The following is a 248,975-nucleotide window of genomic DNA, read 5'->3' on the forward strand; positions in this document are numbered from 1 at the left end:
ACTCCTCCCCCCCCCAAGATTCCTTCCTCCCTCCAAAATTCTTCCCTTACACTTGCCTCACCCTTTACATCTACCTCTCCAGTTGCCGTCTTCTCCTCCATTACCTCCTCATCCCCCCGTAGTCCCTCCCCCTTCCCAAACTCACCCCCCCCCCAGCACATTCATTCCCCCTCAACCTCACCCCTGACACATTTGCTTTCTCCCCTCCCGACTTCACCCCCGGACACCTCTTCCTCTCCCAGTTGATCCTAGACCTTCCTCTTCCACCCTCCAGTACATCTTCCTCTCCCAAACACAGCTGGACCTTCCTCTCTACCCCCTCGATGATTATCTGTTGTGAGCAGACCCTCAACAGTGACTTCCCATGAGCTGCTTCATGGCAGAGCCATGTCCATGAGAATCCACCCAGCATTTGATGGACATTCCTCCAGTATCCCGTTGCTGTCGGGCTCCAGCATCTTCTGCTCCCCAGGTGTCCGCAATGTGAGGAAGGCCCTGATGGTAAATCCTGACTTCTGCATCCACAGTTGTCAAGATATGTTCCACACTAGTGTGTTTTGCCACCGACGTGGGCGGTTGATCCAGCGCGGGACATGATTCCAGTGGGCTGGGCTTATGATATGCAGATATATTACACCGAGGTTCCCGACGTCTGCTGGTGGGAAATGCGGCCTGCCATCAACAGGCAAAGTGGACAATTACAAACTGGTTACACGACGTGGTGAAACTGATTTTTTGGTCTTCTTGGCATATTGTCCGCTCACGTTGCCTGACACCACAGGGCACAGAAAATTTCACCCTTTTGTGTCCATTGACAGCTGATTTTCTAGGAGTAAATGTGGAGGCCTGCAGAGGTGTTCATATTTCCTCCGCTGTATTCAACTGTCAAGACCTGCAAATGGGCTGACACTAAGGAATCCCCTTGGATGAGAAATAGTGGTATTCCTGAGCCTGGTCAGTCAGTAGGGCAGGAAAATTACCCTCTTTATGTTTAGTTCACTTCCAACTATGGAATTCAGCAAAAGCTGATGACTAAAGTATCAGGTTTTCTGCTGAGAAACTACTCCATGCAGAAATTTGTCAGATGGTTTAGCACCATCTTGAAGTATAGGGAAAAGCTGCAGAATGCTTTTATTTATTTTGGGACATGGCAACCCATGTAACATATTGTTTATTTGAGTGCACAGAGTCAACTATATATTGTGGGATTGGGGTCACAAATATTCCAGATCAGGTAGGGATGGCAGATTCCCTCCTCTGGGAGACATTAGTGCACCATTTGGAACTTTCATGGCAATTTTCTGTTGTTAGTCCATAGCTGACCAAATTTAATAAATGTAGTTTCACTATTTACCATAGGGGAGCTTGAACTCATAAGGTTTACATTACTTGTCCTGCGCCATAACTACTAGGTGTTTTCAACCATTAGCTAAAAGAATATTTAATGAATGGATTATATGTGAATTTCTGATACAAACTCCCAATAGATGAAGATAAAATAGTTACCCCAGCTATTGATTGTGATTGTAATTTTTTAATGCAATGTGGATCCACAGCAGCCAAGCATTGATCAGAACTAATGAAAAGGTACAGAAGATTTTTCCCTTCTCCAGTTTTCTCACCTGCTTTTCTGAAGGCACTGAGTCATGCTGTAATTTGGTTTGGTGGATGGTGCAGCCATCTGGCACTTCATCCAATTGGTTAATACATCATGATGTAAGAATAACTCAACAAAAGCTTGGAACAGAGAGTAATACAACTCCAGAAAATCGTCAAGCTTTCTTTAGAGTACATTAGACTACATTAGCTTCAAATTTCACAGCTTCTTTATATCTGAGATTACTATTCTGCTGAGCTTCCAACCTTGAATAATTTGCAATTGTATAATTTACGGCTTCATCTTTTGTTACCCATTTTGGGACAAGATTCTGTCTGCCTCTCCATTTCCCGTTCCTGCTTGAAGACCCTCCTTTAAACTCACCTCTTTGACCAAGCATTCCTAGTAACTTCTTCATTAGCTTAGAAGCATGTTTGCCTGGTTATGCCTCTGTTAAGTGCCATGGGACATCTTGTACATTAAGTGCAAGCTGTGTTGTCATTGGACATCCAACTTCTTTCACTGTGCCATGTTGTTAAGGATCAAATTGTCAAATTGAGTTCTGCATTTAACTGTGAATGTATGCCATTCAATTTACTTTCCAACTTTAGTAGATGGAACAAGAGCAGTTCTAACAAAAGGGCAATGATATAATTTCAATGATATGAAGATATTCTTTTAGAAGGGGCACATTTCATCTGTGGAAAAATCAGGGTATTTGAGGCATTTATACAATATGCAGGTTATATAATGAACTGTGTAATTAAAAAGGAAGCATTGCATGTATATATATCTTGTAGGCAGTTGTACTTTTCATTAGGATTTTTGTGCCACATTTTTTTCATTTACTTTGTTCAATTTTCTTCATTTCTTGGTAAATCCGTATGTTTTTCTCAGGGTAGGTCACATCAGATAGACTTAATTTACAGATGGCTTTATTACTGGTGGTCATCAGCAGAAATACAGTTGTGGAAAGGCAGAAAGGCCAAGTGCATGCAGGTAATCCAACCTGGAAAACAACACAAAATAAAACAGTTAAACAGCAATATCAGTTCTGTTTCAACAAATACCGTTGAGGTAAGTGAGGTCAGATTGAAAATGAATGCTTTGGTAGGAGACATCCTGCTGAAGGGGCCTTACAATTCAGTAGTTTAAATGCTACTGCTATTTTTGCATTGACATGCAAATGAAACCTGTTTGCATCTGCAAATCAAATGGCAGTGTAAATATAACTTAACACAGTGAAACTGCCAAATACATATCACTTTGTTCCCTTTAGGGCTACAGGGAATTTGAGCATTCTTGTCAGTTTGTGTTCTTATTTTGTACAATGCATACATAACAATTCTAGTCAAAATGACTTAGAAGTTTTTTTTTCCCACTGAGAACGTCAAAGAAAATAATTTTTGTGACAACGTAAAATGATTTCCGATACTGCTGGATGAAGTCACTGAGTTTTCTTCATTGTGGGATGGGAGCTTTGGGTGGTGTTCAAACAGTGTTGTCTTTGTTACAGCTGTGCATTGGCAATATAACTTGGGACTGTACAGGTATCAGCATTAACCAGTGCTTGTAGCATAATTGACATCCTTAATGTGGACATCCAGGTAGATTGAGGCTGCCATAAATAATCTGTTTCACATTAATGTGAAGTGGTTAGCATGTGCATGAACATGATTGCAATGGCTTAACTTTGGAGTCAGCTTGTCCATTGGTAGTCCTTTCAATTTTACTTTATATGTTATGGAGTCTTTTATATAAACTTTCAGGAACTTAATTATTAGGAGACAGCCCCTGCTACAGCCTTCTTCCTTCCAACATCAAAAGTTACCCCCTTGAATTGTCTGGTCTCATTTGCGGCAGGTGTCATGGCAGACGTGAGTGGACAATATGGCGAGAAGGCCAAAAATTAGTTTTATGCCATCGTGAACCAGTTTGTGATCATCCGCTCTGCCTGTCAATGACAGGCCACATTTCCCGCTGTATGTCAGGGATCTAATTTCAATACTTTAGCATCTCATTATAAGCCCTGCTCACCGGAATCATCCCCCCAAGTTATTTTTACTGCCCATGTCGGCGTAACTTCAGAATGGCGTGTTTCACAACTGCCTTTAAAAGATGTGCACCTGGCAACCTGAACTTCGAGGGGAACTTGGAGATGAGTGCACACAACCTTGCGCAGCACTTGTGAACAACGTCTGTAGATATCAAGGAAGAGACATTCGTGGGAGGGGGGGCACAAGCCAGTTGCTTTTTCCTGGCTGGCTTTCAGTGTGATGCCAGGGCAAGGCTCCAGTGTGGGTGAGGCTGGGGGAGGTGAGGGTCCAAGGCAGCACAGACTGAAGGAAGTCCACAAGTACATGCTGGGGTGCTGTTGGGAGGTGGGGAGGGGATGGTTTGGTGGGTGAGAGGGTGAGTGAAGGGGCTATGCAGTTGGAAAAGCTTGTCAAAAGTGAGCATTCTTCTGCAGTTGAGACCATTCAGCAGCAGCTCCATTGACATGCTTGGAGTCGGGCCTCTAAAGCCTTTCTGCCCACTCAAACAACGCAAAAGCATGAATGTGACACCAAATGCTCCAGAACTTTTAACCACTTGGATGCAGACTGCAAATTCATGAGCGTTTTAGGGGCAACAGAACAATTGGCTGACTGGGCAAGTTGCAGAATGCCCTTGCATGGTGGCCATGGTGCAGTCACTGGGGGAGGCACTCAGAGCCCATTGTAATGTCTTTTTTAAGATTTGGACCAGTATCCCTCATTGTTCAAGCTAACAGCTCATCCTTGCAGTGTGGGTTAGGTGAATGCCTGCACCTGAGCTGAAAGCACAGCATGGAGTCCAGTGGCTGAAGCCACTGCCAATTGGTCAAGTGGAGTGGCATGGAGGTGGGCGGGCTTTCGGACAGCACTACACATTGGCCATTCAAATGGTGGCCAGCACTGTCCTGCATGCGTGAAGGGGCCTTCAGACTTAACCAAGAAAGGTTCTTAGGACAATGTACTAACCCATGCATCTCTCTCTTTGATCCTGCAGGAGGAGAACATCAGGATCATGGAGCCTGGTGATTTAGTGGTATGCCTCATGGCTCACAGGGAGCAGAGATGAAGAAAATGAGAGCGCCAGAAGTGCCTGGCTCAGCAAAGGGAGGAGCTCCTCCCTCAAGATGAAGGGACGGGAGGGCCTGCTGCATATGCAGCTGAAATTCCATGGAGAGCTGTCGCTTGTTGGTGCTTTGCTAGAGCCAGGGTCTATAGACAGCACCTGTGATTTCTGCAGATGACTGAGAACCAGTGTCACCGAAGACCGCACATGTCTAGGAAACTGCTCGGTCACATATTCCAACTGCTGCAGGATCTGATGCCATGGGGACAGGGAGGGCATCCATGCCAATGGCCGTAAAAATGGCTGCAGCGCTCAATCTTTATGCCAGCGGTTCCTTCCAGGGCTCCAGGAGGTCACAGATGCCATCTTTGTGAATGCACAGAACTTTATGCATTTCGCCTAGGATCAGGAAAGCCAGGATTTGCGCAGACCTCTAGTTTTCCACAGGTGCAGGGTACCATCGACTGCACTCATGTGCTGTTTAGATGTCTGTGGCAACAAGCCATAAACTACATCAACCTAGAGGGCTTCCACTCGCTCAATGTTCAGCTGGTGTGCGGCCACCACAAACATGTCCTACAGGTCCGAGCACGATTCCCAGGAAACGTCCATGACTCCTACAGCCTTAGCAGGTCTCAGATCCCTGACATCTTCCAGGGTCCACAGAAGCTGCAGGGTTGGTTCCTTGGAGACAAGGGCTACCCACAGAGGTTGTGGTTGATGACGCCCGTGCGCCAGCCTCTGCCTGCAGCAGAGCGACGTTATAACGGGGTTCATTCTGCGACCCAGCCTTTGGTAGAGCAAACAATAGGCATTTTGAACATGAGGTTCCAGTGCCTCGACAGGTCCGGTGGAGCAATGCAATACAGCCCACCGAGGGTGTCATGTATTATCATCGCTTGTTGCGCACAACACAACCTGGTGCTGCAATGGTGGGAGGACCTGGCTGAGGAGCAGATGGAAGAGCTGCACGTCTCCTCGGATGAGGAGGACTTCGAAAGGGATGATGGTGATGAGGTCCTCGAAGGCGAGGATGCTGGCGATGAGGCCATCGCACTGGCCAGCTGAGGTAAGCGCGCTCAGGAGGCCCTCATAGCAGCAAGATGCATGGAGGATGACGACGAGATGCAATGAGGACAATCCTGACATCTGTGAAAGTTTCACTTCAGTGTGGCTGATGGCAGTGCATCTACCCTCAGTGCTCAGGCTCATGTCATGGAGTTGCAATGAAACTTTAAATGCAACTGACCCTTTGTCAGCCTTCAGCACCTGACCCCTTCAGGAGCACAGCATCACCAGCCCCACCTTAAAGGTGCTGAGAGCACTCAAAGAGAATGATGGAACTCTGTCACGCCTGCCCATGACATTCTGGCAGCAATGACATGCACCATCGAGGTGCAGGCATCACTGACGTGTGCAGTGAGTGTGAAGATGGGCCATCACTTGATATAATCACTTGAAATACTCGACAGGATCTGGCAGAATGCGTGGAGACAGAAGCAGAGGGTGGAATCATCCCAGATTTACACTAAGTATGGTAGCCGTCGACAATGTTTTACCTGCCGGCTGCAATGGCGGGTTTTCATGCCCTATTGTTTGCATCCAGCCTAATTAATTATGCAGCCGTGGGAAACACACCGCCTCGCTGGCAGGCAGCCTCTGAATCGCCCACCACACCATTACCTCACCATTTCCTCACTCCAGGTGCCATATCTAAACTGCAGTTATGGACACAGTTCTCAATGCTTGCAGCCCAGGACTGCTCCAGTGAAGACATGGCCCTGAAAGCCAAGGAGAGTTCAGTGACCCGTCACTGGAATGTCTTTTGGAGGCACACCGTGACGTCCTCCACCCCCACTCTGGCCGCAGAAGGACCAGCAATCTCACCACTTCAGCTTGGAAGGCAGTGGCAGAGGTGGTCAGTGCCAATGCTGCACACAAGAGGTCGACCATCCAGTGCAGAAAGAGGATGAATGATGTCATCCGTGCCGCCAAGATATTGCAGCCATCTCATCACTCTAACCTCACACACTCACAAGGCCATCACGTATTCACTGGCCTCTCACTCACTGTCAACTCAAGGGACATCACCACTCACTCTCTCACACACAAACCCTCACATCTCCATCTAGGTTCATGTCCTCTGGACACTGCCTCCTCAGCCCTCACCATCTTGAGGCCACTTGCACAGGTCAATATGTGTCCCCACACACCCTGGGATGCCTCCCTGCCCTAATATACGTTTTTCCCTTGCCTGAGACCACTTCTTCCCCTTCCCCAAGCAAGCCCGAGCCATGCACCCATTGAAAAGCCACCCCTGCCTTACAGCTGGTCTGCTAGGTAGACACCTGCCCGTGAGCCCCCCTAAAAGTGATGGGCTGCTGCCTGCGAAGCCTGGTGCTGATGACAGTGAGTGCTACCCAAAGACAAACCTCAAGTCCCGAGTGAAGTGCAGCTCGCCAGGTGCAGCTGTGAAACACAGTGGCATGCAATTACACTGTACAGCCCAGATGATCCATTGTGGCGGATGATTCCAGCATGCAGGGTTTATAATGAGATGCTAAAGCATTGAAATTAAGTTCCCGACGTGTGTTCTTCAGGATACAGTAGTATCTGGTTGGATTCTTTTAAGAAATCTCTGACATCAGCAGGCATCCGTATATGATCTCAGTCAGTAAACAGGGCACGAAGCTTACCAGGTGAGCTGGACAAAAAAATGGAGGCGGGGGGAACCCACTTAGGTCTTCTCCCTAAGCTGCTTCTCTATAGTTCCGCTGAGAAAATATGTGCTTAAAACATACAAAGGGCTGGCTTGACATGTGACCTTCCTTCTCCAACTGCCAGGGGATTAATAAAAGACATTGTCTGTGTGTTCCAAAGGTGACTCAATTAGCTCATGTTTGGTAGCTAACTTAGCTAAGGTCCCATTGTGTAAGCAATTAGTCTTACAGGCCCGTCTCCAACAGCTGAAAACCTCAGGTGATTGACATAGATGCCTTGCTAATGAAACAGGAGATGTGAGCCCTTCACATTCCCCTGAAGTCATTTTCTTTAATGGGTTTTGCAGACAAACTGATTCCACTCCAATGAATTGGAATGTTGAACAAATAGTAATGCAAATTGGAGTTAGCTATCTTGGGCTGTGAGTTTAAGTCACTTTAGTCTCTGTGTTTTTAAAAAGTCTGTTGTCAAAAGTTCATTTCAGGTTTCCAGCCAGTGTATTAAAAATCATTATTAGGCATAAAGCACATCTCCATGACATTGTAGAGGTCTTTGGTGTCAAGTGTGGTTCTGCTGGTGGTACTCTCACATTTAAGTCAGAAGGTTGTGGGTTCCACTCCAGAGACTTGAGCACATAATGTGGACTGGTGCTTCAGTACAGTACTGAGGGAGTAAAGCATTATCTGATGTGCCATCTTTCAGAGAAGGTGTTAAACCAAAGTATCTCTGCTCTCTTAGGTGGACCTAAAAAATCTCATGGTACTCTTCAAGAGCAAGGAAATTTTCCTCATGTCCTGGCTGACATGTATTCCTTAACCACGACCACTAAACAGATTATCTGAACAGTTAGTTCATTTCTGGTTGTGGGATCTTTTTGTATGCAAATTGATAGCTGCATTTTCTACATTACAATAAAGTCTGATTTTAACTCTGTACTAATGGATGGGTTTTGAGTGCATTCAAGTTTGCCAAAATTTGAAAAATACTTCATTGGCTGTGAAGTGCTTCATGACATTCTAAGGCCATGAAAGCCACTATGTAAATGCAAGTTTTTTTTCTTTTTTTTTGGTAACCAAAAACTATGCATTCCCTAAAATTATGCTTAATTCCAGGCTAAATTTATGCAACACCCTCTTTCATTTTAAGGGAAAATGCATCTAAGTTTTGACAATTAATGGTTGTGACTTACCACAGACATCATGTTCATGAGTGCTTCTCCTAAGTAAGCGCAGAAAAGAGCTATTGGGGGAGGATAGAAAAACATTGTGTTTACTAAACCTGAGAAACATTGGCTATTCTTTATATAATTAAATTTTGATAAATGTTTATCTACTGCCGGAAGTGTGGTGGAGGTAGATTCAACTGAGGCATTCAAGAGGGCATTTGATGATTATTTGAATAGAAGCAATGTGCAGGGTTATGCAGAAAAGGCAGGAGAATGGTACTACGTCATAACGGTCATTCCAAGAGCTGGTGCAGACACAATTGGTTAAATGGCCTCCTTCTGTAACAATTCTGTGATTCTGCCCGTCAGTCTTCACGTTGAAACATTTTAATGTCTTTAAAGAGAAGGAAATTTAAGGGTCATGGTGGGGATTGACCAAAACATAATTGGAGAGATGGATTTTGAAGATCTTTTGGAAACATAGACACAGGGATACACAGACTGAAACACAAGTTTTCAGTGGTGGTGCAACAGTTGAGAGTTGAACAGTCATTCAGAACTGAAGGAATAAAAGTTATGAGTGGGGCCATGTTGCTGGAGAAAAGTTTCCATATACGGTTAGGGAAAACGTTGGAGGAATATGAGGATAAAGATGGGTTCTTCAAGCTGATTGACTGGTGTAAAAGGAACCATTGGAGCTTGGCAAAGAGGATTGATGTTTATGCAAGATTATGTATGTGAGAGGACTTGGGTTTTGAGTCAGCTAGAGTTCATGAAGTGTGGCTGCAGAATGGCCAAAAGGGAAGTATTAGAGAAATTATTCCCATAAGGAATAAAAACATGGATGAATATTTCAGCACTGGAGAAATGAGAAAGGTTTGTAATACTCTGGAATGGGAAGAAAGTGGACCTGATGATGGAGCAGATAGAAAGTCTGGATCATGTTTGAAGACAACAACAGCTTGTATTCATACAGTACCTTTATCAAACTAAAATATCACAAGGACTTCACATGGGCATTATGAGACAAAATATGATACTGAGTCACTTAAGGACATGTTAAGGCAAATGACCATAAGTTTGGTCAAAGAGGTCGGCTTTAAGAAGTGTCTTAAAGGAGGAAAGTGAGGTAGAGATGAAGAGGTTTAGCAAGCGTATTGCAGAGCTTGGGGCTTAGGTAAGTGAAGGCATGGCCACCGATGGTGGAGCAATGAAAATTGGGAATGCTCAAGAGGCAGGAGAAAGAGGAGCGCAGATACATATAGGAATGGAGCAGGTTATAGAGAAAAGGAGGCACGAAGCCATGGAGGGATTTGAAAACAAAGATGAGAATTTTGTTGTGAGTTAGCAGCAGGATTTTGGCCTCGAGTATACAGGGGTAGAAAGTGGGAGGCCAGCTAGAGGTGCATTATAATAGTGAAGTCTGGATGTAACAAAGAAATGGATGAGGGTTTCAGCAGTAGATGTGCTCCGGCAGGGGTGGAGTTAGTACAGAGGTGGGAGTATGTGGTCTTAGCAATGGTGTGGATATGTGGTTGAAGCCCATCTCGAGGTTAAATATGACAACAAGGTTGCAAACAATCGAGTTCAGCTTCAGGGAGTTGCTACGAAGAGGAATGGAGTTAATAGCTAGCAAACAAGGTTTGTGGCAGGGATCAAAGGCAATGGCTTCAGTCTTTCCAATATTTAATTGGAGGAAATCTCTGCTCATGCAGTGCTGGATATCAGACAAGCAGTCTGACAATGTAGAGACTGTGGAGAGGCTGAGACAAGTGATGGTGAGGAGAAACTGGTTTCTTCAATGTACATGTGGAAATTGATGCTTTGTTTCTGGATGATGTCACAGAGGAACAATGTGTAGATATGAAATAGGAGGATGTCAAGGATGTCATTGTAACTTTGAAAAGAGCTGTTTTGGAACTATGGTAGCAGCTGAAACTTCATTCGTGGGATACACATGTGTAGTTCTGGGAAGGTGGGCAGGAGTTTGCGAAGTGTAATGCGTTAGTGGACTTTGGAGAGAAAAGGGAGGTTGGAGATGGGACTATAGTTTGCATAGTTGTGGGGAGGGGTCAAGGGTCTGTTTTGTTGAGGGGGTGTGTGATGACAGCATATTTGAAGAGAGGGGTTCGGAACTTGAGGATCAAGAACCATTAACAACGTCAGCTAACATGGGAGCCAAAGAAAGAAGTTGGGTGGTCAGTAGTTTAGTGAGAATGGATCAATAGGTCAGAAGATGGTCTAATGGATAGAATGAGCTCGATGAAGGATAAAGGGAAATAGGAGAGAAATTAGAGAAATCAAGATCAGGGCTAGGGCAAGGGGGAGCCTTAGAAGAAGCTTGGCCTGGTGGACTAGGGGAAGGGAGGGAAGTGGCTGAGGCAGCTGATCAAAGAGTCTCAACCTTGGTAACAAAGGAATCCATGAGCTCCTCACACGGATTGTTGAAGGTGGAGGAGACATGGGAGAGGGGTTTTCAATGACTGTTTGCAGTTAAGAAAGGAAGCTGGGCATTCCAGGATAATCCGAGAATTGTGAGCAGTCTTTGTAGATAAGAGGAGGACCTGATCATATTTTATGTGGTCCAGCCAAATCAGGTGGTGAATAGCTAAACAGGTTGTCCACCAATGCCCTTGCATTAATCATTTACATGTTTCCTCTCAACAATATCATTGACAAGCCTGGGCTCAATTTTCACATGTACATTGATGGTACTCAAATCATGGTCCAAATATGGAGACAGGTATGGCAAGCAACTGAAGTCCAGAAGCTATTTGAATGGTGACACTGGAAGAGGAAGCACCGATGGAGAAATTCCTGTTGGAGTGAAGATCCAGGAGGTATGCAGAATCAGTCCAGGGCAGAAAGATTATGACAAAGTTATAGATAACTATACAATTCAGTAGCAGTGGAAAGATGTGCTTCAGTCCAGTACAGAGTCGATAGCAAGGTGTGCGCTAATGGGCTTAGCTCACCCTGAGTGAGCACCCACTGTCAATGGCAGAAGCATGATGACATTGGTGTCAATTGAACAGGATTGCCTCAGCTTTACTGTTGTAAGCTGTAGGATGTTACGACCCATTCCGTATTTTATTATGGTCAGGGAATCAGCACAGTTGTGGAGTCAAAAGTACTGAAGGAACGGGTGGAAATGCTGGTGAGTGCCATGAATGTACATGTGAAAGTCAGCCCATGCTTGTCAATGATGTTGCTGAGGGGAAGCATGTAGATGATGTACAAGTAAAGGAGGAAAAATGAAAGCATGTTCTGCGTAAGTTTGTCTCAGGTAGGAATGGAATCATAACTGCATTCTACCGCAGAGGTGGTCATATAGAAGAAAGGGTAGAAAATGATGATCAAAAATGTTATGTGAAATTGGGTGGATGGATGATCTGGTTTTCTTCAAGAACTATTTTTCCATTTTGCAACAAGACAATTGTAATAGTTTGTGACTACATGGTGCCAACAAATATTTGTTTCTACTTACAGCACATTACTGCCAAGAGGTGAGTCTGCCACGTCAGGGCATAGAACATCCCTCCCACTGCAATACAGGCCAGAACACAGTTGTAGCTCCATAACCCATCATAGATCTTCTGGAATGGTGAGGCCAGGGATAATCCTGTAAAGCAAATTTATAAACAGAAAAAATACATAACTGCTTGGTCCCTTACAGGTTGCTGGTTACTTCGCTCCTGTTTTGGTGCAAATGTATCTAATGTATAATTATTAGATCACTTAACACAGAGAACTAACTGACTTTAAATAGTCATTTGGTAGTATAGAACTTGAGTATTGTTGAAAAAAGAGACATGTCAAATCTTTTTGCCCTACACTCATCAGGGCACTTCGCAAGAATACCAATATAAGGGGAAAACAACAATTTATACTGTATGAGAAAAGAGTGCTGATTAGTTGGCAAGTGGACTCTGAGAGGTAGATGCATCGCCATGGAGAATCCACCAGTTAACTGCCAAGCATTTTTTGAAATTTAAGCTAGCAACTTGACCGTGATTGGTTAAAGCATTGCCCTGAGGAATGAGTCAGGGGATGGCTGTCACTGATTTTGTTTAACTGAATCAGGTGTTAAATGTGTGCACAGGTTCTTTCTGTCTGCAAAGAACAGGAACGTAAAAATAAAAATACCTGGTAAAACTCAGCAGGTCTGACAGCATCTGCGGAGAGGAACACAGTTAATGTTTTGAGTCCATATGAATCTTCAACAGAACTAAGGAAAAATAGAAGAGAGGTGAAATATAAGCTGGTTTAAGGGAGGTTGGGACAAGTAGAGCTGGACAGAGGGCCAGCGATAGGTGGAGATTGTCAAAAGATGTCATAGACAAAAGGACAAAGAGGTGTTGAAGGTGGTGATATTATCTAAGGAATGTGCTAATAGGTGACATTAAGGTTGTAAGCAGGACGAGCAAGGTACAGATAGCCCTAGTGGGGATGGGGTGGGGGGAAGGGATCGAAATAGGCTAAAAGGTAGAGATAAAACAATGGATGGAAATACACTTAAAAATAATGGAAATAGGTGGGTAAAGAAAAATCTATATAAATTATTGGAAAAAGGGGGATTGGAAAGGGGGTGGGGGTGGAGGAGAGAGTTCATGATCTAAAATTGTTGAACTCAATATTCAGTCCGGAAGGCTGTAAAGTGCCTAGTCGGAAGATGAGGTGCTGTTCCTCCAGTTTGTGTTGAGCTTCACTGGAACATTGCAGCAGGCCAAGGATGGACATGTGGGCATGGGAGCCGGGTGGTGTGTTGAAATGGCAAGTGACAGGGAGGTCTGGGTCATGCTTGCGGACAGACCGAAGGTGTTCTGCAAAGCGGTCACCCAGTCTGCGTTTGGTCTCTCCATTTTAGAGGAAGTCGCATTGGGAGCAGTAGACTAAATTGAGGGAAGTGCAAATGAAATGCAGCTTCATCTGAAAGGAGTGTTTGGGCCCTTGGACGGTGAGGAGAGGGGAAGTAAAGGGGCAAGTGTTGCACCTTCTGCGGTTGCATGGGAAGGTGCCATGGGAGGGGGTTGAGGTGTAGGGGTGATGGAGAAGTGGACCAGGGTGTCCCGGAGAGAACAATCCCTGCGGAATGCCACCGGGGGATGAAGGGAAGATGTGTTTGGTGGTGGCATCATGCTAGAGTTGGCAGAAAGGGCGGAGGATGATCCTTTGAATGTGGAGGCTGGTGAGGTGATAAGTGAGGACAAGGGGGACCCTATCATGGTTCTGTGTATTAACATATGTAGCTTCCAGTACATGGAAATGCACCACATTTGGAGCATGCCTGACAATCTTAAATTGGCTGTCAGCATCATTCTTAGCACACTGAGCATTATTTAGCAAATATAAAAGCAAAATACTGCGGTTGCTGGAAATCTGAAACAAAAACAGAAAATTCTGGAAAAACTCAGCAGGTCTAACAGCATCTGTGGAGACAGAAACAAAGTTGACATTTCTAGTCTGTATGACTCTTCTTCAGAGCTCCCATTACTTAGCAAATGTTGTCCAATCATGGAATCAAATCTAATGTTGGACATTGTGTTTTGAATTTTGCAAGCACAGGCTGGTTAGGTACGGCTTGTACCTTGCCCGTTGCGAACATCGGCTTGGGTATGCTGATTGATATGGTCCACCAGTATTTGGGACATACAGCCTACATTCCTAGCATCACACTGGCACTGAAACTCATATGCCACATTACTCATTTGGGTGATGGGCAGAACGTCTTTTTGGCTTGACAGCAGCATCCTGTTAGTGGTGAATACTCGTGTTGCTAGTGCATAGCAGCAGCACGAAACAGCTAGCTTCACCTGTTGCCCGAATTCTTGAGATACCTCACCCTTCCAGAGTAATCTGAGGCAGCCTGGACACTTTTCTCGGCTGAAAGTGACGGCCCTGAAAAATTCTGGAATTAGAAGTCTAATGATGACCATGAAACCATTGTAGTAAATTGTAGTAAAAACCCATCTTAGGGAAGGAAATCTGCCGTCCTTATCTGGTCTGGCCTACATGTGACTCCAGACCCACACAATCACCTGAATTTTCCCATCGGCAATTTGGGGGCAGGGCCCGCTCGCCGACGGAAAAATGACGCGGGATGACATTGGGGGGAACCCCCGACGTCATCCCAGTCCCTTTAAATCAGCTGTCCGCCCGCTGACCTGTCAATGGCCAATTGAGGCCATTGACAGGCTAATTAAGATAATTAATAACCTGCCCGTCCAACCTTAAGGCTGGTGGGCAGGCCAACAGCCCCAGCGGCTTCTGATAATGCACGAAACCTCATTCACCTACTCAAAATGGCGGCGGGCCTCATTTCGGTGGCGGGGGTTGGCTGCCTACCAGCCTCCGAGCCAATGGGGCCCACCTGCCCGTCAAGGGAAAAATTCTGCCCAATGTGTTTGACTCTTAACTGCCCTCAGTTTTATTAATCCGCTAAATGGCCTAAAAGGAATGGAACTGGATGAACCACCTGGCATTGACTAGGCGCCGGAAATGACAACGGCAAACTCAGCCCTGTCAACCCTGCAAAGTCCTCCTTAATAACACCTGGGGGTTAGTGCCAAAATTGGGAGAGCTGTCTCACAGACTAGTCAAGCAACAGCCTGACATAGTCAATCTCATGGAATCATACCTTACAGATAATGTCCCAGACACTGCCATCCCAGGGTACGTCCTGAACCACAGGCAGGACAGGCCCTGCAAGGGTGGCGGCACAGTGGTATACAGTCAGTTGCCCTGGGAGTCCTCAACATCGACGCTGGACCTCATGAAGTCTCATGGCATCAGGTCAAACATGAACAAGGAAATATCCTGTTGATTACACCCCCTCAGCTGATGAATCAGTGCTCCTCTATGTTGAACACCATTTGGAGAAAGCACTGAGGGTGGCAAGGCTGCAGAATGTGCTCTGGGTAGGGAACTTCAATGTCCATCACCAAGAGTGGCTCGATAGCACCATTACTGGCCAAGTCCTAAAGGATATAGCTGTTAGACTCGGTCTCCAGCAGGTGGTGAGGGAAGCAAGAAGAGGGAAAAACATACCTGACCTCATCCTCACCAACCTGCCTGCCGCAGATGCATCTGTCCATGGAAGTATTGGTAGGAATGACCACTGCACAGTCCTTCTGGAGGTGAAGTCCCATCTTCACATTGAGGATACCCCCCATCGTGTTGTGTGGCTCTACCACCTGGCTAAATGGGATAGATTTCGAACAGATCTAGCAACTCAAGACTGGGCATCCATAAGACGCTATGGGCCATGAGCAGCAGCAGAATTATACTCGAACACAATCTGTAACCTCATGGCTCAGCATATCCTCCACTTTACCATTACCATCAAGCCAGGGGATCAACCCTGGTTCAATGAAGAGTGCAGGAGGGTATTCCAGGAGCAGCACAAAAATGAGGTGTCAACCTGGTGAAGCTATAACACAGGACTTCATGTGTGCCAAACAGCATAAGCAGAAAGTGATAGACAGATCTAAGTGATTCCACAACTAACGGATCAGATCTAAGCTCTGCAGTCCTGCCACTTCCAGTCATGAATGGTGGTGGACAATTAAATAACTGAGTGAGGGAGGAGGCTCCACAAATATCCCCATCCTTATTGATGGGGGAGCGCAATACATCAGTGCAAAAGATAAGGCTGAAATATTCGCAACATTCTTCAGCCAGAAGTGCCGAGTGGATGATCCATCTCGATCTCTGGAAGTCCCCAGCATCACAGATTCCAGTCTCCAGCCAATTCAATTCACTCCACATGTTATCAAGAAATGGCTGAAGGCACTGGATAGTGCAAAAGCTCTGGGCCCTGATAACTTTCCGGAAATAGTGCTGCAGGCTTGTGTTCCAGAACTTGCCACACCCCCTAGCCAAGCTGTTCCAGTACAGCTATAACACTGGCATCTACCCAGCTATGTGGAAAGTTGCCCTGGTATGTCCTGTACTCCAAAAACAGGACAAATCCAACCCAGCCAATTGCTGCCCCATCAGTCTACTCTCGATCATCTGTAAAATGATGGAAGGGGTCATCAACAGTGTTATCAAGCAGCACTTGTTTAGCAATAACCTGCTCACTAATGCTCAGTTTGGGTTCCGCCAGGGCCATCAGTCCTGTGACCTCATCACAGCCTTAGTTCAAGCATGGACAAAAGAGCTGAACTCCTGAGGTGAGGTGACAGTGACTGCCCTTGACATCAAGGCAGCATTTGACTGAGTGTGGCATTAAGAAGCCCTAGCAAAACTGCAGTGAGTGGGAATCAGGGGGAAAACTCTCCTCTGTTTAGAGTCACACCTAGCACGAAGGAAGATGATTGTGGTTGTTGGAGGTCAATCATCTCTGTTCCAGGACATCACTACAGGAGTTCCTCAGGGTAGCGTCCTAGACCCAATGATCTTCAGCTGCTTCATCAATGAAGCATCATCTTCTAACATATGGTCAGAAGTGGGGATGTTCGCTGACGATTGCACAATGTTCAGCACCATTCGCAACTCCTTAGATACTGAAACAGTCCATGTCCAAATGCAACAAGACCTGGACAATATCCAGGATTGCGCTGACAAGTGGCAAGTAACATTTGTGCCACACAAGTGCCAGGCAATGACCATCTCTAACAAGAGAGAATCTAACCATCATACCTTGACATTCAATGGCATTTCCATTGCTGAATCCCCCGCTATCAACATCCTGGGGCTACCTTTGACCAGAACTGAACTGGACTAGCCATATAAATACTATGGCTGCAACAGCGGGACAGAGGCTAGGAATCCTGCAACTTAGCTCCTGACTCCCCAAAGCCAGTCCATCTACAAGCCACAAGTCAGGATACTCTTCACTTGCCTGGATGAGTGCAGCTCCAACAACACTCAAGAAGCTTGACACAATCCAGAGCAAAGCAGCCTGTTTGTTTGGCACCCCATTCATACACATTCAATCCCGCCACCCCTGTCGTACATTAGCAGCAGTGTGTACCATCTACAAGATGCACTGTAGGAACTCACTAAGCCTCCTTAGACAGTACCTTCCAAACACTTAACCACTACCATCTAGAAGGACAAGGCAGCAGACACATGGGAACCCCACCACCACCTGGAAATTCCCCTCCAAGCCACTCACCATCCTGACTAGTGAATATATCGCCATTCCTTCTCTGTCACTGGGTCAAAATCCTGGAACTCCCTTCCTAAGAGCACTGTGGGTGTATCTACACTACATGGACTGCAGCAGTTTAAAAATGCTGCTCACCACCACCTTCTCAAGGGCAACCATGGATGGGCAATAAATGCTGGCCTAGCCAGCGATGCCGACATCCCATGGATGAATAAAAAAAAAATATGCCTGTTTCAGGTAAGCAAAATAAGTGATGGCCATTTGCTGACTCATTCCTCAGGGAAATGTCTTGACCAATCAGGCTCAAGCTACTAGGTTTAAATTTCAAACAATGCCTGGCAGTAATTTATCAGTCACCATCACTGGTGCATTCTCCATGACTTTACATATTCATTTTTGCACAATGAGCAGGTCAAACAATATTCAGGGGCAGTGTCATGTTAGGAAGTAGGCCAAAAACCTCCCAGAGGTTAACCAACAATCTAAAAGGTACCTTTACTTGGTGAATGTGCACTTTAAATAGTGCTGTTAAAAGGTCCTTCCTGACTGTTACCACTATGAGATGCTCAGTGAGTTTATCACAGGGCAAGCCAGGCACTGTGGCAGATCAATATCTCAAACCTGCTACAATTACAAAGCATTTAGTTAAATATTTCACTCAATGTTTTACATACTTTTGGCAGGCATCCTGGACATATGGAGCAGTCTGATCCAATATTATATTATACCCTTTTTGCAAGGATGGAAGACTCACATATCACTTGCCTTGTTGGATGCTTAGGTGCATGTTTTGTTTCTGGAAAACAGTGCGGCTCCTAACTGCCCTCTGACAGTCTAGAGTAGTTAGGAATAGACAATAAATGCTGTCCTTGCCTAAGAAAGAATATAAATAAACATTTAACATTGAACCCTTGTGGGCTTTCATCTCAGGAAGCAGTGGTATAATCATACCTGCCAGTATGCCCACACATGATCCAATTGCAGCATGTAGACATATGATTGGAGATGAGATAATTAATGCAACAAGGAAAATACCGCCAGTCCAGGGATTGTCACAGCCATACACCTGTCCAACACCCACAGGGATCGCTCTCAGAAGCTGAATAAAAATGAAACAGAGGCATGTGTTTTTTATGGAATGTGAAGATTGTTTTAGTAAGTTGGCAAAATAGACAATCAAGACAAAACTGATGACAAAAAATAGAAATGCTGTGCATAGTTCATGTTTGCACCAGTGCAGCTATTTAAAGTTAATCATGAACAGGTTCTCTGCTCCTTTCTCCATGCTTTGCAGTCTTGTGCTTTCCTCTTAGAGCCTCTCATTTTCAATTTCAAGTTAACTAACATCATCATTCTCTTTCTGCCTCTTGGTCTACAATATTGCTGATATTGCTTCAATTCCATCCTTTCAGTAAGTTCTCGTGCCTTAGAATATAGCCAATCTAGATGTGTTGCTTCTTCCTGATGATATCCACTAATGGTCTTTTCTGTTCCACCATCCTGAGAATTTCTTCATTGCTCTTGTGTTCTCTCTAACTGACCTGATCCATCCTTCTCCAGAACCACATTTTCAACTCTGGGGCAGAATTTTTATGGTCCTGTTATGATTGGGCAGGGCTGTAAAATGTGGCGATTCATTCAAAGGTCCAGTGACTTTGGCGGGTCCATGAAATCCCGCTGGCATAAAATTCTGCCCCTGATGTCTGCTTTCCACAAGGTGCATGTTTCAGTCCCAACAAGACTGTCTAAATCACAGGCTTGATAATTCTTTTCTTAAGATCTCTAGTCATTCCTATGCTGAACAATTCTTTATTCTTAAGAGGATGCATTCTTTGCCGCTGTTTTTCTAGCTCTGATTTCTTTATTGCATATGATAAGTGCTTAATCGGACAATTATGAATGAAAAGATGTTTATTTGTTATGGAGACAATTACATACCTGTTAATTTTTCAGAAGATAAGTGTTTGTTTTAAGAACAGAACTGTAATGTAGCACCAATGATTCACATTGTAAAATAAGCTTCCCTTTGTTGTAGAGAAGCATAGTTTGCATCGCTGCAAATGAATTTAAATCTAGCTGATTCAATCTTTTTAATTTTGCCAAAGCCAGCTGAAAATGGTGTTTTTTGTACACAGAAAAATTAATTGAATATGGCCAATGTGTTCTATGTTATAGTCTTTCTGTGTTGGTGTGTATCATGAAACCAAGGGCCCGTTGACAACTTTTAAAACCATGGGGAGAATTTTTAGCTCGGCGGGGGGGCATGCGCCTGACCTGACAGAGCGTAAAATGATGTGCGATGACGTCAGGCGAGCGCCCCACTGTCACTGCGCACTCGCATGATATTTTGGATGGCTGGCGTGCGCTGAAGTCGGCTGCGTGCCTGCCAACAATTAAAAGGCCTCTAAAAAGATAATTAAATGATATTTTTCGCTGCTCATACAACTTTACGGTTGGCAAGCAGGTGTAAAGGCCAAGTGGCCTTTGCATTTTTTAGGAAACCTCATCCAAGGGCGGGGTGAGGTTTCCAACATCAAATAAAAATAAAATAAAAATGTTAAAGTTTAATTAATAACGTGTCCCAGCTCATGTGCTACAGTCACATGAGGGGGGATGTGTTTTATAATATTTTATAAACCTTTATCTTTTATTTTGAAAACTGTTCATCATCCTAAGGCAGCTCTGTGCCTTAGGGAGATTTTCAAGCGTGTATTCGTGCGCATTCCATCACCTCCACCACACAGGGAGCGCTCAGCGCTGCTGCTCGCATTTCACGTCAAGGCCCACCAGTGTGAAATGACGGTCCGGCCCCGATCGCAGGCGGTGTTCGGCTTCCCGACCGTCCCCACCTGCTCTCCCTGAGCCCGCCCGACAAGGGAAAAATCCTCCCCCATGTTTCTAGTAATCTCAATACGAGCAAATTGTTTTGATTTAAGAATTATCTGATGATGAGGCAACTTTGCCAAGAATGTCACAAGCGAAACCTTTACCATCACAAAAATAGAAACAGGGAAATTCAGCAAATAAGAAACATCAGATCAACTGGTTTCTTGAGCTGGATTGCAAGGCCTTGAAGGCTACCATTTGCCCATAGGGCTACAGGTTGAACACTGCTGACATATGGCTAAATTTGAAACTCGGTAACAAGAAACTTCATAGGTCAAGTGTCTTTTATGCCTTTTCGTTACTTGTTTAACTCAATTATATTTTGATCTCTTATGTGCCAAGAGGAATGCCAGATAATTGGCTGTCATTTCTGCCGAGTTGACATCAGATCTTGAATCGTAGGGGTGAAAATTCACAGTCCTTCTGGCACAATCCTCTGGGGGTTGGTTAGCTCATTTGGCCTAGTGACTAGATGGTGGTGCAGAATGGAGCCAGCAATGCGGGTTCAATCTCTGTACTGGCTGTGGTTCATGGAGGCCTGCCTGCTTGCCTTGCTGTATGCTTGCTGTGCAGTGGCACCCCTCAAGCGCAGTGAGAGATATCTTGTGGACTATGGCAAATTACCTTGCCTCTGGTGCAATCCTGCAATAATTTTGGCAGGATGTGTTAGAAATGCCAAAGGCTAGGCTGAAAGCCAGATTATGATGAGACTAGTAGCATAATACCACTAGACAACAAGGACAACAAAACTTGGCTCTACCTGGGTGTTGAGAGCAGACTCTTAAAGAAAAGCATAGGTTTTAAAGCAGTTCACTTACAAAGAGGGTTGCTGGGTGGATATCTAAGTTCTGACAGTTCCTGGAACTATAAAGTTGAGGCAAACTTTGTGGTACATCAGGACAGGCACCTATCTGCATCATTGAGGTGCAAGGCCCCACCACCCAAATAAAAAATATGAATTTTGATATGGTTTGTGGTGACATCCTGAGCAGGCATATCTCTATATTTATACTGGGATGCTCCTCATGTAGGTTTTTGGCCAGTATACTTTTGAGATTCAATCTGAGATAACTAGGCCTGTGTATACGACTACGGGACTGATATATCTTCCCGTTTTCTGATGTGGCAAGTTCTATGTTCCAAATTGAACTTGTGTTACTGCCTCATTTCTCCTGACATCTAGCCTGCCACTATGTTGCTGGAGTCCTTGAAACATATTGTTCAGTCAAGAAAATAAGCAGGCCCTTCAATAGTTCATTACAATTGGGGTCCAATGATGCCAGTAAGACCCTAATGCAATTTTCAGGTACCAACGGGCGAAGTACACACCATTCATGATCAGAGCTTTGGTACTTGCCATGAGTGGTCTACGTAGTGACTCTTAGAAGCATCACTGCAGCCTGCTATAAAACAGATAAGTTAAACTTCTAGAAGTATTTTTCCGAGGTCAGGATGGGCTCACAAAATTCCACTTCCAGTGACTGGCCATCTGTGAATCCCACTTGGGATCGCCAACTCTTTGTACCTACCAGCATTTTGGAGCTACCAAATTTTATGCCTTCTTTGATTAGTAAGTTGCTCACCAATGGTACGGAAAAGAAGCTTGGCCATGAATATTGGTGGGGCCTCCGACTGGATCCATCAGGCAGACTGTGGGTTTGTACTACTAACATCTCGGCTGCTGGAATTGGACACTTGAATATTTATACCTATATTTTTTCATAGTGAATTTGCAAACAAATATTATTGTAGAAAGTATTAGGAGAGCCTCGTGCATAAAAATGGGAAATTATCCTACCATTGTAATCACAATGCAATTCAAAGGCAGTTTGTATTCACTTGTATATCCTTTAGTAACGTATATAATTGCATACACATAAAGAAATATAATCGTAACTATAATTTAATGGCTATTTAAATGAGTATATATGCTTATTTTAAATTAATTACATCTGAATAGATACATTTTGCTGTGCATGCTCAATGCGACCTCTATCTGTTTATGGATTTGTTAAAGGAAAATTGTGTCTAACTAACTTGTTGGAGTTTTTTGAAGAGGTAACAGAGATGGTTGATGAAGGCAAGGCCATTGATATGGTGTATGTGGACTTGCAAAAGATGTTTGATATAGTGCCTCACAACCAACTTGTGAGGAAAGTTATAGGTCATAGAATAAAAGGGGCAGTAGCAACATGCATACAAAATTGGCTGAGGGATAGGAAACTGAGAGTAATGGTTAATGGGTATTTTTTGGGCTGGTAGAGGTTTGTAGTGGAGTTCCCCAGGGGTCGGTATTGGGACCCTTGCTTTTCCTGATATATATAAATGATCTAGATCTTGGTATGTAGGGGACAATTTCAAAGTTTGCGGGCGGCACAAAACTTGGGCGAATTTTAAACTGTGATGAGGACAGTGTAGAACTTCAAAAGGACATTGACACATTGGAAGAATGGGCAGATAGGAGCAGATGAAGTTCGATGTAGGGAAGTGTGAGGTTATACACTTTGGTACAAAGAACATGGAGGGACAGTATAAAACAAAGGATACTATTCTAAAGGATGTGCAGGAGCAGAGAGACCTGGGTGTATCTGTACATAAGTCATTAAAGGTGACAGGACAGGTAGAGAGCTGTTTCTAAAGCATACAGTATCCTAGGTTTCATTAATAGGGGCATAGAGTACAAGGGCAGGGAGCTTATGATGAACTTATATAAGACACTGGTTAGACCTCAGCTGGAGTAGTGTGTACAGTTCCGGGTGCCACACTATAGGAAGGATGTGAATGCACTGGAGAGAGTGCAGAAGAGAGTTTATGAGAATAGTTCCATGGCTGAGATACTTCAATTATGATGAAAGATTGCAGAAGTCGGGACTGTTTTCCTCAGAGAGGAGAAGGCTAAGAGGAGACATGATAGAAGTTTTCAAAATCATGAGGGTCTGGACAGAGTAGATAGGGAGAAACTGTTCCCACTCATAAATGGATCAAGAACTAGATGGCACAGTTTTAAAGTGTTTTGCAAAAGAAGCAAATGTGAGGTGAGGTAAAAACTTTTTCACACAGCAAGTAGTTAGGGTTTGGAATGCACTGCCTGGAAGTGTGGTGGAGGCAAGTTCAATTGAGGCATTCAAGAGGGCATTGGGTGTTTATTTAAATAGAAATGATGTGCAGGGTTATAGGGAAAAGGCAGGAGATTGGCACTAAGTTAAAATGCTCAGAGAGTCGGTGCAGACACAATGGGCCGAATGGCCTCTTTCTACAATGTAATAAGTCTGTGACACAGTCAAAAAGGTTGTAATGCGCTTGCTATCTTAACTATGTTTAAGGGCTATAAACTAACATGTAATATTTCTTACCATTGGAACACTGATATCAGACCATGTAATGTTTTGTGATGAAGTCACAGGTCCAATAAAAACCTGGGGAAAATGCAGGTTGTTGTGTCCTGTTGCAGCCATGAACAAGCCAACAGCTATATTAAAAGGCAAAGTGAAAACAGGTAGCTCCCAATTTCCCATCACAGCGGCCAAGGCACTTGAAATAACAGGACTGCAAAAAAAAAAATTGTTTTTTGTATAAATAGTTTAATTTATTAAAGGACATTATTTCCCTCTTACAATCACTGTTTGCTATTTACCAACATACTTTCATTAGTGAGAATAAAAACTTGCCAAAGTAACACATCTAAAATAATGAATAACATTTCTCAAGCAGTTAATAAGCCAGTTAACCAATATTAATGTTAAAAATCAATCCAGCTGTGGCATGTACAATATGACCGAGTGAAATAGCTGAGTGGCCATAAAGTGAAAAGATCATCTCTCAAGATTTCTTACATGGAAGTTTGAGCTGTAGAGAAATAGCAGGACTTTTTTTTGAAGGCCCTCCAAGTATTGCTTTGATGAAAACAGTCATGGCAATACAAAGACAAATGTTTACAAGGCTGTACGAAGTGAAGCATAGCAGGTGAGAATAACAAGGTTTCATGTAAAATGTATTACATGCTGCTGTGATGGAAATGGTAAAGTATACAGGCTAAATTTTGCATTTGCCAAATCACCTGTCCGAGTCCTCTTATAATTAATAACTAAACTTTCATATAATAGCACAGTATGTTGAACAAATAGTGGGACCATATCACTGTGAACGTTTCATTGACTGGAAGAAAAATAGGGATTTATTCAGGAGGGAGATTCTGAAATACTTTGGGTTGTGGCCATGGCACCATGGTACAGGAAGCCGTTCAAATGGGGAGAGCAAACAAGAATGTGGCTGTAACAGGGTTCAGCATAACAAGGGTATTGACACTGTTCCCTGCAGCAAACAGCAAGAGTCCAGAAGGCTGCGTTGCCTGCTCAGTGCCAGGGTTCAGGACATCTGCTCAGTCCTGGAGAAGAAATCGCAGTGCAATGGGGAGGATCCAGTTGTCATGATCCATGTAGGTTTCATTGACATAGGCAGGACAAGCAAAGAGGTTCTGCATAATCAGTATGATGAGTTTGACACCAAATTAAGAAACAGAACCTCAAAGGTAATAATTTCCGAATTATTACCTGAGCCACATGCGAATTGGCATAGGACAAATAAGATTAGAGAAATTAATGTGTGGCTCAAAGACTGGTGTGGGAGAAGTGGGTTCCAGTTCACGGGGAACTGGCACCAGTGCTGGGGAAATGTAAACCATTGGGAAGGTCTATACCTGAATTGTGCTGGGGCTGGCGTCCTTGTGAGCCGCATAACTAGGGAAATAGAGAGGGTTTTAAACTGAATAGTGGGGTCAAGGGATCAAATTTGGGAAGGTGTGGTAAATCAAAGAATAGAGACAAGGCAAGAGAGACAGGTGTTAATATGGGAAATGATAAACAGGCTGTGGACAGGGACAGAGAGCTCAAATCTAAAAGTATATCAGCAGGTAAGGCTAGTCACTATAAAAATAATAAAAGGACAAAACTAATGGCTCTGTATTTAAATACACATAGCATTCAAAACAAAACAGGTGAACTGATAGCGTAAATAGAAAGAGGTAAGTACAGAGATATGGCTACAGGATGACATAGATTGGAACCTGGATATTGAAGGGTACATAACATTTAGGAAGGACACAAAGTTTGGAAAAAGTGGAGGGGTGGCTCTGTGAATTAATGATGGTATTAGCACATTAGAGAGGGATGATCTAAATTCAGGAAATCAGTTTGTAGAAGCGGTTTGGGTTGAGATGAGGAATGATAAAGGCAAAAAGTCACTAGTGGGAGTGGTGTACAGGTCCCCTAATTGAAACTACATAGTAGGACAGCATATAAAAGAAGAGATAATGGGAGCTTGCCAAAAAGGTACAGCAATAATCATGGGGGATTTTACTCTACCAAAGATTGGAAAAATCAGATGTACAAAGGTAGTGTAGTTGAGGTGTTCATTGAATGTTTTTGGGATAGTTTCTTAGAACAGTACGTCTGGAGCCAACCAGAGAGCAGGCTATAGTAGACCTGGTATTGAGCAATGAGATTGGATTAATTGATAACCTCCTAGTGAAGGCACCCCTAGGTAGAAGTGATCATAATATGATTGAATTTTACATGCATTTTGAGGGAGAAACGAGTGTGTCCAAGACTAGTATTTTAAGCTTAAAGAAGGCAATTATGAGGCCACGAAAGCAGAGCTAGCTAAAATGAACTAGCAAATGATGTTAAAGTATAGGTCAATAGAAGTTCCGTGGCAGACATTTAAAGGGATATTTCAAATTGTTGGGCTGCGGGCTGACAATTCTCCAGTCCAATGGACTTCATCTTAAGGCCTTGAAAGAAGTGGCTAATGAGATAGTTGATGTATTGGCATTAATTTTACAAAATTCCCCAGATTCGGGGAAGATTCCATTAAATTGGAAAATAGCAAATATAACTCCTTTATTCAAAAAGGAAACTATAGGCCAGTTAGCCTAACTCTGTCATGGGGAAATGTTAGAAGCTATTATTAAAGATGTTATAGCAGGGCACTTAGAAAAATTCAAGGCAATCAGACAGAGTCAAGCTAAAAGTAAAATACTACAGATGCTGGAAATTGGAAACAGAAACAGAAAATGCTGGAAAAACTCAACATGTCTGAGAGCATCTGTAGAGAGAAGAACAGAGTTGACATTTTGAGTCCGTATGGCTCTTCTTCAGAGCTACAGAGAAGTAGAAATATGATGAAATTTGTACTGTTTAAGAAGGGTGGAGCAGGTGAAGCTGGATAGAAGGCCAGCAATAGGTGCGGGTAAAGGAGAGATTGACAAAGATGTCATGAACAAAAGGAAAAAAAGTGTTAATGATAGTGGTAAGGGCTAAAAAAGGTGCTGATAGTGGCATTAAGGTGATAACAGCACAACAAGGATAAAGGAACAACATGAACAAGTAACAAAACAAAAACAGAATTACCTGGAAAAACTCAGTAGGTCTGGCAGCATCGGCGGAGAAGAGTTGACGTTTCGAGTCCTCATGACCCTTCGACAGAACTTGAGTTCGAGTCCAGGAAAGAGCTGAAATATAAGCTGGCTTAAGGTGTGTGTGTGGGGGGCGGAGAGATAGAGAGACAGAGAGGTGGGGGGGGGCGGGGTGTGGTTGTAGGGACAAACAAGCAGTGATAGAAGCAGATCATCAAAAGATGTCAACGACAGAAGTACAATAGAACACACAGGTGTTAAAATTAAAGTTGGTGATATTATCTAAACGAATGTGCTAATTAAGAATGGATGGTAGGGCACTCAAGGTATAGCTCTAGTGGGGTTTTTTTTTATAATGGAAATAGGTGGGAAAAGGAAAATCTTTATAATTTATTGGAAAAAAAAAGGAAGGGGGAAACAGAAAGGGGGTGGGGATGGGGGAGGGAGCTCACGCCCTAAAGTTGTTGAATTCAATATTCAGTCCGGAAGGCTGTAAAGTCCCTAGTCGGAAGATGAGGTGTTGTTCCTCCAGTTTGCGTTGGGCTTCACTGGAACAATGCAGCAAGCCAAGGACAGACATGTGGGCAAGAGAGCAGGGTGGAGTGTTAAAATGGCAAGCGACAGGGAGGTTTGGGTCATTCTTGCGGACAGACCGCAGGTGTTCTGCAAAGCGGTCGCCCAGTTTACGTTTGGTCTCTCCAATGTAGAGGAGACCACATTGGGAGCAACGAATGCAGTAGACTAAGTTGGGGGAAATGCAAGTGAAATGCTGCTTCACTTGAAAGGAGTGTTTGGGCCCTTGGACGGTGAGGAGAGAGGAAGTGAAGGGGCAGGTGTTGCATCTTTTGCGTGGGCATGGGGTTGTGCCATAGGAGGGGGTTGAGGAGTAGGGGGTGATGGAGGAGTGGACCAAGGTGTCCCGGAGGGAGCGATCCCTACGGAATGCCGATAAGGGGGGTGAAGGGAAGATGTGTTTGGTGGTGGCATCATGCTGGAGTTGGCGGAAATGGCGGAGGATGATCCTTTGAATGTGGAGGCTGGTGGGGTGATAAGTGAGGACAAGGGGGACCCTATCATGTTTCTGGGAGGGAGGAGAAGGCGTGAGGGCGGATGCGCGGGAGATGGGCTGGACACGGTTGAGGGCCCTGTCAACGACCGTAGGTGGAAAACCTCGGTTAAGGAAGAAGGAGGACATGTCAGAGGAACTGTTTTTGAATGTAGCATCATCGGAACAGATGCGACGGAGGCGAAGGAACTGAGAGAATGGGATGGAGTCCTTACAGGAAGCGGGGTGTGAGGAGCTGTAGTCGAGATAGCTGTGGGAGTCGGTGGGTTTGTAATGGATATTGGTGGACAGTCTATCACCAGAGATTGAGACAGAGAGGTCAAGGAAGGGAAGGGAAGTGTCAGAGATGGACCACGTGAAAATGATGGAGGGGTGGAGATTGGAAGCAAAATTAATAAATTTTTCCAAGTCCTGACGAGAGCATGAAGCGGCACCGAAGTAATCATCGATGTACCGGAGAAAGAGTTGTGGAAGGGGGCCAGAGTAGGACTGCAACAAGGAATGTTCCACATACCCCATAAAGAGACAGGCATAGCTGGGGCCCATGCGGGTACCCATAGCCACACCTTTTATTTGGAGGAAGTGAGAGGAGTTGAAGGAGAAATTGTTCAGCGTGAGAACAAGTTCAGCCAGACGGAGGAGAGTAGTGGTGGATGGGGATTGTTCAGGCCTCTGTTCGAGGAAGAAGCTAAGGGCCCTCAGACCATCCTGGTGGGGGATGGAGGTGTAGAGGGATTGGACGTCCATGGTGAAGAGGAAGCGGTAGGGGCCAGGGAACTGGAAATTGTTGATGTGACGTAAGGTGTCAGAGGAATCACGGATGTAGGTGGGAAGGGACTGGACAAGGGGAGAGAGAAGGGAGTCAAGATAACGAGAAATGAGTTCTGTGGGGTAGGAGCAAGCTGAGACGATCGGTCTACCGGGGCAGTTCTGTTTGTGGATTTTGGGTAGGAGATAGAAGCGGGCCGTCCGAGGTTGGGCGACTATCAGGTTGGAAGCTGTGGGAGGGAGATCCCCAGAGGAGATGAGGTCAGTGACAGTCCTGGAAACAGTGGCTTGATGTTCAGTGGTGGGGTCATGGTCCAGGGAGAGGTAGGAGGAAGTGTCTGTTGTAACAGTTGGCCCTTGTGGTGGTGGGGTTGGGGAAGGGGGCAGTGGTAGGGGTAAAAAAGGGATTGAAAATGTGATAAAAAGGGGAGATAAAAAAAGGCAGATACAACAATGAATAAATGAATGAAAATAAAAAATGAACAAAAATAAAAATAAATGGATAAAAAATAAAAATGACTTTTGATAAAAGGGATCAAAAAGGGGTGAGGATGGAGGAGAGAGCTCATGGTCTGAAGTTGTTGAACTCAACGTTAAGTCTGGAAGACTGTAAAGTGCCCAATTGGAAGATGAGGTGCTGTTTCTTCAGTTTGTGATGGGTTTCACTGGAACATTGCAGCAGGCCAAGGACTGACATGTGGGCATGAGAGCAGGATGGTGTGTTGAAATGGCAAGTGATAGGGAGGTCTGGGTCATGCTTGCGGACAGATCGAAGGTCACCCCCGTCTGCGTTTGGTCTCTCCAATGTAGAGGAGACCACATTGGGAGCAGTGAATGCAGTAGACCAAATTGAAGGAGGTGCAAGTGAAGCGCTGCTTCACCTGAAAGGAGTGTTTGGGCCCTTGGACGGTGAGGAAGGAGGAGGTAAAGGGGCAGGTATTGCACCTTCTGTGCTTGCATGGGAAGGTGCCATGGGACGGGGTTGAGGTGTTGGGGAGATGGAGGAGTGGACTAGGGTGTTCTGGAGGGAACAGTCCCTACGGAATGCCGACAGGGGGATAAGGGGAAGATGTGTTTAGTGGTGACATCATGCTGGAGTTGGTGGAAATGGCGGAGGATGATCCTTTGAATGCGGAGGCAGGTGGGGTGAAAAGTAAGGACAAGGGGGACACGATCATGGTTCTGGGAGGGAGGGAAGGTGTGAGGGCAGAGGTACAGGAGATGGGTTGGACATGGTTCAGGGCCCTGTCAACCACAGTGGGTGGGAAACCTCGGTTAGGGAAGAAGGAAGACATGTCAGAAGCGCCGTTTTAGAAAGTAGCACCATTGGAACAGATGCGGCGGAGGCGAAGAAACTGAGAGAATGCGGTGGAGGCCTTACAGGAAGCAGGATGTGAGGAGCTGTAGTCAAGATAGCTGTGGAGTTGGTGGCCTTGTAATGAATATTGGTGAATAGCCTTTTCACCAGAAATGGAGACAGAGAGGTCAAGGAAGGGGAGGGAAGTGTCGGAGATAGGCCATGTGAAGGTGATAGTGGGGTGGAAATTGGAAGCAAAATTGATTATTTTTTCCAGGTCCAGATGAGAGCGTGAGGTGGCACCTAAACAGTCATCGATATACCGAAAAAGTAGTTGTGGGACGGGGGCTGAGTAGAATTGGAACGAGGAATGTTCCACACACCCCATAAAGAAACAGGCATAACTGATCATGGCTGATCCTCTAACTCAACGCCGTACTCCTGCACTCTCCCCATACCTCTTGACACCTTTAGACTCCAGAAATCTATCTATTTCTTTCTTAAATATATTTAGTGACTTGGCCTCTACAGTCTTCTGTGGTAGAGGTTCACCACCGTCTGAGTGAAGAAGTTTCTCCTCATCTCAGTCCTGAATGGTCTACCCCATATCCTGACACTGTCACCTCTTGTTGTAGACACCGCCGCCACCCCCCGCCCCCCACCCCCCCCCCCCCCCCCCCCCCACACACACACACAGCCAGAGGAGCTATCATCCCTGTATCCAGTCTGTCCATCCATATCAGAATTTCATGGACAGAATTTAACGTCCCACAGGCAGGCGCGCACCCGACCAGATTGAGTGTAAAATAGCGCAAGATGACCTCGGATAAGAGTCCCAACATCATTGTGCACTCGCGCTATATTTCACTTGGTGGGCTGTCGTAAGATTGGGCAGCGCGCCCGCCAACAATTAAGAGGCTTATTAAAGTCATTAAAGTATTAGGTAAGAGAGATTTTTCGCTGCTCAGCCAACCTTATGGTTGGCGGGCGGGTGAATTGGCCAGGTGGCTTTGCATTTTTGAAGAAACCTTATCCATGGGTGGGATGGGGTTTCTGACATTAATTTTAAAAAAATAATGTTTTGATATAATTTTTATTATTTATATGTTCATGTAAGTGAGTCCTATGTGGGGACATTTTTTTCGGATTTTCCAAATCTTTATTTTTGATTTTAAAATTCTTCAGCTCGCTGAGGCAGCTCTCTGCTTTCAGAGATTTTTCATTGCACGGTCCCCCGGGCATGCACAGACTTCAGTGCTCGCCTTCCTCCTGCACTCCCCTGGCCCCGGTAGCGCTGAGCCTTTTAGCATGTATTTCATGGTGGTTGGCCATTAATTGGCCAGTCAGTGTGAAGTCGTGGTTGGGGGCTGATCGTGGATGGCGGACCGTTTCCCGGCCACTCCCGGACCCACCCACAACGCCCATCTGTTAACCCGAAATCCTACCCCATATGTTTCAATCAGATCCCCTCTCATTCTTCTAAACTCCAGTGAACACAGGCCTAGTCGGCCCAGTCACTCCTCATGCGACAATCCTGCCATCTCAGGAATCAGTCTGGTGAACATTTGCTGCATTCCCTTTATGGCAAGTATATACTTTCTTTGGTAAGGAGACCAAAACTGCACACAATACTCCAGGTGTGGTTTCACCAAGGCCCTGTACAGCAGCAAGAAGGCATCCTTCCTCCTGCACTCAAGTCTTCTTGTGGTGAAGGCCAACATATCATTTGCCTTCTTAACTGGTTGCTGCAGCTGCGTGCTTACTTTCGGTGGTTGGTGTACAAGGACACCCAGGTCCCTTTGTTTATCAAAATTTCCCAATCTATCACCATTTAAATAATACTCTGCCATTCTGTTTTTCCTACCAAAGTGGATAACTTCACTCTTATCCAAGTTATACTGCATCTGCCATATATTTGACCACTCACACAACCTGTTTAAATCACCCTGAAGCCTTTTAACCCCCCTCCTCATCGCTCACATTTCCACCTAATTTCGTGTCATCAGCAAACTTGGAAACATTACATCTGGTTCCCTTGTCCAAATCATTGACATATATTCTGAATAGCTGGAGCCCAAGCACTGATCCCCACTAGTCACCACTTGCCATTCTGAAAATGACCTATTTTTTCCTACTCTATTTCCTGTCTGCTAACCAACTCTCAATCCATGCCAATATATAACCCAAAATCCCATGTGCTTTAATTTTATCACACTAACCTCTTATATGGGACTTAATTAAAAGCTTTATGAAAACCCAAATATACCACATTCACTGGTTCTCCCTTATCTATTCTGCTAGTTACATCCTCAAATAACTCCCATAGGTTGGTCAAACATGATTTCCCTTTCATAAATCCATGATGACTTTGTCTAATGCTGTTGATATTTTCTAAGTGCCCTGTTATCACATGCTTTATAATAGACCCTAGCATTTTCCCTACTACTGAGGTTAGGCTAACTGGTCTGTAATTCACTGTTTTCTCCCTCCCTTCTTTTTTAAATAGTGGGGTTACATTTGCCATCATCCAATCTATTGGGACTATTCCAGAATCTACAGAATTTTGGAAGATGACAACCAACACATCCACTATTTCCATGGCTACTTCCTTTAATACTCTGGGATGAAGATTATCGGGCCCTCGGGGTTTATCGGCTTTCGGTCCTATTAATTTCTCCAGCACTATAGGTTTAGTAATATTAATTTCCTTCAATTCCTCCTTATCACCAAACCCTTGGTTCCCTAGTATTTCTGGGAAGTTACTTGTGTCTTCCTCTATGAAGACAGAACTAAAGTAATTGTTTGATTGCCCAGCCATTTCCTTGTTTTCTGTTATAAATTTTCCTGTTTCAGACTGTAAGGGACCTACGTTTGTCTTCACGAGTCCTAATTGACATAGCTGCTAGACTGGGTCTGCATCAGGTGGTGAGGGAGCCAACAAGAGGGAAAAACATACTTGACCTCACCCTCACCAACCTTCCTGCCGCAGATGCATCTGTCCATGACAATATCGGTAGGAGTGACTGCTGCACAGTCACTGTGGAGACGAAGTCCCACCTTCACATTGAGGACACCCTCCATTGTGCTGTGTGGTACTACCACTGTGCTAGATGGGATAGATTTCAAACAGATCTAGCAACCCAAGACTGGGCATCCATGAGACACTGTGGGCCATAAGTAGCAGCAGAATTGTACTCGAACACACTCTGTTAACCTCATGGCCCGGCATATTCCCCACTCTACTATCACCACCAAGCCAGGGGATCAACCCTGGTTCAATGAAAAGTGCAGGAGAGCATACCAGGAGTAGCACCAGCATATCTAAAAATGAGGTGTCAACCTGGTGAAGCTATAACACAGGACTACTTGCATGCCAAACAGCATTAGCATGTAAATGATATACAGAGCTAAGCGATCCCACAACATGATCGCACAACACTGATTGGTAAGGGGATCAAAGGTTACAGGGAGAAGGCAGGAGAATGGGGTTGAGAAACTTATCAGCCATGATTGAATGGTGGAGCAGACTCGATGGGCCAAATGGCTTAATTTCTGCTCCTATATCTTATGGTCTTATGGTCTGACCAATGGATCAGGTCTAATCTCTGCAGTCGTGCCACATCCAGTCATGAATGGTGGTGGACAATTAAACAACACACTGGAGGAGGTCGCTCCACAAATATCTTCATCCTTAATGATGGAGGAGCCCAACACAGCATTGAAAAAGATAAGGCTGAAGCATTTGCAGCAATCTTCATTCAGAAGTGCCGAGGGGATGATCCATCTCAGCCTCCTCCGGAGGTCCCCAGAGTCACAGATGCCAGTCTTCAGCCAATTCGATTCACTTCATGTGATATCAAAAAACTGCTGAAGGCACTGGATACTGCAAAGGCTATGGGCCCTGACAACATTCTGGCAATAGTATTGAAGACTTGTGCTCCAGAACTTGCTGCACCCCTAGCCAAGCTGTTCCAGTACAGCTACAGCACTGGTATCTACCTGGCTATGTGGCAAATTGCCCAGGTATGCTCTGTACAGAAAAAGCAAGGCAAATTCAACCTGGCCAATTACCATCCCATCAGTCTACTCTCCAGCATCAGTAAAGTAAAGGAAGGGGTCACCAACAGTGCTATCAAGTGGCACTTGCTTAGCAATAACCTGCTCACTGATGCACAGTTTGGGTTCCGCCAGGGTCATTCAGCTCCTGACCTCATTTCAACCTTGGTTCAAACATGGACAAAAGAGCTGAACTCCCGAGGTGAGGTGAGAGTGACTGCCCTTGACATCAAGGCAGCATTTGACGAGTGTGGCATCAAGGAGCCCTAGCAAAACTGGAGTCAACGGGAATCAGGTGGAAAACTCTCCACTGGTTGGAGTCATACCTAGCACAAAGAAAGATGGTTGTGGTTGTTGGAGGTCAATCATCTCAGCTCCAGGACATCATTGCAGGAGTTCCTCAGGGTAGTGTCCTCGGCGCAACCATCTTCAGCTGCTTCATCAGTGATCTTCCTTCCATCAAAAGATCAGAAATGGGGATGTTTGCTGATGATTGCACAATATTCACCACCATTCACGATTCCTCAGATACGGGAAGTAGTCCATGTCCAAATGCAGCAAGACCTGGACAATATCTAGGCTTGGGCTCACAAGTGGCAAGTAACATTCACACCACACAAATATCAGGCAATGACCATCTCCAACAAGAGAAAATCAATGATTGCCCCTTGATGTTCAATGGCATTACCATCACTGAATGCCCCCACTATCAACATCCTGGAGATTACCATTGGTCAGAAACTGAACTGGACTAGCCATATAAATACTATGGTTACAAGAGCAGGTCAGAGGCTAGGAATCGTGCGACGAGTAACTCACCTCCTTACTCCCCACCGCCTGTCCACCATCTACAGGGCACAAGTCAGGAATGTGATGGAATACTCCCCACTTGCCTGGATGAGTGCAGTTCCTCCAACACTGAAGAAGCTTGACACCATCCAGGATAAAGCAGTCTGCTTGATTGGCATCACATCCACAAACATTCAGTCCCTCTTCCACCGGCGCACAGTAGCAGCAGTGTATACCATTCACAAGATGCATTGTAGGAATTCACCAAGGCTCCTTAGATAGCACCTTCCAAACCCATGACCACTACCACCAGAAGGACAAGGGCAGCAGATTTATTGGGAACACCACCACCTGGAAGTTCCCCTCCAAGTCACTCACCATCCTGACTTGGACATATATCGCCGTTCCTTCACTGTCACTGGGTCAAAATCCTGCAGCTCCCTTCTTAACAGCACTGTGGGTGTATCTACACCACATGGACTGCAGCAGTTCAAGAAGGCAGCTCACCATCACCTTCTCAAAGACTACCAGAGATGGGCAATAAATGCTGGCCCAGCCAGCAAAGCCCATATCCCGTGAGTGAATTAAAAAGAACCTAATCTTTTTCATTTTACATGCATAAAGAAGCTTTTACTGTCTGCTTTTATGTTCCTTGCAAGTTTACTCTCCTACTCCATTTTTACCCTCTTAATCAATCACTTGGTTTTTGAATATTTTTAAGGCAGAGCTAGATACATTCATACACATGAACATATGAACAAGGAACAAGAGGAGGACATTCATCCCCTCGAGTCTACTCCACCATTTAATAAGATCATGGCTGATCTGATAGTAACCTCAAATCTGTATCCCGCCTACCCCCGATAACCTATCATCTCCTTGCTTACCAAGAATCTATCCACCTCTGTCTTAAAAATATTCAAAGACTCTGCGTCCACCACCTTTTCAGGAAGAAAAGTCCAAAGACTCACGACCCTGTGAGTGAAAAAATTTCACCTCATCTGTTTTAAATGGGTGACCCCTTATTTTTAAACATTGACCCCTAGTTCTAGGTTATTCAACAAGAGGAAACGTCCTCTCCATATCCATCCTGTTGAAACCCCTCAGGATCTTATGTTTCAATCAAGTTGCCTCTTACTCTTCTAAACTCCAGTGGATACAAGCGCAGCCTGTCCAACCTTTTGACGTAAAACAGTCCACGCATTCCAGGTATTAGTCGGGCAACCCTTCTCTGAACTGTTTCCAATGCATTTACATCCTTCCTTTAAAAAGGTGACCAACAGTGTACACAGTACTCCAGATATGGTCTCACTTGTGCCCTGTACAAATGAAACATAACCTCCCTACTTTTGTATTCAATTCCCCTCACAATACATGATAACATTCTATTAACTTTCCTAATTATATGCTGTACTTGCATACTCGCCTTTTGTGATTCATGCGCTAGGACACCCAGATCCTTTGTACCTCAGAGCTCTGGAATCTCTCACCCATTAGATAATATGCTTATCTTTTATTCTTCCTGCCAAAATGGATATCACATTTTCCCACATTGTACTCCATTTGCCAGATCTTTTCCCACTCATTCAACCTATCTATATCTTTTCGTGGCCTCCTTATGTACTCTTCACAATTTATTTTCCTACCTATCTTTGTGTCATCAACAAATTTGGCAACCATCCCTTCAATCCCTTCATCCAAATCATTTATATAAATTGTAAACAGCTGAAGTCCAGCACTGATACTTGTGGCACGCCACTCGTTACATCTTGCCAACCTGAAAAAGACCCATTTCTGCTTCCTGTTAGCTAGCCAATCTGCTATCTGTGCCGATATGTTACCCCCTACACCATGAGCTTTTATTTTCTGCAATAACCTTTGATGTGGCACTTTATCAAATGCCTTCTGGAATCTAAGTACAGTACATCCACCGGTTCCCCTTTACCCATAGCACATCCTTCAAAGAACTCCAATAAGTTGGTTAAACATGATTTCCCTTTTACAAAACCACGTAGACTCTGTTGACCTTGAGCTTAACAAAGTGCCCTACTATAACTTCTTTAATAATAGCTTCTAACATTTTCCCTACAACAGATGTTAAGCCAACTGGTCTGTAATTTCCTGCTTTCTGTCTCCCTCCCTTTTTGAATAACTGAGTTATATTTGCTATATTTCAATCTAAAGGGACCTTCCCTGAATCGAGGGAGTTTTGGAAAATTAAAACCAATGCATCAACTATTTCATTAGATAATTCTTTTAAGATATATGTATCTATTCTGTGCATTCTGAAATTTCCTCTTAAATATTAGCCACTGTATCTTTATTGACTTAAGATGAAGTCCATCCAGACCTGAGGATTTGGCAGCCCGCAGGTCCAACTATTTACTCCGTACCACTTCTCTGGTGACTATAATTTTCCTGACTTCCTTCCCCACTTCCATTTCCCGGTTTATAGCTGCTTCTGGAATGTTACTTATATCCTTTATAGTGAAATCGGAACCAAACTACCTGTTCAATTCATCTGCCATCTCTTTGTTTACCATTATCAATTCTCCAGACTCACTTTCTATAGGACCAACACACACTTTGTTAACTCTTTTCTTTTTTAAAATATTTATAAAAACTCTTTTTATCTGGTTTAATATTTCTGGCTCGCTTTCTCTCATGCTCTAATTTTTCCCCTCCTTGTTAGTCTTTTAGTCATCCTTTGCTGTTCCTTATATTCTGTTCAATCTTCTGACTTACCACCTGTCTTTGCACAATTATATGCTTTTTCTTTAAGTTTGATACTATCTTTAGCCTTTCTTAGTTAACCATGAATGGTGTGTCCATCCCTTCGACCTTTTCTTACTCGTTGGAATGTATCTATTCTGTGCATTCTGAAATTTCCTCTTAAATATTAGCCACTGCATCTTTATTGACCTATCCCTTAACTTAATTTGCTAATTCACTTTAGCCAGCTCGGATTTTCCACACCCGCTCGCCACTGGGATCTTCCGGTCCCGCCACAAGTCAATGGACTTCTGGCTGGGGCACTACCTTGCCCGTAGCAGGTACCGCCTGCGATGGGGCGGAAAATCCCGGCCTTAGTCTCAGACCCAGTCCTCCCTCCCTCAAACTGAATGTAAAATTCAATCACATTATGGTTGCCTAGACACGCCCTCACTATGAGATTATTAATTACTCCCATTTCATTGCACAATACCAGGTCTAGTATAGTCTGCTCTCTGGTTGGCTCCCAAAACATGCCGTTCTAAGAAATTACCCCCAAAATATTCAATGTACTCCTCATCTGGGCTATCTTTGCCCATCTGACTTTTTCAGTCTCCATGTAAATTAAAATCTCCAATGATTATCACCGTACCTTTCTGATAAGCTCTAATTATTCCTTCCTTTATGCTCAACCCTACCATGTGATTACTATTAGAGGGCCTGTACATGACTCGCACAACTGACTTCTTGCCTTTAATATTTCTCATCTCTACCCAAACCGTTTTCACATCCTGGCTTCCTCAACTTAAGTCATCCCTCTTTATTGTGCTAATACCAACATTAACTAACAGAGGCACACCTCTACCTTTTCCTCACTTCCTGTCCTTCATAAATATCCTGCACCCCTCAATATTCAGGTCCCAATCCATGTCCTCCTGCAGTCATGTCTCTGTAATGGCTATCAAATCATAATTATTTATTTCTATGTATGCTCTCAGTTCATCTGTTTTGTTTCGAATGCTACGTGCATTCAGATACAAAGCTTTTAGTTTTATCCTTTTATTCTTTTTATGGCCTCTAGTTTCCTCTGTTGATTTATTGTTAGATTTCTATTCTCTATCCCTCCCTGTTACTGTCTGTTTTTCATTTCTTGTAATAATAGCTTTTTCTTTTGCCTTGTCTCTGCTCTTTGATTGACCACATCTTCCCAAATTTGATCTCTTGCCCCCAATATTTAGTTTAAAACCCTCTCTACTTCCCTATGCAGCTTGCAAGAACACTGGTCCCAACACGGTTCGTGTGTAGTCAGTCCCAATGGTACAGACCCCACTTTCCCCAGTACTGGTGCCAGTGCCCCATGAACTAGAACCCACTTCCACATCAGAATTTGAGCCACACATTCACCTCCCTGATCTTATTTGTCCTATGCCAATTTGCACATGACTCAGGTAATAATCCAGAGATTATGACGTTTGAGGTTCTGCTTCTTAATTTGGTGCCTAGGTCCTCATACTAACTATGCAGAACCTTCTTCTTTGTCCTACCTATGTTTTTGGTACCTATTTGGACTATGACAACTGGGTCCTCCCCTTCCCACTGCAAGTTCCTCTCCAGCTCCAGGTAGATGTCCGCACCCTGGCTCTGGGCAGGCAACACAACTGTTTGAACGCACACTCTTTGCTGTAGAGAACGGTGTCAATCCTTCTGACTATGCTATCTCCTACTACCACTACATTCCTTTTTACTCCCTCCACTTGAGTGACTTCCTGTACCACGATGCCATAGCCAGTTAGCTCATCCACCCTGCAGCCCCCACTCTCATCCAAACAAGCTGAAAAAACCTCAAACCTTTTGGACAATTGTAAAGGCTGAGGCTCCTGTTCTCCTGCCTCTGAGTCCCCTTATCTGCCTCACTCACGGTCACACTCTCCTGTCCCTGACTACTGGCCAAATCAGAAGGCGCTTTCCTAAGAGGTGTGACTGCCTCCTGGTACAAAGAATCCAGGTATCATTCCACCTTTCTGATGCGTTGCTGTGTCTGTGGTTCAGCCTCCAGCTCATCAATTCTGAACTGAAGCTGCTCAAACTTCAAACACTTACTGTAGGCATTTGCCCTGGATCAAACTGGCCTTGGGGAGCTCCCACATGCTGCAGCTGTGACACATCACCTGTTCTGACATCCTTAATATGATCTAATTAACTATTTAATTATTTTATTCAATTATATATTTTACTTTCATTTTTATATATTTTATTAAACTTACCACCAATTGCTAGAATGTTTCGAACCTTAGGAATAGAATAAACCTTAGTCACTTAACAGATACACGCCAAGTAACTAACTTCTTCTCCTGCAACAGAGTATGACCACTTCCTGAAGGCTGAGAAAGTTAGAAAGCAAAAAGCACCTCTTTCCCTTCCTTCCCTAACTTCCTTAATTACCCAACTCTCAGCACTCTATTCTAAGTCACAATTCTTGCAGTAAACCTTACCTACAGCATCTCGTTCCCTCTATGCACTGAATTCCCACTTTGAACCAAATTCCCAAATATACTCACTCAGTCTCTGTCTCACTCAGGCCGAAGTACCCCCTCGCTGATCGTGCACCTGATTAACAAGGGGGTGAAAGGTTATCAGGCAGGAATGTGGGGTTGAGGTTACATTCAGATAAGCCATACTCTTATTGAATGGTGGAGCAGGCTTAAGGGGCTGAGTGGCCTACTCCTGCACCTAATTAATATGTTTGTATGTTTGTAAGTGTTGGAGGGCCTCACAGATCATTGGGATGCACCATATTAATCATACCTTCTTTCATTTGCACAATGTTAATTGTGTCAAATACATAGGGCAGATTTTCTTCCAACCAAGCGGAGATAAGTTCCAGTGCATGCAGGGTGGGAAGGTCCCAGAAAATTAAATCAGGTCAGGACAGCTGGATGTCATCCCACTGTCTTCCAGCTTTTCCGGGGTGGGCTCCAAGTCCTGCAGGCACTCCATAGGGTCTCACAGGAAAACAATTCAGGTGTTTGAAAAGGTAATTTATAGTCTTTTAAATCATGAATTCCTTATTTCCCTACAGCACATGGATCCCATGGTATGTCTGCAGCTCATCAGGGTCACTGATGCGACTGCACAGTCGGAAGATCTCTTTCCATGAAACTGACAAGTTTGGACGGCTTTGATCAGTTACACCGAAAGTGTTCAGAGAGTGCTTTCACTGCTTGATAGGTCATTGCTAATTTCCTGGAAGGCACTTCACCTATCTTGTGCTTCACTCACATTCACCTGCACTTTCCTGCTGCCAGCCTTCACCATGGTGTGGGGCAGCTTTTCCAGCTCCAGCTTTCACATCTGTTGAGGGCCAAGGGAAGAGGCCACATCACTGCCAACAACTCCAGCAGCAACAAAAGTAATGCTGGCACGAGTGCCAGCCATTTTCTTGTCAACCTCTGGGCAGCTGGTATGGATACTGAGGTCCAGTTAGAAGAAGGAGATACCTCCCCACACAGGGCCCAAAGGCAAAGGATATGTGAGCACCAGTGCCTCACAAGGTTCAGGCTCTTGCAGCAGGTTGCTGCTGACAGCTACAGCCTCCTGGACAAGATCTCCTTCCCAGTGGACCAGATGGGTATGCATCGCCAGTGCCTGCAAGATGCCTATCACGAGAGGGTCATCACCTCCCTACTCGATCACTACCTCTCGTCACGTAGTGTGCTCTCTTCCCCTCCACCATTTGTGGAGGGTGACTGTGAGGTGAGAGGGCAATAGGTTGGCAGCTAGTGTGAGAGTTAGGATTTGAGGTGCCTGTAGGAAAGGGAATGAGTGGAGCGGCAAGACCTGAGGCATGCTGTGCAGGAACTCTTGGGGCTTAGCACCTAAAGTGTTATACCACTCACCTGCAATACCCTCCTAAGGTCTGGGATTCTTTTAGTGTACTGTCTCCAGATTGGAGGGGCCACATTCCTACTACTGATTTCCTCAGGCACTTCCGTTATGTCTGTCCGATTGTAGAGGTTGGCCTTTCTTCCTAATCTTGGTGGAGCTCATCTCAGCGCAGCCCCTCAGATCCTGCAGCAGGACCTCCAGGTTAGAGTAAGAGATCCAGGAAGAAGCCTTTCCAAGTCTCTTCTCCATTCCTGTTTTTGCTGTAGCCTCAGAAATATAAATGTTTTATGAACCATGTCACGTTCCTGGTAACTTGAGGTGCAATACACCTTTAAGAGAATGTGAGCAAATTCCTCTGAGTCTGAAGGTTGTGGGTTCATAGGAACATAGGACTTAGGAGCAGGAGTGGGCCATTTGGCCCTTCGAGCCTGCTCCACCATTCAATAAGATCATGGCTGGTCTGGTTGTGGTCTCAGTCCACTTTCCTGACTGCCCCCCACACCCTTGACTCCCTTCTCTATCAAAAATCTATCTAACTCAACCTTGAACAAATTTAAAGATCCCTTGCCACTTACCAACCCAAACTTGAACGTTGCCCAGGTCTTGCTGTATGCAGGCAAAGCCTGCTTCAGTATCTGAAGAGTTTTGAATGGCACTAAACACATAGGAAACATAGGCTCATAGGAATTAGGAGCAGGAGTAGGCCATTCAGCCCATCGAGCCTGGTCCGCCATTCAATTAGATCATGGCTGATCTTCTACCTTAAATTCATTTTTTTCCATGTCCCTTGATGCCTTTACTATTTAGAAATCTATCGATCCCCATCTTTAACATACTCAATGATTGAGCCTTCACAGCCCTTTGGGGTAGAGAATTCCAAACATTTACCACCCTCTAAGTGAAGAAATTCCTCCTCATCTCAGTCCTAAATGGCCTACCACTTCTTCTGAGACTGTGCCCCCTGGCTCTAGATCCTCCAAGGGAAACATCAAGCCCCACTCTAACGTCTTGAACACCTAACCTTGGCTGACGTTTCAGTGCAGTCCTAGGGGAGCATTGCATTGTCGAAGCTGCTGCCTTACTAGTGAAATATGAAATAGAGATGCAGTCTGCCCTCTCAAGTAAATATATATCATATTGCACCATTCAGAGAACAGCAGGAAAGCTCTCCTGTAGTCCTGACCAACATTTATTCCTCAAGCAGCACACTCCAAACAGCTTATCTGATAATTTATTTCACTGATGTTTGTGGAACCTTGCTGTGTGCCAAATGGCTGCTGCATTATCTTAAATTACAACAGCAACCATAATTTAACTATAATGCTTTGGTTGTGAAGGATTTTTGGATGCCCTGAGGATTTGAAAAACTTGATATAATGCAAGGTTTTTTCTTTCAAACGTTCTTCAAGGCATCACTTACATTAAGGTTTATGTACCATTGTACATGAAGACACAAGGAGCTGTATAACACGTTACGTTTTGGAGGGCTAGGACTTGCACCTGGAAGTGTTTGGATTGCTGATTCCTGCCCCCTGCTGTGGTAGCATGACATATAAAATGGTAATAAGCCAATTAATGGCTGCAAGGAGGGTTTTCAGTCCGCGACATCACTGGATTGTAGTTCCCGTGCCCAATCGGAGATGGAGGGCGGGATGTCCAGCAGCTGAAATCGAAGGCATGACTCAGAAGGAGGTCATGGCCATTCATATAAAGGGGCACCTGGTAAAGAACAGTGTCAGGTGATCCAGCGATTTACTAGGAATTAAAATCCCGAAGGAAGGTTTAGTTTTCAGGAAGATTATCAGGAATTGTCTGAGATAAGGATTATTATTCTTAAAAATTCTGATCATCGTGAATTCTGATCATCTACATAATATAAGATTTGAATACTAAGCAGCTGCTTAATTCTAAGATGTTTTGCTCAATAGATGGACAAGGGAAGGGAGTGAGGAGAGAGGCAGGGAGGAAGGTCCAGAGCTGCTCAACATTTTGATGATGACTCCCTCTGCAGCCTCCTCCAAGATATGTCCACCAGGCATGAGGTCCTGATGCCAGCTGACAGGAAGAGGAGGCTTCCCTCAATAAGCCGATCTACCTGGATGGAGGTGGCTACGGAAGTCAGCAGTGTTGCGATGCCTCGAAACTGGAGGAATGCAAGAAGATACAAAATGACCTTTTGAGACCCGCAAGGGTGAGTATGCCCTCAATCTGTGTATTAGTCTACGTGAAAGGTACTGGGAAGGCTCGATAATCCCTGAGACTTGTGAGTATCTCTGAAGTCCAAGGCAGCATTATGCACCAGTTTTACTGCTTGTGGCCCTGATGCCTCTGTGGAGGTGTTGGTGTGGTACCAGGGGGTGGGGGGATTGGCCCTAAACTTGAGGGAGATACACAGCATATTGGCTGCAAACCATTGTGCAGACTATGCATCCCTCACACAGCTAGGACATATGTTGAAATTAAGGTACCTGTGAATAAACAACATTGCAATGTCACACCTCATTTCAGGAAAAGTATGCCCACAATGCCCAGGAGAGAAAGAGCACTGGAGGTGGTGTGCCCGACCTGGCAATCCTCACGCCGCTGGAGGAGGAGTTTCTGCTGTTATCCTCCATGGAATGGACTCGCTCCATTGGCAGAGGTGAAAATGGAGGAAGACCTGGGGCTTCTGAGATTGCAAAGGGCTTTATCCAGATCTAGGACACAGAGGAGGAGAGGGCTAGGGGAAGGCTGACTGAGGCTTGGCATGATTACATAAATATCTAATGTGTGGTTTATGCATTCAAAGGCCAGGAATTTTACTTGTAGAAACCTCGTGGGTTTGTTATTAGTGGTTTAAAAGTTGCAAGGTGTCAAATATTATAATCCACATGGTGCTAATGGTGTTGAATATTGTTTCCTTGCAGAACCCATGAAGGCTGTGAAAGACCAATTAACGCTCTTTCTTCTAGTGTGTACTACACAGGTGAACCTTTGTCTGCTGACCCTACCAGCCCTGAGGGCCTGAGGCTAGCCTCCGAGGAAGAAGAGGAAGCCTCGGAGGGTGCAGCATCAGACCAAGCACTAGCGCAGATACTGGCACGTAGACAGGTATTAGCATGGCAGGGCAAGCACAGGCTGGTGAGGGCACTTCACAGTCACACATGAAGCTGCCGAACGTTTTGGTGGAGCAAGCCGTGGGCAGTTGGAGCATGTCCAGGGTGATCTAGAGGCTGTGTTTGAGTTGGATGATGAGCCTCTTGAGTTGTCCGTAAGGCAGCAGGTGCTGGATGCCCAGTGTGAGGTGCATGGAGATTTGGCGGGTATATCTGCGGGGCTCCGTGCTCTGGCCCAGAGGTGTCCATCCAAGCCTTGTGTACTGCGATCACCCACTCCTTAGACCACCAAGTTTCCTCCGTGGACAGACTGGCCACTGTCCTGAAAGGGCAGGTCCACTGGGTTGCAGAAGAAATTGTGGGTATGCATTCTGATCTCAGGTGCCCAGAGCCAGGGTGACAGGGGGACTGGGAGCCTGGACACTGATCCAGCTCCTTGGACCTCATGGGAAGGTAGGGAGAACCAAGTGGTCCTCGTGGCGGAGGATCAGCAGCAGCTGCTGCCATCTGGAAGAACCTTTAAGGATACTTCTGAGGGCGGCATTCTCTCCAGCCCTCCGCATTGGCACAGACCTTCTCAATTGCTGTGGTGACAGAGGCTCCCTCTGTGTCTCAGCAGGTGTCTTCTAATGTGGCGGGGCTCTCAAGGCCTCAGCTGCACAGTGGATGCCTACCAAAGTCATCTAGAGTATAGGTCAAGTGAGGAGGAAGCACTGCACCACAGCATACAGAAAATGATTAAGGAAACTTCACACGAATTACAATCTGGGTGTGTTCTGTAGATGTTCTCATTTGATGGGCAATTGTCCATATATTAACAAACCTTCAATTTACTATCCCTCATGCGGAGATTGAGTTTATCTGTAAGCGCTTTATGAAATGTCTGGAGAAAAGATTTATGAATTGTCAGTAGGGAACGTTTGTCAAGATGCAACAATGCCTAAGGTATCAAGATGGTGAGTTTCTGAAAGGACGTTTTCAGTGAGCTCACAGTGTAGATGGATTGATATTAAGACAGGCAGTACACACACCTCAGACTCGAAAGACGCCTGTCCCACTGGAACCTCTGCTATATTAAGACCTTTTATGTGTTACGGCCATCCTTGTGTTCCCATGCAGGCCCTTGCACCTCTCCATTGGGGTGTTCCCTCATCTCCTTATCAACATCATCATCAGAGGAATGCTGCTGTCTTGATTCTCCTCTTCCTCCAAGGCGCCTCCTCTATGAGTGGCAAGGTTATGCAGAGTGCAGCACACAACAACCATTAGTGAAACTCTGGATGGCGCGTACTGCAATGCTCCCCCTGATCTATCCAGGCATCGGAACTTTATCTTTAGCAGCCCAACTGTCTGCTCAATGATGGCGCTGGTGGTTCCATGGCTGTTGTTATAATTCCTCTCTGCATCTGTCCTCAAGGCCCTCACAGGTGTCATGAGCCATCTCTTCAAAGGGTAGCCCTTGTCACCTAGAAGCCAATCATCTGGGACATCAGCTGTAATAAACATGTCTGGAACCTGGGGGTTCTGGAGAATGTAGGAGTCATGGCTGCTGCCCGGGTACCTAGTGCATATTTGCATAATTCTTCGATTCACATGCGAACTGGGCATTTAAGATCCTTCATGATAGCTCTTCCTGTTAACGAACGTACTGTGCTGGTCTGCTGGAGCCTTTATAATGATGTGAGTGCAGCCTATTGCTCCTTGAATCCTGGGGAAACCTGAGATTGCCACAAAGTCTCTGGCTCATTCAAGATGGCTGTGGCGGTCTATGGAGAATGCAACATACTGACCTTGGGAACATTGCATCTGGAAAGACCTTAATGCACTGGCATGCAGCAGGCTGCATAATGCCACTGAGGTTTCTACAGGCATCCTGAAAGTATCCAATGACAAATAATATAGTGCAACAGTCACCTTTATGGCTACTGGCATTCAGTAATCAGCCATGCAGCTGGAAGCTATCTTCCCTACCAGCATCTCACAGAGAGGTCACTGTGGCTCTGGAGAGCCTGAGTCTCCTCCGGCACTGTGTCTCAGACATTGAAGGGAACTCATTCTTTGCCTATATACTTGATTGACAATGTAAGTCCTTGCTCTGTGCCTCCATAGCTGCAGCATCCTGCCTCCATCAGCTACTTGCTCCGGCACAGGTCTGCCACCCTCATGCACCACCTGCCCCTGATCTTCTGACTCTCTCCCTCTCCCTTTCAACCTCTTCCTTCTCCTCACTGGAGGATGCGTCTCCCAAAGAGATCACTACCACCATGTTTTTACAACCAAACAGGCTGAGATGCAATTGCGGGTCTAAATGTACTTTTCTGCAGGCTAAATGAAGCCTTAAAACAGCAAAGGTATCACCTGGTAACACAACTTCCAATAGAAAATGATAGCAGCACTCACAGCAGCAGCCCAAACTACTGAGGTTAAACTAAGGACCCAGTTGGTGACTTTTAATCCGCCCTTACAATATTTCAGTGTAATAAAAACAAGATCCCCACCTGGTGTGATTCACACTGTCTTAGCGTTTTACTGCTTCCAGCACATATTATTCCAGTCAGAGGCTAGGAATCGTGCGATGAGTAACTCACCTCCTGACTCCCCAAAGCTTGTCCACCATCTACAAGGCACAAGCCAGGAGTGTGATGGAATACTTCCCCCTTGTCTGGATGAGTGCAGCTCCCACTACACTCAAGAAGCTTCACACTGTCCAGGACAAAGCAGCTCGCTTGATTGGCACCACATCCACAAACATTCACTCCCTCCACCACCGACGCACAGTAGCAGCAGTGTATACCATCTACAAGATGCGCTGCAGGAATTCACCAAGGCTCCTTCGACAGCACCTTCCAAACACATGACCACTACCATCTAGAAGGGCAAGGGCAACAGATAGATGGGAACACCACCACCTGGAAGTTCCCCTCCAAATCACTCACCATCATGACTTAGAAATATATCGCGTTTCTTCACTGTCACTGGGTCAAAATTTCCCTTGTGATTGCTTCTGGTTGATTTGTGGCAGAAATTTTGAGGCTTTTCCTTTTCACTGCTGGTGCAGTACAGGTGGTAAAACTGTTCGTGCAGGGCTTCTTTGATCTCATGGCATACCTCAAATACAGTCACTGGGTTGAACCTGAACCTATGCATCTGCTGCTTCTCTGTCATGCCCAGGTCGAATAGTTCAGAGAAACAAGGTATACTATTATATGCTGCTTTTGCACTTGGATGATTGACTTTATATAATAATGTTCTTAATCTATATTGACAAAGGGTGCAAGTGGAAGATTCTGTGGATAGCAGTGGGATGTAATTTACATGCAATCTGTTAATGATAATGGCACCTCACTTTCAAGTTGGCTCATTGTTGGTTATTGCGTGATATGAATTGTAGAATGTGAATACAGTCCCCCCACTTAAACTATTCACTTTTAAACTGCGTTATTATAAAGCTAGTGCTGTAAGTTACTTAAGTAGCCAATTTTAATTTCCATTATTGTCACGAATGTGTAATTATGAAACTATAAATTTTTAAGGGCAACTATTTCAAAGGTACACTTTTGTTTTCAAATCTTTAAATTGAGTTTAAAAGCCCTTTTCAAGATGGAGGTATGGACATCGTGGTACCTTTCTGCGATTCTTCAGACCTTGTTAGACTCTGTTATCTCCTAAACTGACTGCAGGGTAGTTAAAATGCAAGACTCCTCCAGGGCTGTCCACCGAACCTTCTAAAGGTGTGAAGACTCCTCAGCTTCTGAGGGAACAGGAGACAGGAAGATACTTCAAAGGCACTCCAGCATGGTTAACTTCTTTTCCTGGTGGAAGAATTGCTCATTTGAAATTGATATGGCAGCCATTTTGCTTTGGTTATGATAAAGACAGGCTGTGAAAGCCATCTGTGCAGAAGCTCCAGGAAGAACTCTGAGAGACACCATCAGAGAGGGTTCTCTGCCAAGAGAGAACAAAGAGGAAGGCATCCTGAAATCAACTGTTGTTCTGCTGAAAAGAATCTAGGTGATCTTCAAGTGTCGTAACCACAGAACTAGTGAGTAACAAGAAACTTTCTGTTTCCCCAAAACTTGCTGATTTGCTGAGTCCACCTGAAAAGGCAGACACCAACTAATCAACTACAGAAGCCATCACAGGTGCTGAACACAACTCTTCGACTTCAACCTGTCACTCCAGACAATCAACAATCCAACTGCAAGATACAGGCCTGCAACAATATCTTAAAGGACTGAACTGAATTTCATCTTTATATGCATTTTTTAAATCCTTATTTGCATTTAATCTTTGTATGTATTTTGTTAGTAACTTTATTACTTTTACTTAAGTAACTTACAGCACTAGCTTTATAATTACGAACATTTACTTTGTTTAAGACTAAAGCTTTGCTGCTGATTATTTAAAAGGGGGCTACGTACACCTGTACGAAATGCTTTTTATGTGGTCATGAGGATTATATAAAATACAAACAAAAAATGGGAACAGTGCACTAAGCTACTGCAGGGAGGCTCAATGTCAGCTTCAGGAACACCACCTCATCTTTGATGACTTGACAGTTTTCTGGACTCAACATTAAGTTCAACAATTTCAGACCATAAACTCTGCACCATCCCCACCCCCATATTGTTTATTTTTCTTTGCTTTTTTGGTTATTTTTTCTTTGAGTCAGCAACATACTTGTTCTCGGCATACCTTTTGATTTTTTGTTTATTTTCTTGCCCCATCACCATTTCCTTCAGCCTTGGAGGATTAACTTTTCTACCATTCAACCTCTCCTCTCTTTTATCCTAACACAGATCTTCCTTTCATCTTTGTCCCACCCACCCCTTGATCAAAACCTATTATATCTCTAACTTTTCCCAGTTCTGATGAAAGATCACAGAGATAAAACGTTAACTATATTTCTCTCTTTACCCAGATGCTGCATAACCTGCTGAGGTTTTTTTCCAACATTTTGTTTTTATTTCAGATTTCCAGCATCCGCAGCATTCTGTATAATATTCTTTTGTTGTTCTAACACAGAATATATACAGAGTCTGCTGACATTAGGAAAGTATTACCTTTATTGAAACATCACTTACTGTGGCTTCCTTGCCATATGGTCTACAAGAGAGAATAAGACCACGAGACATTGCATCACTTCATGTGATGATGTATACTGTGTCTCATTAGCATTTCACAGTTAGAATTAACCCTTTATACTACATCTCCTCAGATCTCTAATTCTCTACATTATACTACACCCCCAAGTCTCTGACTTCGATTTCATTTTACATGGACAACAGCTGTGGTGGTTTTCACTAGTCTAAATGAACAGGTCCTTAGCTCCTTTGCAGAAGATTGGGGATTTGAGACCTGCCAGTGATCTCTCAGGCTTTGCTGGGCAGGAGAATTTGTAGATGACTCAGGTTCACCAGCCTAGCGGTCATCTGGATCTCTTAATGAATGCAGCATCTCTGGTCTGTTTGGTTGTATAGATGACTGTTTAGGCTGTTTCTTTGTGGTAAATAATGCATGTCTGTTCCATCTCATCATACCATTATCTGTTTGGATAAGGTAGGGCCATAGATGCGGTGCCTGTACAACCACTTGTCCAAAGTGAGCTTGGCCTCAGATCTAAACTGGGTCTCCTGGGTGGAGGCCTGGAAAGTTATGTGCTTTGTGATGTTTGTCATAGTTCCACATTGAGCTGGAACAATACTCTTCCTCATTCTTCCTCACCTTGTCCAAGTCATCAGCTTCAATTCATGTGCGTATGTGGGAGAGTAGGGAGTTGAGTTCTCAGTTTTCTTCCCTTGAGGAGTTCACATGGTGCTAAACTAATTTGGAGTGGAGTTGAACAAAAGCTCAGAAATGCAAGTTGCTTGTCATTGTTCTTTTTCAGCAATGCTTTCACTGTATGCACACATCTTTCAGCTTCACTGTTGGCTTGAGGGTATCTTGGTAAGCTGGTAGCATGGACAAATCGATACAATGTTGTGAACTCCTTAAAGTATTCATTGGAAAATTGTGGTCCATTGTCTGAGATTACATAGTCTGGGATTCAATAGGCAGATTTTTGCCCTTGGATGGCGGGTGGGCCCCCATCGGCTTGGCGGTGGGCGGGCAGCCGACTCTCACCACTGGAATAGGGCCTGTTGCCATTTTAAGCAGGTGGGCCAATTAAAGCCCGCCCAGTGGCATACCCGAGGGGAAGCGCTATGTGCTTCCTGTGCGGGGGGTGGGGGGGGTAGTGGTGTGTGGAATATCCCCCAGCTGTCAAAGTGCTCTCTTTCGTGCATGCGCGCAAAAGAGCGCACTTCTCCCTGAGGCAAAGTCCTGTCTCAGGGAGAATACTGACAGTGGTAAAAACTTTAAAAATAGAAACATTAAAAAATTATTAACATGTCCCCCTCATGTGACAATGTCACACGAGATGGGGACATGTTAATAAAGAACACAAACATTTATTAATATTTTACAATACGGACATGAAACTTCATCCCGTTAGTGGATGAAGTTTCATCAATAATCAGAAGCCCGCTGGGGTTCCTGGCCTGCCTGCCAGCCTTAAGGTTGGACGGGCAGGTCTTTAATTACTTTAAAAAGCCTGTTAATGGCCTCAATTGGCCATTGACAGGTTGGTGGGCAGACAGTTGATTTCACTGTCTGCCCACCTTCCTAAAAATTTAAATGGACCGGGATGACGACTGGGATTACTCCCGAAGTCATCCCACATAATGTTCCCCTTGGCGAGCAGACCCTGCCCCCAAATCGCCGAGGGGAAAATCCTGGCCAATATGTTGCAAATATGTCCTTAAACATTGTGATCAGTGCTTCAGAAGTGTGACCCTGTAGTTGCTTGACTTCTAGCCATCTTGAGCTGAGGTCTACTATGATCAATAACACTTTCCTCTCTGTTCAAAGAGGTTCATCCCCAAGACATTCCCCTGGTCTTTATGCAAAGGAAGATGACATTAATGGTTCTCGTGTCTCCTGACGATGAATAGATAGTACAATAGTGCAGCTTTTTTCATCTCTTCCAATGACTTTGTAAGACCTGGCGGCCAAACAGAATAGCTTGCCCTGGCTCGACATTTTATGATGGCCAAACGTCCTTGGTGCAATTGTTGCAGTATATTGAGTCTCGGAATGACCACTCTCTTCTTATAGATGAGTAAATTATCAACTACACTGAGATGTCCGCTCTGTTCATAGTACTGTCTGAAAAGGGGGTTGTGTGGCATGTATGCTGGCCATCCTTTGATGCAGTACTCTCTGACCTGAACACATTCTTCATCAGATTTCTATGAATCTTTAATTTCATTCAGTTGCTGAGTTGTTGCTGGTAGTGTTATAGTTGTTGTCAATGAAATGGTTTTTACCTCTTAACCAAGGGCTACATTATCTCGTTCAGGTCTTGCCACTGGAATATTGGACAAAGCATCTGCTACAGTTTACTTCTTTCCCAGAACATACTTTGTCTTTGCATCAAACTGCATCATTCTTCATCTGAATTGTTGTACTCATGAAGGCATTTTTGATAATTTCTTAAAATTTAAGGGTGTCACAAAGGGTTTGTGGGCTGTTTCTATCTTGAAGTGAAGACCAAGAACATAGGGTGAAATTTTACGGCAGTGGGATTTTACGTTCCGGCTGAAGCTAATGAGGTTTAGAATGTCTCATCGCATTTTATGGCCCTGTCCCCGCTGAAACGGGGCTGTAAAATTCTGCCCATAATCTGCAAATTTTCCACAACCCGTGTAGCAGCTGGTGCTTCTTTCTCTATCACAGCATATCTCTGTTCAAGCTGTGCAAGTGGACAGGATGTGTAGTAAACTAGTCTACACATTCCATTCATCTGTATCTGAAGAGTACAACTCCCGGTCCTGTAGAAGATGCATCTGTGGGAATGATAGTTGATAGTTCTGGGTGATAGGAGCTAAAATATCAAGTGTTAGATGCATCTCTCTGATTTTCTCAAAAGACCTTGGTTGGGTTTAGAAGATTTTTATGGTTTGTCTATATTAATCATTCTATAATATTCTTCATAAGAAATTGTAATGTCAAGACTGGACTGCAAGGTATGATGGTTAACTTTGCTGAAAGGTGTCAATTTGTTAGTGTTAGCAAATGTGTGTGTGAAACTCGCCACACTGAAAAGAGAAAGATGTGCCTCTGGAGAGGCTGCATACTGACTCATACAGTTCGAGCAGAAGTTGCAGACCTTAACATATTTTATGCTTATGAAAGGTGGAACTAGCTATATATTATGTGTACTAATATATTGAAGTCTGTTTGAGATAATGCTTGCTTTACTATGAAATTTTTTAAAGATTATACTCTGTTAAAATCTTTGTGTAATAACAATGGTAGAGATAGGATGGAGACTTTAAGGCCTTAGCACATGCTTGCAGAAAATAAGATAAATGTAAAATTGTAGGACAAGGTAAATGTGAAACTGCAGATTTGCAAAAGTTGAGCTATTCATAGACATGTGAAATTTGGAAAACCAGGAAGCACCTGTAAATGTCTATGTGTTGGGACATAGGGAGTCCTAGGACTACCGATGACCTCAACTTGATCCAATCATATTGGCCAGGACAAACTATGGTCTAATATGGCGTGGTAAGGGTCTCTTGATGGGGATAAAAAGGGGGCTACAGGACATTGTTGGCACATCTAGAAGAAGACAGACTACGGTCAGCAGAACACAGCAAGAGAAGAAGCAAAATCTATGCCCCAGAGAGCTAGGAAGCAGGAACCATCGGAGACAAGTCTTACAATATATCTATTGCCAGTTTTAAGTATTACCATATTTTAATTAATAAACTCTCAGACTTGATCAAGAAACATGAGTCTGTATTTTGTAGGTCAGGATTGGTCAAGGATCCCGAGTGAGACAGGTTGGGGTATCCTCTGTCTCACATGGATATCATAACCGGGGGGGGTTTCTCTCCATGATAACTTACACTCTTGTTATGCTTCCTCCCAGCACCATGTATTGTTTTGTCATAACAGCTGATGTAGTGGCTGATTAACGACAGTGAGGTCGGGCAAGAACTTTCCAGCTTGGTTTACCATAGCCATGAATCACTGGAGCTTTGTCACGTTGCGAGAAGATGGAAATTCCTTGATTGATTTTGTCTTCTGTGGATCAACTCTGACATTAGGTGTATCCACAATATGCCCAAGGAGCTTGACAGTCAGCTGCGAGAACTTACATTTGTTGTTCAACATAAGCTCTGCTTCCTGTGGGCATTGTACACAGCTCGCACTCTATTGTCAGGTTCTGTCTGAGTGGATTCATAGACTAGAACATAATCCATGTGACATAATGACTTCATCCAGTCCTTCTAGGGTACTTAACATTGTCCTCTGAAAGATTTCTAGTGTTGATGTGATGTCAAAGGGTAATCTGTTGAAATGAAACCTCCTAAATGATGCAATGAAGGTTGTGAGCAACTTAGACTTTTCAATGAGAGGTAGCCGCTAAAAGCCACTATTTGCATCAAGCTTCATGAGGATTGAACTCTTTTCCAATTTTTGCTGAGCTCTCATCCGTAGACAACATAGAATGAACTTCACATTCAACTGCTTTGTTCAGCTGGGTAAGATCTACACAAATTCTGATAGTTTGGCACTGAGACCATCCCTGAGCACCAGCTTGTTGACTCTGTCACAGGTAAAATAATCACTTGCTTCAACATGGAGTCAATTTCCTTCATTCCTTTGGCAAGAGCGGATGAGGGACTTTTCCTGGTGTAAACAGACACACTGGCTTCACTTCAGGGTGCAGAGCGGTGTGGTATGCTGTCTTCAGCTTTCCTATTCCTATGAACAGCTGTGAAAATCCAGCTCTGAAGTTTTTAGCCTGATCTGCTCAGCTTTCCAGTTCCTCTACTCTGCAATTCAGATGGAAGTCAGTTCAGGAATTCCTGCGTAAGAATGAACAATTCTGGTTCAGGACGGGTTTCAGTGATTTCTCTCTCTCTATATTGAAGGATTGTATTCAGCTTTCCTATGACCTTCAGTCCTATACCTCCTGGCCTGTGTAGTTTTTTGCATGATGGCTGAAGAGAACTTTTGTCTAATCATAGACAACATCAGAAAGAACCAAAACTGCTGCTTCCGTGTCTAACTTAAATTGTGTCCTGTTTCCCTCTACTCGGATATTAGCACTCTAGTAGCTTCCACTTGGTTTCTGGACCATTCCAAGGGAAGGCATCTCAATATCATTGATATCTTCAATTTCATGGATCTTTCCACCTTTTGAAGGCTTCTCTTTTTGTTGATTTTGTACAAGCTTCTTGCTGCAACACAGAGCCTGAAAGTGACCCTTCTGTCTGCAAAGATGACATTCAGCCTTTTGGTGGGACAATTTTCACATCTGTGTTTTTTCCTGCCACACCGATATAATTAGCTGGGGTCATTGATGGATGCTCTTGATGCCTCCCTTAATTTTTACAGCCACCTCTCTGCTTTTAAATTTAGAATACTCCACTGAGTCAGTCATTTCTGGGGTATGGTTTTCCCTGTCACCCGAATCACCAATTGATTTTGCTTCCTCACCTCTGATTGTCTGCTCTGTTGCATTGTTAAGGTTAAATCATCCACCGGCTGCAAGTGGTCAGACAATGCTTCATCCAAGACACCAACAATGATTCTGTCCCTGATTAAGCTGCCATATTCACAGTTCTCTCCAAGTCTATACAGATCATTTATAAATTAATCAATACCTTGTCTCTGAGTACTCATGTTAAATTTAGCTCGCTCAACTTTGATATTTTTTTGTACATTGAAGTAAGCATTGTACGTAGCTTTGTGCTACAATACTTCATTGTACATAGCTTTTTCTTCACCAATCCCTTGCCTGACTAGGGTATCGTCTGCACAGACACCCAATGCGTACTGACCTGCTCACTGCTCGGCTTCACAGTGAGGCCCAATGCGGTGCGATACCCAGTAAACCTTCAGCGCCAGTTCATCCACACTTCTACTTGGTTGAGACCTGCAACCTGCTCAAAGCTTTCCGGTAATGGCTGAGACTTTTCTATTTGTCCTTTCACTTGCTGCAATCATATAATATTCTTTGTCTTGTTGTGCAAACACAGATATTTACAGAGTGTGCTGAGGTAAGGAAAACATTAACTTTATTGGAACATCACTTACTGTGGCTTCCTTACCACGAGGTCTACAAGAGAGAGCATTGCATTACTTCCTGTAATGATATGTACTGTATCTTATTAGCATATCCAACAGTTAGAACTAACCTCTTATACTACATTCTGCTTTCCGATTAAATTTCATTGTACTCAATTACAATATTGTTATTTCCAGTGATGCACATGCTCCAGATATTTTGGGCAGAAACAGTTGTTCACACCTCATTAAGGTTACCTTGTATACCTTGAAAGCTTCATCACCTCAAACTGGTGTTTGAAGATGAAAACATGAAAACATAAGAACATAAGAAATAGGAGCAGGAGAAGATCATACAGCCCTTCCAGCATATTTGCCATTCAACACGATTATGGGTGATCTTCTACCTTCTTTCTACCTATCTTTCCCACCGGCTTCCCATATCCCTTGATTCCCTGAGATATCAAAAAATTTAATTATCTTGATCTTGAATACACTAAAGACAGAGCATCTACACCTCTCTGGGGTAGAGAATTCCAAAGATTACAACTCTCTTAATGAAGAAATTTCTCCTCAGCTCAGTCCTAAAAACTATAATAGACATTTGCTAATGGTTGTACACATTTGGTGCTACTCAACCACTTCCCAAATAGAGCAAGCCATTTTCATAAAGTGTACGATTTTTGTTATCGCAATCCTGCTGTCTTTCTTCTACAAGAACATGTTGGCTTTATTCCCACAAAATAACTCCTATCTCTATAAATGTTCTAATCATCCTCTGTTAATCCCCTCTAAAGATGAGAGATTAGTTTAAATATTGCTATCAACAATCTCCCTGCGGTTGTTTAAACTGTAGTTATTTTTGTGGTTGGGTCATTTTTAGGTTGAATGATTATATTATTTCCCTTTATTTTGCTATTTGATTATATCTCAATTGCTTGTACATTCCGCAGCTTTTAGCCAGCAGCTAATTCATTTTCCAGTTCTATGCTGTTTCATCCATGCTATAAGCGAAAACTCAAGATCTTTCCAAACCAAGTCACCAGCAATAATGCTTGAGCTCACATTTAACTCATTTTACTGTTTTCCTAAAATGATTGCAATCAACCACTATTATTTTTATGAAATAGATCACAATTTTAATCAGATATACTTCTGAAATGAATTCATTTTGCATATCATTTTTAATTTACCTGAAGCCAGTGTAAAACTTAAATGGCAATCTTTTGCTTACTGGGAGAGCAAATTGGATACTTGCTGAAGGAAAGAATCTATCTCCACTTGGAGAGGCAAGGTTTGATCAGGGATAGTCAGCATGGCTTTGTCAGAGGGAGGTCATGCCTAACAAATTTGATTGAATTTTTTGAGGAGGTGACCAGGTGTGTAGATGAGGATAGTGCAGTTGATGTAGTTTATAATGGATTTCAGCAAAGTCTTTGACAAGGTCCCACATGGGAGACTTATAAAGAAAGCAAATGCACATGGGATACATGGTAATTTGATAAGGTGGATTCAAAATTGGCTTAGTTGTAGGAGACAGAGGGTGATGACAGAGGATGCTTTAGTGACTGGAAGCCCGTGTCCAGTGGCGTACCACAGGGATCTGTGCTGGGTTCCCTATTATTTATCATTTATATAAATTACATAGATGACTATGTGGGGGGTAGGATTAGTAAGTTTGCAGATGACACAAAGATTGGTTGGGTGGTCAACAGTGAGGTTGAGTGTCTTGTCTACAGGAAGATATCGACGGATGGTCAAATGCACAGATAAATGGCAGATGGTATTTAACCCTGAAAAGTGTGAGGTGTTACACTTTGGAAGGAGTAATTTGACAAGGAAATATTCAATGAATGCATGACACTAGGAAGTTCTGAGGAACAAAGGGACCTTGGAGTGTGTGAACATAGATCTCTGAAGGCAGAGGGGCATGTTAGTGAGGTGATGAAAAAGGCATATGGGACACTTGCTTTTATCAATCATGGCATAGATTACAAAAGTGGGGAGATCATGTTGGAGTTGTATAGAAACTTGGTGAGGCCACAGCTGGAGTACTATGTGCAGTTCTGGTCACCACATTATAGGAAGGATGTGATTGCACTGGAGGGGGTGCAGAGGAGATTCACCAGGATGTTGCCTGGATGAAACATTTAAGTTATGAAGAGAGGTTGGATAGACTTGGGTTGTTTTTGTTGGAGCAGAGAAGACTGAGGGGCAACCTGATCGAGGTGTACAAGGTTATGAGGGGCATGGACAGGGTGGATAGGGAGCAGCTGTTCCCATTAGTTGAAGGGTCAGTCACAAGGGGACATAAGTTCAAGGTGAGGGGCAGGAGGTTTAGGGGGGATGTGAGGAAAAACGTTTTTACCCAGAGGGTGGTGACGGTCTAGAATGCCCTGCCTGGGAGGGTGGTGGAGGCGGGTTGCCTCACATCCTTTAAAAAGTATCTGGATGAACACTTGGCACGTCATAACATTCAAGGCTATGGGCTAAGGGCTCGTAAATGGGATTAGGTAGGTAGGTCAGGTGTTTCGCAAGTGTCAGTGCAGACTTGGTGGGCTGAAGCGCCTCTTCTGCACTGTGATTCTGTGATTCTGTGATCTATGAATTCCTAATCAGATTTGCTCAGAAAATTGAGTTTAGTGTACACCAAATTTTCTGATCTTTTCTCCTGGTGGATGAGGGCCCCTGCAATATAGGAAAATAACTCCTAAAGAATTATTAAACATATTTGGCTATATTGAATCAACTGCTTTGAAGCTCTTCAGTCTAAGGTGTAGAAATTTTGGGGCCTAAATTCAGTGCTGCACAAGCAGCACATGGCAACCAGAGAGGCTGGAGACTCTACTAAAATTAGGGCTCAAGCCTTATCTATATCTCTGGGACAAGCTGTCACACCTCCACAGGAAGCTCAGCCCATGAAAAAAACTCTCAGGATCACAGAACTGTTATAGTGCAGAAGGAGGCCATTCAGCCCATTATGTCTGCACCGGCTCCCCGAATGAGTAATTCGGTAACGTCCAGGAATGGGCAGTGTGGGGGGAGGGGTGTTGGATTGAGTAAATGGAGAGTTAATTACTGGGGCTGCATAGCAGGAAAAGCACTCCTGTTCCTCCTGGCTTCACAGAAATGTTAAAAAATATCTGTAGCTGGTGGCCACGGTGGGGGGCCAGTTAAGATTCCTGAGTGAGATGGACCCAATTTATCAAGACCCTACTTATCAAGTACACATTTAGTGAGAGTCTTTGGCATTAGGCCCCTCAAATATGCTTAAGGGTTTAATGCATGCAATGGACACATAAAAGTGGACCCCATAAATTTCACAGTGGGACTAAGGTTTACACAAATTGGTGCAGGTCATCCCCTTATGCTCTGTACTTGCTTTATACCTGACACATATTGCTAATTCTCTTCAACTCTTTTTTATTTTAATGCATCTATCTCTAGGCTTCGATCATATTTAAGTTAAAGGATAGGTCTGTTCAATAGTTTGACATTAATTTTTCTGATAACCTTTCAGCTCTGCAATTTATTTTACATTTTTTATTCATTCACTGGGCCAGTATTTATTGCCCACCCCTTGTTGCCCTTGAGAAGGTTGAAGTGAGCTTCCTTCTTGAACTGATGCTGTCCATATGGTGTAGGTGCACCCACAGTGCTGCTAGGAGGGAGTTCCAGGATTTTGACCCAGTGACAGTGAAGGAACGGCGATATATTTCCAAGTCGGGATGCTGAATGACTTGAAATTGAATAATCCATCCCACTGCAGACAGAATCTGGCCAAACCTGCCTGTCAAAAGGGACTAAACCAGTGGTGGTGTTCCCATCTTTCTGCTGCCCTTGTCCCTCTAGATGGTTGTGGTTGTGGGTTTGGAAGGTGCTGTCAAAGGAGCCTTGTGGATGGTACACATTGCTTCTACTGTGCATCGGTGGTGGAGGGAGTGAATATTTGTGGATGTGATGCCAATCAAGTGAGCTGCTTTGTCCTGGATGGTGTCAAGCTCCTTGAGTGTTCTGGGAGCTGCACTCATCCAGGAAAATGGCGGGTATTCCATCACACTCCTGAATTGTGCCTTGTAGATGGATATTGTCCGGGTCTTGCTGCATTTGGACGTGGACTGCTTCAGCATCTGAGGAGTCGTGAATGGTGCTGAACATTGTGCAATCATCAGCGAACATCCCCACTTCTGACCTAATGATGGAAGGAGGTCATTGATGAAGCAGCTGAAGTTGTTTGGGCTGAAGACACTACCCTGAGGAACTCCTGCAGTGATGTCCTGGAGCTGAGTTGACTGACCTCCAACAACCACAACCAACTTCCTTTGCGCTAGGTATGACTCCTAAAGAGATAGCGCAGGTTAAGTATTTATTTACCTCCAGGCAAAAGCTAAAGTTTTTGGTCTAAATTGTCCATTCCTTGGAGATGAATCCAGAGGCGTGATGGGGAGCAAACTGAGAAGAGAGTACATCAGATCACCTCCCTTATGTGTTCCTGCCTCTGAGAGGTAGGTTCAAAATGGCATCAACTACTGTCTGGCAGAAGTGGGTAAGCAGTTAGGAAAATTAAGTGCCCACATTGGGACAAATTGATGAAGCCTCCAGGTTCTTCTTGATGTTGGATGTAGCCCATACTGAGGCCGATGGCCAGCAGGTGGTCTGGATGCATCCTCGTGCTCCCCTACTTGACGCAGTAGCACCCGCTTCTCCCAGTGGTGTTCTGATAATTCACAACCCTCTGAATGGGCCTTCTGCCTCACTGGACAGTAAACACAGAGGCGGGCTGTTAATTTGCTGCCCCTTGTAAGATTGTGCAACAGGGCACAGTTCTGACCTGTGTGGGGTCAGGACCCAGGAATGGTACCAATCCCTGAAATTTTTCAATGGCCGTAAGATTTTGCCCTTCATTGTGTTCTTCCAGTCAACTTTCTAAACGTGTCACAAATCACAATAAATTTTGGAGCTGACATTTTGGGCCCTGCCAAGGCTGGAACAGAATTGGACTGGGTTCGAAAATTACAAGGTTGGCGAACGTGCGGGTTTCCTGTTCCCTGTTTCTCTGTTCCCAATCTTGGCCATTTTGAGGTGGGCAGACTTATTAAGAGCCATGCTAAGGGTAAGTAATGGAGGCCAACTGGGATTTTCCAGTGGTTCTCCAGTTTCCCAATGCAACAGCAACAGGCCAGAGTGCTAGTTCTCCTGGCAGGCCTGAAGTCTCTTCCTGTTTCCCTGTTAGGGGTTGTAGCCAAAGGCTTCCTTGTAGAGGGCTTTACCCACAATGGTAGCCCAGCTGGCTGCTTTCTGTATTTTTTACATTTTTTTTAAAAAATGTCCATGAGAGCACATTCTTGTTGAAGTTCCCTCTCAATTACTTACCTTTTATTGCAGCCAGGTGCTCCACTGAAGCCTGAAGGCCTCTGACTGGCCCTCCAATGTTGAGAACCCATGCACGGCCCTTAATCAGACAGAGAACCAGTCTCCATGCCAATTAAGGGGGAGGCATAATCAAAATTTCAGGTTAGTGACTGTCTTGTCCCGGGGGCAGGTCGGGATTCAGAAACAGCCTGGCTCCTGTTTCTTGCTCCCAAATTGAAAATTCAGCCTTATATGTCAGTTTTAAATAACATTAAAGAGGATGTTTCAATACGTATTAGCACAGTGATTACTGCTGACAACATTAGCGACCGAACGCATCTGAAGAGATGAACATACATTAGGAGCAGGCTATTATTATGTAGGATATTCAGCCCTTCAAGCCTACTCCACCATTTGATAAGATCATGGCTGAACTGATTATGTCCTCAGCTCCGCTTTCCTGCCTACTCCCTATACCCTTTGATGCCCTTGTTAGTCAATAATCTATCTAATTCAGCCTTAAAAATATTCAATGACCCTGCCTCCATCACTCTCTGGGGAAGAGAATTCCACAGGCTCACAACCCTGTGAGAAAAGAAATTTCTTCTCATCTCCGCCTTAAATGGAAGACCCCTTATTTTTAAATTGTGTCCCCTAGTTCTAGTCTCTCCCACAAGGGAAATCACCCTTTCAGCATTACCCCGTCAAGCCCCTCAAGATCTTACATGTTTCAATAAGATCGCCTCTCATTCTTCTAAACTCCAGTGGATACAGGCTCAACCTGTCCCCTTTCTTTATAAGACACTTCTTCATCGCAAGATGATAATTGCATGATATTTTCTCATCTGCTTTTTTTTAAACACAAGAGATACCCTTTAGTCACACCAGTAACTGAACAACACTGCTGACTTGGTATAATCCTTGGGATTGGGTGAGGGAACTTTCAACAGTTCAGGGATGCATCTCTAGTCTTCTCCCTCTTCATTGAACTGCTGTGAACTCTAGCCAGCTGGGGAGAGGATATTGAGGTTTCCAACCCGATTGGAAAGCTGATAAACATATCCATCATATCATCCTGTGTCAGAGGCAGCTTTAAGATTAAATAAATAAATTTTGCCATTCATGTGTCCAGACCTGGATGCTGGCATGAGCCCCCAGCAATTGGCTGGCGGTGGTGGTGGATGTCTTAATCTGGCCCCTCATAAGAGTCCTTCTTCACATTTCTTAAATAACAGTGATTTTAGCTGCTAGACTCATTAACATATTTAAATACCAATCTGGCTCCTGGCAGTGGGTTGCCTGTCTGCTCCATGGACCACCTCAACAAAAACCCAGAAGTCAGCAGGCTTGAGCTGGCTCCCTAACATGGGATTTCTGGAGTTTTCCCTTAACTAAGCCTCCCAGTCGCACCCAATTCCACAAGCTCAACCAAGTTAAAATTACCCCTCCTTTACAACTGTGGAAACCAGAAACCCCTCATCCCCAATTCATTCCTTTCTCTAAAGAGTTCTGCTTAAATTTTGAAGGGTAATTTTCTGATTTGATCCTGATCAGCCATGTTCTTGAGCCATGTCCACCCACAGTGCTGTCAGGGAAATGAGTTCCAGGAATTCGACCCAGCAACAGTGAAGGAAAGGTGATATATTTCCAAGTCATCCTGGTGTGTGACTTTGAGGGGAACCTCCAGGCGGTGGTGTTCTCATGCATCTGTAGCCTTTACTTTTCTGGGTGGCAGAGGTCACATGTTTGGAAGGTGTAGTTGAAGGAGCCTTAGTGAGTCCCTGCAGTGCACCTTGTAGATAGTACACGTTGCTGCTATTGTGCACCAGTGATTGAGGGGGTGAACATTTAAGTTGATGGATGGGGTGCCAATTAATAAGGTTGCTTTGCCCTGGTTGGTATTGGGCTTCTTGGGTGTTGTTGGAGCCTCAATCATTCAGTTAAATAGAAAGTGTTCCATCACACCTCTGTCTTTGCTTTGTAAATGGTGGACAGGCTTTGGGGAATCAGGGGGTGAGTTAATCTCCACAGAATTCCCAGCCTCTGACCTGCTTTTTTAGCCACAGTACATATATAGCTGTTCCAGTTCAGTTTCTGGTCAATGGTAGCCTACAGATGTTGATGGTGCGGGATTTGGTGATGATAATGCCATTTAATGTCAAGTGGAGATGGTTAGCTTCTCTCTTGGTGGAGATGGTCATTGCCTGGCACTTGTGTGATGTGAATGTTACTTGCTACTTGTCAGCTCATGCTTATATGTTGTCCACATCTTATAACAGGCAGATATGGACTGCTTCTGTATCTGAGGATTGTTAATGGTGCTGTGATGCTGAACATTGTGCAATCATCAGCGAACATCCCCACTTCTGAGCTTCTGTTGGAGTGAAGATCATTGAAAAAGCAGCTGGAGATGTTTGTGCCCAAAATGCTACTTTTTTTAATATTCATTCGCGGGATGTGGGTGTCACTGGCTAGGCCAGCATTTGTTGCTCATCCCTAATTGTTCTTGAGATGGAGAAGTTCCTTGAGAAACTGCTGCTGCGATGGCCAGTCACTGAAATGCTTGGCCTTTAACAACTCCAACCATCTTCTTTTGTGATAGATATGACTCCAACCAGTGGAGAATTCTCCCCAATTTCCATTGACTTCAATTTTATTAGAGGTCCTTGAAGCCACACTGGGTTAAATGCTACCTTGATGTCAAGTGCAGTCACTCTCACCTCCCCTCTGGAGTTCAGCTCTTTTGTCCATGTTTGGCACAAGGCTGTAATGAGGTCAGGAACAGAATGGCCCTGGCAGAACCCAAACTGAATAGCAGTGAGCAGTTTATTACTGTGTAAGTGCTGCTAGATCTCACTGTCGAAGACACCTTCCATCACTTTGCTGATGACTGAGAGTAGATTGATGGGGTGGTAAGTGTCTGCATTGGTTTTGCCCTGCTTTCAGAGGGAAGGGCGTAACTGGGCAAATTTTCTGTATTGTCAGGTAAATGCCTGTGTTGTAGCTGTGTTGGATAGGGGTGCAGCTAATTCTGGAGCACAAGGCTTCAGCTCCACAGGATGTTGTCAGGGCCCATAGCTTTTGCTGTACCTAGTGTCTTGCACTGTTTCTTGATATCAGAGTGAACCAAATCAGCTCAAGAATGGCATCTGTGATGCTGGGAACCTCATGAGGATACTGAGATGGGTCATCCATTCAAAATTGTTGGCCTTTTGGAAGAAACACTTACCTTCTGGTAGGCTTGTTGATGCCACATTTGCTTCCAATCTGAGTATTTGTTTAAAAAAAACCCCTAGTGTAATTAAAAATGAAGCTGTGAGATTCACTTATCACTTAATTGTATAATCAGACATTAGTGTACCATATTTTATCAAAAAATTTCCACAATCTGAAGTTATACTCTCGGAATATGGTTACTGTAGTAAAATACTTCAGCCGCAATATTTCAGTAGCAGGAAAGGTGAATTAGTGAATTAGAGGCTTCCAACGTTATGGACATCAAGTCATTCCTTTAGTTGAAAAACACACTTGGAAGATTTGAAAAGTTGAATGTAGAATGTAGTTACTGTAATTAGCGTTAGTGTAATTTCAATAAGAGTGCAAGTAGATATTTTAACATACCATGTCATCGACATGAAGATCACAGCCAGTAATAACCACCAATACCAATCTCCTTTGTCAGAAAACACTGCCATCAAAAGACCAACGAGGATGCCGTTGTATCCATAAAGCCCTGCTGCAATTGCAGATCTAAAAAGATGGAAGTAAAAAACACTAACATGTTGGAACTGAAGACTTTTCCATATATTTTTAAAGTGTTAGCAAAATTAGTTTATTTGCTTTGGGAAGAGTCATGACAAACAAATGCAATTATAAAATAAAAATCTCAACACAGAATCATTGTGTTTCATGTTATTAACAGCACCAAGGTGTATTGACTTCAAATCGCACAAATTTTTTATGATTCCTCATTAGGAAAACAGTCATCATTAAGCAGGTGTTATCAAAGACAAAAATTAACAGATGCAAACCTTAGCAGAATTTAAAAAAAAAATCACTTAAAATGAACCTTTGAATAGGTTTTTGTTGTTCTGGCTAGTTTATTTCTTTTATTGTTCATCGGGCTAACACTGTTAATCCTAAGGAACATCTCAATATGACATTAATATAGAATAGTACAGCACAAAGGAAATGATTTGGCCCATCAAGTTTGCTTTGGGTTGGTGCACACAGACACTTTGGCAGACTGTAGCTCTTGGAACACCCAAACAATGTAACCTAGTGCAAATTAGATCAGTTTGTCATTAATAAGTTGGGGTGTAATACATTTTGATGACCTCAGTCAGGGAGCTGAAAGCTCTTTCAAGCTCCACTGGAAATTCAAATTAGAGCACCTTTTTGCTTGGTTTTACAAAGCTTTACCAAAAGTTATTTGTACCTGTCTATCTCTAGTCTGCGTCCAGTAATTATTAAATGTTACTAACTGTTACTAAATTTTCTCGTTGTTCAGCTAAACTATGGATATCAGCTGTCTGTTTTTAACTTAAACTGCACTACAGTTCAGCCACCTTTGCTCCCTCTAACTGCTTCACAGGTGGCTCATCTTACTAATGCACTGTTTATAAGGCAGGCATTTCAAAAAATGTATAATTTTATAATTTAATAACCTTATTTGTATAATGATCTTATGAGTTAATGACATATTTGAATCCTCATGCCCCTTGGGGCACAATCGTCTGGCAGGTGGCTAAAAAGACATTTTACCAGCCAGCCGCAATGGTAGCTTCTCATGCAGTATTGTCCCGAACATGCCGCATTAATTATGCATTCCAGGTAAATGCCGTTTCTAGGCTCTGGTTTGCCTGCCACGGCATCACTTCGCCGCTTCCTCACTCCAGGCGTCATATTTAAAGCCCAGCCACACACACACCTCCCAGTGCCTCCAGCCCATGACTGCTGCAAAGAAGACATGGTCCTAAAAGGCAAAAAGACTGCAGCTCCCAGGTTTAATGATATGTCCCTCAAGCGCCTTTTGAACGCAATAGAGGCTCGCTGTGATGTCCTCTATTCCTGCTCTGGCTGGAATTCCATCCTGGGCAGCAATCTCACCAATCTGTCTTGGGAGGCGGTGACAGCTGTGGTCAGTGCCAATGCCCTGCAAAAGAGAACAGCCGCACAGTGCCACTGCAGGATGAATTGTCTCATCTGTTCCGCCAGGGTAACTCACTCTTCTTATCACTCCCAATTCACACAGTCGCAAACCCATCACACATCCACAGGAATCTCACACCTCAAGGGACAACACCCCTAACTCTCACTCATACTCTCACATTTCCATCAGCTTATATCCTCTGGAGCTCGTGTCCTCATCCTGTCCATTTCTCTGCTAACCACACAAACATTCCATGCAGTGCCATGTGTACTGCTCACACTCACTCCATCTGTTTACATGCAGGAGAAGCCTGCTCACATCAGCAGGGAGAGGTCCCAGATTTGGGGTGGAGTGGCCCACATTAGGCCCCTCACTCATTTTGAGGAGTGTGCCATCGCACTGACTGGTGAGGATATGGGCCGTGCCTGTGGTGACGATGAGGTTGGTGGCGAACACCCTCATAATGATTCTGCACCACAGCATCACTCTCTCAACGCAAATGTGAATGCTCTCTCTCCTGCTTTTGACTCTGCTCCCTGTGAACTGAAGTAGAGATAACTAGCGTGTAAGGGGGGGTGGAAGATGTAATTTCTCTCCTTCCCTTATACCTACTACCCCACTTACGCACTAGTTATCTCTAATTCGGTTCACAGGGAGCTCTGCGAAGCGACTGACACCCTCAGCCACCCAGTCCCTCAGCTCCATCCATGTCCTCACCTCCAGCCAAGCGGACACCTCCTCCACTGAAGAGCTGGAAATAAGTAGCCTGTAAGACCCGTCACCTACACCCTCCACCAGCACAGAGACACACACCTCGGTGGGACTTAGTTCTAGAGCTTGCTCGGGTTCACAATCTGGTGGTCACCGCATGGCCACGTGTCCGCAGCAGGAGGAGGCAGGTCCGTGTGAGCAACCCTGGCATTCAAAGGACTGCTGGGGATCAGGCATCTTCGAGGTCCGAGTCAGATGATGAGCCTCTAGATTTGACCTTCCAACTCATCTGGGAGAGTCAGCAGAAGGCAAGGGAAATCATGCAGAGCTGTTGGAACCCCTCAGCATTGTGGCACACGAGCTAGAGGAGTGCTTCCGCCTGCTCTCTGATGAAGTGGTGCCCACATGTGTGTGTATGGAAGTCTCCTTGGGAAGGATGGCGGATGCCATGGAGACCTGTGTCCAGCAGAATATAGAGATGTGTGCAGACCTGTACCATCATGGTAGCCATGGGTGAGTTCCTGCAGTGGCAACGTGAGAGGGAAACAGGACACCTTGACCTCCCTCCAGATGCTCCTTCCCCTTAAGGAGTCAGGCCAGGGCCCCTGGGCCTGAAGGGTGGAGGGCTGGCAGCTGGGCACCCCTGGGTCATCCACTCAGGAATCTCAGAGGATGTCCTCTCCTTCTGAGTCTCCTTTGCCTGTGAGCCCCTCAACCTTGTCCTCTGTCACCACAGAGGGAGCAACTGGCCAATTCTGGAGGGAGAAGTGTGCGTGTGGCAGGGCATTTTGGAGCCTCGTGCAAGCACACTCCAACACATGCGGATCCTTCATGTATCACAGACACCTCAATGTCCTGAACATTTTCAATGCTGGTATTCGCTTTCAGTTGTCCAACTGAGCTGACCTGCATCTCCACCACCCAATGATCACACTCCCATGCAGCACCTGATCTAACCCACCAGGACAGTCGTTTCACTTTCGATTTGGACAGCATGGTCTGGATTTGGTTTTTTGTGGACTCCCCCGTCTTTTCCCCTCCCTCAGTCATGCATTTCCTTTTCCCATCACTGTTGACCCCCCTGGCATTACCTTTCACCTCCCCTCTGTGACCTACCAGCCACAACCCTTTTCCTTCGGAGATGTCCAGGTGAATGTGCACGTTCCCTTCCTTCCCGAAAACCCCACCCCCATCCACATTCACTTCCCTGACCTCCTCCTTCCTACCCCCAGGGTCCATGTCTACTTCCAAGTCCCCACCAACCACCTTCACTGTCCCTTCTACCGCAGCTGTTGAACCCTCACCTTCTTATCCTATCGATGCACTCTGCCCTCGGTCATTCTCACAATTCCCTCATATCATGCCCACCCTCAGTTCACTCCCCAGGAGACAGTCATGGAACTGTCAAATCTCACTCTTGCACATTCACCTGGACATCCCCCTTCCCCCCAGGAACCCCTTCCCCACTCTGGACTCCTTCCCACCTGGAACCCCTTTCCTCAGGTAACCCTTCACCCCCCACTTAGTCCTCCACTCCTCGTGGACTACCCCCCACCACTAGTCCCTTACCTTTTCTGACTCCCTCAGGCATCCTTACTGCTTCCACAACCCTTAGTCCTTCCCCTCTGGACTTTTTCCTCCAGCCTTACCTCTTCCTCCAGCCTTACTTCTTCCACTAGCTTTACTCCTTCCCCCTTCCTGACTCCCTCAGACACCCTGACTTCTTTCTCCAGCTTTAGTCCTTCCCCTTTCCCGGCTCCTTCCTCCATTCTCATTTCTTCCCCTCACCGGGCTCCTTCCCCTCTCTGAACTTCTTCCTCACCCTGGGCTCCTTCCCCTCTCCACACTTCTTCACATCTCAGAACTCCTTCCCTTACACCTTCCACTCCCCCTTACACTAACCTCCCCAGTTGCCAACTTCTCCCTCGTTACCCCCCCTCCTCCCCGGTACACCTGGCCCCCTCCCAACCTCACTCCCCAACACCTTCATCCTCCCCTCCAAACCTCACCCCCCCGACACCTTCGTTCCCCGACTCCCACCCTCACCCCGCCAACACCTTCATTCCCCCCTCTCAACATTGCCCCCCGACACGTCTTCCTCTCCCAGTCAATCCTAGACTTACCTCTCCCAGCCCCTCAACCATCATCCATTTTGAATATCAATGGTGACTTTCCCACTTCTGTGAGCTGCTTTGCAGCAGAGCCATGTCCATGAGAATCCACCCAGCATGCCATGGACGTTCCTCCAGGATCCCATTGCTGTTGGGCTCCAGCATCTTCTGCTCCTCGGATGTCCACGATGTGAGCATGGCCCTGGCGGTAAGTCCCAACTTTGGCATGTCATAGTTGTCAAGGTGTGTTCTGCACTGGCGTGCAATTGCGCTGATGTGGGTAGGTGATCCAGCGGGGCGGGGGGGGTTGGTGGGGTGGGGGGGGTTGGTGGTGGATAATTTCGGTGGGCTGGCCTTATATTGATATGCTGATGTATTACAATGAGGTTCCTGGTGTCTGATGGCGGGGAATGGGGCCCACCAGTACTGGGCTGAGCGGATGATAACAAACTGGTTTCACAACATTGTGAAAACAAGTTTTGGTCTCCTCGCCATATTGTCCACTCACACCGCTGAACATGTCCGACATCAGCTGTCATGTCCCAGCCTTGAACATAGACTGCAAAACCAGGCTGTTATTCTCCACTCAATGTGGTGGCAATACAATCATTGCCAAGGATTTCAGTTAGAACTTATTCCTTTCATAAATTTTGTTTCTTCCCCTCAAACTTTTTATCTTAAAAGATGTTTTAAGACAGTTTTACAATTAGATTAAGTTAATACTACAGTTTTCAAAGTTAAATCATAAATGTTGATGTCTGACTGAGAACCCATCTAAGAGCCTATTGAGCAACAAATAATGTAGACCAGAGCATTTTCTAACTGGTGAGAGGCTTGGAACTGGGGTCCATGTACAAAGTCACTAAAAGCTAGGGGACAGGTACAAAAAATTGATTAAGAATTAATAGAATGTTAACCTTTCTCTCAAGGTGGCTGGAATAAAGAGGGGTAAAAGCTATACTAAATTTTCAAAATTGAGATTGACAATTTATTTTAGGCAGAATTATTAAGGGTTACAGGGCCAAGGCTGGTAACTGGATTTAAAATACGGATCAGTCATGTTCTGGTCGAATGATGGAACAGCTCAAGGTGCTGAATGGCCTATTCATGATCTGGTGTTCCTAATATAGTTCTCCCCAAATTCCTAATTTAGAAGACGTTGTGCATGGTATTAACACACACAATCTGCATTTTTTAAATTTTCACACATATGGAACTTGGAGTTTGAAACTTAATAACTTTTCTTTGCAGCTATATTACATACATTGCACAGATACTCTGGTAGACTTCAAATCTAGAATATTTTAAATGCTGCATAATTGTTAATCCAGTGATACAGTGGTCAGATTAGAAGTAGAGGAACAGCTACAGGGCAGTGTGGAGACTGCAGTCACCGTAAGTGTGAACTGGCAATTGTATGATATGCTGCAGGGAACTTAAAACTCCCAAAACCAGTGGGTTTGGGTCAGGTGGGATATTAAAATGTTAAAAATCTCAAAACGAAATCTAATTTACCTGGAGGTTTTAATGGAGGCAGGATGAGAGATAGGTAACCAACCTGTTCTCAGGAGGTGGGCCACTTATTTAAATATTTCAGTAAGACTGTGCACCATGCAGTTTAACTTCATTTTAAATCCTGCATTGGTTGGCTGTGTTTTCCGCACCTCAGGAAACTGGCAAATGCGAGGGAAATAAGAACTGCTGGAATCAGCAGTTAAATGTCTTTCCAGCACTCCTTGTGGGCCAAGCAGAGCAGGAGTGCTACCCCTTGGCCCACTAAGATAACTGGCTGCCCTCTTCCTTATGATCAGGAACTCCCCTTGACAATTGCACCCCACCCCCGCACAACCCAATCTCCATGAAAACCGTGATGCACCCCACGGAGCCACAATCTGCACTGACTCTTTCAATTTTCCCATGACCTTTTGTGGTATCTCTTGACCTTTCTGACTTTCCCCCCTCAACCCTTCCAATCTCCCAATCCTCCAGCTTTCGATTCTCCCAGTGTCTGCCTCCAGTCTTTTCCAACACTGGCCTCCGATTGCTTCCTTCTCTCTGTTCCCCAGTTTCAGCCTGATGCTGAAGGCTTACCCGTCCAACAGCCAGCCAACCTTTCAATCCAGCTAGCTGCAGCTGGGAAATGGAGACAAAAAAAATTAATGAGTTCCTGCCATTGAATTCAGTAAGGCCTGAGGAAAACCCATTCTTCTGGGATTCCAATATTGCACCTGCACCCTGCACACTCCCTCCCAGCCACCCAATAAATACCGTGGTCATTCACTCTGTCTCACCTTCAGCCCTGACATGCTATTTGCTGCTTAGTGGGATCTACAGGTTACCATACTTATCATTCAATGTGGCAAGATCTCGTATTAAACAAGTCTATAGATTGTAAACAAAAATAAAAATATCTGGAAAAACTCAGCAGGTCTGACAGCATCTGCGGAGAGGAGCATAGTTAATGTTTCGAGTCCGTATGACGCTTCAACAGAACTAAGGAAAAGTAGAAAAGAGGTGAAATGTAAGCTGGTTTAAGTCGGGGGGGTGGGGGGGGGGGTGGCGGGGGTTGGGGGGGGGGGGGGGGGTGGGGGGGGGGGCGGTGGTTGGGACCAGTAGAGCTCGATAGAGGGCCAGTGATAGGTGGAGATAGCCAAAAGATGTCATAGACAAAAGGACAAAGAGGTGTTGAAGGTGGTGATATTATCTAAGAAATGTGCTAATAGGTGACATTAAGGGTAGAAAGCAGGATGTGCAAGGTAGACAGGTAGCAAGGTAGCATCCGCAGTTTTTTGCTTTTATCTATAGATTGTAACCTTTGTTATCATGCTACTCAAGAAATTTAATTTATTTTTGAAATATTGTAGCCAATGACACAGATAAAAATGTTCAGAATGCCATTTTGATTTATTTTTGTGTAAGAAACCCTTGAAAATAAGAAGCATATTTCGTGAGAATGTTTACCTGTTCTGACTGAACAAAAGTGCTGCCAGGTTTGAGAACACTGTTCCCACGAAGCCGTTCAGTGCCCACCATGGATTCTGTAGAATCAGCCCGGCCAAAATAATAATCCCGCTCAACGGATTGTTGACAAACATCACCTGAGCAATTCCACGTAAGTTCCAGTCAATAAATTGAAAGATGATATTCTGCTCTGCAATGTTGTCAGAAGAAAAGTGTATAACTATTAAAAGTATGATTTGTTTGCTTCCCTTGCAAAAGTGAGAAATGGACCTTAGATAAATTGCAGATTTCTAGGTCCCAAATAGTTAGCAAATATAATTCAAACCCTAAAATTATATTAGACAGCAACCTTATTACACAAAGACAAACATTTAGTATATTAACACCCATTAATTTGATTTATTTCTATAAAGTGGATCACCAATAGCATTGTTTATGATAAATGAGATGATACACTGTTTTATAATAACAAGCAAATTTACACTATTTTAATGCACAATGTATTAATCTGTTACTAAATTGGAACTGTGCATAACATAATCTTTGCCATTAAGTCCAGAAAGTCTAAATGTTATTGTAAATATAACATGAAATTAGCCAGAGTTTAAATGCTGTTTGGTATTGGGGATTTGTGCATTGCCATGTTCTCATTGTAAGTTCATGGTCTTAAAGATGATAAACAATCTATCCCACTATAGACTTCACTCAACATGTTTAACTTTCTGATTGCCCTAAAAGTTTCCTTCCAATAGCGTCTGGAATTGTCTTCTTAGAACAGGGAGGATTAAGGGAAGATGTAATAAATGTATTCAAAATTATGATAGAGTAGGTAGAGAAAAACTGTTTCCACTTGCAGGAGGGTCAGTAATCAAAGGATATAGGTTTAAAACAATCAGCAAAAAAGCCAGGTGGGGGAAGAGGAGAATTTTTTACTCATCCAGTTGATGTGATCTGGAACACACGGCCTGAATAGTAACATTCGAAAAGGAAAAGAGAAAAAAAACACGGGGATAATTGGGAAAAAGCAGAGGAGTGGGATATATTGGTAGTGCTATAAAGGAGCCAGAACAGGCAGGAGGAGGTGGTGGCATAGTGGTATTGTTGCTGGACTAGTAATCCTCTGGGGAGCTGGGTTTGAGTCCCACCACGGTAGATGGTGAAATTTGAATTCAATAAAAATCTGGGATTAAAAGTCTAATGATGACCATGAAACCATTTATTCATTCATGGGATGTGGGTGTCACTAGCTAAGCCAGCATTTATTTCCCTTGAGGAGGTGATGGTAAGCTGCCTTCTTGAACCCTAACAGTCCATGTGGTGTAGGTACACCCACAGTGCTGTTAGGGTGGGAATTCCAGGATTTTGACCCAGTGATAGTGAAGGACAAGCGATATATTCCCAAGTCAGGTTGGTGTGTGGCTTGGAGGGGGACTTCCAGGTGGTGGTGTTCCCATGTGTCTGCTGCCCCTGCCCTCCTAGGTGGTAGTGGTCGTGTGTTTGGGAGGTGCTGTCTAAGGAGGCTTGTTGAGTTCCTGCAGTGCATCTTGTAGATGACACACGCTGCTCCTACTGTGCGTTGGTAGTGGAGGAGTGAATGTTTGTGGATGTGGTGCCAATTAAGCAGGCTGCTTTGTCCTGGATGGTTCCATCTGTCCAGGCAGGTGGCAGCAGATCTGCATGGAATGCTGGAGGAAGAGTTGAGGCCAATGTAGTATAGTGACCTGTAATTGTGGAAACAAAGGTGACTGTTTACATCTCAGAATCTTTCCAGGAAACGTTTGGAGACAGCTGTGGGATATTCCAGTCAGTGGCCCATCACTCCATCAGCAGGCGATTGATGCCATGTAACAGAGAGCAGGGCAGTACATCAGGTGTTGCATCAATCAGGCTAGATAGGTTGAGAGGGTGGTTGGATTTTGGACCATCACTATTGTGGCAATTGTGGTTTTATTTAGTGTGTAATACACCTTTAAGAATAATGCTTGTTAAAGAAGATCACATGACCTTTAGTACCCAAAAGGAGAGCAGTGCTGTCTACCTCAGTAGTCAGTAGTTAGTTGTGCAGAGATACAGTTTGAGTTGAAAGCACAGATGTAGTTGCTGCTGAGTGCCTTACAAATAAACTTAAAAGTTTCCACCTAAGAAGTGTCTATGTCTTAATAATGCCGAATTTAGAGGGGAAGGTGGAAAGGAATCAGGGAAGTCAGAAAACTAGGCACGACTGGCATAGTCGTGAGAGGAAATTTACCGTGGGAGAGACATGAAGAACTTTGGAGAAGGACCAAAGTGGCTACTGGATGAAATAAGTACAGGGACTGGACCTCTATCTTACCACATGGAGGTGGAAGGCCGAGTCATACAGAGACATGTGGATCATCTAAGGAAGAGAGGAACAAATCACCAAGAACTGATTCCACTAGTGTTCACAACCGGGTCAGCGTTTCCTGTTGAGAGAGCTCAATCTAGTACTGACATGTCTGATGTTCCTTCAAGAGTAGATGATACAGATCTACAGGTGCCCACTGAAGCACCTGGTGTTCAGGCAACTCCGGAAAAGGAGGTTCCTGAAAAAGCATCTGAAATTGTAAAGCTGTGATGCTCTACACGCATAAGGAAACCCCCAGAAAGGCTGAACTTGTAAATTCCTTTCCCAATGTAAATATTTTGTTGTTTTGAGAAATTTGTACTTGTAAATATAAAATTTATATCCGAGTAAAGGGGGAGGGATGTGGTAATTATGGTTTTATTTATTGTGTAATATACCTTTAAGAATAATGTTTGTTAAGGAAGATCACATGATCTTTATTACCCAATAGGAGAGTAGCACGGGCTCCCTCAGTAGTCAGTAGTTAGTAGTTAGTTGTGTAGAGATAGAGTTTGAGTTGAAAGCAGACATATAGTTGTTGCTGAGTACCTTGTAAATAAACTTAAAGTTTCCACCTAAGAAGTGTCTGTGGATCAACTTTATCAACAGTATCAACTCGGCCACCACTCACAACAACTAGATTCTCTTTGGTGCCTGGGGTGATTGACTGTCAGCATGTGGCCATCAAGGCTCCTGCAGAGGAGTCATCTGTCTCACTCATGAGCACACATTTCTCTTGAGTTTCTGTTAAAGGTCTCTGGAAATTATTTACTATTCTGCCTGATGTAGTCTTGGCGGCCTTTCATTCAATGCTCTCACCATCTCACTGGCCCCACCATTACATTAATCCAAGGGATTCATTCCTATTGACCTTGCCTATGGTCACATTTTCATGCCCTCCATTTCAAGTGCTCATGTACTGGTGTAGAAATGCACGGAGAATCATTATATAATGCATTATAAAACCTTTAAGGTAGCACATACACCGAATACTTTGACATTCAGCATTTGCCAATTGCCCAGTGAGACCCCAGGTGCTACTAAATGGCTTGATGCAAACTTTTTCAGTTGCTCTTACCTTTTGCTCTTTTGGTACCTGGAGTTCATTTGGAAGCAGGTTGCTGCCTTTTCTGCTCCGTGCAAGAGGTGGGCACTGTTGATGGTCTCTGGGTCCCTAAGCCCAGAGGGGCATAGCACATTCAGGGCCACCTGCATCAGTGCAAATGATGCCTCTGTCATCAGGGCTTCATGAAGCATTCTTGCCACCCTCATAGGAGCTGAGGATTTTAAAAAATTCTTTCAGGGGATGTAGACATCACTGGCAAGGCCAGTATTTGTTGCCCATCCCTAATTATCCTTGAGAGAGTAGTGGTGACTTGCCTTTGTGAACTGTTGCAGTCCATCTGATGTAGGTACAACACAAGGAGCGCCTCTAGAAGATGCCCCTTAGTCTTCAGGGAGCATCTCCTAACCCTTTTAAGGCGCACCTGCCCGTTCCTGTTTACCTTGAGTGGTTGAACATCTGGCATCACGTCCATGCATCTTGGGGCCAGCTCGCCTACTTATGGCTCCACACAGCACATGTATGAGGTAATACTGTAGAAGTGGGTGTGTACACCCTGCATCCATGGAGTGTGTGCTGCATGTGGGTCTCCGTGAGGGTCACCACTGCCTCAGTGGAGGATGCCATGTGCTCACATGCCAGAAACATGGGGTAGAACTTTACGTCCTGCAGGCGGGCAAGCGCCTGACCCGATTGGGTGTAAGATCACACGAGATGGCATCAGGCGAGCATCCCGACCTCCTTGCACACTCGTGTGATATTTTGCTCGGTGGGCACACACAGCAGTCAAAAACGTGCCAGCCGACAATTCAGCAGGCAATTAAGCCCATTAACGGCACAATTGAATGGGATATTTCGTGGCCCATCCAACCTTTGGCGGACCAGCCAATCGGCCTGGCGGCCTTCACATTTTTCATGAAACCTCACCCAGGGACAGGATGAAATCTCTGTTATGAATTTTAATAAACATAAATATCTGGGGACAGCATTTTTTATGAGGCATGCTTTCAGGTGCTGGATTGTGCTGCATGGACATTTTTTGCAGCTTTTTTATGCTTTATTTTATTATTTTCAGCTCTGCAGCTCCCTGAGGCAGCTGTCTGCCTTTAAGGAGCTCTCTCGCAGCGCTCACCCACATCCGCAGTGACGTTAGTTGGCCAGTTAGCGTGAAATTGTGGTTGGGGGCTGATCGCGGTTGGGGACCCGTTTCCCATCTGCTTCAAGGGCCGCCAATTGCACGCGCCCGATGAGGGAAATATTCAGGCAATAGGGCCATTCACGGCCTGCGTCGCCTGTGGATGGGTGCAAACAGCCTCTGGGAACTCTGAAAGGTGCCCACACGTTTCACGCTGCTGCTCCAGTAACTGTCGTTTTGCTGATAACTCCCAAAGCTTGCCATCTGGGGGAAGCTGGGCAACGCTGGGCCCTTCCATGGCATCATGGCCAGCTGTCACTGCCTCAGTTGCCTGTTCGCATGCGCCGGTGCCACGATCGCCAGCTGGTGCCATCCTTTCTAACTGTGCATCAATGTCTACCATCACGAATGCATCTGCGGAGGCAGAGTCTGCAGTCTCCTCAGATAGTGGATCTTCCCCTGAGATCTCATTTGGTCCCAGAGCCATCATCAGGTTTTCCTCTGCTGCTGGACCTGCAGGAGAGACAAGGGCGATGTTAACATACTGCACTTTCATAAAATCACAGGGTTGAATTTTCAGGATGGCGGGGGCTTGGCCGCGGGGAACACATACCGGCCACTGCAGCAGACCCGGTGCCATATTATCCTCGAATGAGCGTTAATTGGCTGTGGGTGGATCGTCCGCCCCTCACTCAGGAGGAAGTCCCGCCTTGGGGAACTGACGGTCACTCACCATCCTGACTTGGCAATATATCGCCGTTCCTTCACTGTCACTGGGTAAAATCCTGGAACTCCCTTCCTAACAGCACTGTGGGTGTACCTACACCACATGGACTGCAGTGGTTCAAGAAGGCAGCTCACCACCACCTTCTCAAGGGCAACTAGGGATGGGCAATAAATGCTGGCCCAGCCAGCGAAGTGAATAAGAAGCAGTCCCTCCAGACAGTGCTGCAGTGGTTGGAAGAGTCACTGCAGAGGGCTGCCTGGCATTAAGTCCCGGGACCCGGAGGACAGGTAAGTGGCAGGGGTCCCTGGGTGGGTAGGGGAGGGAAGACCTGGAGTGGTTCCGAAGAGGAGGCGATTGGGGTCTCAGGGGATAGGCCAGGGGGTGAGGGTGCCGGAGTCACCGGACCTTAAAGGGATTTGCTGATATAGGTGCCCCATACCCCCCACCCTTCCCACCCAAGATTGAATTTACTTTATTTTCGCACTTCCTCCCCTGAGCTGTCATTTGCCCGCCAGCCTAAAAATTGAGGCTGGGTGGGAGAAAGCCATTAAGTGGCCATTTAGGGGCCTTAATTGGGGCAAGCATGGGCATCCTGTCCAAGGCCCTACCCGCCCCAGTGTAAAATCGCTACCGATTGGGGTAGGCAGGACCTGGAGGAAATCCTGACCATGCAAATTCATGTTTCCCACCCCCCCTCTCCCTCCGCCACCTGCTAACCGCCTCAGAACCCACTTGGGGCAGGGGATAGGCAGGGAGCGTAAAATTCTGGCAATGGAATCACAGATTGGTTACAGAACAAGAGACCCTTTGGCCCCTTGTGTCCACGCCATCTCTCGCACAGAACAACTAATTATTTGACCATTTACCGATACATTTTAGGAGAGGGGTCCAGTTACTGCACTCACCTCTCTAACAGCCAATTGGGCTCCAACTCCAAAGTTCTGCATCTCCCACCATGAAAGTTCTTTCGTGACCGTGACCATTGTGCCTGGTGTTTGCCTCTTGGCTTTACTCCACCATCCCCTCTAACTTCGGCCGGATAAGGATCAGGCAGGTGCGGTGATGTCTCTTTACTAGTAATTCTGCAGGGGCAATGCCGGTCATTGTATGTGGCGCGGTCTGGTATGCGAACATGAACCAGGACAATCTTGTGCTGATGGAATCCCCTTCCATCATTTTCATCCTGGATTTAAAGGTTTGGATTGCCTGCTCAACCATGCCGTTTGATGCTGGGTGAGATTTTGATACGGGTAATGCTGTTAAGGGTCGTGAACCTGTGGAACTCTCCGCTATTAAAAGCGATCCCATTGACGGACACAAGGACCTCCGGCAATCCATGGACTGCAAAACTCTGCCGCAAACGGTCTATGGTGGCAGCCAATGCAGGTGACTGGACTTCATAGTCGTCCATCCATTTGGAGTGGGAGTCGATCAGTAAAAGGAACATTGTGCCCAAGAAGGTTCCCACATAATCGACGTGGAGGTGCACCCATGGCTGGCCTAGCCATTCCCATGGGTGTCATGGAGCTAAGAGGGGGGGAGCTTTTTGCACCTGCTGGCATTGAGGATAGCTTTTGACCAGGGTTTTGATATCCAAGCCTATGCCTGGCCACCACAAATAGCTGCGTGTGAGCACCTTCATTCTGCTAATGCCCGGGTGAGAGCTATGTAGCTCGGCTAACAATGGCCTTCACCCCCTTGGGGACATGATAACCCTTGCTCCCCAGAGTAACATGCTGCCCTGGCAGTAGAGTTCATATTTGCAATCAGAATAGGGCTTCATTTTCTTGGATTTAGATCCACCTGACCAGCCATTCAAGATCTGCTTCAATAGTGGGTCCCAGCTTGTCCACTCATGGATTTCTCTGGTCTGAACAGGGGGAGAAGCCAGATAATTTAGCACTAAGACCGGTTCCCGGGAAATTGAAGCCTCCCTGTTATTCGCTGGCAGGGGAAGGCGGCTTAATGTGCTGGCATGTGCTAATATTAGTGCCCATCTCTGGATGTGAGCCGATGTGATAGGGGGTATAACTTTATCTTCTCCAAATAATCCCAGTAGAGGCTTGTGATCAGATATAATATGGAAATGGCAACCGTGGAGATATTGATGAAACTTCCGGACTATGAACACAATTGATAAACCCTCCTTTTCAATTTGGAAATATTGTTGTTCTGCGATACTGCGAGATGTATAACCTATGGGTCGTTTGGAGCCATTCACCATCTGATGTGAAAGGTCAACCCCTATTCCATAAGGGGACAGGTCACATGTTAAAATTAATTCCTTCTTGGGGTCAAAGTGGACGAACAAGGCCGACGATCTTAATAATCGCTTCACTTTCAGAAGGCATCCTGGTGTGGGGCTTGCCAGCTCCATTTCTGATTCTCCTTAAGCAGGCCGTACAATGGGAACTGCCGAGGGGTTTGGGAGGAATTGGCCGTAGTAGTTTACCATGCCTAAGAAAGCCTTAAGCTCTGTGGTATTTCTTGGGGCTGGTGCCTTGCAAGTGGCCTGGACTTATTCTGATACAGGATGTAGGCCCTGCACATCAACCTTGTGGCCCAGGTAAACTGCCTCCTTAGCTTGGAATGGACATTTCTCTTGTTTTAGACGTAACCCCACTTGTGAGAAGCGTTTGAGCACCTTTTCTAGATTTGCTAAGTGTTCATCATCAGTCAGTCCCGTGACCAATATGTCGTCAAAGTAAATTATAACACGGGGCAATCCTTGAAGCAGCACATGCTGAGGAGGCCCCAAAGGGTAGACATGTGTATTGATACAGTCCTCGGTGTGCATTAATGGTGACAAATTCCCTAGAGTCCTTTTCTAACTCTGCTTGCTTGTAGGCATGGTTCATGTCTAATTTTGAATATGTGGTGCTCCCTGCCAACTTCATACACAATTCCTCAATCTTGGGTATTGGGTGTCTATCAAATTTGGCCACGTTATTGACAGTTGGCTTATAGTCACTGCATAAACGCACACTTTGGTCCGGCTTCAGTACAGGTACGATGGGTGCCTCCCACTCAGAAAATTACACCGGTTGTAGGATGCCCAATTTTTCCAGTCTGTTCAGTTCAGTTCCAACTTTGTTCCGTAGAGCGTAAGCGACTGGTCTGGTTCGTATAAATCTGGGGGCTGTGTTTGGGTCTATATGGATTCTGGCCTGTAGCCCTCAAATCCTTCCTAACTCGTTGTTGAAAACGGAAACATACTTTTGCAATAATTCCTGTAAGCCTTTCATTGTAATTTGAAAAATTTTGGTGCATTTCAATTTCAATTTTTGAGCCAGTTATGGCCTATTAAGCTGGGGCCCTCCCCAGCTACCATTATCAAGGTCAACCTTTCAGATTGATCTCTATACGTCACCGAGACTTGACATAACCCTTTCAGTCTTATTTCTTCACCCATGTATGTTCTCAGTTTAGTGTCTGAAACTTTCAATTTTAAAGAATGGGTTCCTTTATTCAAGTATCTGAATGTATGCTCTCCATTGACGGACATCGATACTCCAGTATCAACTTCCATCTTAATGGGTTGTCCATTGACTATAATGCTTACTTGGATTGACTTGGTTCTACCCACTTTCAGGTTGTGTAATGTATGGATGTTTGATTCTATTTCTTCCGGTTCTTCCATAAGACATATTTCACGATTTCTCTCTTTGTCTCTAAAATGCTGTCTCAGCCTATCTCTGCAGTGCCTCATTATGTGGCTATAGTGGTGGCAGAAAAAGCATTCGACTTTTTGAATTGTTGATTACCCACTGGATGCTGGCATGCATTTCTCTCATTCATTTTGTGGGTTTTCACTGTGGTACTGCTGTTTTTTAATGATCTGTAAATAGGGGGCGTTTCCCACCTTTCTGTGGGGGCCGATGTTTTCGCGTCTTTTGTTGCCAGTCTGTCGCGTCCTACTAGAAGAGCAGAGCCATTTTGTGCATCCCTCATAGCTTCCGAATTTCTAACAGCATTTTCCATGGCTGTGGCTAATTCTAATGCCTTATTGAGGTCTAGATTAGCTTTGGCTAGCAAACGTCTTTGAATAGTATCATCTCCAATCCCTCATATCAATCAGTCTCTCAGCATGTCACTAATAGGCGTTCCGAGTTTGCAATGTTCAATTAATGCCTTTAAGACAGCCACATAGCCAGCTATTGTCTTCCTTGGAAGCCCATTCTTTGAATTGAACTTGAAGCACTGCATAGTGACTGAGGGCGTTGGTCTCAGGTGGTTTTGTACAATTTTTATTAATTCTTCGAAAGCCTTTGAGTCAGGTTGTTCGGTGACGTGAGGCAGCGGATCAGCTCGTACGTTTTGCTCCCACATGTGGACAGAAGAGTTGCCCTCTTCTTCTCCTCCCCCACAATGTTGTGAATGGAAAAAAAGAATATTAGGCGTTCAACGTACTGAGACTAGTCACCTGAAATGGGGTTGAATAGATCAACACGCCCGAACTGCGGCATCATGAATGACTACAAGGGGACTGCCCATCCTATGGCTTCCCAGTTAATGACGAATTCAGGCTTTTGGCTTACTGCAGCTTTATTGACTGCCATTGATCAATTTGTGCTTTGCCTTTTGCAGAGCTGCCTTCTCTCTGAGGTCTCTTATAATTTTCTGTCCATAGCCATTTTTTTTGTATGTACCGCTTTAAATGTTTTGTCACTTTAAGAGCATTCACCATTTTTTTACTCCGTCTCTGCAGCTGTTGGCTTTTCTATGCTGTGTTTTGTGCTCTTTTCGAGTTTTGACGGGATCCTTGCAATCGTGATTCTGCAGGGCTTTTTTCCTAAGTTTTTTCAAATTTAAAACTGCAGCATTGCTTTCTGCCCTGATTGCTTCCTATTTTGAAACAAAGAACAGATTTCCTTTCTAATGTTTTGCTCACCCATCTTGTGGAATCTCACTCAGGAGTCTTACAATTTTGCTATTTTCATCATTGTCGGCAGTTTTATGTCTTGAGTCTATGAGTTCATTAGCCGAGTAAGCTCGAATTACATGCCTACATGTACACTTGTTAGTCGATGCCCACTATCAATAACAGAGAGAGACTGATATAAGAACAAACTGTGATTGCCTATTGCTTAACAGAGGGCAGAGCACTAAACCCTTGCATGCTCCCACAACCACCTCCAGCTCTAGACTTACAGTTAACCAGTAGCCCGTGCTGTACAGTGATTGGTCAGTGCTGTCATGTGGTTAGTCCACTTGCATTCTCTTAAAGGTGCCTGGTATTCCACTTTACCACAGAAGGCCTCAATCGAATCTGCCTCCACCACTCCCTCAGGGAGTGTATTCCAAATCCTAACCACACTGTGTAAAAATATTTTTCCTCACGTAACCATTAATCCTTTTGCCAATCACCTTAAATCGATGTCCTCTGTTTCTTTATCCTTCCATCATCAAAAGATGTTTCTCTCTATCCGTCCTATCCATACCCGCATAATTTTGAATACCCCTATCAAATCTCTTTTTAACCTTCTCTTCTCCAAGGGACAATAGTCATAGTTTCTCCAAACTAGGTAACTGAAAGTTCTTCATCCATGGAACCATTCCCGTAAATCTTTTCTGCCCCCTCTCTAATGTCTTCACATCCACCCTAACGTGTGGTGTCAAGAACTGGACACAGTACTCCATTTGAGGCTGGAGCAGTATTTTATGCAGGTTTATCATAGCTTTTCTGGGCTGTGTTTTGCGTTCTTTTTCAGTTTTGGCAGGATCCCGGCAACTGTGGATCTGCAGGGCTTTTTTTCTCAGTTTTTCAAATTTAAAACTGCAGCACTGCTTTCTGCTCTGATTGCCTCCTATTTTACTACAAGTACAGGTTCCCTTTCTAATGTTTTGCTCAACCATCTTGCTTTTGTACTGTTGCCCCTATTTATAAAGCCTGGGATCTCATATTCTTTATTAACCACTTTCTCAACCTGCCCTGCCACCTTCAATGATTTGCGCACATCCATCTCTCTTACCATACCACCTTTCGAATATATTGGCCCTCCTCATTCCTCCTACCAAAATGAATCACTTTGCAATTCTCTGTATTAAATTTCATTTACCACTTGTCCACCCATTCCATCAACCTGCCTATGTTCCCTTGAAGTTTACCACTATTGCCCTCACATTTTACAATACTTCCAAGCTTGGGGTCATCTGCAAAATTTAGTTAACAACTGCTGCTTGTCCATGATCTGGAGTTTCCTGTGTTCATCAGTCCCCACAAGGCCACTGCAGTTGATACTCATCAGAAGGACTGATATGCTCATCCATCATGTTACTCACTTTCTATGGGCTCCACACCCAGCCTCAGCAACAGGCTGATCTGCTGCAGCCCATCCTATTTCCATTGCATCCTCCTCCATTGGGATTACGACAGTTAAGAATGGCACATCACCTCCAGTTCCTCTCCATTTCATTGCATTGTGGGTGTGCTTCTCCCAAAAGACAAACACACACAGTTGCACTTGTCACTTGCCTGTGGCAGTTGTCACCCTATGCCAGCTTCCATGTCATGTATCGTGCCACTGGGAGGCCTGCTGCAAGTGGCCGTTCAATCTTGGGAGTGCAGCAATCAACTTTGACAGACCATGAGCCACTGTGTGAGGCTACCCAGTGTCTCTCTGTGCATGATGGTTCCTGGCATGGTTTGGCCACATAGGCTCCCATCTCATAGGTGCCATTTATAACCTGTAAGGATGTAAGAATTATGAATAGCATGCACCTTGCCAGACCATACTGATAATCGAAACACTGCCATGTTCATTCAATGGCCCTGCGGCCGCTGACTTCTGCGGCCACATGCAGTCATGCCCTCTTCATTATTCTTGCTGGCCTCCTCCTCCCATCCACTGGGAAGAGCAACTCTCTCTGTTCCCACACAGCCTGCTGGAGCACCTCCAGTAAGGCATCACTGAAGCTTGGTGCTACCCTTCCTCTGACTCCAGCCATTCCTGTTCAGTCTCTCGTGTCCCGCAACCTTTCTGGTACCCTATTTGTGTGCAGCTTGTAGGAAGGCTGTTGAGTTCCCTTTAACTGTGGTGCCTGTTGGAATTTCCTCCTGCCTGTCACCTGTTATTTGCCGGCACTCCTGCCTGCCGATGGTTAATTGACTACAATCCCTGAGGAGGCTCCTGGCTCCCGCCTCTGCGGCCACGCGACCCATGTTGAGCCGTGATGCGGGATCTCCTCCGTTCTGGTAAAATTCAACCCTCTTTACAATGCAAAGAGTGTTCTCTACAACATCTGTCCTCACTCCTTCATGGTTCAGTTTTGGCTGCCTGTGTTTTCAATATCCCAGTATTATCAAAGATATGTGTGGATGTGCGGAGTTAATTGAGAAAATTAAGTTAATGGCAGATTTAGATATGATTGGGAAATTAGGCTGTGGGGTGGTTGTGGTGGCTCGCATTCAGTACATATTGTTCAGTATAGATAAATGGAGTGTTAAGCACTCAGTAGGGCCAACACCAAGCATGTGTATCCATTGCAGGATTGTACGCTCAAGGTTGCTGAACAGGAGAATGATTTTGGTGACAGTGCATGAATCTTAAGATTCACAACGTGAGACTATTGGAAAAGCGAAGCATGTTAGAATGCATTTACAGTATGATTAATTAGAAAACAACAAATAATATATTTGTACAAGACTACGTTAAGCCTTAGTTAATATACTATGGGCAGAATTTTCTGCCTGTTGGGTGGGCAGGCCCGACCCAATCTCCAGCGGGTAGGGAGCCGATCCCCGCAGGAGAAGCGGGCTGCACCGCCATTTTATTTGGGTGGGCCAATTAAGGCCGGCCCAGTGTGACGTCTGGCAGGAAGTGCTATACACTTCTTGTGTGGGCGGGGGGGGGGGATTCCTTAAAAGCGAGTGCGTGAAAAACGGACTTCTCCCTGGGGCTAATTGCTGCCTCAGGGAGATCGCTTCCACTTTGAAAACTGTTAAAAAGAGAAAAAAAAGTTCCCTAACATGTTCCCCTCACGTGACAATGTCACATGAGATGGGACATGTTCATAATTTACAGAAAAATTTTGTTAAAATTTTTAGAACCCTGCATGAAACCTCATCCTACCTGTGGATGAGGTTTCATGTTTTCTCTATTTGCCACCGGGGCTCCTGGCCTGCCCACCAACCTTAAGGTTGGATGGGCATTTCCTTTAATTGTTTAAATGACAGGTTGGGGGGCCCGTGGCTGATTTTGCTGTGCCCCGCATTCCTGAAAATTTAAATGGGGCAGGGTGACGTCAGGGGTCCGCCCAACATCATCCCATGTTATTTTACGCGTCGGCGAGTGAGCCCCACCCCCTGCTCGCCGACGGCAAAATTCTGCCCTAGCTCTCACTTTGGGCCCTTGCTTGGGGCTGGACTTAACGTTCCCCTGCTGGCAAGTTTAGACAGGGGGCAGGTTAAATCCCATGGACGACCTGCCCGCTGTCTCCCCGCCTGCACTTGCACTCATTGTAATTGTATCAGCAGCATGGGGAAGGTGGGGGTGAAGTCCATTTGGTGAACTGCCTGCCAATGGGCCAATTAAGGTCCTTAATTGGGCAATTAGTTCCCACTGTCCCAAATAAGGGCCCCATCCCGCCATTGCCGGGACTTAACCAATGGTGGGAGAGGCATATGTCAGGTGGCCAGCTTGACAGGCTTCTGCATATGAACATGGACCGCTTCAGCATCTGAGGATCCGTGAATGCTGCTGAACTTTGTGCAATCATCAGCGAACATCACCACTCCTGAGCGTATGATGGAAAGAAGGTTAAGCAGCTGAAGTTGGGCCTTGGACACTACCCTGAGGAACTTAGACCATAAGAACATAAGACATAGGAGCAGAAATTAGGCTCTTCGGCCCATTGACTCTGCTCCGCCATTCAATCATGGCTGATAAGTTTCTCAACCCCATTCTCCCACCTTCACCCCGTAACCTTTGATCCCCTTACCAATCTATCTCAGTCTTAAATACACTCAATGACCTGGCCTCCACAGCTTTCTGTGGCAATGAATTCCATAGATTCACCACTCTCTGGCTGAAAAAGTTTCTCCTCATCTCTGTTCTAAAAGGTCTTCCCTTTACTCTGAGGCTGTGCCCTCAGGTCCTAGTCTCTCCTACTGATGGAAACATCTTCCCCACGTCCACTCTATCCAGGCCTTTCAGTATTCTGTAAGTTTCAATCAGATCCCCTCTCATCCTTCTAAACTCCATTGAGTATAGACCCAGAGTCCTCATATGTTAAGCCTTTCATTCCTGGGATCGTTCTCGTGAACCTCCTCTGGACCCTCTCCAGGGCCAGAACATCCTTCCTGAGATACGGGCCCAAAATTGCTCACAATATTCTAAATGTGGTCTGACCAGAGTCTTATAAAACCTCAGCAGCACATCCCTACTTTTATATTCTAATCCTCTCGGAATAAATGCCAACATTGCATTTGCCTTCCTAACTACCGACTCAATCTGCAAGTTAACCTTAAGAGAATCCTGGACTAGGACTCCCAAGTCCATTTGCACTCCAGATTTCTGAATTCTCTCTCCATTTAGAAAATAGTCTATGCCTCTATTCTTCCTACCAAGGTGCATGACCTCACACTTCTCCACGTTGTATTCCAACTGCTACTTCTTTGCCCATTCTCCTAACCTATCCAAATCCTTCTGCAGCCTCCCTGCCTCCTCAATATTACCTGTCCCTCCACCTACCTTTGTATCATCTGCAAACTTAGCCAGGAGGCCCTCAGTTCCTTCATCTAGATCATTAATATATAAAGTGAAAAGTTGTGGTCCCAACACTGACCCCTGTGGAACTCCACTAGTCACCGGCTGCCATCCTGAGAAGGACCCCCTTATCCCCACTCTCTGCCTCCTGCCAGACAGCCAATCTTCTATCCATGCTAGTACCTTGCCTCTAACACCATGGGCTCTTTCCTTACTGAACAGCCTCCTGTGCGGCACCTTGTCAAAGGCCTTCTGGAAGTCTAAGTAGATAACATCCATTGGCTCTCCTTTGTCTAACTTACACGTTACCTCCTCAAAGAATTCTAACAGATTTGTGAGGCATGACCTCCCCTTGATGAAACCATGCTGACTTTGCCCTATTTTACCATGCACTTCCAAGTATTATGAAATCTCTCCTTAATAATGGACTCTAAAATCTTACCAAAGACCGATGTCAGGCTAATCAGCCTATAATTTCCCGTCTTTTGCCTCACTCCCTTCTTAAACAGGGGGATTACATTAGCAATTTTCCAGTCCTCTGGTACGCTCCCTGACTCCAGCGACTCCTGAAAGATCACCACTAACACCTCCACTATCTCTTCAGCTATCTCCTTCAGAACTCTGGGGTGTAATCCATCTGGTCCAAGTGATTTATGCACCTTCAGACCTTTCAGTTTTCCTAGCACCTTCTTCTTGGTAATGGCCACCATACGCACCTCTGCCCCCGACTCTCTTCAACTTTGGGGATGTTACTCATGTCTTCCACCATGAAGATTGACGCAAAGTACCTATTCAGTTCCTCTGCCACTTCTTTGTTCCCCACTACTACTTCTCCAGCATCATTTTTCAGCGGCCCAATGTCCACTTTTGCCTCTCTCTTACCCGTTATAGATCAAAAAAAACTCCTGCAATCTTCTTTTATATTACTGGCTAGTTTAGCTTCATATTTAATCTTCTCCCTCCTTATTCCTTTTTTAGTTGCCCTCTGTTAGTCTTTGTAGGCTTCCCAATCCCCTCATTTCCCACTGCTCTTCGCCGCATTGTATGCTTTCTCTTTAGCTTTACTGCTGCCCCTAACTTCCCTTGTCAGCCATGGTTGTCTCGACCTCCCTTTAGTATGCTTCTTCTTCCTTGGGATGAATTTTTGCTGTGTCTCCCAAATTACTCCCAGAAACTCCTGCCATTGCTGTTCCACTGTCTTTCCTGCTAGGCTCATCTCCCAGTCAGTTCTGGCCAGCTCCTCCCTCATGCCTCTGTAGTTGCCTTTATTCAACTGTAATAACGTTACATCTGATTCCAGCTTTTTCCTCTCAAATTGCAGGGTAAATTCTATAGTCACTTCCTCCTAAGGATTCCTTCACCTTAAGCTCCTTTATCAAATCTGCCTCATTACACATCACTAAATCTAGAATTGCCTGTTCCCTAGTGGGCTCCACCACAAGCTGCTCTAAAAAGCCATCTCGTAGACATTCCACAAACTTCTTTTCTTGGGATCCACTACCAACCTGTTTTTCCCAGTCTACCTGCATATTGAAATCCCCCATGATCACTGTAACCTAGCCTTTCTTACACGCCTTTTCTATCTCCTGGTGTATCTTGTGCCCCACATCCTGACTACTGTTCGGAGGCCTGTACATAACTCCCATTATGGCTGTGTTACCTTTGCGGTTCCTCAACTCTACCCACACAGATTCTACGTCCTCTGACCCTACGTCGTTTCTTGCTATCGATTTAATTTCATTTCTTACTAACAAAGCAACCCCACACCCTCTGCCAACCTGCCTATCTTTTCGATAGGATGTGTATCCTTGGATATTTAGCTCCCATTCCTGATCCCCTCGCAGCCATGTCTCCGTGATGCCCACCACATCATACCTGCCAATTTCAATCTGCGCCACAAGCTGATTTACCTTATTTTGTATACTGCGTGCATTCAGATACAACACCTTCAGTCCTGTATTTCCTGTCCCCTTTCTCATTGTCGTCCCTTTATCTGACGTGCTTGAAGTTAGATTCCTAGCCCTTTCCTAATACTCTGTCCTATTTTGTGTTCTGGAGACTTTAATAGCCTCTCCTGGGCTCTCCTTTCTTTCTAGTTTTTTCATAATTTTCCATGAAGTTGAATCCACCCCCCCACACGCTAACCTGCTGCTTTGTTTCCCATTAGTCATACTTCTTGGAGTTTTACCCTTCCTTTCCCTCCCACCCTCCCCCCCCCCCACCCACTTTCTAGTTTAAAGTCCTGTTGACCACCCTATTTACCCTTTTCGCTAGAACATTGGTCCCAGATCGGTTCAGGTGGAGACCATCCCAATGGTACAGATGCCTCCTGTTCCAATACTGATGCCAGTGCCCCACGAAATGGAACCCCTCTTTTCCGCACCACTTCTTTAACCACGTGTTTACTTCCCTTATTCTCGCGTCCCTATGCCAATTTGCACGTGGCTCGGGTAGTAATCCAGAGATTATAACCCTTGAGGACCTGTTCTTTAATTTAGTTCCTAGTTCCTGATAATCCCCAAAAAGGTCCTCTTTCCTAATCTTACCTGTGTTATTTGTCCTGATGTGGACCACAACAACTGCAATGATGTCCTGGAACTGAGATTATTGACTTCCAACAACCACAATCATCTTCCTGATTCCCCAAAGCCTGTCCGCCAACTATAAAGCACAAGTCAGGAGTGTGATGGAATACTCTCCACTTGCCTGGATGAGTGCAGCTCCAACAACACTCTAGAAACCTGATAACATTCAGGACAAAAGCAACCTGCTTCATTGGCACCCCATCCACCACCAACGCACAGTGACAGCAGTGTGTACTGTTAACAAGATTTGCTGCAGCAACCCAACAACGTTCCTCTGACAGCACCTTCCAAACCTGCAATCTCTACCACCTCGAAGGGCAACGGCAGCAGGCACATGGAAACACCACCGCCTGGAAATTCCCCTCCAAGCCACACATCACCCTGACTTGGAAATATATCACTGCTCCTTGGGTCAAAATCCTGGAGCTCCCCCACTAACAGCACTCTGGGTGTTCCTCCAACACATGAACGGCAGAGGTTCAAGAAGGCTGCTCACCACCACCTTCTCAAGGGCAATTAGGGTTGGGCAATGAATGCTAGTCTAGCCAGCGACCCCCAAATCCTATGAAAGAATAAAAAAAGACTTTAGAAGGACTTAGATTGGTGAAATGGGTGGACAGATGAAATTTAATGCGGAAGTGGAAGTGATTCATTTTGTTAGGACGAATGAGGAAAGGCAGTATAAAATAAATAGAGATAAAAACAAAAAACTGCAGATGCTGGAAATCCAAAACAAAAACAGAATTACCTAGAAAAACTCAGCAGGTCTGGCAGCATCAGTGGAGAAGAAAAGAGTTGACGTTTCGAGTCCTCATGACCCTTCAACAGAACTGAGTGAATATTAGGAGAGGGGTGAAATATAAGCTGGTTTAAGGTGGGGTGGGGGGCTGGGGGGGGGGGTGGAGGTGGGTGGGCGGAGAGAAGTGGCGGGGGAGGAGGGTGTGGTTGTAGGGACAAGCAAGCAGTGATAGGAGCAGATAATCAAAAGATGTCACAGACAAAGGAACAAAGAGGTGTTGAAGGTGGTGATATTACCTGAACGAATGTGCTAATTAAGAATGGATGGCAGGGCACTCAAGGTACAGCTCTAGTGGGGGTGGGATGGAAAGACTAGCAGGGCATACAAGATTTAAAAATAATGGAAATAGGTGGGAAAAGAAAAATCTATATAAATTGTTGGAAAAAACATAAGGAAGGGGGAAGAAACAGAAAAGGGGTGGGGATGGAGGAGTGAGTTCAAGATCTAAAGTTATTGAATTCAATATTCAGTCCAGATGGCTGTAAAGTGCCTAGTCGGAAGATGAAGTGCTGTTCCTCCAGTTTGCGTTGGGCTTCACTGGAACATTGCAACAAGCCAAGGACAGACATGTGGGCAAGAGAGCAGGGTGGAGTGTTAAAATGGCAAGCGCCAGGTCTGTTCGCAAGAAAGACCCAAACCTCCCTGTCGCTTGCCATTTTAACACTCCACCCTGCTCTCTTGCCCACATGTCTGTCCTTGGCTTGCTGCATTGTTCCAGTGAAGCCCAACGCAAACTGGAGGAACAGCTCCTCATCTTCTGGCTAGGCACTTTACAGCCATCCAGACTGAATATTGAATTCAACAACTTTAGATCTTGAATTCTCTCCTCCATCCCCAACCCCTTTCCGTTTCTTCCCCCTTCCTTTTGTTTTTTCCAATAATTTATATAGATTTTTCTTTTCCCACCTATTTCCATTATTTTTAAATCTTGTATGCCCCTCTAGTCTTTCCACCCCACCCCCACTAGAGCTGTACCTTGAGTGCCCTGCCATCCATTTTTAATTAGCACATTCGTTTAGATAATATCACCACCTTCAACACCTCTTTGTTCCTTTGTCTGTGACATCTTTTGATTATCTGCTCCTATCACTGCTTGCTTGTCCCTACAACCACACTACCACACCCCCCCACTTCTCTCCCCCGCCCCCTCACCTTAAACCAGCTTATATTTCACCCCTCTCCTAATATTCACTCAGTTCTGTTGAAGAGTCATGAGGACTCGAAAAGTCAACTCTTTTCTTCTCCGCCGATGCTGCCAGACCTGCTGAGTTTTTCCAGGTAATTCTGTTTTTGTTATAAAATAAATAGTATAATTCTAAATGTGTGCAGAGGCAGACGGACCTGAGGGATTTTCTGCACAAATCATTGAAGGGGCAGTGTGGACTGAGAGAATCATTAACAAAGCATATGGGATCATGGGCTTTATTAATAGGGGCATAGAGTACAAAAGGTAGGAAATTATAAACCTGTATAAAACATGATTATGGCCTCAACTAGAGCAATACATCTAGCTCCTGGAGTGCAAAAAAGATTCATGAGAATGGTTCCAGCAGTGAGGAATTTCAGTTATGAAAATAGAGGCCAGGATTTCATGCCCCACAGGCAGGAGCGCGTCTGATCCATCTGGCTGCGAAATAGAACAAGCTGATGTCGGGTGAGCGTCCCGACGTCACTGCGCAGTTGCACGATATCTCGCTCGATGGGCGCGTGCAGCAGGCGGAAATGTGCCCACGGACAATTAAGTGGGAAATTATGCCCATAAAGGATGCACTTGGAATCGTGGCCCGTCCCCTTTTACAGTTGGCGGACGGGCCACTTGGCCAGGCGGCATTCACATTTTTGCTCAAACCTCGATCCAGGGCGGGATGAAATCCCCGAAGGGAAGTAAAATAAAAAATAGACATCTGGCGACTGTTTTTTATGAGGTATGCTTACAGGGGCTCGATTGTGCTGAGTGGACATATTTTGCAGTATTTCTCTTGTTTTGTTTATTCTGTGTAGGTCTGCAGATCCCTGAGGCAGCTGTGTGCCTTCAGGGAGCTCATTGAGAGGGCTCTCCAGCACCCATAGTGACCTTGGTGCCCACCCTCTTCCTACCCCCACCGGCAGTGCTGAGCCTTTCTCAGGATGCGTTTCATGCTGGCTGGCCGTTAGTTGGCCAGTCAGTGTGAAATCGCAGTTCGGGCCCCATTTCCCATCAGTTCCCAGGCCCACCGATCACCCGTGCTCGACGAATGAAAAATTCAGGCCAGATTGGAGAAGTTGCAGCTGTTCTGTGGAAAAGAGAAGGCTGAGAGGAGATTTGATAGAGATATTCAAAATCACGAGGTGTCTAGTCAGAGGAGAAAGGGAGAAACAGTTTCCATTGGTGGAAGGCTGGAGAACCTTGGCAAAAGAAGCGATGGCGGCATGAGGAGAAACATTTTACATAGTAATTGGCACAAATCAGGGATGCACTGCCTGGGAGTTTTATGGAGGCAGATTCAATCATGGCTTTCAAAAGAGAATTGGATCATTATCAGCGGAGCAAAGGTCTGCAGGGCTATGGGATAAAGGTGGGTGGTGGCACTAGGTGAATTGCTGTTGCAGACAGCCAACATGGACACAGCGGGCTGAAGGGCCTCTTTCTGAGTTAAAGGCTATCCTATATACTCTATGTTTCTAAGAGATTCCAACCACGTATATGTGCCATCACTAAGACTGCCTATTTCCAACTCCATCGCATCCCCTGACTCTGTCCTGCCTCAGCTCATCTTCTGCTGAAACCCTCATCCATGTCTTTGTTAGCTCGAGTCTTGGCAATTTCACTGCACTCCTAACCAACCACCCTTATTCTACCCTCCATAAACATGAGGTCATCCTAACTCTGTGGCCTGAATCCTAACTCGCACTAAATCTGTTCGCCCATCACCCCTGTGCTTGCGGATCTGCATTGGCAAATTTTGCTGTGTAATGTTCTGGAGGAGCACATTGGGGCATTTTTGTTTTTTGCATTCATGGGATGTTAACATCACTAGTAAAGCCAGCATTTATTGCCCATCACTAATTGTCCTTGGGAAGGTGGTGGTGAGCTGCCTTCTTGAACCGCTGCAATCCATGTGGTGTAGGTACACCCACAGTGCTGTTAGGAAGGGAGTTCCAATTATTTTGATCCAGTGACAGTGAAGGAATGGTGACATAGTTCCAAGTCAGAGTGGTGTGTGACTTGGAGGGGAACTTCCAGTTGGTGGTGCTCCCATGCATTTGCTGGCAGAGGCTTGGTGAATTGCTGCAGTGCATATTGTAGATGGTACACCGTGCTGCCAATTTGTGTCTGGTGATATAGGTAGTATATGTTTAAGGTGAGGTGCCGATCACATGGGCAGATTGATCCTGGATAGTGTCAGGCATCCTGAATGTTGTTGGGGTTGCACTTATCCAGATGAGTGGAGAGGATTCCATCCCAGTCTTGACTTGTGTTTTGTAAATGGTGGACAGTTTTATATTAAAGGTGCTATATAAATACAAGATGTTGATACTGTGTTGTTGTATAATGCCTTAAGGCCTTTTCTTTTTCTTTGCCTCGCCCAGGCGATTGCATGGCTATGGGTGCTGGTGAGGTGGGTGGAATTGGGTTTATTGTGTCATCTGCTTCGTCCTCTGTGCTATCACATGTCTCTGTCCTTGCCTCAGCTTAGTTAGGCCTGAAACAGTGATCTGTCCTTTGTTACCTGTGGACTTGACTATTCTAATGTTCTCCTGCTTGGCCTCCTATCTTCTACCTTCCAAAAGTTTGAGCTTATCCAAACTCTGCTGCTCACATTCTAACCTGCACCAAATCTCATTCACCTACCACTTCTGTCTTTGCTGACCTACATTGGTTCCCGTTTCACCAATGCCTCAATTTCAATGTTTTCAATTTTGTATTCAAATCTGTCCATGATCTTATGCTTCCCTACCTCTGTAACCTCCGCCAGTCCTACGTACCTTCAAGATTCCATGTTAGTCCAAGTGAACATCCTCCATTTCCTGTGCCTTCAGCCATCTAGTCCTTTAGCTCAAGAATTTCCTCCCAAAATCTCTTTCTCTCTACCTCCTTTGAAGCTTTCCTTAAAACTTATCTCTTTGATCAAACTTGTAGTCATCTGTCCTAATATCTCTCTCTTTGCATCAGTGCATCTTGTGACATTTTCCTGCATTAAAGATGCTATATAAATGCAAGTTGTTGTTGTTAGTGTGGAAAATTGATAAATGTTTAACTGAAAATTTACAGAGGACAGAATGAAAGAGCAGAAGACAACATGGAGCCCGAAATTCCATTTAGTTCACCAAGCACCCTCCTTCCACACTTCATATACAATTGGCTTATTTTTAATTCTATCCAAATCATTTCATCTTTGGGAGAAAAATTCTGTAAAGTCTCTCTGTTCCTAAGCAAAACTATGGACTTAACTGACTTTCATCCTATATTATTTATTTGTGACTATGGCCCCGGCCAGATATTTCCAACTCTCAGCGGTTCAGGGAACCAGTGCATTCTGTAAAACATCCAATAGTCACCAAATACACTTATCCCATCACTCTCAATCCTGTTCTAACCAGAAAGCCTTGAAAGTTATCTGGCAAAACAATATAACTGTCTATTATGTGTGTATATCTATTGTATCTGCATATATTAAATAATATATATAAAACACACATTATATATGTACATATAATATCTACATATTGCTATTTTTATATTGCTATTGCTATATTATATATATATTTATAGGTTTACTAGCCTCTCTGAAGTGATTCTCTGTCTACCTTTATCCATTGGTTGTTTAAAACAATTTTTCCTACAATATTAATGTGCTTCATTAAAAACAACTTTCCAGTCTCTGTGGCCTCCATGTGTGAAGGGAGAGATTCCAAAACATTTTGTGCTAGGAGCTGATAACAAGCAGGAGGAGGAGGGTGAAGGTTATTGAGAGCAGCCAAAGACATAAATAGAAAGAAAGAACTGGAGGGAATGTCACGTGATGGGAATGGAGTAAGACATGGCTGAAAACAGCACCAATGATGTCTGTAATTTATCCCTACACAAATTACTGACATTGGGTTAAAAGATTCAGCTTTTTGACTATCAGTGTTTTGGGGTTTATTCTGATGCTCAACACACATTCAAAATATCTAAACCCAGAGGCAAACACAATTAGAATCAATTTTTTATTCTTTATCAATTGCGATGTCCGACACTACAGTTGCTAACAACATAATGGTTTCCCACACAGAATTTAATTCTGTCTACACACTTGCTGACTTACAGAGCACTATTCTCCCTGAATTTGCTGGACTCTGTTTAAGATTGCGTTCCTCTGTTGCTATTCTACAAGCTTCTGTTGTTACTCTATAAGCCTCTGTCGCCTCCTTCAATCAAAGGCTGTGGGATGTTGAACAATCAGTGACTGACTCGAGCGACAGAATTGCGGCTCTGGAGACTCGCTGCACCCAGTTGGAAGTCCTACATATTAAATTGTTGATGAAAGTGAATGTCCTGGAGAATTGCAGGTGAAGACAAAATTTAAGGATCCTCTCGGTGCCTGAGGGTGTGGAACAGGGAAACCCTACAACTTTTACTGAGGTGCTCCTTTTGGAGGTCTTTGGCAAGGAGAGTTTTGATTCACCGCCGGTAGTGGATCGAGCCCATCGCTCTTTGGCATCATAGCCACAGCATGGTGAGTCCCCAAGGCCGATAATACTAAGACTGCATCACTATAGACTGAGGGAGCAAATTATGTCTCTGTCTAGAGAAAAGGACCAACTATAATTTCGTGGAAGCAAGATATTCATCTACCCTGACCTCAGCATGGATCGGCGTCATGGAGAATACAAATCTAGTAAAGCCCAAGGTCGTGAAGACAGACTTAAATATGGCCTCCTCCACCCTGCTCGCCTGCGTGTGATTTTCAACGGAGTGAATAAGATTTTCAACACACTGCAAGAGGCTTCAGCCTTTCTCAAGGACACAATTGTACCTTCTCTTAATAAGTAACAGTGTGGCTTCACCTAGGACAAAGCGATGTTCAATGGTTAATTAGGTAACTCTGCTTGATAGTTCTCTTACAGGATAAATTTTGTTGGTTATATCAATCGCATTGTATCTTAAGTCCAAACTGCATTAATTGTGGGAAGTTTTATAGAAACCCTATGGGTGTTTATTTGGTACCTTTTACCACATGTGCAATTCAATTCTTTGAGAGTTAAATCTCTCTCTATATTCTCTCTCTCTTGCTGAATACTGTATTACAAAACTGTTGCTTCTGGACAGATTCTGCATCTAGTTTAGCATGTGTTGAGCTTTACAATACTTTTGTTAGGGATTTTTGATTGTATATTGCTTCAACGTGGGCTTGTCTTTTCAAGACATACAGCTAAGGTAGGTATGAAAAGTTTACTAACTGTAAGGGGTAGCATTCACCTCATTTGGCGAGTTGATGTAAGCTTTTCTTTCCTATTTTCCCTTATGGTTCTGTTTTTTTCTCCCTTCTCATCTCTCTTCTTTTTTCTTTTTCTTGTTCTTTTCCAAATACACATATACACTTTCCTTTTGGTCAGTTGTTAACATTCTTCAGGTGGGTGAGTTCTGGTTCAAAAATATTTAATCCTTTATTTGTAATGGTTAACCTGTGGGAGCCATATGCTTTGATAAACTTTAATTATCATATTGCCCACTAATATTAAGGCCTCACAGGGCAGTTGTCGAATCTATTTTATCACCTAGAATATGAAAGGTCTAAACCACCCAGTTAAAAGTAATAAAGTTCTCTCTCATTGGCATCAGTTGAAAGTGGACCTTGCCTTCCTGCAGGAACCTCATTTACGTACATCTGACCATTTATGAATGTAGAAAGGTTGGGCTGGGCAGATGTTTCATTCTAATTTTCATAGTAAGGTGAGACGTGCGGTAATTCTAATCCATAAATGCATTCCCTTTGTTCACTCTCAGGTTATAGCTGACCCAAATGACTGCTATTTTATAGTACAAGGCAGACTTTTTAACTGTCCAATGATCCTAACTAATATATATGCACCCATTGGGATGATTACCGTTTCATTTCAAACTTCTTATTTTCCACACCTGATTTAGACTCATATCACTTACTTCTTGAAGGAGATTTTAACTGTGTTCTTAACCTAAATTTAGATCGCTTATCCACAAAATCTGTTCCAATATCAAATCAACCTCAACCATCAGGGTCTTTTTTGGATACACCTGGATTGGCAGATTCATGGCATTTTCTATACCCATCAGCAAGATAATGCTCCTTTTTCTCTCTGTTCACCGCACATACTCGAGTATTGACTATTTCTTCCTTGACTAGAGGCTGCTGCTGTTTATTCAATCTTGCGCACACAATAGCTTTGTGATCTCTGATCATGCCCCCTTAGTTTTAGCAACATGATTCCATGACCAACCTGTTTCTTGTCCATCATGGCGTATTGATTCTCTTCTTCTAGTGGGCTAGGATTTTACTAAAGTCATTCCCTCACAAATAGATACTTTTATAGAACTTAATACTACTCCAGGTATTTCCTTTCCGACTGTCTGGAAGAGTATGAAGGCTTACCTATGTGGATAAGTAATTTCATACACTGCTCAACTTAAAAAATGCAACATCTCAAAATTGTCCTAATTGATTGACCAAATTCTCTTAGCGGGCCAGCAGTACGCAATTACATCTACCCCAGTATTATACAAACAGTCTGGCTCTGCAAACTGAATTTGATCTTCTTTCTACAAAGCCTACAGAAAAGCCTAGATCATGTAGTACATTCTATGAGCATGTTGAAAGAATAGATAGACTCCTGGTTCACCAACTTTGCCAGTCTGCTTCCTCTCAATTTATTGCTGAAATTACCACTCCAACAGAGTCAACTACCACCAATCATCAGGAAAACAGTGATCAATTCAAACTTTTTTATTCCACTCCTTTTCAGATCCTGGTTTATTTCACAATTTTTTTGATAATATTGACCTCCCATCCCTAACATCTGACTCTATGGGCAGAATTTTGCTCTTGGCGGGGCGGGCGGGGTCAGTCGGGAAGCTGACCACTGCCCGTAATCAGCACCGAACTGTGATTTCAAGCTGGCAGGCCAATTAAGGCCTGCCTAGCGTGAAACACGTGCGGCGGTGCTGAGCGCTGTCTGTGTGAGCAGGGGGGAGTGCGGGTAGTCTGAGCATGAAATTCGCGCACGTGCACAAGTGAGCACTTCATAATCTCCCTGATGCACAGAGCTGTCTCAGGGAAATGAAGAGATATGAAAAAAATTATTTAAATAAAAACATCATGAAAGATTTCCCCTCATGTGACTCTGTAACATGAGCAGGGGCATGTTATTAATGAAAAATTATAGTTTTTATTTTATTTTTATTTGCTTTTGGAAACCTCATCCCACCCGTGGATGAGGTTTCTAAAAAAATGCAAAGGCCGCTTGGCCTTTTTGCCTGCCCGCTAGCCGTTAGGTTGGACGAGCAGTGAAAAATTTAAGTTAATTGATTACTTAATGGCTTTAACAGGCCTTTTAATTGTTGGCGGGTGTGCTGCTGGCTCCAGCGCAAGCCCGCCAACTGAACTATTGTGTGACTGTGCGTTGACTTCGGCATGCTCGGTCAATGTCAACGCGTGTCATTTCACGCCTACCGAGTGAAAATTTCTGCCCTATAAATGCATTAGAAGTAACCCTTTCCCAAGTTAAAATGCTAGAGGCAATTAAATCCATGCAAAGTAATAAGGTACCAGGGCCTAATGGGTTTTCAATAGAATTTTGTAAAAAATTCTCATCACAACTTTCTCCTTTATATCTGTCACTATTTTCAGAATGCTTTCTCTCTAAAACACTCGGGAGTGTTTTGAAGAGAAAGCATTCTGAAAACAGTGAGGCATCTTTGTCCATTCGTTTAAAGAGGGATAAGGATCCTCTGCATTGCAATTCTTACTGGCCTATTTCCCTTTTAAATGTGGATGTCAAAGTAGTAGCTAAAGCCTTAGCCCACCATCTTGAATCTGTCCTTCCATTTATTATCTCTCCTGACCAGACAGGTTTTATACAGGCAATCCTTCTCTACTTTAAGGTGTCTTTTCAATATTATTCATACACATTCAACTACTCTCCCTGAGGTTCTTATAACTATGGATGCAAAAAAGGTTTTTGATAGAGTGGAATGAGACTACCTTTTCTTCACTCTTCAAAAATTTGGATTTGGACCCACTTTTATAAAATGGATAAAACTATTGTATTTCTTATCGGTTACTTCAGTACTTACAAATAAGATCCACTCTAAACTCTTTGACCTCCATCAAGTTACCAGACAGGGCTGTCCCCATCCCTCCTACTTTTCACTATTGCTATTAGTGGCAATTTCACTGTCGACCCGTGGAGATATACATGGTGTTACGCAGGGTGGAGTCGAACAGAGATTCTCCCTAATTGCTGATAACCTGCTTCTTTACATCTCTCATCTGGCCTCTTCTCTCCCACATATTTTCTCTATTCTTGAGTGACTTGGTGATATTTCAGGTTTTAAAATTAGTTTGCAAAAGAGTGAAATTTTCCCTAGGTGAGGACAAAGGAAGGATTGACAAAGATGTCATGAACTAAAGGACAAAGGGACTGCTAATGATAGTGGTTAGTGCTAAAAAAGTTGCTGATAGTAGCATAAAGGTAAGAAAGCAGAATGTGATAATAGCAGAACAGGGTAGCATCGTGTGAAAAAACAACATGGAACAAGTAACAGATGACCCCATAGGGGATGGGGTGGGGGGAGGGGGCAGCAGTGGTTGGGAAAAAAAGGAAAGAAAATAGGAGAGAAGAGGGGAATAAAAAAGGAGATAAAACCACAGATAAATGAATAAAAATAAAAATAAGTCAATAAAAAATACAAATGAATGTAGAAAAAACGGGATTAGAAGAAGGGGATGAGGATGGAGGAGAGAGTTCATGATCTGAAGTTGTTGAACTCAATGTTAAGTCCGGAAGGCTGTAAAGTGCCTAATCGGAAGATCAGGTACTGATCCTCCAGTTTGCCTTGAATTTCACTGGAACATTGCAGCGGGTCAAGGATGGATATTTGGGCTACACACTTTGGGTTACAATCTCTCTCTTTATACAGCCCTACTAATGCAAATCATTTATTTCTGCCTTCATTAGAAGATTCTGCCTTTCAAGTCTGGCATGTGAGAGGTGTCAAAGCCCTTGCTAATTTATAGGTTGGATAATACTTTTGCTTTTTTTGACACTCTCCCTCGAAAATATGATCTGCCCTGCACACACTTCTTTCGCTACTTACAAATCTGAGATTTTGCACACAAAAAAATCGCACAGCTCCCTTTATTGGCCCCTAAATCACCGATAGATATTATATTAGAACTAAATCCTTTTGTTAGGGAGTTCATTTTCAAATTATGTTCTCTAATTTTTTTCACCTCACTGCCCTTCATTTTCTACCTTAAAAACTCTTTGGGGGCAAGATTTTGACTCAGACTTGGCAGAAGATAACTGGAAGTCTATTCTCTCCTGTACATTCCTTATCTGTGTGTGCAAGACATGGGTTGCTACAATTTTAAATCTTACATCGTATCCATCTATCCAAAATGAAATTGTCTAAGATTTATTCAAATTTTGCCCCAGCCTCTCTAATTCATATGTACTGGCTGTGTTCTAAATTGGTGTTGTTTTGGACAAATTTTTTTACATCAATCCCATATTTTTAGTAGCAGCACTGAACCCTCTCCTATTACAGCACTTATTAAGAGTGGAACCAAATGGCATCCCTCATACAAAAATTCGGACTGATTCACTCGCCTTTTCAACATTATTGGCTAGCCACATTATTCTATTAAATTAGAAACAGGCTGCCCACTTTCTTTCACTAATTGGATGTGTGATCTTATGCAGAATCTTAAACTTGAGAAAATTAAGTACACTATAGGAGGCTGCACTGATGGATTTTATGTAGCTTGGCAACCTTTCTTAAATTATTTTGATGAACTGTGGCTCTCTCCTTTCACATAACTGACCCTAATTAGGTTGTATGTATTATACCATGTGAAACAATATCTGACCTATAATTGTTGTTGATTCTCTTATTATTTATTTCTATGGGGGATGGGGAGGGTTTTTTCCTTTCTCTTCTTCTTCCTCCTACTTTTCTTCTTTCCCCTTTCTTTCTTTCTCTCTTCCGAATGTAAGTGTATTGAAGTATTGCCGTTCTGCAAGCTATTTTTTGTACTGTTACTCATTATGATTGTTGTTAAAACTTAATTAACAGAAATTAAAAAAAAACAACTTTCCATACGTTCGCTTACCTTTCAGCCAGTAACCAAACTCTCTCATATCACCGGAGAAGTAGCCAATTCTTTTAAGAAAGGTTTCTTTGCAATTATCTGGTTTCAGCGTTGATACCATTTCAACCACTGCTGTTTTCTTCTCCATGAATGGATTCTGCTCCTCACAGAATTAAAAGAAAATCAAGGCACGGTGTATTGTTTAAAATCAAAATTAAAACTAAAGCACTATTGCAATTTTGTTAACTGTACGTAACAAGTATTTTCTATATAATGCGAGCATAGAAATAAATCTGACTCAAATAAATCCAGATAATTGTTTTTGAAATGTAACTCAGTTACGAAGGTACAAATACCTGGGCAGCTTCAGATTCAAATATTCAAGGTGTCCTTTTCTTCACTCGTTAAAGTAAATGGCAAGGAAAGGACCAATGCTTTTATGTAGCAGAAATGCAATATGTAAAATTTAAATGCAGATTGCAATCAAGATTGTAATACTGGTTTGAACAATTTTGTTTAATGAGCTTATAATTGCATTGCCTAGGGTATTCCATGCATGTGATGAAATACTTTACTTTCTTATCGATCAATAAATTACTTATGAAAAATTTACTGAAATTAGTATTTTGAGCCAATGGAAAGTTCTGGTGGCTTTGGTCCAGGAACCAACCAAATGTTAGCTTTGATTCCAACTCTCTGATAACTCATCAGAAATCTTCACCTTGTCAATTAAGATAAACTACTCAGCAGATTCAAGCTATCACCTCAGTAGTAATCCATGTTTTCAGATACACAAGAAAGAATGTGCATATATTGCACCTTTCCTGTCCTTAAAGCAGTCCAAAGTGCTTCATAGCTAATGGAGTGTTTTTGAAGCGTAATCCCAATAAAACGTAAGCAAACACAGAAATCAATTTGCCCACAATGGGAAAAATTAGCTTTCAGCAAAAGTGCAACAAAGGTGAATTTACACTGCACCTGATTTTCTTTTCATCGCAGACCAATTAGCTCCAACACGATTCTACAAACAACAATGAGATTAATCACCAGATAATCTATTTTAACTCTGATGGCTGATAGATAAATGCTGCCTCAGACAATTCCATTGCTGTTCTTCAAGTACTGTCGTGAGAACTTTTACATCTGTCTCAAAAGACAGAAAGCTTCTCAGTTTAGTACCTCTAACAACATAGCTCTCCTGACAACCGTGTCCGAAATGCCACCCAGTGTAAGAAGAGGATAAATGATCTCATCTGCTCTGCCAGGGTAAGTCATCCTTCAACATCCTCCAATATCAAACTCTCAACATGGCATCATGCACTCAAACAACCACTCTCTTCAGGGAACTCACACAACCATTAGTGGGAGACACATAGCAACATTCGTTCTCTCACCGAAACTTTCACATCATCACCATGCTATCTATTATGTTGCTCACACTCCATCCTCTGGCCCTTTTGAGGAGGGCTCACCACACACATGGCACATGCATCTCACCCAACCTCTGCTCCATTCCTTCTCATCACATGCCTTTTTTTCTTCTTCATACAGGCCAAGCTGGCACACAACTGGGGCAACAGAGTGCAGACCAGGGGAGAGATGGCTGACATCATTGCCCTCAATGAGTTTGAGGAGGCTGCAGCCAAGTGGCTGGGGAGGACAAGGATCACTTCTGTGGGGGAGGGGAGATCAGCCTCTCCCAGTAACCGAGTACAGATCACAGCTTCATCACTTCATCAAATTCTGACATTCACAGTGACTCACTTGCAGTCTTATCTAGCTCATTCTTATTAACTGAAACTCTATTTTCTATTTTCTAGGCACCAGCAGATTGAGGCCCCCACACCAGTCAAGCATCAGTGCGAGCCCCCAGACTACATCCAAACAGAAAGCTCTGGAAGAACCGTCACTGCGCTCACATGCATTCTGCCACCAGCTCAGAAGCACAGGCCGGTGGGGCACAGCTGCAGATTAGGCTCAGGCTCATTCTCTGGGGAATACCTCACTGACAGGTCCCCGCAGCAGTCAGAGGCAGGGACAGCCCAGGTCTCTGGCACTCAGAGCTGCTGGAGGTCAGCCACCTGCTCAGTCTGAGTCAGATGATGAGCCTCTGGAAGCGGCCGCCAACTCAATGCTGGAGATTCAGTGACAAGCGGTGGAACACCAGGCAGAGATTCGACAGTCGCTCAGCAGACTAGAGTGAATGATGGAGGAGCCCATCCGCATTCTGTCTGATGTGTGGCCCCGACATGTGAGCACCTCGAGGTCACCATGGGAAGGCTGGTGACCCCGATGGATCCTGCAGTTCTTGACGGATATGAGCTTGGCCCTGCACCCCATGGCCACACACCCTGGTGGGCACCATCAAGACATAGGGATGGGGCACCTTGACCTCCCTCCAGGTGCCTCATCTCCTACAGGAATCAGGCGGGGCCCTCGGGCACCCACAGGGAGGATGAGCATCAGCCGGACACCCCAGGAGCCTCCTCTCAGGACACTCCAAGGGTGTGTAGCCACTCACAGCCCCCTCTGCCCACTCCACCCACTCCACTTCTCAGGCTGCCAAGGGCTCTTCTGCCCCTGAGCAGGCGACCTTTATCAGGCTGGGGCCCTCCAGGCCTCAGGTCACCTGAGGATGTCCACCAAGGTCATCACAGACATCAGGACATAGCAGTCAGCGGGCTCCCTCCACCTCTGCTGGGGATGTTGGGGCTGTACCCAGGCGTAGCGGTAGAGTTAAGAAAGTTAAGAAAAATTGATGTCACTTTTGGTCACGGATGTGCTAGACGTAAATAAATTGCACTTTCGTGAATACATTTGATGGTTATGTGAATGTTCCTGTCAACTGAAGGCGTTGTAATTTTGGACTTTGGAGCCCTCTTATTTTGAGGTTTAGACATCCTCCCACTCAGTGATAGTGTCCCACTGTGAGATTCACATTCCTGTGATGTCATTCTCACTTGAACTGGTCTTTGCACCCCTTGTGTGGTGTCAGGGAGATGTGCTTAAACCTTTGTTGGAAGTGCGTGATGTAAGCGTTTCTAACCTTTGATATTCTAGTGGCATTTGTGTCTCTTCAGTGGTGGTGGCAGAAGAAAAACAATGCCCGGGAGGAGCTGATCCCTAGGCATGTCCACATCTCAGCCGCAGCAGTGTTAACATCATTAGATGGCAGCGAAGGCTTCAAGTCTTCTCTCGCATCACTCTTGCTCCTCAATGGACTCTCAGTTCCTCACATGGCCCCACAGACCAAAGCAAAGTCATGGCCTGGTGATTCATGAGGCCAGAATGCAAAAGTGTGAATGCAGGACCCATTCTCGCTGCAAGTGGTTAGACATCCCCTGAGATGAAAGAAAATGGCATTGAGGGTGAGGAGAGATGTGGCCATATTCCCTCACTTAACTTTACACTTCCTGGAACCAGTCAGCAATTAATGTATCATGGACACGTCTCCCATATCTTCCTCCCCCATGGCATGATCCCACTCATACTGACCCTCAAAGCCTGGTGAGGTTCTTGGGTCTCCCGATCTTCATCCTCCGATGAGCTCTCATCCTCCTCCATGTCACCCTCTGGCAGGGGTTCATCTCTGCATTGCTAGATTGTGAAGGACGTAACACACTGTGATGATGTGGGAAACCTTGTCGGGAGTGTATTGTAGTGAGCCAGCTGAGCAGTCCAAGCATCTGAAGCACATCTTCAGAAGCCCTATTGCCCACCCTATATGGGAGCATGTGAAACTGTGAGCAGCTTTGTAACTCTCCTCGAAACAACTCTGAGGTTAATGCACTGCTGTCACCAGCCAACATTTCAGTGGGTATGCCTTATCCCCAAGCAGCCATCCCTGCAGACATAATGGCCCCTCAAAAATCTCAGGCACCTGGGAGTGACTCGGTATGTAGTAGTCATGGCAACTCCCAGGGTACCATGCACAATCATGCAGTATGTGCTTCCAATGATCACACACCATTTTTACATTGATGGACTGATAGCCCTTGTGGTTTATAAACGTTAGGGCCTGTTGCCATGGAGCCTGTATAGCCAAATGGGTGCAGTCTATTGCACCCTGCACTCTTGGGAAGCCTGAGATGGTGGTGAAGCCGGTGAATCTTGAAGCCTGGCTCTCTTTGTCCAGAGCAAACCTGACTTAATGATGAGCCTTCCTGTAAAGGGCATCTGTGAACTTCTTCATGAATCGATGTGTTGTGGACTGAGAGATGCTGCACAGGTCCCCTGATGATCCTTGGAAAGACCCAGGGGCAAAGAAATTGAGTGCAACGGTCACCTTCAAAGCCACTGGCAAGGGATACCCTCCAACTCAATGTGGCATCAGGTCTTCACAAAGAATGTGGCATATGTGATGTATCAGAGCTGGGGAAAGTGCCAATGTGCATGGCATTGCCTCGCACTCATTTGTAGATCGAGACTCTTCTATGATAAACCCTAGGCCTGGTAAGTCACCCCCATTGTCTGGGTCTCTCCTCCTGACTCTCCTGTTCATGCTCTGGCTTTGCTTGACCTCCTGCTCCCTCCTGCTGGAGCTGCCTGCAGAGTCGTGTCTCCCTCCTTTGCTTCCTCCGTTGCATTTGGACCTTGACAAAGGCAGCATTGAGCCCTGGATCCACACGTGCTTTTGCCTTCTCTCTGAAAGGAAACATTGAAGACATTAATGATTCAAGGGGCAAGAAAGCGAGGCTCAGAAGATGACACATTTAGAAACTGTAAAGGTTCATAGTTTTTCCTGCCCTATTTAAATGATGGCTGATGCCACTTTGTCCTTGAGACACATCGAGGTGACCAAGGTGGCCTCACAGATATGTAATATCTTGAGTCTTGCATGAGATGTTAAAGTTTCAGTGAGATAAGTGACCCAGCTTAACTCTGTGCTCCAATCTCTGATATTAATGACCAATCAGTTGCTCATGGTCAATGAGTGGATGCCCTTTGGCCCGTTGGGAATGCCAATTCTGGTGAACGTGTGACAGGCCTTCATTGATAGAATACCATATAGCCTATGCCTCCTTCGCTATTGCCTGCATTTCTAAATTCTACATACCACAGTATCACAGTATCACAATATCTTTGCAGTGCAGAAGGAGGCCATTCATCCCATTGAGTCTGCACTAGCTTTCTGAAAGAGGATTCCACATCATCCCACTCCCCGTATTATCCCCGAACCTTGCACATTCTCTCTTTTCATGCAGCAATCCAATTCCCTTTTTAATACCTCGATCAAACCTGCCTCCATCACCCGCTCAGGAAGTTTGTTCCAGACTCCAAACACCCTCTGGGTGAAAAAGATTTTCCTCACGCCACATTTACTCCTACATGCTGAGTCACTCCCAGGTGCCTGAGATTTTTGAGGGGCCATTATGTCTGCAGGGATGGCTGCTTGGGGATAAGGCATACCCTATTTTGAATCTGTGCCCTCTAGTTCTTGATGTACTCCTGAGTGGGAACAGTTTCTCATTATATACCCTGCCCATACCCCTCAGGATCATGAATACTTCTATCCAGCGTCCTCTCAGCCTTCTTTTCTCCAAGAAGAAGAGTCCCAACCTCTCCAATCTATCCTCATGGTTACAGCTCTTCATCCTGAGAGTCATTCTTGTGAATCTCCTCTGTACTTTCTCCAAAGCCTTCGCATCCTTCCTCAAGTATGGCGCCCAGACTGGACGCTGTACTCCAGGTGAGGTCTAATTAGTGTCTTATACAAGTTCAACATGACCTTCATACTATTGTACTCAATGCTCCTATTAATAAGGCCTAAGTTATTATATGCTTTGTTAACTGCTCTCTGAACATGCCCTGCCATCTTCATTGACTTATGTACATATGCACTGCAGGGTCAGTCCCTGCACCTCCTATACAGGCTCTCCCTTTATTTTATACCGTCTCTCCATATTTTTCCTGCCAACACACTTCTCTGCATTGAACATCATCTGCCACTTGTCTGTCCAATCCACCAACATATCTATGTATTTTGAATTTCAAAACTATTACCATCACAATCTTTGTATCATCTGCAAATTTTGAAATCATACACTGAACACCACATTTTAGGTTATTAATATACATCAGGAAGAGCAAGGGTCCCAACACTGGCCCCTGGGGAACCCCACTGCAAACTTTCCTCCAATCTGAAAAACAACCATTTATCACTAACTCTCTGCTGTCACTCGGCCAATTTCTTATCCAAGTGCTTACTTTCCCTTTTATTCCATGACCTAGAATTTTGCTCACAAGCATGTTGTCTGGCACTGTATCAAATGCCTTTTGAAAATCTATATACACCACATCAACAGCATTTTCCTTATCAACCTTCTCTATTACCTCCTCAAAATATTACTGCAAGTTAGTTAAAAATGATTTAATTAACCTTAATTAATCCACGTTGGTGTTCCTTAATTATCCTGCACTTGCCTGAGTGAATATTGATTTTATCCCATATTATAGTTTCCAGAAGTTTCCCTACCACTGAGTTCTGTAGTTGCCAACTTAATCCTTGCACACCTTTTTGAACCAAGGTGTAACATTCTCAATTCTCCAGTCCTCTGGCACCCGCTCTGTGTCTAAGGAAGAGTAGAAGATTATCACTTGTGCTTCTCAATTGTAAATTCTTCTATTGTACCAGTTACCTCCTCTCTCACCTCGGCCTGGGTATAATCCTCTTCCTTTGTAAAGACAGATGCAAAGTACTTGTTCAACACCTCTGCCATTTCTACATTCTCCACATGTTAAGTCCCCTTTTTTGTCCCTAAACGGCCCTCCTCTTTCTTTTACCACCCTTTTATTATTTACATGCTTATAGAAGACCTTGAGATTCCCTTTTATGTTTGCTGCTGGCCTCTTTTCATGCTGTTTCCTTGCTTTTCTTATTAGTTTCTTCATTTCCCCCCTGATCCTTCTATATTCAGCCTGATTCTCCATAGTATTTTCTACCTGACATCTGTCATACATGGACTTCTTCCTTTTCATCTTTACCTCTATCTCTCTCGTCATCCAGGGTGCTCTGGATTTTTTTGCCCTATCTTTCCCCTTCAAGGGAATACACCTTGACATTGCCTGTAATACTTTTTCTTTGAAGGTGGCCCTTTGTTCGGCGTCCGACTTTTTGTCAAGGTTTGATTCCAACTCACTCGACTCAGGTGCATTTTCATCCCACTGTAGTTAGCTTTCCCCCAATTAATTATCCGGGTCTGGATTGTTCCCTGTCCTTTTCCATGATTAACCTAAACCTCATGATACAATGGTCACTGTCCCCTAGAGGCTTTCCCACTGATACTTGATTCACTTGGACCAATTTGTTCTCCAGAACCAAGTCTAAGAGTGCACGTCCTCTCATTGGACTGGAAATATACTGCTGCAGAAAATTATCCTGAACACAATCCAAGAACTCTCGCCCCTCTTATCCCTTTATGGTATTCCTATCCCAGTCTATATTTAGATAATTGAAGTCCCCCATTATGATTGTTCTATAATTCTTGCACCTCTCCGTAATTTCTTTACAAGTTTGTTTCACTGGTTGGTGGTCTACGTACTACACCAATCACTGTTATTGCACCTTTTTCATTCCTTACCTCCAGCCAGAGAGATTCTGTCCTTGGGCTCTCTGGAACATCCTCTCTCTCCAATACTGTAATGTCATCTTTAGTCAATACTGCCACTCCCCTGCCCCTTTTCTTCCATTCCTGTCTCTCCTAAACACCTTGTACCCAGGGATATTTAACACCCAGTGCTGCCCTTCTTTGAGCTAGGTCTCTGTAATAGTAATAATATTATAATTCCATTTGTCAATCTGAGCCTGTAGTTCACCAAACTCATTAACCACACTCTGTGCATTCACATATACGCAGACCAGCTCTCATTTAGGTTTTTTCACTTTTCCCCTTATTATGGCCCCATCTAATGACTTACTAATGCCTAATCTAATTCTATCAAACTCTCCAAGTATTCTATCTACCCTGATACTACTCTCTGAAATATCCTCGTTATCAGTTGCCACTTCACTACTTCCCACTGCCAGTTTTTCTCCTCTGCACTTTGAATTTCCCCTGAGGTTCCCATCCCCCTGCCAATCTAATTTAACTCCCCACAACAGCATTAGCAAACTTCCCTGTGAGGACACTAGTCCCATACCTGTTAAGGTGTAACCCATCCTTCTTGTACATGTCCCAGCTGTCCTAGAACTGATCCCAAAGCCTCAGAAATCTAAAGCCCTCCCTCCTTAACCGTTCCTCCAGCCATGTGTTGAACTGCCCAATCTTCCATTCTTATGCTTACTAGCACGTGGCACTGGGAGTAAACTTGAGATTATTGCTCTTGAAGTCCTGCTTTTTAATTCCCTTCCTAAATCCCTAAAATCTGCTTTTAGGACCTCATCCCTTTCCCTACCTATGTCATTGGTCCTAAAGTGGATCACTTCCTCTGGCTGTTCACCCTCCCCCAAAAGAATGTCCTGCAGTCGCTCTATGACATCCTTGAGGACACCAGGGAGGCAACACACCATCCTGGGGTCATGTCAATGGCCACAGAAATGCTTGTCTGCTCCTCTAACTATGGAATCTCCTACTATTATAACACTTCCGCTCCTCCCCTCCTGAGCATCTGAGTCACCCGTGGTGCCACAAACTTGACTCTTGCTACAGACCTCTGAGGAACCATCTCGCTCACCAGTACCCAAAATGGAAAAGTGGTTAGAGAACAAGATAGCCTTAGGGGATTCCTGCACTACCTGCCTGTTTCTCTTAGATACTCTGCACAAAGATCTGTGAGTATAATTAAGCTGAAACTACAGGGTACCATTAAATGTACAATCTTTCAACGAGATAGTAAATGCAGTCCCTGACTAGATGGACCAGCTTGCAGCGGGAGTGGCCACCAACAGGTCGACGATCTGCAGATTTGAGATTTTTCAGTGGCCTTGTGACTGGATCACAGAATTAGAATCCCATTTTGCAGTTTCCTGAGCTGTGAGATTGGATGGACGTGATGACAACCTGCTCTTGACTGTTGAAGTTTCAGGGTTTTTAGATACCCTGCGAGAGTCACAATGCAAGCATTCTACAGCTGTCAAAGCAGAACCAGCTACTTGACAGATGGAGTGCCAATGAAAGAAAGGCTGCCCAATGGTTCTCAGATGCATCCCCGGACATCATCCGTGGGCTGTAAAAGGCTCACAGGAAGATTCTGTTCCCTTGAGGGGAGCCGGCCCCAGAAAGCAAGCAGACGTGGCAGCAACTGGCAGAGGAGGTGAACAGCAGGAATGTGGAATCTCACGCCTGGCTACAGTGTCGCAAGAGATTCAATCACCTGATCAGGGCAGCAAAAGTGAGTGGAATCTCACATCGAATTGCCAATCCCCTCAGTTTGACATTCCAGCCTTCTCCTGGATAGCACTCTTCAAATCTAAACACAACTTGCGACTCCATTCATTTTTCTCTTTCAGAGGACCTCCTCACATCCTATCTGACCAGCTACCACAACCACTCACCCTCATCTTATTGCCATGTCATACCCTACCTCTCTCACAGTGACTTTGGTAAATGTGGTTATTCCATCCTCTCAACATATTCCATTTCTCACACCCTCTTCTTTCTCTCCTTGCAGGAGAAGATTGTGCAGAACAGCAGGAAAAAGCAGAGAACCATGGGTGGCCCTCCTGTGAGAGCGATCCTGACCACTGTGGAGGAGGTTGCACTAGAGGTAAGCAGAGTTTGGCATGCCTGGCCATTGGTGATGGAGAGATAGGGATCTCCAAGTTCTCATTCAAGTTGACCTGATGTCGGCAGCCAATAAAAAATGATGATCTGCACAATGATGATAGAGAAAACCTCTCAAACTGTCAGTTTTAATGCATGTCTTTGTCTCCCACAGATTTTTCAAACTGAAGATGCTGAAGCTGATTTGGGAGAAGGTCACGCACTCTGAGAAAGCACCATCGCACAACTGATACACACCCTTCCTTCAGCTCAGTTACACACATTTTCGTGGGACCTCCAAGACAGCTAGCTGTGTTGTCACATAGTGAAGCACACATCACAAGTAGGACCAGGTTTTGGAGACAGAAAGAGTGGAACGGGGCCCTATCAGAATGCAAAGGAGCCTCCAAGCTGGAGGCAGAAGCTGAGCCTTGGATGTCAGCCACAAAGTGGATTATTCTGGATCAGTAGAAGAAAAAATGTGAGTTTCCAGCTGCACTGGTCACAATTGGAGCAATCTGTCTTTATGAAGAGTGCCATAATGTCTCAGGCCTTTGTGCTGATGTCTGTCTCCAAGGAAAGAATGGCACCCTGCATGGAGCATCAGACCCAGAAAGCAACTGAGCTAATGCTTGTCGTGACCTGCCCTGCACATGCAGTCTGCCAGCTTACATTGGATGAATGAAAGCCTCACCTTGGCCATTCAACACCTCATTGAATGACTCTCCAGCTCTTGCCAGTGGGGAAGTGCTGATGGACCATGAGAGGGAAGATGGAGAAATGGGGCATGGCAGTGGAGATGCTGCTCAAAATGCCTTCCTCAGTCAAAGAAAGGTCCACCTGCTGCCTCCTGCTCCGATAATTGAGTCTGCCCCTGTACAGATATAAGTGGGGCAACTTTTAGCAGGGCCCTTACAGACTCCAAAACCCAGAGGACATCTGCCACAGGCATCTCACTGGTCAGAGCAGGGGAACAAGGAGTCTGATTAGCTCCGCTGAAGCTGCAGGGGTAGCATTGTGCAGGGAGAATAGGAAAAAGAAGAGAGAGAATTTGTATAAAAGCAAAATACTGCAGATGCTGGAAATCTGAAACAAAAACAGAAAATGCTGGAAAACCTCAGCAGCTCTGGCAGCATCTGTGGAGAGAGAAACAGAGTTAATGTTCCGAGTCTGTATGACTCTTCTTCAGAGCTGAAGAGAAATGGAAATGTGATGAAATTTATACTGTTAAAGGGCAGGTCAAGCTGGATAGAAAGCCAGCGATAGGTGGGGCAAAGGAGGGATTGACAAAGATATGATGAACTAAAGGACAAAGGGAGTGTTAATGTTAGTGGTAAGGGCTAAAAAAGGTGCTGATAGTGGCAAAGCTAAGAAAGCAGAATAAGGTTTCATTGTGTGAAAGAGCAACATGGAACAAGTAACAGATGCCCCTTTGGGGATGGGGTGGGGGGAGGGGGTAGTGGTGAGGAAAAAAAGGATAGAAAATGGCATAGAAGGGGGGATTAAAAATGGTTTAAAAACATGGATAAGTGAATTAAAATAAAATAAACATGAATAAAAAATAAAAATGAATGTAGAAAAAAGGGGATTAAAAGAGGCAGTGAGGATGGAGGAGAGAGTTCATGATCTGAAGTTGTTGAACTCAATGTTAAGTCCGGAAGGCTGTAAAGTGCCTAATTGGAAGATGAAGTGCTGTTCCTTCAGTTTGCGTTGGGCTTCACTGGAACATTGCAGCAGGCCAAGGACGGACATGTGGGCATGAAAGCAGGATGGGGTGTTGAAGTGGCAAGCGACAGGAAGATCCAGGTCATGCTTGCAGACAGATCGGAGGGTGTTCACCAAAGTGGTCACCCAGTGTGCGTTTGGTCTTCCTGATGTAGAGGAGACCACATTGGAAGCAGCAAATGCAGTAGACTAAATTGAAGGAGGAGCAAGTGAAGCGCTGCTTCACCTGAAAGGTATGTTTGGGCCCTTGGACTGTGAGGAGGGAGGAGGTAAAGGAGCAGGTGTTGCACCTTCTGCAATTGCATGGGAAGGTGCCATGGGAGAGGGTTGAGGTGTTGGGGGTGATGGAGGAGTGGATCAGTTTGTCCCAGAGGGAATGTTCCCTACGGAATGCTGATGGTAGGGGTAAGGGAAGATGTGTTTGGTGGTGACATCATGGAGGAGGATGATCCTTTGAATGCGGAGGCTGGTGGGGTGAAAAGTGGGGACAAGGGGGACCCTTTCATGGTTGCCATGTCAGAAGTGCCATTTTGGAAAGTGGCATCATCGGAACAGATGAGATGGAGGTGAAGGAACTGAGAAAATGGGATGGAGTCCTTACAGGAAGCGGAGTGTGAGGAGCTGTAGTCGAGGTAGCTGTGGGAGTCGGTGGGCTTGTAGTGAATATTGGTGGACTGTCTATCACCAGGAATTGAGACAGAGAGGTCAAGGATAGGAAAGGTAGGATCGGAGGTGGATCATATGAAGATAATAGAGGAGTGGAAATTGAAAGCAAAATTGATACACTTGTCCAGGTCCAGATGAGAGCATGATATGGCACCGAAACCGTCTTCAAGGTACCAAAAAAAGAGTTCTGGGAGGAGGCCTGAGTAGGATTGGAACAAGAAATGTTCCACTTACTCCATGAAGAGACAGGCATAACTGGGACCCATGCAGGTACCCATAGCTACATCTTTTATTTGGAGGAAGTGAGACAAGTTTAAGGAGGAATTGTTCAGTGAGAGAGCAAGTTCAGCTAGACCGAGGTGAGTGGCTTTGGATGGTGATTCTTTGGGCCTCAGTTAAAGGAAGAAGTGGAGAACCCTCAGACCATCCTGATGGAGGATGGAGGTGTAAAGGGAGTGAACATCCATGGTGAAGAGGAGGTGGTTAGGGCCAGGGAACTGGAAATTGTTGATATGACATAGGGCATCAGGGGAATCGAGGATGTAGGTGGGAAGAGACTGGACAAGGGGAGAGAGAACGGAGCCAAGATAGGAAGAAATGAATTCCATGGGGCAGGAATAGGTTGACACGATCAGCCTTCTGAGACAGTCCTGTTTGTGGATTTTGGGAAGGAGGTAGAAGCAGTCTGTCTGGGTTTGGGAGACTACGAGGTTGGAAAATGTGGAGGGAAGATCTCCGGAGGAGATGCGGTCAGTGACAATCCTGGAAACAATGGCTTGATGTTTGGTGATGGGGTCATGGTTCAGGGGGATGCAGGAAGAAGTGCCTGAGAGCTGGTGCTGAGCCTCTGCGAGGTAGAGGTCAGTACGCCAGACAACAACAGCACCACCCTTGTCGGCAGGTATGTTAACAAAGTCAGGGTTGGACCTAAGAGAATGGAGTGCAGCAAGTTCAGAAGGAGACAGGTTAGAGTGGGTGAGAGGAGCAGAGAAATTGAGACAGTTGATGTCACACCGACAGTTCTCAATGAAAAGGTCGAGAGCTGGTAAGAGGCCAAAGGGCCAGAGAATTTGTAGTTGTCTATTATAACCACTTGGGTGTTTAACAGTGTTTAGTTTAATTGTCACTTTTTATGTTCACTGTTTACCAATCATAAACTTTATTTCAAAGCTATAATGTCCTGTCCTCATCTTTGTTGCCTATTGCCAGCCAACTGCCCTCACTCTGGAGGAAAATGGTATGGGAGGAGTCAAAGTTGAACAGTGTCAGTAAGAGGGACGGATTGTTGACTGTGGGACTATTTTGTACTGGGGGCTGACCGGGGGCACAGTGGGTCCAGAATGGGTGTGCCAGATGGCTGGAAGTCTTTAATAGAGTGGAATCGCCTGTGATTGATGAATACCTCAGTGTGCCTTGACTGCTATCAGTGGATGCTCTGTACCTGTTAGAGCAGCAAACTCAAGGGCTAGCCCATTCTGACTGGCCTCATCAGTAGCAAAATGGATGTAATCGGTGGCCCTGGCAAACATGGCATCGGTCACCTGGGATATGCACTTGTGGGCTACAGGTTGTGCCCTTCTACAGTGTCACCAGCACATCCCTGGAAGGAGCCAGTGGCAAAGAAATTCAGGGCTGATGGCCACTGGCAACACATGCCCACCTCATCCACTTGGCAGGAAGTCTTCTTCCAGGAGGCTACAAATGTCAACACGGACCTGGCGTGAATGTCAGAGCTTCCAAGGCACTGGTGCTCAGTCATGTCTAGTAGCCTCATCCCCTGCCTGCATAGCTGTGCTGGGCATATCAGCTTCTGCAAGCGGAACACTGTGTTTAGTAGCTCTATCGTGTAGAGCAGCAGGTGCTGAGAAGGAGGCAGCTCCTGCTGCTGCAGGTGTTGCTGGTGCTGCACCATTTGCTCCTCAGAGGTCCAAGGTAGGGCTAAATAATTCGATCTCATGCTGCTGTGGAAGCTGACAGCTGAGAAGTTCAGATTAAAGGTGAAAAAAAACTCCCAAGTTAGCAGAAATTACTTCTAAGGTCTTGGAAATCATCTCTAAAGCAGTGACAGTGCACTCTCAGAACAAGTTCTGTGAGTAAAAACCTTTCACTTAGACAAGGGAGCAGCTGACATATCTCAGTATTTGAAGGCTTTCCAAGCTTTCCAAATGCTCATCCCTGTCAACGCTGCTGTCCCCCCACCTGGCGAGTTCCAGGGAGCCCAGGAAACCCAATCACAAACAGTTAAATGCAGAATCCGTGGTTAAAAATGCTTTTTAGGGGGTAGGCTGGCTCAGTTGGCTAGATGGCTAGGATGTGATGCAGAATGATATCAACAGCATGGGTTCAATCCCTGTACAGGCTGTGGTAATTCATGGAGGACTTGCCTCTTTGCATTGCCTCATGCTTGCAGAGTGGTGTCCCTCAAGCTACAAGTAGCCAAAAATATCTCTGTGATGGAGAGAGAAGCCTGTGGTCCTTTGGAACTATAGCTGGATGCATGCATTTGCTTTTTAACATTTGTCCATTGCAGTCCCGCCTGTCCCATAGGGGTTCCCTGCCCACTGCCAAATACGTTCAAGTTAAACATGGAAGTCAACAAGTTTCTGCCAACTTCCCAACACACCGGCACTTTTGCTTCTTTAATCTGTCACTCACACAGACACCTGTCCATTCTGAAAGCTTAAATTTCCCCCAATAAAGGAATGGCAATATATACCCAATCAAGGATGATGTGAGGCCAAGGGGGGATGAGTGTTGTGTTCCCACGGCATTACTGCACTTGACTTTATTGATTGTAGATGTGGTGGGTATTGGAGAATGTATTTCAGTAAATAAGGGGATTAAAGGCAAGTTCTTAATGTGAAGTGCAGCAACTCTTGTTATATAAGCAAACATGACAGACATTTTGTGAGCAGCGAGAATGCATGAGCAGTAATGAGATGAATAACCAATGCTTTTGTTTGTAGTGATGTTGGTCCATGGAACAATGTTGGTCAAACAGATTGACAATAGCCTGCTATTCTTCAATTAGTGCTATGAATCCTTCATGGTGCAACAATCTTACACACACAGAATTTAACAGCATTTGTAGGATGTGGACTTAAAGGGAAATTTTTTTTATATATTTCAATAAGTTAAAGATACAGAAGAACTCAAATACCACATAAACAAGCAGCTTATGGCATAATGAATGAATAATCTTGGTTTTAGCACAGCAAAGATGTATAGAGGAATAGCAACATGTATAATGGCATGTTTGTAGCTTTGAAGAATAATTGTAATGGTCATTGTAGCACTGATAAAATAGATTAGGAGGAACAGTTCAGGAAGAGCAGGGCTGAAATCTAGAGATGAGTGAAGAATCACTTCTTAGATATAAAGTTTTTTCTTGTAATCTATTCAACAGTATGAGGTAGGTATAACGGCCTAATGGTTATAGTACTCAACTCATAATTTTGTGGTGAAATCCTATTCAATAAATCTGGTAATTTGTGGGGTAAAACCAGAAAAATCACCTCACCTCAAATGAATAATCAGTTTTCCTCTACTTTGCCAACCACTTGAAGGAAGGACTGAGGAAAACAAGGGTACAGAATGTATATACTCGAGACTTGGCATGGTGATAGTCATTGGCACACAGAAAAACGGTAATTGTTATTAAAGACCAACCATTGCAATCTCAGGGCATTGCTGCTGAAGTTTTGCAAGGCTAAGTCCTCAGCTCAACTACCCTCAAATGATTGGTCAAGAACGGAGCAGTTTGCTGATTGATTCTCCAGTATTCAGCTCCATGCACTAATCCTAAAAAAAAACATTCCATGTTAGCCTGGACCTGGACAACATGCAGTGTGGTGGTTCCAAGTAGCAGATAAAATTCACATGCATAAATGTCCAAACATACCTCACCCCATGACCCTGACCTTAATTATTACTGCCATTAGTGCAAGGACTACTTGGTTCAAAGAGAAGTTTCGCTGTTGTCTCCTTAGAGCAACTAGGAATGGGCAATAAATGCAGTTTTGCCAGAGTTGACATTCTGAGAAAGGAAAAACATTTAAAAAACTTGTCCAAATATAAGAAGAATATTCCAGTTTTAGACAGGCTTGGGCTTAATAAGGAAGTTTAAGTTGTAGAAGGAAAATGAGACATTTGCCACAAACAAAGAAACTGAGCCCTTTGGAGGTTTTAGCAATATAAAGCATGTGGGAACTCCAAATGAAGTCACAGGACTAAGTAAAACCAATCATACTTATAAATAATGAAGGATTCTTTTTTATATTAGATCTGTGGGAATCAGGGACTTTGGCTTTTACCCAGTTTAAGAGCTGCCTGACTATAGGAAACTAAAATATATTAAGTATACATTTGTTTCAGCATGATGTGAAATGCCATTAGCACACAAAGTATGAGCTGTAGGGAAGATGATCATGTATCATTTGTAACTGTTGATTACTTCCTCAACATCACTTGTGGAGCCACTTATCATAGATCGCTGCTAGCCATGACATTACCTCTATTCATGCTGCCTGGCAGGTAAATGGTGAAGTTGCTGAGGTACAGGGAGAACTTGTACAAAGTGATAAGAGTACGTGCAAATCATTAATAGTTCTGTACTAGTCTCTTTGATGTGAATCTGTGACCTTTCTCACCCACACAATCATTCTCAAAATTTTTGACCTAACCCTCGTTGAAAGTAAGTGGCCAAAATATTTTCATACCTTTGAGCCAATTCCTTCACTGAAATTTGTTCTGATATCACTCTGTTTAATTGTTATTTCCTCCTGTTCGATTTCCATACTCCGATAATCAATGACTGTAATTGTTTCCCGAAAAAAATGAAAAGAAGTTCATGTGCCTTCAAGATTTGTAATATGTAAGTTTGTTAAAATTAATGTGATTTTTTTTCTCTTTTTAATCAGTCTATTGCCCATAACAAATACATACAAATTAGCTTCACTTGAATATTCATAAGTTTAATGTGCAGTTCAATAGAAAACTACATATAGCTGGGTGACGTCTGAGTCAAGGACTGGAATTTTCCAGCCCTGTTGGTGTAGGGCGTCGTGGCGGTGGTGGGGAGGGGGGTGGGGTGCAATATGGCGAGAAGGCCAAAAATTGGTTTTATGCCGTCATGAAACCAGTTTGTGATCGCCTGCTCCACCCGTCAATGCTGGGCTACGTCTCTTGCCACCGCACCTCAGGAATGTCATTTTAATACATTTGCATCTAATTCTAAGCCCTGCTCACTGGAATTGTCCCTCCACGTCAAATTTACCACTCACATCAGTGTGGCCTCAGAGCAGCATTCTTCACTACTGCCTTTAAAAGGCATTCACCTGGCCCTGAACTGCGAGGGGAGCTCAGAGGTGAGTGGACACAACCTTGCGCAGTGCTCATGAGCATTGCTCGTAGGACATCATGGAAGAGGCGCCGTGCATTTGAGGGGGCCGCAGGCAATCACTTTCTCCCGGTCAGCTTTCAGTGCCGTGGCAGTGCAAGGGCTCCTGTGTGGGTCAGACCGACTTGGGTGGGGGGGGTGGAAGGCAGCACAGACTGCAGGAAATTCTCAAGCACGTGCCAGGGGTGTTGGGGTGAGGGGAGTGATGAGGGAATCAGCAAAATACTTGGAAAAGCTTGTAAAAAGTGAGCATTCTTCCACAGCTGAGGCCGTTCAGCAGCAGCTCCATTGACATGCTTGGAGTCAGGCCATTGAAACTTTTCTGCCCACTCAAGCAACTCAAAAGCATGAATGTGCCACCAAATGCTCCAGAACTTTTCACCCCTTGGGTGCAGACTGCAAATTAATGTGTGTTTTAGGGGACAGCAGAGCAATTGACTGACTGGGCAAGTTGTAGTATCCCTTGCATAAGGTGGCCATGGCGCAGTCACTGGTAGAGGTGCACACAGCCCATTGCAATATCTTTATTCAGATTTGGACCAGTATCCCTCATAGTTCAATCTAACAGCGCATCCTTTCAGTGCGGGTTAGGAGAATGCCTGTGCCTAAGCTGAGAGCACAATAGGGAGTCCAGTGTCTGAAGCCACTGCCAATCGGCCAAGTGGAGTGGGGCCGAGGTGGGTGGGTTTTCGGACAGCCAATGAGCGCACTACACATTGGCCATTCAAATAGTGGCCAGCATGCGTGAAGGGGCCTTCAGATGTAACTAAGAGAGGGTCCTGGGACAATATGCTAACCCATGCATCTCTCTCTTTGGCCCTGCAGGAGGAGAACATCAGAATCATGAAGCCTGGTGATTTAGTGGTATGCCTCATGGCTTACATGGACCGGAAAAGAGGAAAAAGAAAGCATTGGCGGTGCCTAGCTTGGCAAAGGGAGGAGCACCTCCCTCAAGATGAAGGAGTGGCAAGGCCTGCTGCGCACACAGCTGAAGATTCACAGCGAGGTGTCGCTTCTAGGTGCCTTACTGGACCCAGGGTCCATAGACCCTGTCATTCCTGCAGATGCCCGAGAACCAATCTCACCGAAGACTACGCATGCCTAGGGAACTGGTCAGTCACATATGCCACCTGCTGCAGGACCTCGCGCCACAGGGACATGGAGGGCATCCACTGCCAGTGGCTGTGGTAGTGACTGCGGTACTCAATTTTTTCACCAGTGACTCTTTCAAAGAATCCACAGTGACCTGTATGGAATCTTGCAAGCCTCCGCACACAAGTGCATCCAGAAGGTCACAGAAGCCATCTTCACAAAGGCACAGAACTTTATGCATTTCGCCCAGGATCAGGAAAGCCAGGAAGCAAGAGTGCTGGGATTTGTGCAGACCTCTGGTTTTCCACAGGTGCAGGGTGCTATGACTACTCTCCTGTGGCATTTAGATCTCCGTGGCAACAAGCAGTCAATTATGTCAACCACAAGGGCTTCTACTGGCTGAATGTTCAGCTAGTGTATGACCACCATAAACACACCCTAATATCTGTGCATGATTCCCAGGGAGGGTCCATGACTCCTACATTCTTGCAGGTCTCAGATCCCCGACATCTTCCAGGGCTCACAGATGCTGCCAGGGTTGGCTCTTTGGGGACAAGGGCTACCCACAGAGGACATGGCAGATTATGCCCATATGGGGCCTTAGAGGGCTGCGGATTGACGGTATAATGAGGCTCATGCTGTGACGAGGACTTTAGTGGAGAAAACAGTAGGCAAGAAAATGAGGTTCCGGTGCATCAACAGACTCAATGGAGCAATGCAATACAGTTGCCAGAGGGTGTCGCGCATCATCGTTGCTTGCTGCGTGCTCCACAACCTGGTACTGCAATGTGGGGAGGACCTGGTTGAGGAGGAGCTTCACGTATCCTCCGATGAGAAGGACATCGAAAGGAATGGCAATGATGAGGTCCTCGAAAGGAGGTATGCTGGCAACGAGGCCACCACACTGGTCAGGCGAGGGGGGCATGCTTGGGAGGCCCTCATAGTCGCAAGATTTGTGGAGAATGATGATGAAATGCAGTGAGGACAGTCCTGACATCCTCACCTTGCATCTGTGAATGTTTGACTCCTGTTTGGCTGATGGCAGCGCACACTCTCAGTGCTCAGGCTCATGTCATGGAGATGCGTGGAGACCCGAATAGTCGCTCGATTCCAGGATGAAGATGATGACATGCAGTGAGGACACTCCATAGATCTTCACATTGTCTCTGTGAATGTCTGACTCCTGTCTAGCTGAGGGCAGCTTGTTTGTGTTCTGTGATCAGGGTCATATCATGGAGACGCAGCCTTTAAACTTTAAATGTACCTGATCTTTTGTCAGCCTTCAGCACCTGCCCCCTTTAGGAGCACAGCGTTGTTGGTCACAGCTGCTGACGAGATGGGGGCCAGCACTACATTTAAGGTGCTGAGAGCACACAGAGAGAATGACGGAACTCTGTGACACCTGCCCACGACATTCTGGCAGCAATGAAAAGCACCATCGAGGCGCAGGCATCAGTGATGTGTCCAGTGATTGTGAAGCCAGACCATCACTTTGGTCTGAATGCTACACAAAGCGCAGGGAAGAGGCCCTGGACTGAGACACCTGCCTTTATCTTGTGCCGGAACCAAAGTTTCACATCTGAGTGACATTAACACTGCTCATTAGAACAAGGAGCCATAGGCAAGAAAATATTCTTGGAAGTTTATTTACCAGAGTGACCATTATGTACAAGTAATTAACACCCATGCCCAGGCTGTGCAACAGCATCTTCTTAACGCTTGGCCTAAATAGCCAAGTGGTTATGGTACTGGGTTTGTACCCCCAAGATCAAGAGTTCAAATCTCACAATGGCAAACTATGAAACAATATAACTTCATCTGAAACAGATGGAAACATGTTTGTACTCAAAAGAGTTACATCTTCTTTGGGCTTGGCCTAAATAGCCAAGTGGTTATGGTACTGGGTTTGTAACCCCAAGATTAAGAGTTCAAATCTCACAATGGCAAACTATGAAACAATGTGACTTCATCTGAAACAGATGGAAACATGTTTGTACTCAAAAGAGTTACATCTTCTTAACCCTCCTAACCCTACCTTGGTGCTCCCAGAACATCCACAGTGGAGGTGGAGACAGTCTGCTGACTGCTACGCCCTGACTGTGATGATCTTGATGGACCTCCTCTGGAGGTCTGGGACTTGGAGGTCCCTGGCCTGCTTTTGGCATCCTGCATTGTGGCAGTGTCGCTCTCCTCGGCCTGTGGAGCTGGATTTGTTGGGGTCATAGGAAGAGGGGATTCAGATGGGCTGGGGATTCAGATGGGCCGGGCACTCCTGGAGTTATCTGGGTGGATGGCCTTGGGGTATATGCCTGCTAGTTCTCCCTGTGGGTCCCCATGGGCCCCTGGCTGACTCCTTAAGGAGAAGCTGCAGTGGAATGAGATTGAGCTGCTCCACTACACTCTCATGTTGACACTGTTGGATGCCAACTTTGATGTCAGTGATGGAGTTAAGCCTGCGCAGCAGTGCAGGACCGATGTCCTGGACCAAGGTCCCCATGGTGGCCACCGCCCTACCAGTGTTGACCTAGGTGCGTTGGCATGCCGGCGCTATCACCTCAGACTGAAGGTGGATGGACTCTTCCATGGTGCCTTGCAATCTGAGGAGTGCAGCGGACATTCCTTCCTGATGTTCCTGAGGTTGCCTTTGCAGCTCCAGCAACTAAGGCATGACCGAGACCATAGGCTTGTCATCTGACTCAGTCTGGGAAGTCTGTGTCACTTCCTGCTGTAGATCAGACAGGGTGATGACCTTGCCAGATTGTGACCCCAAGGCTAGAACTAGGTCCCACTGAGATGTTTGTCACTGCGCTGGTGGAGGGTGTGGGTGAGCACTGTGACAGGTCTTCAATGACGGTGTCATCAGATTCCTTTTCCGAGGTGTCTTTGGGAAGATGAGAAAATGACTTACCCTGGTGGAATGGACAAGATCATTCATCCTCTTTCGGTACTGGGTGGCTGTCCTCATTTGCAGGGCATTGGCACTGACCACCACTGCTATTGACTTACTATGCTGGATTGGTGACCTTGTTTGCAAGTCCTTGCCCAGAGTGGGGGTAGAGGACTTCACAAAGGGTCTTATCAGTATCCAGTAGGTGCCCATGGGAGGCATAGGTAAGTTTGGGGGAAGCAGGTTTCCTTCCTTTGACAGCCATGACTTTGCAGCAACTTCTGATCCCTTTGGGAATGCTGGCTCTGTGCAGGGTCACCCTTAAATAAGGCCTGAGGTGACAGTGGGACAGGCGAATCAGAGTCCGCCCTGCCAGCGATCTGGCAGGTTTCCCAGAATTGCTCATCCACACCCTCCACCAGCTCAGAGACAAACATCTCAGTGGGACCTAGTTCTAGAGTAGCCTCGGGACCACAATCTGGCAAGGTCATCACCCTGTCTGATCCACCGAAATGCGGGGAATGGGGCGACACAACATGAAAAGCCGCCATTGCAGCTGTCGGGTTAAAATGTCCTTTATCCTGCCTGGTACCGCACTTTGTACAAATCTGGGACAATTCTGCCCAAGGTCTTAAATTTGTTGCTTGGTCAAAGGAAATTGCTCAGAATGAATTTGTAATTTTACTTTTACTTAGGACATCTCTGTCCCAGGAACTACCAGTATGCTGAACTGATCCCATGGATATACCATATTAAACATAATCACCTCGTCAATCTAGAAACAAAATCATTCAGGGGGTGTGAGTGGGGGAGTTGGGGGGAGGTGGAAATGGTGTTGGGGTGGGGAATTTCTCCATTTATCATTGTGAGACAAATCTTTCTTTATATATATACTGTGTAAAATATTCAAATAAATTCTCAATATAGACCACAGCTCTGGCTTTAACAATTTTGTTTAATGAGCTTGTTATTGCACCACACATAATATTTAAGGCATGTGAGCAAATATTTCACTTCTTTATCGATCAATATATTACTTATGAAAATTACTGAAATAAATGATTGACTGCTGTAATCAGTTTGGACATATCAGTTCTCTACACTAAATTGTTCTGATGTGTGTAGCAAATCAGATATCAGATAATCATTTTATCAATCTGGGGTGGGGTGGGGTTGTGCTTGGGGGTGTGATCTCAAGTTATCAATTTGATACAAATCTTCTTTTCTATCACAGGCAAGAAAAGGCAAAGATATGACTGATAGAGAGGGGAAGAGTTTCAGAAGTATTTTCAGTAGAATTTTCTTGATTAGTATGTTTGTGGCCCAGCTAGGAGGAGAGAATTGCTGGATCTGATTCGGGGTCAAGTGGATCAAGGGTTCATAAGGCAAGATTTAGTGAACACTGATCATTATTTTATAAAGTTTAGGTTAGCTATTGAAAGGGGCAAAGTGCAATGGAAAGTAAAAATACTTAATTGGAGGAGGGCCAATTTCAGTGGGGTGAGAATAGATTTGACCCAGGTCAATGAAGATTGGCAGGCAAAGCTGTTACAATACAATGGTCTGCCTTTAAAGAGGAGACAGTTTCCTGGATGACAAAAGATATAGAGAGTAAGGTGAAACAGAAGAAGCGTGCAGATATCAGGTTGATGATATAAGTGAATAAAGGCAAAGAGCCAGTATGAGCAGAGACTGGCGGCAAAATACAAAAATAAGGGACTCCAAAAGTCTTTGATAGGCATATCAGTGGTAAAAGGGTAGTCATAAGAGGAGTGGGTCAATTATGGATCAAAAGGAGATCTTTGTATGGAAGGAGAGAGCACTAAATGAGTATATTACATGAGTCTTTACCAAGGCTACAAAGTGACATAGATAGGTTAAGTGAGAGGGTAAAGACCTGGCAAATGGAGTATAATATGGGCAATTATGAAATTGTTCATTTTGGCAGGAAGAATAAAAAAGAAGCTTATTATCTAAATGGTGAGAGATTGCAGAGCTCTGAGATTCAGAGGGATCTGGGTGTCCTAGTAAATGAATCACAAAAGGTTACTATGCATGTGCAGCAAGTAATTAGAAAAGCTAATAGCATGTTATTTATTGCAAGGGAATACAAAAGTAGTGAGGTTATGCTTCGGTTCACTGGGGTACTGCTGAGACCAGATCTGGAGTATTGTATACAATATTGGTCTCTTTATTTAAGGAAAGATGTAAATTCATTAGATGGACAGACTACCTGGCATCGACCTAGGCACCGGAAACGACCTCGGCCATCACAGCCCTGGCGACCCTACAAAGTCCTCCTTACTAACATATGGGGGCTATTGCCAAAACTGGGAGAGCTGTCTGACACACTAGTCAAGCGACAGTCTGACAAAGTCATCCTCACGGAATCACACCTTACAGACAATGTCCCAGACACCTCCGTCACCATCCTTGGGTATGTGCTGTCCCACCAGCAGGACAGGCCCAGCAGAGGTGGTGGCACAGTGGTATATAGTCAGGAGGGAGTTGCCCAGGGAGTCCTCAACATTGACTTTGGACCCCATGAAGTCTCATGGTATCAGGTGAAATTTGGGCAAGGAAACCTACTGCTGATTACCATGTACCATTCCTCCCTCAGCTGATGAATCAGTGCTCCTCCATGTTGAACACCACTTGGAGGAAGTAGTGAGGGTGGCAAGGGTGCAGAATATACTCTGGGTGGAGGACTTCAACGTCTGTCACCGAGAGTGGCTCGGTAGCACCACTACTGACCAAGCTGGCCAAGTTGTAAAGGACATAGCTGCTAGATTGGGTCTGCGGCAGATGGTGAGGGAACCAACAAGAGGGAAAAACATATTTGACCTCACCTCATCAACTTGCCTGCTGCAGATGAAACTGTCCATGACAGTATAGGTAGAAGTGACCACCGCACAGTTGTTGTGGAGACGAAGTCCCACCTTCACATTGAGGATACGCTCAATGTTGTGTGGCATTAACACCGTGCTAAATGGGATAGATTTTGAATAGATCTAGCAACTCAAGACTGGGCATCCATGAGACACAGTGGGCCATCAGCAGCAGCAGAACTGTACACAATCACAATCTGTAACATCATGGCCCGGAATATCCCCCACTCTACCATGGTCTTGGGAGGGAGAGGAAGGTGTGACGGCAGAGGCATGGGAGATGGGTTGGGCACGGTTGAGGGCCTTGTCAACCACAGCGTTGTCCTTAAAGTTTATAAGTCGCCCTTACCAGATGGGATGCATCTGAAGTTGCTGAAGCAAGTAAGGCTGGAAATTTCAGAGCAAAATGTTTCTGATATTGACCATATTGAGGCTCAGCACTTTTCTATCGGGAAGGGACCAAAAAATATTTGCATTTATACAGCAATTGTCCCTTGATACAAGGATGGTAGCAGAGGAGTGGAAAATTACAGATGTTACACTTTTTTTCAAAAAGTGTATAAGTCCAGCAACTTCAGACCAGTTGGTTTATTCTTGATTATTAGAAAGATTTTACAAATATAACTGAGGACAAAATTAACCATCACAAGTGTGGATTAATTAAAGAAAGCCAGCCTGGATTTTAAAAAAAACTATTTGTTCATGGGATGCGGGCATCGCTGGTTAGGCAAACATTTATTGCCCATCCTGAATTGCCTTTGTTCAGAGAGCAAGGTCTGGAATCACATGTAGGCCAGACCAGGTAAGGACAGCAGGTTTCCTTCCCTAAAAGTAAACCAGATGGGTTTTTACAACAATCAACAATGGTTTTTTGATCATCATTAGACTTTTATAATCCCAGAATTTTAATGAACTCAAATTCCACTATTTGCCATGGCAGGATTTAAACCCAGGTCCCCAGAACATTACCCTGGGTTGCTAGATTACTAGTCCAGCAACAACTCCGCTATGCCATTGCCTCCCCCTAATTGTTAAAGGCAAATTGTGTTTAACTAATTTGATTAAGTTTTCTAATGAGATAACAGAGAGAGAGCTGATAAGGGTAATGTGGTAAATGTGTACATGGAATTCCAAAAGGCATTTGATATAGTGCCGCTATGCTAATAAAAGGCTTGATATCAACGAAGAAGCCCATGGAATAAAAAAGATAAGTGACAGATTGGATATGATGTTGGCTGAGTGACAAGAGACAGAGAGGAGTGGTGACTGGTTTTTTTTGGACTGGAGGAAGTTATAATACTGCTTGTCTTGACATATATTAATGACTAGACTTAGATACAGAGGGCACATCAAATCAAATCAAAATTTTTAAATGGCCCAAAAATTGGAAGTATTGTGAGGAGGACAGTGATAAACTTCAAAAACACATAGACTGGCTGGTGAAGAGAGTGGACAAGTGGCAGATGAAATTTAATCCAGAGAAATGTGAAATTCTGATAGGAAGAATGAGAGGAGACAATCTAAAATAAAGTTTACAATTCTGAAGGAAATGCAGGAACAGTGAGACAGAGGTACATGTGCACAAATTGTTGAAGGTGGTAGGACAGGTTGAGGTAAACAGGGTCCTGAGTGTTATAAATAAAGACATAGGGCAGGATCTTTAGGTCGGCGAGCGGGGAGCGGGACCTGCTAGCCAACGCATAAAAAGACGCGGGATGATGTCGGGTGGAACTCCTTTACCATTTTTACATTTGGAGCCATTCTCCCTGAGGCAGCACTTAGCTTCAGGGAGATCTGTGCGCTCTTATGAGTGCTTGTGCGAAAGAGCGCACTCCTCGCTCAGGGAATCCCCCCTCCAGCCCACACAGGGAGCGCATAGCACTTCTTGGTGGACATCACGCTGGGCGGGCCTTAATTGGCCCACCCACATAAAATGGCAGCATGTCCCAGATTGGCCACGCCCAGTCTTGTACTTCCCCCCCAACGGGGGGAAAATTCTCCCCATAGAATACAAGATCAAGGAAGTTTATGATGAACTTTTATGGAACATTTATTTAGCTTGAACAGGTAAAATGCGTCCAATTCTGGACACCATACCTTAGGAAGGATGAGGAGGCTTCAGGGAGGGTGCAGAAAAGATGTACAGGAATGGCTTGGGTGATGAGGAACATCAGTTACATAGACTGGAGATCTAGTGAGTTGTTATGATTTGGAATGTCCGGTCTGAAAGGTTAGTGGACACAGATTTGATAACTTTCCAATTAATGGCTACGTAAGAGCCTCCTGCCCCACTGCAATTTTTCCTGTTTCAGGCAGAGGCGGGTGCCAAGTGGGTACCGCAGCAGCTCTCACTCCCCAGGCTGTTGGTGAGCAAGGGGGTATCTCCTATACTGGCCCCCAGGGCCCATTAAAGACCTCCTAACAAGGGTCTTCTCTATCCCCAGGTTTCCCCTCCTGCTGTGGCTTTCTACCACAGCACGTGCCATCCCACCCAACCACCCTCTCTCCAGGGCCTGCTACCCTGGCCTGGCAACACCCCCCAGCTTATCATTAGGGACTGACTGCAGTTCCAAGCCATCACTTCCGGTAGTACTGCTGGGACTAGAGAGCTGCCATCCATTTCATTGCAGCTCTTCGAGGTGGGATTTCTGCCCGAGATGCAGATGGAGTGCTTACCCTGAGCCAATTAACACCCTGCTGAGCATTAAATAACTACAGGGCAACCTCCCCTGGAGGGGGGTTGGGTGTGGGTCGCCCCTGACATTTATGCCAGGAAGGTGGGGTCATGAATGCTGATGCAATGTAAAATTCTGCCCTCTGGTTCTATGGCTGGAATTTTCTCAACTAATAAATAGGCCCGTCCCTGAGACCAAAAGCAGGGCCCAATCCTCCCTGGCCAGGTGGCGGGAAGCTGGGTAGCATTTTGTCAGAGGCAGCCAATTAATAGGCCACAACCAGCACCACTGTCCAAGCTGTTTGCCTCCCAGAGCTGCCAACCCAATCAGAGGGCAAGAAAGTTGGCAGCCCTGGCAGTGCCACCAATAGGTACCTGCTACTGAAGCTGCTAGAAGAGGGAGAGGGTGTCTCTATGTTGAGAGAACAAGGTAAGTTTTCATTCTGGGGCAAGGCAGGCAGGCCTTGGCGACTGAGCAATCCTTCATTGAGGTTGTAGCTGCAGGGAAGGCCGTTACCACACAGGGCTATGCTGCTGATTTACCCACGACTGGTGATATTCTGTGACAATGGAAAGACATTGGGATTATCTCACGGTGCCTTCTGATGCCATTTTACCAGCCCTCTTGCCTCCTGGCCCATCTCCAGAGTGCTGGAAAAATCCAGCCCTATGATTCTATGAATTCTAATACCACAAGCTCACTTTAGAATATTCATTAGCAGTGATGAATGCAAGCAATGTTTAAATAAAAATTATCAAGCTGAACAATAAAGGTGTCCTCACACATTCTAGGCTGACTCTAGGAAAATCCCTGACCACCTTGTGTTACCTAATTAAGGGTGGAGTGCTTGAAAACAAAGGCTTATTTTGTGAAGAATTGCATGGAATTTCTTTGGAGCTGCTCCTTTTCCATTACCCTAACATAGCTGGAATTGCAGTGGAAGCCAAGGTTTCTGCAGGACACTGGCGCAGTGGCAGAAGTTGTTGATCAGGGTCAATTGGCGCTTTTTAAAAGAAGCTAAACTGATATTTTTTAAAAAGAATTGACGGTAATAGCAATATTTAACAACATTATTGGATTATTTCCCATGGGAGGTCAAAAGGAAACTAATGCTCTATGAATCATCAGATTGTATAGGAAGGAATATAATTATGCCTGGAATCAGGAAATAGTGAAATATAAAGAGCAGATTGGCCCTTCTTCACTCTGGATTTTCATACACTTTCAATAACAATCAAGACTGTGTTTTCAAAAATGACCTTCTCCATATTAATTTTCCAAACATTTGTTGAAAGACTGGCTGGAACTCCTTTGATTCATTGTGCTCATCTAGCCCACCTGTATCTGTTGCATTCTCCTCCAGTTTAGAGAGAAGTGGGTACAAAGACTAAAGGAATTGCAAGCCAGGGGAACTGGGATATTTTGGAAGGATTATTAAGAATTTCAGGGGTTGAAATTTCATTAGGGTCTTTTTCGGTCTGAATTTGCAACGAGAACAATACATCGATCGTAAACTAATTTTGGGTTGACCTTAGGCCTCATGAACATTTGGATTAGTTGTCAATTTGCTGTTAACCAGCCTCTTAAATTCAAAGCTAGAATGACTTAATTACCCTTCAAGTATTTTTATTGCAGAAGCTTAATGCCTAAGCATTGTATTTATATAGTCCTCAGAATATTCCAAAGTGCTTCACAGATAACAAAGTAATTTGGCAGTGTCATCACTGATCTTATTGTAAGAAATGCAGTAGTCAATCCGCACACAGTAAAGTCCTACAAACTTCTTCTTAGACAGTCCCTCAGGTTTGAGGATGACTTGCTTCAGGTTTGAAGGGTTCTGAGATGGCTCCTATGTCCAATGTGCAATCTGCAGACGCTGCCACATACAGGGCAGGTGGTGCTTGGAGGCTTGGGTTGATGAGGTGTTTGGAGATTTGTGCACTACCTCTACGTGTTCCCAATGAAGTGTCTCGATGTGCTTAGTGCCTTCCTGAATGAACCTTCTCCAGTTTGGACTCCCATGAGTTGGAGGGGATGTTTAATCTCTTCAGGGATGCTTTGAGGAGATCCATAAAGCATTTCCATTGCCCTCCTAGGATTTTTCTGTTGCAACCAAATTCCGTGTAGAGCAGTTGCTTTGGGAATCTGGTATAAGGCATACGAATGACATATCCTGCCCAATGGAATGGGTTTTGAGTGAATAGCATCTAAATGGCAATTTCTGATCACTGAACTATTTAAAGTTTCACAGGACATGCTTTATCCTGGAATATAAAAGTTTTGGCTAACCCATACTAGGTTAGCTGGCTCTGCATGTTCTGGGAATTGAAGCTGGACTTCCAAAAGATTCTGGAGTCTTCTGCTGCAGTGAGGAATTTTTAATTTCTGTCTTCGGTTTCCAAACCTTTCTTTGGAGATTTTTCCTGGCAATTTTCTTCTGCACGGCTGCTTCTTGAGCTTTTCTTCAGGCTAAAATGCTTCAAATGTTTCTTTAGTCTTGCAGGGCTTTTGTTTCTTTTTTCCTTTTTTTGCAATGTTTTGGGTTTTACCATTCACTGCCACCATGTTGTAGGATTTGGATACCATTCGATAAGTCTTAATGAAGCCTTCACAGTCTTAAGCAAGTTAACTGTATGAATTTATTTACTACAAGAACTATGTACACATACAGTAAAGGGTTCAAACTAGGAACTTGCTTGTATACATGGCTCTGTCCAACACTAGACTAGCACTAAATGTGGGTCATGTGTTCTCTTACATCACTGTGCGAGTGGTGCTGCACTCAGTCCCATGTTAACCCTATATGTGCCAGACTCCACTGTTACAGAAAGTGGAGGGTGGGGGGGCGCGGTGCTTCAAACAGCAACAACCAAAAGAAAGTTTCATTCCTTTTTACATATAGTTAATACGGATGAAAGAAGTCACTGTTTCCCCACTTCTCTACCCATATCAGAAATTCCTCCAAAACACACAATTTTGAAAGCATCACATGGGGCTGAGCTTTTTGTCCACGGGTGGGTGCGTGCCAGACCTGAACTGGAATAAAGTAGTGTGCGATATTTCGCTTAGTAGGCACTCACGGGTGCCAGAGCGGCACCTGCCATTAATTAACAGGTCACTAAAGGGCATTAACAGTTCAATTGTCTGTGATTTTTTTGTTGCCCATGCGATTTTCCGCTCATCACACAGGCAAAATCGGCAGGGGGTCAGCCGACACTTTCACAAACCTCATCCAAAGGCGGGATAAAAAGGGTCAGCAGCATTGCCAGTGTGAGTAATGAGGAGTTTTGGAGATAGTTTGCAGCTGGTTGCTTATTGGTACTTGGCAGCTTCATCTCTGTTCAGGGCTTCATTCTTAGCTTTTCCAGGCCTCATTTCAGGATTCGTTGCTGTCTGCCAGGCTCCTGTAGATTCAGACAGAATCGACGTTTCCAAGTATCAGACAGCCTTCCCTTATCCTGGTAATGGGGATTGTGGCCACTGCTGCTGGCACTTCCTCCTCTGAGGAAGAGAGGGGCAGAATGGAGAGGAGGCCAGGCGTCCCAATGCAGCTTCCAGGGGAGGGACCCTGTGGAAGGAGAGGTGCAGGCACAAGGGGTGCAGGGCCAGCAGGTAGTCTAAGGAGGAAAGAGCCGCAGAAGACACCACTATCCTGCTGCGAGGATTTACAGGCAGCAGTGCAGCTACCTCAATATACTGAGGTGCAATGTCGAAGGAGGCTCCGCCTCTCAAGGGAGACAGTGACTTCCATCGTCAGATGATTGGGCTGAGATCTCCGACTATGTGGGTGGACACCCAATGCCAGTGGCTCTGAAGGACACAGTGGCCCTCAACTTCTATGTCTCCAGCTCTTTCCAGGGCTCAGTGGAGGATCTGTGTGGAGTATCCCAATCAGCTGTCCACAGTTGTGTCAAGCTGGTGACAGAAGCTTTGTTCAGGCAGGTACTAACATTTATTCTTCACCACCCGAATGAGGCCAGTCAGGCTAAGGGAGCCAGAGGCTTTGCAGCGATTTCTGAGTTGCCCCACATCCAGGGTGCAATTGACTGCACACATGTGGCCATCAAGTTGCCGGTGGGTCAGCAAGGTGTCTTCGTCAACAGGAAGGGCTTTCATTCGATGAACGTGCAGCTCCTATGACGTGTACATCCTCAGACACTCACAGGTGACGAGACTCTTCAGTGCTCTAGCCTGGCTGGATGGATGGCTGCTAGGTGATAAGGGCTATCTGTTGAAAAGGTGCATTATGACACCTCTCTGCCACCCAAGAGCAGAGGCAGAGAAGTGTTATGATATGAGTCATGGTTCCACAAGGGCGGTAGTAGAGAGGACCATGGGTCTTCTCAAGGTGCACTTCTGATGCCTGGACCATTCGGGGGAGCACTACAATACCCACCAGAGTAGATGTCACTGAGAGTGGTTGCATGCTGCGCCCTCCATAATCTGGAACTGGCAAGGGGGGACCCACTGGAGGAAGAGGATCTTGACACAGCTGTACAAGCCATGGATGATGAGTCCAGTGGCATGTCCGAAGAGGAGCATAGTGAGGAGAACGCTGAGGGCATGGAGCCATACTTTGGTAACCTGAAGGTAGGCAGGGACACTAGGATCGCCTTGACCCAATGCTCCTTCAGCTAGGCTACCAAAGATCAGCTTCAACTACATGCCAGGGCTGCCTCCTCTGTCCAAGATGTCTGAAACATGTTCATTTGAACACAAAGAGCACTCAGAACCTGTGCAATAATGTTTGCAGGCACCTACATCCAGCATTACATACTGGCGTACCCTGCAACAATACAATAAAAAGGTGAAGCATACTCAGGCCATGACAACAAAAACAAAATTTATATCATTTTGACAATTACAGACTATTTACATCAGCTTCTCTTGTCTTAATTCCCAGACTAGTATACATTTATTAAACATAAACGAACATAAAATCACCCATGAACTGTCCCTCTTGTGATCATGGTGTCTTTAACTTATGTTTGCGAGTGCTACGTCTGGGCGCTTGCCCCTCACTGGCACTGGCATTGGAGGCAGCCTGCTGACCCTGCTGTTTTGTTGGCCTTGATGACCTTGGTGGATGTCCTCAGGCCAGTGGAGCCTGTGCTGGCCCCATCTGGGAGGGAGCGGCCAGTTCCACAGCTGGCACCTTCCCAGCCGCTGCAGCCTCACCTGAAGCCATGGTCACTGGCAGATGGGTGGAGGAGCTGTTGCCGTCATCCAGAGTGCCCTGAGAGGAGCCCGCAGAGATGACAGGCAGCTTGTGTGCCAACATGAGGTCGCTTCGGACCTCCCTGCACACCATTGATGGATGGGCACCTAGCTGGGATACTGGGTGCCTAATCCATCTCCCATGCTGACACTGACCACCTGAGATCATTGCCCGTGTGAGGGCTTGCAGGTCCATGCGCAACCCCAGGGACCCCTGATTCTGTCCCTGGAGCTGCATCTCCATGAGAGTCACCACTCTCTCAATGGAGGAGGCAATGCGCTTGGTCATGACAGTCAACGCAATGCATGGACTCCTCCATCATGGAGACCATGGCACACAGACCCTCATGAATCTCCACCAGATCCTTCTGCACATCCCACTGGACGTCCAGCATCTGCCACCTAACGGATGACTCCAGAGGCTCATCATCTGCCTTTGACTGAGTATCATCCTGGACTCCAGCAGTCCTCTGACTGTCGATGTCCTGGGCACTCTCTGCCTCCGCCTGCACCTCAAGTGAGTGTGAAGTGCCTTCACCAATGTGCACCGAGATACTAGCCACCAATTTAATGCCCACCAAGCTGCTGGTATGTGTGCTGGTGCCTGCTTCAGGGAATGGATGTTTCGCAGGTGACAGTGTCACCCAGTGGTCCTCTGGCATCAAGGGAGGACCTTCAAGGTCTGCAGAACAGGTTCCTTCTGGTGAACCTAAAAGGGAGAAGAAGGCCATGTCATTAGTTAAAGTCATTACACTGTTACTGTGCATGCGAGGCACCTGGTGAGACAACGGAGATCAGCATCATGGTGCCATCGTCTTCCAACAATCAATGGGGACTTCAGGTTTGAGGCTTCCATCAATGAGGAGACTACACTAGAATGGTTGCACCATCTGGCAGTCTCATCTCTGTGCACTGCACTCCTACTTTCATTTGGCACCCCTGCCTCTCCACGCCCAGTTGCACAGGAAGTGTGCCAGCTCTCCAGCTCCAGGACAACTTGCTCGAACCGGGAGAGCAGTAGCAGGTTGGGTGGGCCACCTGTTTGTGCCCTCTCAGCTTGGCTATGGCTTGTCTTCTCATGAAATGACAGAGGAGCCTTGATTGGTGCACTCTCTACCTGCAGCACCATTGCAGCTTGGCCAACCCCAGCTGAGGAGCACCTGGCAGGGCACATCCATTTCATGGCCCTCGAGCTGCAAGGCGCACAGTCCAAGCAGCCAGGGCTCACCCCCTTGGCCAGTTCCAGTGTGGTTGACAGTTGGCACTTAGACTCTAGCACCCTTGAGATCCACAGGGGGACGGCCACACCTGAACCCTTCCGCACACTGATGCATACCAACACGGTGTTCACCCTTCCTGAGGAGCAGGTCACTGAAGCGCTTCTGGCCCTGGACCCATGTGTGCTGCACTCTGTCATGGCTGCTCACCTGGGCTGCCACCTCCTCCCATGCTCGCTTGGTGGGGTGCGGTGGCCTCCTCCTCTCATCTCTGTGGACAAGAGTTTCTCTCCCGGCAGCCAACCACTCCAGCTGGATTGCGAAGCACTCATCCAAAAAGTGGGGGGCTGAGTGCCCACCCAATCTGCCCTCCTGCCTGGCGTTTGCTGCCACACTCGAGTTTGTCTTCAGAATGGCAGCCAGACGTCCTTCCCTGGCAGCCTTTCTGGGGCTGCCTGGGCCTTCTTTATACCGGCTGCTGGGTTGCCATTGCACCCAGTGGCAAACAGGTCCCCACCCTGCTTGGCCCTTCTCGGCCAGTGACGAGCTGTGTTTCATGCTAGCGTGAATTTACAGCCGGGGCCTGATCATGGGCAGCAGTTGGTTTCATGGCCGCTCCCAGGCCTGCCCGCTGCACCCAATGAAGGGAAAATCCAGCCCATGGGATATATGCATGTGGAGAAAAACCTCCTAATAGGTGTGTTTCAGGAAGAATTTTATTTATTAAAGTGGATTGAAAAACTGGAACTGCTTTCCCCTAAAAGCTATTGATGCTGGAGTGTGTCATTTGAAAATTTCCAAACAGTGACTGATAGATTTATGTTAGACAAATGTAATAAGAATTATGGAACCAAGTGGGCTTGGGTCAGGGGGGTGAGGTGTAAATGGAGTTAGAGCAAATAAAGTGAATGAACAGAGTAATCCAGGAACAGAGAGCTTCATGAACCGAGTGTGAAGTCAGGAACTTGGCGCAAGTGGAAGATGGAGGTACTGATTTTTATTCTATTTGTTTTACCTGCAGCTTATGAGTTCTTTTCTTTTATCTCCAACCTAAAGAGACTGTAAATTGATGTTACTTTAGTTAACTAGTTACTAATTTAGTAAATTAATCAAGTAAGTAAATAAGGTTAGACAGACATGGCGGGACAGGTGGTGTGCCGTGACTGCGACCTGTAGGAGTTTGTGAATGCATTGCAGCCCCACACAACTACATCTGTGGTATGTGCCTGTGGTTTGAACAACTGCAGCTCAGAGTTGCTGAGTTGGAGTCAGAGTTGCAGATGTTGCGGGGCATCAGGAAGGAGGACAGTCACCTGGACACTTAGTTCTGGGAGGCAGTCGCATCCTTTAGGTTAAGTTGAACTTTAGAGCTAATCAATGGCTCGTGACAAATAGATGTGACCGCATATGAAGCAGATATGGGGATCTAACTTGTAATGATGGAGGAGCCTCCACCCTTAACTTTGGCCAGCAAGTCTGAGATACTTACTGCCTGTGTGACTGAGAATAAGGACTGCAGGATGGATGAGCAAACTGACCATGGCACCATGCTATAGAATGCCAGTTAAGTGGGGGAGTGAGAAGAAATGTGCTAATGATAAGGGGCCGTATATTTGAGGGATAGATACTGTTCTCTGCACCTGTAACTGGAAGCTCGAAGTTTGTGTTGCCTGCCTGGTGCCAGGGTTAGGGACGTCTCTTCTTGGTGGAGACAAACCTGGAGTGGGAGGGGGAGGGTCCAGTTGCTATGATCCACGTAGGAACCAATGGCGTAAGTAGAACTAGGAAAGATGTTCTGTGGAGAGAGTTTGAGGAATTACATTAAAATACAGAACATCAAAGGTAATAATCTCTGGAGTTGTATTTGAGTCATGCACTGATTGGAAAAGTGTCAAGCAGATTGGAGAACTAAACTGTGGTTCAAAGAGTGGGTTGGGAGGAAAGGGTTTAGATTCATGGGGCACTGGCACCAATACTCTGGTAAGAGGAAGCTGTTCCATTGGGATGGGCTCTACTTTAAGTACGGTTGATATCAGTGTCCTGGTGAATGGTATAACTATGGTTGTGGATAGGGTTTTAAACTAAAAGGGATGAGTGGAGAGTTCAGGTGAATCAAGATCTAGAAATCTAAGGAGAGGGGTCGAGACAAAAGAACACTACAGCGATTTCAGCAAAGGCAGCCAGAGTGGGACAGATAGAGAATTTACCCGTAATAATGCTTATCGAGTAAGGCCCATGCAAATAATAATATTAAAAAAGTAAAATGAAAGGCTCATTATCCGAATGCACAAATCATTTAATAGCTATCATAAGAAAGATGAGCTAGTGGCACAAATATAGATAAATGGTTTAGATCTAATCATCATTATGGAAACATGGTTACAAGGTGACACAGATTAGGAATTAAAAATTCCAAGTATTTTGAAGAGACAGATAGAAAGGGAAAGGAGGAGGAGTAGCTCTGATAATAAAGGATGATATGAGGGGAATAGTGACAAATGATCTTGGCTCAGAAGGAAATAGGGTTAGTATGAGTAGAGATTAGGAATAGCAAGGCTCAGAAAATGTTGGTAGGGATAGTTTATAGGGACCCAAGCTATAGTTATACCATTGGACAGAGTACTAAGCAACTAATAATTGGAACTTGCAACAATTGCAATTTAATAATTGTGGGGGTTTAATCTTCATATAGACTGGGCCAATCAAATTGACAAAGGTGACCTGGAAGGTGGGTTTCTGCTTCTGCAGGATTTTCCTGGGAGAACACATTGTGGAAGTAACTCAGAATAAAGCTATTTCAGATCCACTATTGTTCAATGAAGCAGGGTTAATTATTATCATAGTAAAAGATGTGCTGGGTAAAAGTGATCATCATGCAAATGAATTTCATTTTATTTTTAAAAGCAACATATTCTAGCCCCAAACAGGAATCTTACATTTAAACAGAGCTACTTACATAAGTATGAGGGGTGAATTGACTTAGATTGATTGGGTGAACAGACTAAAAAGTGTGGTCATAATTAAACAGAGGGAACAATTAAAGAAACAATTTAAGATGTTCAACAAAAATACATTGCATTAAAAAAAGTAAACTCAAATAGATTCATCCCTGGCTTAGTGGAGAATTGAAGAATAGTATTAGAGTAAAAGAAGAGGCTAGTAGCAAGACTGAGGATTGGGAAAACTTTAGAAACCAACAAATGGCCATCAGAAAGTTGACAATAAGGGAAAAAATAGAATATGAGAATAAACTAGCTAGAATATAAAAACAGTTCATAAGAATATTGTCACTTAGAAGTAGAGACAGGAAAAATGATCATGAGAAAAATGAAGAACTGGCAAGCATTGCACAAATATTTTGGGGAAAATTTTATGAAGGTTATGGGGGTTTTGGCCACTGACTTGTCTCCTGATATGGCACTCTGTCAATCAGGCAATTGAAATGTCACCTTTCAATGGGGTCAAGGACCCCAGGGCCAATAGACGCTGGCAACTCTTTTGCTCAGCAGCAGCACCGGGGAGATACTGTAGGAAACATAAACACCCAAGGCCTTGGATCTTCCTTGGATCCCTGGACACAAGGTGGGTGATTGTGTGAGGGGTTTTGCGGAATGGGAGCTCACGGGAAGGGAGGTGTAGGGTGGTCAGCAGCAAGGGCAGAGGGTTGGTTCTCAGCAGCATTCCTTCCCGATGCCAGGTCCCTTGATCAGACACTGAGTGCCATTGAATGAGGGACCTGCCCCCATTGGGAGGCCACAAACAACCCACTCAGGTTTGCTCAGTGTGATCCTTGTGTGGCGACAGGCCCATCTACCTCTGGTTTAATACCAGCAGCAGCAGGATAAGCTCTTAACTGGGCAATAATTGGCAGATGTCCAAAGGCCTCCCTGCCACAGACTTAATCAGGATGGAGGAGGCAAGGTCACAAGGACCCATCTGCGACCCTTGTTAAACGTCCACCCCAAATCCAAACTCACCATAAGGGAGAGCATAAAGTACCATCCTTTGTGTCTGTCTTCATAGTAGAAGACACAAGTGCAAACCAGAAATAGAGGGTAACCAAGGAACCAGTAAGAGTGAGAAACTTAAGGTAATTAATATCAGCAGAGAAAACATATTGGAGAAACTTAAGGAATAAAGGCTGACAAAACTCCAGACCCTACACCCTAGGGTTCTAAAATGAAATAGCTGCAGAGATAATGGATGAGCTAGAGTCCCATTCAGAAGACAGGAAAGAAAATATATTTGTATGTCAACCTAGCCACTTTATAAAGTTATATTTTATTTTAAAAATGGACAAAGGCTTCACCAAATCTCTCCCAAGCTCCACCCTCTCCACTGCTGCTGCCAGACCTGCTCAGTCTTTCCAGCATTTTATGTTCTTATTTCAGATTTCCAGCATCCACAGTATTTTGCTTTTATTTACCCTGACATGCCTAACCAGCCATGACTCATACCAGAAGAATTTCTAACATTCAGAAACCAGCAGGGACCTTGTTACCTATAAATGCCCCCTGTGGCTGCAGACAATCAAATTGCAAAAAAATGCTCCAACACCCTTTACGTTTCTAAGGCAGAGCTGTGGCCAACGAAGACGGTAGTCTGCAAGGACAAAAGGGACCCTGACTCCTCTATTAAACCTCTCAAGATTCCAGACCTGGGAAGATACATCCTTCGTCCCAAACCAGAGAGAAGAAGTGGGAGGTATGTCACATGACCTACCACAACATGTAATATTGCCATGTGGAGCTGAACCCAGGCAGTCTAACATTTTACCACCTAACAGGTAACACCAGAAAGAGCTCTGTCCAGGTAAATTGCTTGGCCCTCATCTACACTGTGAACTGCTGGAACATCAGAACTTCTGTATCTGGGCCGATAAGATTCAATCATCTCCATATGTCTTAATCCATTGGGGAAGTCATTGCTTCTGGGAAGATGGATCACCCTGCAATAGTTTCAGCCTGCTAACCTGTGAAGGAATACCCATTGGAGTTTTGATTCTTTACTCTGGACTCACGTGAAATCATAACTCTTATTTTTATTGTGGTCTTGCCCAGTTCCCCTTTCTTTCCCTTATCCCTCTTTTATTGTCTGAGTGCAAAAAGGGGGGAGAATTTGCAAAAACACCTTCTTGCATTTTGTGTGTGTTATTAATAGAGGGTTGGATCACTCCAAACTGGAGGGTTGGGGAAACTATGCCACCACTTATAAAGGGGGAAATCAGAAATCTGTTTGTGGATGAGTAGTGAAAGGAGAAATCAGGGCTGTTTAAATGATTCCCCTTCCTGCCCATAACAGAAATTGGGAGCTCAAATCCGGGAGTGATCCAATTTGAATTTGACCTGAGTCCAAGTTAAGAGATGAGCCAAATTAGAGATAAAAGAGTCAATCACAGAACCATAGAATCACAGAATTGTTACGGCGCAGAATGAGGCCATTCGGCCCATTGTGTGATGCACTGGCTCTCTTAGCATTTTAATTTAATGCCAATCTCTGGTCTTTTCCCCGTAACCCTGCACGTTGTTTCTATTTAATAATCATCCAATGCCCTTTTGAATGCCTCAGCTGAACCTGCCTCCACCACATTCCAGGCAGTGCATTCCAAATCCTAACTATTCATTGAGTGAAGAAGCTTTTTCTCAGGTCATGTTTGTTTCTTTTGGAAAACGCTTCAAAACTGTGCCCTCTGGTTCTTGGTCCATTTAAAAGCAGGAACAGTTTCCCCCTATCTACTCTGTCCAGACCCTTCATGATTTTGAAAACCTCTATCAAGTCTCCTCTTAGACTTCTCCTCTCCAAGGAAAACAGTCCCAACTTCTCCAATCTTTCCTCACAACTCAAGTGTCTCACCCCTGGAACCATTCTTGGAAACCAATTCATTCACATCCTTCCTATAGTGTGGCACCCAGAACTGTACACAATACTCCAGCTGAGGCCTAATGAGTGTCTTACATAAATTTAGCATAACCTCCTTGCTCTTGTACTCTATGCCCCTATTAATGAAGCCTAGAATATTGCATGCTTTAAAAACAGCTCTCTACCCGTCCTGCTACCTTTAATGACTTATGTATATATACACCCAGGTCTCTCTGCTCCTGCATACCCTTTAGAAATATGTCCTTTATTTTATACTTTCTCTCCATGCTCTTTGTCCCAAAGTGTATCACCCCACACTTCTCCGCATCGAACTTCATCTGTCACTTATCTGCCCACTCCACCAATGTGTCAATGTCCTTTTGAAGTTCTATACTGTCCTCCTCATAGTTTACAATTTTCCCAACTTTTGTGTCATCTGAAAACTTAGAAATTGTCCCCTGCATACCAAGATCTAGATCGTTTATATATATCAGGAAAAGCAAGGGTTCCAATACTGAACCCTGGGAAACTCCATTACAAACCTCCTTCCAGCCCAAAAAATACCCATTAACCATTACTCTCTGTTTCCTATCCCTCAGGCAATTTTGAATCCATGTTGCTACTGCCCCTTTTATTCCATGACCTATAACTTTCCTCACAAGTCTGTTGTGTGGCACTGTATCGAATGCCCTTTGGGAGACAATTGGAAGCTAAAAGCGGAAAACACAGTGGCTGGAACTAATTTTAGGACAAGTAACTTACCACAGCAAAATCCTTGTCCTACCACTAAGAAAATGGCAATGTTTCATGCCCAAATGTTTGTCCAGCAAGAGAATATAAGCGGACAAGTTTGGAGACACTTACACAGATCAATTGAAAGCTGTAGCTTGGGAGATACAGTCCAAATTACCCTGCAAATCAAAAGAAACAAATAAATCCTGGTGTTGGTAGAAAGTCTGGATTTGATTTGCCAGCAGAGCAATCAGATGAAGAGCCATGATTCCGAATCCCCTCCCCCAGCCAATTTCCAGCTGGAAAAGCTTAAACTGGGGCTAGAATTTAAGGAAAGAAAGAGAGAAAAAGAAAGAGGGAGAGAGAGAGCAAGAAAGAGCGAGCGAGCAAAGGAACAGGAGAGGGAAAGAAGGAGAGGGAAGAGAGAGCAAGGGAACATGAAAAGGAAAGAGAATTCCAGCTCTGAAAATTGGAAATGGAGCTAGCAGCTCAAAGGGAGAGAGCGAGCAGACAACTAACCGCTGCAAGTGAAAATCTCTCCCTACTCGACAGCAACCCCTATCCCCCTAATCCGGAACCACTTTCTGAGACCCTCAAATATGTGTGATTCTTTCCCAAATTTGAAGAGAGTGATATGGAGTAATTTTTTACACCTTTGAGAAAATAGCAGGACAGCTAAAACGGCCCTCAGAGACCTGGATATCTTCAATTCAAGGGCAACTGTCAGGGAGAACTCAAGGGGTCTACTCCATGTTCCTTCTGAGGTGTCTCTAAATTATCAGGAGGGTAAGGCTTCCTTCCTAAGTGTCTACGAGTTATTCCCAGAGGCATATCGCCAGCAACTCTGGAACATTTGTGAGAAGCCAACCTGTACCTACATCGAGTTTGAATGTTTGAAACAAACCTCGTTTGACCAATGGACAATATCCCTAAAAATCCCACACACCAATGAGGAGTTGCGTGAGCTAGTACTGTTGGAGGAATTCAAAATTTGCCTACCCTCCAACCTGTGAATACACCTAGAGGAGCAGAGAATCCTCACAGCCAGGGGTACAGCAGTCACAGCAGATGGCCATGTGACCCATAGGCCTGTTAGCTCAGACAGACTCTTTCCAAACTATACACTTGAGCATTGGAAAGAGAAACTGGGTGATCTAGATAGGAAAGATTCCCCACCCAGAAAAGAAAACACCCCCCCAACAGCCCAAAAGGCTGGATTCTCGCAGGCCGGCGTGTTCTCATTGCAACAAATAGGCCATTTCAGACCTGAATGCTGGAGATCGCAAGGTAAGTCAGTTGGCTCAGTAGGGCTTCATGCGAGTAGTCTCCCCAAAGGATCCGATGGAAAGTGCAGCAGAGAGTCTCACCACAGAAACTTATCCATTGGAGGGTATGACACTATGCATGTCTGAGCCGGACTGACTCCCAGAGAGCTTCTGGAGTTTTGCCTTTTCAGGAACGGTGTTCCCCTACCCGGCTCAAAATGTGAGCAAGTCCATGGTACTGCTCTGGGACACAAGGGCCACCCTATCCTTTATGTTAGAGGGAAACCTAAACCTGCCCACCCCTGCCCCCTCCCCCACATGCCCCCCACTGAGTCCTCCCTGAAGGCCAAAGCCCTGTTCAGTGGAGTGGGAGGAGGATCTGTGTTTGCACCCTCCATAAGGACCACCTAGAGTGTGACCTTGTTGCAGGCCCTGTTGCAGTAGGAATTGTCCCTGAACTACCAGTACAGGAATTGAGTTCCTCCTTGGGAACGATTTGGCTGGCAGCCAGGTGTTAGCCAGTGAAAGAAAAGAAGCCAAGAAATCTGCAGAAGGGCAGATAGCTGGAGAAGGTCCAGAGGCCCAAAAAGGTGGAATAGCACCCACAGACCTCAGGCAAGAGGAGCTCGAAGGTAGCAAGGCTGAAGCCCGACCAGTAAAAAAAACGGGATCCAGAGAAATCCTCTAGAATCTGAAATAGATTCCCCAAATATCCCCAAGTTAAATAGGGACCAAAGAAGTCCTAAAGGAGGGAAAGAGATAGTGAAGGAGATGCCCTATGTGGCTGAAAAGCCTGAAAGAAGACAGGTTATTAGCGAGTGAGATACCTTTCCCAGTTGAAAAGCTACCAGGAGGGTAGCTGGAGGTCCAAAGCCAAAGGCCCGGGCCAGAAAGTCAGTGATTGATCTCGCTGACCACTTTATAGTGAATTTAAACCTGGAGCAGAAAAGCTCCCAATTTGGCCCAGAAGGAGTGAGTGTGATGCCTCACCAAGTTGATAAGCCACCCAGGGGGACAACAAGAGTTGACCATCCCCCAGAGGGCAGTAGTGTCCCAAAAGACACTGCACCTATCATGCAACTGACCAGCAGAAGGCCCCAACCAGATTGCACCATCATGCAGGATTGCAAGAGGACTGGACAGAGTTAACACCCCCTCTAAAATGATCTACCACCCCCGCCAGGCTACAGCCCTGTAGCCATATCTGGTCTGGATGCAGGAAAGACCCCTGCCAGAAGAGCTAACCATCTGCCTGTATTCCTGGCCCAGAAAGGCTGGCCCAGGTTCAGGGGCCAATTGCCTGCCTGCTGCTGTGCCAGCCAAAAGCACCTAGCACCAGAAGCTGGAACTGTGCTAGTGCCTGAGTGGACCCTGAACCAGAATCCCCTAAAGAGGTCAAGGTTCCTTTAAAATATCCCGCTCTCCTGACCCTCAGCCGAACCCCAGCCTCTGGGTCTAAACCCCTGAGCCCACAGTTAATAAAGTGGACAGGCAAGAGTTAAGCTGGACATAGGCAGTTCAGTCCTATGATCCCAGAGTATGGCACCCACGGAGTGAGATGTCCAGCACTCCCCTGTGGATTGTCCAGAGTAGCTTAACTTGTCCCCTGAATGCTAACCACCCTGTAAAACCCCCAGACCATTTTTGAGGATGTTTAATCAGGAGATGGGAATGCCTGACCTCCAACAGAGGGAAGTCAGAGCTCTAGCACTGAACAGACTTCCCCATGCAGGGAACTGCCATTTCCCCTGCGAACTGTGTGTCTGATGTTCCAGCATGAATGTGAAAATGCCTGTATACTTCTGCACTTCCTATTCCACCTTCCCTAATACCACATTAGAAAAATGAAAAGAAACGGAATTCATTTCATTTTTCTTCAACGGGGGAGGCGTGACCCGTCCAGAAGACAGGAAGGAAAATATATATCCACGTGAACCTAGCTACTTTATAAATTAATTATTTTATTTTAAAAATGGACAAAGGCTTTAGCCTGACATGCCTGACTAGCCATGACTCATACCAGAAGAATTTTTAACCATCAGAAACCAGCAGGGATCTTGTTACCTTTAAAGAGGCGCTAATGCCCCCTATGACTTAAATTCCAAAGAAATGCACTAACACCCTTTCAACATCTAAGGCAGAGCTATAGCCAATGGAGACACTGGACTGAATTTTGCCGTTGGCGAGCAGGGGGTGGGGCCCGCTCGCTGATGCGGGATGAACGTCGGGGGGGAACCTCCAATATCATCCCGCCCCATTTAAATTTTCAGGAAGGTGGGCCCGCAGCAAAATCAGTTGTGCGCCCACCGACCTGTCAGTAGCCAACTGAAGCCATTGACAGAGTCACTTAAACAATTAAAGGATCTGCCCGTCCAACCTTAAGGTTGGTGGGCAGGCCAGAAGCCCCGGGGGGAAATAGAAAAACATGAAACCTCATCCACTGGCGGGATGAGGTTTCATGTAGGGATTTTAAAAGTTTAATGCAGTTTTAGTGTAAGTTATGAACATGTCCCATCTCACGTAACATTGTCACATGAGGGGGACATGTCAAGGATTTTTTTTCCTGAAACTTCAGAATGCTTCAGTGCAGAGGAATCTGGATGTCCTCGTGCATGAATCGCTGAAAGCTAGTATGCAGGTATAGCAGGTAATAAGGAAGACAAATGGAATTTTGGCATTTATTGCTAAAGGAATAGAGTATAAAAATAGGCAAGTGTTGTTGCAACTGTACAAGGCATTGGTGACACCGCACTTGGAGTACTGAGCACAGTTTTGGTCCCCTTACTTGAGGAAGGATGTAGTTGCACTGGAGGCGGTTCAGAGGAGGTTCACTAGATTGATTCCAGAGATGTAGGGCTTGTCTTATGAGGAGAGATTGAGCAGTTTAGGCTTAGACCATAAGACCATAAGACTTGGAGCAGAAATTAGGATCTTCGGCCCATTGAGTCTGCTCCGCCATTCAATCATGGCTGATAAGTTTCTCAACCCCATTCTCCTGCCTTCTCCCCGAAACCTTTGATCCCCTTACCAATCAAGAACCTATCTATCTCAGTCTTAAGTACACTCAATGGCCTGGCCTCCACAGCCTTCTGTGTCAATGAATTCCATAGATTCACCACTCTCTGGCTAAAGAAGTTTCTCTTCATCTCTGTTCTAAAAGGTCTTCCCTTTACTCTGAGGCTGTGCCCTCAGGTCCTAGTCTCTCCTACTGATGGAAACAGCTTCCCCACATCCACTCTATCCAGGCCTTTCAGTATTCTGTAAGTTTCAATCAGATCCCCACTCATCCTTCTAAATTCCATCGAGTATTGACCCAGAGTCCTCAAACGTTCCACATATGTTAAGCTTTTCATTCCTGGCATCATTATCATGAACCTCCTCTGGACCCTCTCCAGGGCCAGCACATCCTTCCTGAGATATGGGGCCCAAAATTGCTCACAATATTCTAAATGTGGTCTGATCAGAGCCTTATAAAGCCTCAGCAGCACATCCCTGCTTTTATATTCTAGTCGTCTTGAAATAAATGCCAACATTGCTTTTGCCTTCCTAACTATCGACTCAACCTGCAAGTTAACCTTAAGAGAATCCTGGACTAGGACTCCCAAGTCCCTTTGAACTCCAGATTTCTGAATTCTCTCCCTATTTAGAAAATAGTCTATGCCTCTATTCTTCCTACCAAAGTGCATGACCTCACACTTCCCCACATTGTATTCCATCTGCCACTTCTTTGCCCATTCTCCTAACCTGTCCAAATCCTTCTGCAGCCTCCCCGCCTCCTCAATACTACCTGTCCCTCCACCTATCTTTGTATCATCTGCAAACTTAGCCAGGATGCCCTCAGTTCCTTCACCTAGATCATTAATGTATAAAGTGAAAAGTTGTGGTCCCAACACTGACCCCTGCGGAACTCCGCTAGTCACTGGCTGCCATCCTGACAAACACCTCCCTATCCCCACTCTCTGCCTCCTTCCAGACAGCCAATCTTCTATCCATGCTAGTACCTTGCCTCTAGCACAATGGGCGCTTATCTTACTTAGCAGCCTCCTGTGCGGCACCTTGTCAAAGGCCTTCTGGAAGTCCAAGTAGATAACATCCATTGGCTCTCCTTTGTCTAACCTACTCGTTACCTCCTCAAAGAATTCTAACAGATTTGTCAGGCATGACCTCCCCTTGATGAAACCATGCTGACTTTGCCCTATTTTACCATGCACTTCCAAGTATTCTGAAATCTCATTCTTAATAATGGACTCTAAAATCTTACCAACGACCGAAGTCAGGCTAATCGGCCTGTAATTTCCCGTCTTTTGCCTCACTTCCTTCTTAAACAGGGGGGTTACATTAGCGATTTTCCAGTCCTCTGGGACCCTCCCTGACTCCAGTGATTCCTGAAAGATCACCACTAACGCCTCCACTATTTCTTCAGTTATCTCCTTTAGAACTCTGGGGTGTAATCCATCTGGTTCAAGTGATTTATCCACCTTCAGACCTTTCAGTTTCCCTAGCACCTTCTCCTTGGTAATGGCCACCATACTCACCTCTGCCCTCCCAAATCTCTTGAACTTTGGGGATGTTACTCATGTCTTCCACCGTGAAGAATGACGCAAAGTACCAATTCAGTTCCTCCGCCATTTCTTTGTTCCCCACTACTACTCCAGCGTCATTTTTCAGCAGCCCAATTTTCACTTTTGCCTCTCTCTTACCCTTTTAATATCTAAAACAACTCTTGCAATCTTCTTTTATATTACTGGCTAGTTTACCTTCATATTTAATCTTCTCCTTCCTTATTTCTTTTTTAGTTGCCCTCTGTTGGTCTTTGTAGGCTTCCCAATCTCCTGGTTTCCCACTGCTCTTTGCCGCATTGTATGCTTTCTCTTTAGCTTTTATGCTGTCCCTGACTTCCCTTGTCAGCCATGGTTGTCTCGTCCTCCCTTTAGTATGCTTCATCTTCCTGGGGATGAATTTTTGCTGTGTCTCCCAAATTACTCCCAGAAACTCCTGCCATTGCTGTTCCACTGTCCTTCTTTCTAGGCTCATCTCCCAGTCAATTCTGGCTCCTCCCTCATGCCTTTGTAGTTGCCTTTATTCAACTGTAATACCGTTACATCTGATTCCAGCTTTTTCCTCTCAAATTGCAGGGTAAATTCTATCATATTATGGTCACTTTCTCTTAAGGGTTCCTTCACCTTAAGCTCCCTTACCAAATCTGCCTCATTACATATCACTAAATCTAGAATTGCCTGTTCCCTAGTGGGCTTCACCACAAGCTGCTCCAAAAAGCCATCTCATAGACGTTCCACAAATTCCTTTTCTTGAAATCCACTCCCAACCTGATTTTCCCAGACTACCTGCATATTGAAATCCCGCATGATCACTGTAACCTTGCCTTTCTTACACGCCTTTTCTATCTCCTGGTGTATCTTGTGCCCCACATCCTGACTACTGTTCGGAGGCCTGTAACCATCTCCCATTATGTTTTTTTTTAACCTTTGCGGTTCCTCAACTCTACCCACACAGATTCTACATCATCTGCTATTGATTTAACTTAATTTCTTACTATCAAAGCATCCCCCATGCCAACCTGCCTATCTTTTCGATAGGATGTATATCCTTGGATATTTAACTCCCAGTCCTGATCCCCTTGCAGCCATGTCTCCGTGATGCCCACCACATCATACCTGCTAATTTCAATCTGCGCCACAAGCTCATTTACCTTATTTTGTATACTGCGTGCATTCAGATACAACACCTTCAGTCCTGTGTTTCCCATCCCCTTTCTCATTGTCATCCCTTTATCTGATGTGCTTGAAGTTAGATTCCTAGCCCTTTCCAAACACTCTGTCCTATTTTGTGTTCTGGAGACTTTAATAGCCTCTCCTGGGCTTTCCTTACTTTTCAGTTTTTTTCATAATTTTCCATGAAGTTGAATCCACTCCCCCATATAAGGAGCTACATTAAGTGTGCAGTGGAATATGGGCAGATGCTATCTTAAGTTGCAAGTATGTCCAACATTTTCTTGTGGTAGACAAGTTCTGTAAAAATACTGTTTGCAACAATGCTAAATATCGATGTTACTGAAAAAGCATATGAGTACTGAAGGTATGAAATCTATCTGAGCCGTGCTTTCCTGAGGAAACAGAAATGATTTTGACACATTGTTTTGTGCATTTTCTAGCATTTTGGAACCCATTATAATTCTGCTTATGGGCCAAACCCAAATTTTCCTGGAAAGATTAGGAATGAAAATGAAAGGTTTCCATACAACCTGGCTCAGGGAAGACAAAAACGCTGATCCAGTTAAAGGCTGTTAGTAAAGATGAATTTGATGATTAAAAACTCTGGAATGTCAATATTAATGAAATAATAGTTATATTTTTTAAAAGTTGTACTTCAAAATATTTATTGAAATGAAGCTTGCCAGTACTGGGAATTGGAATGCATTTTCACTCTAGCACCCAGTGCTAGTTCAGTGCTTGGAAGTGATTCCATGACCTCACACTTGCAGCAAGTGTATCTCAGGCAACCCACATTTGATTTTCTGCCCATTGATTTTAATCAAAGGAGAATCATGCACAGTATATTCACACTTGTCCAAGATGCGAACACCACTTTCACCTGAGACTGCTGGGTCATGGAATCACCTGTTGCATGTTAGCTGTTGCATCATACAATCACAGTGTAAAGTTCCTTCTAATCAGCTCATAAATGTGCTTTATGCCCAAACCCAGAAGCGACTGATACAGAGCAATTTTTTTTTAGTTCCTAATTTAATGTTGTCTCAGTAGCACAATATGGACAGTGCTTGGGAATCTAAAAATGTCCACACACATTTCATATGCATAACTGTGAGGACCTCGAGTTCCTCCTTTCAGCATGGATTAGGTTGAATACTACATCACTGAAATGAAAGCCTGTGTTAAACTACCCAAATATACTTTCCAGGAATATGGTGATTAAAATGTATAGCTCATTCACTGATGGGTTACTTGTAAATGTATAGAGATAAGGAGGTAGAAAGGTTAAAGAAGTTAAAGAGAGCAAGATTCTTTTACTGATTTAGAAGGGCAAAAATGTGTAAAATTTGCAAAGCTGAGAGAATTCCAAATAAATGTTTAATACACAGATACTAAATTTCCAAATGGAAGGGATAATTTTGGTTTTGTGTGATTGAGTAAAATGGGTGACAGCAAAATTGGCTTCAGCCAAAATTAAAATCATGGAAGATGTGAAATAAGCTGCTAATTCACTATTACCTGGTTTATACCATCATAAATATAAAATCTGACTTTAAGTTGCTAATAGGCCAATAAAAAAAATGTGCCTACTTGTGGCCAGGAAGAGATAATTATGTGAGGGTTTTCTGGGTTAGCACCAAAATGGCTTGAATCAAAGTTGTAAATGTCATCCTTGTTACTGTGACCATGGTGCAGTATCGATTCACAACCTTTGTGACTTCTCTGTAGTCTTTGCACAGTTGATTTCACCATCCTCTTCTTCGTTGTCTAGCTAAATGGGACTGCATTTCCTGATTACACTCTTACCTATCCAGTCATAGCTAGAGAATCTCCTGTCATGGCCTCCCCACCTAACCAATTCCATTATCTCTGGAGAACCCCTCAGAGCATCTGTCTTTGGTGTCTTCCTATTTCTCATCTATGTGTTGCCTTTGTTGACAACATTGAAAGACATCACATCAGCTTCCGCATGTAATCTGACAGCACCGAGCTCTATTCAATTCCCACCTCACTCAACCCTTTTACTGCCTCTATGATACCTGATTGCTTAGAACTTGTGCCCAATATTCAGTCATGAATGAGTCTCAATTTAATTGTTAAATCTTGGGCAGATTGAAATTAATATCTTTGGCCTCTCCCATTAACTCTGTAGCTTTTCCAGTTATTGCAGCTTACCTGCCCAGCCATTGTCTCAGACTGAACCAGACCGTTCGTAATTTTGGTGTGTTTTTCAACATTGAGCTGAGGTTCTGACCCCATATCCTGTCTATCAGAATGACTGCCTATTTTCACCGTTAGAAACCACCACCTCTTCCTAAGCCTTGGAGGAACCAACATGTTGGCCAAATTCATAAGAAGAATCCTGAAAAAGGAGGCAATTGGGAGTGGTGTGGGTGTGGAAGTGGCATTCACTTCCATTGGCCTACAAACCTAAATACACTGAAAAATGATCCTGACATGGTGCAATTTCTAGACCAAGATATTTGTCATTCAGTACAGATAGGGAATAACAATTATCCGGAGATTTTCCAAGCCCTCACATATGCTGAATACTTCACATTCTGTGAGCATATATAAAGTCCATTGGGCACTTACAGCAAGGTGTCTTAATACATGCAAAGACTTATTTAATTAAGAACTCAAGTGATGCACCAACACATTTGCATCACTGAATGCGAACATTTTTATTGTCATTATTTGCATATCACTAACAACAGAAGATTTTCAAGTTACAGTCACCGTCCAAATGAAACAGTGTTTGGCTAGCACTTTAAAATTGTTCTGTTAAGTTCAAAACCTTACAAGTTATTCATAGTCTACTGAAAGAAGGAAACATAAGTCTTTAATGACAAAAATGTTTTTAAATAAATGATACCATTAGCATATTTGTTCAATAGATTGAATACTTCAGAAACAATTTCAGATAGTCATAACAGAAATAATGCAGTTTACTATTGCATACCATCAGTATGTTATAAAATAGGTTTCCATACTTCACCTTAATATTGTATTCCTAGTCTTCTTTAAGTGGACTTTTACTCAACAATCAGTGTAACCATTCAATCTGAATTGTTGCACCCAAGTTCTTGTTAAGGCAGTTCTTGCTAAAGTTATGTAGCTATAGCACTTTGCTAACTATTCATCCCTATTTATAGTTTTACAGTACGTTTTCCATTTGGCTAAGTGCAATTCCTCCCACATAACAGACCTGAAGTCTAGTTTTGATTTGTTGCTTTGCTAATCAAACCTCCAGCTTTGCCCAATAACTGTGGTGCAATATTTTTTTTTTCCACTGCCAATACGAGCACTGGAATCCTACAGCGTGCATTCACTGATATCAGTGAGTATTGGTCATAAGTACACATTAATTGAAAGGCATTGTGCCCATCCTGGCTAATTCCTTGCCTGTCAGACTATGATTGGCAAAAGGTGAATGTGGAGCAGACGGTGTTCAATGCCAAAAACTCTGAATTCTGCTGTATAAAGATTCCACCTTTTCTATTATAAACATAGAATCATAAAGTGGTTACAACACAGAAGGAGGCTATTTGGCCTGTTATGTCTGTAGCAGCAGCAATTCACCTAATGCCACTCCTGTAGTTCTACAAATTCTTCCTCTTCAGGAAATGATCCAATTCTCTTTTGAAAGCCATGATTGAATCTGCCTCCACCACACTCTCAGGCAGTCCATTCCAGGTCCTAAACCCTCACTTCTTAAAAATGTTTTCCTCATGTCACCATTGCTTCTTTTGCCAATTACCTTCAATAGGCATTCTCTGGTTCTCGATCCTTCCACTGATGGGAACTGTTTCTCCCTATCTCCTCTGTCAAGATCCCTCATGATTTTGAATACATCTATCAAACCTCCTCTCAACCTTCTCTTCTACAGAGAGAACAGTCTCTTTTCTCCAATTTATCTATGTGCATAGACCGAGGAGAGAATGGAACCTTTCAGTATGTGTTACTTTAGGGCTTTAGTCGGTTTCCTGGGAACACATTTAAAGTAACTGTTGGCAATGTGGCAATCACAAAGAGTCCTATTGCGAAGCTGATTGCGGGTATGGTTACATTACAGGCTGAATCGTAACTTCCAAAAAAGGTGGGCTAGGATCAGGTCAGAAGTTAAAAAGCAAAAAATCAGAAACAGGGACCCAATCTGCCTCAAGTGCATCCACTCCACGGGGAGGTGGTGGCGTAATGGTATTGTCACTGGGCTAGAAATCCGGAGACCCAAGATAATGCTCTGAGGAAACAGAAACAAAAAATGCTGGATAAGCTCAGCACATCTGACAGCATCTGTGGAGAGAAAAACAGAATTAACGTTTCGACTCCATATGACTCTTCGTCACTCATATGGACTCGAAATGTTATCTCTGTCTCTCTCTCTCTCCACAGATGCTGTCAGACCTGCTGAGTTTTTCCAGCAATTTTTGTTTGTGTTTCAGATTTCCAGCATCCGCCTTTATCTTAATGCTCTGGGGACCTGGGCTTGAATCCTGCCAGGGCAGATGATGAATTACAAATCCAATGATGACCATGAAGCCATTGCCAATTGTCAAAAAAGCCCATCTGGTTCACTAATGTCCTTTATGGAAGGAAATCTGCTGTCCTTACCTGGCCTGGTCTACATGTGACTCCAGGCCCACAGTAATATGGTTGACTCTTAAATGCTCTCTGTGCAAGAACAATTAGGTGTGGGCAATAAATGCTGCCCTAGCCATATCCAATGAATAAAAAAGAAACACAGGAGGTGGGTTAGCTATTTAAATATTTCAATGAGGCTGTGTGCCTTAATTTTAACAGTAATTCTATTTTTAACCACAGGCAGGTGAAAGGAGTATGAAGGGCTGAGTCCATGGGCAGAATTTAGCCCTCAGTTGGCGGGCGGGCCCCACCAACTTGGCGGCGGGCGGGCAGCTGAACCTCGCTGCCGAAACAGGGCCCGCTACCATTTTGAGTGGGTGGGCTAATTAAGGCCCACCCAGCGGCTTGCCAGACAGGAAGCGCTATGCCTGTTTGTGTTACTTGTTATAGAGGGGTGCTACCTGGCTTTACTTAAAGGTTTTAGGCTCCACATAAAACAATGTGTTGGAGGGGGTAGGAAATTCAGATGAGATCATGCATTTTGCAGTCACCAGAATAACAGACTATGTGAACATCATGAAATACATTGAGATCTGATGATAGGTTAGTGACCTGAAATATTGGGCTGAATTTTCAGTGGAGGTAAGAAGTCATGCCTCTGGGCCAAAAGCAGGAGCCAACCATTCTCCGGTGGGCCGTGGAACTCTGAGGTGGCTTTTTGCTGGTGATGGCCAATTAGGAGGCCTCCATTTGAGAACAGAGACCACCTCCCAGAATTCTTGGCTCAATCAAAGGATTGGCAGATCAGAAGCCTCAGCAGTACCACTACTACCACTGCTGAGGCTGCAGTATGTAGAGAGGGCGCCTCAATGATGAGGGACTCTCTAAGATAAGGGAAGTATTTTTGTTGTATTACAGCAACTAACAAAGAACCCCATGACAGCTCCTTCCCTAGGATGTAATCTTCTACCCTTGATACAGTTGCTGTATTGTTCAAGCTTAAGAATTGGAAGAAATAATGAGAGCACATTCAAATTTCTGAATTAAATATTAAGCCTTATTAGATGAGACAAAATACATATTCTTTTCTACTATGGGCTATGTAGCGCTTACAATACATGTTCTAAGCAGATTTAAAGTAAAAGTACTGAACTTACACCAATAGTGTCATTTACACATACACACACACACTCACCACGCGCTACCACTCCCCACCCCCGATGGATTTACGGTGCCGCCAGTGGGGGAGCATTGTATATGTTTCAAAAAGAGGACCAGCTCTTCTTAGCATACTTGGCAATACAATACCCCTCTTAGTTCACTAGGCAATACAATGCCCTTTTTAGTGTACTAGTTAATACGAAGTCTTTCTTAGTCTACTCTTAGCATTGAAAAGATGCTCTAGCAATACAATGCTCAAATATGTTTTAAGTAAATGGTCATACAATCACCCAGAGTGGCAAAACCCTTCTGATGATGGGTCAGACTCCCTTAAATATTCTTCCAAGGATGAGTTGGGCTCTTTTAAGTATTTTTCTGAATTTGAGTCAGGCTTCCCTAAATATTTATCTGACCAGGAGTTGGGCTCCCTTTACATATTTAGTTCAGAGCACAGAACAGATACTCTCCTGAAGATGAGTCCCTCTGTGACAGCCATCCACCGTTCTATGTCCAGTTCCCTTGGCTATAGCTCTCTTTCCATGATCAGTCAGGTTCCTTCTTTCTCTACAGTAATGCTACCTTGGCAGTTTCTTTTATATTTTCTTTCCTATTCAATAGTGGTTGGGCTGTTATATCACTCAAGCCTCACTGACCTTAGATCATGATAACCAATAATATATCTTGATTGTATAGAAACAAAGAATGGTTACAGCACAGAAGGAGGCCATTTGGCCCATCGTTTCTATGCTGGCAATTTACCTAGTGCCACTCCCCAGCCTATTCCCTTTAGTTGTGCAGTTTTTTTCTTTTCAATGATCCAAATTCCTTTTCAATGCCTCAATTGACCCTGCCTCCACCACACTCTCAGGCTATACATACCAGATCCTAACCACTCGCTACTTGGAAAAGATTTTCTTCATGTCACCATTGCTTCTTTTGCCAATTACCTGGTTCTTGATTCTTCCACCAATAGGGAGAGTTTCTCCCTATCTATTTTGTCCAGACCTCTCATGATTTTGAATACCTCTGACAAATCTCCTCTCAACCTTCTCTTCTCCAAGTGGAGCAGTCCCAACTTGTCCAATCTATTTGCCAAAATGAAACTCATCATCCCTGGAACCATTCTTGTGAACCTTTTCTGTACCGTCTCTAATTCCTTCACATCCTTCCTGAAGACTGGTGTCCAGAACTGGACACAATACCCCAGCTGAAACCAGATCAGTGTTTTATCCAGGTTTAACATAACCTCCTTACTTTTGTTTAAAACTTAAAGTTAAAGCCTGCATAATCTCATTTAAACTTCCTTTAAGTAAATTTCATCATGTGATGACCTCAGTAACAGTTGCCTGGTTGGATAGATAACGCAAATCTCAACCACCTAGCTGGCAAACTTTTTGATGAAGATTTAATATGGACATCCCCTTTAACTACAGGATGCCTTTTGGCTTCTTCTTCATCTGGTTATGCTGCTTTGCAAAAGCCCAGGAGGATATGATTTTAAAATGAGCTTTTTCTCGATCAGCATTGTTCTGGTTGAATGTCCAGCTTGAAAATTGTGTCAAAAAGGACTTCTCATTCTTACACTTCCAAACCCATGATCTCTAGAGACGTATGGGAACATCATCATCTGCAAGCTCCCTTCCAAGTCACACACCATCTTGACTTTGAAATATTATCTTGCATTTATCATCATTGAGTCAGCATTTTAGAACTCCCAACAGCAGTGTGAGTGTACCTACACCACATGGACTGCAGTGGTTCAAGAAGGTGCATCATCACCACTTTCTCAAGGATAATTAGGAATGGGTAACAAATGTTGAGCTTGCCATGGATACTCAGAACCATGATTGATAAAAACAAGACCAGGGTAAAGGTGAGGAAGCAGCAGAAGGAGGGCCTTGAACTGAGACCTTTGCAGCTAACTGTGTGACGGATGAGTTAATTGCTCTTTCCTCTGTCCTGAAAGCTTACACAGAACCTCCCTGCATAAATAGTCCTTTATATATCCCTCACTACTCCCTTAATCCTGGTCTATTCCGCTAACCTACAGACAATGCAGACTCAGCAGTTTTAAGTCACAGTGCAGTCAAAAGTGCCGAAAGTGATAAATGTGATGAATTTGATTCATATCAAAATAATTATTATCCATTCACTTCTCACACAAGTGCCAATCTATGCTGCCTTTTGTAAAAGAAGTTTTCTTAACGGTAACATTGGGCAAAGCTGATGGAAAGCAGTTGTTCAGATTGGGACATTGGAGTTGCTTGAGATTGATGGGCTCTGTATGCTTAAGCTTGTGGGGGCCTGATCTCAGGCTGATTTGCTTGTGGCTATTATCTGAGGGGAGGGTGAAGGAGCAAGAATTCACATCCAGCAGGCGAGCATGGCGTGGAAATGCTCATCCAACATCACTTTCACTTCCACAGCAAGAGCTGAAAGTATGGTTCCTGAAATAGCATCCTGATAAGTTGCCTGCAGCAAGAGCTGAAAGCAATGATGTAACCTTGCTTTAAAAGGGGCATCCTCACTTTAAATACTGTTCATACACAAGACCCAGAAAAGATTCATGTGAGTTTAACAGCTGCCCCATTTTCCTGTACTTCTCCATTCATATTTAAATGAGGTCTATGAGTTAAAATTACCTTAACATCATAGTAACAATGCAGGGAAAACCTGACTCATGCCTTGCCAGCTCCATGTTGCCTCATCATTCAATCATGAGCTTTACAAAGTCCCACAGAACCAATTCTTAAAAATTGTTCTTTCATGGGATGTGAGCATCACTGGTAAGGCCAGGATTTGTTGCGCATCCCCAATTGCCCTTGAACGGAGTGACTTGTAGGGCCATTTCAGAGGGCAGTTAAGGGTACATTTCTATGGCTTTGCTGTTACATGTAGGCCAGATTGAGTAAGGATGAAAAATTTCCTTCCCTAAAGGATATTAGTGAACCAGATAGCTTTTACAACAAGTGATGATAGTTTCATGGCCACCATTACTGAGACTAGCTTTCAATTCCAGACTTTATTAATTAAATTTAAACTCCACCAGCTGCTGTGTTGGGCTCTGAGCCCATGCCCCCAGGGGGTTAGCCTTGGGCATCTGGAATACTAGCACTGTGATGTTACCACTACACAACCATTTCCTCCATATTTTCAGCTTTTGCAGATTACTAATCACATGTTTATTAATATTTCCCTTAAGTACAGCAATTTTTGTATATACCTTTAAGAAGCATTATTTTGTCTTGACTATGTAAAATGACACAGCTTGTATTCATATAATGTTTTTAATGTAAGAAAGCATCATAAGGAGCATTACAAAAGACAATTTGAAACTAAGCCAAAGAAGGTGATATTAGGGCAGATGAAAGAGGAGCGTTTCAGAAAGTGTCTTAAAGGAAGAAAATGAGGGAGAGAGGTGAAGAGATTTAGGGAAGGAATTCCAGAGCTTAGGGCCTTGACAACTGAAGGCATGACCACCAACGGTGGAGCAATCAAAATCGGGGATACTCAACAGCAGACCAACTATGTTCAAAGTGTGACTTGCAAGGGACTGTAAAGAGCAAGGGGAGTGTCACTGTAAAGAGCAAGGAGAGTGTTGCTGTAAAGAGCAAGGAGAGTGTCGCTGTAAAGAGCGAGGAGAGTGTTGCTGTAAAGAGCAAGGAGAGTGTTGCTGTAAAGAGCAAGGAGAGTATTGCTGTAAAGAGCGAGGAGAGTGTCGCTGTAAAGAGCGAGGAGAGTGTCGCTGTAAAGAGTGAGGAGAGTGTCGCTGTAAAGAGTGAGGAGAGTATCGCTATAAAGAGCGAGGAGAGTGTTGCTGTAAAGAGCGAGGAGGGTATCGCTATAAAGAGCGAGGAGAGTGTCACTGTAAAGAGCGAGTAGAGTGGGTCTACAAATAGCGAGACTTCATTGAGAAGTCACTTACTCAGAGGGCACAGGGAGAAGTGAGGCAGAGAGGCAGATCTGCTTGGGACCTGCGGAGGAACACAGTTCAGCTTCGAGTGTACACTGAGTTTGAGAGAAAAAAATTCAAACAGTAACCTTACAGGGAAGCTGTAAGTTGATTAGTTGGTGAGTAACTGTTGTTAGGGACTGTCTGTATAGAGCTGAAATTTAGAAAAGTGTAAACTTTTAAAAATCTTAAAGTACCTACCTTATAATTAATTTAGAAACAATAGCAGAAAGGAAGTAAGATACTAATGAGTCCATTATTTATTTTATTCTTAACTGATAGCATTTATTGGATTACTAAGGTTCAAATTAGAGCAGTAAGTGGTGGTGAGACAAGGCATGAATATAATTAAAAATTAATTAAGAAAATAATTAATTAGGACTTAATTAAGATACAATAAGGATGGCAAAGCAGGTCATGTACTGCAACTGCTGGATGTGGGAGCTCTTCTGGACACCAGTGTGATTCAGGGCAAACACGTGTGGACTGAGGAGTTTTGGCTCAGAGTCATCAAGCGGGAGGCTAAGCTGCTGACACTTTATCACCTCAGGGAGGGGAAATGTTGCCTGGATACTTTGTACCAGGAGGTGGTCACATCCCTTAGGATAGGATCTTTTTGGTTAGTGGTCAGGGCCGGGAGGGTGTGAATGTGAGTGAGGCAGCTAAAGGGATCAAGAAGGTAGAAGTGGAGGAGCCAACAGGTTTGAGGTGCTTGCAACTTGTATGATTGAGAGTGGGACTTAAGGGTGGATGAATAAACTGACCATGGCACCATGGTACAGTAAGCTATTCATGTTGGGGGTGCTAACAGGAATGTCGTGGTATTAGGGGATAAAATAGTGAGGGGAATCGACACATTTCTTTGAAGAGCAAAAGTCCAGAAGATGTGTTGCCTGCCTGGTGCCAGAGTTCAGGATATTTGCTCTGGGCTGGAGAGAAACTTGCAGTGGGTGGGGAAGGATCCAGTGGTGATAGTCCACGTAGGTAACAAAAATGTAGGTAGAACTAGAAAAGAGGTTCTGCTTAGAGAGTATGAGCAATTAGGGGCTAAATCAAAAAGCAGAACCTCAAAGGTAATAACCTCTGGATTATTACCTGAGCCACAAGCAAACAGGCGTAAGGTAAATAAGATGCATGACTTACAGATTGGTGTGGGAGAAATGGGTTTCAATTCTTGGGGCACTTGCATCAGTAATGGAGGAAAGTGGGGGCTGTACCTTCTGGGAGCAGTATTCTGGTGAGTCATATAAGTAGGGCAATAGAGAGGGCTCTAAACTAAATAGTAGAGGCGAGGGAAGATGTGATAAACTGAGGACAGAGGAGAAGCAAAGAGAGCAGAATAGGAATAAGGGAAATGATGGCAGGAAGGGACAGAGCATAGAAACATAAGAGTGTGCCAGCAGTTAAGGCTAGCGATTGCAAAAATAAGAAGACAGAATTATAGGCACTCTATCTGGATGCACACATCAGTCGCAAAAAGGTGAATTGATGATACAATAAGAAATTAACAGATGTGACTCAATTGCATTACAAAGATGTGACTGCAGGGTAACCAAGGTTGGGAACTGAAAGTTCAAGTGTATTCGGCATTAAGGAAGGATAAGCAAAAATGAAAAGGAGGCAGTGTTAATAAAGGAGGGGATTAGTACATTAGTGAGAGAGGATCTTAGGCCGGAATATCAAGATGTAGAATCAGTTTGGGTGGAGATAACAAACAGCAAGGGTAGCAAATTTTGGTAGGAGTTGTGTATTTGCCACCAAATAGTGGTGGTAATGTAGGGTATGGTATAAATCAGAAAATTAGAGGTGCATGTAACAAGGGTAACACTTGGGGGACTTTAATGTACATAAAGACTAGGTAAATTCAATTAGCACTAATGCTGAGCAGGATGAATTCCTGGAATGTATATGCAATGGTTTTCTAGACCAGTACGTTGAGGAACTAACTAGAGAACAGGCCATTTTAGATCTAGTATTGTGCAATGAGAAAGGGCTAATTACTAATCTCATTGTAAAGGAGTCTTCAGGGAAGAGTGTCCATAATATGGTAGAATTTTACATGAAGTTTGAAAGTGATGTATTTCAATCCGAAATGAGGGTCTTAAATCTAAACAAAAGAAACTAGAAAGGTATGAGAGACAAGTTGGCTGAGGTAGATTGGGGAACTACATTAAAAGGTATGATGGTAGACAGGCAATAGCTAGCATTTCAGGAATTTATACATGGTTTGCAACAAATTTACAATCCTTTAGGGCACAAAAAGCCATCAATAAACGTGATCCAACCATGGCTAGCAAGAGAAGTTAAAGATTCTATTAGATCAACAGAAGAGGTTTATAAAATTGCCAAAAAAGTAGTAAACCTGAGCATTGAGAGCATTTTAAAATTCAGCAAATGAGAATCAAGCAATTGATAAAGGAAGAGAAAATAGCATATGAAAGTAAACAAGCGAGGAACATAAAAAGGACTGTAAAAGCTTCTATCGGCATGTAAGATGGGAAAGGTTAGTAAAGACAAAAGTGTGCCCATTACAGGCAGAGAATGGAGAATTTCTAATGGGTTATAAGGAAATGGCAGGGAAACTAAACAAATACTTTGGCCAGGATTTTGCCCTCGTTGGGCAATCTTGGCGGGGGTAAGCAGGAGCAGTCGGGAAGCTGACCACTGCCCATGATCAGGCCGTGACCGCAATTTCACGCTGAGTGGGCCTTAATTTGCATGCTGCAGCACTCAGTGCTGTCTGTGTGTGGGGGTTAGGGAGGAAGGCGAGTGGGTGCACGCAGTAAAAGCTCCCTGAGGCACAGAGTTGGCTCAGAGAGATGAAAATTTTAAACAGTAAAAATAAAGAATTTTAAAATGTAAAAAAAACTGTCACATGAGCAAAGACATGTTATTAATGAAATGTTGAAATTTTTATTTAATTTTTAATAACTGTTGGAAACCTCATCCCACCTGTGGATGAGGTTTCCTAAAAAATCCAAAAGCCACTTTGCCTTTTCGCCTGCCCGCCAACCGTAAGATTGAAAGGGCAGCAAAAAATTTAATTCAATTATAACTTTAATGGCCTTAATAGACCTTTTACTTGTTGGCAGGCATGCTGCCGACTCCTGCACCCGCCGATGACCAAACTATCACGCGATTGTGCAATGACATACCAATGACAACAAGGGATACAGGGATATTGCGGAAAGATGGTGTTGAAGTAGAAGATCAGCCATGATCTAATTAAATGGTGGAGCAGGCTCAAGGGGCCGAATGGCCTACGCCTGCTTCTATATTCCTAGGAGACAAAAATTAGAGGAGCGCAGAGTATCAGATGGCTGTGGGGCTGGTAGTGATTACAGAAATAGGGAAAAACAAGGCTATTGAGGGAATGGAAAGCGAGGATAAAAATGTTAAATTTGAGGCATTGTGTAACTAGGAGCCAACGTAAGTCAGTGAATATAGGGGTGATGGATGAACCCTGTCCGATTTTGGACAGGGCAGCATAGTTTTGAATGGACTCAAGTTTATCGAGGGCAGAATGTGTGAGGTGGATCAGGATTGGTCAAGTTCAGGGGCAACAAAGGCATAGATGAGAGTTTCAGCAGCAGATGAGCTGAGGCAGGGATGTGATATGGAAAGGTGAGGTGAAAATAGGTGTTCTCAACGATGATACAATAACATAGTCAGAAAGATCACCTCAGGCAAATATGACTCTAATGTTGCAAACAATGATTTATCGATGGCTAAGAACTGAAGTTTGTGGCAGGGAATAAAGACAATGGCTTCAGTCTTCTTAATTGCCTTACATCTGGAGGAGGGAAAATGCTAGAATCTGTTATAAAGTATATGATAAATAGACACTTGGATAATAATGACCTGATTGGGCATAGTCAGCATGGATTTGTGAATGGGAAATCATGTTTGACGAAACTGTTGGAGTTTTTTGAGGATGTTACTAACAGAATTGATAAAGGAGAGTCAGTTGATGTATTATACTTGGATTTTCAGAAGGCTTTTTATAAAGTCCCCCCCAGGAAGTTAGTTAACAAAATTGAAGCACATGGGATAGGAGGTAGCATACTGGCATGGATTAAGAATATGTTAACAGGCAGAAAACAGAGAGTAGGAATAAAAAGCTCATTCCCGCATTGGCAGGCTATGACTAGTGGGGTATCACAAGGATCAGTATTTGGGTCCCAGCTGTTCACAATATATATCAATGATTTGGATGTGGTGGATCAAATGTAATATTTCCAAGTTCGTGGATGATACAAAGCTAAGCGGGAATGTGTGTTGTTAGAAAGATGCTAAGGAAGGTGGAGGTAGATTTGGACAGACTTAGAGAGTGGGCAAGAACATGGCAGATGGAACATAATGTGGAAAATATGAGGTTATCCACTTTGGTAGAAGAAACAGATATGCAGAGTATTTCCTAAATGGTAAGAGATTAGAAAGTGTAGATGTACAAAGGGACCTGGGTGTCCTTGTCCATAAGTCATTGAAAGCTTACATGAAGGTGCAGCAATTAGGAAGGCTAGTAGAATGTTAGCCTTTATCGCAAGAGGATTTGAGTACAGGAGTAGTGAAATCTCACTTCAATTGTATAGAACCTTGGTTAGACTGCACTTGGAGGACTGTGTGCATTTTTGGTTCCATTACCTTATGAAGGATATTATTGCCATAGAGGGAGTGCACCAAAGGTTCACCAGACTTGTTCCCAATATGGCAGGACTTTCCTATGAAGAGAGATTGGGGAAACTGGGTTTGTATTTTCTAGAGTTTCGAAGAATGGGGGATGATCTCATTGAAACCTATAAAATACTTAAAGGAATAGACAAGGTAGATGCAGATAAGATGTTTCCCCTGGTTGGGGAGTCTAGAAGCAGGGGACAACAATTTCAAAATAAGGGGGGAGCCACTTAGAACTGAGATGAGGAGAATTTTTTTTTATTCAGAGGGTTGTGAATCTTCTGAATTCTCTACCCCAGAGGGTTGTGAAAGCTCAGTCATTGAGTATGTTTAAAGTAGACATTGACAGATTTCTAAATACCAATAACATAAAGGAATATGAGGATAGTGTGTTAAAAAGGCATTGGAATGGATGATCAGCCATGATCATATTGAACGGCAGAGCAGGTTCAATGAGCAGAATGGCCTACTCCTGCTCCTATGTTCCCAATATTTAGTCAGAGGGAATTTCTGCTCATCCAGTATTGGATGTTGAATAAGCAGTCTGAAAATTTACAGATGGTGGAGGGGTCGAGGCAGATGGTGGGGAAGAACATCTGGGTGTCATCAATGTACATGTGGAAACTTACCTGTTTTCAGAAGGTGTGCCAAGGGGAAACATGTTGATGAGAAATAGGAGGAGGCCATGAATACATCCTTGGGTGCACCAGAGGTAATAGCACAGGTGTAGGAAGGGAAACCATTGCAGGTGATTCTCTGGCTGCAACATGATAGATAAAACCTCCAGCACAGAGTCTACAGGCAGAAAATCAGTTCTCTCGACATTTGTGAACAAGAGTGTCTCATGAGGCTCAGGCTCATCATATCAGATTGTTGCTGACATCTGCAGCTTCCTGGAACAAGACTTCCTTCCCAGTGAACCGTGTTGGCACGCATTGTGAGTGGTCGTCAAAGTGACTGTCACTAGTGGGCTGCCCCCTGGCGTCTCTGTCTCTCCCAAAAGTGGTGTGCTCTCTTCTCCTGCAAGGAGAGAAAACAGGGAGTTATGAATGTTAATAATGGCTTGTGTGGATTGGGGTGAAAGACACCATTCATGGAGGGTGACCATGAGGTATGAGTGCAAAAGGGAAATTGGATGAAGGTGAGAATGAATGTTGGCTGTTCAATGGGGATGTGAAGGTGTCCTTAAGTGAGGTTATTCTGGGAAATGCCTTGCAGGGAAATGCTAGGAAAAGTGGGGGCTTGGCACCCAAAATTGTTATGTCGCTCATCTTTCATGCCCTCCTGAGATACTAGATCCCTTTGATCCTCTGCCTCCATGGTGGACAGACTTCTGTCGCTGACTTCCTTGGCCACTTCCATCCATTTGGTTGGAGGGGTTGTCCTTTTCCTCCCATCCTTGGGGAAATCACCGCACTGTAGTTCCTCACATCCTGCAGCAGGATCTCCAGCTAAGAGTGAGAGGGCTGGGGGGCAGCCTTCCCAGGACTTCTCTCCATCCTGTGGTTGCTGCAGTTTCAAACGTCCATGTCCAATTAACCCATTCTAATCCATGATGGTGTCCCTTCATTTGGAAATTCTTCCTTTGGAAGATCCAGCACATCATCTGGCCACCCTCTCTGATTGTCCGGGGAACCCACCCAAAGGCAGGATTCTAACGCTGTGGCTCGGTTAAAGAGCCGCAGTAAAACCTGCTCTAGCTGTCACTGGGGTCCTGACCTGGTAACAGTCCCATCATTTCAGCGGGAACTAAGATGAGAAAATTCTGCCCTATGATTCTATTTATAAGCCAAGGGTCCTATCAGAGTACTCTTTTATGTTTGGCCGCTAAATAATTTATAATTTTAATTAGTTGCTAAGAGAATAAATGACTTGCATTAGGGGGGAAAGTTAACTTTGAAGCTTGTTAAGTACCACGTATTGTTCCAAGAACATTTTGTTTTTTGGCATGGAAAGTTTCTGCATGGAAAAGAATCGTGCAGCACAAGATATCAGTCTTGGCTCAGCTGTAGCATTCCCACTCATCGTGCAGCTTGGCTGGCAGTTTGAGTGCAGTATGGATGGAATGCTGAATAAGACAAGACTTTAAACTGAGGTACCATCTGCCATCAGGTTGGTGTCAAACATCATGGGCAGAATGTTGCCGTCGGCCCATTTAAGTTTTCGGGAAGGTGGGAGCACAGCAAAATCAGCTGCGGGCCCGCCGACCTGTCAATGGCCAATTGAGGCCATTGACAGGATCAATTATACAATTAAAGGACCTGCCCGTCCAACATTAAGGTTGGTGAGCAGGCTAGAAACCCCGGTGGGCAATAGAAAAAACTTGAAACCTCATCCACCGGCGGGATGAGGTTCCATGTAGGATTTAAAAAAGTTTAGTAAACTTATTATGTAAATTATGAACATGTCCCATCTCATGTGACACATGAGGGGGACATGTTAAGGAATTTTTTTTTCTATTTTTAATATTTTTAGAAGTGTCAGCGATCTCCCTGAGGCAGCACTTAGCCTTTTTTTTTGGTGATTCAGGAAGTGGATAGCCGAACGTCATGGCTGATCTGATGGTGGTTCCAGCTCCACTTTCCTGCCTGACCCTCCTCCTCGTAACCTTTCACTTCCTTGTAGCTCAAATACTCTCTAACTCAGCCTTCATGCCTTGATTGAGCCCTGATTCAATAATCCAGCCTCCACTGTTTTCTGGGGTAGAAAATCCCACAGATTAATGACTCTCTGAGAGAAGAAATTCCCTCTCAGCTGTCTTAGATGGGAGACCCCTTGTTTTGAAATTGTGCCCAGCAGTTCTAGATTCCTCCATGAGGGGGAAGAACCTCCTTTCAGTATCTACCCAGTCAAGCCCCCACAGAATTTTATATGTTTCAATAATAGCGCCTTTCATTCTTCTAAACCTCAATGTGTAGAGACCCAACCTGCTCAACCTTTCATCATAAGACAACCCTTCCAACCCAGGAATCAACCAAGTGAACCTTCTCTGAACCACCTATAACGCAAGTATATCCCTTCTTAAATTATATAGCGGGGTCTCTGGCAGCAGGTGGCAATGCCAGGGTAGAGCACAAAGCAGGGGAACTGGTCAGGCCCTGGTGGGAGCAGTATTTTTGACAACCTGGGGGGTAGAGCCAGGTGCCATGAGGCAAGGGAGAAAGCAGCAAGGATGAATCCAGGACTTTTGAGTGGCAGTGTGGCAGGAGCCTAGGGCAGCTGGAAGCCCGTGAGGGTGGCTAATAAGCTGGAAGGGAACTGGAAACCTAGTTAAACCGACTGGCAGCACCTCGGAGTCTGAAAAGCCTCATGGGAGAGAGATAGATAGAGCGAGAGAGAGAGAGTGAGAAAACAAGACTGCAGTCAGGAGCTTGGCAGCAGAATAAACCTGAACAGACCTGGTAAGTGTCTGCATTGAGGAGCCAAGGTGCTGAATAGGACAGAGATCTGGAGAGTCAGCAGTGAATATTCTCTGTAAATAGTTGCTTCTTGGAGTTACACTTTCCCTTGAGGGTTGATACCGCTTTGATGCCAATGAAATAAATGAATCTTGTTTCATAACCTTTCTGCAGTCTGTATGCTTAAATTGCATAAGGAGACCAAAACGTTACGCAGTGCACTCGGTGCAGCCTCACCAATGCCTGACACAGTTGTAGCAAAATTTTCCTATCTGTTTACATCCATGCCCCTTGCAATAAAGACCAACTTTCCATTTGCCTTCCTAATTACATTCTGTACCTGCATGTTAACTTTTTGTAATTCATGTACAAGGACACCACTCTGCTGATGCACACTTATGTTTGCACTCTCTGTCCCTTCCTGTTACACTCTAGTAGTCATTATCCATATCGCTACCCTGCCTTGTCCTTTCTCATTAGCTTTCTAAATCTTCCCTCACATGAACCTTCTCTTCTCCCACTTAGTTTAAAGCCCTCATGGTTCAATTTGCCAGGACTCTAGTCCCAGCGCAGTTCAAGTGAAGCTCATATCAATAGTGCAGCTCCCTCTTTCCCCAGTACTGGTGCCAGTGTCCCATGAATTTAAACCCACTTTTCCCACACCAACCTTTGAGCCAACATTCCACACTCTGACATTTTGAGTCTGTATGACCCTTCAGAACTAAGACATATAGAAATGAGATTAAATATAAGCTGGTAGAAGTGGGTGGGACAGGAGAGCTCAATAGGGGGCCAGTGATAGGTGGAGGCCAAGAAGAGACTGCCAAAGACGTCATAGACAAAAGGACAAAGGGGTGTTGACGGTGCTGATATTATCTAAAGGATGTGCTAATGGGGACATTAATGGAAGCAAGCGGGACATGCTAGTGGCAGATGGCCCTAGTGCGGATGGGGTGGGGGGAAGGGATCGACATGAGCTAAAGGGTGGAGATGAATTAATAGATCGAAATAAAGTTAAAAATAGGAGGGGAAAGAAAAAATATAGTGTAAAAAAAATATAAATTATTGGAAAAAGGGGGATCGGAAAGGGGGTGGGGATGGAGGAGGAAGTTCATGATCTGAAATTGTTGAATTGTTAAGTCCGGAAGCTGCAAAGTGCTTAGTTGGAAGATTTGGTGCTGTTCCTTCAGTTTGCGTTGAGCTTCACTGGAACATTGTAGCAGGCCAAGGATGGACATGTGGGCTTGAGAGCGGGGTGGTGTGTTGAAATGACAAATGACAGGGAGGTCTGGGTCATGCTTGCGGAAGGCAAAATCCAAAAACAATTCTAATTCTTGCTTCAGCTGTTGAAATAGAGCTGAGACAATGAACTGAAGAAGTTACAAAGCATCATGACAGCTCCCTGCTTGTTGTGAATTCATGTACAAGAATCTGTGCCTGACTTTGAGCGAATCAACTGCAGATTTATGAAATGGAAGCCTTTATGATTCAGATGAAGAGGAGTGTGAGCTGCACCATGCAGCTGTGCAAGATGGTTTACAGGAGGGTCTGGATGTCCGTGAGACAAGAGATGGTCTGATCCTGAGAAGGTTGCAATAGTAAAGTATCTCCAGCTCAATAACACCTTCCTGGCCCTTGGCACCTTCTCCTCTTAACTCCCTGTCATGAATACCAGAGTCGTGTAAGGGTAATGTGAGTCACCAAATAACATGGAGCAGAGGGACTCACATGAACACAGACTTCATAACAGCAGTTAAACAGTCTAATTCAAATCCATCACATCCCACAGAGATAATGGATAAATGCAGCTGGAGGATCATTTGAAAAGAAAGCTCATTTATGTTTTCAATAAATCAAAACAATGTTCAAGTTTCACAAATTTCTGGTTGCTGCAACGTGGTTCTCCCTCCTCACTGCCAGCTGTGCTGGAGATAGTCTGCTGACTTTTATCACCCCTTGCCTTGGATGACTTTGACAGCCGTCTACTGGTTGCCTGAAGCAATGAGGGCCCCAGCAGGTTGATAATCTGTGCACAATGGCAGATGACGTCTGTCACCGTAGCATTCGGTGCCAATAGTAGTGGGGCAATGGAGAGGCTGCCCTCACCCCTGAGAGGTGCCTCCCCAATGGTGTCAGCAGCTGCTCCTCTGCCAACATAAGGTCCATTTGCTCCTCCCTGCTTTCCTGAGAGGAGCCAGGAGATGTGCGACTTCGGAATCCTCTGGACACTGGAGCTCAGAGCCAAGACAATGGAGTGCAGGTCAGAATGCATTCTCTGTATCTGATTAGTGAGCTGCAGTGTTTGGCCCTTCATGACAATCAGCAATCTGTCAATGGAGGTAGACATGCGTTTTGTTGAGCAGGTGATCGCAGTGCTCAAGGCCTGGATGGACTCCTCCTATGTTCGTACAGAATGCACAACCCCTCTGGTATCTTTTAGCCACATCCCCATGCACTCTGTGCTGGACGCCCAGCATCTGCCACCTGGCAGACGATCCCAGAGGCTCATCATCAGACTGAGGCTCAGCATCTTGACCTGCTCCAATACTCTTCTGAGTGCCAGAGGTCTGCACTACCTCAGTCTCTGACAGCTGTTCCTACAACTATGATGTGCTCTCACCAGAATGTCAATTCCTTATAGTCAAACTGCTCATACCCACCGAGGTGTATGAATCTGTGCTGGTGCTAGGTGCAGAACAAAGATGTGGCGCTGCATCCTCTGTGGCTTTCTCGTCCTCAGAGCTTATAGTTGGTCCCTCGGGAATATTGCCTGCAACTGCCCATGTTGCATCTGAAATAAAAAAGGAGAATTAGGGCCACCTTCATCCTTTGAGGTGAGTTTGCTGAGACACATTTCCTCACTGTAAACACTGGAACCTTTGGGGGATGTTAACTAGTGTTTGAATCCTAGACTCTTCAATATAGACTCATTTTCCTCCCCAAATTATGCAAGCCTCCAAAGCCAAAACCATCAAATCTACCTTCCTGCACTTCCCTAGTTTCCAAGACCCTCCCCAGTCCCTTCAGCACTGTTTGTAGGAATGATAGATATGTGCCTTCTGAATCTCACCAGCCTGTGGCCTTCCTCCAACCTCACCTCGAGCTATGGCCCAGCTCCAATGGTTGGCAGCCAACTCCAGGACCTCCTTCTCTGTCTGTCATGACTGTCAGGCTGGTCAAGTCTGAGAAACCACCTCTGGTCCTATCCCTCTCTCTGGTATTTTGCAACCTCTTCTCCAGCAATTGAAAAGGGAAATTGTAACGATGTTGCTATGCTACAATCATACCTTCAAATATGTGGCCAGTAAGTAGTTTGTAAACAGGACACATTTCTCAGTGCTTTTTGTCAACTAACAAGTGTTGCAGTCCCCAGCCCCCTCCGTCCACCGCACCTTCCCCGCCACCCCGGAACACCAGTTGCCATGCAGAGTGGCATTTCTGCATCGTGCTGCCTTACACACTTGGGCAATATACAAGACAATCCCATATTTGTCCTAGATCACACCCTTCCACATATGTCCGTCTCCAGAATGGTGACACACTCACCCTTGCAGATCTCAAAAAGTCATTGAGTCCTTTCCGGCACTGCAGCCAAGTTTGCTGGACAACCCCAAAGCTGCTGACCTCCATTGCTACCTTCGCCCAGGCTGCTTTTGTCTGGTTGGGAAGTCTCCTCTTCCCGTTAGCGGGCATGAGGAGCTCCCACCTATCACTTCCAGCCTAGAGAAAGACTCGTAGGGAGTTACCTTAAAACTGTGGGGCTATACTTGATCTGGGGACCAGCTCCCTGCTCCATTCTGTTGGCAATCTGTGGAGAGATAAAAAAAGTTAAAGGCCTGATTTTCAATATCTCCCTGAACATTTGCTATTCATCAGGGGAGTGGGTCAGCTGCATTCAAGTGTTCTTTCTTTCCTGGAAAAAGTCTTGAATGCTTCAAACCAGTAGACTCGTCATCCATGTTCAAAAACCAAGTTCTCACCTACTGCAACAATTCACTGGAATTTATATCTTTGCAGATGAAATACTTATGTCACCAGAGAATGCTTTCTAGCACAGCTACCATAGTCCTGTGGCAGGGGTGCCTTTAAATGGGTGGCCATGACCAACTACCAGTTCACAGCTTACCCCCTCTGCCCTCAGAAGTCCCACCTTCCGATCACTGATTGGGCGCGCTGCACATAGTTGACTGGCTTCCCACCAGGTGGCCATTAATTGGCCACTGCACACATTACCCGGCAGCTTTGAAAGACGGCGATCCCCATACTTCCGGTCGTACTACCGTCTACTGCTGAGGTACGTAAAATTCAGCCCTTTGTGTCCTGTGTTTAGCCAAATATCAATTCCTCATTTACATTGTTTGTATTCCCATAAGTGGGTATATCTGGGCTACGGAGTGCCAATGAGAGGTTGGGTAACTGATCAGCAGTGTCGCAGAGATAAAGAGGTCTGCAAAAACTTGCTAATCAGAAAAGTACACTATAGGCTTAGTTAAAGTGACAAAGGACAACATATGCTTCCTGGAAAAATCTAGTCACAAAGAAAATCAAGGCCTGGTAATTTTGACCTGTACAGACATTATAAAGGTGTATGTATTCGCTTTAGTTCAGTGGTAGCACTTTTACTTCTGAATCAGACTTATATTGATTTAATGCTTTCCACATTCTCAGGAAGCCCCACCAGTGCTTCATGGCCAATCAAGTTGAATCAAGTTTCAAGTCTAGTCACAGGTACACAGTTGGGAAATGCAGCAGCCAAACTTTATACAGCAAAGTCCCACAAACAACAGAGGTAAATGACTAGGTAATGTATCTTTAATGATATTGGTTCAGGGATAAATGTTAGTCAGGATACATAACATAGGTAAGATAAGATAAGATAAGAAATGGGTGCAAGAGTAGGTCATTCAGCCCCTCGAGCCTGCTCCATCGTTCAATAAGATCATGGCTGATTTGATTCTGGCCTTTATTCCACTTTCCTTCCTGCTCCCATAACCCTTGACTTCCTTAAAGATTAAAATATGTCTAACTCAGCCTTGCATATATAAATGACCCAGCCTCCACTGGTCTCTGGGGAAGATAATTCCAAAGACCAATGATCCTTTAAGAGAAGAAATTCTTCCTCATCTCCCTCTTAACTGGGAGACCCCTTAGTTCTAATTCACCCAAGAGAGGAAACATCCTCTTAGCATCTACCCTGTCAAGCCTCCTCAGAATCTTATACATTTCAATTAAAACTGGAGTGCAGTTTTGGGCTGCAGTAGAGTGCTTAAGTTGGAGTTTGGTGACTGAAGAATTTTAAGGGTTAAATTAAAGGCTACATTATATCTAAAGTCTAGTCTTTCTTTAATTTAGCAATGAACTATAAGTTGCTGTTAGGGTTGGAAGGTGAGTTCGGCCTTAAAACTGGGTTCATACAGGCTCTGCTTGTAGCTGCAGCTAGTTCATTAGATCACTGGCTTAATCAGGTTTTCAAAGGCTAGGTACAGAGAGTATAAAAGTAGTCTATCTTATAGTGCTGACTTTGTCTGCACTGGAGTGCTGTGTTTGGCTGCAGTAGAGAGCTTCAGTTGGAGTTTGGTGACTGAGGGAGTTTGGTGAGAAGGGAGGAGGTGCTCCTTTCCTTTTCTATCTTTCCTCAGAAAGAAGAGCGGCAGCCTTGTTAAGTAGGAATTGGTGAGTAAATTAGATAAGTGTAATATTTTTAAACAAGTAGCTATACTTGGATTTAACTGAGAAGTGCCAGGAATATAGAAATTTAGGGCCAAAATAATAAAGTAAAATAAATAATCCAAAGTAGAATAAAGTTAATGCAAGGGAAGTAGAGTTAAGACATGGCAGGGCAGCTCAGTCGAATGGAATGCATGTCCTGTAACATGTGTGAAGTCATGGACACCACTAGTACCCTTGATGACCACATGTGCAGGAAGTGCTGCCAGCTGCAGAAACTTGAGATCTGGGTTTAGAGCTCGAATGGCGGCTGGAGTCACTGTGGCACATCCGCGAGGCTGAGAGCTACTTGGATAGCATGTTCAGAGAGGTGGTCACAATGCAACTTAAGGGCCTGGAGACAGAGAGGGAATGGATGACCAACAGGCAGTCCAAGAGAAGTAGGCAGGTAGTGCAGGAGTCCCCTGAGGTCCTGCTCACAAATTGGTTTTCTGTTTGAAAGTTGGTGAGGGCACTGTTTCCTAAGAAGAATGCAGTCAGAGCTAAGTTTGTGGTACCACGATGGCTTGGCTATACAGGAGGGGAGAAGGAAGAAAGAAAGAGCAATAGTGATAGGGGATTCATTGGTTGGGGAACAGACAGGTGTTTCTGTGGCCATAGATGTGACTCTAGGACGGTATGTTGCCTCCCTGGTGCCAGGGTCAAGTCTGTCACAGCTTTCAAACAGAAACCTGATTTCTGAGCAGGACCTCAGGGGACCTCTGCACTACCTGCCTACTTTACTTGGACTGCCTGGTGGTCACCCATTCTCTGTCTGTCTCCAGGTCCTTAAGCTGCAGCTGCAGAACATTCTTCTGGGGGAGCGTGATCAGCCAGAGGTCTGGTCCACATTGGTACCAATGACTTAGGTAGGAAGGGGGATGTGATCCTGCAGTTAGAATTTAGGTAGAAATTTAGCAAGCAAGACCTCAAACGTAGTAATCCCTGTATTACTCCCAGTATCACGTGCCAGTTAGTACAGAAATAGGATGATAATGTGTGGCTGGAAAGATGGCGCAGGAGGGAGGTCTTTAGATTCCTGGGGCACTGGAACAGGCTCTGGGGAAGACAGACGGGTTGCACCTAAACAGAGCTGGGGCTGAGTTCCTTGCAGGGTGTTTTGCTAGTGCTGTTAGGAGGGCTTCAAACTAACTCAGCAGGGGTGTGGGAATGAAGAGAAAATGTTAGACAGGAATACTAGGGTGCACAAAATACTGGGAAGGACAGATAGCACTAGTATGGAGAATAGTAAGTTAATAGGTGAAGTCAGGGTGAGGGACAAAATAACAAAATCTAAATCAGGGTTACTGTGCATGTACCTGAATGCACAGAGTATAGTAAATAAGATTGGGCAGTTACAAGGGCAGATTGTCATGTGGAAATATGATATTGTGGTGATAACAGAGACCTGGCTCAAGGAAGGGCAGAACTGGGTGTTAAATATTCCTGGGTGCAAGACACTTAGAAAAGATAGGAAAGGAAGGAAAGGAGGACGGGTGGCGGTATTGATTAAGGAGAGCGTTGCAGTGCTGGAGAAAGAGAATGCCCCAGAGGACACAAGGACAGAATCAATTTGGCTAGAGCTAAGGAACAGAAAGGGTGCAATTACATTGCCTGGTGTAGTCTATACATCGCCAAATGTGAGAAGGATGCAGAAGAACAAATCTGCAGAGAAATTGCAGAGATGCAGGCATTATAGAGTACTTATAATGGGGGATTTCAAGAACCTAAATGTAGACTGGGACAGTCGTAGAGAAAAGGGCAGAGAAGGGCAAAAGTTCCTAGATTGTGTTCAGGAGAATTTTCTACAGCAGTATGTATCCAATCCAACATGAAAAGATGCACTGTTGGACCTGGTTCTTGGAAATGAGATGGGCCAAGTAGATCAAGTGTCAGTGGGGGAGCATTTAGGAGGCGATGATCATTATATTGTACATTTTAGAATGATGATAGAAAAGGACAATAGATAATCTGGAGTAAGAATAATTAACTGGATGACAGCCAACTTCGATGGCGCAAGAACGGAGCTGGGCCACATGGACTGGAACGAAAGATTGGCTGGAAACTCTGTAGCTGAACAATGGGCTACCTTCAAAAAAGAATTGGTTTGAGCACGGTCAAAGTATTCCATTGAAAGAGAAAGGTAGGGCAAACAAATCCAGAGCTCCCTAGATGAGAAGAGGGATAGAAATTAAGATAAAGAAGAAAAAGTGCGGTTATGATAGGTGTCAGGTAGAAAATATAATTGAGAACCAAGAGCAGTAAGGAAGGTTCAGAGGGGAGGTGAAAAAGCACGTTAGAGAAGCGAAGAGGGATTATGAGATAAGACTGGAAGCCAACATAAAGGGGAATCCCAAAGCCTTCTATAGGCATATAAGTAGTAAAAGGGTGGTAAAAGGAGGAGCAGGGCCGATTAGGGACTAAAAGGGAATTTATACATGGACGATGGGGCCATGGCTGAGGTATTAAATAAATACTTTGCATTCGTCTTTACCAAGGAGGTAAATGCTACCCAGGCCATGGTGACAGATGAGGAAACTCTGTCACTAGAAGGGTTCAAAATTGATAAGGAGGAAGTGTTGAACTGACTGTTGGTACTTAAAATTGACAAGGCACCAGGACCGGATAAGATACATCCGAGGATATTAAAGGAACTGAGAGTAGAAATTGCAGGGACACTGGCCATAACTTTTCAGTCTTCCCTAGCATCAGGGGAGGTGCCAGAGGACTGGAGCAAGCATTATGCCCTTGTTCAAAATACGTTGTAAGGATAAGCCCAACAATTACAGACCAGTCAGTTAACTTCAGTGGTGGGCAAGATTCAAGAAACAATTATTCAGGATAGAATTAGTAGTCACATGGAAAAATATGGGTTGAGAAGAAAGAGCCAGCATGGATTTATAAAGGGGAAATCGTGTTTAACTAACTTGCTGGAGTTGTTTGAAGAGGTAACTGAAAAGGTCGATGAGGGTGATGTTGATGTGGTGTACATGGACTTTCAAAAACATTTGACACAGTGCCAGACAACAGACTTGTGGGAAAAGTTATTGCTCATGGAATAAAAGGGACAGTAATAACATGGATGCAAAATTGGCTGAAAAATAGGAAGCAGAGTGTAATGGACAATGGAGGAATGTTTGTAATGGAGTTCCGCAGAGGTCGGTATTGGGACCCCTGCTTTTCCTGATATATATTAATGATCTAGACCTTGGTGTGCAGGGGACAATTTCAAAGTTTGCGGATGATGTGGAGCTTAGGAGTGTTGTAAACTGTGAGGAGGGCAGTGTAGGATTTCAAAAGGACATAGACAAATTGGTGGAGTGGGCAGATAGGTGGCAGATCAAGTTCAATGCAGAAAAGTGTGAGATGATGCATTTTGGTAGGAAGAACATGGACAATCAATATAAAATAAGGGGTGAAATTTTGAAGGAGGTACAGGAGCAGAAAGATGTGCATTTAAATGTGCATAGATTATTGAAGGTGGCAGGGCAGGTGGAGAGGGCAATTCATAGAGCATAAAGTATCCTGGGATTTATTAATAGGGGCATAGAGTACAAGAGCAAGGAGGTTATGCTGAATTTATATAAGACGCTTGTTATATTTCAGCTGGAGTATTGTGTACAGTTCTGGGCACCACATTATAGGAAAGATGTGAACATATTGGAAAGAGTGCAGAAGAGGTTTACAAGAATGGTTCCAGAGATGAGAAACTTCAGTCATGAAGATAAATTGGAGAATATGGGACTGTTCTCCTTGGAGAGAAGAAGGCTAAAAGGAGATTTGATAGAGATGTTCAAAATCATGAGCAGGCTGGATAGAGTGGATAGGGAAATGCTGTTCCCACTCGTAAAAGGATCAGGAATGAGAGGGTTCTGATTTAAAGTGATTTGCAAAAGATGCAAATGTGACATGAGAAACTTTTTCACATGAGTGGTTTGGTCTGGAATGCACTGCCTGGAAGTGTGGTGGAGGCAGGTTGAATCGAGGCAATTAAGAGGACATCAGATGATTATTTAAATAGAAACAACATGCAGGGGTACGGGGAAAAGGCAGAGCAATGGCACTAGGTCATAATGCTCGTTTGAAGAGCCAGTGCAGACACGATGGGCTGAATGGCCTCCTTTTGTGCCATTGAAATTCTGTGCTTTTGTGAAGATCATCTCATTCTTCCAAATTCCAATGAATATAGGTCCAACCTACTCAACCTTTCCTCATAAGGTCATGTGCTCAAAGCTGTTTCAGGGACTGCATGCTTATTACCCCAGAAGGCCCCAGAAGATCCATCAGAACCCTCAGTCATCAGCCATTCTGAGAACCAGACTCTGAAACTAGCTTCAAGTCATCAAGCAGCCAAAGTACTTAACCTGATCCAATTTCAAAGTCCACCTGAGAATCCCATCTCCTAGATATTCAGTTACAGCAAGCCTCACAACCTGCTGTGAGCCCTCACTTAAACTTTAAAGCATTGAAACCATTCAAGAAACCACAGGCCTACCATGTGGGAGTCCAGAAGTTGTAAATCAGAGACTGAAGTAACTATAATCTGTAAAAGTACACTATCTTTATCTGCATCCAATCTTTGTGTATATGTGTGTGTGTGTGTGTGTGTGTGTGCATGCACGTGCGTGCGTGTGTGTGTGTGTGTGTGTGTGTGCATGAGACCAAGTCCGTGATGTTGCTTTAATTCGGGGTAAGTGTGCGAGAATAAATAACTTTCTTTATTTAAAACTCATGAAAGCTTGCTGCTGAATGATATAATTGGAATACACATTCCATGAGTAAGAAAAGGCCACTTCTTTCCATACAAATCATACTGATTATGGGCTGTAAGGTATCAAATACATCTGTGGAGCAAGGAACAGGGTTAACGTTTTGAGCCTATATGAAATACTAACTATGTTTCCCTCTCCAGAATGCTGCCAGGCCTGCTGAGTTTTTCCAGCCTTTTCTGCTTTTATTTCAGATCTCCAGCATCTGCAGTGTTTTGCTTTTATTGTGAAAGATTTATTTTATTTGTTCATGGGATGTAGGCATTCTGGTTAGGCGAGTATTTAACTACCTCTTGAGAAAGTGGTGGTGAGCTGCCTTTGTGAACTACTGAATTCCTTGAGGTGTAGGTGCACCCCCACAGTGCTGTTAAAGAGTGAGTTCCAGGATTTCACCTAATGAAGGAATGACAATATATTTCCAAATCAGGATGGTGCGTGGCTTGGAGGGGAACATGAAGGTGGTAGGGTTCCATGCATCTTTACTTTTTTATTTGTTCATGGGGATATGGTCATCGCTGGCTAGGCCAGCACTTGTTACCCACCCTTAATCTCCCTTGAGGAGGTGGTGGTGAGCCACCTTTTTGAACTGCTGCAGTCCATGTGATGTAAATACACCCACAGTGCTGTTAGGGAGGGAGTTCCAGGATGAAGAAGGGATGGTAATATAGTTCCAAATCATCACGGAGGGGAATCATTGGAGCGGAGCTTGCAGATGGTGGTGTTTCCATGCTTTTGTCCTTCTAAGTGGCAGTGGTTGCAGATTTGGAAGCTGCCATTGAAGGAAACTTGCTACTGTACATCTTGTATTTGGTACACACTGCTGCCACTGTGCATCAGTGGTGGAGGGATTTTTGCCTTTTTGTCATCTTGGTGCTAGAGGCTGTGTGTTTGGAAGGTACCTGATCGATAAATGAGGTGCAGTTCCTCAATCTTATGTTGGACTTCATTGGAAGAGTTTAGGTGATTGAGGACAGACAGGACAGAGTGGGAGTGGGGCCGTGAACTAAAGTGATTGGTGACGGAAAACTCAGGGTCAGGCTTGCAGACTGAATGGAAGTGCTCTACAAAGATCCTCCTCAAGATCCACAAATAGGATAGCTGGTAGACCTATCGTTTCAGCCTGTTATTGCCGCACTGAACTGATTGTTTTCCTGTATTTTTCATCTCTTGTGCAGTCTGTTCCAACCTGCATTTGCCATTCTTCTGATGCCCTCCACCAGTTTCCTGGCACTAACCATCTTTTTTCACCACTTGTGGATATTCCCTCTAGACCTCCATCTCCTACCTTAATGGCCTGAGGACTCTGCCTTTACCTTGAACAGAAGTCCAAACAGTTCTCATCCACTATCAACCTCTTTTGTCTTGTTGCACTTGTTTTCACATTGAACAACTTCTCCTTTGATTCCACTCACTTCTTCCAAGTACAAGTTGTTGCTGTGGGAACCTGTGTGTCCTAGCTATGCCTGCCTTTTGTGGGATGTGTGGAATCTTTGATCTGGTTCCACCAAAGTTCCCTCCCTCACCTCTTTCTTTGGTACATTGATGACTGCTTCAGCAACATTTCCAACTCTTGCCTTAAATTGGAAATTTTCATCAACTTTGCTTTTAAGTTGAACACTTCTCTTGCCTTGACATGGTCTACCTCTGACTCTTCCCTTTTTCAACTTCTCTGTCCATTTCTGGGGATAGGCTATGACCAATATTCACTATAATCCCATTGACCCCCATAGCCACCCTAACTGCACTTCATTCCATCCTGTTTCTTATTCAATTCTCCTGGTTTTTCTTTTCTGTAGTAACTGAAGGTAGAGCCTCTCCTGCTGTCTATCAGGGGTCATGTGATGTTCTTGGTGGCTCTGATCAATGAGCCCTAAGTGCTGGTAATCTGGGGGAGCGGAGCTTCCTGATGAGAGTCCTGATTGAACATGTAGCATCTGAAAAAGTGCTGTAATAAAGTTTATCTGTTTCTTGTTGAAACCTGCCTGGTCTATCAAGTCATTACCTTTAGCAATGAGGGTAAAATAGCTCCAACACTGCACCTCGCCTTGTTAATGCGAGTACATCGAATCTTAAGAAAAAAGAAAAGAATACTCACCAGTCATGCCTCTCTTCAGCAGAATCGATCCTTATGATGCAACTATGGAAGACTGGGGCCAGTATGTAGAGCACCTCAGCTTTTATTTCATAGCGCACAAAATTACCGCGGAGGAAAAGCAGAAAACAATCCTTTTGAGTGTATGTAGTAGCAAGACATACAATCCCATCCACAGTCTGACGGCCCTGAACGATTGCAATTCTAAGTCCTTTAATTAATTACTGGACCTCGCAAAAACGAATTTCCAGCTGACTCTGTGTGTAATAATGCAACGTTTTAAGTTTAATTCCCGAGTTAGGGCTTTGGGAGAGTCCATCGCAACCTAGTCAGTGAAGCTGAAGCAGTTGACAGAACACTGCGATTTTGGGAACACACTGAACGATATGCTGCAAGACTGATTAGTTTGTGGAGTTCACAACAACGCCATTCAGGTCAACATTGATTTGAAGCTCGCCCTGGAAATAGCACTAGCCATGGAAAGTGCTGCGAGAGACTCACAGGCTTTACAACACGTACAACATGGTGTTGTTCTTCATGTGGGGCAAGAACCTACCGCCAGGCATGATGTGAAAACCAAAGGCACGGCGTCAAAATGAGAGGCAATGTCTGCTGAAACACGAAAAGGCCGAGTAGAAACACTTCAACAGCAACTCCAAGGTTAACTTGTTATAGATGTGGAGGTGACCACGGACCGGACACTTGTAAATTCAAGGAGGCAGAATGCCATTACTGCCATAGGAAAGGTCACGTGGTAAGGCAATGCAGGGTGAAATCAAAACAGCCCGTAAAGCAGCAAACCAATATGATTGAATTAAAGAATACAGCAGAGCCTGAAGCTGCTGACACTGACATTTATTCCCTGCATAACATCACCGCTGCAAAATCCGAACTTATCACTGTTACACTCCAAGTTAATGGGAAGCCACTAATAATGGAGGTAGATATGGGAGCCTCAACCACAGTGGTGGGAGAGCACACGTTTAAATGCCTAAATTAAGGTACCCAGCCACTGAATCGGGAGTGGACAAGCGCTGATTTGAAGACATACACTGGAGAATCTAAAACAAAAACAGAATTACCTGGAAAAACTCAGCAGGTCTGGCAGCATCGACGGAGAAGAAAAGAGTTGACGTTTCGAGTCCTCATGACCCTTCGACAGAACAGATTTAATGTTAGAAGAGGGGTGAAATATATGATGGTTTAAGGTGGGGGGCGGGGAAGAGAAGTGGGGTAAGGGTGGTGTGGTTGTAGGGACAAGCAAGCAGTGATAGGAGCAGATAATCAAAAGATATCACAGACAATGGAACAAAGAAGTGTGGAAGGTGGTGATATTATCTAAACGAATGTGCTAATTAAGAATGGATGGCAGGGCACTCAAGGTACAGCTCTAGTGGGGGTGGGGTGGAAAGACTAGCCCGGCATACAAGATTAAAAAATAATGGAAATAGGTGGGAAAAGAAAAATCTATATAAATTATTGGAAAAAACAAAAGGAAGGGGGAAGAAATAGAAAGGGGGTGGGGATGGAGGAGGAGTTCAAGATCTAAAGTTGTTGAATTCAATATTCAGTCCGGAAGGCTGTAAAGTGCCTAGTCGGAAGATGAGATGCTGTTCCTCCAGTTTGCGTTGGGCTTCACTGGAAGCCCAATGCAGCAAGCCAAGGACAGACATGTGGGCAAGAAAGCAGGGTGGAGTGTTAAAATGGCAAGCGACAGGGAGGTTTGGGTCTTTCTTGTGGACAGATTTCAGGTGTTCTGCAAAGTGGTCGCCCAGTTTACGTTTGGTCTCTCCAATGTAGAGGAGACCGCATTGAGAGCAACGAATGCAGTAGACGAGAATCTATACAAGTAAAGGGCATTACCACAGTACCAGTGTCTTTTGGGCTACAGCCAACCCAGCTTCCAGTGATAATAGTGATAGGAGAAGGACCTAGTCCTCTGGGCTGAGACTTTTTAAAAAAAAATCAAGCTTGGCTGGTCTGAAATATTTCACCGGAAAGAGGAGGAGTTCCTAAACTGCTAAGGGAAGATGACAATGGATTTTGGGATGAATTAGGGAAGTTAAAAGGCTTGCAAGCAAAAATATGTGTGGATCCTTAGGCGACATCACATTTCTTTAAGGCCAGGCCTGTGCCTTGTGCATTGAAAGAGAAGGTTAAAAACCTGGGCATCATCCATCCTGTCCAATTCTTGTAATGGGCAGTAACCATAGTTCCAGTGGTTAAGCCTGACCAAACCATACGCATTTGTGGGGACTATAAATTGACCATAAACAAGGCAGAAAAACTAGATAAGTACCCCATTTCAAGGACAGACGACTTATATGCAAAGCTAGCTGGAGGCAAATCTAATACAAAATTGGATATGAGCCATGCTTGCCAACAATTTGAGCTGGATAGTGCAGCTAGAGGATATGTGAATATCAACACACACAAACGTCTGTATCAATATTCGTGCCTACCCTTTGGAGTATCGTCTGCATGTGAAATCTTCCAAAGGACAATTGAGAGTCTTTTTCAAGGACTTCCCCGAGTGGTGGTATACCCAGATGGTGTTCTGATCACAGGGTCAACCGAAACCGAACACTTGGCCAACCTGGAGGACGTGCTAAGAAGGCTCATGGAAGCCGGCATATGGTTAAAGAAAGAAAAATGTACATTCCAAGCACCAGAAGCAACTTACCTGGGTCAAAGGGTGGATGCCATGGGTTTGCATCCAGTAGAAGAGAAAGTTAGGGCAGTCAAAGATGCACCTTCACCGTTCAATATAACCAAACTTAAGTCTTTCCTTGGTATGATCAACTACTATAGCCTCTTCTAGCCAAACTTATCAACTGTGTTGGCACCATTACACTTGTGGTTAAAATAGAATCACTGTTGGTCGTGGAATTCACAACAGGAAGAAGACTTTGTGAATTTAAAAAATCTATTTCACTTGTCATGTTTATTGGTACACTACAGCCCATCGAAAGAGTTGGTATTAACTTGTGATGTCTCTCCTTATGGTGTACGAGCCATGTTATCATAGAGAATGGTAAATGGATTAGAAAGGCCCATTGGTTATGTCTCGAGAACCCTCTCCACAGGCAAGAAGGATTATTCCCAGGTAGAGAAGGAATATTTATCAGTGGTATCTGGAGTAAAGAAATTCCACCAGTGCCTGCATGGATAACATTTCACCATCGTGTTGGACCATAAACCATTAATGGGTTTATTCAGTGAGGATGAGGCCATTCCTTCAATAGCATCAGCAAGAACACAACATCGGGCTTTGATATTATCTGCGTAAGAGTATGCCTTTATGCACCATCCTGGCTTACGTATTGCAAATACGGACACACTCAGTTGTCTCTGTTACCAGATAGCATTGTAAATGCTCCAGTTCCACAAGAAGTTGTGCTTGTGCTGAATTTTTTGGACTCTTTGCCTGTGTGTGTGAAGCAAATTAGAAATTGGATGAACAGAGCTCCAGTTTTGTTGAAAATCAGAGACCTTGTTTTGCACGGGTGGTCAAATCCACCTGTATCTTAAGAGATGAGACCATTCCATGCCCGAAAAAGAGTTAAGCTGTCAAGATGGAATTTTGTTGTGGGGTTCAAGAGTTGCTGTCCCTTTGCAAGAAAGAGAACCACTCTTGACAAAGTTTCACAATGCACATCCAGGCATGTAGAAGATTAAAATGCTTGTGCAAAGTTATGTCTGGTGGCCAGATATAGACAGTGACATATTGAAAGCATGGTAAAGCACTGTCTCCAGTGTCAGCAACGACAGGAGTTTCAACTCCACTGCATCTGTGGGAGTGGCCTGGTCGACCTTGGGTTAGACTATATATTATGTAGGACCATTCTTAGGTACTATGTTCTTGTTGATCGTAGATGCACATTCTAAACGGATGGATGTAAATAAAATCAGATCACCAACATCGAGCACAACTATCGAGAAGCCGCGTCGTTGTTTTAGCATATGTGGCCTACCTGAAATCATTGTTTCTGATAACAGTACAGCCTTTAGCAGTACAGAGATTCATGAATTTAAATGGAATCAGACATATTAAAACAGCCCCATAGCATCCCTCATCAAATGGTTTAGCTGAGAGTGTTGTACAAACTCTCAAATCCGTACTGAAGATGTTATCAGAGGGTACTCCAGAAATTCGACTTCCCCGCTGTCTTCTCAGTTACCATACGATGCCTCATTTGACTACAGGTTCAACGGCATCTGAATTATTGATGAAAACACAGCCTATGTACAAAGTTAAGTCTGGTGTTTCCAAGTTTGGAAGGGAAGGTAGAGAGGAACCAGACTAATCAAAAATTGAATCACGATATTCTTAGCAAAGCTCACACATTCACTGTAGGAGACACAGTATTCATGCAAAATTTTGGAAGTGGACCTTGTTGGGTGTGTGGAACCATTGTCTCAGAGACTGATCCCTTATCCTTCCAGGTGGAAGTGGAAGACAGAATTGTTTGAAAATGCTTGGACCATATTTGTGTTGAGAGACATTCCAGCAATCAACTATTCTGCCTGTGGTTCACATTGAACCATTAACCCCTGACAAGACAGAATAGATGTGCCCGATGTCTCTGTAGAGTTGCTTAACCCTGAACTGCCATTTCCTAATGATGTATCTTGTGCTGCAGTTCCTGATCATGTTGATCCTGTGGAAGAACCTCAAGTGGTAGAGCTACGTCGCTCTAACCAAATAAAGAGGGCACCTTAGAGACTTAATCTTTAATCACCTGAAGTTGTATAAATGTATATCTTATTGGATATTCAAATATTCTTTGTGAGTAGAAACTGTAAAAAACTAAAGGGAGAGGAAGTGTAGTAACTGAAGGTATAGCCTCTCCTGCTAACTAGCAGGGGTCATGTGATGTTCTTGGAGGTTCTGACCAATGAGCCCTAAGCATGGGTAATCCAGCGGTGGGAAGGGGTGCGGCGCTTTCTGACGAGGGTCCTGATTGCGCATGTAGCATCTGAAAAAGCTCTCTGTAATAAAGCTTATCTGTTTCTTGTTGAAACCTGTCCAGTCCGTCAGGTCATTACAGTTTCCATCACATCTGTTCTGACAGTGCCACCTTCTATGCTAGTACTTCAGTTATGCCAAGGTTTCCCCCCTGACACTATGGTTGACAGGACCCTTGACTGTTCTCATTCTATTTCACATGCTTACTACCATTCCTTCTCTTTCCTCCCAGAACTTCCTTGTCCTCACCAGGCACCCTACCAGCCTCCACATTCAGCAGATCATCTTCCGTCATTTCCTTCACCTCCAGCCTGATACCAAGACAAAACACACCCTGCTTTCCCTTCCCTTTCTGCATTTTGAAAGGACCGTTTGCTCCACAACATCCACCAATTCCTGTTACAAATACAAGGATTTATAAGATGGTTATGTTTTAAATAGTCTCATTTAATTCAAGGTAAACTAGAGTTATAGAGAGGGGCATGTGCCCTCCTGCTAGTTCAGCCTAGAAATAAGCCCATGTGACTGGTTGCCATAGGAACAAGTGTCCAAGTCAGGCCTTATTAAAAGCAAGGTGTCAATTTTTAACACCTGGAGACAAAGGAAAAGGCAGCTGGCCTTCCTGCTGCCAGACTTACTGACTTGGAGTCCCTGGATAGAGAATGAGGCAGGGAAATAGCAGCTGCAGTGAACAGCAGAGGAGAAGGCTAACAGGCAACAAGCTGGTGTAATCTCATTCTCTGATTGAAGAGATGGGACTGTGGAGATTTGAGGACACTGGAAGATTCACCCTGGCTTGGCCAAGTAAGAGTCGCCAGAATGGGTCTTGCTCCTGGAAGTCAGTTCAGGGATTCTCAGAAGACTGAGGGAAGCAACGTTTGATCAACTCTGTTCATTACGACTCACTGAAATGGGGACAAGTCTTTGGAAGCTGGGAGTAACTTTGGACAGGTCCCCTGTAAAAACTACAATTCTGTGAAGAGTGCGGTGTAATGATTAAATGTGGCAAAAAATTTTTGGTCATGTTAGGAAGTTAAGGGGGAAATACCTTCTCTGTAGTTTAGCGTATTAGTTTCCTACTAAGTAATGTTTAGTCAGTTTTGATTTTGAATATTGCCGAAAGAGAGACATGTTGCCAAAGCTTTTTGTCTTGTACTCATCAGGACAAATGCAAGAATACCAAATTTCAAACAATTACAACATTTTATGCCACAGGAGAAAAGGCTGCTGATGGGCTGAAGTCGACTCCGATCAGCCAGGCCATTGCCATGGAAAAAGCAACGGGGAACCTTCGACTTCACATGCTTCCAGGTAACTCAAAAAAGGCATAAGGCTTGAACATATTCCTTTTGTTGAATGGCAGATGGGGAGAGGCAGCCAGGAGACTGAATACAGTGTGAGTGGAGAGGCAGTCAGGAGATGGAAAACAACATAGGTAGAGAGACAAACAGTAGATTGAAAATTGAATGAGTGGAGAGGCAGTCGGGAGTTTGAAAACAAGATGAGAGGAGGGGCAGTCGGGAGATTGATAACAGCATGAATGGAGAGATAGTCGGGAGTTTGAAAACAGCACGAGTGGAGCGGCAGTTGGGAGATTGAGAACAGCGCGAGTAAACAAATATTGACATCACAACAAAGAAGCAATTTGATTAGTTGGAGATGAAGCCAGCTGTTTGGTGAGTACTTGGTGAATTTCTAGAAAATGGTTAAGGTTTGTTCTATTCTTAAGGTTGAAAATAGTATAGGAACTATACTTTTGTAAGTTGATAGTCAGCTGATTGGCCAGTAAGCGCTTATTGTTAGGTATTGTGTGTTATTGGCCAGCTTAGGGCACAGGACTTAAAGTAGATCTATAAGTAAGAAAGAACTAAAACATTAAAATTAAAATAAAATAATTAAAATAAACACCTTAAACACATACCCGTGTAGTTAAGAAGCATGTAACTTTTAGTTGTCAGTGATTTTAATAAGCACAGTAAATTGTAGCATACATAGGAATTATTCCAAGTTAATTAAGAAAGTAATTAAATTAAATTAACTAAATAACACAAGTAATAATGACAGGACAGGTGTTATGTTGCAGGTGTGGAATGTGGGTTCTTTTGGACACCAAGGAAAGAATTCTCCCCGTTGAGGAGGTTGTGTGGGGGTGGGCACAGGCAGGCATGGACCCAATCGACGCCCCCGAGCAGGTCTGCACCACCATTTTACGTGGGCGGGCCTTAATTAGCATGACGTGCATCCGGAAGCGCTGAGCGCTCCCTGTGCGGGTGGGAGGTTTCCCTGAGTTGGGAGTGCGCTCTTTTGCACATGCGCGAGAAAGAGCACAGAAACCTCCCTGAAGCAGAGAGGTGACTCAGGGAGATAAGTTTGAAGTTTTAAAAGTTTTAATAAAGAAAATAAAATTAAGACTTGTACTCTCATGTGCCAGTGTCACATGAGCTGGGACATGTCAATGAACTTTGATGAAAAAATGTATTTAATTTATAAAACCTTCATGAAACCTCATCCCACCAGTGGATGAGGTTCCATGAAAACTGCAAAGGCTGCCTGGGCTCTTCGCCTGCCCGCCAACCTTAAGGTTGGACAGGCAGCTTTCTCAGTAGCCTTAATTAATTCATTAATGGCCTTAACAGGCCTTTGTCAGCACAGCGGGTGCGTGGCCGACTTGGCTGCGTGCCCGCCGAACTGAAAATCTAAATGACGCACTGCGACATCGGGACACCCTACCCCCGCTCGCCAAGCCGAAAATTCTCCCCCAAGGCTGTCCTTGACAAACACACCTGCAGAAAGTGTAAGCAGCTAGAGGATGTCCGGATCAGGATTACTGATCTGGAAGCTCAACTGCAGACACTGCGCAACATAAGGGAGGGGGAGAAATACCTGGACACTTTGTCCCAGAAGACAATGCCACTTCTTAGATCTTAGGTCTTCTGTTTTGGTCAGTAGTAAGGGATAGGAAGATGTGACTGTGAGTTAGGCAGGGTAGAGGGACTGAGCAGACAGTAGTGGAGGAGCCTCAGACTTTGCAATTATCAAACAGATTTGACGTGCTTACAACCTGTGCAGCCGAAAGCAAGGCCTGCAAGGTGGATGAGCTGACTGGCCTTGGCACCATGGTGCAGGAAGTTATTCAAGCGGGGGCAGAAACAGAAATGTAGTGGCAGTAGGGGATAGTATAGTGGGGAGGATTGACACTGTTCTCTGCAGCAAAGAGCAAAAATCCAGAAGGCTATGTTGCCTGCCCGGTTCTAGGGCTCATGACATCTGCTAAGGGCTGGAGAGGACCTTGCAGTGGCAGGGGGCGTATCGAGTTGTCATGGCCCATGTAGGTACCAATGACATAGGCAGGACAAGCAAAGAGTTTCTGCATAGTCTGTATGAGGAGCTAGGAACCAAATTAAGAAGCAGAACCTCAAAGGTAACAATCTCTGGATTATTACCTGAGCTACGTGCAAATTGGTATAGCGCAAATAAGATTAGAGAGATGAATGCGTAGCTCCAAGGCTGGTGTGGGAGAAGTAGGTTCTGGTTCATGGAGCTCTGGCACCAGTACTGGGTAAAGTGGAGCCTGCACTGTTGGGATGGTCTAACTTGAACCGTTCTAGGACAGTGTTCTTGTGAACCACATAACTAGGGAAGTAGAAAGAGTTTTAAACTAAATAGTGGGGGCAAGGGATCAAATGTGAGAAGATCATAAGACATAGGAGCAGAAATTAGGCCCTTCGGCCCATCGAGTCTGCTCCGCCATTCAATCATGGCTGATAAGTTTCTCAACCCCATTCTCCCGCCTTCTCCTCGTAACCTTTGATTCCCTTACCGATCAAGAACCTATCTATCGTGGTCTTAAATACACTCAATGACCTGGCCTCCACAGCCTTCTGTGGCAATGAATTCTATAGATTCACCACTCTCCGGCTAAAGAAGTTTCTCCTCATCTCTGTGCTAAAAGGTCTTCCCTTTAATCTGAGGCTGTGCCCTCGGGTCCTAGTCTCTCCTACTAATGGAAACATCTTCCCCACATCCACTCTATCCAGGCCTTTCAGTATTCTGTAAGTTTCAATCAGGTCCCCACTCATCCTTCTAAACTCCATCGAGTATAGACCCAGAGTCCTCAAACATTCCTCATATGTTAAGCCTTTCATTCCTGGGATCATTCTCGTGAACCTCCTCTGGACCCTCTCCAGTGCCAGCACATCCTTCCTGAGATATGGGGCCCAAAATTGCTCACAATATTCTAAATGTGGTCTGACCAGAGCCTTATAAAGCCTCAGCAGCACATCCCTGCTTTTATGTTATCATCCTCGAAATAAATGCCAACATTGCATTTGCCTTCCTAACTACTGATTCAACCTGCAAGTTAAGCTTCAGAGGACTAGGACTCCCAAGTCCCTTTGCACTCCAGATTTCTGAATTCTCTCCCCATTAGAAAATAGTCTATACCTCTATTCTTCCTACCAAAGTGTATGATCTCACACTTGCCCACATTGTATTCCGTCTGCCACTTCTTTGCCCATTCTCCTAACCTATCCAAATCCTTCTGCAGCCTCCCCGCCTCCTCAATACTACCTATCCCTCCACCTATCTTTGTATCATCTGCAAACTTAGAAGATGTGTTATATCAAAAAGTAAAGACAAGGGGCAGAATTTTATGGCTGACGCGCGGGTGGCGGAGCCTGCATGTCAGCGCTTAAAATGTTGCGCACTGACGTCACGCGGCATCGCAATATTTAGGTGGGCGGGTGGGCTATGAAACGTGATGTGCGCCCGCCATTAATTAAAGGCCTTGTTAAGACCCTTTACTCGGCAGTTGAAGCCAATTTTGAGGAGCCCGTGCAATCTTCGCCTCGGCACATGGGCCCAACGAGCAGGCAGGTAACTGATTTTTTAGCAAATCTCATCCACAGGCGGGATATGTGGGCTCAGAGGGGTTGTTTGTGTTTTTTCTGAAGTATTTAATACAGAAAGTGTTTTAAACTTGTCTGTGTGATTGTTAGCAGTTCAGATCGATTTCCAATAGCTTTCTCTGTACTTTGAAGCTTCAGCTCAGCAGTCTGCAGACAGTAATCTTTACTGGGCCTGTAGCTTTCCGGAGGCCTCCATTTAGCCTGGGTATGGGTTCTGACATCTCCGCTGGAGGCAGCTCCTCTGAGGAGGAAGGGAGGGATAGAATAAGGAGGACGCCAGGAGTGGATGATCAGCCTCCAGGGGAGCCACCTTTGGGAGGCCAGGCACAGGCACAAGGGGTGCAGGGCCAAGAGGTTGTCTAAGGTGGAAGCGGCCGCAGAAGATGCCGCTATCCTGCTGCCAAGGTAAAAAGGCGGCGAAAAAGCTACCTCAATATGAGGCACCGTCTGTCAAGGGAGACAGTCACCTATATCTGTCAGATGATTGGGTCTGAGATCTCCCATAACTGTGTGGGTGGACACCCCATGCCAGCAGCTCTGAAGGTCACAGTTGCCCTCCACTTCTTTGTATCTGGCTCCTTCCGGGGCTTGGTGGGTGATTTTTGTGGTGTCTCCCAATCAGCAGTCCACACTTGTGTCAAGCTGGTTACAGACGCTCTGCTCAGACGTGCATTGACCTTCATCCATTTCCGCTGCGACCAGGCAAGTCAGACACAGTGAGCCAGAGGCTTTGTGGCCATTGCTGGCTTCCCCCGCATCCAGGATGCAATATACTGCACACATGTGGCTGTCAAGGCATCAGCAGGTGAGCCCAGAGCCTTCGTCAACAGGAAAGGCTTCCACTCCATGAACGTGCAGATAGTGTGTGATCACAGGATGCAGATTCTGCAAGTCTGAGGAAGGTACCCAGGCAGCTCCCATGATGCCTCCATCCTCAGACACTCCCAGGTGACGGGGCTCTTCAGTGCTCCAGCCCGGCTGGATGGATGGCTGCTGGGTGACAAGGGCTATCCCCTCAGAAGGTGGCTCATGACACATCTCCCCCATCCAAGAACAGAAGCTGAGCATTGGTATAATAGGAGCCATGGCACCACAAGGGCTGTGGTGGAGAGAGCCATCGGTCTTCTCAAGATGCGCTTCCGCTGCCTTGACCGCTCAGGGGGCACACTCCAGAACCCCCAGATCTTGTCTCTCTGGTAGCATGCAGCACTCTGCACAATATTGCGCTGGAAAGGGGGGATACAGTTGACGATGAAGACCTTGACACAGTGGATGAGGCTGCACATGATGAATCAAACAATGGCTCAGAGGATGAGGTAGCTCAGGGCAATGATGAGAGGCAGCACGCTGACCCTCTACTACACCAAGGAGGCAGGGACACCCGTGACACTTTAATCCACCAAACCCTCAGCTAGCTCCACACACATGGATCAGCAGGACCAGCAATGCCTGGCGCTTCCACACGTGGCACTTAGGTGTTACATCTTCCACCTCATCAGCTGCAACTAAGGGCTTAGTACAGAAACATCAATGTCCACTCAAAGCCTCTTGATATGTCTGTGAAACATACAAATGCAGCACAAAGGAAACACCCTCAGCCATGGTCAGAAAAGTGGACTTTATTCCCACCAAAATAAACCACAAACGTTGCTCAGACGTACATAATGATATATTCCCTAATCTAGGGCCAACACAAAATCACCAGTGACATACCCGTGGAGTGCCTAACGTGCCTTATGCTTACGTTTGCGGCGCTATGTCTAGATGCCGCCCCATCGCTCGGAGTGGCTTGTGAGACAGCCTGCTGGCTCTGCTGTCCTGTTGGCCTCGATGACCTTGGTGGCCGTCCTCAGGCCCATGGAGCCTGTGATGGCCCTGCCTGGGAGGGAGTGGCCAGTTCCAGAACTGGCACCTCCCCAGTTGTCGCAGCCTCAACGGATGCAACAGTCACTGGCAGAGGGGCGGAGGAGCTGCTGCCCTCATCCGGAGTTCCCTGAGAGGAGCTCGCAACAACGACAGGCAGCTGCTGCGCCGACATGAGGTCATATTGGATCTCCCTACTCACCGCAGATGGATGGGCACCGAGCGGCGACACTTGGTGCCCAGAACATCTCCCACATTGCGAATGACCACCTGTGGCCATTAGCGTTGTGAGGGCTTGCAGGTCAGAGAGGAACCCAATCAGAAGATTCTCAATCCAATTGAAGCCCCTCTCCAATGGAGGAAGCCTGGAGCTCTGTCCTGAGGTTCATGCCTTCACTGACACTCTGCCTGGACTCCTCCACCACAGAGACCACCTGAAGCACATCCTCATGCAACCCTGCCAGATGCTCCCGCGCGCCCTGCCGCTTGTCCTGCAGCTGCTGCATGGCTGACATCTCCAGAGGCATATCATCACTGCTGGACTCAGCATGTGCCTGGTCCCCTGCAGTCCTCCGGCTGCTGGCGCCATCGGCACTCTCTGCCCGTGCCATCTCCTCCAACGATTGTGAAGTGCCCTCTCCACTGTGCCCTGGGGCACTAGCCGACATCATTATCCCCACCGAAGTGTTTGTCGCTGCGCTGGTGCCTGGCTCACTGAAAGGATGTGATGCAAGTTGCAAGTCTTGGCCCTCAGGTGTGGAGGGGGGGCTCCGGATTGGTTGGTGGCGGCCATGCGGTGGTGATGCTGAAATTAACAACAAGGACAGTGCATCAGTTAGCGTTCAGTCAGTAACATCTTTCATCCCTTTCCCCCCCAGCCTCATAAGTTGCTCACCCTTCAAGAACCTAAGGAGATGAACATTGGTAGGGTGGTAAATAGTCAAAAGGAGGCCCAAACATTACATGCTCAAACAGACAGGCTGGTCAGATAGCCTTAGGAATGCCACATGGAATGTCATGTGGTTAAGTGTTCGGTTAAGCACTTGGGCAAGACAAGCAAGGTACGGGAATACATGAGTAATATTAGGACCGTGGGAAGTCACGATGATTACAGGGACCTTGCTGGGCAGACCTGTTAAGGTAGCAGAACAGGAACATAAGGCATTTAACAAGGTCGAAGCCAGACTTGCCTTTATTAGCCGAGGAAGCACAGTGGCCCATCTGAGGCCTCCAGTGGCTCCTGTCCACACTACTGGTGATCAGTCCCCTGAAGATAGTACAGCTGATCCCAACCCCCTCCCCCAATGGACACCTTGGACACATTCGACGTCCATCACTTTGAATAACACATGTGTCTTTGCATCCATGTCAAGGAGGTGCAACTAGGTGTGGCGCTGAGGCCAGCAGATGGTTCTTGGCCACGATACCTTGAGGCTCCCCTTCCACCATCTCATCACCATCAATAAGACATGTGTTGGAGTTCTGAGTATGTGTCTAGCTGCCTCCCCTGCAGGTTGCCCCCAGACTACTCAAATGCGACAAACACCAACACATGCTGCGGGGAGAACCCATCTTCTCCTCAACCTCTAAGGCTGATGTAAGCATGGTCACTATCTGTTTGCCCACCCAGCGTGCGCCAAATGCCCAATGCAGTAACGACACTAAGACATTGTTGGTGGGGGGGGTTGCGGCGGGGACTCAAAGGCTAAGGGTACCTGCACACCGCACAGCATCATGAGAGCTAACAGCCTCCGCCACCTCCTGCCACACCTGTCTGGTGATGTTGGGGGCCCTCCTCCTCCCATCCTCTGGGAACAAGACATCCCGATGGTTGGGCACCTCTTCGAGGAGGAAAACAAGGCAGGTACCTGAGAACCAAGGGGCACAGTGGCCCCCTGCTGGCCTACCCTGCAGCCTGCCCTCCTCCTCCTCCTCTGGCCTCACCTCTTGTGCTGCCCGATGACTGGCCATGGTGAACAGCCTAAAGGAAGCTGCCTGGCCGCTCTTTATACAGACTACCGGTTCCCCATTGGAACCGGCGGTCTGAACACGCCTGCTGCCGACTTAATGATGAACATGGGAGTCGGAAACTCGCTGGGTGGGCCTTAATTGGCCCGCCCGTGCAAACTGGCGGCGCAGCCCATTTCAGCGGCAGGAATCGGCTGCCCGCCCACCGCCAAGTCGGTCGGGCCCACCCGCCCGTCAAGCGCAAAATTCTGCCTAAGGTAAGAGAGAAAGGTATTAATATGGGAAATGATAAAAAGACCATGACAAGAAGGGACCAAGAGTAAAAATCTAACAGTAAATCAACAGATAAAGCTAGAGGTTATTACAATAATAAAAGGACAACATTTAAGGGTCTGAATGCATGTGGAATTCAAAACAAAACAAATGAACTAATAGTAGAGTTAAATAGAGATAAATAAGTATGATCAATTAGACATTACAGAGACATAGCTATGGAATGGGATAGACTGGGATCTGAACTTTGAGGGGTATGTGACTTTTAGGAAGGATAGGAAGTTAGAAAAATGTGGAGGGCTGGCTCTATTAATTAAAGACGACATTAACATAATAGAGAGGGATGTCCTAAGTTCAGGAAAGCAGGATATGGAAGTAGTTTGGTTAGAGATGAAGAATGATAAAGGCAAGAAGTTGCCTGTGGGAGTGCTATACAGACCCCCTAACAGTAATCACATGGTGGAAAGGGTATCATAGAAGAGATAATGAGAGCTTGTCAGAAAGGTACAGAGATTATCATGGCGGATTTTAATCTACAAGTAGGCTGTAACAATGAGATCGGCAAGGGTAGCATAGATTACAAATTCATAGAATGTTTTGAGGATAATTTCTTAGATTAGCATGTTCTGGAGCCAATCAGGGTGCAATTATACTAGACCTGGTATTGTGCAATGAGGTAGGATTAATTAATGACCTCATAGTGAAGGCGCACTAGGTAGCAGTGATCGTAATTTGATTGAATTTTACAGTCAGTTTGAGGGAGAGAAGACTGGGTCTAAGACTAGTATTTTAAACTTAAATAAGGGCAATTCTGAGGGCAGGAAAGCAGAGCTAGTGAAAGTGAACTGGCAATTTAGGTTAAAGGATAGGTCAATAGAGGTGCAGTGGCAGGCATTAAGGAGATACATTCCAACAAAGAAAAATTTCAAGAAGAGGATCCACCATGTGTGGTTAACTAAAAAATTTAAAGATAGAATCAAACTTAAGGAAAAGCATATAATTGTGCAAAGATGGGTGGCAGGTCAGAAGATTGGATAGAATATAAAAAACAGCAAAGAATGACTAAAAAATTAATAAGGAGGGAAAAATTAGAGTATGAGAGAAAGTTAGCTGGAAATATAAAGACTGATAGTAAAAGTTTTTATAGATAATTAAAAACAAAGTTAACAAAGTGGGCATTGGTCCTTTAGAAAGTAAGTCTGGGGACTTAATCATGGAAAATAAGGAGACAGCGGATGAATTGAGCAGGTGTTTTGCATTGGTCTTCACTATAAGGATACAAGTAACATCCCAGGAATAGTTGTAAATTGGGAATTGGAGGGGAGGGAGGAGCTCAAGAAGATTACAATCACCAGGGAAATGGTACTGAGCAAATTGTTGGAAGTGTGGGTGGACAAGTTCCTGGGTACTGATGGATTTCATCCTAGAGTCTTAAAAGAAGTGGCTAGGGAGATAATTGATGTGTTGATTTTAATTTTTCAAAATTCATTGGATTCAGGGAATGTTCCGTTAGATTGGAAAATAGCTAATGTAACTCCTTTATTCAAAAATGGAGAGAGACAGAAAGCAGGAAATTATAGGCCAGTTAGCCTAAAATCTGTGTGACAAAACTTTTATATTTTTCATAATATTATTGTAAGATATTGTAATGTAGGTTTGTGTGTGTGTGTGTGTGTGCGCGCGCGCGTGTGGTTCTCTGTGGGGCTGATTTAATTAGAGATGGGTAGACTGCAAAGTTGAAATTATCAAAAGAGTTCAATATAAAAAAGCATTTGAGATGCTAATGAGTGAGAGAGGGTAAAGTCAACAGATAGTGTGAATGAAATTTACATTTTAAGTGGGAAGTTGTTGGATTTTTAAAGAGAGATGATAAGGTTTTTATGAATGGCAAGGTAAATAGGGAAAGGTTATTCTGTTGATTTTTCCCAGAAGTGCAGACCATAATGACAACATAGAAGATTTTTATATTCTCAGAAAAGTAAATTCCAAATACATGGGAGAACAAAGGGTCATACAGATTAAAGAGGAAGAAATATATTTAAAGAAGGGTTGGAAGGCTATGTGCATGTGGCTGTGTGAGTTCTGAAAGGTAAACCGTATGAAACAGACATGGGGAAAGTCTTTAGCCACTTTGCAGAAGTCTGCGGTTCCAGTAACCAAAGTTGAAATAAAAGCCTTTGAAATTCCACTGTCAAATAGGTCCTTGTTGAAACCTTGCTGAATTGTCTCTGTAAATTTAAAATCTATTTTGGATTGTTGCCTTAAAGAGGGAGTATAGTTGGGAGTCTGGTTAACTAGGAATTTTGGGACTTGCTATAATATTAAGCAACTGTGTAACTATTATCTTGAGTATGTGTTTTATTCTTTTCTTTTGTTAATAAATATTTTAATTTAATTTTTAAAGGTGTTAGTGGACTCATTACTGCTGAATTCAGTACACAAACCTTCTCGTAATAAATATAAATTGCAAAACCATTGTGATAGCGTGGCTAACCTTGTCTTGTAGATTTGGTCAGCCTGGCAAATACCATCTGCCATATCATAACACCTGTCATAGGGAAAATATTAGAAGCTATTATTAAAGACATTATAACAGGACACTTAGATAAATTCAAGGTAATCAGGAAGAGTCAATATGGTTTTGTGAAGGGAAATCATGGTTAACCAATTTATTAGAATTTTTTGAAGAAGTAACAGGTGCTGTGGATGAAGGGGAACTGGTGGATGTACTGTATTTAGATTTTCAGAAGGCATTTGATAAAGTGGCTCATCAAACGTTATTGTGGAAAATAAAAGCTCATGGTGTAGGGTATAACTCATTGGCATGAATAGAAGATTGGCTTGCTAACAGGAAACATATAAGGGTCATTGACCTGAAATGTTAATTTTGTTTCCCTCTCTGTAGATGCTGCCAGAGCTGCTGAGTATTTCCAGAAATTTTACCTCTTCTATTTCCACCATAGCTTCTCTCAGCAGCCTAGGATTCAAACCATACAGTGGCTTTTTAACTTTGAGTGATGACAACTTCTTTGTTAGCATCGCCTTTCTATCTATTTTTATCTTATTCAATATCATTACCCACTGCTCTCCCGCTGCAAATTTCACTTCAACCTCTTTTGTAAAATCAGATGCAAAATTCTCATGCAGTAACTCAATCATGCCTGCTTCCTCCACATGAAGATTTCCTTCATTATCTTCAATCAACTCAATCATTCCTTTAACTATTTTTTGACTTTTTATGTTTATAAAATATTTTTGTTTTTTTTAATGTTACCGACTAATCTTTGCTCCTACTCTCTCTCTTTGCCCTCAATTGGACAGCCTGTTAATTGGCCATGGCCAGCAAAATACTGCCCCCAGGTCACAGAGCCCACCAGTGTTGGATTGACTCCTGCTTTCAGCCCTGGCATTGGAACTTCTCAACATCTCTGAAAATTCAGCCCTCTGTATTCTGCCTGGTATTCTATATCTGACATTTGTCATAAACCTCTCTTTCAGTTTTGTGTTAACACCTATTTTCTTTAGCACTCAGGGAGCTCTAACTTTAGATGATGTCCCATCCTTCCTTCTTCTGGGAATAGGCTTGATTTGTACTCAAAATAAATCTATCTTGAAGGTCTGCTATTGTTTGTTTACTTTTTTCCTCACCAAATGTGCTGGGCAGCTAGCCTGGTTATCTTCAGCAGTGTATAGGAAAAATTGAGAGCCTACAAAACAAGGGGAATAATGCTAAAGATAGAGGCATGAAAGAGGTTGCTGCTCAAATAGAACTCTTAAAGCTCATCTTCAGACAATAGTATAAGATTAGGTTAAAATTATAAAAGTTGGTTTCTACCGACTAGCACAACATATTCTGAGATTTTTTTCAGACTTTGGATTGGAAAAAATGGTTGTCTTCAGATCCATGCAAGTTTCTCAGGACCAAAATTCAGTGCTGAATTTAATGGAGGATTGCCTTGTGGGAGTTCAGAGATTGAGTAGTGAACTTCTCTGTTTTGCAAGATATACCCATTCCACCTGCTTTTCTACAGCCCTCAAACCTAAACATTACAGGTTTGCTTTGGGTAGTTAATTGCACTGTCAGACATACAATCAGTGCTTAGCACTTTGCAGTGAAATTGGCTGCTGTGAGTTTCTGAGTTTTTACCTTTATCCCATTTAAGTTATATCAAGCTGTAACTAGATGCAAAAATGTTGGAATGACTGCTTCCCATACCTGCTAAAGACCTTCAGATTTGTTGACATGTTCAGGGGGTGTGGAGGGAGGCAAAAATAATTTTAAAATTGAGTTGTTAACAAAATATTTGAATGCTTTTGCAAATTGTTCTTATTTTAAAAAAATTATTATTTCACTTATATTTTTCTGCCACATTATTACAGATTGAAAACTTGCATTAGCATTTTGAAATGCCTTCCATTATTTCTACAACCATCTGATCGTCAGGCCGTGAATAGGTATATATGAACAAAGCTTTACAAGGAAATAACACTACTTTACAAAGCTCTTATTTCTAGCAATAGACTTCATAAATACTATCCAAACAGACCTTAAAAGTGATATCTGTGAACTTTAAATAATGCGGGGTTGTCATTTATTAACTCTGCTTTTTTATTTAGACATTTCCTTGTTCTATTTTGAGAGTTAATGATGTTCCAAGTAAAAAGCAATTTTTACCAAGTTCCTCTGAACTTATTTAATTTTTTTCGAGGTTCAATCGCAGCCCCCCCACTGATAATTTCCTTGTTTATGACCCTAAAAGTAGCACCTGAGGAATGCTGGAAAAACCCATCAGCAATAAAAATGTAACATCAGTGATCATTAAAGATCAGGTCAAGACTTTTAAAAAACTGAACAGGTGGGCAAAATAGATGAGATATGGAAGTAGATGCTTGCTTTTTCCTGGAAGCAAGCGTTGATTTTCAGTGAAAGGAGGAAGAAATTTCAAAGGCAATAGTAATTACTAATAAGGAAGTGAGAGAAACATTGAAGATATTAAAAGATCTCAAGAGCTGGCAGCCTGATGACCTCAACTAACATCATTAAAAATAGATTGTTTGATCATTGGGCAGAATTTTACATTCCCTCGCTGGTGGGTTTGTTGGTGGGAGGTGAGTGTAAAAATTCTCAGGTGGCTTTACCCCCAGGTTCCCATCTCCACCGATCTCTCATCAATTTTATGCTTGGATGGGCAAGGCCCATCTGTCCTTTCCCCAATTGAGGCCCTTAAGTGGCCAATCATTGACCACTTCCCATCCAGCCATTTCCTACCCAGCCTCAATCTTCAGGTTGGCAAGAGGAGTTCCGTGGCTGGGGGAATCTCGAAAATTAACCAAGTTCAGGCCTCAGGTGGGTGTTGGGGGGGGGGGGGGGGGGGGGGGGGGGGTTGGGGGGGGCCCTCCATCACAGAATCACACACAGAATCACAGTGCAGAAGAGGCCCTTCGGCCCATCGAGTCTGCACTGACACGTGAGAAATACCTGACCTACCTATCTACCTTATCCCATTTACCAGCATTTGGCCCATAGTCTTGAATGTTGTGATGTGCCAAGTGCTCATCCAGGTACTTTTTAAAGGATGTGAGGCACCCCACCTCCACCACCCTGCCAGGCAGCGCATTCCAGACCGTCGCCACCCTCTGGGTAAAAAAGTTTTTCCTCACATCCCCCCCAAAACCACCAGCTCCTCATCTTGAACTTATGCCCCCTTGTGACTGAGCCTTCAACTAAGGGGAACAGCTGCTTTTGCAAATTGTACTTATTTTAAAAAACATTATTTTCTCAGTGCCTGAGAATTGTGGACCGTTATCTGAGATGAGCACTTCAGGTATGTCGTGGCGAGCAAAAATTGATTTTAAATGATTTATTACAGTGATGCTCTTACTATAATTTCTCAGCAACATAGACTCAAAAAATTTTGAGTAACAATCTATTAATGGTAGGCGATCACTGTTGTCAAATGGGAACAAGTCCACTCCAATTTTCTGACAGGTCCTCTCTGGAACACTATGTGGTTGAAGTGGTTCTTTTTGGCGTGACTTATTGTACTTTTGGCACATTGTACACACATTCACCATTCCCCCAATTTGTGCTCCCATTCCAGGCCAACACATTACATTTCAAGCTCTTCTCCTGCATATTTCTATGCCGAGCTGACTTTCATGTATGCACTGCAGCATTTCTTTCTTTAGTGTTGCAGGAATTATGATCTTTTCTCCCTTGAAAAGTATTCCTTCTGCTACATGAAGTTTCTTACAAAAGGGCTCTGCTCCAATGTGTGGGCCAGGCAGTTTGTACAATCTGCTGCAGTTTTCTCAGGGTGGCATCGTTCTTGATCACTTCCCTGTTCTCACCCACTTTGGTTAGAGTCACAGGTAAGTTCTTTGTCAGCATGTGAACCTGTACTTCCGTTTCTTTATCCATTTTCTCCATGATTAGTAGGTTTGCATATGGCAGAGTGTCTGCGATTTACATTTCCTTGCCTGGTTTCTATTTGACTCTGACCTGGTACTTCTGCAGGCGCAATAGCAACCTTTGGATCCTTGGTGGTGCACAGTTCAGGGGTTTTTAAAGTGTAGCTTCCAAAGGCTTATGATCAGACTCTACCTCTATGTCTTTTCCATAGACAAACTGATGGAAGTATTCTAGGCCAAAAACAATTGACGGAAGTGTTCTAGGCCAAACACAAATCTTTCCTTATTTGGGCATACCGCTGCTGTGTTTCAGTCATTGCCTTTGAAGCGTATGCCACTGGTGCCTCATTTTGCAAGAGGACAGCTCCCTGGCCAGTCTTTGAAATATCTACTGACTTCTTGACTAGCTGACTGACTAGTTAATACTTTAACATTGGTGCCTGAGTCAGTGTTCTCTTCAGACTGGTCAAAACTTCCCAGTGGCATTGCACATCATTTTGTAGAAGCTCTCTGAGAGGTGCTGTCAGGTCTGACATGTTTGGAATTAATTTCTCAAAATAGGTCACCATTCTCAAAAGCATCTCCAAGTTTTTGTTACATTCTGGGGGTGGCATGTTCACGACTGCTTTGATTTTACTTGGGTCCGACTGCGGTCCCTCACTTGTTAGCACATGTCCCAAGTGCTCGATTTCATGAAGACCCTATTTTACACTTTTCCTTTTTCAATTTGAGGTTACTTTGTCTAGCTCTGGCCAGCACCTGCCTCACTCTGTGGTCGTGTTCTTCTCGTGCGGCTCCCCAGACTAGCACATTGTCGATATAGGTTTCCACGCCTCTAACCTTTCAAACAGCTGGTTCACTGTTCTGCAGAACACCTCCTGAGCTGAATTAATACCAAAAGGTAAGCATAAAAACCTGTATTGCTTGTATGGTGTGTTGAAGGTCCAGAGATAGGAGTTGCATTCATCAAGCTTGACCTGCCAGAAACCTGAACTCACATCCAAGACTGAATAGTATTTAACATCAGCTAGTTTACACGTGATCTTGCCTACTGTGGGGAGCTAATAATGCTCTCCTTGTTTTGCCTGGTTTAGATCTCTGGGATCCAGACAGACTCACAGATTCCCATCTACTTTTTCTACAATTACAATTGGATTAATCCACTTTGTCAGTTTTTCAATTTTCTTGATGATGTGAAGTTTCCCCATTCTGTCCAACTCTGCTTTCAGTCAGACACCCTGGTCCACTCCTCCATCATCCCCAACAACTCAACCCCCTCCCACAGCACCACCCCATGCAACCGCAGAAGGTGCAACACCTGCCCCTTTACTTCCCCTCTCCTCACCGTCCAAGGGCCCAAACACTCCTTTCAAGTGAAGCAGCATTTCACTTGCACTTCCCTCAATTTAGTCTACTATATTCATTGCTCCAATGCAGTTTCCTCTACATTGGAGAGACCAAACGCAGACTGGGTGCCCGCTTTGCAGAACACCTTCGGTCTGTCCGCAAGCATGACACAGACCTCCCTGTCACTTGCCATTTTAACACTCCACCCTGCTCTCATGCCCACATGTCTATCCTTGGCCTGCTGCATTGTTCCAGTGAAGCTTAATGCAAACTGCAGGAACAGCACGTCATCTTCCGACTAGGCACTTTACAGCCTTCCGGACTGAATATTGAGTTCAACAATTTTAGATCATGAACTTTCTCCTCCATCTCCATCCACTTTCTGATCCCCCCCTTTTTTTCCAATAATTTATATGGATTTTTTTTTCTCACCTATTTCCATTATTTTTAAATGTATTTCCATCTATTGTTTTATTTCTACCTTTTAGACCATTTTGATTCCTTCATGCCACCCCACCCCCACTAGGGCTATCTGTACCTTGCTTGTCCTGCTTTCTACCCTTAATTAGCACATTCCTTAGATAATATCACCACCATCAACACCTCTTTGTCCTTTAGTCTATGACATCTTTTGGCTATCTCCACCTATCACTGGCCCTCTATCCAGCTCGATCTCCCCCCTCCTTAAACCAGCTTATATTTCACCTCTTTTCTATTTTTACTTAGTTCTGTTGAAGAGTCATATGGACTTGAAATGTTAACTGTGTTCCTCTCTGCAGATGCTGACAGATCTGCTGAGTTTTTCCAGGTATTTTTATTTTTGTTCTACTTGCAGTCAGTCTCTCAGCATTACTGGTATTTTCCTGGGCAGGTGTACTTTGGGTGTCACAGTTTTGTCAATTTTGATGGTGTGTTCTCTTTTTTGGCAGCTAATCCCCTGGAACACACCTTTATACTTGTTCAGGATGTCATTATTCTCTTGATTAGCTTCAGATTTTCACAAACTTTGATTCCAAGAATATGTTTTCACCACTATGAATGGAAATGTTTGAGACAGCTTCACTTTTGTCTTAGTTAGCTGTTTTTCTTTGCTTACCTTACGACACAGGCTAATGGGAATGACATTTGCTTGTGCACCTGTGTCAAGCTTGAAATTCACCATCATGTTATCAATTTCTAAATCAATCTTCCATTCATCTTCTTTGGAATTTGTTTTTACTACACCAACAAAATGTTTAGCTTCAGCATCTGTAATTGCGTGTACTTTCTTCAATATATACATCATAGCAAAGTGATTTAGTTTATCACAGTTCTTACACTGCTTTCTGTAGGCTGAACAACTACTGCATTGGCTGCATTTAAATGTTTTAATAGCAGTTTTGTTCTTTTTACATTCAGACGGTCTATTTGTTCTTTCCTGGGGCTGTTTTTGTTTAACTGCATCTAACTGCTTGACCATGTGTGGCTTATCAACTTCTGTCATCTGTTTAACCTGGCATTTCATTGTTTCTGCCATTCTGCAGATATTTATTGCTTTCTCCAGCATGAGATCAACATCTCTCAAAAGCCGTTCTCTCAGAGTATCATTTACGATCCCACAAATTATGCTATCTTGGATGAGTGGTTCATTAGCTCTCCAAATTCACAAGATTTAGCTCATTTTCTCAGCTCAGTACTGGCAAATGTCAGTGCCTTGCATGCATGTAAAAAATCGATATCTTTCGTATGTGGTGTTTCTCTTAGGGCTGCAATAGGCTTTGAATTTTTCCATAATTTCTTTCAAGTCATTTCGTTTCTCATCAGTTTCAAACATGAATGTGTTACAGGCTTTGAGGCCTGCTTCCCTTGCTACCTGAAGAAAGATGGAAGACTGAACCTGAGGGCCTTTTTTATCACTGCCTGTTGTTGTGAGGTACAGTTCGAATCGCTGCCAGAATGTCCTCCAGTTTTCAGTGAGATTTCCCTCCAAACTGAGCTCTGTCAGTGATTTCAGAACTTCCATTGTGGCGTTGAATTTATTTCTGACACCATATCTTGTTTTTTGTTTCAATGATGCACATAGGCTGTCGATATTTAGCTGAGCCAACTTTATTGAGAACACATTTTCCTAACATAAACATATATTTGCAGTAACTGAATTCTATCAAGACAGGTTCCAACATGTGTTATCTGGCCTTCAACCCCCAGGGCAGGAGACCCCATACCTATGCAGAGTATGGTATCTAATATTGGAGTTCACTACCACAATCAGCTATTATCATGACAGTTAGTAGGCATGGCTCATATACAATTTCATATAGGACTTGCCTCCAGCCAGCTTGGCATATAATTCATCTATCTTTGGAAAAGGGTACTTGCCTAGTTTTGCTGCCTTATTTATGTTCAATTTATATTCTCCACAAACGTGTATGGTTTGGTCAGGCTTAACCATTGGAACTATGGGTACTGCCTGTTCTGAGAGTCAGACAGGTTTGATGATGCCCAGCTTTTCTAACTGGCACAGCTCTGCATCCACCTTCTCCTTCAACACATAAGACACAGGTCTGGCCTTAAAGAATGTGATATTGCCTGAGGATCAACATGTATCTTGGCATGCATGTCTTTCAACTTCCTTAATTCATCCCAAAAAAACCATGTATTTCCTAAGCAGTTCTGAGATTCCATCTGATTTTAGGTGAAATATCTCAGACCAGTCAAGCTTGATTTTCTGTAACCAATCCCCATCTAAAAGGCTGAGTCGCTCTCCTTTCTCTATTATTATAGGCAGTTGTGCAGACTGTCGCTTGTAAGAGACTGGGACAATGGTGATGCCCTTTACTTGAATAGATTCTCCCGTGTAAGTTCTTAATTTAGCGGTTCTCTGTTCCAAGTTTATTGGCTGTCCTCCTTAATTAAGGTACCTGAAAGTGTGCTTTCCCACCATTGTAGTTGAAACACCAGTATCCATTTACATTGTCAGTGGCTTCTCATTCACTTATAATGTCACGTAATAGGGCCAATCTTCACAATAGTCACATTATATGAGGAGTAAACATCAGGAGCTGCAGCTTCAGCCTTTGCCATACCCATTACTTCTATCATGTTTGTTTGCTGTTTTTTAACCTGCTTCAGCTTTGTCCAGCATTGCCTGACCACGTGACCCTTCTTATGACAGTAATGGCATTCATCCTCTGAATTGACAGGTATCTGCTGCATGGTCACCTCCACATCTGTAGCAATTTTGTCTTGAAGTTGTTAATGAAGCATTTCTGTTAGGCTTCTTGATGTTTCTCACAGTGTCCATTGAATCATGCTTTAATTCTGCAGGTCTGGCTTTCGCGCTATGCTCAGCAGCAGATTCCTGCCCAACATGAAGTACACATTATCCATGTGTTGCAAAGCCTGTGAGTCTCTCGCAGCACTTTCCATGGCGAAGGAGATTTCTAGGGTGCATTTAAAATCAATATTGTCTTCGGCAAGCAATTGGCGCTGAATGGTGTTGTCCTTGACTCTACACACCAATCAATCCAGCAGCTTATTGTTTAAAATGTCCCTGAATTCACAGTTTCCTGTTAACTGCTTGACGTTCACTATATAGGTTGTGATGGATTCTCCTGGGGCCCGAACTCTTGAATTGAATTTAAAGCGCTGCATCATCACAGATGGCTTCAGCTGGAAGTATATTTTAACTCGGTCCAGTAATTCACTATAAGACTTGAAACTGGGCATGCTCGGAGCAGTCAGGTTACGAATCAAGTTATATGTTTTACTGCCGTGTACACTGAAGAGGATCACTTTTCACTTGTCTTCGGCTGTTATTTAATTTGCTACAAAGTAAAATCCGAGTCGCTCAATACACTGGCTCCAATCTTCAATATTAGCATCATATAGGTCGATTCTTCCAAACTGTGGCATGACTGGCGAGCAGTTTTTTTTAAATTCAATTCACTCACAGTAACAGGGCAAGGTGCAGAGTTGAAGTTGATTTTACCCTCGTCGCCAAATTTGATGATTCTATGGAGCAGACTGGTTTTGTCAAGAAACAGTTAAACTTTATGACAGAGAAATTTTCAGTGCTTGCACACTCGACCAGATCTCTCATCGGGAAAGCCCCGCTCAGTGGATTACTTGCGCTGAAAGCTCATTGGTTGGAGCCCCTGCAGTACATCACATGACCCTTGATTGACAGAAGGGAGTGACTATACATCCAGTTACCACAGGCGCCCAGAACTGTACACAATACTCCAGCTGAGGTCTAACTAGTATCTTATATAAACTAAGCATAATCTCCCTGCTCTTGTACTCTACGCCCCTATTAATAAAGCTCAGGATACTGTATGCTTTATTAACTGCTCTCTCCAACTGTCCTGCCACCTTCATTGATCTTGTAATAAACATGGAGTACCGTACAGGCTTCTTGTAAGAAACAGTAAACTTCATTTACTGAGCTCCTGATGAAGCTACATGCTTGTATCAAGACCCAAGCTAGAAAGCTCTGTCCCTAAGATTCCCCACACTTAGAGCTGTTTTGCCTCTACAGTCACATGATCCCCATTCTTCCCCCGTTAATTTTGTTTTACCACTCTTATTATCAAAAATATCTTAACCCAAATCATACACAAAAATATACAGTTCATGCAATTTTAGATTTAGTCTTTGAGGTGGTTTTCAAATTCAGGTAGAGCGATCCAAATCTACAACTTGAGATTCTTCCATTGGATTGCCTTGACCAGGAACTGCAGCTTCAGAGACATCCTTAGACAATGGCAGTTGAGAATTATTTACTTCAACACCGATATCAGGTATGTCAATTCTATGTTGATCTGGCACCTCAAGGGTCAAAGCTTCAACTTCGATTTCAGGTGGAGTAACTGGTTGTGTGGGTGTGTCCTGACTTCTAAGATGATCCATGTGTTTCCTGACAATCCTGTTTTCCGCTTCCACTTGATATGATAAAGGCCCAGGACCAGTTGCAAAATTTCGCAAAACAATGTCTATCCCACTGTAAATTTTCAGTCTTCACTGTGAACATCATGATTCACTTTCTGACTTTCTCCACCTTCCCCTCTAGACTCAATCTTGTATGAAATTGGTGCTTCATTAGCAATTCCGACAGTGTTGAACCCCTGTGGTTGCATGAGGAGTCGTGCAATAGCTAAAAAGAAATCTTGAAATTCGTGTTTCTAACATTCCCTCAGAAAGTTTCTTCATGCCTGTTTTAAAGGTTTGTACTGCTCTTTCTGCTAACCCATTGGATGAGGTCTGATTGATGGCTGGAGCTTCCCAACTAACTGACAAGTGTGACATGTCTTATAATATTCCACCACAACTCCATGCAGTCCTGGCCAATAAAATTGCCTTATTATCTCAGCCTGAGTTTTCTTTATTCCGAGATGACCCATCATTGGAATCTCATGGGTAATTGTTAAAATTTCCCTGCGATAACCAGGAGAGACCACAATCTGATAGACTACTGCCCTCTCCTCATCTGCAGGTCTCTAAGGAGGTCTCCACTTCCTCATCAAAAGGTCATCTTTTAGATAGTAACATTGAGGGACCATATCGGATTTTCCTTCAGAGCACACTGACTGATAGAGCGCCACCCCAAATCAGGGTTTGCCTGTTGGGCCTTCTCCATTGAAATCTGGCTAAATAACTTCTCCTTCATTTGGTCCAGGTTTTTATTCTCCTTCTCAACAGCATATCAAGTCAAACTCCCCTCCCCTGTGTCAAACCTTATGAACCTGCACTCTATTTGCCATGGAAGCAAGGAACAGACCAGGATATTCCTCCTGCAAAATCTCCATTTCTTGCACCTCAACCAGTTCTCTCAAAACTCTGGGCGATGGTGAGATTTTTTAACTGGCCAAATCATTACCCAATAAACAATCTACCCTTTCCATAGGTAACCTAGGAATAATTCCCACTGTAACAATTCCATTTACTAAGTTCATGAATTGACCTTACACAAAGGAACAGGTTTATAAGTTCGATGAATATCTCCTAATAATACCTTTTCCTTCATCAAACTATCTGGAACACAAATTGCATCATCAGCCACCATCAATGACTGATCTGTCTCAGTCTCTCTCAAAATATTAATTTGTTTACTTGTTTTGTTGGAGGAGTAAGGGAACACTTCTCCCTTCAAGACAAAACATCTAACACCTCCTGTAGCCTGACTCCCATTAGCCATAATCAAGGAAGAATCACCTTGACTGTTGTTAGTCATAACCCCCTTTCTAGAAAGTTCTGGAGGAACCGGTTTCACTTGTAACACTGTTATGGTTTTTCCACCCATTTCTTTTGCTGGTACAGTCTTTTCTGAGGATTCCTTAAGCATTCCTACTATTGCCACCAGTTTACTTTTCAGCTTCCAACAGTGTGCTTTGTGATGTCCTGTCTTACAATAATAAAAGCATACCAATTTATTTTCACCCCTTTTATTCTTTATACTATCATTTTTCTTGACATCAGCCTCCTCTGCCTTCTCCCTAAAGCTGGACTCTTTTCTGTTCCTCCAGTTTCCCAGTGAATTTACAAGTAAAGATCTACTGCCCCCTAGCTGCCTATGTGATATATCATACCCACCTGCCAGAACTGCTGCTTCTTATACCTGAGAAACCTTATGGTCTTCCAGGTGTGACCTAATAACTATAGGGAGGTTATTTTGAAAAGTTTCCATTATCATTAGCTCCCAACATTCTCAAAATATTGTTCAAACTTCAGGGATTGAAACCATTAGCCCCACAATATTTCTTTTTCCCTAGCAAATTCTATAAATTCTGCATTCAGTCTTTTCTTTAAATTGCAACTGATACTCTTCAGGCACAAGCTCATATGCATTGAGTACAGCAGCTTTAACTATCTCATGATTTAGGTATTGTTTTTCTGAAAGACTAGAATACACTTCCATAGCCATCTTAACCAAAATACTTTGCAAAATGAGAGTCAATGTGTCCCTTGGCCACTTTAGTTGTTTAGCTGCCTTTACAAATGAGATAAAATATTTCTCAAGACCGTCTTGTGAATTTAGGCAATAGACAAAGATTCTTTGTAATATCAAAGCTAGGAATGGGACTTGATTCCTCATCGAAACGACTAGACTCTCTTTTGCTCCATACTCTTAGTTTTTCTCTAGCCAGTTCATGCCTGATTTCTTTTGCTCTTTGAAATTCGAGCTCAAGCTTTCGCATTTCCATTTCTTTTCCATCTCACTTTGTTTCATCTGCAACTAAGTTCTAGATAATTCAACTGAATTGTTATCTGAATTCACTTTTGCTTTTACCAATCCCAGATGCTGTGCTTTTACCTCAATTATTTTGCTTTCTCAGCCTTTGCTTTTAACTCTAATTCTATCTTTTCTGCTAATGCAATTAACCTATCCTTGGTTAATTGTTGCAAATCATGCAGGGATAAATCTTCCCTCTACAGAAAAGACTTAGCAATTGACAAAGACATTCTGCTTTTCAAACAGTGTAGTAAAATCCACCATGGAAATCTTATCAATCTTAACCTCAGCAAGTGTCAGAACTCATGTTTGTCTGTGGATCTGAGATCCCGCAAGAGCCCCCAATTTATGTAACGATCCTTGGCCAGACCCTGAGACATGGGGGAAGATCCAGTCAGGGACCATTAACCTTTTGTTTAAAGTTGATACAGGTTGAGATTAAAGACACCTGCTTTTTGAATAAAGCCACAAGATTCCACAGGTTTTGAACAAACAGAAACAAAATTTATTTGATCATATAAATTCAGTAAGATAAAACAATGTATCCAGTTTTGCCAGGGCTCCTTGATGCCACATTCGGTCAAATGTGGCCTTGATGTCAAGGGCAGTCACTCTCACCTCACCTCTGGAGTTTAGTTCTTTTGTCCATGTTTGAACCAAGGCTGTAATGAGGTCAGGAGCTGAGTGGCCCTGACTGAACCCAAACTAGGCATCAGTTAGCAGGTTATTGCTAAGCAAGTGCTGCTTGATATCATTGTTGATGACCCCTTCCATCACTTAACTGATGATTGAGGGTAGACTGATGGGGCAGTAATTGGCTGGGTTGGATTGTTCTGCTTTTTGTGTACAGGCCGTACCTGGGCAATTTTCCAAATAGCCAGGTGGATGCCAGTGTTATAGCTGTACTGGAACAGCTTGGCTAGGGGCATGGGCAAGTCCTGGAGCACAAGTCTTCAGTACTATTGCCAGAATATTGTCAGGGCCCATTGCCTTTGCAGAGCCTTCAGCTGTTTCTTGATATCAAGTGGAGTGAATGAAATTGGCTGAAGACTGGCATCTGTATTGCTGGGGACCTCTGGAGGAGGCCAAGATAGATCATCCACTTGGAGCTTCTGGATGAAGGTTGTAGCAAATGCTTCAGCCTTGTCTTTTGCAGTGATGTGCTGGACTCCTCCATCATTGAGGATGGGGATATTTGTGGAGCCTCTTCCTCCAGTGAGTCGTTTAATTGTCCACCACCATTCACGACTGGATGTGGCCAGACTGCAGAGCTTAGATTTGATCTGTTGGTTGTGGGATTACACAGCCCTGTCTATCACTTGCTGCTAATGCTGTTTGGCAAACAAGTAGTCCTGAGTTGTAGCTTCACCAGGTAGACATCTCATTTTCAGGTATGTCTAGTGCTGGCCCTGGCATGCCCTCCTGTACTCTTTGTTGAACTAGGGTTGATCCCCTGGTTTGATGGTAATGGTAGAGTGGGGGCTATACTGGGCCATGAGGTTACAGATTATGTTCAAGTACAATTCTGCTGCTGCTGATGGCCCACAGCACCTCATGGATGCCCAATCTTGAGTTGCTAGATCTGTTTGAAATCTATCCCATTTAGCATGGTGGTAGTGCCACACAACACAATGGAGGGTATCCTCAATGTGAAGGTGGGACTTGTCTCCACAATGACCATGTGGTAGTCACTCCTACCGATACTGTCATGGACACATGCAACTGTGGCAGGCAGGATGGTGAGGGTGAGGTCAAGTATGTTTTTCCCTCTTTTTCACCACCTGCTGTAGACCCATTCCAGCAGATACGTCATTTAGGGCTCAGTCAGTAGTGGCGTTACCAAGTCACACTTGGTGGATATTGAAGTCCCCCACCCAGAGTACATTCTGCGCCCTTGCCACCCTCAGTGCTTCGTCCAAGTGGTGTTCAACATGGAGGAGCACTGATTCATCAACTGAAGCAGGGCGGTACGTGGTAATCAGCAGGAGGTTTCTTTGTCCATGTTTGACCTGATGTCATAATACTTCATGGGGCCTGGTGTCAATGCTGAGGACTCCCAGGGCAACTCCCTCCCAACTGTATACCACTGTGCTGCCACCTCTGCTTGTCCTGTCCTGCTGGTGGGATGGAACATACTTAGGGATGGTGATGGTGGTGTCTGGGAAATTATCTACAAGGTATAATTCCATGAGGATTAATATGTCAGGTTGTTGACTTAGCCTCCACAGCCTTCTGTGGTAAAGAATTCCACAGGTTCACCCTCTGAGTGAAGAAGTTTCTCCTCATCTCAGTCCTAACTGGTCAACCCCATAGCCTGAGACTGTGACCCGTTGTTCTAGACCCCCAGCCAGGGGAACCATCATCCCTGCATCCAGTCTGTCCATCCCTTTCAGAGTTTTATATGTTTCAATGAGATCCCCTCTCATTTTTCTAAACTCCAGTGAATACAGGCCCAGTCGGCCCAATCTCTCTTCATACGACAATCCTGCCAGTCCAGGAATCAGTCTGGTGTAGTTTATATGGATTTCAGCAAAGCCTTTGACAAGGTCCCACATGGGAGACTTATAAAGAAGGCAAATGCACATGGGAGACAGGATAATTTGATAAGGTGGATTCAAAATTGGCATAGTTGTAGGAGACAGAGGTTGATGACAGAAGGCTGCTTTAGTGACCGGAGGCTATTGTCCAGTGGCGTACCACAGGGATCTGTGCTGGGTCCCTTATTATTTGTCACTCATATAAACGACATAGATGACTATGTGGGGGGTAGGGTTAGTAAGATTGCGAATGACACAAAGATTGGCTGGGTGGTTAACAGTGAGGGTGAGAGTCTTGGGCTACAGGAAAATATAGACGGGATGGTCAAATGGGCAGATAAGTGGCAGATGGAATTTAACCCTGAAAAGTGTGAGGTGATACACTTTGGAAGGAGTAATTTGACAAGGAAGTATTCAATGAACGGCATGACACCAGGAAGTTCTGAGGAACAAAGGGACCTTGGTGTGTGTATCCATAGATCTCTGAAGGTGGGGGATCATGTTAGTGGGATGGTGAAAAAGGCATATGAAATACTTGCCTTTATCAATCGAGGCATAGATTACAAAAGTAGGGTGGTCATGTTGGAGTTGTATGGAACCTTGCTGAGGCCACAGCTGGAGTACTGTGTGCAGTTCTGGTTGCCACATTATAGGAAGGATGTGATTGCGCTGGAGGGGGTGCAGAGGAGATTCATCAGGATAAAAACAGAATTACCTGGAAAAACTCAGCAGGTCTGGCAGCATCGGCGGAGAAGAAAAGAGCTGATGTTTCGAGTCCTCATGACCCTTCAACAGAACTGAGTGAATCTAAGGAGAGGGGTGAAATAAGAGCTGGTTTAAGGTGGTGGGGGGGAGGGGGGGTTTGGATGGGGGAAGAGAATTGGGTGGGGTGGTTGTAGGGACAAGCAAGCAGTGATAGGAGCAGATAATCAAAAGATGTCACAGACAAAAGAACAAATGAACACAGAGGCGTTGAAGGTGGTGATATTATCTAAATGAATGTGCTAATTAAGAATGTAGGGCACTCAAGGTACAGCTCTAGTGGGGGTGGGGTGGAAAGGCTAGCAGGGCATAAAAGATTTAAAAATAATGGAAATAGGTGGGAAAAGAAAAATATAAATAAATTACTGGAAAAAAACAAAAGTAAGGGGGAAGAAACAGAAAGGGGGTGGGGATGGAGGAGGGAGTTCAAGATCTAAAGTTGTTGAACTCAATATTCAGTCCGGAAGGCTGTAAAGTGCCTAGTCGGAAGATGAGGTGCTGTTCCTCCAGTTTGCGTTGGGCTTCACTGGAACAATGCAACAAGCCAAGGACAGACATGTGGGCAAGAGAGCAGGGTGGAGTGTTAAAATGGCAAGTGACAGGGAGGTTTGAGTCATTCTTGCGGACAGACCGCAGGTGTTCTGCAAAGCGGTCGCCCAGTTTACATTTGGTCTCTCCAATGTAGAGGAGACCGCAATCTACATTGGCGAGATCAAACATAAACTGGGCGAACGCTTTGCAGAACACCTGCGGTCTGTCCGCAAGAATGACCCAAACCTCCCTGTTGCTTGCCATTTTAATACTCCTCCCTGCTCTCTTGCCTGCATGTCTGTCCTTGGCTTGCTGCATTGTTCCAGCGAAGCCCAACGCAAACTGGAGGAACAGCACCTCATCTCCCGACTAGGCACTTTACAGCCTTCCGGACTGAATATTGAATTCAACAACTTTAGATCTTGAACTCCCTCCTCCATCCCCACCCCCTTTCTGTTTTTCCCCCTTCCTTTTGTTTTTTGCAATAATTTATATAGATTTTTCTTTTCCCACCTATTTCCATCTTTTATGCTCTGCTAGCCTTTCTGCCCTACCCTCACTAGAGCTGTACCTTAAGTGCCCTACCATCCATTCTTAATTAGCACATTCGTTTAGATAATATCACCACCTTCAATGCCTCTGTGTTCTTTTGTTCTTTTGTCTGTGACATCTTTTGTTTATCTCCTCCTATCACTGCTTGCTTGTCCCTACAACCACACCACCCCCCACAACTTCTCTTCTCCCACCCAACCCCCCCCCCCCACCTTAACCAGCTTATATTTCACCCCTCTCCTTAGATTCACTCAGTTCTGTTGAAGGGTCATGAGGACTCGAAACGTCAACTCTTTTCTTCTCCGTCAATGCCGCCAGACCTGCTGAGTTTTTCCAGATAATTCTGTTTTTGTTTTGGATTTCCAGCATCCACAGTTTTTTGTTTTTATCTAGATTCATCAGGATGTTGCCTGGGATGATACATTTAAGTTATGAAGAGAGGTTGGATAGACATGGGTTGTTTTCGTTGCAGCAGAGATGACTGAGGGACGACCTGATCGAGGTGTACAAGATTATGAGGGGCATTGACAGGGTAGATAGGTAGCAGCTGTTCCCCTTAGTTGCAGGGTCAGTCACGAGGGGACACAAGTTCAAGGTGAGGGGCAGGAGGTTTAGGGGGGATGTGGGGAAAAACTTTTTTACCCAGAGGGTGGTGACTGTCTGGAATGCACTGCAAGGTAGGGTGGTGGAGGCGGGTTTCCTCACATCTTTTAAAAAGTACCTGGATGAGCACTTGGCACGTCATAACATTCAAGGCTATGGGCCAAGTGCTGGTAAATGGGATTAGATATGTAGGTCAGGTGTTTCTCGTGTGTCAGTGCAGACTCGATGGGCCGAAGGGCCTCTTCTGCACTGTGTGATTCTGTGATTCTGTGAACCTGCACCTTTGAAAATCCAGCCTTGGGATCCTCTCCAAACGTCTCTCCCACACAGACGGCTTTAACAATGGCCCGATTCGCAGGATTTCAATCTCGCCTTCTGAGGTTCCTTCCGCTGGATCCCCGAGTGACTCAATACTAGATCCCAAGCACACTTTCAGACCTATGGCTGTGCCAAGTAGAACACCACTACTTCAAAGCGGTACCTTTGCCCCAATGGCCCACAGTACAGAGTCAGTCTGCAAACTGCAGCTCTTGCTTTAATTTGGTGCCTATTTATTTGCTCCCTTCTTTTCAACTTACTTAACAGAGCCTATTCCTGTCCCTGTGCCTGTGACACTTCTTGGTTGGCAGACTACCTCAAACTGGCTCCCTGAAGAACTGTTGTCCACTGGGAGTATTTTGATAGGTTTCCAGAACAGTTCAAGGGTCAGAGGGTCCCACCCTTGTTAGGCAGGAGCCAATGTAACAGCATTGGAACATCCTTATCTTAAATGTTACAATGTGCATAGACTGTGAATTTAACATAACACACAGACAAAATGAATTAGATTCATTATAATTATTCATATTAACTTGGAGACAAAGGGTGGAATTGTCCCAGATTTGCACTAAGTGCGGCACTGGGTGGGAAAAAAAACGCTTTACCCGCAGGCCGCAATGGCGGCTTTTTGCGTGTATCATTCCAATCCTGCCTCATTAACCGTGCATTCTCCGGGAACGTCATTTCGATGGTGGGCGGCCTCAAATTTGCCCACCATGCAGTCACCTCATTGCTTTCTGATACCGAGTGCCATGTTTAAAGTGCAGCCGAGCACACCTCTCAGTGCTTCCAGCCCAGGACTGCTGCACAGAAGGCATGGCCCCGAAAGGGAAGAAGACGACTGCAGGGCCCCGATTTAGTGTTCCCTGGAACACCACAATGCCCTCTATCCCCACTCTAGGCAAAGACCAGCAAGCAAGGTTGCCAATCCAGAATGCAAGGCACAGGCAATGGCAGTCAGTACCAATGCCCTGCAAAAGAGGACAGCCATCCAGTGCCAGGATAAGTCACTCTTCCCATCACTTTCAACTCACACACTCACAAATCCATCACACATCCACAGGGATCTCAGACCTCAAGGGACAACACCACTAACTCTCACACACACCCTCACATCTCCATCAGCCTCATATCCTCTTGATGCTCGCGTCCTCTTCCTGTCCATGACTCAGCTCACCACACAAATATTCCAAGCAGTGCCAAGTGTTCTGCTCACACTCTCTCCATCTGTTTTCATGCAGGAGAAGCTGGGTCACATCAGCAGGGAGAGGAACCAGGCAGGGGGGTGGTGTGGCCCACATTAGGCCCCTCACTCACTTTGAAGAGCGTTCCATTGTGCTGACTGGTGAGGATGTGAATCGTGCCTGTGGCGACGGTGAGGTTGGCAGTGAGGATCCTGCACCACATCATCCCTTTCTCAACACAACTGTGAGTGCTCTCTCTCCTGCCATGCTGCCATGCACTAACTATTCTACATTGGTTCACAGGAAGCTCTGCCAAGCGACCGACACTCTCAGCCAGCCAGCCCCTCGGCACCATCCATGTCCTCACCTCCAGCCAAGAGGACACCTCCTCCATTGAAGAGCTGGAAATAAGCAGCCTGGAAGACCTATCACAGCGCTTACCCACACCCTGCACCAGTGCAGAGATACACACCTCGATGGGACCTAGATCTAGAACAGGCTCAGGTTCACAATCTGGTGGTGACCGCATGGACGTGTGTCCGCAGCAGGAGGAGGCCGAACTCCCCGGCACTTGGAGTCCAAGTCAGATGATGTGCCTCTGGATTCAGCCTTCCAATGCATCATAGAGAGTCAACAGAAGGCGAGGGAACATCACGCAGGGCTGTTGGGAGCCCTTAACAGAGTGGCATGCGAGTCAGAGGAGTGCACCTGCCTGCTCTCTGATGAAGTGCTGCCCACATGTGCATGTATAGAGGTCCCCATGGGAAGGATGGCGTAAATCATGGAGACCCTGGTCCAGCAGAACATGGAGATGCGCCCAGGCCTGCACTCCATCACAGTAGCCTTGAGTGAGTTCCTGCAGTAGCAACACGAGAGAGAAAAACGGGGGCACCTCAATATTCTCCCGGTGCTCCTTCCGCTCAAAGAGTCAGGCCGGGGCTTTTGGGCACCCCAAGGTAGAAGGAGTGGTAACTGGAAATCCCTGGGTCATCTACTCAGGAACATCAGAAGCTATCCTCTCCCTCCGAGTCCCCTTTGCCTGTGACCCCCTCAACCTCATCCTCTGCCACTGCAGAGGAAGCAGCTGGCCCAAAGGAGGACAGCCAAAGCAAGTTGGGACCCCTAAGGCCCTTGACTCTCCAGAGGATGCATATCAAATTCATCAGAGGCAACAGTGCCAACCAATGCACAGACTGTCTCCACCCCTGCTGCAGATGTCAGGGTAGCACCTAGAGGCGTAAGGCCAAGAAGGGGGAGGTGGGGGCATAGTGATATTGTTGCTGGTCTAGTAATCCATAGATCCAGGGTAATGCTTTGGGGACCCAGGTTTGATTCCCACCACGGCAGATGGTGGAATTTTAATTCAATAAACATCTGGAATTAAAAGTCTGTTGATGACTATGAAATGATTGTTGATTGTTGTAAAAACCCATCTGGTTCACTAATGTCCTTTAGGGAAGGAAATCTGCTGTCCTTACCTGGTCTGGCCTACATGTTACCCACAGCAATGTGGTTGACTCTTAAATGCCCTCTAAACAAAGGCATTTAGGGATGTTCAATAAATGCTGGCCTAGTCAATGATGCCCACATCCCATGAATGAATTAAAAAAAAAGTTAAGAAATTCTAATCACAGTTGGTTGCATGGGTGAACACATTTTGTCACTTCACAATCTGAAAATATATTCACTTTCACTGAATAATATCTAATGGTTGCTTTTAGCTTCATTTACAGGCTTTGTGAGACATTACCCTTGCATTCCACCCCCCCACCCACTAGCAGTTCAGCTGCACATAGCCAGCCCATGAGTGATTCTGGATGTAGAATGTGTGTGTATGTGTGTGTGTGGCAGGGCCTTTCAGAGCCTCGTGCAAGCACCCTCCCATGCACACGGACCCTTCCTCCATCACACTCAGCTCAATGTCCTGAGCATTTTCAATGCTGCCTGCTGGGATTTGCTTTCAGTTGTCCATCTGAGCATCTCCGCCTACCCATTGATCACACTCCCATGCAGCACCTGTTCCTGCCCAAAAGGAGTCTCCTTTCACTTTTGGATTTGTAAGCATGGTGTGTCCAACATTTTTCTTCAGCTCCCCCATCCTTTCTCCTCCCCCAGTCACTAATGTCCTTTCCCCATCACAGTTGAACACCCAGCAACATCTTCTACCACCCCATCATCACATACCAACCACAACCCTTTTCTTTAAGAGATGTCCAGATGAACGTGCACATTCCCTACCTGCCCAAAAATCCCACCCCATCCACACTGACCTCCCTGACCCCCTCCATCCCACCTTCAGGGTCCATGTCTGCCTCCGACTCCCCAGCAACCCCTTTCCATCCCTGCTACCAATACCGTCACACCCTCACCCTCCCCATCTTACTGCCTCACTCTGCCCTCTGTCATTCTCATCTTTCCTTCCTACCATGCCTACCCTCATTTCACTACCCAGGAGGCAGTCATGGACTCAACAGAGCCCTCCCTTACATATTCGCTTAGGCATCCTCTCCCTCCGCACCCCTCCCGCCCTGGAACTCTTTCCCCACGGACCCCTCCCCCCTTCATCATTCCCCCTTCCTGACTCCTTCCTCCAGCCTTACTTCTTCCCCCAAGTTTGCTTCTTCCTCCACCCTTATTCCTTCCCCTCTCCGGACAGCTTTCTCTCCCCGAACCCCTTCCTCCCACTGGACGTCTTTCCTCAAACCTCCCTCCCCAGACTCCTTCCCCTCACTGGACTACTTCCCCCCTCTGAACTCCTTCCCTTACACTTACCTCCCCACGATGTATTCTCCCCCATTTGCCTATTTCTCCCATACACCCAGCCTCAACCTCACCCCACCCTGACACACCTTCCTTTCCCAGTCAAACCTAAGCCAACACGTGCATTCCCCCCCCACTTCCAACCTCACCCCACCCTGTCACACCTTCCTCTCCCTGTCGATCCTAGAACTTGCTCTCCCATCCCCCGGTACATCTTCCTCTCTCACTCATAGCTGGACCTTGTCCTCCACCCCCTTGATGACCATCCGTGACAGACCATGGCCAAGACACAGAAGTCCCAAAGCAGACCCTTAACCGTGATTTTCCAAATTCCATGAGCTGCTTCACGACAGAGCCATGTCCATGAGAATCCACCCAGTATGTGATGAATGTCAGGGTTCCATTCTGTTGGGCTCCTGCATCTTCTGCTCCTCTGATGTCTGCACTGTGAGAAAGGCCCTGATGGTAAGTCCTAGCTTCTGTGTGTCACAGTTGTCAAGACGTGTTGTGCACTGGCATGTTTTCCCACTGATGAGGGTGATAAATTTGACATGGGAGGATTATTCCGGCAAGTTGGGCTTATAATGATATGCAGATGTACTACAATGAGGTTCCCAATGTCTGATGGCAGGAAATGCAGCCTGTCATTGATTGGTGGAGCAGATGGTGTGAAACCAATTCTTGGCCTTCCTGCCATATTGTCTGCTCACATCCGCCATGATGCCCGATGCCAGTACGCATGGAAAATTCCACCCTAACTTTCTCCCCACAGTCATCATAGACATCTTTGCCATTGTCCACAGATGTGAAGATCTTGTACCTTCTTTCTCGTAAAACAACTGGTTCACCCTTTAACCTTTAACAACCAAGCCACCCAAACTTGCTATCAGGGACAATCCAGAACAGCACATGACCTCTTCCATTTTTCTTTTTTACCTTGAATTGAAGAGACAGTCTCAAAACACAACAATCCTTTGCGCTTAGTATTTGTAACAGTAGGCAAAGAGAAACCAGATTCTGTGCTTTCACCCTAATGCAACAAAAATTGTAAAGTGCATTTTAGGATATTATATGAAAGATAAAAATTTAATGGGAAACATGCAGCCCAGATGCACTGGATTGGTACAATCATACTTACTTAGACATAGATTGACACTTCTTCATTGTTGGATCAAAATCCTGGAATTCTCTACTTCATGCCATTGTGGATACATCACTAGTACAAGGACTGCAGTAGTTGAAGGTAAATACTCACCAAACCTTCTCATAGCAAACTACATATATCACCCAGTGATGTATCACCCATATCTTGAGAACAAATTAAAAAGCATAAAGGGTTGCAGCTATGAAGGAAGACTTGAGAATTTAGGGCCTATTTACTAGAGTTGAGAACATTATGGTGTGATCTATTAAGGTTCTTCAAGATTATGTAGGGCTGTAATAGCTTAAACAATGACAAGGTGGTTCAAGAGCATAATCACTAAAATGAATAAAGAGTGGGTAGAAAAAATGTCCTTACAAAGAGGCTGGTTTGAACCTCTATGATGGAAAACTTACTGTGGAAAGAGTCTTGTTACAATTTCCATTAAAACGCACAAATTATGCAAGTTAACACTTATTGGAAGAGTTGGTTTAATCATTTGTAATGAAATCTTTACAAAACTGTACAGAGACCAGCAGAGGTTTAATCATCTTAAATTACTATAACTGAAGTGATACCTCAAATATACAGGGTCAACGATCTGTCTTCCATATTTAAGGTATCCAAATTACACATGATGAAATGTCAGGAATAGTTGAATGATCAACAAACTTAACTCTGTATTCCCAGTTGGGAAGCCACAATGGAAGGAAGTACAGTGTTGGAGACAGGACTACAGCACTGCAGTCCCGATTCTCAGAACCATACTGTGTGTGTGTGTGTGTGCAACTCCCACAGGGAAAGCAGAATTATTGTTGTGAATTATCTATGATTACATTTTTTGGCACCTGCAAATGTTATCTGGGCTGTGTACTACTGCTGATATATAGTCCGAATTATTCAAATGCACAATGTTATTTGGCTTCCCAGGAATCATAGTTAAAAAAGCATTGTTCTAATAAAAGGCTGGATTTTCAATTGCTGGTGTGGGTGAGCATTGAAATTGTGCTCCCGGAGGGCATCAATGGATCCGGAGCACAATGCAATTTTCAAAGGGAGGGCAGGCTGGCGGGGGGAACCCACACGCTTCCAATTAACTGGTTGATGAGCTCATTTATGAGCTCATTAACAAGCCTCAGAGGAACAGTTTGAAATTTTCAATAGGCAGGCACAGGGAACATGCTCTGTCTGGGACACACTAGGTTGCAGCTGTTGTGAACACAGTGGGGAGCAATAAGGGTTGATGGATGCATTCATCAACATAATTAAGAAGTGGAGAATATTGCTCAGCTGCTCAATCCATGGCACAGAGTTATCATCACTGTTGAGCAGTGAGTGGTGGGACTCCTGAGAGAGATGTGAGGCTGCTGGCATCACCTGGGCAGCAGAGGTTGACAGAGGAAGCCATGGTGAATGAACAAGTGCCAGCTGAGGAGTTGAGATGAGAACAGGCTACTCTGACATTGGACGGAGCAGCAAGAAGGAGGAAGAAGTATCCTCCTGGTCAAAAGGAGGCCAGAGGAGCAGAGCGAGCGGCTGTAAGGGGAAGAAGGTACTACCCAAGGTATCACATATACTGACAATGAGTCAGTAACTGGCAAATGACAGAGCAATGGTACTGTAGGAGACTGCACTTATCTAGGCAGTTGGTCTCTAACATTTCTGCTGTGGTCCACAATGACCTGATACCCCATGGCCCCCATGACAATCCCCTACCTGGAGCTATCAAGGTTACTGTGGTACTGAACTTTTATGTTTCCAGGTCGTTTCATGGTTCAGCAGTGTGCATCTCAGAATGCATCTCACAGTAGGAATTCATCACACCATCAGGCAGGTCAGGGATGTCCAATTCAAGAGGGCGGGATTATATCCATTTTGAGACAGATGGGCCAAGTGCAGGCACAGAAGGCATTAGGATTTGCCATCATTGATGGATTCCCTCAGGCCCAGAGCATCATCACAAAAACAGAATTACCTGGAAAAACTCAGCAGGTCTGGCAGCATCGGCGGAGAAGAAAAGAGTTGACGTTTCGAGTCACTCGAAACGTCAACTCTTATCTTCTCCGCCGATGCTGCCAGACCTGCTGAGTTTTTCCAGGTAATTCTGTTTTTGTTTTGGATTTCCAGCATCCGCAGTTTTTTTGTTTTTACCAGAGCATCATCAATTGTTTGCACATGCCATCCAGGCACTGAAAGACCAGTCAGCCAGATTCCTGAATTGATTGTCCATATAGTCTGTGATCATAGAAAATGCATTTTGCAGGTGTGTGCTCGGATCCTGGGTATTTGTCATGGTTCTTTTATCCTGCAGAGTCCAGGTGCCGCAATTCTTTGGGCCCACATCCAGACTCAGTGTGTGGCTGCTGGGGGATGAAGAAAGATGTGTCATGATACCCGTCTATACCCAGACATGGATGGAGAGAGGTGCTACTGACATGAACCTGCCTTGAACAGACCGTCGGCATGTTGAAGATGCAATTCCGTTGCCTTGACCAGTCAGGTGGTGCCCTCCAATACGAGCAGTCAGGTTGTTTCATTTTGTTGCCATTTTCTACACACTGCACTACATGGCAATACAAAAAATGAAGAGGAGGACCTGCAATGCAGTTCTTCCTTGGAGCAGGACAGGGAGCAAGAAGAGGAAGAGGAGGGCAAAGGGGAAACCTGGTGCCCAGGCACCTGAGGAAGACTGCTGAGGCCTCACCGAAGGGGCATGCTGATTCAGCAACGCTTCACATGAGCATCTCTCAATCCTATGACAGATGATTCTGTAACTTGGCTTCTGTCAGAGAGAGAAATTATCCAGCAAGCACACAGATCAGAATAATTCCATTGCCACCTGAAAACATAGCAAATGGAGTCTCCATTACCACCATTGCCCCATATGACAGACCACAGATCCAGACCAGATGGAGACCTCTTCCCTTAACCGACATTTCACTTTTGACATCCAGCATTAATAACACAAATCTGACTGAGGTCATGAACAATTATTATTATTATTAATAAAGGAGAAATAAATGACAAAAACAAATTGAGAAAGCTTCACCCAGGTGACCCAAAAATAGTGCACCTGGTGATGTGGCAGCTTGAGTTCATGGTCACCTCCACTGAGGATGAAGCAGAGGCAGCTTGCTCCATTCCACCTGCATCTGGCTGAGTTGCCTGTGGATTTCATCCTCATCTTGGATGAGGCTTCAGTTGTTAAGTGGTTTGGGGTGAGGGGCTGCAGGGGGAAGTTTCAGTTGTTCATTGCAGGAGGAGCTTCAATTGCTGAGTGGGTAGGTGTCTTTATTTCTTGACGAGGGGGCATGGAGGAACAGGAGTTAATTGTTGGGGGGTATTGATAAGAAGGTTCTTTCTTCAAGAAAAAACAAACACCTACCTTTTCACAGGCCTTTTTTTTTTGCAGCAGCAATGGGGCCTCAAAGAACAGTCCATTAGGCCACGCCCACTAATAGAAAAAAACTCCAGGGTTTAAAAAGGACTCGCAGCTGTCAGAAAACAGTTTGAACGTCATGGCAGCAAATCTTGCTTCGGATCTCGCAGCCCCAAAGTCCCTTCCTACAACCCCACTCGGGGTAGTGACCCATGATTTGGAAAGCCCTGTTACAGAGGGTGTCTCTCTTTCTGTGCATGTCAGCATGCTGTGCCTATATGCAGTCAGAATGGTGCCACAAATAGTGTCCAAGAGAGTCGCCACTCTCTCAGTGCAGGAGTTTGGACACTCAAGTCTCTAAGTCATAATAGAGTACAAATGCTGTATGAACTCCACCATTGTCTGCCCATGGCTCTGCAATGCCTCAAGAATCTCCGCCATTTGTAAGCTCATCTGCCTCTGATGGTCCAGAAAGACCCTCCGTGCCTTTGACACTTGAGGCCCAGCATCCCTGCTCTGCAAGGCATGGCTGCGTTTGTCCTCCATCCTCCAAAGTGGACTGGCCACAGCTGATTCTGCCTCACTCTCTTCCTCCTGCTCACTTGTGATGTGCTTCTCACCAAGTGCTTCCTGTTCAAAGCTTGATTTAACTCCAAGCAAGGTGAGTGTGTCTGCACTGGCGGATCAAGGTTTGATGTGATTTTTCCAGCTCTGAGAGGTCTCCTCCCACCAAAGGGGCCTGTGATGACTATGCAGCATCACTAGCTCCCCCTCCACTGCAGATCTTATGGGAAACAAAAGAAGGTGATGATGAGAACTTGGGGAACTCAGCTGGTGTATCAGCACACCCAATCCCATAGATGTCAGTGGTCAAACATGCAGGAGTGTCCTCCATGCCCTTAACCTGGAGATAGAGAAATCAAATGATCCTGCTGTTCAGAGCCTCCCATCTTGTTATCGCCTACGACTCCCTCAATGACACTCTCACTATCGCCGCTTCATCCGTCGGTGTCAGGACAATTAGTATTCGTTTGAGACATCTGACAGCTATAATGAGCTCTCTTTTCAGAGAATCACACAGTGCAGAAGAGGCCCTTTGGCCCATTGAGTCTGCATTGAGACGTGAGAAACACCTGACCTACCTACCTAATCCCATTTGGCCCACGGCCTTGAAGGTTATGATGTGCAAGTGCTCACTCAGGCACTTTTTAAAGGACATGAGGCAACCCACCTCCACTGCCCCCCCCAGGCAGTGCATTCCAGACCGTCGCCCCCTCTGGGTAAAAAAGCTTTTCCTCAAATTCCCCCTAAACCTCATGCCCCTCACCTTGAACTTGTGTCCTCTTGTGTCCCCTGCAACTAAGGGGAACAGCTCCTCCCTATTGTTAGGGGGAAATTTAATATATACATATAATAAAAAAGAAGCACACAGTAAGAATTTACTAGACATACTTAAAATCTCCAAGCAGCCATGGATGATAAACCTATTGGCAGCTGAGGGTAAACAGATGGACATTGTACACAAAGGGGCTTTGAGTTTTGTATGATTTACAAAGTTTCAAGAGATGAGCTAATATCTAGGCACAGACAGAACCATTCAAGTGGTAGAATGGTGCGTTGAAGCCTTGAGAGCTGGGCTGGAGATACAACATAACATAAAGTTAGTTTAGGTATACTCTCTCAGAGGGACGGGGCAGATGGTTTAGCTTAAATATGGGAGGACATACAAAGACAAGAGATGTCTTTGATGAAACACAAGCAGTCTTGAATTGTGAGAACCAAAGTCTTTGCATATGTGTTTTAATATTGATTGGATAATATAATTATGTATAAACCCTTTAGAATAATTGGCTAGCAGAATCACCTGTTTATGTACTCAACAGGAAAGTTTTAACATGGTACCTGTGTATTGGTTACCAATTGGATATATTCAAATATATTCAAATTTATTTTGAAAAGAAAAAGTACAGAAGTATTGAAATGCAATCAATCTGGGAGCAGGGTCATTTTCAGGAATGATTGCGGGTCCCTTGCGTATGCTTGAATAAAGCCTGCTAAAGGAAGCCTGAGTCTCTCTGGTCGCTATGTGATCGGGGATTGTAATTTCTCCTCTTCAAATGGCCTATGTGGTAGTTGCAGGATTGGAGGGAATACCCTCTTCATTATCCACCCTGTCCATGCCCATCATAACCTTGTACACCTCGATCAGGTCGCCCGTCAGTCTTCTTTACTCCAACGAAAACAACCCAAGTCTATCCAACCTCTCCTCATAACTTAAATGTTTCATCCCAGGCAACATCCTGGTGAATCTCCTCTGCACCTCCTCCAGTGCAATCACATCCTTCCTATAATGTGGTGGGCAGAACTGCACATAATACTCCAGCTGTGGCCTCACCAAAGCTCTATACAACTCCAATATGACCTTCCTACTTTTGTAACCTATGCCTCGATTGACAAAGGCAAGTGTCCCATATGCCTTTTTCACTACCCCACTAACATGCCCCTCCACCTTCAGAGATCTATGGACACACAAGCCAAGGTCCTTTTGTTCCTCAGAACTTTCTAATGTCATGCTGTTCATTGAATACTTCCTTGTCAAATTACTCCTTCCAAAATGTATCACCTCACACTTTTCAGGGTTAAATTCTATCTGCCACTTATACTGTAGGATGAGGAGAGAATGATGTATAAGTAGCATGGCCTCCCTCACCTATCCCAGATTGACATTGATATGATCTGTCGAGCTCCTCAGTGTCATTCCCCCTTTTCAGTCATGTCCCATATGTGAGGGTGGATGACAGCTCAATGATTTAACTGGCCACTTTCTCTGACAATGTTAAGGAGAACTATGGTCACTCAGTCTGCTCAGCTCGTGTATATACTGCTGCATAGAGAGTTAGAGGCCTGTCACCCAGCTGTCACTTGTCATTCAATTTTCCTGACCTTATTGTTTTCAACCCTGGACCCATGTTCTCCTGGTCACTCCTCTAATGCTGATTTCTGTCGCCATCTCCATCCAGCCCTTTTGATGGTGCGAGGTGGGTTTTATCTGCTGGACACCAGGAACAATATTTCTCACCTCTCAGAGCTACCTTGGTTAATGCCTTGAGAGGGATCTGACAACCTTGGGGCTGCCCCAGACACCTACCTGTACTAAAGCTGGCTCTCTGCAAACCCTCGTGTATCATCTCCTCAGCGAATGGCAAGCCCAGACATGGCTACTTCCTGCCTTTTCGAAGGGATGTCCAATTTCTAGGCTTTGCCTTCAGGCCAGTCCTGACACTGCTAATTGGGTGCCAAACTCAGCTATAGGCCAATTATATCCTTGCATTTTAGAATCGAGTCATGTCAATGATTCTAATTCAGGGTCAGGTCTCAGAAACAAGGCCTAGGAGAGGGGTGTACACAAGGTGCAAAGCACTGGGGTGTGGGCTCTGCGGGAGTGTTATGACACAGCAGTTGGTAAAGGATGAGTTGTTTAAATCCCAGAGGGAAACTTGAACAACTGTCATAACCTATATTTTGAATTGGTATGTTGGAGATGCAGCTCTGAATTCAGGATTAAAATCACCAAGCCCCAAGAGGTTTTGATATAAAACTAAATTAAACATTTATTAATTTAACAATAAATTGAACACATACACCTCTACAAATTGCTCCCATGATAACTTTTAAACAAATCCCCAAATTAATCACACCCAGGTAAACCTTCACACCAAGGCAACAATAACCCATAGGGCAGAATTTTTACCTCAGCAGGCGAGCGCGTGCCCAACCCACTCAAGCATGAAATGATGAGTGATGACATTGGGCAAGCATCCCTATGTCAACGCACAGTCGCACAATAGGTCGGCTGGTGGGTGCGTGTGGGAATCAGCAGTGCACCCACTGACAATTAAAAGGCCTACAAGGTAATTGAAACAAATTTTTTGCTGCCCATCAACCTTATGGTTGGCGGGCAGACGAAAAGGCCAAGCGGCCTTTGCATTTTTTTGGAAACCTCATCCACGGGCAGGATGAGGTTTCCAACATTAGATAAAAATAAAATAATTTTTTAAAAATTTCATTTACAACATGTCCCTACTCATGTGACAGAGCCACATATAACATTTTTAAAATCTTTATTTCTAATTTTTAAAACTCTTCATCTTCCTGAGGCAGCTCCGTGCCTCAGGGAGATTTTCAAGTGCTCATTTGGCACATGCGCAAAGTTCCCCACTTGCCCCACTTGCCCTCCTCCCCCTCCCACACAGGCAGCACTGCCACTCGTGTTTCACACTGGGCGGGCCTTAATTGGCCCGCCAGTGTGAAATCACGGTCTGGCCCCAATTGTGGGCAGCAGTTGGCTTCCTGCCTCCCCCACTTGCCCCCGCCAAGCCCGCCCAACAAAGGGTAAAATTCTGCTCATAGCCTTTAAACAGACACCAGGCAAAGCACATTTGACCTTACGAATTCAAAATGAGGTACCTTTCAATTTGGTTCCTTTTCACAGTTGTAGGCTTACAGGCTGGTTAGATCTTAGATGCCTCTGACTCACACATACAAACTCCTTTCAGTTTATACCTAGCTTCCCCTTTGAATGTAAATTTTCCATTGTATTACTAGGATTTTTTTATTTTACCCCTCCGAGCAATAATCCTTTCATTCCACCAATTTTATTCGTAATATAAACACATTGCTTGGTGTCTCCCAGCTAGGTGCAAGATTTTACCCATTCTTTTGAATGGTTTATTCAACAAATGCAAATTGTACTCTTTACCTTCTATTCCTTATGTTTATCTAATTAACATCTGAAAAGTACTATACATCAAAACACCCAGACTAGCTGGCTTTAATCCTATTAAGACACTCACAGCCACACACATAGACACAGAGCCTACTACAATTCCAATTTTAAAATAATTTCCATTAGCATTATAGACATTAATTTCTTCATGACAAGGGCCCGGGCTCATAATACCGAAGACAGTCAAAGAGACAAACGGAAAATCTCTTTGGGAGATGGTCACGTGTTGGGTAGCAAATGGGCAGTGATTGGTGGTGATGGATTCATGTGCTAGGAGCTCGCGAGCACCAGTTGACAGCTGGTGGTGACCGGGTCATGTGTTGGGCAGCAGGTGACACCGATGGGAATCATGTGTTGCCAGACTGTGGTAGGTGATTGGTGGTGACAGGGTCATGTATATCGTGGGTGGTGATTGACAGTTGACAGGGTCACATGTTGGACAGACTGAGGCCCAGGGAGCCACTGGGGTTTGGGGAGAGGGTGGTGGCTGCAGGCCAATGAAGTGTGATGGAGGGGTCAGCAGAAGAGCAGGTAGGAATCAGATTTAGTGATTTCAGGCACCTCAAACATTGCCAACTGTGCGAACAAGTTCCTGGTTCAGTTGGCCCTGGAGCTGGCCTGAGCTTTTGGGTTTCTATTCTGCAATGGCTCTGGTTGGTGTTAAAGGTGGGAGGGGTAGTGAGGTCACAAGTGCCCAGCTTCTGGCTTCAAAGTTCCTCTCTCTCTTCAGAGCATCTCTGGGTATAAGGACGCACACCTTCAGCACCCCATAGTTAGAGGTACTGCTGAAAGGTGCCATTTCCTTCTGCTGCTTAAGATAGAGATTAAAGATCCATGGCCCTGGTTTAAGAACACTTCCCTGGTGTAATGACGAACATTACCCTCTCCGGACTTGAATCATTCATCCTTCTCCTTTTCATTCACCCTCAATATTAAATGGCCCGGCAGTGGGTGGGGGTGTGGGTGCAATATGGGGTCCAGAAACAGGAGAAGCACCAGGGCCCATGATTTCTCTCCCGGGTCCTACCTAGAAATATTCTGGTCCTTGACCCCAGATTAAAAATCCAGCGCAAAGTCTCTCTTACCACGCAAACACAAATGGCTAGTCTTTCCAGTACTGGTATACACATAATCAATTCAAAGATGATAGTGAAATTTGCTGCACAACAGTTAGTACAATTTTACTCATAATGAAAATATATTACATTCTTAACAAGGAATTTCAAAATGTCAAGTTAACCGAATGATCATTAGTAATTGTAACAATAAGGAGAAACACAGCAGTAAATCGATACAAAGAATATGCTGTTACTGTAATGCTCAAATTAAAGTGTTAATTCATTCAAACATATGTATGCTTAAGTTCAGCCATTGTTATTCACTACTACACTTGTACCAGGATAAGTTGGGTACTGACAGTACTGAGGAGAATAAGATGAGCATTGTGTGCCATGATCATAAGATCATAAGGAATTGCAGCAGGAGTAGGCCATTTTGTCCATTGCACCAGCTCCACATTCGATTTGATTGTGACCTTAACTCTACCTTCTTGCCTGACCCTTGATCTTTAAGTTGATAGCATAATAATGAGGCTTTGAAAGTTTCAGCATTGAATTCCTTCCTGATAGCTTAAACAACTGTAGAACTTACACAATAAGAGTTGAGGAACAAAACAGTTTGTGTGTTTTGTGTAAAATCAATTAAAATGTAGCAATTCCAATTCTTGAGATTAAATAAATCCTTGAAAGTGATTGAGTAGTTGAATTAGTCACTGATTGAGCAAGTAACTTGAGTTACTTAATCAAACAATATTCATGAAATCAATTTTGCAATGGGTGAGGTGTTAGAAGGAGTTTAGAAGGTTCAAGGTTTTTGAAACTTAAAAGAAAGTTAAAGAAACTAAATTAAGAAAGTTTAAGGAAGGTAAAGTAGTTTTAGATCATTGTAGAAGTTAATTCAGTGCCATTAATTTTAAAGCAAAAAATAAACATAATAATCATAGTTAACAGAGAAGATACAGTATGTGCATGACTAGTCAGAGAAACAAGATGGTCACAATGATGACTCACTGCAAATATATCCGAGTGGTCAATTCAAGGCAACACAACAGGCAGGACTACTTAATGCTACAGCTAATCTGGTACTCAAGGCAAGAGATAGTATGACGTTGTGTTCACAACACCCATGTGACAGCCCTAACAATTGAAGCCCATCAGAGATTGAATCTAGTCTGTGAATTCAACTTTGCTATTTCCATACTACAAAGTATATTGAATATTACTTGTTATGCTGCAATTAAGTGAAATCCAGGTAATGCTGATATTGTCATGCTTAGATTAAGTTAGTTGCTGTCCTTATTGTTACTTAGATTGTTAACTGATATTCAGCATTAATTTACTTTTACTATATTCAGTGATACAGAACTTTGTGATGGTGTCAATCATATTATCATAGATGTAGCCAAATAAAATAGTGTTAACAATACATCTCTGTGTCCAACTCAGTCTTTGATGGACATGAAAAAACTTAAATTGCAGTTCATTCTGTGTGGTGTTGTGGTCCTGCTATTGATGGGCCTGGCATTGTCAATATCTTTCGGTTTGGATTATTGAGCGGTAGGCCAAAATTTTAAGCTCCCCCCCCACCGCCCCCAGTTGGTTATGAGGCAGGGGGTTGGGGGGATCATGAAAAGTGAACTTGCATGGATGGGATTCCCTCTGGGTTTCCGCCTGCCCCGACCTGGTAGTGATTTTACAGTGGGGTGGGCAGGGCCTCAGACGGGAAGACCGCCCTTGCCCCAATTAAGGCTCTTAAATGGCCACTTAATAGCCCTTTCTGCCTATTTCCCTGAGACCCCGATCGTCCCCTTGTGACCCACCTCCCGCCCCAGGCACTGCTGACCCTTCCCACCCCGGGATCCTTGAAACTCACCTGTCCTCTGGGTCCTGGTACTTGGCTCCAGGCAGCTCCCTGCAGTGCTTTTCCCAGCCACTGCAGCACTGTGTCTGGAGGGACTGGAGAGCTGCTGGCCAATCTGATTGGCCAGCAGCTCTCCAAGGCAGGACTTCCTCTTGTGAGGGCAGAAGTCTTGCCTTATGCCAATCAACACTCATTAGATTGTAAAATGACATTAGGGTTGTTTGAGTTGGTGGGATTGTGTTCCCTGTCAACTCCTCGGATGGTTGGGGCTGAGCCCCTGTCATCCTGAAAATTCAGGTTGTGGCATCATTACAGTATATAAAGAGTCCATTTGTCTCACCAAGCCCATGGTGGCTCTCTGTTGAACAATCCAGTTAGCCCCATCCCTTTGGTCTACCCCTGTAGTCCTGCAAGTTTATTTCTCTCAGGTACCATCCAATTCCTTTTAAATCACTCATGGTCACCACTTCCACTCCCATCATAGCAAGAGAGATCCATTTCCACCCAGTGTGTGAAAAAATTGTCCTGTACACCCTGTCACATCTCTTGCCCAAACCTTAAATCTGTGTCCCCTATTCATTATACAAAGAGCTTTTCTTTGTCTACCTTATCTAAACATGTCATAATCTTGAACATCAAATCTCCCCTAAATCTCCTTAGCTTCAAGAAGAACAAACTAACCTTGTAACTAAAATCCTTCAACCCTGGAGCAACTCTGGCAAATCGCCTCTGCAGCCTCTTGAAGGACGTGTTGATAAGAACAAGATGCAATACTATTAATTATAGCCGAACCAGAGCTTTCTACAGGTTCAGTATAACTTCGGTGCTTTTGTACTCAATACCCTTTTTGAAGTACAAGATTCCATATGTGTTATTTAGTGTGTAATTTGCCTTTAAGAATAATACGTGTTAGGAGAGATCACATGATCTGTAGTAACCGATAGGAGAGTAGCACGGCTACCTCGGCAGTCAGTGCAGAGGTAGATTTGGAGTTGAAAGCAAACGTGTAGTTGCTGCTGAGTATGTTGTAAATAAATTTAATCTTTCCACCCAAGAAGTGTCTGCAGATCAACTCTTTCATTAACAGGACAACTTGGCCACCCTTACAACAAACTGGTGATGAGGATAAAACAGGATTGAACAGAAGAAATCAAGTTAGAAAGAAGTTGGCACTGTAACTCACCCCGTGATTGTATGTAGCAAGCTCCATTAGAATTGAACAAGTTATCCTCTCAAAATATCACAATTTGGGAGAATTGATCCTTTTGAACCAGCAACAGATGATTGGGCTCATTACATAGAATGCCTGACATTTTTTTTTCAATTGAATGAGATTACAGGGGAAGAGAAGAGGTGAGCAACCCCCATGAGTACATGAAGGAGAAAATCCTACAGTCTGATCTGAAGTTTGATGGCATCCAGTGCCCCAGATTCAAAGAAATTTGATGAATTGGTGGTCTTTGTGAAGGGTCATTTTCAGCCAAAACCTTCAGTCATGATGCAGAAGTTCAGGCTTAATTCTCGAAATAGAGCCCTGGGCAAGACAATTGCATGCTACATGGCAAATCTGAGCAGCTAACGGAACAGTGTGAGTTCAGTACAACTCTGAATGACATGCTCAGAGACCATTTAGTGTGTGTTGTGAATGAGGACACTATTCAGAAAAGAATATTGTCCAAAATGAATTTGGATTTCATGAGTGCACTAGAGATAGTGCTGGCCATGGAAAGCGCAATAAGAGATTCAAAATCAATACAGGGTGCGCAAAATCCTCCACATCGGGCAGGAAACCCAGCCAAAAAAAGCACAAAAATGCAAGACTCTGCTGAGAAATGGAAACAGCTGAAGCTAGCTGAAGAACAAAGAAAAATAACTTAGCAGTGAAATTGGAGAATAATTTTGATAGAGTTGGAAATAAACAATCTTTTAGCGATTGGCAGTTTAAAAAAATTGAATGCTACTATTGTCACAGAAATGGCCATATGATGAGGCAATGCAAGGAAAGATTCAAGCAGACTTGTAAACAAAAGAAGAAGCCTAATGAAATCCAGAATGTGGAAGAGCCTGAAACAACAAATTCAGACATTTGCTCATTGTTTAATCTAAAAGTTGGAAAGACAGAGCCAACATTTGCTACATTATTAGGTGTTTATTATAGACCCCCAGATAGTAAGCGGGAAATTGAGGAGCAAATATGTGCACAATTTGTGAAGGTGTGTAAAAATAATAACAATAGGGTAACTATATTAGATGATTTCAACTTTCCCAACATTAATTGGGATAGACATAGTGTTAAGGGCTTGGATGGAGTGGATTTCTTGGCATGTGTACAGGAGAACTTTTTAGGTCAATATGTAGAGGGTCCAACAAGGGATGGTGCATTGCTGGACCTAATTCTGGGGAATGAAGCTGGACAGGTGGCTGAGGTGGTGGTGGGCGAGCATTTTGGTGATAGTGACCACAACATGGTACAGTTTAAGTTTGTTATGAAGAAGTTGTAAAAAAATGTTTTGGATTGGGGGAGAGTGGATTTTAGTAAAATATGACAGGATCTGGCCAAAGTAGACTGGGGACAGCTACTTGTGGGGAAATCTACAGAGGAACAGTGGGGGGTGTTCAAAAAGGAAATGGGGAGGGTACAGGCTCAACATGTTCCCTCTAGGGTGATAGGAAGGAGTAACAAGCCCAGAGAACCATGGATGACCAGAGATATTCAGGATACGATGAGAAGGAAAAGAGAAGCTATTAGCAGGTACAAGGGGAACAAATCAGCGGAGGCATTAGTGGAATACAGAAAGTGCAGGTGGAGCTTAAGAAAGCAATTAGAAGAGCAAAGAGGGGATATGAGAAAGCTCTGGCTGGTAAAAGTAGGGAAAATCCCAAGATATTCTATAAGTATATCAATGGGAAGAGGATAACCAGGGAAAGAGTAGGGCCCATAACGGACCAAGAGGGCAATCTATGGGTGGAGCCAGAGGACATGGCTAGAGTGTTGCATGAATACTTCACATCCATCTTCACCCAAGACAATGAGGATGAAGGTATCGAACTCGGGGAGAGAGACTGCGAGGTTCTTAAGCAAATTGATATAGGGAATGATAAGGTATTGGAGGTGTTGGCAGGCTTTAAAGTGGACAACTCTCTAGGTCCAGATGATTTGTGTCCCAGGCTGCTGAGGGAGGCAAGGGAAGAGATCACAGGGGCTCTGACCTGAATTTTTAATTCCTCTCTGGCCACGGGGAAGGTGACAGAGGACTGGAGAACAGCTAATGTGGTTCTGCTATTTAAGAAGGGTTTTAGAGATAAGCCAGGGAACTACAGGCCAGTGAGTCTCATGTCAGTGGTAGGGAAACTATTGGAGAAAATTCTGAAGGATAGAATCTGTCTCCACTTGGAGAGGCAAGGTTTAATCAGGGATAGTCAGCATGGCTTTGTCAGAGGGAGGTCATGCCTAACAAATTTGATTGAATTTTTTGAGGAGGTGACCAGGTCTGTAGATGAGGGTAGTGCGGTTGATGTAGTTTATATGGATTCCAGCAAAGCCTTTGACAAGGTCCCACATGGGAGACTTATAAAGAAGGCAAATGCACATGGGTTATAGGATAATTTGATCAGGTGGATTCAAAACTGGCTTAGTTGTAGGAGGCAGAGGGTGATGACAGAAGGATGCTTTAATGACTGGAAGCCAGTGTCCAGTGGCGTACCACAGGGATCTGTGCTGGGTCCCCTATTATTTGTCACTCATATAAACAACATAGATGACTATGTGAGGGGTAGAGTAAGTTTGCGGATGACACAAAGATTGGCTGTGTGGTTAACAGTGAGGTTGAGCACCTTGGGCTACAGGAAAATATAGACGGGATGGTCAAATGGGCAGATAAGTGGCAGATGGAATTTAACCCTGAAAAGTGTGAGGTGATACACTTTGGAAGGAGTAATTTGCCAAGGAAGTATTCAATGAATGGCATGACACTAGGAAGTTTTGAGGAACAAAAGGACCTTGGCGTGTGTATCCATAGATCTCTGAAGGCAGAGGGGCATGTTGGTGGGATGGTGAAAAAGGCATATGGGACACTTGCCTTTATCAATCAAGACATAGATTACAAAAGTAGGGAGGTCATGTTGGAGTTGTATGGAACCTTGGTGAGGCCACAGCTGGAGTACTGTGTGCAGTTCTGGTTGCCACATTATAGGAAGGATGTGATTGCACTGGAGGGGGTGCAGAGGAGATTCACCAGGATGTTGCCTGGGATGAACCATTTAAGTTATGAAGAGAGGTTGGATAGACATGGGTTGTTTTTGTTGGAGCAGAGAAGACTGAGGAGCGACCTGGTCAAGGTGTACAAGATTATGAGGAGCATGGACAGGGTGGATAGGGAACAGCTGTTCCCCTTAGTTGCAGGGTCAGTCACGAGGGGACATAAGTTCAAGGTGAGGGGAAGGAGGTTTAGGGGGGATGTGAGGAAAAATCTTTTTATCCAGAGGGTGGTGACGGTCTGAAATGCACTGCCTGGGAGGGTGGTGGAGGCGAGTTGCATCACATCCTTTAAAAAGTACCTGGATGAGCACTTGGCACGCCATAACATTCAAGGCTATGGGCCAAGTGCTGGTAAATGGGATTAGGTAGGTAGGTCAGGTGTTTCCCACGTGTTGGTGCAGACTTGATGGGCCGAAAGGCTTCTTCTGCACTGTGTGATTCTGTGATTCTGTAAATGGCAAACCTCTCAGAATGGAAGAGGACACAGGAACTTCCACTATAGTAATTGTGGAATGTACCTTCAGATATTTGAATAATGGTGAACATCAATTAAGTTTAGAAGAAACAGCTGCCAATCTCAAAACAAACACGGGAGAAGACATTCAAGTAAAATGCGTAAGCATTTTATTATGTTTATTATGGAAGCCAATTGGCAAAGCTACCAACGTTGATGCTGTGAGGCAGAGGACCAAGCCTTCTAGGGTGAAATTGGCAGAGGGAAATCAACCTCAATTGGCCACTGAGATTCCAAAAGGAAGCTGGAAGCATTCCTGTTTTGGAAAAGGAGTGTGTAAGGACTCAACAACCTGAAGAAATGCAGGCTGTCTCAAGCCTAAATCTGGAAGAACAACAGAAGGAACTCGAAGAGACCCTGCTTGATGACAGAGTTCGAGAGGGGATGAGCAACATTCGCAGGGAAAAAGAAAACCTGTTGAAAGACCTTCAAACACTACAAGATGCCCTCAAGTCATAGTTTGTACCTCTGGAAAAGTATGATGAGAAACGGAAAGAATTCAGCACTTCTCTGAACAAACTGAAGAATGAGTTGGCAGAGAAGACACAACAATGCTCAATTTCAGGAGGCAGCAAACAAATACAAAAAAGAGACGGAAGAGCTGAAGAATCAGCTAAATGAAGGCAAAGAGGCTCTGGAAGCAAAAGGTGCAGAATTTTCCAAGAGCAGACAGATAATGGAATTTTGGGCAACTCAGCCACTGAGCTCAGACAAGTTGAGCTTCCATCTGAGAGAAGTCTGGCCAATAGTGAAGTCAAGAAGAAGGCCAAGATTAAAGTCAGCACTAGAAAAAAAAAGGCATAAAAGAAAGAAGATACAGAAATACTAATAGGACCTTAATCCTGGCAGCCTACAAATACACTTTCATACTTGGGCCTGGCAATCAAATTGCAAACGCTGATGCCCTTAGTCGTTAGCCTTTGCAAGAAAATAATGAGCACATCGCAGTTTCACAGGAACTTGTTTTACCATTAAATTTCTTAAGTTCCTTGATGGTAGGTGCTCAACAAATCAGAAACTGGACAAGATGGGACCTAGCCCTCTCTCAAGTAAGAGAATAAGTACGGCATGGTTGGTCACAGGAAACCGTATCTGATGAAATTAAACAATTAAACTGTACTTCAACAGAAAGCATGAAATAACCAGCCGGGATGACATCTAATTGTGGGGAGCACGATGGTTCCTCTAAAGGGAAGGGAGCCACTTTTAATTGAAGTACACAGTGCCCATCCAGGAATTTCCCGAATGAAGACCATAGCACACAACTTTTTATGGTGGCCTGGGATAGAGGGCGAAATAGAGATTTCAGTAAAGCACTGTGTGCAATGTCAGCAACTGCAAAAGTTACCACTGACAGCTCCATTACACCTATGGGATGGCCAGGTAGACCCTGGGTGCGGTTTACACATTGACCACTTTGGACATTTCCTGGGAACAATCTTCTGCTCATTGTTGATGCCCATTCAAAATGGTTGGACTTATATGAGGTGGAGTCACCAAAATCGGGTGCTACAATTGAGAAACTATGCCAGAGTTTTGTCGTTCACGGACTACCAGAAGTAGTCATTTCTGATAAAGGCACAGTACTTACGCATGCTGAGTCTCAATGGCTTATCAGCCTCAACGGTATCACTCATGTAAAATCTGCACTGTACCACCCTTTCTCAAACAGACTGGTTGAAAGACCGGTTCAGACATTCAAGGCAGGCATGAAAAGCTAACTGGTGATTTCTTAGCAACCAAGCTAGCATGCTTTCTTTTTCGTTACAGGACTACCCCTCACACAACAACAGCTGTCACACCTGCGGGGTTATTGTCAAAATGCCATCTCACGATGAGATTGAGCTTAATAGTGCCGAATTTAGAGGGGAAGGTGGAGAGGAGCCAGGGAAGCCAGAAAACCAGACACACCTGGCATAGTCACGAGAGGAAATTTACTGTGGAAGAGCTGGTATACGTGAAGAACCTCAGAGAAGGACCAAAGTGGGTTACCGGGTGAAATAAGTGCGGTGATTGGACTTACCACGTGGAGGTTGAAGGCTGGATCATCTGTAAACAGGTGGACCATTTAAGGAAGAGAGAGACAAATCATTAAGATTTGTTTCCACCAGTGATCATGACTGGGTCTGTGTTTCTTGTAGAGGATACTCAACCCAGAACTGACATGTCTGATTTTCCTGTAACAGTTGAAGATACAGAACTGCAAGTGCCCACCGAAGCACCTGATGTTCAGGCAACTCTGGAAAAGGGGGTTCCTGACAAAGAATCTGAAGTTGTGGAGCTGTGAAGTTCCACGCATACCAGGAAACCACTAGAAAGACTGAACTTGTAAATTCCTTACTCAATGTAAATATTATGTTATCTTGGAAAAAATATTTACTTGTAAATAAAACTTGTTTAGCCGGGTTAAAGGGGGAGGAATATAGTAATTATAGTTTTATTTAGTGTAATGTACCTTTAAGAATAATATTTGTTAGGAGAGATTACATGATCTGTAGTAACCAATAGGAGAGTAACCCAGGCTACCTCGGCAGTCAGTGTGGATTGAGTTGGAGTTGAAAGCACACGTGTAGTTGCTGCTGAGTATATTGTAAATAAACTTAATGTTTCCTCCCAAGAAGTGTCTGCAGATCAACTCTATCATTAATAGCACAACTTAGCCACCCTTACAACAATATGCTTTGCTAATTATTCTCTCAATATGTCCTCTCACTTTCAAAGGTCTAGGCGCTTGAACCTTAGTTTCATGAACCATGAAACTATTAGCTTGTTGTTAAAAAAAACATTGAATGAACTTTGAAGTGGATTATAATCCTAGCCCCTTTTTGGGACTATTCTGGATTACGCCTACTTCTCGGAAGATCACCCTCACTTAAATTGAGGAGGACAGGCCTCACAGACACTTAAATAGGTCTGAAGAACTGATCTAGCTCTCTGTGAAGGAAAGGAGCCACCAGAGAATATCACTGTTCTCCAGATAGCTTTTTAAACAAGTTTTAGCTGGATTATAACAACCCAGATATTATAAGGGTCTGGGCATCTCTCCTCAACAAATTACCTCTCCACTGAAAAGTGTATGGAGATAGGGTTTCGCGACTATATGAGGCAATATACTTTCTAACTTATATAAAAGGGGCCAAAACTGGGAGAGTTGTCTCACAGACAAGTCAAGCAACAGCCTGACAGAGTCACACTCGCCAAATCATACTTTACAGAAAATGCCCCACATGCCTCCACGACTATCCCACTGGTATGACGCACCCAGCAGTTAGCAGCACAGTGGTACACAGTTGGGAGGGAGATTCCCTGGGAATCCTCAACATTGACTCTGGACCCAATGAAGTCTCATTGCATCAGGTCAAACATGGGCAATGAAACCTCATGCTGATTACTGCCTTTCCTCAGCTGATGAATTAGTGGTCCTCCATATTAAACACCACTTGCAAGAAGCATAGAGGATGGTAAGGGCACAGAATATACTCTAGTTGGGCAACTTCACTACACATCTCCAAAAGTGGCTTGGTAACACCAGTACCTTGGGGGGAAGATGGTAATGTCACTGGACTAGTAATCCAGAGGCCCAGGTTAATGCCCTGGGGATGGCAACATTGAGTTGTTTTTAATAAGGGCAGCTGGTGGAATTTGAACTTAATTACATTTTTTTAATTCATTCATGGGATGAGGGCATCACTGCCTGGGCCAGAATTTATTGTCTATCCCTAATTGCCCTTGTTCAGAGGGCATTTAAGAGTCAACCACATTGCTGTGGGCTTGGAGTCACATGTAGGCCAGACCAGGTAAGGATGGCAGATTTTAGTGAATCAACAAAGGTTTCATAGCCATCATCAGGCTTTTAATTCCAGATTTTTATTGAATTCAAATTCCACCACCTGCCATAGCAGGATTCGAACCTGGGTCCCTAGAGCATTACCTGTGTCTTTTGATAACTAGGCCAGTGACAATACCACTACATCATCACCTCCCCTGGAGGGAGGAATCTGGAATGATAAAGCTAGTCTCTGTAATGGTGACCATGGCAACTAACATTGAATGTTGTGAAAACCCATCTGGTTCAGTAATGTCCTTTAGGGAAAGAAATCTGCAGTCTTTACCTGGTCTGGCCTATATGACTCCAGATCAGCAGCAATGTGCTTAAGTCTTGGCAGGGTTTGAAAAGGTCTAGAAAGCCATTCAGTTCAAGGGAAATTAGGGATGGTTAACAAATGCTGGTCTTTCCAGTGGCGCGTACATGCCATGAAAGGATAAAGAAAAAATAAACTACTGACTGAGCTGGCCTAGTCTTAAAAGATGCATCTGCCAGACTGGGCCAACAGAAGGTGGTGAGGGAAATCAAGAGGGAAAAGCCTACATGGCCTCGTTCTCACCAAGCTCCCTGTCACAGATGTATCTGTCCATGAAAGTAGTGGCAGCAGTGACCACTGCACAGTCCTGGTGGAGATGAAATCCCACCTTTACGCTGAGGATACCATCCACCATGTTAAATGAGATAGATTTTGAACAGATCCAGTAACTCAAAACTGGACATCTATGAGCTGCTGTGGGCTATTAGCAGCAGTAGAATTATATTCAATCACAATCTGTAACCTCTTGAACCTTATATTGTAGCACATCGCTCACTCTAAAATTGCCATCAGGCCAGGGCATCAATGCTTGTTCAATAAGGGATGCAGGAGGCAAGTGACATCACAGGGAAGCTGTGACCTGATTGGTTGGTAGGAAATCTGCATCAAATTTGAAAAAAAAACTGCAAAGCTAATTAATAAATTAATTAACTAAGTAGAGATGACTGGGCAGGTGATGTGTGTGTATGATGTGGGAGCTGGCAGATTCCATTGCAAGCCGCAATGACCACATCTGCAGTAAATGTTGGTTGCTGGAGGTACTCCAGCTCAGAATTGATGAGCTGGAGTCCAAGCTCCGGACACTGCGACGCATCTGGGAGGGGGAGAGTTACCTGGACGCTTTGTATCAGGAGGTGGTCACACCTGGTAGATTAAGTACCTCAAGTCCGGTCAATGGTCAGGGTCAGCAGGGTGTGACTGCAAGTGAGGCAAGTAGAGGGATCCTGTGTTCAGGAACAGAGAAGCCTCAGCTCTTGACCTTGTCCAACAGGTATGAGGTACTTGCTCCCTGTGTGGATGAGGAAAAGGGCTGTAGGGAGGATGAGCCAGCTGACCATGGCACCGTGGCACAGGAGGCCATTCAAGAGGGGGGAGCAAAAAGACAAGTGGTAGTTGTAGGGGATTCTATAATTAGGGGACTTGATAGCTTCCTTTGTAAGCAGGATTGAGAATCCTGCATGGTATGTTGCCTGCCCGGTGCCAGGGTGAGGGACATCTCTGACCAGCTTGAAAGGATATTGGAGAGGGAGGGGGAGGATCCAATTGTTGTGATCCACGTCGGGACAAAAAACATAGGTAAGACTAGGAAAGAGGACCTGTTTGGGGATTATCAGGAACTAGGAACTAAATTAAAGAACAGGTCCTCAAGGGTTATAATCTCCGGATTACTACCCGAGCCACATGCAAATTGGCATAGGGACGCGAGAATAAGGGAAGTAAACACATGGCTAAAGGAGTGGTGCGGGAAAGAGGGGTTCCATTTTGTGGGGCACTGGTATCAGTATTGGAACAGGAGGGGTCTGTACAGTTGGGACGGTCTCCACCTGAACCGATCTGGGACCAATGTTCTAGCGAAAAGGGTGGTCAACAGGACTTTAAACTAGAAAGTTGGGGGGGGGGGGGGCGTGGGGGGGGGGGTGGGGGGGCTGGGGTTGGGGGGGGTGTGGGTGGTGTGGTGGGGGATTGGTGGGGGGTGTGGTGGGGAGAGGGAGGGGTAAAACTGCAAGGGGTATGACTAATGAGAAACAAAGCAGCAGGTTAGTGTGTAGGGGAATGGATTCAACTTCAAGGAAAATTATGAAAAAACTAGAAAGAAAGGAGAGCCCAGGAGAGGCTATTAAAGTCTCCAGAACACAAAATAGGACAGAGTGTTTGGAAAGGGCTAGGAATCTAACTTCAAGCACATCAAATAAAGGGACGACAATGAGAAAGGGGATGGGAAATACAGGACTGAAGGTGTTGTATCTGAATGGACGCAATATTCGAAATAAGGTAAATGAGTTTGTGGCGCAGATTGAAATTGGCAGGTATGATGTGGTGGGCATCACAGAGACATGGCTGCAAGGGGATCGGGACTGGGAGCTAAATATTCAAGGATATACATCTGGAGTGAAAAGGGACTTGGGAGTCCTAGTCCAGGATTCTCTTAAGGTTAACTTGCAGGTTGAATCAGTAGTTAGGAAGGCAAATGCAATGTTGGCATTTATTTCGAGAGGACTAGAATATAAAAGCAGGGATGTGCTGCTGAGGCTTTATAAGGCTCTGGTCAGACCACACTTAGAATATTGTGAGCAATTTTGGGCCCCGTATCTCAGGAAGGATGTGCTGGCCCTGGAGAGGGTCCAGAGGAGGTTCACGAGAATGATCCCAGGAATGAAAGGCTTAACATATGAGCAACGTTTGAGGACTCTGGGTCTATACTCCATGGAGTTTAGAAGGATGAGGGGGGATCTGATTGAAACTTACAGAATACTGAAAGGCCTGGATAGAGTGGAATTGGGGAAGATGTTTCCATTAGTAGGACAGACTAGGACCTGAGGGCACAACCTGAGAGTAAAGGGAAGACCTTTTAGAACAGAGATGAGGAGAAACCTCTTTAGCCAGCGAGTGGTGAATCTACAGAATTCATTGCCACAGAAGGCGGTGGAGGCCAGGTCATTGAGTGTACTTAGGACTGAGATAGATAGGTTCTTGATTGGTAAGGGGATCAAAGGTTACGGGGAGAAGACGGGAGAATGGGGTTGAGAAACTTATCAGCCATGATTGAATGGCGGAGCAGACGTGATGGGCCGAATGGCCTAATTTCTGCTCCGATGTCTTATGGTCTTATGCCAGGGGCAGCACCAGGCACACTTAAAAATGAGGTGTCAATCTGGTGAAGCTACAACACAGGACTAAATGCGTGCCAAACAGCAAAAGCAGCATGTGATGGACAGAGCTAAATGATCTACAACCAACAGATCAAATTAAAGCTCTGCAGTCCTGTCACATCCAGTCATGAATGCTGGTGGGCAATTAAACAACTAACCAGAGGAGAGAGCTCCACAACTATTTCCACACTTAATGATGGGGGAGTCCAGCATATCTGTGCAAAAGAAAGGGCTGAAGCATTTTCAATCATTTTAAGACAAAGGTTTTTTTTATTCATTCATGGGATAAATGCAGCATTTATTGCCCATCCCTAAGTACCCTTGAGAAGGTGGTGGTGAGCTGCCTTCTTGAACCACTGCAGTCCATGTGGTGTAGGTACACTCACAGTGCTGTTAAGAAGGGAGTTCCAGGATTTTGACCCAGCGACAGTGAAGGGACAGCAATATATTTCCAAGTCAAGATGGTGATTGACTTGGAGGGGAAATTCTGGGTAGAGGTGTTCCCATCTATCTGCTATCCTTGTCCTTCTAGATGGTAATGGTTGAAGGTTTGGAAGTTGCTGTCGGAGGAGCCTTGGTGAATTCCTGCAGTGCATCTTGTAGATGGTACACACTGCTGCTACTGTGCATCGGAGGAGGAGGGAGTGAATGTTTGTGGATGTGATGCCAATCAAGCGGGCTGCTTTGTTCGGGACAGTGTCAAGATATTGGAGTGCTGTAGGAGCTGCACTCATCCAGGCAAGTGAGGAGTATTCCATCACACTCCTGACTTGTGACTTGTAGATGGTGGACAGGCTTTGGGGAGACTGGAGGTGAGGTACCCGTCACACAATTCCTAGCCTTTGACCTGCTCTTGTAGCCACAATATTTATATGGCAAGTCCAGTTCAGTTTCTGGTCAATGGCACCCCCAGGATGTTGATAGTGAGGGATTCAGTGATGAAAATGCCAATGAACTTCAAGGGGCGATGGTTGGATTGTTTCTTGTTGAAGATGGTCATTGCCTGACATTTGTGTGGTGTGAATGTCACTTGTCAGCCCAAGCCTGGATATTGTCCAAGCCTTGCTGCATTTGGACATGGACTGCTTCAGTATCTGAGGAGTCGCGAATGGTGTTGCACATTGTGCAATCATCAGTGAACATCCTCCCCACTTCTGACCTTATGATGGAAGGAAGGCCATTGATGAAGCAGCTGAAGATGGTTGGGCTGAGCACACTATCCTGAGGAACTGCTGCAGCGATATCCTGGAGTTGAGATGACTGACCTCCAATGACCACAACCATCTTCCATTGTGCTAGCTACGACACCAACCAGCGGAGATTTTCCCCCTGATTCCCATTGACTCCAGTTTTGCTAGGGCTCCTCGATGCCACACTCAGTCAAATGCTGCCTTGATATCAAAGGCAGTCACTCTCACCTCACTTCGGGGGTTACAGCTCTTTTGCCCATGTTTGAATCAAGGTTGTAATGAGGTCAGGAGCTGAGTGGCCCTGGCAGAACCCAAACTGGATAACAGTGGGCAGGTTATTGCTAAGCAAGTGCCACTTGATAGCACTGTTGATGACCACTTCCATTACCTTACTGATGATCGAGAGTGGACCAATGGCTAGTAATTGGCCAAGTTGGTATTTGCCTAGCTTTTTGTGAATAGGATATACCTGGGAACATTACTGTGGGTCTGGAGTCACATGTAGGTCAGGCCAGGTAAAGACGACAGATTTCCTTCCCTAAAGGATACGAGTGAACCAGATGGATTTTTATAACAATCAATAATGGTTTCATGGTCATCATTAGACTTCAATTCCAAATTTTTATTGAATTCAAATTCCACCATCTGCCATGGTGTGATTCAAACCTGGGTCCCCAGAGCATTACCATGGGCCTTTGGGTTATAAGACCATCGATAATACCACTATGCCATCGCCTCCAGAATTAGCCACACCCTTAGCCAAGCTGTTCCAGTACAGCTACAACACTGGCATCTACCTGGCAATTTGGAAATTGCCCAGATATGTCCTGTCCACAAAAAGCAGGACAAATCCAACCCGGCCAATTACCGCCCATTCAGTCTGCTTTTGATTATCAGCAATGTGATGACAGGTGTTATTGATAGTACTATCTAGCTTGGCTTGTTGTACTTTACTTATGTTGCCTCCCGGCTCGATCTCTTACTCTGAGTGACTTGGAGATAGCCAGTATTTAGTTTTTCTTGGAACTATATATTTGCAACAATTTATACCCAAGACCTCATGGTAAGACCATAAGGCCATAAAACATAGGAGTAGAAGTAGGCCATTTGGCACATCGAGTCCACTCCACCATTCAGTGAAATCATGGCTGATCTGATAATTCTCAACTCCATTTTCCTGCCTTTTCCCCGTAACCCTCGATTCCCTGACTGATTAAAAATCTGCCCATCTCAGCCTTGTATATACTTAATGACCCAGCCTCTACAGCCCTCCATGGTAAAGAATTCCACAGATTCACTACCCTGTGAGAGAAGAAACTCCTCCTCATCTCTGTCTTAAATGGATGACGCCTTATTCTGAGATTATACCTTCTGGTCCTAGACTCTCCCACAAGGGGAAACAGCTTCTCAGCATCTAACCTCTTAAGCCCCCTAAGAATCTTATATGTTTCAATAAGGTTGCCTCTCATTCTTCTAAACTCCAATGAGTACAGGCCCAATCTACTCAACCTCCCCTCATAAAAAAACCTTCCATATCTGGGGTCAACCTAGTGAACCTTCTCTGGACTGCCTCCTATGCCAGTATATATTTCCTTAGATAAAGGGACCAAAACTGTTCACAGTATTCTAGGCGTGGTCTAACTAGTTCCTTGTATAATTTTAGCAAGACTTTCCTATTTTTATATTCCATTCCCTTTGAAATAAAGGCCAGCATTCCATTTCCCTTCCCTATTACCTGCTGAACTTGTATGTTAGCTTTTTTTGATTCATGCATGAGGACTCCTAAGTCCCTATGTGTTGCAGCTTTCTGTAATCTTTCTCCATATAAATAATATTCAGCTCCTCTATTCTTCCTGCCAATGTGAATAACTTCACATTTTTCTACATTATATTCCATCTGCCAAGTTCTTGCACATTCACTTAACCTGTCTACACCCCTCTGTAAACTCTTTGTGTCATCCTTACAACTTACCTTTCCACCTACTTTTGTATCGTCCGCAAACTTGGTGATAGTACATTCACTTCCCTCATCCAAGTCATTAATAGATATTATAAATAATTGTGGCTCCAGAACTGATCCCTGTGGCACTCCCTGTGGCCCTCCTGAAAATGTCCCTCTTCTCCCAACTCTTTATCTTCTATTAGTTGCCGATCCTCTATCCATGTTAATATAATACCCCCAACACCATGGGATCTTATCTTATTAAGTAGCCTTATGTGCGGTACCTTATCGAACGCCTTTCAGAAATCTAAATATATTACATCTACTGGTTCCCCTTTATCTATCCTGCTTGTTACTTCCTCAAAGAATTCTAATAAATTTTTCAGGCATGATTTCCCCTTCATGAAGCCATGCTGATCCTGCTTGATTATATTCTACATTTCTAAATACTCTGCTATTACATCTTTTATAATAGACTCTAACATTTTCCCAAAAACTGATGTTAAGCTAACTGGCCTATAATTACCTGTTTTTATGTCTCCCTCCCTTTTTAAATAAGGGCATTACATTGACAGTTTTCCAATCCTCTGGGACTTTTCCAGAATCTAAGGATTCTTGGTGGATTACTACCAGGGCATCCACTATTTGTGTAGTTACCTCCTTTAAAATCCTAGGATGCAACCCATCAGGTCCAGGGGACTTATTGGCCTTTAGCCCCATAAGTTTCCCTAGTCTTTTTTCTCAGTGATAGTTATTGTATTTATTTCCTCCACCCGTTTTGCCCCTTGATTATTTAGTATTTTTGGAATGCTATTAGTGTCTTCTACCATGAAGATTGATGCAAAGTATTTATTCAACTCCTCTGCCATTTCCTGGTTCCCCATTATTATTTCCACAGCCTTGTTCTCTAAGGGGCCTATGTTCACTTTGGCTTCTCTCTACCTTTTTATATATTTAAAGAAGCTCTTACTATCCATTTTTATATTACTTGCTGGTTTACCCTCAAAGTTTATTTTCTCCCTCTTTATTATTTTTTTCGTCATCTTTTGTTGGTTTTTAAAACTTTCCCAATCCCCTGGCTTATCACTAATCCTTGCCACATTGTAAGTTTTATCTTTCAATTTGATACAACCCTTAACTTCCTTGTTTAATCATGGTTGGTTTATCCCCTTCCTAGAATCCCTCTTCCTCACTGGGATATATATTTATTGTGAGTCACAAACTATTTTCTTAAGTTTTTACCATTGTTTATCAACCATCTTTTCTCCTAAGCTTCTTTCCCAGTCCACTCTAGCTAACTCTGTCCTCATTCCTTTGTAATTACCCTTATTTAAGATTAGCATAGTTGTTTCTGGCACACGTTTTTCACTTTCAAATGAGTGCTAAATGCTAAATGTTTCCTAGGGGATCCTTTACTCTGAGATTATTTGTTAAACCTGCCCAATTACACATAACCCGATCCAAAATAGCCTGATCCCTGGTTGGATCCATAACATATTATTCCAAGAAACTTTTTCAAATACATTTTATGAATTCTTTCTCTTGGCTACCTCTGAGAATTTGGTTTTCCCAATCTACATGAAGACAAAAGTCACCCATGATTAATATACTGCCTGTTTTATATGCCCTCATTATCTCCTGATTTATTCTGTCCTACAATATAGCTACCATTGGGGGGGGGGGGGGGGGGGGGGGCAATAGACTACTCCCACCATTGTGTCCTTCCCCTTGTTATTTCTTACCTCCACCCATATGGATTCTACATCTTCCGATCCAAGATCTTTTCTTGCTATTATACTTATTCCATCTCATATAAACAAAGTTACCCCACCATCCTTTCCTTCCTGCCTGTCCTTTTGAAAAGTCACATACCCCAGAATATTTATTTCCCGGCTTTGATCTCCTTGTAACTATGTCTCCATAATGGCTATAGGGTCATACCCATTAAGCTTTATTTGTGCTGTTAATTCATTTATTTTGTTCCGAATACTGCATGCATTTAAGTAAAGAGCCATTAATTTTGCATTTTACAATTTTTTTCCCCCTTTAACCCTATTTGCTGCTGTTTTTTATGTTGTACACTCTAGCCCTTCCTGTCACACACTGGGTATCATTACCTAAATAGCTGCCCTGCAATGTTGCCATATCCTTTTGCTTTGTAAGCATACGTATCCCCTCTCCAGAAACCTCCCCCCCCACCCCCCCCCACCCTTATTTAGTTTAAAGCCTTCTCTACAGCCCTAGCGATTTGATTCGCCAGGACACAGGTGCCAGCATGGTTCAGGTGAAGTCCGTTCCACCAGAATAGCACCCTTCTGCCCCAGTACTGGTGCCAGTGCCCCATGAGCTAAAACCTATTCCTCCCACGCCAATCTTTGAGCCACACATTTAACTCCTTAACTTTATTTATCCTATGCCAGTTTGCCTGTCATTCAGGTAGCAACCCCGAGATTATTACCTTGGGGTTCTGTTTTTTAATTTAGCTCCTAACTGTTCGAATTCCTTCAGCAGAACCTCCTTTCTAGTCCTATCAATGTTGTTGGTTCCAATGTGGATGACGACGAATGGATCCCTCCCCTCCCAATCCAAGTTCTTCTCTAACCCTGAGGAGATGTCTTTAATCCTGGCACTGAGCAGGCAACATTGCCTTCGGGACTCACGCTCATGGCTGCAGAGAACAGTATCTATCCCCCTAATTATACTGTCCCCTATCACTACTACGTTCCTATTTCCTCCCCCTACTTGAATGACTTCCTGGACCACGGTGCTGTGGTCAGTTTGCTCATCCTCCCTGTAGTCTCCACTCTTGTCCACACAGCTTGCAAGAACATTGTAACTATTGGACAGTTGCAGGGGCCAAGGCTCTTCAAATGCTATCCCCTGGGTCCCCCTATCTACTTCACCTGCAGTCACATGCTCGTGTCCATGTTCACAGACCAAATTTGAATGATCTAATCTGAGGGGTGTAACTACCTCCTGGCGCAAAGTGTTCAGGTAGCTTTCCCTCTCCCTGAAGTGGTGCAATGTCTGCAGCTTGGAATCCAGCTCCTCAACTCTGATCCGAAGTTCCTTGAGCTGCAAACACTTCGTACAGACGTGTTCACTCTGGATCATCTTGGTGCCCAGCAGCTCCCACATGCTGCAGCAGCAACACATCACTTGTCCTTCCATCGCTATTGTATTTAGTTTAATTTATTAATTAATTACTCTAGTAGCCCTGTTCTTTACACTTGAAGAATACCCCACTCTTTACACTATTGTAATTATCTTTTTAACACCAGTATCGATCCTATACTTAACAAGCTATTTTAAGAACAAGAGAAAAAAAGACTAGTGACCTAAACACAAACCAAAGCTGTTACTTTTACTTTAAAGCCTAGAAATACTTACCAATCCTTCTCACCAGTCAGCTGCTCTCTGCACCCTTTCCCCTCTCACCCTCTTTAATGGTCTCTCATCTCTCTGGGCAGAATTTTCCTGTCGGCAATTTGGGGGCGAGGCCTGCTCGTCGACAGGAAAATGGTGCGGGATGATATCGGGAGGAACCCCCGACGTCATCCCGGTCCATTTAAATATTGAGAAGGCGGGCAGACAGCGAAATCAGCTGTCCACCCGCCGACCTGTCAATGGCCAATTAAGGCCATTGACAGGATAATTAAGCTTGTTAAATGCCCTACCTGTCCAACCTTAAGGCTGGCGGGCAGGCCAGGAGCCCCAGCAGGCTTCTGATAGCCATGATCTAGTTGAAAGGTGGAGCAGGTCCGGCAGGCTAAATGGCCTACTTCTGTTTTAATGTTCCCATGTTCCTATGTTAAGGGAGGGGGGTATTGCTGCCGTCCCCACCGCCCCATCTGCCCACCAGGAAGGAAAGTCGGCTGGCAGCCGATGTGTCGGGAAGAAGCCTGGCCGCTACTGCTGGTTAAACTAGCTGGAAGTGGTCTTCCACTCCTCAGTGGAAGGAAGTCCCATCCTTGAGAGCTGCCGGCCAATCAGATTTGCAGTTCAGACAGTGCCAGTGAATTGTGGGTGCTGCCGGAACTACGAGGAGGAGCAAGGAGAGCGATGGCTGCCTGTGACAGGTAAGTACCATGCTTCTAGGACTGCAAGGGATCTGAGAGCCCATGGAGGGAGAGGTGAAGGCAGGAGGCGGGATTGGGCTTTGGAGGGCAAGTGATGAGGAACAAAGGGGAGGGTGTCATCTTGATGGGGTGCCCCTGATGTGCACAGGGCATCCCCGGAATGATGTGCCCTCCACTTCCTTGTTCAACCTGATCCCAAAAAATCCCGTGCCAAGCTCAATTGGCATTTAATTATTTATTTCATTATGGTGGGCAGGCTATCGATTTCAGCGCCCACCCACCTAGTGTATTATAGGTAACAGCTCAGGAGTGTGCTGGGCAACCCTCATATTTTATGTGGCCTCCCACCAAATATACACGTGGTGGGGGCCCATATAATCCAGCCGTGGGTCTAACTACACCA

General features: G+C 44.5%; 1 protein-coding gene across 3 annotated transcripts; it reads right to left on the reverse strand.

The window, feature by feature from the left end:
* Positions 1-1,518: 1,518 nt before the first annotated feature.
* LOC121294052 (urea transporter 2-like) lies at positions 1,519-151,940 on the reverse strand. 3 transcript variants are annotated; one of them, XM_041173269.1, is made up of 10 exons: positions 151,820-151,940; positions 102,746-102,788; positions 101,789-101,924; positions 72,075-72,264; positions 64,761-64,889; positions 23,937-24,129; positions 18,649-18,796; positions 12,070-12,204; positions 8,607-8,656; positions 1,519-2,606 (listed from the first exon to the last, which is right to left on the reverse strand). In XM_041173269.1, the coding sequence occupies exons 3-10, from the start codon at positions 101,913-101,915 to the stop codon at positions 2,439-2,441; spliced, it is 1,140 nt and encodes a 379-aa protein (XP_041029203.1). In that variant the 5' UTR covers positions 101,916-101,924; positions 102,746-102,788; positions 151,820-151,940; the 3' UTR covers positions 1,519-2,438. The 3 variants fall into 3 exon arrangements, 2 of the variants coding, with proteins under 2 accessions (XP_041029203.1, XP_041029122.1); XR_005941292.1 differs by lacking the exon at positions 102,746-102,788 and adding an exon at positions 12,729-12,757 and having other exon boundaries at positions 2,562-2,606; XM_041173188.1 differs by lacking the exon at positions 102,746-102,788.
* Positions 151,941-248,975: the final 97,035 nt, after the last annotated feature.

This window comes from Carcharodon carcharias, chromosome 1 (assembly GCF_017639515.1).
Source record: "Carcharodon carcharias isolate sCarCar2 chromosome 1, sCarCar2.pri, whole genome shotgun sequence".
NCBI classification, from domain to species: Eukaryota; Metazoa; Chordata; class Chondrichthyes; order Lamniformes; family Lamnidae; genus Carcharodon; species Carcharodon carcharias.

What these genes read in the sequence shown, in the direction of transcription:
- LOC121294052 (XM_041173188.1), bottom strand. Translation starts at nt 101,915, where the DNA reads ATGGAGAAGAAAACAGCAGTGGTTGAAATGGTATCAACGCTGAAACCA. An exon ending in CTTTTGTTCAGTCAGAACAG is followed by an intron (nt 64,890 to 72,074) that starts GTAAACATTCTC and finishes CCATCTTTTTAG; the next exon opens with ATCTGCAATTGCAGCAGGGC. An exon ending in CTGATATCAGTGTTCCAATG is followed by an intron (nt 18,797 to 23,936) that starts GTAAGAAATATT and finishes ATTTTTATTCAG; the next exon opens with CTTCTGAGAGCGATCCCTGT.